This window comes from Martes martes, assembly GCF_963455335.1.
Source record: "Martes martes genome assembly, chromosome: 18".
Taxonomy (NCBI): Eukaryota; Metazoa; Chordata; class Mammalia; order Carnivora; family Mustelidae; genus Martes; species Martes martes.
In genome coordinates, this window is record NC_137906.1 from 26,005,704 (window position 1) to 26,294,061 (window position 288,358).

At 43.7% G+C, this 288,358-nt stretch overlaps 4 protein-coding genes across 6 annotated transcripts; 3 read left to right on the plus strand and 1 right to left on the minus strand.

Moving 5' to 3' along the window:
* Positions 1-4,244: 4,244 nt before the first annotated feature.
* Positions 4,245-37,492, minus strand: ACSM5 (acyl-CoA synthetase medium chain family member 5). The gene is given in 15 exon segments (XM_080830239.1): positions 4,245-4,926; positions 4,929-5,003; positions 5,442-5,561; positions 7,389-7,488; positions 7,579-7,706; positions 17,953-18,054; positions 18,199-18,279; positions 18,871-18,994; positions 21,045-21,124; positions 22,080-22,233; positions 24,387-24,530; positions 26,745-26,952; positions 29,684-29,894; positions 34,342-34,560; positions 37,356-37,492. Coding segments are annotated over 14 exon segments (1,770 nt in total). The 5' UTR covers positions 34,543-34,560; positions 37,356-37,492; the 3' UTR covers positions 4,245-4,884.
* A 12,719-nt stretch (positions 37,493-50,211) lies between these two features.
* On the plus strand, positions 50,212-83,118 carry PDILT (protein disulfide isomerase like, testis expressed; the record flags this gene model as incomplete). Its single annotated transcript, XM_080830484.1, has 11 exons — positions 50,212-50,413; positions 60,354-60,560; positions 67,324-67,457; positions 68,360-68,497; positions 71,991-72,101; positions 72,184-72,309; positions 74,845-75,042; positions 77,467-77,587; positions 80,098-80,270; positions 81,633-81,734; positions 82,900-83,118. 11 exons carry the CDS (start codon positions 50,212-50,214, stop codon positions 83,116-83,118), a joined length of 1,731 nt encoding a protein of 576 aa, XP_080686610.1.
* A 7,585-nt stretch (positions 83,119-90,703) lies between these two features.
* Positions 90,704-103,169, plus strand: UMOD (uromodulin; the record flags this gene model as incomplete). The annotated part of the gene is made up of 10 exons (XM_080830538.1): positions 90,704-90,797; positions 92,204-92,980; positions 93,077-93,184; positions 94,372-94,580; positions 95,525-95,673; positions 97,593-97,838; positions 100,305-100,467; positions 101,073-101,154; positions 101,902-101,943; positions 103,108-103,169. The coding sequence occupies 10 exons, from the start codon at positions 90,704-90,706 to the stop codon at positions 103,167-103,169; spliced, it is 1,932 nt and encodes a 643-aa protein (XP_080686664.1).
* A 5,975-nt stretch (positions 103,170-109,144) lies between these two features.
* GP2 (glycoprotein 2) lies at positions 109,145-124,798 on the plus strand (the record flags this gene model as incomplete). Of its 3 annotated transcripts, XM_080830557.1 has the most annotated exons (10): positions 109,145-109,247; positions 111,977-112,363; positions 113,284-113,394; positions 115,604-115,815; positions 116,332-116,480; positions 117,686-117,931; positions 118,992-119,154; positions 120,026-120,110; positions 121,336-121,380; positions 124,269-124,798. In XM_080830557.1, the coding sequence occupies 10 exons, from the start codon at positions 109,145-109,147 to the stop codon at positions 124,325-124,327; spliced, it is 1,560 nt and encodes a 519-aa protein (XP_080686683.1). In that variant the 3' UTR covers positions 124,328-124,798. The 3 variants fall into 3 exon arrangements, with proteins under 3 accessions (XP_080686683.1, XP_080686684.1, XP_080686685.1); XM_080830558.1 differs by lacking the exon at positions 111,977-112,363 and having other exon boundaries at positions 109,166-109,249; positions 113,277-113,394; XM_080830559.1 differs by lacking the exon at positions 111,977-112,363 and having other exon boundaries at positions 109,166-109,247.
* Between the last annotated feature and the right edge of the window lie 163,560 nt (positions 124,799-288,358).

Genomic DNA, 288,358 nt, shown 5'->3' on the forward strand with positions numbered 1-288,358 from the left:
CTACTTAGCATCTCCATTATTGCTGCCACCATATGGTTAGGTAGGGTATACTGGGATCCCTCAAAAAGATCCCTGGGATGGGCAGAAGGGAAAGCTTTGCAAAAGAAGACTTAAAAGCTGAGCCTTAGTACCACTGAGCCCTCAGGCCAGGAAGAGGCAAAGTGGGTGAACACAGGGACCACCTCCTTACACCATGCACAAAAATAAATTCAAAGTGGATTAGAAACCCAAATGTGAAACCTGAAACCATAAAAATCCTGGAAGAGAACACAGGTAGTCATCTCTCTGACATCAGCTGTTGAAGCTTTTTTTAGATATGTCTCCTGAGGCAAGGGAAACAAAAGCAAAAGTAACCTATTGGGATTACATCAAAATAAAAAGCTTCTGCACAGCAAAGGAAACAACAAACTAAAAGAGAACCAACTGAATGGGAGAAGATATTGGCAAATGACATATCAAAAAAAGGGTTATTATCAAAAATACATAAAGAACTCAAACAAATCAACACCCAAAAAAACAAATAATCTAATTAAAAATGGGTTGAAGACGTGAAGAGACATTTCTCCAAAGAAGACATACAGATGGCCAAAAGATACACGAAGATGCTCATTATTACTTATCATCAGGGAGATGCAGATCAAAACTGCAATGAGATATCCCTCACACCTGTCAGAATGGCTAAAATCAACAACACAAGAAACAACAGGTGTTGGGGAGGACATGGAGAAAAAGGAAAAGGAACCCTCCTGCGCTGTTAATAGGAATGCAAACTGGTGCAGTCACTGTGGAAAACAGTATGGAATTTCTTCAAAAAATTAAAAATAAATCTACCTTAGGAACCAGCAACCACACTAACTGAGTATTTACCCAAGGAATACAACAACACTCATTCAAGGGGATACATGCATCCCTATATTGATAGCAGCATTTTTACAACAGCCAAGACATGGAAGCAGCCCAAGTGTCCACAGCTAGATGGCTAAAGATGTGCTCATACAGTGGAATATTATTCAGCCATAAAAAGGAATGAAATGTTGCCATTCGCAATGGCATGGATACAGCTAGGAAGTATCATGCTAAAGTGAAATAAGTCAGTCATATGTTCCACACTCATATGTGGAATTTAAGAAATGAAACAAAGAAGCAAAGAAAAAGAGAGAGAAATAAACCAAGAAACACATTCTTAACTACAGGGAACACACTGATGGTTACCAGAGGGGAGGTGGGTGGGGGGAAGGGGTCAAACAGGTAATGGGGATTGAGGACACGTGTGGTAATGAGCACGGGAAGCAGCAGGCAAGTGCTGAATCACTATATTGCAAACCTGAAAGGAATACGACACTGCACGTCAACTGCCTGGAATTAAATAAAAACTTACAAAGAAAGGGAAAGGAATGGGGTGAAAAGTGTGAGAAGAAAGAGATGGGAACCTGGGGAAGGTGGGCAGGGGTCTTGGCAGAGACTGGAGAGGGGTGGAGAGCAGGGAGGGGCTGCTATGCAAGATATCCCCAGCTTCAGTCTTTCCATCTGTCAAGTGGAGAGAGCCTAATGCCTACTTCTCAGGATTTGAGTGAGAAATTGGTTGGATCTGTTTTCCTCAATGTGGGTTTTGCAAGGTGATTTTGGTTGAGCAGCGTTCACGTTCATGGTTCTTTTGGTGCATATTGGCAAGAAAGAAGAAAAGAAAGAAAGAAAGAAACACAGACAGACAGAAAGAAAGAAAGAAAGGAAGGAAGGAAGAAAGAAAGAAGAGAAAGAAAGAAAGAAGAGAAAGAAAGAAAAAGAAAGACAGGAAGGAAGGAAGGAAGGAAGGAAGAAAATGAACAGAACTTCAGACTCATCCTCTAATGCATGTATATATTGCTTAGGGCAAAGATGCTTTCTTTTAAAGGGGATTTGATTTACAGCACAGATGGTATGTGGAGAGAGTCACAATCCCAAAGGCAGCATGGGAGTGAGTGAAGGTGGGGAATGAGAGTGAAAGGACCTCAGCAGAGCATGTAGCACAGTGCCAGGTTATCAATAGAGGGATGGTAGCAGTTCTTGTCACTGCTATGATAACTTCTAGGGCTGGGGCTGCTGGTGGGGAAGTGTGGACTGATGGTGCCTGGCTCCCAACCTTTCAGCAGCATCTGGGAGTTTGGCATTTTTCCTTTCAAAGCTGAGCTGGGCTGAGGCAACTGTGGAGAATTGGCTTGGCAGGGGTGGGGGGTTGGTCAAGTGCATCAGTGGGGTGCAGAGGGGGCTTGAGGCAGAATTGGGGAGGGTGGACAGGAAGGGGTGAGGGTGGGCGGGCCTCCCCACACCCCGCTACCACCCTTCATCATCACCCACCCTTCAGGCTTATGCTAACTGAAGTCTGGACAAAGGACCTCTGATTACAGCTGGAGAAGAACAGAATGGTTTAGCCCAGGGCCTTAGAGGAGGAGAGGCTAGGGATCATCTGCCCTGCATCTAAGGCTGAATCTAAGAGAAGGGAACAATGTAACCACAATGACACAGTGCTTTCACGAGCCACTTCCCCCAGGTAGCATTTCCATCCAAGCCCCTGGCTTGGAAGGAAATGACATTCTGGGGGGCTCATTAGGAATTCTAGCAGTGTCTAAGTCATGACTCCAAACCCCAGCCCAAGAGCACTAATGAGGTTGCAGAGTCAGACCTATCAGGTCTAGGGTAAATCATCAAAGTTCTGTGAATTTCCACCTTTAACATAAAGAAAATTTACCCAGCCCCAGAAGGCCACAAAGACAAAAGACTTAAAGAACAAGTAAACCATTTTGACAAGTTTTGTTGTTTTTTTTTTTCTTTTTAAGGGCTATTAAAACTTTAAGGATCACTCCTCTGCCATAAACCTTTAGTGGCTCCCTAGCACTCACGGAAGACAAAACTCCAGTCATCTTGAACTGCAAATTGCTTAACCTCTTTGATCTACCTGTAAAATGAGAATGTCATCAGTACTGTTCGACACAAAGGTTGACAGTTAAAATATACAGAACTGTGCCTGACTGTAGCTGGTGCTCAGTGTGCTGTTCTTAGAAACACTAACCTATCTCTCCCCTCCCGGGGCCTTTGCGTATGCTGTATCCTGTGTTCAGAATGCTGGGCCCCAATCTCTTTACTTAGTTTACTTCCACTTTCCTTTCATTCCCAGTTCACCAAGGACCTCCTTATGGAAGGTATCCTGCTACCCTGAGTTCTCCCAGTCTTGGTCAGTCCCCACAATCTATGTTTTAACTAAACTCTTTCCTAATTTCTAAATTTCTAAACTGGAATTTATCACAGTTGTGCATTATTTGCCTTACTCTTTGATGAATAACATCAACGTCTCCATTCAACTATAAACTCCGCAAGGGTGGTGTCATTCGTTGCATCCTGTCCCCTCAGCTTGATATGCTAATGTCCTAATCCCCAGTACCTCAATATGTGGTTGGAATTTGGAGATGGGGCCTTCAAAGAAGTGCTTAAGTTACAGTGAGGTCCTCAGGCCCTCATCCAATTTGACTGGTGTTCTTATAAGAGGAGATCAGGAGACAGACACATATACAGAGGAAAGATCATGTGAGGACACAGAAGACGGCCGTCTACGAACCAAGGAGAGAAGCCTCAGAATTAAACTAACCACACTGACACCATGATTTTGGACTTTCAGCCTCAAGAACCAAGGAAATAAATTTCTCTTGTTAAAGCCTCCCAGTCTATGGCACTTTGTCATGGCAGCCCAAACAGATTAATACAGGTACTGACTGGGTTGACTTTTGCTTATTATTGTATTCCCAGAGCCCAGCACTGAGTAGGTGCTGAATAAATATTGATTGGTGGCTGAATGGAGGTCCCGTGGGTTGGCTAAGCGGCACTGAAGATCACGCTGAGTTTCCATCTGCTTCGTCTCCGCGTGGCTGGTGTCAGAGGCCCAGAGCCTCCTCTTTCCGTTTCTGGGCCTGAGATGTGGTTTTGGGTCCTTGCATCTTTTGTGGTGGGCACAACATAATACACTAGTCTTCAGCAGATGACTGTTGGAAGCAGAGTGTGGTTTGGGGGAATCGTTTCTTTAAGATACTTTTTTCATTATAATAGTTATACATACTTACTGAGAAAGCTTAGAAAATAGAGAAACACAGAGGAAAGAAAAAAACTATCAACCACTATTTTCAATCCCCAGGAATACTGGTTTTAACATAAGTATTCCCTTTTCAAGCTTTTTTTCCATAGTTTTGCCTTTACCATTCAAAGTTATGGTTCTCCACTACACATATATTATTTTTATTCTGATTTAAACTTAATTTAGCTGAAGTTTGCCCCAAGGCCTATTTTTAAAGGTCACATAATATGTTACTGAGTTAAGCTACTACAACTTAATCATTGTCCTATTGGCTGGACATTGGGTTTTTTTTTTCCTTTTTTTTTTTTTTTTTTTGGTTGTTATTGTTACAGTTTTACACAATGCTCCAGTACATATCCTTGAATCCTTTCTTTTGTAGTGATTACTGAAGATGTACTTTCCAGATGAAAGGGTAGGACCAATTTTTCATGTCCCTGGATATGATTACCAAACGGCTTTATCAAAAGAGTCAAGTGGTGACTCCCCACCGGCGGTGAATGAGATCACAGGAGCCCTGACTTTACGGTGACCTGTCCTCAGAGGATCAGCTAGAAATAAGACAGTGGGCAGCTGCTGAAGATGCCTTCAGACAGAGGATGGGGAAGTCAAGCCATCAAACATACACTAGGCTGGCAGGGGCTGTGCATCTGGGTTAGTGACATTCTTCTGCTCTCTTCCAGGGTCCTGCCCATTTGGAACTGAAAGCCTCCGATGTTCACAGGGTTGAAGGGATGATGCCCCAGACAAGGACTAACCAGTGATCCCACCAGTTCCTCTTAGAAGCTTCAGAGGCCTATGGGGCCTTTCGGGGGTTGCCTCTCATCTCCCCCCACTCTTGGCTTCTCAATTTATTCCTTTGGATCTTTCCAGAAACCGTCTTGGGCAGTTCTGAAACAAAGGCCACCTAGTGACCATAAAAAAAAATAGTTTGAAATCATTTCCTGGAAGGACTTCTGACTTAAAGAATCATTACCCTCTGCCACTTCGTTGGAAAGTGTCCGTGACTTATAGTTTTCTCTAAATGGCAATGACCAAAATGGCCAGGGTCTGGGGCACATGACCTTGCCCACAGAGATTCAGCACCGTCCCTCCACACACCCCCCATTCCCCACCCCCCCGAATCCGATGTCTGTCACTTCTTAGAGTAGGAACAAACTGTGGTTTGGGGTGGGCCCAGTGTGGAAACAGGAAGAAAAGCCTGAAGAAGAAGCTCTGTTATTTGTACCTTCATCCCCCCCCTCCCCACCCGTCACCCCCAGGGCTTGGCCCTGACTGAGAGCAGATGCAGTGTGTGCTCAGGTGATTTCTCAGCTCATCAAGTCCTAGAACCCCTGATATTTACCTTCCTGGGGTACTTGTATGGAGCAGTCACCCTTTTCACATGCTCCTGGAGCTCCTGAGTTAGTTTCTTAGGATCTTGAGAGGAGTAAGATGGAGAAAGGACAATAAAGGCCTTCACCACCTGCCAGAAGAAAACAAAACAAACCCTCCAAAACCAGAAAGAATCAATCCCTTTATAACAACTTATTTCTCCTTTTGCCAGCCAAGCATGAAAGTTCTACCAGTGCCTCTGGCTCAGCCAGCAAAATGGACAACATCATTTTTTTTTTTTTCCTATTGTCTCCATTCCAGGACCAACTATTGGAAGCAGTGACTTATGCAGAACGATTCCAGGATCCTACCTGTTTCCCAAACTGCTTCTCTTTCCTAAAATAATACTGTAAGCAGCCAAGGAGCTTCTTTTCTGATGCAAATACTCTGTGGAAAGAGAAGCTTCACAATCTTCACAATCTCCCTTACTTCCAAGTCTCTGTGACTGGAAAAGTACTCGGCAGAGGTTTGGACATGCAGGACTGGGAATAATGCACTGAGGGGAAGTGGGTATATCTGAGCCTGCATGTACACGTGTTTCCAACCAGCAAACATTTTGCTGCACAGCTTCCATGCCACGTGTCCTGAGGGACATTCTGTACCTTGGCTGTTACTGCCTGAGCCTTTCTTAGCAGGCTGCCTCCCATTAAGAAGGAAGAGTCCTGACACATTACAAGGGAACATGGTTTCTGACAGGAGTGGAAGAGGTCAAAGGCCAGTAGGTTGCTTACCCACCCCAGCATATAGCTCTGTCAAGGTGGGGGTTCGCCATCCTGGCACCAAGCCCTGTTAGGTGGGGGTTCACCATCCTTGCATGCTTCCCAAAAGCAGGCATCTCACTACATTTCGTGTTCAGATAGATCTGGTGATTGGAAAGGCTCTCTCTGACTGTTAAAACTACCAAACATGTACTGACTACTTTCTAGGCGCCAGGCTCCATTCTGAGTATATGCAGATTAACCACACACAGCCATTTGTCACAACCCCAGCTAATTTGCGATATACAATGCTAGGTATACTTTTCCAGGTGTGATTTCTCCAGAACATATATGGGGCTCCCACCTCCCTTATTCTAAATCATTGGCCTCAAATTTTAACAGGCATCAGAATCACTTGGATAGGGGCTTCTAGTCAAAATGAAGAAGTCCTGGGCTGCATCCTCAATCGCTCTCATTCAGCAAGACTGACTTGAGTTCTAGAAATCTGTTTTTAAACAAGAATCCCAGAAGATGTAGCTGTGAGTAGTCTAGGGCCCTGACTTAGAGGACCACTCCTCTGGCCCTGGTGCTTCTGAGAACACACACAGCCTGATGTTGTACTAACTTTCGTGAGGTAACTACACTATACTGTAGGGTTATGTTGGATTTACAGCCAGTGAAAAGCTTCATTTCTCCCACTCTGTCTATTCCTCTGGGACCCATGGGAAGGAATTTGCATTTCTCCTGGGAGGGGTCAGCTTATTAAATTTGGCCCATCTTTCTGATATAGCAGGGTCATGCTGGATATTTATTCTGTCATCCCTTAAGATGGATATTCCTCTCAGGTTAGCACCGTCAGCAGCCATGTGTGGTGTGCTTGTTATATCCTCATCTGCAAATGGGAAAGGGCTCTCTACCGGCCAGGACGAATGACAGAGACTGAACCCACTGCCAGGCTCTCCTGTATAACGTCCACCTCTCTCGGACCCAGTTCCAGGTCCATTTGACAGGAAAGTGTTGGTATCCTCTCCTCGTGTCCCTCTCAAGAGTCGGCCTCTGAAGACATGACATTAATGCTTAACCAAAAGGAATGTGTGGCATTTCAGACTTTGTAGTACTCACGCGGAGTGAGATATGGGGGAATGTGGGTCTTCCAGCTCACTCTGCTGGGTGCGAACAGGTAAAGAACCAAGAAGCAATGTTCTTGGCTGGACTGTTACCTCCCCTCTGATGGGGTCCGGGCTGCTGACCACAGCAGCCTCCAGAACAGCAGGGTGCTCAGCAAGGGCATTTTCCACTTCAACAGGCCCAATCCGGTAGCTGGAAGAGAAAAACAAACTCTTCCAAGTGACCCTCCCCCCCCACACACACAAAGCTTCAAAGGGAGAAGGACAGAGCAGACAGCTTGACCTTGAGGAATTAATCACGTCGTCATTTCTTCCCGTGAACCAAAAGTAGCCATCCTTGTCCTTGTGGGCTCGGTCCCCCGTGATGTAAAAGTCTCCTCGTTCTGATGCCTCTGTCTTCTCAGGATTGTTCTGGAAGACAAAGTAAACACATGAAGGACCATCTTCGAACAGCCACTCAAGCCAGCTCTGGCCCTCACAGGCCCATGCAGGAGGCTGGGGACCTATAAAAGCAGTTCCCAAAGACCATGCGGGCCAGAATTTCCCACTGGACTAGGAGTTGTGAATTTATACATTTTCTCTCTTTTAAATAGAAGGAGATGCCAGGAAATGGTTAAGGACAGCCACTCGCTACCATTCCTTGGAAGGGTCCAAGGAAGCATAGTTAAATGCAGGACGGCGGACACAAGGTCACTGGCTCTGTTTTTTATGATAAAAGAACATACTGATACTCTTTGTGCTCAGGAATCACTGAAGGTAGAAAATAAGCAGTTGGCCGAGGAAAAACTAATCAAACTCTGATTCTCAAAGCTTTAAAGAAGCTACTTGAAACAAACAAACAAAAACAAAATTACAGCTGTGTGCAACTATCCAGGTGTGTCTCAAAACCATTATGCTGAGTAAATGAAACCAGACAAGGAGGTAAGATGGTGGAGGATCAGGGGAACCCTAAGCTTGTCTCGTCCCTCAGATACAGCTAGATAGTAATCCAAACACCCTGAACGCTTGACAAATCAATCGGAGTTCTGAGAGAACAGAAACTCCAGTCTACAAGTAGAAAGTGGCTACCTTTTGGTAGGTAGGAGGTGCAGAGACTTGAATTTGGGGAGACATAGCTGTGGATCCAGTGGCAGGGAGGGAGCCCACAGGTGGAGGCTACCACAAAGCATTATAAGCAGCAGGGCACAAAACTGGAACTTTCAGAAGTCTGCTACCATGGGTACGTGCCTGGCTTAAAGATGCTCAGGCGGCAAAGCAGTGCAGAACTCACGTGGTCTCTCAGGATCCCCTGGGTCACAAGAAGGACAGATGGCACCTAAGTGCTGCATCGTTTCCAGGCATAGGAGCGTAGAAGGTGGCTGAGAACAGCCAGTGTAGGTGCTGGCTTTCTGCTCTGTTTTGCCATAAACTGTGACCACTTTCCTGGGACAGGCCTGGCAAACAGCAGAAGCACAGGCAGACCACCCCCCTGCCCCCAGTGCTCCAGGGAGGAACAGCACAATCGGACCTGCAGGAGTCCCTAAAATGTAGGAGTTTTGAAATTCAGGTGTGTGCCAGAGATTTTAAAAAAAAAAAAAAAAAAAAAAAAGCTCAGACACAGGCAGGGTAAATGCAGGGTTCTGATGGAAACCAGGGACACAAGAGTGATTGCTCTTCCGTGAAGGCTCACTGAAGAGTGGGGGGGGGGGCATGAACTTTCAACTGCAGGACTAGACGGTGGGGGGCTGTAATAGTCACCCTGTGCATCACTGCTGAAAGGCTTCAGGGAGCAAAAGAGCACCACCCGGTGGAGTCCAGAGCCCCTTACACCAACCCCCACCTCCCATTTGCACTAAGGCAAGTCCACCTGAGAATCAGTGCAACAGGACCCTCCCCCAGAAGAGCTGCACAAACAACTCACTCACACAAAGTCTACTGATCATAGAGGGCTGCAAAGCTTCAGCTCTAGAGGAAAATAGTGTCTAGCCTCCTTTGTACTTTTATTCTTTATTTTTAAAATTTTTTTCATTTATTTTCTTATTTTTTCAATTATTTTTAGAAATTTATTAATTTTTAAAATTTTTGTTTTCATATATACTATATATATACTATTTTTTTGTTTACTTTCATTGTATTTTTTTCCTTTCTTATTTGGAGATCTAGATTCTTTTATCAAGCAGACCAAGAAACATCCACGATCTAGTTTTTTTTGTTTTGTTGTTGTTGTTTTCTTTTTTCTTTTTCTCTCTTCTTTTCGTTTCTGGACAGAATGATGAGCTGGAGAAATTCACCCCAAAAGAAAGAACAGGGGCGCCTGGGTGGCTCAGTGGGTTAAAGCCTCTGCCTTCGGCTCAGGTCGTGATCCCAGGGTCCTGGGGTCGAGCCTCACATTGGGCTCTCTGCTCAGCAGGGAGCCTACGCTTCCTCCTCTCTCTGCCTGCTTCTCTGCCTACTTCTGTCTGTCAAATGAATAAATAAAATATTAAAAAAAAAAAAAGAAAAAGAAAGAACGGAAGTAGAACTCATGGACAGGGATTTAATCAATACAGATATAAGTAAGATGTCTGAACTAGAATTTAAAACAATTAAAAGGATACTAGTTGGGCTTGAAAAAGGCATACAAGATCCTAGAGAATCCCTTACTCCAGAGATAAAAGAACTAAAATCTGTTAGACCGAAATTTAAAATGTTGTAACTGAGATGCAATTCCAGATAGAGGCCATAAAAAGGAGGATGGATGAATTAGAGGACCGAATCAGTGATAAAGTAGATAAAATTAAGGAAAATAATGAGTTGAAAAAAAGAGGGAAAGAAAGATGATGGACCATGAAGGTAGACTTAGGGAACTCAGCGACTTAGTTAAAACATTGTAACATTCATATCATAGGAATCCCAGAAGATGAAGAAAAAGAAAAAAAGGGGGCAGAAGGTTTATTCAGACAAATTATAGCTGAAAACCTCCCTAATCTGAGGAAGGACACAAACATCAAAATTCAAGAGGCACAGAGAACTCCCATTCAATTCAACAAAAACCGACAACCACCAAGGCATATCATAGCCAAATGGACAAAATGCACAGACAAGGAAAGAAACCTGAAAGCAGCAAGGGAAAAGGGGTCTTCAAGCTACAAGGGAAGACAGAACCTAAGCTAGGTTCTTGGCAGATCTGACCACCAAAACATGGCGGGCCATAAAGGAGTGCAAGGATATATTCAACATGCTGAACAGAAAAAAATATGCAGCCAAGAGCCAATAAGACTGTCATTCAGAGCAGAAGGAGAGATAAAGAATATCCTAGATAAACAGAAACTAAAGTAGCTTGTGACCACTAAACCAGCCCTGCAAGAAATTTTCAGGGGGACTCTGCTTGGAGAAAAAAAGACCAAAAGCAACAAAGACTAGAAAAAAACAGAGAACATCATCAGAAACACCAACTCTACAGATAAAAAAATGGCACTAAATTGATATCTTTTACTAATCACTCTGAATGTAAATGGAATAAATGCTCTATAATGAAAAGGCATAGGGTATCAGGACAGATAAAAAAACAAGACCCATCTATATGCTGCCTACAAGAGACTAGTTTTAGACCTAAAGACACCTGCAGATTGAAAGTGAGGGGATGGAGAACCATTTATCAAGCTAGTGGGTATAAAAAAAATAATAAATAAGCCAGAGTAACCATACTTATATCAAACTAGGTTTTTTAAAAAAGATTTTATTTATTTAGTGAGAGAGAGAGGAAAAAAATGAGCAAGGAGGAGAGGCAGAGGAAGAAGCCAACTCCCCGCTGAGCAGAGAGCTCAAAACAAGGCTCGATTCCAGGATTCTGGGGTCATGATCTGAGTGGAAGGCAGCTGCTTAACTGACTGAGTCATCCAGGTACCCTGACAAACTAGATTTTTAACAAAGACTATAATAAGAGATGAAGAAGGGCATTTTATCATAATTAAGGGATCTATCCAACCAGAAGATCTAACAATTGTGAATATTTATGCCCCCAAAATGGGAGCACCCAAATATATAAAACAATTAATAACAAACATAAAGAAACTCAGCGATAATAATACAATACTAGTAGGGAACTTTAAGACCCCACTTACAGCAATGGACAGGTCATCTATGCAGAAATTCAACAAGCAAACAATGGCTTTGAATGTCACACCGGACCAGATGGACTTAAGAGATATATTCAGAATATTTCATCGTAAAGCAGCAGAATACACATTCTTTTCTAGTGCACATGGGGCATTCTCCAGAGTAGATCACATACTAGAGACAAATCAGCCCTCAACAAGCACAAAAAGACTGAGATCATACCATGCCTATTCTGACTGCAACACTACGAAACTTGAAATCAATTATAAGAAAAAATTTGCAAAGACCACAAGTACATGGAAGTTAAAGAACATCCTACTAAAGAATGAATGGGGGATGCCTGGTGGCTCAGTCTGTTAAGTGTCTGCCTTCAGCTCAGGTCATGATCCCAGGGTCCTGGGATCAAGTCCCACATCGAGCTCCTTGCTTGGCAGGGAGCCTGCTTCTCCCTCTGCCTGCCGCTCCTCCCCACTTGTGCTTGCTCTCTCTCTCTGACAAATAAATAAATAAAATCTAAAAAAAAGAAAAGAATGAATGGGTTAACCAGGAAATTAAAGAAGAAATTAAAAAACACATGGAAGTGAATGAAAATGAAAACACACCAAAACCTTTGGGATGTAGCAAAGGCAGTCCTTGAGGGAAGTATACTGCAATACAGGCCCACCGCAAGAAGCAAGAAAAATCTCAAATACCTAACCTAACCTTACACCTAAAGAAGCTAGAAAAGAAATAGCAAATAAAGCCTAAAGCCAGCAGAAGAGAGGTACTTGGGTGGCTCAACCAGACAAAGACCCCACAAAAAAGGAGAATTACCAGCCAGTATCCCTGAAGAACATAGATGCAAAAATTCTCAATAAAATACTAGCAAATCTAATTCAACAGTACATTAAAACAATTATTCACCATGATCAAGTGGGATTTATTCCTGGGCTGCAGGAATGGTTCAATTTGTACAAATCAACCAACACAACAGACCACATTAATAAAAGAAAAAGTAAGAACAATATGATCATCAGTAGATGCAGAAAAAGCATCTGATCCAAATACAGAATCCTTTCCTGATAAAAAACCTTAACAAAGTAGGGATAGATGGAACATATGTCAACATCATGAAGGCCATATACGGGAAGATCCACAGCTAGTATCATCCTCAATGGTAGAAAAACTGACAACTTTCCCATGTGGTCAGGAACAAGACAAGGATGTCCACTTTCACCATTACTATTTAACATAGTACTTGAACATCTTAGCCTCAGCAATCAGACAACAAAAAGAAATGAAAGGCATCCAAACTAACAAGGAAGAAGTAAAACTTTCTCTGTCTGCAGAAGACATAATACTCTATGCAGAAAACCTGAAAAACTCCACCAAAAAATTGTTAGAATTCACACACAAATTCAGCAAAGTTGCAAGATGTAAAATCAATGTCCAGAAACCTGTTGCATTTCTATATACCAATAACGAAGCAGCAGAAAAATAAATCAAGGAATCAATCCCATTTGCAATTGTACCCAAAACAGTAAGATACCCAGGAATAAACCCAACTAAAGAGGAAAAAGATCTGTACTCTGCAAACTATAGAACACTTATGAAAGAAACTGAAGAGGACACAAAGAAATGAAAAAACATTCATGCTTGAGGATTAGAAGAACACTGTTAAAATGCCTATACTACCCAAAGCAATCTACACACTTAATGCATTCCCTATCAAAATACCAACAGCATTTACCACAGATCTAGAACAAACAATACTAAAATTTGTGTGGAACCACAAAACACCTTAAATAGCCAAAGCAATCCTGAAAAAGAAAAACAAAATGAGGTGTCACAATTTCAGATTTCAAGCTATATTAGAAAGCTCTAGTCATCAAGACAGTACAGTAGTGGTACAAAAACAGACACAAATGGAACAGGGAACCCAGGAATGGACTGAAAACTATCTTGTCAACTAATCTTCAATAGAGCAGGAAAGAATTTCTAATGGAAAAAAGACAGTCTCTTCAACAAATGGCGTTGGGAAAACTGGACAGCAATAAGCAGAAGAATGAAACGGGACCATTTTCTTACACCATACACAAAAGTAAATTCAAGATGGATGAAAGACCTCAATACCAGACAGGAAACCATCAAAATCCTAGAGGCGAACACAGGCAGAAACCTCTTGGACTCAACTGTAACAATTTCTTACTAGACACAATGCCAGGAAGGGAAACAAAAGCAAAAATGAACTACTGGGACTTCATCATGATAAAAAGCTTCTGCACAGTGAAGGAAACTATCAACAAAACTAAAAGGCAGCCTACAGGATGGGAGAAGATACTGGCAAATGACGTATGTGATAAAGGGTTAGTATCCAAAATCTATAAAGAACTTACCAAACTCAACACGCAAAAAACAAATAATCCAATTAAGAAATGGGCAGAAGACATGAATAGACACTTTTCCAAAGAAGACATCCAGATGGCTAACAGACACATGAAAAGATGCTCAACATCACTATTATCAGGGACATGCAAATCAAAACCACAATGAGATAACACACACCTGTAAGAATGGCTAAAATTAATAACACAGGACACACCAGGTGTTAGTCAGGATGTGGAGAAAGGGAAACTCTCTTACACCACTGGTGAGAATGAAAGTTGGTGAGGCCACTCTGGAGAACAGTATTGAGGTGCCTCAACAAGTTAAAAATAGAACTACCCTATGATCCAATAATTGAGCTACTAGGTATTTACCCAAAGGATACAAAAATACAGATTCAAGGGTTACATGCATCATGATGTTTACAGCAGAATTATTAACAATAGCCACACTATGGAAAGAGCCCAAGTGTCCACTGACTGATGAATAGATAAAGATGAAGGTGTGTGTGTGTGTGTGTGTGTGTGTGTGTGTGCCATATCCATGTATTCAGGTATACATGTATATATGGTATGTATTTATAATAGAATATTATCAGCCATCAAAAAAATGAAATCTTGCCATTTGCAATGATATGGAGGGAGCTAGAATGTATTATGCTAAGTGAAATAAGTTAGTTAGAAAAAGACATACCATATGATCTCACTCATATGTGGAATTTAAGACAGGTAACAGATGAACATAAGGGAAGGGGGAAAAGAATAAAAGGAGAGGGAAACGAGCCATTAAATGACTCTTAACAATAGGGAATAAACTGAGGGTTGATAGAGGTAGAGGGGGGATAGGCTAGATGGGTGATGGGCATTAAGGAGGGCTTTTGTTGTGATAAGTAAATGGGTGTTGTATGTAAGTGGTGAATCACTGAATTCTACTCTGGAAAACAATACTGCATTGTATGTTAACTAAGTAAAATTTAAATTAAAAAATAAAATAAAAAGTGAATTTAAAAAAAAGAACCAGGGGGTGCCTGGGTGGCTCAGTCAGATAAGCATCTGCCTTTGGCTTAGGCATGATCTCAGGATCCTGGGATCAAACCCCATGTCAGGCTTTCTGCTCAGCGGGGAGCTTGCTTCTCCCTCTCACTCTGCATCTGCCTCTATCCCTGCTTGTGTGCTTTCTCTCTCTCTGTCAAATAAATAAATGTCTTATTAAAAAAGTAATGAGACACAGAAAAATGAATACTTATGATCCCATTTACATAAAGTTCTTTTTTAAAAAGGCAAAAGTAGGGGCGCCTGGGTGGCTCAGTGGGTTAAAGCCTCTGCCTTCGGCCCAGGTCATGATCTCAGGGTTCTGGGATCGAGCCCCGCATCAGGCTCTCTGCTCAGCAGGGAGCCTGCTTCCTCCTCTCTCTCTCTCTGCCTGCCTCTCTGCTTACTTGTGATCTCTGTCTGTCAAATGAATAAATAAAATACTTAAAAAAAATAAAAATAAAATAAAAAGGCAAAAGTATTCTATTAGCAACAACAAATAATTTAGCAACAGCTGATGGCTTGGGGATTGACTGTTAGGGAGCCCAAGGGAACTTGCTGGGGTGACAAGAATGTTCTATATCTTGATTGCGGTGGTGGTCACACAAGTGTATACAGGTGTCAAAAGTCACGGACCTATACACTTCTAACACAGGTACACTTATTGATGTAAATTATGCCTCGATTTAAAAAACTGCATTCTGAGAAAAAAGATAAGCTGTCAATACTAAAAATAAATCTCACACAAAATCTGAAAGAAGTATTAAAAAAACTTAAAACTCTACAAAACAGTAAAGAAAATATAAATAAATGGAAGGATAGAAAGCCTTAATATCATAAATATGTTAATTCTCCCCAAATTCATCTGTAGACTTAGTGACACTCATTAAACATTTTTCATGGAAGTTGACAATGTGATTCTACAATGTACATGAGTGAGTAGAGAGCCGAGAGCAGGTAAAACATTTCTAAAGAAGTTGGGGAAGAAGGAGAGGCTTGCTCTAGTAAATATTAAGACTTATGAGAACGTTTCCTGGATGAGGCTCTATGGTATCAGTACAGGGATAAAACAAATGACCAACTAAATAGAAGAAACTGCCAAAACTTAGCCATGTAAGACTATATCAAACTTCTATTTCTGACCAAGTTGACATGACAGATCACTTTATTCTCACCGAGTTTTTTTAATCTTTTTGTTTTTACTAGTTTTAGTTTTTATTTAAATTCCAGTTAGTTAACATATAGTGTACTATTAGTTTCAGGAACAGGATTTAGTGATTCATCACTTACATACACAACACCCAGTGCTTATCACAGTGCCCTCCTCAATCGCCCATTTAGCCCGTCCCCCATCCACCTCCCCTCCATCAACCTTCAGTTTGTTCTCTCTAGTTAAGAGTCTGTTTTAGGGTTTGCCTCTTTCTTTCTCTATGTTAATCTGTTTTATTTCTTAAATTCCACACAGGAGTGAAATTATATGGTATTTGTTTTTCTCTGACTTACTTCGTTTAGCATAATATCTAGCTTCAATTTTTTTTCCTTAGTTAAAAATGACCCAAGAAAAAAACCAATAGCTGGAAAGAAAAAGTTGAAAAAGGTAAAGGTTCTTGTCCAGCAAATATCTCCACAAATTATTTGACTCTCTCAGTGGAATGATCACAGACCCAGAAAAGTCCTGTATGTGAGCTCTGTGAGGACCAGGGTCTTATCTTTCCTGCCCATTGCTGTAGACTTAGTGGCATGAAGTAGCCACTCAATAAATAATGAATGAATAAATTATTCAGAAAAGTCAAGGATTTGCTATTGCTTACAAAAATGATTATAAGGAAATACATTAAAATTTTAAAATTATCTCTGCTTGGTATATTACTGCATTACTGTTTGGATTTTTTGTTTTGTCTTTTAAAGATTTTATTTATTTATTTGAGAGAGAGACAGTGAGAGAGAGCATGAGAGGGGAGAAGGTCAGAGGGAGAAGCAGACTCCCCATGGAGCAGGGAGCCTGATGCGGGACTCGATCCCAGGACTCTGGGATCATGACCTGAGCTGAAGGCAGTCGCTTAACCAACTGAGCCACCCAGGCACCCAGGTTTTTTGTTTTGTTTTGTCTTTTGTTTATTCTGGCTGGTAAGTTTCTGTGACTTTAAATGAAATACTATGAAAGACTATCTGTCTTGTAGTTATAGAAAAGCCCCTAGAATTCATTCTAAAAACAAATGGACTGATTTTCACTGTTTCTTCCAGTGTTGTAGCTGACTGATGGCGTCATATACACGCCAGGTGGAATTCCTAATAAAGCCATGGTTCTTGACTTTGGCTCCACTGTCAAATCACATGATCCACATCACAGGAAAGTCTGATCTCATCTTTGATCTCAGTGGGGCCCGAGTATCAGTCATGCTTTGAAGCTTCCAAGGTGTTTCTAATGTGCAACCAAAGCTGAACACCATGTCAGTAGAGATTTAGAGAGAGAGTGTGGCAAAAACAAAGCCCATAATAAACACTCACTGAAGCAGGTATGAGGGACAGGTCATTCCCGGATTATCACAGAAACTCAGACTAGAATCCTTGGACATAAGCCCTGCCAGCTGACCCTTCTCCACACAAGACTCAAGATAAAAAGAATCCAGAAACTAGGCTCTGATACAAATTGAAGTTTGACTTTTGTGAAGTCCCTTCTCTTCTCTGAGCTTCAATTTTCTCATCGTTAGGGGCACCTGGGTGGCTCAGGTGGTTAAATGATTGCCTTCAGCTCAAGTCATGATCTCGGGACCCTGAGATCCAGCCCCACATCCTGCTTCTTGCTCAGTGGGGAGTCTGCTTCTCCCTCTGCCTGCCACTCCCCCCTGCTTGTGCTTTCTTGTGCTCGCTCTCCCTCTCTCAAATAAAGAAATAAAATCTTTTAAAAAAAATTGTCATCATTAAAATGATGGGGTGTCCCCTGTGTTACAAATTTGCACTCTCAGCCATATCCGTGCTTAAATCCACGTCCTGGACATACTAGTTGCTTGACGTTGGATAAGTCAATCTTTCTCATTTCCTTATCAATAATAGCACCTTATCAATAATAGTGCCAACCTACCTCATGCAGTTATTGCAAGGGTTAAACAAGTGTTTATAAATCTCAGAACACAACGCTCACCACACAGAAATCAATGTGAAAATGGCCATTCCCTGCCACTTACCAAATAGCAACTGAAGAAACAGAAGGGCCGGGTGGGCCTGACTCGGACAGCAATATTCCCCTCTTGTCCTGGAGGTAGGATGTTGCCCTCATCATCCACGATCTGGCAGAGAGATCACAGGGCCGTGTCTGGTTATCTGTGCAGCCAGACCACCCCACCAGCTGAGCCCGCTGTTGCTAACCACGACATGGATTTTGCTCTCCTCTTTGAACCAAGCCTCAACAACAGCTGGGCAAGGCTGCCTACCTGCACATCGTAAGGTGGGGACGCTTTCCCCATGGATCCAGACTTGATTTCCATGCCTTTTGGATTGGCACAGATTAAAACCTGGAGAGAAAGCAGTTCCAGAAAGGTGGAGATGTGTCCCTGTAGCTTCTTCCTTCCTGGTGCCCACTTTTTCTCTCACTCTCCCTTCTGCCTCTCCTTACCTCTCCTACTCACTCTTTCTCTCCCTTCCTTCTTCCTCCCTTCCTCCCTTCTCTTCTTTCCATAGTCAACAAACATTTATTGAATGTTCTACTGGACACTGACACATAAAGAACCAAATGTGTCACTAACCCAAAAGACTCAGTTGAGCCCTCAACTCTCTGCTGCCCAGATGGCTATGGGCAATACTGGGTTAGATCTTCGGGTCTGACCAGAGACAGAAAGAGGCTGTCCTGGTGGAGACAAATGGTACCCGAGGCCATGAGAGTAGGTTTTTTGGCTATGGTGTCCTTGTGAAATCATTTTATCAACCAAAAGGGAAGAAAAACTGATGGGATTTTGTTATCAGCTTCCCCCGGGGGACAGGGCAGTCCCTGACACGTGTGGCAGCCAGGAAGGCAGAGGCTCTGAGAGCTGGTCATCTCTACCAAGTGGCTGAGGGCTTGGGTAGAGGTGACCTGTGGCAGAGACCCGGGCTCCACTAGCACTCACTGTTTCAGACTGGCCATAGCCTTCATGCAGCTCCAGGCCCACATGGCTCTTCCACTTCTCTCTCACGTCAGGATTCAGTGCCTCTCCTCCAGTCAAACAGTGCCTCAGGCTCTGAAACTGGTACCTTTCTCAGGTGGAAAACAAGACCACCTGTGTCAGGATCCCTCCACCCACCGCTGTACCCCCCAGTACTACTGCTCAGGTCTAGACATCTAAAGCCACTGGAGGGTAAAGTCCAGGCTTTTATCACCTATTCCAAGTGCCCCATCCTCTGGCTTTGCAGGCATATTCCTCATGGGCAGGTAAATTTTTTCTTTTTTTTTTTCCTAAGATTTTATTTATTTATTTGACAGAGAGAGATCACAAGTAGGCAGAGAGGCCGGCAGAGAGAGTGAGAGGGAAGCAGGCTCCCTGCCGAGCAGAGAGCCCGATGCGGGACTCGATCCCAGGACCCTGAGATCATGACCTGAGCCGAATGCAGCGGCTTAAACCACTGAGCCACCCACGTGCCCCAGGCAGGTAAATTTTTTAAAAAATCAATCCTATCTGATTTTGGAATAAAATCAGAACCTTGTATCGTAGGTTTTGGTATAACATAGTGAATTCTACGTGAACTGGCCAAAATCACTTAGTTAAAAACAAAATGAAAAAAAAAAAAACAAAAACAAAATGATGATAAATTGGTTAGGACAACCACATAGTTAAAAAAGACAAACCGATTACATGGGGCACCTGGGTGGCTCAGTTGGTTAAGTGTCTGCCTTCAGCTTGGGTTATGATCTCGGGCTTCTGGAATTGAACCCCACATCGCGCTCTCTGCTCCACAGGGAGTGTGCTTCTCCCACTCCCTCTGCCCCTCCCCTTCTGGCTTGTGTTCTCTCTCTCTCTCAAACACATAAATAAGATCTTTTTAAAAAGAAAAGATAAATCGTTACAAATTTCAAAGGTAGAAAGTAGCCCGCTAGGAATGAATCAGTTGCAAATCTGTAAGGCAGAAAGTAGGCCCCTAGGAATCTGGTAATTCTAACAAATGGGCCCCAAATGCCTACAGATATTAAATATGTTGTAAAACCACCCCTCCATTCAACATATTATCCAAAATGTAAAAAATTAGTGGTTGCAAATATATTTCAACCATTTTTTCCCTTTGGATAAACTTGGTATGACTATTAATTAATATTACCTAGTAGCTTTCAACAAAATTGTTCTTAAACAAATCATTCAGAGTTTGCTTGCAGTTAAAATAATGATCTTGAGGTGTACACAAGAGATCAATGAATGGGATAAATTCTTAAAACAGAGAAGAATTCAAGAGGGGAATCATGTAAGAACTCCCCCTTAGGTTCTTCATGGACAGACACATGGGATGAGCAGAGAGAAGAGAAGAGGCAGATATAGATGAGTCACTGAGTTACTGAAGAGTCATGGGTCCCTCTCCACACACCTCAGCAACTAGATTTGTTCTGCTATCAGATGTTGCTTTGGATGCACCCAGGATGGAAGCCACATGCACATAGTGTCTTGTTGCCTTCTGTGGGATACCCAATGACATTCACTCAGAGAGTAGCTGGATGGAGTTAGTATGGGGCTGAGGGATGGAACATCTATTGCAGTGGGCTTGCTGGTCCCACCAGACTTCAGGCCCTGGCCACAAATCCCATTCCACAGGTGGCTAACACTTACCCAATAATTTCTCCAACCTCACACAAGTAGCAGACATACTGCTGAGAGAATGGCCTATGCGTGTATGATGGAGAGACAGCCCACCTCAAGTGCTAAAATTCCAGACTATCTTAAATCTATCCAATTCCATCTGGAGATAAATTCTTGGGTAGGGGGTAGTGGTGCAGAGGATTTTTGTGGGACATGTGTAAAGGATTTAGATGTGTATGCTTCAGCACGTGTGTGTATGTGTGTACGTGTGAGACAGAAGACCAGAGATATATATAATATTCTAGATATATATTCTGTATAGAGCAAAAGAATCACAGACGTATGTGTATATGTGTGTGTGTGTGTGTGTGTGTGTGTGTGTGTGTATAGAGAGAGAGATGAGACAGGGACAGTGAGAGAGACAGAGTCAGTATGAGAGGGTGGGTGTGCATGTGGGCATATACTGCTGTATATTCACATATCTAGGTCCCCAAAGCACCAGACGGATGGGCTGGCTGTACCTGGTGAGATCCTCCTGTACCAGCAGCCGGAAGATGGTGGGAACACAGCAGAGGGTGGTGATCGGGAACCTGGAGAGAGTCTAAGCAAAAACAAAGGATAGAAGATCTTCTTAGAGGTACTGGGGTGGGACTTCGTGGAGATGGAGCAGGGGAACTGGATTTTAACTACTCTAGATACATCATATAAATGAACCATACCGTATCTGTCCTCAGTGGCTGGCTTAGTTCACTTAACATAAGGTCTTCAAAATTCATCCATGATATAGCATGCGTATTCCTTCTTTTTAAAGGCTGAATAATATTCCATTGTATGTATGTGGCACATTTTGTTTATTCATTTATCAGCCACTGGGACTTGGGTTGCTTCCACCTTTGGACTATTAGGAATAATGCCGCTCGGAACAAGGATATACCTAGCTGACATCTTGACTACAACCTCGTGAGAGGCCCTGATTCAGAACTAGCTATTAGGCTGCTCCCAGACTCCTGACCACCAGAAACTGAGATAATAAATATTTGTTTTAAGCCACTAGGTTTTGGGTAATTGACTACCATAGACAACTAATATACCATGTAAGGCCTGGGGGCAGTAGAGGGACAAGGCATATACTGACTGATCAAGCCCTCAGTGAATAATGATGATGGTGAGCTTGACTGTGGCAATGATAATCAACGTGTTAAGAACACACTCTGATTACGATTTTCACCACAGTTTTGAAAAATAACTAGGGTTTTAACAAGAGCATAGGGAAGAAAGTGGTGGACGGAGAAGAACCCAATGCAGAAAAAAACAGAATATGCAGATATATGAAATTGTCTTATGTCTAAGGATCTAGTTAGAGGATAGGCAATAATTGAAGGTAGAAAGGTGGACAGGAATCAGATTATAGAAGGTCCTGGCAGCCATTTTGTTTGCTATCCATACCAAAGAAGCCTTATGGTCACTTATTCATGCCTCTTCTCCTGCAAATTCAAAACCTAAATTCCACTCATCTCATTTACATCCAACACACAAGCTGTGTTTTTGTTTCTTACGTTCAGAATAATCTTGGCATCAACTCGGGGCAGCTCATGCACAAAAATGCAAGATCCATTAGGCCAGGCAGAGAAGAGGGTCCAAGCTGCCTTAACCCAGCCAGTGTCAGACGTGTTCCAGAAGATGTCTGATTTGGTCAAGTCCACCCACCGCCTGCCAAAAATTAAAGAACGTCAGAACCCTCAACAATGCTTCTATCTTTAAAAAGGATTACATTATCCACGTCACCTTCCTTGGAACCTCTCCCACAGCAGGTACTCACTTGTGGGTATGATAGTTATCAATTCTGTACAAGAACCATAAAGTCAGTCTTTGTCTCGAAAAGCATTTATTGAGCATATTCTTGGTATTTATGCCCTAAGGGAAGGATATAGAATTTAAAAAAACAGATTCCATGCCTTCAAGAGTTCACAGTCTAGTGGGAGTGATCTATAAGGGGACACATAATCTCCATACAATGTGATGAGGGCACTTTCTTTATCCAACACTTCTTCTGGACTTGGCATTAGGGTGTAGGAAAGAATGATTAGTCTTGCTTTGGGGGGCTTGTAGGTTGGTAAGTATAAACATCAAGGAAGCCCCTGGAGAGCAAGCTTTCATAGGGTTAAACCAATAGCTTTATGCAATTACAGAGAATGGGCACCTAACCCAAAGAAAGAATGGAGATGGAGTCTGAGAAATGCTTCCCCAGAGCAGGCGGGGTCTGAGCAAGATGTAGTGATTCACAGGAGCTAAACAGGGGAGGCAGAGAAGGAACGACATCCCAGGAAGGAGAAGCAGTACCTGCGAGCATAGAAAAGTGATCATGTTCTGCACTTGGATTTGGGGACATATGGTCTCCTGGTCCTCAACCTACTCAATGGCTGCTCCTTCTTGGTCTTCTCCTCTGAGTTTTCCTTGATTCTCCCTTTGTTGTGGAAAGGCCTCAGGCATTCAGTGCTGAGGCCTCTTCTCTTCTTAGTGTCCATTACTTTTCACCGATCTCATCCAATCTCATGGCATTAAGTACTACTTTGCTGATAATTCCACCACGAATCTTTCCCACTAACTCTACACATGAATCTCCAACTGCCTCCCCAATATCCCCATTCTTAACTCAGGGTATGGAGATGTCCACCATGCGTCTCAAACTTACAGTGCCAAACATGGAGTCCTCGTGTTCCTCCCACCAGACAGCTTATCCCAGCCTCCCCACTATCAGTTAATGCTTCTGGTTGCTTGGGCCATAAATCTTGGCGTCATCCCTGACTCTTCGCTTTCTCTCTTTCTTTATGTCAAACCCATCAGCAGATCTTTCCAGGCCTACGTTCAAAATACATTCAGAATCTTAGCTCCTCTCACTCCCCCTGGGGAAGCCTCCACCTTTCCCTCTTAATGCACTGGCCTCTGAAGTGCGTCTCCGCTTCAGCTCTTGCCCCCTACAGTTTATTCTCAACCCAAACTCCTGATATAACCTTAAAAAAAAAAATCAGATTAAGTCACTGCTCAAAAACTCCACTGTACTTCAGAAAATTAAACATAGAATCACCATACAATCCAGCAATTCCACGTCCGGGTATATAGCCAAAAGAATTAAAGGCAGAGTTTTGAATAGATGCTTATATCCCCAAGTTAACAGCAGCACTAGTCACAACAGCCAAAAAGATGGGAAGCCCCCCAACTGTCCATCCATGAGTGACTGGATAAACAACATTGGCACGTCACATACATGGGTATACTGCTGAGCCTTAATAAGAAAGGAAATTCTGACACATGCTACAAAATGGATGAAACTTGAGGACATTACACTAAGTGATGTAAGTCAGACATAAAAGGAAAAATACTGTGTAATTCCACCCATAGGCAGTTCCCAGAGTACTCAAGTTCACAGAGACAGTAAGCAGAATGATGAATGTCACGGCAGACGTGGGAGGGAATGCGGAACTATTGTGTGATGTGTATTATGTAATACACATGGATTCAGATTTGTGAAATGGAAAAAAAGTTCTAGAGATGGATGGTGGAGATGATTGCAAAAAATGTGAATGTCCTTAATGACACTGAAGTTTAGACTTGAAAATGGTTAAAATGGTAAATTTTAGGTGAAGTACCACTTACCACAATTAAAAACAAAAATAAAAACAAAAAACCTCCAATGGCTTCTCACCTCGCTCAAAGTAAAGCCCAAAGCCTTCAGATACTACTGGATTTGCCACTTTGTTAGCTCTCTGACCTCAGTTTTACCATTACGTCCCTTACTCACATTCCTCTGGCTCACTCCCTACTTTCTGTTCCTTGGACCCAGCAGATGAACTGTCCCTTGGTACCTTCCACTGGCCACAAAACCCAGTCCGTAGCTGGCTTGGGAGTGCTCAACCATCTTGGGTGCTCCGGTGGTGCCACTTGTGAAGTAGATGGCCAGAGGGTCTTGACTCTTGGTCCTCACACAGTTGTACTCTGTGGATGCCTCGCTGTAAAATACAAAAATCCTTGGTAGCATTACAAGTAGTAAAAACAGTCATAATAATAATATTTATAACAATACTGGCCACCATTTTAATAAATACTACCCATGAGGCACTATGCTGGATGCTCCAGCTTGCATCTCTGAAGCCTACAATGACCTTCCGGGGTCAGTACAACCATCATTAGCAGCCTTTGTAAATAAGGAAATGGAGGCTCAAAAATGGTGCAATGACTCTCTCTGAAGGGCCTGTGCTCCTCCACTAGGGCAGGAGGACCTTCTGGTGGAACACGCCCGTTTCCATGCCTATGCTTCTGCACACTGTGCCACAGCCTCACCCCTACCTCAATTCCCCATAGTTTAGGGCTGAAGGGTTTCCTCAATTCGGAGATTTGAGATCTGGGCAATTCCTAAAGTTCTGTGATCTGGAGAATCTTCTCTCTGACTGGGTCTCAACCCTGGCTGCACCATAGGAGCACCTGGTTAGTTTTTAAAACAAATACCATCGCTAAAGCCCCACCCTAGAGAAAAACCAGAATCTTCAATGGTGGGCTAGGCATTGGAATTTTTTTGTGTGGGTGGTTTTATTTTTTGGCTTTTTATTTTTGCAAGAGTGCGTGTGTGCACTTGAAGCAGGGGGGGTCAAGAGGCGGTAAGTGGTAGGGAAGAGGGAGAGAGAGAATCTTAAGTAGGCTCCATGCCCAGCACAGAGCACAACACAGGGCTCTGTCCCATGACCCTGAGATCATGACCTGAGCTTAAGCAAGAGTCAGATGCTTAACCAACTAACCCACCCAGGCATCCCTGTGGGGTTTTTTTGCTTTTTTTTTTTTTTTTTTAAAAGCTCCTCAGGTAATTTTAATGACAGCTAAAATTGAGAGTCACTCATCTAGGCCAACCTGACAGCTCATTGAAATCATCTGGGCAGATCTCTTACAACACAGAGCCCCAGGGCCTTTGCTCAGATATGTCCTGTTCAGTCAGTCAGATGGGGGACCTTGGAACCTGAATTTATAACAGCACCCAAAGATAAATAGCTTAATAAAATTTTAAAAAGAGAATTTTCCATAACTTCATGGTAGAAAGTTTACATTCTAGAGTAGTCAAGAATAATCCAAAGAGTTATTTACCATGTCCATGCAAACTTTGAAATATATCTTTTGTACTTAACTTTATTACCTACACATGTTAAATATTTTCTGTTTCAGTTTCTGCTCCTAATCATTACACTGAAATATAATAATATATGATAAAAAAGTCATATGTTGGAAATATAATATTTTGGAAAATATAATATATTATTTATAATGCATGGTTATGGGTCTTATCATACTAAAAATTGTGACACATCTAAGAGAATGTGGCATATAGTTCTTTTTCAAATGAAGATACTAATAGGAAACAAATGTTGATATTAGTAAAAAAATGAATAAATAAAATAAATTAAATAAAGTAGAACAACACCCAGGTGAATGTGAGGCAGTTGGTCCGTGGGACTTGTGACTTAATGGTGCAGGCCCCTGGCAGGGCCCCTTTTTGCTTCTGCCTCTGATCAGGACAAAATCTCAAATTCCCAGGTAGGCTTCCACCAGGGCATTGCTCAAAGGCAAAGGGCTTTTGGTTCTGTTTGATGTAACTGCCTGTTAGCATCTTATATAAGTCACTTATCAGTTCTTCACCTGTAAAACTGGGTTAAAGTGCATTTCATAGGGTTTTTTCCAAGGATTAAATAAGACGATGTATGATTCATTATTGGGCTCTGAGCACCAAACACAATATTTATAACAAAACAAGTGTTCATCACATCTGTGGTACATGAATGAATGTAGGTAAATGCTTACCCAGCACTATGCCTAGCATACACTGAGCACACAATGCATGGTAGCTATTATTATATTGCTAACTGATCACCTACTATGCCCTAAATGCATCATATGGGTTCTCTTGTTTACCCTGGCTCATAGTTCTGCAACCACTATCACCAATACTGAAGCAAATGATGCCCACAAAAACTAAGGACGATCCTAGTACTGCTCAGTACTTTGAAGGATTTTAAGGTGGTCACCAGGATTAGGTCTCAGGTCTACCTGGGCCTTACAGTGAGTGCTCCTTTCTGGTTTATTCTCTTGCTGTAGTCAGTAATGCATTCCATCTCCTATTGTTTGAAGGGGGAAAGCCTTGGCCTCTTCTTCATGTTGTTCTTTAGAGAACCCCAACCTACCGGAGGAGTTTCCTGAAGTTCATCCAGCCTGGCCGATTGCTGTCTGACACCAGTAGCTTGGACTGGAGGAAGGGACAGTCAGCATTAATGGCGTCCACCCGAGGAGCCAGGGAGTCACTGGTGATAATGGATTTGGCCCTGGACGCCTGCAGCCGATATTTGAGGTCCTTCTCTGTCAGCTGAGAGACGCCCGGAATCATGACAGCCCCTGGCATCAGAGAGAGAAGGGATGTTGACTGGGCAGTAGGGGAAGACCCCTATGAAGAGGTCCAGACCAGATATCCCCATCAGAAACAGGAATAGGAAGAGATTAGAAAGGGATGGAATGCCTGAACTGGAAAAGGTAACAATAATGATAATAATGAAATCCAGAATATGTTTATGGAGGAATTACACATGCTAAGAACTGTATGTGCATTATTTCACTTAATTCTCACAACTCTGGAGAGTAGGTGCTATTATACCCATTTTGCATATTAAAACAGCAACAACAACAAGTCAGACAGACACTTTGCCTTAATTAAATGGAATAACTTGCCCAAGATCACATGGTTAACATGCTGTAGAGCTGTGATAGTGAATCCAGGAGGTAGTAAACCTAGGGGTCCGTTATCTCCAACAATATATTATACTGCCTTAGACATGGCCTAGCTCTATGGTCTTCCCTGCCTGCATACAAAAGGCTACAACAAATCCTACTGTTGAGAGTGGATCTCTTGGGGTAGGAGGCAGGAGGGTAAGTATAGTAGGTGGGAGCTCCAGCATTCCCATAAGTTCAACCAAAGCCATTCTGAAGGTAGCTGAGTCCATCTTTTCTCAAGGAGAAGAAAGAGTAAGCAAAAAGCAGGGACACATTTTAATCAGACACCTGAAAAACCACCTGAGTAACTCAGAATGGTGGTTTATGAAACACCCCCATTGAAGCCAGCACTCTCATTTCACAGATGAGAAGAAAGAGATCCTAAGGGAATCAGTCATCCTTCCATGGCTAGTGAGTGAGACCAATAAACAAAGGAAGGGGCCAATCCCAAATTTTGTAGGAGCCAAACCAGAGTTCTCATTACTCTTTGCTTTATCTCCTAAACTTTTACAGGGTTTAAACCCCAGCATGAACACTTTGGAAGCTGAACAGTGTTTCTTCAGTTCATCTCTCTGCGTTAGCTATTTTCAGAACAAGTGTGTCCCACCTAGAGATGTGCATGGTGCTTTGGGAGCCCAGTCAGAGGGCAGGCAGGGCTTTCATCAAGAGAAATGAGCCCAATACCTTAGACTGGAAAAGAGGTAATCAGTACACATCAGGAGAACATGGGAATGTGAGAATGTGAGGACATCCAGCTTGGGTATCCTTCAAGATACTGGAGAGGATGTTGGGCTTGACACAGTCATGTGTGATAGTGTCTTGAGTAATTTTATTTGGACATCAAAGAAATGGGTGAATCTGCATAACTGGAGGAGCTGGAGACATTTAAGTAATAGGGAAAAGAATTAAAATAATATCCCAAAAGGAAGTTCTGATCATGTAAACTGCCCAACACAATGCCTGGCATATAGTAGGTCCTCAAGAAAAGAACAAGGGCTCCCTTACCTTGGCCCTCATTTAAATAAACCTTATATGTCATGGCAGAATATGGAGAATGCCCCAAACCTGTGTGCCTGTTTCTTTTCCTCTAGCTAGATACACCAGAATGGCATTCACTTTGATATATTGTGCAAAGATATATAAAAATAAAATGAAAGTTCCTGCCTTTTTCGGGGGAAGGAGCAATCCAGTCACAAAAATGGTTAACTAAACTTGTTCATATAGAAAAGCTAATTCTTGGGGCGCCTGGGTGGCTCAGTGGGTTAATCCCAGGACCCTGAGATCACGACCCGAGCCGGGCTCTCTGCTCAGCAGGGAGCCTGCTTCCCCCATCTCTGCCTGCCTCTCTGCCTACCTGTGATCTGTCAAATAAAAAAAAAAAAAATCTTAGAAAAGCTAATTCTCTGGTGTGAGTTTACATCCCTCTGTTTTGCAAGCATTATTTGTGAAAACATCTGTATTTTCAGGTAGGTTGTTCTATGGACATGCAACATTCCAAGTGGTGGAAAGTTCCCAGTGGAGACCAAAAATAGTTGTCTTGTTTTTGTACAATCAGCAAAAAACAAAAACAAAACCCAGCCCTTTCAATAAGAGGATCAGAAAGGGTCAGCAGAGGCTGAGTTCTCTGGACTGTGTCCTTTTGCCTCCTCTGCTGGAAAAATCATCCCAGGAAGATCAATGGTCCACCACCTTGGCCATTCATAACAGTGGGAGCAGGAACCCTCAAGGGCTAATATTATTGCTTTTATTATTTTCTCCTTATCTTCCTCCCCTTGAGAGCTGGTAGATGCTATGGTGGTAAAAGCCATAAAATCTAAGAGTGAAACTAATGTAGATTGATAACAAAGGTCTCTTATCCATAACTGCATTGCTCTCTATACACCAGCAGCTCCTAAACCACAACCAGCAAAAAAATATGTTTGGTTTGTCTACTCAGAATTTTTTAAAAGTTTACTTAGTTCTCAACATCTCAACATCAAAAAATTGGAAGTTTTTTTCATAAAAATCCACTTTTCCATCACAAAGTCAGAAGTACTGGCAACACAGGCCCTCCTTCACACATGGAAACATCTGGCTGGGATCGAGAAACACTTGCCCCCCACCCCCCAATGATGAGGCATGTGAGCTCCAGTTTACTCCAGTCCCCAGTGCTCCCTATTGCTTCACATTGGCCTGCTTTCATCAGTTACATCACCATCTGACTCTTGTGCTCAACCAAGTTTGTGATCGTGGGGCAAAAGGGAGGTAAACCAAACTCTACATAGGGTTCAATTTGCTCCATCTCCCAAACCATGTGACTCTGCAAAGCTCTGGCAGGTGGTGTCCATCCCAACTGGTAGCCTCAGCCCTGCTCACTGACCTGTCCGTATGCATGCCACGCTGACCAGCCACCACTCTGGGAGACGCGGGAGCACCAGCATCATCCTGTCCCCAGGCTGAAGGCCGCATATACCCTGGAGCACATTAGCCGCCTTCCTGGACTGCTCCCCTAGCTCCTCAAAGTTCCACTTGACCTCTGCTCCCTTGCCATTGACCCACCAGAATGCAGGGATCTGGGGCCGGTGCCCAGCCTAGACAGCAGTATAGGCAGAAAAGAAATAGAAAACATTTGTTGAGGATTTTTGTTTGCTTGGTTTTTTTTTTTTTTTTTGTAATTATTAGTCACAGGGTTCAAATTCAAAACAATGAAAAGATGCACTGAGAAGGCTTACTCCCATCCTTGTGCCCATCTACCCTGTTCCCCATTTTACCTGCCTCAACATGTGACCAATATTATTAGTTTCTTATATATCCATTCAGTATTTTGGCAAATAAGTATATTCTGTTTTCCCTAACACCTTTTTAATGCAAAATGTAGCATATGATTCATACTGTTCTGCGTTCTCCTCTTTTTTTTTGAGCTATAATTCTCATGCCACAGAATTCACTATTCTGAAGTGCACAATTCAGGGGGTTTTTTAAAGATATTATAAAGTAGACTTTGTGTTACCTGATAGTTTCGCCATCTAACTAACATAAGTGTTCTGAGCATGTTGAAGCTAGGCAAAGCTAGTCAGTAGGTTAGGTATATTAAATGCATTTTCCAATTATGATATTTTCAACTTACAATGGGTCTTTTTCATTTAATTTTTAAAATTATGTTCAGTTAGCCAACATATATAGTACATCATTAGTTTTTGATGTAGTGTTGTTCAACGATACAAGAAGATCTAAATTGTAAATATCTATGCCCCCAACATGGGAGCAGCCAATTATATAAACCAATTAATAACCAAAATAAAGACATATTGATAATAATACATTAATAGTAAGAGACCTCAACACTCTACTCTCAGCAATAGATCATCTAAGCAGAAGATCAACAAAGAAACAAGAGTTTTGAATGACACATCGGACCAGATGGACTTCATAGATATTTGGAGAACATTCCATCCTAAAACAACAGAATACTCATTCTTGAGTGCACATGGAATTTTCTCTAGAATAGACCACATACTAGATCACAAATCAGGTCTCAACTGATACTAAAAGACTGAGATTATTCCCTGCATGTTATCAGACTACAATGCTTTGACACTGGAACTCAATCACAAGAAAAAAAAAATTGGAAGGAATTCAAACACTTGGAAGTTAAAGAACATCCTGCTAAAGAATGACTGGGTCAACAAGGAAATTAAAGAAGAACTTAAACAATTCATGGAAACTAATGAGAAGGAAAACACATGGGTCCAAAACAATTCATGGCAACTAATGAGAAGGAAAACACATGGGTCCAAAACTAATGAGAAGGAAAACACATGGACAGCAAAGGCGGTCCTAAGGGGGAAATACATAGCCGTCCAAGACTCTCTCAAAAAAGTAGAAAAATCCAAAATTCTCAAGCTAAACTTACATCTAAAGGAGCTGGAGAAAGAACAGCAAATAAAGCTTAAACCAAGCAGGAGAGAGAAACATGGAAGATTAGAGCAGAAATCAATGAAATAGAAACCAAGAAAAACAGTAGAACAAATCAACAAAACTAGAAGCTGGTTCTTTGAAAGAATTGTAAGATTGATAAACCTCTAGCCAGACCAAAAGAAAAGGGAAAGGATCTAAATCAATAAAATCATGAATGAAAGGGGAGAGATCAAATTTAACACCAAGGAAATAAAACAACTATTTGAAATTATTATCAGCATCTATAGGTCAACAAATTAAGCAATGCAGAAGAAATGGATGCCTTCCTGGAAACTTATAAACTACCAAGACTGGAACAGCAAGAAATCAACAATCTGAATAGACCAATAACCAGTAACAAAATTGAAGCAGTAATCAAAAATCTCCCCCAAACCAAGACTCCAGGGCCAGATGGCTTCCCAGGGGAATTCTACCAAATATTTAAAGAAGAAATCATACCTATTCTACTGAAGTTGTTTCAAAAACAATAGAACTCATTCTATGAGGCCAGCATTAGCCTGATCCCAAAACCAGGCAGAGACCTCATCAAAAAGAGAATTACAGACCAATAACCCTGATGAACATGGATGCCAAAATACCCAACAAGATCCTAGCCAATAGAATCCAACAGTACATTAAAAGGATTATCCATCATGACCAGGTGGGATTTATCTCTGGGATGCAAGGGTTATTCAATATTGTAAATCAATCGGTGTGATAGATCACATTAATAAAAGAAAAGACAAGAACCATATGATCCTCTCAATTGATGCAGAAAAAGCATTTGAAAAAATACAGCATCTTTTCCTGATTAAACCTCTTCAGAGTGTAGGGATAGAAGGAACATACCTTAGTATCATAAAAGCCATCTATGAAAACCCCACAGCAAATACCATTCTTAATGGGGAAAAGATGAGAGCTTTTCCCTTAAGGTCAATTCGACGGTTTTTAATATATTCACAAAGTGGTATAATCATTGCCATAATCTAATTCCAATACATTCTCATTATCCTAAAAAGAAATACCATACAGATTAGCAGGAGCTCCCTATTTCCCCCTCTCCCCAGCCCTTGGCAACCACTAATCTACTTTTTGTCTCTATGGATTTGCCTATTCTGGATATTTCATATGAATGGAATCATATAATATGTGCCGGCACCACTAGTTGGAAAGACACTTCTTTCCTCCTTGCGTTTACTGGCACTTTTGTTGAAAATCAACATAGATTTATTTCTGGACTCTCAATTCTATCCCATTCAACTATACTTCTCTTTTAACCAGTGCCACACCTTTTTTTTTTTTTTTCTCACACAGTCTTTATTACTGTCACTTAGCAGTAGATTTTGAAATAGGGAAGTGTGAGTCCTATTGTGTTTCTTTATCAAGACTTTTGTGGTTATTATGTGTCCCTTGCCTTTCCACATGAAGCTTTGGACAAGATTATCTATTTCTGCAAAGAAGTCTACTGAGATTTTAATAAAGGTTATACTTTGAGTATCTAGACCAATTTGGGATGTGCTTGTTGGGTTGTTTTTTTTTTTTGCAGCTTTATAATTTCTGCTTCAATGGAATCAAATCTAAAACACATACAGTTCAACTCTGTCAAAGGCAAACTTCAGTAAGTTGCTAAATGCATACATAATGGAGAGGCTAATATTTTCTGGTGGTTCCTGCTTCCTGAAACTTGAACTTCTTCAAATATGTATTAGATTCTTCCCAAAACTATCATCAAGGGGTATGTTATTTTTGTATAATGAGGTACTATCTCGGGGCGTTCTGAGATTCACCCAAATCTTTAACAAGTGCTGCTTTAATAAACACTCCTGAGCTATTCCAGCCTTTGATTAGTTTCCAGTGTTCTAAGAGGTTCATTCTGGCAATTTTTCCAAGATTTTTTATTGTTGTTGTTTTTACAGAGGACAAAATTTTAGAATGTCCTTATTCCATCATTTTTGCTGATATAACCCTATTTGTATATATCTTTAGAAGAAATCCTCCAAGGATGATCCCAGTGTGGAAAAAGAGCTCAGATTTTATAGACAGGAACAGGGCACCCCAGTTCCATCTCCTACATATGCTTCTCATTTTATTCTCACAACAACTCCAGGAGGCAGATGGTATGACTTCCATTTTAGAGGTGAGAAAACTGAGATCCAAAGGGCTTAGGTCATGTATCCAAGGACCATGTCTATCTAACTGCAAAGCCACCTTCATACTTTACTATATCCACTAACAGTATACTTTCACTGAATCTGCTAATAGTATTATTTTCCTGTTTTTCTTTACACAAGCTCTTCTTAAAATTAATGTAAGTAAATTGCATGGAGATAAAGTTTATAGTCTCTTACTATAAAAGGTTAGCACCCTTAACATAAAAAAAAGTGACTATAAAATACAGAGCGAGACACACAACAGACACCTAAGGAAGAGAAAAAAAAAAGAAGGAAGTATATGCTCAGAGACATACAAAGAAATCAAGATAATCTTAACTCAATTCTACATATCTGCTGTGATCAGTGAAAAGCTCTGAGCTTCAGTCAACGCTTTTTCCTTATTTAAAAGGGAAATACAGGGATGTCTAGGTGGCTTAGTCAGTTAGGCATCCGACTCTTGATTTTGCCTCGGGTCATTATCTCAGGGTCGTGGGACTGAGCACCATGTGGACTCTGCACTGGGTGTGGATCCTACTTCAGATTCTCTCTCTCCTTCTCGCCCTCACCTCTGTGCTCTCTCCATACACAACAGTGAGAGAAATATTAACGACAGAGTAGAATCAAAACAAAATTTTCTCTTTCACTTGATCAGAATGATGGGAACAGAATCAAAGGAGGCATAACTGTCTCAACTATGTGATGTGTGTTCAGGAATATGAGACACATTGGGCTAAGTATCTAAAGCTCATGAAACTCAGTCATAATTCTTTTTTTTTTCTTAAGGGTTAAATGCTAACAGTTTAAGTGTTAGGACTTGCAAAATTCCCAGGTCAAAATGTCCACCTGTGTTGTAGCCTTGAGTCACACTGGGGTAACTGAGGGCAGCCTCTGAGGCCCAAGAGGGACACTAGGACCCAGTGGGCTTCACCTTTTCCAGCTGACTCCACACGTCCAGCACATCATGGGCAAAGTTGAAGTACTCAGGCACTGCCTGCCTCCCCAGGCTGATGGCTTCCCAGGTGGCCACAATCTTCTGAGGGTCAGGTAGAGGTGGCTGCTGCCCATGAGGCCCACAGAATCCCCGGGCATTTCTCAGCACCTGGAGGACCCATCCTCTTAGCCATAGCATCCTGTTATTGCCTGCAGCCTGTTTCCAAAGAGAAGAGAGATAACACGACCTTGAATTCTGGACTCTGTGGAGAGACTGAGCTAGAGGAGAAATCTGCAGTCAGCCCCAGTGGTGACTACAGTACACACCGACTTGTAAACACAGTCTTGGGCTTTAGTCTTAATTACACAGTGTGATTTAGGTCATTTCTTCTCTCTGAGCCTGAGATCCATCCCTTCCACCTCTCACGGCCTATGGATCTCTATGGGTCTGAACTCAGTTAACTCACAGCCCACTTCTCAAGGCTTCCCAAGCCCACTTTCCCAAGGTAAATCCTGAACTGGCCTGACAAAGGCAAAAAAGTTCTAGGGCTTTATGGAAATATAATGTTATGTACAATTTTCCAGTAGCTTCATTTGGAAAAAAAAAAAAAAGGAAAGAAACGGGTAAAATGAGTTAAAATAGTATTTTATTTAGCCAGTATGAAAGATTAAAAAAAAAATGGAGTCTTATATGTTAAGGGGTGAGCCCGGAGGCCATGAAGGAAGTGGGCCTTATGCATGTCCTCATTGGTAGAACCGTGAACTTTTGAACTGCACCAGACCACAAATACTCCAGGACTCAGCCTGAACACCGGCAACTTCCTACAGCAGTAGACTGTTTAGTGATAGCCTTAGCAATCAACTATACTCACTCAAATTAGTTTTCTGCCACCAACATCAATCAAAATTCTTTGTAAGCAATATATACAAACATTGACTTTTGTCTTTAAAAAACCCTTACTGTTTGGGCACCTGGGTGGCTCAATCGGTTAATCATCTGACTCTTAATTTCAGCTCAGGTCATATTTCAGAGTCATGATCTCAGGGTATGAGATCAAGCCCCGCCTTAGCCCCACAGTGTATCCATGCTGGGTGTAAAGGCTGTTTATAAGATTCTCTTTCTCTTTCTCCTTCTGCCCACCTCCCCTCTCTATTAAAAAAAGAAAAAAACGAAACAAACAACAACAATAAAACCAGAACAAAACCCTTGCCTTTTGTTCCCTAGAGTATGGGGTGGCGGGGTGGGCAGTGGTGGCACATTTGGGTTGCTGCCCAAATCTGTGTTCTCTGAATTGCAATTCTGAGACCTCCAAGTAAACAATTTTTTTCCTTATTTTAGCTTTGCCTCTTTTCTTGCTCAACACCAGCTATATCCTATAATTTCAACATGTAACCAGTGTAAATAGAAATCACTAAAGAGAGATTTTTTTTTTTTTTTTGGTACTAAGTCCTCACAATCCAACATTTAGTTTACACTTAAAAGCACACCTCAGTTTGGAAGGCAGCTGTGCTCACCACTATACCACCAACGCTGCACAGCACACCTCAGTTTGGACTAGCCACATTCCAAGGGCTCAGCAGTCACGGGTGGCTACTGGCTACCATACTGGACAGGGCAGTCTCAGTGTCTTGCTATTCAAAGTCTGGTCTACAGAACAGCAGCATCAGCATCATCTGGGAGCCTGGGACACCTGCAGAACCTCAGGCCCCACCCTAGACAGGTGGAATTACACTCTGCACTTCAACAGGAGCCCAAGAGAGTTGTGTGCACTTTGTCTAAAGAGAGCACTGAGAAGCAGATGCAGGTTCTTTCCACCAAATTCCTCTCGGTCATAGTAATAACAGAATATGGTCCTGTAACTGCCAGAGATTAAAAGTTTGAGCTTCTCCCACATTCTTTCATTAAATCCTAGCCCCCCAGTGTGATCGTAACAGGAGTTGGGGGCCCGTGGGAGGTGATTAGGTTCTGAGACCTCAGAGAGCTCGCTGGCTCCTTCTGAATGGGGAGGACAAAGCAAAAAGACAGGAGTCTATGAACCAGAAGCGGGCTCTCAGCAGACACGAATCTGCCTGCCACAATTCAATCTTGGACTTCCTGGTCCCTAGAACTATGAGAAATAAATGTTGTTTAAACGACAGCTGCCCAAACAGAGTAAGACGTAACCAACAAAATAACGTGTAGCAATAACAAGTAAAACAATAATAACTGCCATCTACAGAAGGCTTACTTTGTACCAGGCATTTGGAAGGTGCTTTATAGATGTTATTTCCTTAAATCTTTACAACAACTCTATGATATAAATGCTATTTTCTCTGTTTTACAGATAAAGAAAGTCAGGGGTTTTTCCTTTGCAAATACAAACATAGGGGTTTTAATTATTTTTTCTTTGTTATGTTATGTTAGTCACCATACAGTATGTCATTAGTTTTTGATGGAGTGTTCCAAAATTCATTGTTTACATATAACACCCAGTGCTCCATGCAATATGTGCCTTCCTTAATATCCATCACTCGGCTAACCCATCTCCTCACCCCCTTCCCCTCTAAAACCCTCAGTTTGTTTCTCGGAGTCCACAGTCCCTCACAGTTCGTCTCTCCCTCCTATACTTTCAACACCATCCTGATCAAAATACCATCAGCATTTTTCAAAGTGCTGGAACAAATAATCCTAAAACACGTATGGAACCAGAAAGGCAGGTTTCAAGAGGACAAGTAACCACAGGTCTCACCTCCCAGAAATGCCCAGGTCCGGGCTTCTGTTTGGCTGTGAGCCCTGAGTCCTCAGACTCCCTGTCCCTGACCCTTTCCCATCCTCCCCTCCCTTCAACTCTGCCCCAAGCCTTTTCCTGTGCCTCCCTCCCACGGATTCCTCTGCCCCCTGAACAGCTGATCATTAGAATCGGCCTCCCTGCTAACCCAAGGCCATTCCAGGCATGCCCCTTCTTGCTTTAAGCAGCAAAGGCCTCAGAGGCAGCTGACACCTGTCCTTAAAAAGATTTCTCTCTACATTACCTTGCTTCTGAACCCAAGAAATGCAAAAGGCCTTCAATGCTGTTTCAGCTGAATGCGGGCCTTAAACATTGAGGTTCCTCTAGGACACTGGAGAAGGCAATTTGCTGACTTGGCCTCCCACTGGGAACTTTGGCCCCAAATGCAGCCAAGAGAGAGCAGAGCCCAAAGCCAGCAGAGGACACGGCGGCTTCAACTGGCCAGCATGCTTGGAGCCAATGAGAGGGGCCCTGCTAAGCTATTCTCACAGCTTCCTGTGGCTCTGGTGGATATCTTCCCTGAAAATTCAGGTCACCACCACCTCAGCAGAAAAGAGAACAGGAACTTCCCTACGTTTTACCAGAAAAGATATAATAGTAACAATAATATAAGCTAACTGTGTTCCTTTTCTCCTCCAAACCTTCCAACGCATAGGGACAGAAAGTAGGTTAGTAGTTATCTGAAGCTGGGTATGTGAACAGGGAATGGCTGCAAATAGACACCAGGGGTCTCTTTGAGGTGACAGAAATGTTTTAAATTTGGACAGTGATCATCATGGCTGCATAAATCTGTAAGTGTATTATTACTACTACTACTACTGATAATTGTAGTAATAATGACATGCTTGAATGAGTTATGGTGCGTAAAATTAAACCTAAATAAAGCTTTTTGTTTTGTTTTGTTTGTAAGCCTCCTAAGGCTCCCCTATCTGGTTCACAGTCCAAGCCAGTGTTCCAAGAGCAGTCTGCAAGGCCCCACGTGATTTCCTGGCTCTCCACTCCTACCCACTTGCTAAGCTCTGCTCCCACCACATTGCACTGGTCTGCCTGACTTTTGTTCTCCCTGCTGCTGGTAAACTGAATCTTCGGGAACAACAGCAAAAAAGATCCTGTCTCGCAGTGTTTGCCAATATCTGCAGTTAAATATTGCCATGGTGGCACGGCCAATTTCAAGCAACCAAATATTTAACAACTGGCTTGCAAAGTTCCTGATTATTAATGGTCTCTGGTACGCCCCTGTGAGCTGGCTCCAGCCAGCACTACTTCAAGCCTTTGCTGCCGGGACATTCCTTCCACACGGTTCACCGCCTCACCATTCACACACAGACCCTGCTCAGTGTGCCTTGAGCCACCGCCCCACCCCCAACTAGAACCTTCTCCTATCTGACACTTCCCACCCTCCCTTCTCTCCTTGATTTTCGTCCTTGGCGTTTATGACTTTCTAACATTCAATGTATTTTATGAAAAAAATTTTTTGTTTTTTTTCCAGTTTTATTGTGGTATGATTAACAGATAAAATTCCATATATCTAAGGTAACAACATGTACATTACGCAGTTAAGCTTAATTAATACAACCATCACTCTCATACTTGCTGTTCAATATTTTCTACTTACTCACTGTGTCATCTGTCCCCTCTCACACACATACACTACAATATAAACTCCACAAGGGCAGAGATTTTAGATTTTCGGTATAGCTGTATCCTCATGACAGTGCCCTGCCACACTGTGAGAGTTCAGTAAATATTTATTGAGCCAGTGAAGAGTAAAGGAGAACTAATAGTTAGTGAACATTTTTTATCTGCCAAACATTGCTATGTGTAGCAGGTAAAAATTGACCTTCAGCATTTTAGACACAAATTTTTTTTTTTTGCTTTTTCCCAGACTCACATCCAAGGTAGTGTAAGCTCTCAGTCTCCAGGATCTGTGTGAGCTTCAGGCTCACTTACTGTTCAGAGCACCTTCCTTAGCTATCCCTGGAAGTGGCTCAAAGTCCCTCCAGTAGAAGAGAGGATGCTTATGCATCAGCTGCCTTCTGTTAGCATCACACTGGGTGTTGGTCCTGCACTGTGTTTTGTTTCCCTTGTAGCTCTGGCTCATTTCCTGGCTAGGTCAGGGTGGCCCATTTCCATGGAGGCAGCTCCTCTCCCTCCCCACCAAGTGTGGCCACAGAAAATCATCTCTTTGGCCTTCAAATTCCATTTCCCCTCAATGCCCAGACTTCTGCTGGGTCCCAGGCAACCGTTCTCTGCAAATCTGCAGTCAGAACTAAAGATACAATCTCTACTCTCAGGGAGGTGGACGGACAGATGACCTGCTCTTCAGGCGGCCTGATCTCAGTATCACTGTTGTCCATCAGTATTTGATAAGAATCAGGCAGCACAGAATTGGGGGCTACAAACTGACAAAAATGATGATGCTAATAATAACGATAACTGCCTTTTCTTTTGTGATTCAACAAACATTATGGAGTACCTGTTACCTGCTAGGCAAAGTAAATTATATGGAACTTAGAAGGTGATTAGTCCTGTGAAGAAAAATAAAGCCTAGAGAGAGACAGAAAATACCCAAGAGTGGGCTGGACAAGTTAATGGTTTTAAACAAAGGGATAAGAAAGACCCAGGCTGAGAAAGTGGTATTTGAGCAACATGTTATTTGCAGGAGATTAAGAGAGTGAACCTGAATACATCTGGGTGAAGAGCTGGCAGCAGAAGAAACCACAATTACCCCTAGGATGAGAATGTGACAGTCATACTGGAGGAATGACAAGAAAGCCAGTGTGGTTGGAACAGGGAGTGGGACAGAGGTTCGGAGGTGGGACAGGGGCCAGCTTTCTGCCCTCCGGGTACCCTGTGGCTCACCTGTCTCACGTCAGCAGGGCTAATCCTTTTAACAGCCCTGTGAGCTGTATGTACCATTTTACATGTGAAAAAGCGACTCCGAAAGGGTGAGTGACCTGGCCAAGGCCACACAGCTAATTAGGGACAGAGCTGGGACTCAAATTCTAGTGTTTAGGCACCGAGTTCAGAGCCCACCCTACCATACCCCTCCCAGCATCCCAGGCTGTGATTTGTTTCTGGCGCTCCTGTGACCTCCAGCCCCACCACCGTCCTTTGGCACAGGCAGGTCAGGGCCTTCTTACCCAACAATGGCCATTCTTCTCCAGGGCCACCATGGAAAATCCCAGAACTTGGAACACTGTGGTTCAGGCTGCTGCAGTCCCTGTGTGCCCAGTAAGGAGGGACTTCATTTCTGCCTCTGGATTCCTTCAGAACACTCAGCAGCCTGCGGGTCCTTGTGTGTTGCAAAGGGAAGCTAGGAGCCTGCTCTTCAGGCCACCACCTGACTTCCCTCCTCAAGTCCCCAGCAGGCCCGAGTGTAACCAGGCTTCCTACAGGTATGGGCTTGAGTGAACATGGCAATTCTGACCACAGGGCCTTGCTGGGCTGCCTTTCTTCTGCCAAGGTGGTCACAAATTCAGTGTGGTTTACTGCGTAGATGGCTACATGTTAGTATTACCTAAGATGCCCAGACTCACCCCATAGATATCAATGAAATTAGAACCTAGTATGTTTGGGTTTGAGCACCAGTACTTTTTTGAGTTTCCCCAAGAGATCCTAATGCGCAGTCATGGTTGAGAATCACTGAAATTGACCCTAGGGTTTGTGTGAAAATTAAATTAGGTCATTTGTTCATTTATTAATTTAAAAATATTCACTGAGCTCCAGATCTGGACAGGCACTATTCCAGGAGGTGGGGAAACAGCTGTGAACAAAGGCACTTACATCAAGAAGTTTAGAAACACAAACAATAACTACTCAGAAAGAATAAAACCAGATTTGGAGCAAACAGGGTTAATGTGGCCAAGAGGGGTAGAGGCAGAGGTGGCAGTAGGGAGACAGAGCCACATGGGAGAACCCTTTCTTGGAGGGACTGATATTTGTGCTGGGACCTGAATGACCAAAAAGGGCTGCAGATCAGGGGAAGGGTGTTCCAGGCAGAAGCAAAGGTCCCAGGCAGAGTGTGCCTGAGAAAGGGAAGGAACCAGCGTGGCTGACACGCTGTGAGTGGGAGGGAAAGCAGAGCACTGAGGTCAGAGGGTGAGGATGACGGGGTGCAGGGATGCCAGCGGACTGCATGTGAGGGCAGGCCCCTGGATGCTTCCATCAGAGAGTGATGTGATCTCAGCAATGTTTTAGAAGGAAATCTCTAAATTCTGTGTGAGGAATGGATTGGAGGAAGGCAAAAAGAATAAGCAGAGAAGAGGCCACGGTTCTGACCAGACCAGAGACAATGGTGGCTGGGACAGGGGGTTGTTGGTTGTGGAGACGAGGGACATTCAGTGCTCAGAGCACTGGCAGCTGGTAGCAAAGCCTCTCCGTATTAGCTACTGTTATTACTTATTCTTAATCATAAACGTTTCCTATCATGGCACTCCTCTGCGTGTGGGGGGTTGGTTCGAGATGCCGGAACTAGGTTTGGAATGTGTGTGGCTGGGGCTGAGAGCTTCCCAGAGGGACACAGACGAGCCACCAGTGTTGTCAGGCCAGAGGGGTGGGTGCAGGGAGAGGCTGGGTTCCTGGGCAGGAGCAGGGCTCCAGGTGGGGCTGAGGGCACAGTGACAGGGGTTGAAACCAGAATGGGGTCCAGAGTTTGAGGGGGATCCCTGTGATGAGCTGATCTGTGGCCAGAGACGGTCTCGGGAGAGAGAACAAGGGGCCGTGTGTGGAAAAGGAGTCGGGGGAAGCCGGGAGAAAGAGAAAGAACCTGCCCCCTCCCACCCTTTTCCTGGAAATACACATAGTTCCTTTCTTTGCTCCCTTCAGTGTGTTGAACAAAATAAATTTTAAAGACCTTATTGGCTTTGTTCAAAGACTTATGAATCAGGCAGCATCCCATCTAGCTGTCAGAAAGGAGCTCCGAGGACCTGTACAAAACTAAAGACTTCTATAGGCTGAAGGGAGCAGGAACAAGGAAGTTACACCAGACAAAAAGTCTCCTTGGTAATTACAAGGTCGCTTTCCTTTAGGGGGTGGCAGATGATCTAGCTAGTGCCGATCAGGTGACTCCTGACTGAGTGGTTTAATATTCCATTTCTGGAGAGCCAAAGACTGTAATTAAGTTAAGTCTCAGTTAGGTGACGTGGAACTCACCACAAGCAACTCCATTTGGGGCCTGTCGTCTTGTTTTTAACAAGTCAAACAGCAAATGCTGAGTGATGCTGCTTATGGTCGCCGTATTTAAAATGTCAACGTGCCCCCTTTCACCTTCTCACTTTCAAATCTTTCCTGATGGACTTTTTCTCCTTAGCACTCATCAACATCTGACATATACTAATATATTCTATTTCTTTATCTCATTCGTTATGTTCCCCTCTTGTAGAGTGTAAGCTCCATGAACACAAGGGGTGTTGTCTATTTTGTTTACTTTTCTATCTCCAGTACCTGGAATCGTACTTAGCATGTATTTATTAAGACCTTAACATATATTTGACCTTGTTATATATATGAATGAATGAATGAATGAATGAACGAACGAACGAACGAGTGAATGAATAGGAGTTGTCAACCAGGGTCCATAGGAATCTGACCATGGAGGGATTTCCCCACTAGTTGGGAGGCTTGGTCTCCTTGTGAGGCTCAATCACTGGAGGCCTTCGAGGCTTGTACTCCAATCTGCCCAGGTTAGCAGGAAACCTGCTACCTCCTCGGGGCCTCCCACTGCCCCATCTCCATGAACTGATCAGGAACCACTGAGAATACTCTTTTTGTTTGTTTCTTTGTTTAAAGATTTTTATTTATTTGTCAGAGAGATTGAGAGAGAGAGAGCGAGCACAGGCGAGGGGAGCAGCAGGCAGAGGGAGAAGCAGGCTTCCTGTTGAGCAGGGAACCCACTAGGGGACTCAATCCCAGGACACTGGGATAATGACCTGAGCCAAAGGCAGATGCTTAACCAACTGAGCGACTCAGACATCCCTGTTTGTTTTTTTATAAGTATTCTTCAGTTTTTTATTTATACATTATTTTTATTTAAGTATAATTAACATACAGTATTATATTAGTTTCTGGTTTACAATATGATTTAACATTTCTACACATTACTCAGTGCTCATTGTGATAAGGATACTCTTAAATCCCCATCGCCTGTTTCACTCATCCCCCACCCCTCCAACCTCCCTTCTGGGAACCATCTGTTTACTCTCTGTATTTAAGAGTCTGTTTTTGAGTCTGTTTTAAGAGTCTTTTGTTTATTCATTTGTTTTGGCTCTTAAATTGCACGTATGAGTGAAATCCTATGGTATTTGTCTTTTTCTTTGACTTATTTCACTTAGCATGATACCCTCTAGCTCCATCCATTTTGTCGCAAATGGCAAGATTTCATTCTTTTTTGTGGCTAATATTCCATTGTGTGTGTGTGTGTGTGTGTGTGTGTGTACTACACACACACACACACACATCATCATTATCCAGTCATCTATGGATGGATACTTGTGCAGCTTCCAGATCTTGGATTGTAAATAATGCTGCAGTAAACGTAGGGGTGCATTATCTTTTCAAATTACAGTTTTTGTTTTCTTTGGGTAAATACCCAGTAGTGGAATTACTGGATCATACAGTGATTCCAGTTTTAACTCCTTGAGAAAACTCCATATTGTTTTCCACAGTGGCTGCACCAGTGCACATTCCCACCAACAGTGCACAAGGGTTCTTTTTGCTCTACATCCTCACCAACATCTGTTGTTTCTTGTCTTTTTGATTCTAACCATTCTGACAGGAGAGAGAGGATATCTCATTGTGGTTTTGATTTGTATTTCCCTGACGATGAGCAGTTTTGAACTCCTTTTCATATGTCTACTTGGCCATCTGTATGTGGGAATATTCTTGTCAAAAGCCTGTGAGGGGAGAATAGGATGGGGAGCCAACAGTAGCTGTGACTGGCCTGGCTGACCCTTAGATGACTTACTGTCCACTCTAGCTGGATGACTCACCTGGGTTGATTTATTTGACTGTTTGGTTCTCAACCTACAGACTACAAGACAACTACCTGGGGCTGTCAACGACAACGCATGGATCTCATATAGATCCTAATTCAAACAAACTTTAAATTATGAGATAACGAGGGTAATTCTCACATTGTCTGGATATTTGATAAGAAACTATCATTCAGGGTGCCTGGGTGGCTCAGTGGGTTAAAGCCTCTGCCTTTGGCTCAGGTCATGATCCCAGAGTCCTGGTATCGAGCCCGAATCGGGCCCTTTGGTCAGCGGGGAGCCTGCTTCCCCCTCCCCCCGTCTCTCTCTGCCTGCCCCTCTGCCCACTTGTGATCTCTGTCTGCCAAATAAATAAATAAAATCTTTAAAAAAAAAAAAAAAGAAGCTATCATTCATCCTGTTAAGTAAGACAATGGTATGGCGGTTATCTTTTAAAAAACAAACTCTAGCTTTTAGAGATTCATAGTGGATTATTTATGGATGAACTAATGTAACACATGGACTGGCTTTAAAATAGTCCAGGACAGGGAGTGATGCAACTAAGACAAGACTGGCAGTGACAGTAACCCAAGTTGAGTGACAGGTATGTTGGGGCACATTAACCGTTTTCTCTATTTTTGCATAAAATATTTTTTCCAAAAGAAAGTTTAAAAAAAATCATTTGGGGAGCTTTTAAAACATATAGATAACGGGGCTGTACCCTGAGTGATTCTGAATTAACTGGTTTGCATTGAGGCCTGGCATCAGTACTGTTTTTTAAGCTCCCAGTGGGATAATGTGTATCCTGAGACAAGAAGAGCTAGTGGAGCACAAGTTCTTGATCATATTCTTGCAACTACCCTGAGAGGCAGGCATTATTCACCCAGTCTACAGATGGAGACGCTAAGCTCTGATAGTAAACTCACAAATTTGAAGGAGTCCAAGATCTGAGGGGTGAGTGCAAGGTGAGGGCATGTGGGCAGTGTGGTATGGTGACTTAGACCCGAGGTTTGCAAACTTTTTCAAGAAAGTGCCAGATAATAAATATTTTTGGCATTGCTGGCCTACATATGACCTCTGTTGCAACTATTTAACTTGGCCGTTGTAATAAAAGCAGTCAAACAATAGCAAAAGAATGGGCATGGCTGTGATCCAGTAATACCGTATTTACAAGAACAAGGCATAGGCCAGTTTGCTGAACTCTGGTTTAGACCACAGACTTTGGGCTTAGATGTACCTGAGCCCATGTGTTCCTTCCATCTACCTGCTGGGTGGTCTTGTTAAGAATCTCCACCTTCATGAAGTGGGCATCATAATTTTACCTACTGATATAGGAAATGGGGTTTGGAGCCAAGAGCCAAGAAGGAATTCTTGAGATGTCTTTGGTGCAAAAAGGTGGTTTTATTATAGCATGGGGACAGAACCCATCGGCAGAAACAAGCTGCCCTGGGGTCATGAGGAATGATCAATTATATATTTTCAAGCTGGGAGAAGGTTAGGGATAGTTTAAGTGTCAAACGAATTTTGGAAGCAAGGTTTCCAGGACCTTGAGGAGGCTAGCTACTGCTGGGAAAAGATCACTTATTACTATCTAGTAAAACCTTAGTCATGAGACCCTTCAGATGTTTACTGGTGAGTCATATGCTTGGAGGAGGATTTTCAACATATATCTTGGGGGGCAGAGATAAAGGACGTTTCCAAAGGAATTTCTGTATGTTAAATTAGACTCGACAGGACCCTGGGATTGGGCTAAGATTGCCTTTTGTCCTTCACAAAATATTAACACCAAGGCAGCTGAGTTCCTAGAGGAATGTCACTCTGTATCAAGAACTTGTTAATGAATGGACTATAAGTAGTAAAGGAATTTAATCTTTCTTTTGCCTTTGATTCCCACATCACCTACTTCATAGACATGCTATGATGATTAACAAGATGGTATGTGTAAAGCTCAAATACTAGCTTAATACATGGTGATATGTACTTAGTATTATGGGCTGGCATGTTACTAGGTCTGCAATGGTCAGCAAAGAGTTGAAGCTGGGGTTTCAGTGCAGAGGAGAAACAGGGTAGGGCCCCTGTGATACTGTGATTTTTAAGTGTTAGAAAACAAAATTAAACCTAGTAAATTTAAAAATCTAATTGGCTTTATTAACCAATTCACGAATTGGGTAGCATCCTATCCAGCCAGTAGAGAGATGCCCCTAGGGGTTGTACAAAATGGAAGATGGTTATAGGCAGGAGGGCGTGGGAAGATGTTATTAGCAAAAGAAAGGATTTTCTCAGGCAAGAACATCTTGTTTTGTGGGAGAAGGGAAAGGCAGAGATTTTGTTTGTCTTTTGGGTTTTTTTCATCATGCAGATTATCTTACCACTGTTAAACAAGAAATTTCAGGTTGACTTTTGGAAGGTTATATTCCTGGGATAAGCTGAAACTATAATTGAGTCTTGTTTGCCACTGGCAAGGGAAGGGGCTCAAATTATTCAATTTGGGGCTTTTTTCTTTTTCTGTTTTAACGTAAGGAATATATATTTGAGCATTCAGATGACCAAATACATTTCTCATCTATACATTTCATCCACAATTCCCGGCTCACAGCTCTCAAAACAATTGGAATTTCCTGAGCAATAAAATAAGACCAATGGAGCATCTTTTGTTACAGCATTTGATCTCTTGTCTTCAGTTCCTGAAAAAAACGCTTCATTCAGAGCATAAACCACAGGGGACTCAAAACCTCTTCCTTTCAAAACAAAAACAAAAACAAAAAACCCCCGCAATCCATTTCTGTAACTCGAGCCCTGGCTTGCAAGTAAGTGCCTGATTCCTGCTATGAGTTTCAAAAGCCGGTTTTACAACCCCAAATCAAAAATCTGATTCTGTTCTCTATTGCAGGCTCAGTCCCGCAATGATGGAAGGTAAAGGGTATCAGGGTGGGGAGCCTCTGTTAACGTCTCAAAATACTGTTCACAGCACCCATTTTTTAAAAAGATTTTATTTATTTATTTTAGAGGGCACACACATGTGGGAGGGGAGATGGAGAGGGTGAAACAGAGGGACAAGCAGACTCTGTGCTGAGTTTAGAGCCCCATGCAGGACTCAGTCTCATGACCCATGAGATCATGACCTGAGCTAAAACCAAGAGTCAGATACTTAACCTACTGTGCCACCAAGGGGCCACAGAGAGGCAGGATATCACTGAGGTTAGGGCATGGATCTGTAGCTAGACTGCCTGCCCCCAAATGTGGGGTGACGATGGGGTGGAAGCTGGTGGCACAGGGGTTGAAAGGACTCAGCTGAGGCAGAACAAAGCACATAGAAATTTACTGAATACACCACCGCAAGGGAGCAGTGGGCAGGACAGCAAAGAAGAGGCTGTCTGCAAGGAAGCAGTGGTTGGGGGCTGTTTTTGAAGAAGAAATATGAGAGGTGCCTGGGTGGCTCAGTGGGTTAAAGCCTCTGCCTTCGGCTCAGGTCATGATCCCAGGGTCCTGGGATCAAGCCCCACATCTGGGCTCTCCGCTCAGCAGGGAGCCTGCTTCCCCTCCTCTCTCTCTGCCTACTTGTGATCTCTGTCTGTCAAATAAATAATAAAATCTTTAAAAATAAATAAATAAAAAATAAAGAGGAAATATGAGGAGGGATGGCGACGTGGAATTCCCTCTTGTTTGGTAACTGTGTCTGGTTGTAAGGAGCCCAATGATTAGTTAGGGCCTATGGATATTTTGAGGTGGGTCATTTAATGGGCCTGTCTGTATTCAGCCAGGGGGTCGCAATGGGCTCTGTCTATATTCCATTGCTCAATGTCTGCCTAAAAGTGGCCTCAAGGGGCACCTGCACCCCAATGTTTATAGCAGCAATGTCCACAATAGCCAAGATATGGAAAGAGCTCAGATGTATAACAGATGAATGGATAAAGATGTGGTGTGTGTGTGTATGTATAATAGAATACTGTGTGTGTGTATGTGTGTGTGTGTGTATACCTATATCTATATATCTATATATATAAACTGGAATACTACTCAGCCATCAAAAAGAATTAAATTTTTGCCACTCGCAACAATGCGGACAGAACTGGAGGGCATTATGCTGAGCAAAATAAGTCAGAGAAAGATATGATTTCACTCATATGTGGAACTTAAGAAAAAAAAACATATGAACACAGAGGAAGGGAAGGAAAAAAAAAGTGGGAGAGGGAGGCAAACCATAGGAGACACTGAGCTTGAGGAAATAAACGGAGGGTTGCTGGAGAGGAGGTGGGTGGGGAGGATGGGGTTACTGGGTGATGGGCATTATGGAGGGCACTTGATGCAATGAGCACTGGGTGTTATATGCAGATGATGAATCACTAAATTCTACCCCTGAAATTAATAATACAGTATATGTTAACTAAGTTGAATTTAAATAATTTCTTTTTTTTTATTTTTTATTAATATATATATATATATTAATGTATATAATACATGTAATGTATTACTAGCCCCAGGGGTACAGGTCTGTGAATTGTCAGGCTTACACACTTCACAGCACTCACCATAGCACATACTCTCCCCTTTTTAAACAATAGTAAATAAATAAACAGATATGGCCTCTATACCTACTAACTGTGTGATCGAGGGCAAATTATTTAACCTTTCTGTACCTTATTTTATACTCATTAAATAAGGATTACAATGGTACTATCCTTACCTCCTAGGGTTGTCATAAAGAGATGTGACAGTGTGGAAAGCACTAGAACAGTGTCTGGCACATGACAAGAACATTAAGCTATAGGTACTCACAAAATTTAGCATTAGAGCTGGCCACAATTCTCTGTATTTTAGGCCAAAAAATTACATTAGATCTATTTTTAAAAACCTTCGGATAGTTTGACAAACAATTTCCCAGGCAATTATCAAGTGTTTATTCATTCATTCACATATTTATTCATGCCACTTGTTCATTTTCCTACCATAAATGTCAGGTGATGGGCTACAGCAGTCAACAAAGAAATGAAGATCCTCATAAATTTAATATGAAGGTGTGACCTAGAATATACTGCTATAGGTCTTCTTATTTAAGACACTCATACAGTCTATGTTACGTGGAGAAACAGCTCTATGATTGAGGAGTATTTACGAAGATCTGAGGAGGTGATTCTATGCTCTAAATTGTTAGGGAAGACATAATTAAGAAAAGTCAGAAAGGAAGCTTCTGACCCAGACCATTCTAACAGTTAAAAATTAAAAAAAATAAAATAAAATAAAATAAAAAGTAAAGAATTAGGAACAGAAATCATGTCACAGATCTAAAACATACTTTTATACATTTATAAGACATATATATAGGATATATTTCACATATATAAGATATATTTCATATTATTAAGAAAATCAGAATGCTGATTTATATGCATTACCTAACTCCGTTTATGTTTAAAATCATACATTCAAATGTGCATTTATTTTGGAATTTTCAACATGTGCAGGAATTCATTTCACACTGTTAAATAGGTTTCTCAGAGTTGAGATTATGAGAGAGATTTTACTTTCTACTTAACATATTTTCATTGTATTACTTGGAATTTTTACAAGTGTGATTTATAGTTATGACTTTTAAAAGAAATATCAACAGTTGAGAAAACTTGTTCAAATATCAAATGGGGTATATGAATAGGAAGTGAAGTAGTGAGCTTCCCATCATAAGGGGGCATTCAAGAAGGGGGCTGGAGGAGCATGAAGCAGAGGCTGTGATGGGGGAATTGGACCAGTTATGTCTGAGGCTCAGAGGCTTACCCTAGGACTCTGGAGTGGGACTCATCTCTCCAAAAGTCTCACCTGCTGTCTGGGGAGCCAGTGGGCTCAAGTGGCTGGTGTGCAATTTGGATTCTTACTGCTTTGAGTGGAGCCCTGTTGCTCTGAGCTATCCCTATGCAGTTTACACAGGGAGTGAGCTTAAGCTGACACTTTGCCTCTCATCCAGTGCCTTGCCAAGCTGCGGGCACTACTAGGGAGGGAGTGGGCCATGCTCAGGCCATGTTCTCCATGCATAAACTGGGTAGGCAGGGAAGGTCTAGGGGGAAAAGTGAGACATGGTGCCCTGCCACCTATGCTGATAAGGGCTCTTGTTCCTCTCTGTGCTCCTGAAGGATAGCCATGAAGCTGCTATGGATGTCCCTGCTGCTAGTGGCCTTTTCCATCTCTACTGTCCGGGGCTTGCCAGAGGAGGACATCAAGGAAGCCAGCATCAACATATCCCAGCCCGTGCATATCGTGGAGGAAGGCAACCTGCTAGTGCTAACGCCTGCTGGCCTGACCCAGATGCTGAACCAGACCCGCTTCCTCATGGTGCTTTTTCGTGAGTGTCCCCCACTCCTCAGTGGTGGGTGATGGGTGGGGTGAGATCTGCCTCCTTGCTCCTGGCAGCCAGAAGAGTTTTATATATTGTTAAACACACAAGAACACATATTATTAGCATACTTAATATGTATATACTCCCATTCCCAATTTCCAGATAAGAATACTGAGGTCCAGGGAGGTTAAGCAATTTACAAGACACTACACTGCCACTTTAGTCTTGATGTATATGTTGCTCCTCAGTCTCACTGAAGGTAAAAAGTCAAGTCTTCCTCTTAGGTATCTTTATATTCTGAAACTCAACTTTCCCCTCTGTAAAATGGGCATGAGCATCACAGCCATACTGGATTGTTGTAAAGATTAAATGAGATAATATGTCAAGTAGCTGGAATGCAACCAGAGAACAATAAACGGTGGCAGTTAGGGGCAAGCTCTTGAGCAAATATTTGCCAACCATCACCTTTATCTGAACTCTGTTGTTCTTTGCGTCGGCAGACATCTCTTCTTTTCCTCATGCACTGAGCACAGACCTGTTCCTTGGGGCAGGGTAGGAGGGATTTTCATATCGGCTTTCACATGGTCAGCACTTACTGTGTGCTCAGCATTGTCCTGAGTGCCCCACTACATGTTAAGTCAGTTAATCCTCACAACAAGCCAGTGTGGTGGCACCATTTGTCTCCCTATTTTATAGCTGAGGAGACAGAAGCTCAGAGGCTAAGCAATTTGCCCAAAGTTACACAGCTCACAAGTGGGGCCTGCGGACCCTGTGCTATACCACTTCCCACCTGCAAGGATTGCACGGGTGCAGAAAGTAGATGTGAACACTGGATTCCAGAATCCCTCACAGCCTCTCCTGGGAAGTGTCTGGCTCCGTGTCCGTCCCCAAGGCCTGCTTCCAGAATGTACCTGGCTTGACTATCACACAGGCTTCTGGAGGCCAGGCAGAACCTGAGGTTCCAGACCTGGACAGGAAAGTGCAGGGTGGGTGCTGCTCCTTTTTGGTTTCTGCCCTTTTCCGTGCAGCCTTTCTTCCCCTCTTTTTGGCTGCTGCTCTGGTGTAGCCTTTTCTCCCTTCTGTCAGTTTGCCCTCTTCAAACCCTAACCCCTCCCAGGCTTCCTTTTCTCTCCAGTCTAACCCATGCATGTCCTGGAATGAAGTTCAGCTTTAGAGGTTCACAGTCCTAGGCTCAGACACTGCGCTCAGATGCTGGCCACTTATTGGCCAGATGACCTTGAGCAGGTGACCTTGATTACTTTGAGCCTCTCTTTACTTGGCTACGAAACAGGGAATTTAATAATAGGATATAATTCCTAGGGTGCTTAGCACAGTACCTGGTGCATAATAAGACCTTTAGAATATATTGGCTGTCATTCTCTTTATCATCGTTATTAGATTCCTCCTCTGCACAAAAGCATTAATGATTTTTCCCTTGCAAGTTGTGGTGATGAGAATGGGCTCAAATATGTCATTAGTGCTGAGTGAGCATTCATTAGGCAGAAACTGTTATTATTGCATTCTGATATACCCCACTTTTACTCAGTTCTGCTCAGTGCCAGGCCTTGGGTGGGCCCTTTGGGAGCCCCACAGAAAAGAGGTCTTGGTTTCTGTTCTCAAAGACTTTGTGGTTGAAGTCAGGAGTGTCACAAAGCAGGAGAAACTCTTTACAATAATATTCATGCCATTAGAAGTGTCCAAACGGTATACACTGGGTGCCTCGTGGAGAAGTGACAGCTTGGACGTGTCCTCCAAAATGATGGTTCTGCCTGCAAACCAGCTGAGCAGTCTTCTTGATCCTGGCTCCTGCATCCTTGCATCCTGGAATGCACGTGGGTCTCCCGGTCAATGCAAATGTATCTTGAACCTTGAAGTTTGGCTTGAAGTTAGAGAAATCTTCGTTATTTGGCCTCCCAGTGATGCCCAGAGATGGGCAGTCTTCAGCCAGAGCAGTGGAATCAGCACTCTGGAAGCTATCATTGCTGACATCAGTAATTATTAACGACGATATGCCAAGCACTGGCAAATCCTAAAGTGCTTTTGTTCTGTTTTGTTCTATTTTAACTTGAGTCACCCACACACTTTTGTCTGTAAGTGACATCACGGTTTGGGGTAAAGTACATGGGTTTGGGAGTCAGACCAACCTGGTCATGAAACCCAATACTGCCATGACCAGATAGGTGGCCTTGGGTACATTTCTTCGTGTCTCACCTTCATCTGTGGAGTGGGAATTAACAAAAGTGGTAGAGTCATTGTAGGGACTGACTGAGAGTGTCTACATAGGATCTGGCACATGGGAGATGATCAGTAAATGAGTCTTCATCCTGCTGTGGCACTGGGGCACAAGACAGATCATCAACTTTCTGTCAGGCAGGACTGGGTTCAGCTTCAAGGAATAAAGAATTGGAAAAAAAAAAAAAAACAAGGAATAAAGAATTGGCTAATGATGACTTAAATCCAAGAATTATCTCATATGCTCATATGTAGACCAGGCATATGCAGTCAATGGCTGCCTTAATCACACTGCACCTTACAGGAGCCTTGAAACAGTCTTTGATTCAAACACAACCTGAAGCTGGGCCGGCTGAGAGGCAGCCGGATGGTATAAGTTCTTCCAGATACTAAACCACCAGGAACAGCTCTCTCTTCTGGCCAGGAGAGTCAACAATTTCCTGCCTGGGGCTGATATATGGACTGTTTGTTCAGGTTAATGTTCCAAGGACACCTGGTTCCCAAAGCCAATAGGCACTTGTCAGTCCTCGCCTTCCTTGTCCACTTTGGAGCCCCAACCTGACAACCTCTGCCCTTTGGTGCCCATGAGCCCATTGTCTTCTGGTTCCCTTTGATCTCTCTGGCTCACTTCTCAGGTCTTTATGGCTCCTCCTCTTTCCCATAACCCTGAAATCAAGGATGTAACAGGCAGCGCATGGACTGAAGACACCCAGGACAAGGATTACGTTTGGGCCACACAGTGTTGAAATTGAGACATTTCACAATTAAAGTTGAATTTACATCTGCTCTTGAAACAGAAGATCTAGAGGCACAGGCCCACATTCTTGCAATGTGACAAGTAGCTGGAACTGAGTAATGATTTTTCCTTTTCATCAGAAAACATGCCAGTCAGTTTGCCACATCCTACCAAGCCAACCCCACACAGTTACAGACCCGGCCTCACCCCTGTAGCATTTGAGTGTGTATCCTCCATCTGAAATTCAGGCCTCTAGTCCCTTCTTAATTGGTACAATCTCTCTGAGTGGTGTCATGTCAGTGGGGGAGTTTGGGTATGCGACATTCTCAGAAACTCGGTTGTCCTGGGTCCCAAAGCCGCCTCAGCTGGCTTGTGTAGCCACTTTATAGCAACATGGATGTGCCCTTAACCTTGATGGTTCCCAGAAGGGAAAATCTGACTGGGTCATTTTTATTTCCATCCCACACAGAGTATGCCTGATGCATAAAATTTCACCCCAGCAGTTCCAAGCTCCTGACCTCTATGTAGTCCAGGCTGTTAATGGTCTCTTTCATTGTGCCTGGGTACACGCTGGATTTTACTTCAAGCCTATGGAACAAGACCTTGTAGAGGTGATCTGGTTTGGGCCATTTTCTTTACACAAGCCTGTGAGCGGGGCAGGCCTTTCCAGTTTGCTGACTGACTCCTAGAGCTGATTCCCCACATCCTTTATCCACCCCAGGACATGGACCACCACCCACACATCTGTTTCATGGTTCCCTTCCAGGAAGAACTGAGAACCCTGCAACTCTGCTCTGCCTGCTGCAGAATTGTAAGCTAATGGTTAGCACAGATCAGAGATCCAAGAAGAAGACACCCGTCTTCTCTTTTTTGCTGCAGTCCTAATCTCTGATCCTGGCCCCTCGATGTGGAAGGAACTAGAGCCACACACTGTGCATGACACAACGCACATGTCAACACACATTTACCCTCCAAAAACGATGCAGCAGGTGGATGAGACGGAGGAACCTGTCCTTTTTGCATGAGAATGCAAAACTCTGCCCGGTGACTGTTTTAATCAGGGCAGAAGTGGGAGCCCATGGCTCTTTGCAGCTTTAACTGACATAACTTGGGGACTGACACTGAATCTAGTGCTACAGAGAGAACCAATCAATTTTACATTCTTTAATGACATTAAATGAAAACCAATTTGAATACTTGAAACTTGAAGCATTCCCACTAGCTGGTATTTCAAAGCGGTAAACACCAGCAGAGATTTTATTATCTAAAAGAGACACTCAGGCTCATTACATTTGAGTGTCTGATTCTTCCCAATATACGGTTTAATCAAAATGAGTTCTCAAAAACTGGCAGGCCTTCTAAAGCGACCTTTGGAAAAACTAATCACTTGGAGAAAGCATTATAAATTTTCTTTTTTCCTGGGAATAAACAGGCTCCTTACAAAAAGGGTTTTTCCAGTATTGTCCCAGGGACATACTGTATAGTAACTCTCAAATCTTTAGCGGCTATCTACGTTCTTAGCTCTCTGAGGACTCCAGGCTCAAGAGCCAATGGTCAGTGGGACTTCTCCTTTTTGCGTGTTCCTCACGTGTCTCAAATGCCACATGTGTTCAAAACAAGAACTCAGCATTTTTAAAAAAATATTTTATTTATTTATTTATTCGACAGACAGAGATCACAAGCAGGCAGAGAGGCAGGCAGAGAGAGAGGAGGAAGCAGGCTCCCTGCCAAGCAGAGAGCCCAATGCGGGGCTCTATCCCAGGACGCTGAGATCATGACCTGAGCTGAAAGCAGAGGCTTTAACCCACTGAGCCACCCAGGTGCCCTAGAACTCAGCATTTTTTATTTGCTCCCTACAACTTGCTTTTTCTCACGCCCTGCCTTAACTGACCACACCTCTCTCTACCCAATGTCAAAATCAAAAAACTCAAAGTCATTCTTGACTCCTCTCTGTTCTCCCATCTAACTCGTCACCAGGTCCTATTGAAACCACCTCCTAAAGCCCTCTGCAATCTCCAGTTTTCCCACCCCCTTGCCACTGCCTTCGTTCCAGCCAGGGTTCCCCACCGCAAACACCACAACAGCCCCCTAGAGCATCTGCCCACCTCCTCCAAAGCTATCCCTACAGCACACCCAGAAATTTCCTTTTTCTCAAATGCAAATCTGATTGGGTCACCTCCTGATTAAAAACCCTCAGTGATTCTCTAAGACTCCAAACTCCTTAACATGGCGACAGAATCCTCTGCTTGGCCAGATTCCCCACTTCACATGAGAGCTACGTTCTAGCTCCATAGTAATTTGTGGTTGCCAGACAGGTCACACTGGTTCAAGCCCCAGGGCATTTACACTTAAAATTCCCTCTGACCAGAGTGTCCTTCCTACACTTCCTCGCCTGGATTGTGGGGTTTAAGCTCATGAAGCCACCTTGTCAGGAGGCTGTGTCCACACTCACTCCCACCTACACTGCTAGCAGGCCCTTCTATGCTGACGTAACCCCCTGGACCCTCCCTTTCATAGCATTTATCACACTATACTGAAACTGCTTTCAAGCTTGTGGGCTCCCTGGGGGACAGGGGCCAAATCTCATTTACCTCTTGATTACTAACATCTGGCATTGTGCTTGGTAGGCCTGCATGAGATGTTGAATGAATGGCTGAATGAAATGAGCTTTCCTTTGGCCCATAATGTTCTGCATGAATGAGGCAAGGAGTAAAGAAGGTAGTATTCTTCAGGTTAACAGCACTATGGAGAAAAACAAAAAAGAGCAACAGAGAGACCAAAGACTTAGTGGAAGTTTATTTATATAAACTTATATAATTTACATAGGTGGTCTGGGAAATTTATTTATATAAATTTATATAGGGTGGTCTGGGAAAGTGACAATTCAGCAAAGACCTAAAGGCAGGAAGACAGCAACCTATACAGATAGCTGGTAGATGAGAGCATTCAGTCAGAGGGAACAGCAAGTGCAAAGGCCCTGGGGTGGGAATGTGCCAGGATGGCTAAAGCTGAGATGCTGAAGAAAAGTAGGAGATAAGATCCGAAAGGAGGTACAGTCCTTTAGGCCCTTACAGGCCATTGTGATGGTCAGAGGAATTTGTTGGCTGGCACTTGAGGAACTAGAAGGGATTGATTACCATCCCAAAGTTTCTATCACCTGTGAGCACCTCTTTATACTATCATGGCCCTATGTGATGGGGAGAGGATTATTTTCAGAATATTTTTCCACACTTGATCTAGAGCTTGGTCTAAAGTAGGGTTTCTCATCCTTAGCACTATTCACACTTTGGCTGGATGGATAATTCTTTGCTGTATGCGGGGGTGTGATGCATTATAGGATGTTTAGTGGCACCCCTGACCTCTACCCATTAGATGTCAGTAGCACTCTGGTGGTGACAACCAGAAATGTCTCCAGATATGTCCAAAGGTGCCCCATTGAGAACCACTGTCTAAAGAAAGGCAGATTCCAGCTCCCTGTGCTGAGAGCTAATTTCTAGTCCCTATAGTCTCACTTTCCCACCCACCAGCCCCTCCTCGGACTCACACTAGTTGCTCAGAAAAGGGAACCTGGGGTTATCTTCTAAAAACCCAGGCAAACATTGATTCTAGGTCAGTTAGCCATTAACACATCTACACATCTAGCAGATATTCAGAGAGTCATTTTCTTTCTAATATGAGCCCGGGTCCCATTTGCTTACCCCAAAACCCACATGAGAGCCACACAATAGGCCTAGGCCTGTGTTGGATGACTCGGTGTTAGTCACACTTATCTCTCTTTCCCCAAGAACCAGATCTCCTAAGGATCCTGACATTTCCATTAAGACCCTCCCTTCCCAGAGAGAATCTGGTCAGGGCAAGATCAAGGGTTTTCCACCTGCGCCATCATAATGGTTAATGTTTTGGGGGCACTTCTGTGCCAGAGCTTTGCACACCTTGTCTTACTATGTAGGACCATCTTAAGGTATAGGATCAATTAATATCCCCATTCTGCAGATGAGGAAACAGAGGTACAGAGATGTTTAAAAAACAACCTGCCTGGGCCACAGGTGCTGTAAACCACCAGAACAGCCTCTGTTTTATGAAACAACCTAATGAACTTATATATGACTGACTATATGACAGTCAGACAAAGAGCTCTACCTAGATTGAGCTTAGGACACAAGGAAGGCTGTACTTGCAGGAGCTCTCTGCCTCCCACAGAGGGCTCCCTGCCCATCCACAACCCACTGGGCTCCACTCTGCCCAAGCAACAACGTACATCAGAATTGTTCCCATACCCCAACTACATACTAGCTGTAAGACCTCTGGGCTTCTGTTTCTTGTCTGTAACACTCCTCACCTGGAACGGTAGATAACTCAGAGGTGGTTCTGAGGATACCCAGGATAATGCATGTAACACTTAGCAACATGGTTGGCACAGTAAGTGCTCAATAACTTGTCATTGTTGTTACCTTGTTCTCATTACTGTCACCATCACCATCATCACCATCAATACCATCAATCAGCCATCTGGCTGCTCCTGTCAAAACCTCAGAGTCATCCTTGACTCCTCTGGTTCACTCACACTCCCCATCCAATCTATCATCTTCTCCTATCTATCCAATCCATCACCAATCACCTCCCCCTTCAAAATCTTAGACTCTGACCACTTCTCTCTTCCTTCATTACTACTACCCTGGCTCAAGCCATTACCATCTCTCACCTGAATTATTACAGAGGCCTCCAAATGGCCTCCCTGGATCCACTCTCTTTCCCTTTTGTGGTCTAATGTTCATATAATATTCAGTACAGTCCAGTTAAACAGTAAGTAGGATCATATCTAATTCTGCCCAAACTCTCCAGTATCTTTCCACAACTGTTAGGGAGAGGAACCAAAATCTATTCAGTGGCCAACAAGGCCCTATGTTATCTAACCCCTGGGCTTCTCATTTTGCTCTAGGCCAAACAGACTTCTAGTCATTCCTCAAACATGCTGTACATACTCGCACCTCAGGATCTTTGCACTTACGGTTCCCCTGCATGGAAACTCCTCCTCCACATATCCACATAGCCTGCCTCCCTCACCTCCTTCAGTCTTAATTGAAATGTCTCTTATGGGTGAGTTCTCCTTCAGCCTCCCTACTTAAACTCAATCTCCTTGATACTCCTAACCTCCAGCTTTGCTTCTTTTTGTCTCCATAGCACTTAGCATCTAATATAGCATAAATTTTACTTCTTTTTCTAAAAAATATTTTTCTTTTAAGATTTTTTAAAATTTACTTTAGAGAAAGAGAATGAGGGTGAGACAGAGAGAGCGAGCATGGGGGTGGAGCAGCAGAGAGACAGAGAGAAGCAGACTCCCTGCTGAGCAGGGAGCCCGATGCAGGACTCGATTCCAAGACTCCAGAATCATGACCTGAGCCGAAGGCAGCCACTTAACCAACTGAGCCACCCAGGTGCCCATATTTTACTTCTTTACTTATTTATTTTCTGTCTTCTCCAACAAGAGCAGGGATTTTTATCCACTGACTATTAAATCCCCAGAACCTAGAACCATTTCTGGCACATGGCAAATCTTAGAAAAGATTTATGGAATGAATGAGGAACGACTGGATGAATGGATGGGTGGATGTATGGACAAATGTCCATTACTATTATTGTTAGATCCTATCCAGCTACCTTTAGGATCCTAGCATTCCTGTTGTCACAGACGATTTCTCTCACTTCCATTCCAGAAACTCAGGAGCACTGGGCTGTGTGTGGAACCTCTAAATGCTCCAGCATTTGAACCATCATTCCATGTGTTTTTCTTGCTCTGAATTGCCTAGAAACTCAGATTTGGATACAATGTCAATCAGTCACCCTGAGCCAGGCAGGGCCAGATCCACAAGGAAGCCCAGGGAGAGGCCTAAGGGTCGGAGCAGCTGGCAACAGGCCAGTGCCTGCTGGCGATGATGGATGGGGGTTATCGAAGACAATGATGGTGACAAAGCAGGTGGTAGAGAGGCAAAAAGTCTCACTTCCTGTGCACTGATTGGGAATTTAATGAAAACAATCATTCACTTTCGGGTTCCATCGCAGGAGCAGGTGTACTAACTGACGCTGGAGCATATACCAGTTGTCCTGGAGCTGCCTTTCTGGGTTTTGCTTTACAAAAGCCCTCTCTGTTGGACTTGGAACTTGCTCCAAGTGTGTCTCCAGATAGACAGGACAGAGGGGTGGGGACTGACACAGGGAATGCATTCTGACTTGAAAGGGAATCAGAACTTGAGAGTTCCCTGATGTATTCATGCAGCAGGAGAAGCTCCATTTGGCCTGTAACTCTGGAACTTTCCACCAGATGGCGAGCATGCTCCCTCATTCTTTCTCCTCTGACTTCTGACCATAAAAATTGTACAATAATAACAGTAGTAATAATAATGCATTATGTCCTTATCATGTGTCAGGCACTGTGCTGAGAGTTGTCTACCAGTGCTGGGTAGACAGCAGATTGAGTGGTTCCAGATCCTGGCTATATCTTTCACTGCCACAGGACCCCGGGCAAGTAGGACATTTTGCTTCCCACCAGGTTCCTCATCTATAAAACTGAGATAATAACCATACCTACCCCACAGGGGTGCTGAGAGGAGGCTCAATTCATGGAAAGCTTTTAGAAATTAATAAGCTCTGTATAACTGATTGTTAAATCTTACTTGGCGGAGAACTCTATGGGATAGTTGATAATATTTTTCTCATTTTACCCATGAAGAAAATGGGACTCACAGAGTTGGAATGAGTTGCCCAAAGTTGTATGGCTTCCAGTGTTGCTAAGCCCCAAGAACCCTGATGTGCTTCCCAAATGTCCGGTTCATGAAACGTGCCACCCATCCCATCATGTTTCTGAAAATCTATCTACTACAGCAGAGCACAGTAGCCAAGCGGGTGAAACACAGCCTCCTTCTTGGGAGATGGGGAGTGGGAGAGGCTCTAGCAAGTTCTGATTTATACTGACTCTTTCAGACAACCCATCCTCCAAGCAATCCAGGAACCTGGCTGAGGAGTTGGGCCAAGCCGTGGAAGTCATGGGCAAAGGCAAGAATGGGCTCGGCTTTGGCAAAGTGGACATCACAGTCGAGAAGGAACTTCAGAAAGAGTTTGATGTTAAAAAGGCCCCAGAGCTGAAGCTGTTTTTTGAGGGCAACAGGTCAGAACCCATCAGTTGCAAAGGTAAGAGTCCCTGTGCATCAAGCAAGTGCTAGCTACGGAAACACAAACACCAGCATTTAGGTGGCATAACAGAACTATGAGTTTATTTATTGCTCATGTAGAACCCAGGTGGCAGCCAGAGGGTGGAGGTGGGTGGCTCAGCTCCACACAATTTTTCAAGGACCCAGGTTCCTTCTAGCATGCGGCTCTATCTTTCCTTAGAGCCTCTGAAGCCCCTGCCATTTTCTCTATATCTTGCCAGCAGTTGGGGCAAGGAGGCAGAGGACTGCCACTGGTGGTGCTCATGACCCAGGCTTGGAAGTGGCAAACATCACTTCTCATTCCATTGACCAAAATTCTGTTACATGGCCCCACTCAACTTAAAGGCTGAGCAATATGGCCCTGATCTGTGTCCATAAGGAAAATACAATTTTGGTGAACACATAGCCGCCTCCACCACAGCATACATCTCAGCTGGTGGGCCCTAGAAGCACCATGAAGTGGGATAGTGAGATGCATGGCTCATAAACTGCCAGAGACCAGAGAGTGGGATCCTAACTCCACCTCCCACTTCTGGCCCCAGTCTTCACCTCCCGCCGCAATCTTCTACTTTAGAATGGTTTTGACAAAGTCCCAGGCCAAGAAAAGGGGCACTGGGAGATAAGGAAACAAGACAGATTTGGGACAGGGTAACTACCAAACACTGGAGCTTCTATCATCATCCACTTCATTCATTAACTCATCCATTCACTTATTCAATACTTTTATTGAGAAACTAACATGTGTCAGCCCCAATCTTGGTATCAAGAATGCTTGTAGCATTATGTGACTCAGTGCGGCACATGGTAGATCCTAATTTTTAAAAATGCTAAATATATAAATGCATAATGTCCATAAAACTGATGGATGGATGGAACGAAACTAACAAATGCCAAGGTGCCCAGCACAGCCCGCACTATGCTAGTACAATGTTCCCATTATATGTGTGAATGACTGAATCAGGAAACTGAGATAGTCTTGCAGCATCTGGCATTTAGCAAGTCTGCAATAAGCCTGTTTGAGTTTTGTTGCAAAAACCAAAAGGGCCCAGAGAGAGCAACCTCCTGCAGGGGCTTGCAGGATGCCTTACAGTTCTGGGAGCGGACACAAGGGGGCATGAGACACAGGCCAGACTCGCAGTTGAAGGTGCTGCAAAAGCGCCAACCTCAGCGGCGCATTACATACTAGACCAGGCAGTGCAGTGGCTCCCAAGCACCTTGTGGGACCATGGTGGGGGGGGGGGGTGCAGGGCAGGTGAGGTCTGACTTCTCTTTGAAGCAATAAATGTGACAATGTGGCAACTTTCAGACTGTCTGAGCTCCTTTTGGTAGAAGCCAGTGCCTGGGACCCCCTCTGTCATGCAGGAAAGCTGCATCACCACCTCCCCTAGGAAGTCCCCTCTGACTGCCCGCATCAGGGTGTCTGCCCTCCTCAGGAGTCCCATAGCACCTGTGCTTTGCCCTCAAGGACCTCACTCACAGAACTGATTCTGTTCTTTGTTCTCTAGCGAGAGCACAGAGCAGGAGCTGATTTCTTTTCCTGGGTCCTCTGAAGAGGCTGCCCAAACTGGCAGGGACCAGCTGGCTTTAAATCCTTACCACACACCTGAAGGACAATCGCTTCCCCTTGTCAACTCTTATTTTCCTAATCTGTGAAAGGGAGATGGTGGAAATATCTCCCTCCGAGGGTTACTGATGAGGTGAAACAAGTTTATTAAGGCACAAGCCCTGACATGGATCTGAACACTTTACTGTGCTCCGTCACCATTCTGGGCCCCTTACATATGTCACAACAACCCAGCATGGCAGGTGCTTTTACAGATAGGAAACTGCACAGGGAGGTGGAGCAACTTCCTCAAGGATCCCCAGCTACTAAGCACTGCAAACCACAAATGTTTTCTGCAAAGGGCCAGATAATAAATATTTTAGGCCTTACAGGCCAATCTCTTTCGCAACTACCTAACTCTGCGGATACAGCGGGAAAGCAGTCCTATATAAACCACTGACTGCCAATAAAACTTTATTTATAACATCAACAGGCAGGTCAGAATTGGCCCATGGGCTGTCATTGACCAATCCCTGCTCTACGGTGTGCTGCACTCAAAATAAATGTCGATGGGGCTCTTGTTTTTATCAAACTATTACTTTTCTGACCCTTGCACAGTGCCTGCAACACTTTGGTTCTTCAGAATAGTTTTTGAGTTTGAATGGGATGGAACTGCAAGGACCCACTGCAGGCAGACTTGGGCTAAGGAGCCAACCCCTATTTCTACTAGGCCTGCCCATCCCTCCCTTTCTTCAGTGTTACCCCCAACCAGGGAAAGAGGCAGTGGGGTGCTAGGAGGGAGCCAGAGCCTAGATTTAGGACAAACACGAGTTAGAGAATTTGAGCCAGCCTTCCAACTTCTCATTTCCTAAACAGGATGAATAAGCCAGTTCTGCCAACCTGGCAGGGCTTCCCTGAGCTCAGCTTTACTGGTCTCCTGCACCAACTTTTATGAAAACCTTCCCAGGAGGCAATTTGGGGTTTAGTCCTTGTTGGGTCAAAGCTAGAGTTCTGGTTCTCCTCTAGTCTCCCAAGGATTGATCATGGGAAACTTGGTCATGGCCCCCTCTCTGGAGGGCGGAAAACTCGGGTTGGCTCCAGGGCCTCAGTTAATGATGCATTCACAGCTTGTGCCTGGAAATATGCAGTGGAGCGACAGCCCCAGTCAATCATTGACATAGCGTTCACACCTCAGTTGTTACCCCGTCCTCTGGCTCAGAGCCAAGTGCCAGCGGAGACACCTGCCCAAGGGGGTCAGTGACCGATCTGCAGGCACTCAGGAACAACCTATTTGTCAAGTTCAGAGCTACCTCAGCCCCACAGGGTTCAGAGGGGCAAGCGGAGCCCAGACATCCCAGAGAAGATGGCCCAAGATCGAATTCCCTCAAGCCAGCTTATGTTATGATTCACCCACCTCATCCATTTACCCTGTAATTATTTCTTTTTTTTTTTTTTTTTAAGATTTTATTTATTTGACAGACAGAGATCGCAAGTAGGCAGAGAGGCAGGCAGAGAGAGAGAGAGGAGGAAGCAGGCTCCCTGCGGAGCAGAGAGCCCGATGCGGAACTCAATCCCAGGACCCTGGGATCATGACCTGAGCCGAAGGCAGAGGCTTTAACCCACTGAGCCACCCAGGCGCCCATACCCTGTAATTATTTCTTGAGCATCTAGTATAAGCTGACATGACAGGAGCTAGTGAGCAAGCTAGCCAAAAATCGTAATTTCAGAAAAAGACAAATTCAATGAAGAAAATGCAACAGGTCATAAACTAGAGAACGATATGATGGGAGTGGGGGTGATAAGAAAAGTCCAAACCTCTAACTAAATAAGCTGGAGGAGTTGCCCAGACCACTGGAGAAAGGCAGCCCAGGCAGAGGGAGGACCGGGAGACACCAAAGCCTGGGAGCAGGACGATGAGGGTGTGGCCGCAGTGCAGACTGCAGGAGACAGCCGCACAAAATGAGATCAGAGCAATGGTTCTGATCAGTTGAAATTCAAATGCATTTGGTAGGGTTTTGTTCACCTTTTTTGGTATTTTCAGGACTTTGGAACCTGTTCCTTCCAGAGCACTTACAACATAATTTTTTTTTTTTTCCAGACAAATGCCTGTAAGATGAACTAGTCCCATGATATGTGCTTGTTTTCTCCTGAAAGATGGCTGGGGAACACTGAAAATAGAACCTCAGCCTTGGGGCTGAATCCAGGAGGAGAAGGGGACTGCAGGAGGGTGGAGTGCTGTGATCTGGGAGTGGCAGGAAGTCTCCCCTCACCCTTCTCTCTCCCTTGAGGCCAGGACATCGTCCTTCTATGAACTTCTATGGGCCTGACTCATCGTGGGTTTTAAAATGGCCTAATCAGTATCTACTAAAGCTGAGCGTAGCATCCCCTATGACCAGAAATTCTACTCCTGGGCATATATCCAAAAGAAGTGCATCCAATGTGACCCCAGAGACATGCATGAAATTTAATTCTTAACAGTCCCAAACTGGAAACAACCCAAATGCTCACCAACAGAGGATGGATAAATAAATTATAGAATATTCACGCAACAAAATGCTACACAGCACATACAACAATATGGATGAATCTCATAAAGTAACAAAGCCTAGACCCCAAAACACACAATGTGATTCCACCTGCATAAAGTTCAAGATGAGGCAGACTAATGCATGCTGTTAGAAGTTAAAATAGTGGTTACCCTTAGGTAGGGATAGGGGCATAATGGGACTTCTGAGAGCCTGGTAACAGTCTGTCTCTTGAGGGCTGCGAAATGATCTGTCTCTTGACAGATCAGTATCTGGGTGGTACTCAGGTCTGTTCATTTTGCAAAAATTCACCAAACTATACATAATAATTTGTATACCTTTCTGTATGCAAATAGACTTCATCATAAGTTTTGTAAATGGCCTTATTAAGTTCTTAGGAAATGTAAGCAAAGATGCTGAAAAGAGTCCTTTTCAGTACATTTACCAACTCAACATGCATTCATCAAGCCCCAGGCAGCAATCCAGCACAGGCTGCCTACTCTGCCTATAAACCTCTCCCTCTCCTTCCTTGTCCAGTTTCATTCTTACTGTTGCCTACTTATTAACTCCTATGCATCCTTCAGTATTCAGCTCCTAACTGATCTCCTCCAGGAAGCCCCCCTTGACTTCACAGTCTAGGTCACATATCTTCACTACAGGCTCATAGAACTTTGCTTTTGAGTAATTACTTTGGGTGTGATTATATACTTGTTTGTGTAATTACTTGACAACTGTCCTACTCAACAGAATGAGAACTGCAAAACAGTGGGAATGTGTTTGTTTCTGCTCACCATTATATCCCCAGGACCAAGTACAGCACTTGATAACATGATAGGTACTTAGTACATATTTGTCAAATGAATGAATGAGTGAAGGAATGAATAGTGAATGAAGAAATTCATTCAGTTTAAATGCTCCATTCCATTCTATAGCAGTCTCTGATAGAAAATAATATTTTACATTATCTACCATCATGTGGAATTGATGATCCTAGCAAACACATATCCATCCGTAGCCTAATGTAATTCTAGCACACTGTTAGGTCTCCCCAGATATGGTGTATGTTTCCCAATTTTAAAAGCTGAGATTTTTGTGTGCTTGGCACCTTCCATGTAATAGCTGAGAAATGGATGCCAGGATCTATGACCTTAGTGAGTATCTGCATCTCAGCTGAGGAACTGGAAGCACAGGCGATAATTTTCCCAAGGTCACAAAGCTAGCTGGTATTTTTATTTACATTTCATTCATTTATATTTTTTAAAAATAAATCTATCTTCTTGTCACTTTGGAAGGTAGACAGAAAAGAAGACTGGGTATGCTTCCTTCTGAGTTTAATTCCCAGGTTCACTAATGGGTGGCTACTGGCAAGTCTAACCTCAATTTCCTCATCTGCAAAATGGGGAGAATAAGAATATCCCATAAGAGATTCAAATTAAAACCACATTGATACCACCTTACACCAGTTAAAATGGCCAAAATTAGCAAGACAGGAAACAACGTATGTTGGAGAGAATGTGGAGAAAGGGGAACCCTCTTACACTGTTGGTGGGAATGCAAGTAGGTGCAGCCACTTTGGAGAACAGTGTGGAGATTCCTCAAGAAATTAAAAATAGAGCTTCCCTATGACCCTGCAATTGCACTACTGGGTATTTACCCCAAAGATACAGACGTGGTTAAAAGAAGGGCCATCTGTACCCCAATGTTTATAGCAGCAATGGCCACGGTCGCCAAACTATGGAAAGAACCAAGATGCCCTTCAACGGGCGAATGGATAAGGAAGATGTGGTCCATATGCACTATGGAGTATTATGCCTCCATCAGAAAGGATGAATACCCAACTTTTGTAGCAACATGGATGGGACTGGAAGAGATTATGCGGAGTGAAATAAGTCAAGCAGAGAGAGCCAATGATCATATGGTTTCACTTATTTGTGGAGCATAACAAATAACATGGAGGACATGGGGAGATGGAGAGGAGAAGGGAGTTGAGGGAAATTGGAAGGGGAGGTGAACCATGAGAGACTATGGACTCTCAAAAACAACCTGAGGGTTTTGAAGGGGTAGGGGGTGGGAGGTTGGGGGAACCAGGTGGTGGGTATTGGGGAGGGCACGTATTGCATGGAGCACTGGGTGTGGTGCAAAAACAATGAATACTGTTACGCTGAAAAGAAATTAAAAAAAAATAATAATAAGACATTGAAAAGAAAAAAAGAATATCCCACAAGGTAGAGCTGTTGCAGGGATGTAATACATGTAAATGGCTCAGCACAATGCCTTGTCCTTGGTAAGTGCTCCATGACATTTAGCTACTGCTATTAATGTTCATGCCTTGTGGGCGCCTAGGTGGCTCAGTGGGTTAAAGCCTCTGCCTTCGGCTTGGGTCGGTCCTGGGATCGAGTTCCGAATCCCGCTATCTGCTCAGCAGGGGGACTGCTTTTCCGTCTCTCTCTGCCTACTTGTGATCTCTACCTGTCAAATAAATAAATTTTTTAAAAAATCTTAAAAAAAAAAATGTTCATGCCTTGGAGCGGGGGTGGGAAGGACTGACCTTGGCCTTCAATGGGTAGGAGCCCAAGACCAGATGCTTCTGCTCATTAAGCTTGGAGAAAACAGGCCTTGCTCCAGTTCAAGAGGAAACTGCTATAGGGGATCTATTTAACTGTCTCTCTCTCCAGGAGTGGTTGAATCTACCGCCTTGGTCGTTTGGCTGAGAAGACAAATTAGCCAGAAAGCATTTTTGTTCAATAACACCCAGCAGGTGGTAGAGTTTGTGAATTCTAGGCCCTTGGTCATCATCGGCTTCTTCCAGGTACTGGGGTCAAGAGGTGGGAGTGGCTTTTTGACTGGTGAGGAGTCCTGTGTCTGGGAGGGGGTAGGGTAAGGAGAGGTCTTTTACTTGGGTTAATGCCATACCCATTCTTTATTTTCCAATGAGCTGGTTTTCCGGGTAACAGCAGTGTTAAAATGAAGAAGGAAAGAATGGAAGATGACCTGGGTAGGAGAAGCTAACTGGAAAGGTGGACAGGAATGCAGAGAGAGGAGAGGAAATTGATGTTTATTAAATTGGTTTTGATAATATAACTGATCTTGTGGAGGTCCATTTAGAATATCACTGAGTAACAAGTAATTTACAAATTGTTTTTCCTTGTGGAGAATTAATTTCTTATACATCTTTACTCATTTCCGGTAACTAGGATGGCTCCTGCCTTCCCCCAGTGGAAGTCAGAACTTTGGCATTATATTTTTACACGGGGAGAGTATGTACCTCTTTCTGTCTCATCTCACTTTTGGACAGCCCCAATTTTCTTTCAAGTTATAGAAAGGCTGCAACTACAGCCATATCTTGATACCAAGTTTATATCTGGTGATCCACAAAGTCAAACCAGCTGCCTCTTCTGAAAACAATTAAGGAATAAATGTTTAAAAGTCTCAACCTGTGTGTTAGAACAGCTTTACTCTAAATACCTGGAAAAAGTTGAACTTATCAGTTCTTTCCTTCAATCTCTGTGGATTGGCCTATTTTGGCCTTAGTCATAGCCACAGAAGTATTCTGAGTATGTAAATTCATGAAAGGGGACTTAGGGAATCCAGGAAAACACCAGAACTTGGAAAGGTGAGGAGACGAATTGATCACCATTTCCACCTTGACCTTAAGTAAGCCAGATGTTTTTCTTTCCACCAAAGTCCCACCAAATATCTTTCTCCAAACAGGATTTAGAGGAAGAAGTAGCAGAGTTGTTCTATGATATGATCAAAGACTTCCCAGAGCTAACATTTGGAGTGATATCAATTAGCAATGTCATTGGACGTTTCCATGTCACCCTTGACAGTGTTCTGGTGTTCAAAAAGGTAAGACTTGGGTTCTATTGCTAGTGAAGGGTCTCTAGCTCAAAATGGATTATGCATGTAGCTATAGAATTTGGGTACAAATTCTGGTTCTGCCACTGCCACCTGCAAGCTACGTGGCATTGGACTAGGCAGCTTTTGTTAGATCGCAGTCACCCAGAGTTTCTCTGGCCTGTCTAGACATCTTCCACTGTAAGCTCCTCCTCCTCTTCTTAACCAGTAAATGCCAGTCATTAAAGCTCAGTCCTCTCCCCTGTGTTTTCTTCTGGTCCCTTCTTTCTCACCCACCCTCCATCAGCAATTACCACCCGTACACCCATGACTTACAAATCTCCCATTTTCAGCCAGACTTTCATATCCATCACCAGATGTCTCAACATGACCAAGCCTAACATCATAATCTCCCCTCCAACCCTCCAAATCTTTTAGTTTTTTTTTTTTCTCTCAATGAATGGTATCACCATTTCTCCCATGTCCCATCGAGCAACCAGAGTACTCACTCTCAGGCATTATTCTAACCCGTCCCTCTCCTCCACCCTTCACAACCGTCCATCACCCCAAACCTATAGATTTTAAATTCAAAGTATCCCTTGAGTCTATCTATTTCTCTCCACTGCTACCATCCTAAGTCAAATGACCATGATCTCCCATAGCCTAATGCAACATTCACCCAACTGGTCTGCCACATTCTCTCTTATCCTCTAAAGAGTCGTATTTCCAATGCGATGCCTGGGTGTCTGATGGTTGAGCCTCTGCCTTCGGCTTGGGTCGTGGCCCCGGGGTCCTGGGATTGAGTCCCGCATCAGGCTCCCTGCGCAGCGGGGAGCCGGTTTCTCCTTATGCCTCTTCCTCTCTCTCTCATGAATAAATAAATAAAATCTTTAAAAAAAAATAAAGAGTTATATTTCCAAAACTCAAAAATGATGGCCACCTGCCTCCTTCACACTGAAAGCCCTTTAATGTCTTCTTATTATTCTTGGGATAAAGACTCAAGTCCCTAATAAGGCCCACAAAGCCTTCCTCGGTCTAGCCTCTACTACACATTTTCCTCCTTTCCCTCACTGGGATGTGAGAACAGATCATCCAAGCTGTCTAATAGGGCAGCTGTCACATATGACTATTTACATTCAAATTAATTAAATTAACGTTTCAGTTCCTCAATGAAACTAGCTACATGTAGATAGTGGCTACTATATTGGACAGCATAACACTTCCATTATCACAGAAAATTCTATTGAACAGTGTAACTCTAGACACTGTAGTCTGGTTCCTGGAACATGTCTTACTCCCTTGTCACACAAAGCCAAATTCTTACAATAATCATGTTATTTATAGATATGGCTTAGAGAGGTTAGGTTACTTGCCCAGAGCCACAGAGGAGGTGGGTGAAGTGATACCCAGACCTGCTTAGGACTGTGAGCCACTACATTTTTACTTAGGCTCTTAGAAGTCATTACAAGGTTTTAAGTTGGAGAACAAAATAACCTGATTTGCGTCTTTGAATGGGACAACAAAGAGTCCAAAAATAGATCCAAATACATATAGGAATCTAGCATATGATAAAGATGATATTTAAAATATGTTATTCAGGGGCACCTGGGTGGCTCAGTGGGTTAAGCCTCTGCCTTCGGCTCAGGTCATGATCTCAGGGTCCTGGGATGGAGCCCCACATCAGGCTCTCTGCTCAGTGGGGAGCCTGCTTCCCCCTCTCTCTCTGCGTGCCTCTCTGCCTACTTGTGATCTCTGTCAAATAAAAACTTAAAATAAAATAAAATATGTTATTCAATGACTAGTGTTGAGAGAACTGGGTAGCCATTTAGAAAATAAAAAAAGTTAAATCTAGGGACGCCTGGGTGGCTCAGTTGGTTAAGCAGCTGCCTTCAGCTCAGGTCATGATCCCAGCGTCCTGGGATCGAGTCCCACATCGGGTTCCTTGCTCGGCAGGGAACCTGCTTCTCCCTCTGCCTCTGCCTACCACTCTGTCTGCCTGTGCTCGCTCTCTCTCTCTCTCTAACAAATAAATAAATTTAAAAAAAAATTAAAAAAAAAAAAAAGTTAAATCTATATAACCTCCTTCCATTGCACGTAACTAAACTGCAGATTGATTTATGATTTAAAAATATAACAAAGAAACAATGGAAAGACTAGAAAATGCCACGGGGGACTTCGATTTCTAAACTCGGAGCTGGAAAGCCCTTTTATAAAGCATGACAGAAACCCACGAAACCAGGAAAAGAAATACTGATAAATTTGGACCACATAAAAAGTTAAGAGTTCCACAGAATAAACGTCACCACGATATAAAAAACCAAAGTGCAAACATGAAAAATGGACTAGGACAGAGTCAGTATATTTTAATGGTTAAGAGCATGAGCTCTAGAGTCAGACCGCTGGGTTGGAATCTTGGCTCCCCCTCTCACTAGCTTAGCAATCTTGGGCAAGTCACTTCACTTTTCTGTGCCTCATCATCCTCAGCTGTACAATGGGAGAAATAATGATTCATAACTCAGTGGAATGTTATATGGATTAAAAGAGTTCTTGCATGTAATGTATTTAGCACTGTGGCTGGTACAATAATGAGCTCTCCGTAAGTCTGATTAACATTATCAGACTATTGTCATGATCAGAAAAGAGTTTCAGCTTTGTCCAAAGGACAACGGTGCCTATGAAGTATTTGAGCAAGAGTGTAAGAGCATCACTCTGGCTAAAGGTGAGGGGTAGGTTGGAGGGAAACAAGGTGAGAAATTGGAAGACCATTAGGCAGCTTTTGCAGGACTCCAGGGAAGAGGTTTGGACTATAGGTTAAGCTCCATGAAGGCGAAGAGAGACAGAGTCGGGAGAAATCATCCAGAGACAGCTACGTCTTTGTTCTCCTTCCCGCACAGATTTTGATCCCGAGCTACAGAGAACTATTTCCTTCTCTGTGTTAATCCCAGTCCTTCTGAGAAGCAGTCATCAAGCAGGATTAGACATGCAAAAGATTAGGGAAAATGCCTGTGAAGGGAAACAGAAGGAGCTGGGGGAGACTCATCAGGCCACCATACAGGTCTGACCTTCTGGAAGGAAGGAAGGTCCCCTGCTTGCAGAGAACTTCTAAGAAAGCTGGTCACCGTCACCTACCAGAGAAGTCCTGCATCTCCCAGAAATGGGCTTACCTTAGTATCCCCAACACAGCGTCATTGGTTAAGGAGCAGTGTTCAAGAAACTGCCATCAGCACAGCTATTTAGATGGATTTCAAAATGAAGCAACTGGCTGCCCACTGACCACACTCCCTGCTTTATAGACTGGAGATTTTCACAACTGCCACAGGCCCATCTTCCACTCAAAGGCTAATCCACCCAGCCATTCATATTTACCAAGTACCTAGATTACAGATTACGCTTGTCACTATGGTGTTCTCCTTTTGTCCATGGGGAAAATTGTGCTATTTATATCTATAAAGTATCTACATTATGGAAGCTACTGTCCTCCAACGCTTTTCTCCTTTCGTCCAAGGGAAAAATTGTGAAACGCGAGGAGCTTATTAATGACATTACCAACAAACATATCCTCAATCAAGTCATAAAAGAGCACCTCACCAATTTTGTTATAGAATACAACACTGAGGTCAGTGAGCCAAAGGGTCCCTGGGAGAAGGGAAGGTGGGGCAGCTGTGTGCATGGATGACCCATTTCCCTGGTAATTTCAGAACAAGGACCTGATTTATGAATTGCACATCCTGAATCACATGCTGCTCTTCGCCTCCAAAAGCTGGGAGTCATTTGGTATGATAATGCAGCATTACAAATTGGCATCGAAGGAATTTACAAACAAGGTTTGTGGAAAGTGCTACTGCCCTTGTTGGATGGGTATCCAGGACACTAATGTTGTTTGCTGCCCTGGTGATTGTAAATTAAGCCCAGGTGATTTGCATGTTCATTTACATAAGTTCCCTTATTTGTGTATTGATGCTACGTATTATTTCCTACTTAATTTTAGACCAGCTTCCTCCCCCTTCCTGCCCAGCATCTCTTCCTTTCTTGCCATACCCATGCTGTTCCTTCCCTCATCTTTTTGAGAAGTCTACTATGGGAACATGATGGTTTCCCTGCTTTTTTGATGAAAGATGCTCCAACACGAGCGAAGGGCTGCAGTGTGGGTGGTCTTCGGCCTGGAAGTGAGGGGGAGGAGAGACCACCCCTGTCTGAGGTCAGGGAATATGAAGAGCCTGCAGGTGTAAAGTGGCACGGATTGATAAGTAACTGCTGAGACTCAAGGCTTTAGCATCGCACAGACCTGATTTCAAACTCTCTTCTTCTTGGAAGCGATTTTGTTCATGAGTGTCTTAGCCACTGAGTTTCAATCACCTTATGTAAAATGGAGAACTTCATGGAAGAATTAGAGGTGTCACAGGTAAAGCAATGAGCAAATGTGCAGTGAACGGCGCTATTATTGCTCTCATCACTGTTAGAAACAAATGTTTTTCTCAAGCACCATACTTACGTGTCCCACCACCTGGACTGTGGGGGCAATTTGCTTCATTTTTTATTTTTTATGAGAAGTACGGTAATGGCAGATTATTTTCTTTTTGATGATAATTACTCTAAAACTCAAATGAAACCATTAAAAACTTTGAAACCCAAAATGAACACTCAGCAAAGCCACCAGGGTGCATATCTAATGTTTGTGCTATAACCCACCACACTGTTCTCCAGGGAGTTTGTTCCAATTACAGAAATAGTTCTTGTAGATATACTTCCTGGTTTATTCAATTTTAAATTTTTGATGTAATTCAGCTGATCACAATCTGACTGCTTCCTTCTATGTCTCTTACGTTATAAGAGTCAATACATAGCCATATTTCTCCCAGATTATTTTTTTATTTAACTCTTTAATCTCAGTGGAGTTTGTTTTGGCATATATTGGGAGATAAGGTTCTAAGATGGCCTTTACCCCAGCTATCTAGCTTCCTGAATGCCATTTGATTGTGATCCATTTTAAAGCCAAAGATAAATGGATGAATATTACTCAGACATGCCATTCCCCCATATCTTATCTTGTTCATGGCTAGTCAATATTTGTTGAAAGTATTCAAGGATTTTTTTTTCCCCCCAAGGATGGTTCTAATGCGTTGCTTTGTTTTCCACTCCCCAGCAGAGGGAAGCCTGTCAGGCACATATTAGGACCCTTAATATTTTGATAGATGAATGACCTGAGGGTATCAGTGTTTGCTGTGACTTCCCTGCTTTGCCTCTTGCTTTTTCTCTGCAACCAGAGTCATCTTTTAAAAATTATCGTAGCACTTTCTGGCTCTCACTATTCTTTAGTGGCCTTCTATCTTACTTAGATAAAAGCCAGCCTCCTTACTGGACCTCTGATCTCATCTCTGACACATCTCTAACTTTGTCTCCCTTGACTCTCCCCTCATGGTGCTAAAGCCACACTGGTCTTTCCATTCTATTCAGGAATATTCTAAGCTCCCTAACCCTAGGACTTTGCACTGACAGTTTCCACTGCCTGATTCAATGTTCCCCTGACTTGTTAACTGATCACCCAGGTCCCAGCTAAAATGTCACCACCTCAGATACTCCTGACCCTCCTACCTAACACTGGGCTCTAACCTCATTGCACCTGTATGGTCATTCTCTATCACGGGGCTCTGTTTTACTGTCTAATTAACACTCATTGCTATCTTAATTTATTCATTTGTTTACTCCTTTGTTGTGTGTCTTTTCCACTAGAACATAAACTCCATGAGGGCAGATCTTACCTGCCTTGGGCAGTTTATATCGCCAGTGCTTCGCAAAATGCCCAGCAGGTACTCTGCGAATACTTGTTAAATGGCGAGTGAATGAAGTAATGAATTTCCTTGAGAGAAGGATAATCTAGAATAATAATGAGTTGACACATATTGAGCATTTTTACCTCCCAGTATCAAACCAAGCTTTTATACACATTGTCCTGTTTAATTCTCTCAGTGACCCTATAAGGTGGGTGCTCTTATAATCACCACCATATGGGTAAGGAAACAAGCACAGAGAGGGTCAGTTACTGTTTTGTCCAAGGACCTGGATGAAAGCTTAGGACCTCCTGACTTCCTATAGTTGTGTGGATGGGACCCTGCACAAGGATGGTGAAACCAGGCTGGAGGCTGACCTCTGACAGTGCCCTGGGGCACAGAGCTGCCCCTGCCTGATAGAAAGTTGTTCTGTCTTTCAGATGGAAATAGCCATAGACCCTGCTATTCCCTTAGGGCTCTCCCAAGGTTTCCCAAATTTCTTTCAGTAAGGGATTCCTTAGTTAATTTCAATCTTTACCCTTTTCATGGCCTCCAATCCCAGAGAGACTCAGGTTTTATTTGATTTGGCAGATCCTTTTCATCCTTGTGAATGCAGATGAACCCAGAAACGGACGTATCTTGAAATACTTCAGGATCACAGAGGTTAATATCCCATGTGTACAAATCCTAAATTTAAGCTCTGACGCAAGGTACAAAATGCCTTCTGAGGAGATAACCTATGAAAATCTCAAGAAATTTGGCCACAGCTTCCTGAATAGAAGTGCCAAGGTAAGTTTGTTCTTGGACAAGGTTTACTCAGAACCTCAAAACTGCATAATTTTGCTGGCTTTGGTCATCTGAATGGGGAGGCAGAATCTCCTGGTTCAAAGTGGGGAAATACCTGTATCTCTCCATCTCCAATCTTCTCACCTTTGACCTGTCCTGACTCTATAATTCCACCATTTAATAATTCCACCAATAATTTTTAATTTTGAACAGCATTTCAGAACTGAAATGCAGGAGCTCCCAGGGCCAACGTTCTCTGAAAGGAGACACTTTTCCTCCTTTCAGACTCTCTGGTGAAAGATTTACGGGTAGATGGATTTTATCAGAGAGGAGATAGGGTGGGGATATATTAAGCAATCAGGATTTAGCCTCAAAGATTTTATGTGCCTCTTACTGGGAGGTTAGAAAGGAGCCTGTTTTGCTAAAAGGAAGGAGAGTCTATAGCAGGACCAGACATAACACAGTAGCTCCTGCTGTTTATGTAGCATTTGCGATGTCCCCCAGCCACCCTGCTGAATTAGGGGACCATATTTATTATTTTCCAAATGGGACCACTTTTGAGATTAATGGGTGGGGGTGTGCATTCTTTAAAAGTATTCTGGAACAACAGGAATAAATTGGAACTTTCCAGGCAAATCAGAATGTCTGGTCAGCTTCTCTCTGAGGATTCCCATTACCTTCTGTCCATTCCTGCACAGACACGCCTTCTCAAGTGAAAGCCATTTTTCTCTCTGATGCACAACATCATCATAAGCCAAGTGGTGAGGCTGGTATTTTCCATGTCATTTCTCCTCCTCCTACCTTCAAAACCCCAGATCCCATGCATTTGGACTTTGGATCGCCTGCTCCCTCCCTCCATTGCTGTCCTGTGATCATGTCCCTTTCACCATCGGGAGACTTAAGCTCCTCATTGCAGACTTGCCCTCCATCCCTTCTCTGCCATCATTTCCAGAGACGCCAGCATCCAGAACCCTGGTCTCTCTCTCTCCTTTCATAACTGGTGTGTCCAAGCCATCCCAGCCACCTGCTCTTGTGGCCACACACTACAGGTGGCAGTCCCTCTGAAAATCTGATTTCAAGCTCCCCATCATCTTAATTCCTTTTTCTAATATCCACATTGCTACAATTCTTTAACTTTCTCATGGGCTCCAATCTCCTGATCTCCTTTCACAATCTCTTTTCTGTCTTCCTTCATGAACTTGGATTCCACGGTTCATAGCTCTGCTGATGATTCCCTTAACTTCTTTATCCCTTTATTCCTTAATCTACCTTCTACTTCTTTATACCCTGTAGAATTTACAAGGCAAAATCACAACTCTGGTTGAACCCACTTAATGTCCCTACTTCTTCCAGGCCAAGGCTAGAGAAAAAGAACACTACCATGAGGCAGGCCTCATGAAATCACAAATCTCCCAGGGGCTCTTTGAAATGTCCTGACATCTCTATATAAATTTCTCTTAGTGTGTTCATTCTCTGAGTCTGAGTCTCTTTGTTCTCATACCCTATTCCTACTTCCAGTCTTAGCTGAGTATAAGACCATGTATCATTATGACAGGGGCCCCTCATTTTCCATCACATCTACAAACCTACCCAGAGCTCTACCCATTCTCTCTCCCTTCCCACTAGTTTACCTCAGGAGGTGTCTGTCTCCTCCTCAAGGGCCAACACATACTCCCATGCTCTTGCAATAGAGATGAGCACCTTTCACATGACACGAGATGTCAATGCCTGATCTGGCTCACTTCTAATTTCCATCTTTTTCATCATTTCCCATCAACCATGCCCAGCCTCCACCCTCCTTTACGCTCCCTCAAAATGAATCTTCAAGTCATTTCTAGAGGCTGCTATGGGGATGAGGGAATTTCCGAGTTAACTGGAAAACACAGAGCAGGAATGAGGAGTGGGGAAGACCCTTAAGGCAGAGCTATGGCATAAACAAAGGCCTGAGGTAGAAGCCTAGCCCTTTGGGGAAATAGGAGATCCGTATAGTTGAAGATACCAAGGAAAGAATGGTAATGAACTTGATGAGACTGGTTGGAGCCAGAGTGTGATAAAGGTCTTACAGGTCACGTAAATTATCTTGCGTTTGATTCTTGAAGTAATTGGGAACAGCTAAATTTTGGGGGGAGGGAGGGACAAACTAGTTAAGATGTTGAAGACATGAACCCCACTCTCATCTAAGAACCTCAAGAATCATGTATTTGGAATGCTAGAATTCATCCCAGCTTGAAGCCCTGCCTCTTCCCCACCCTCTGATCTCTCAATCTGCCCTGAATAATCTAGGCTGGACATCAAGCACTTCAAACTCTTTCCCAAGGTAGTTGTTAAGAACAAGAGAAAACTTTTCGTTGTTTCCCGTCAGGACAGGGAGCCCCAACTGCCAACCCCTTTCTGGAGACTGTTAGACCTCTTAAATTTGCTTCCTAGAAACATCAATCCAGTGAAGACATTCCAAAATATTGGGACCAGGGGCCAGTTAAGCAGCTCGTCGGGAAGAACTTCAACGTAGTGGTCTTTGACAAGGAAAGGGATGTATTTGTGATGTTCTGTAAGTATCTCTGCAGAGGCCATAGAAGACATGGCCCAGACATTACCTTTCAAGTGTTGCTCCTGAATTCTGGGGCCCCAAATCTCCAAAATCTATCAAAACACCATGCCAAGGATGGTCTTCAAATATCTAAAGGGATTGGATCAAGATGCTATCAGCTACAATTCAACTCTCCCTGAAAATCCAATTCTTGGAACATATGGAATACCTTCCATATAATCCAGTCCTGTGGCTTCTATAGCAATAATAATGCTAATGGCTAACACTGATTCAATGCTATGGTATACCAGGCCTTTTGCTGAGCCATTCTATACTTTATCTCATTTAATCCTCACAACATACTTTTTTTTCATAATTTTTGTTAAAAATTTTATTTATTTATTTGACAGAGGGAGAAAGAGCACAAGCAAGCAGAGAGGCAGGCAGAGGTGGGGGGGGCGGGGGAAGCAGGCTCCCCACTGAGTAGGGAGCCCGATGTGGGACTCGATCCCAGGACTCTGGGATTGTGACCTGAGCTGAAGGCAGTCGCTTAACCAACTGAGCCCCCCAGGCGCCCCTCATAACATACTTTTGAAAGTAGCTACTATTATTGCTCCCACTTTGCACAGGACTAAACAGAGTCTCAGGGAGGTGACGAAACTTCCAAAGTCAGGCAGCAAGTAAGTGCTGGAACTGGAATTGGAGTCTGGACAGCCTGACCCCAGTGCCTTGGCTGGTCACTGCTGGACAGAATGGCAGTTCTGGCTTTATGTAACTTGTCAAATGGCCCGTATTGAACCTACCTGAGTTGGTGTGGCCAAACTGAAGACTCAAATCATGCAGGTAAAGGGCTTAGCAGTGTCTGGCATATTCCAAGTACTTGATAAATGACAGTTCTTATTATTCCTATTGTTGTAATTACTTTCAGTGCTTGCCTAAGGACTACTGCCCTTTCTCTGCTGTTTCTGATTTGCACATGAGAGCCAGAGCCAGGGACCTCTCTCCCACCCTGAGACACAGAGAAGGATGACGCTGAAGTTATTCAGAAATCTCTTGCATTTTACCATCTATGGAGCACCCACAATGAGCCAGGCATGAGTTGGCTGTATACACATGTGCTCTTATTTCCTCCTCAAAACAAGCCTCTAAGGAAGGTCCAGGAGATTTCCCCATGATACAAATCAAAGAACTTAGCCTCAGAAAGATTAATTACCTCAAGTCCCACAGTAAGTAACTTGGAAGGCAAAAACTTCCAATCAAGCTCTGATGCCATTCCTTCCTGAGGGCTGCATTACATCATGCACGCTTTTAAAAAACTCACTGAAATGGACCCTCATCCACAGGGTGAGGTGTTTAAGGGCCATATGATGGAATAACCATGATCTATTGCCTTTAAGTGCAATAGATAAGAGGCGGGGCCACTTTTCTATACTTAACTGACACAGAGCTAAAAGAATGCCTATTTGGTTCTGGTAAAAGGCAAAAGCAGCCTCATTTTCTTGGAAGCAGACCTGTCAGATTGGCCCCCTGGGGGTGCGAACATTATCTCCCCGCCCCCACCCCCCTCCCACTCCAACCCAGGCCCATCCAGCTCCAGGGGAGCTTCGGAGAGAACAGATGGTCATGGAGGCACTTGGTTTGTAAATGGAGGGATGATTATCCAAATGCAGAGTATTGGGGCCCTTGAGGCCACCCCTCCCACAGAGCCAGAAACTTTAAGGGATTGATAAGCAGGGAAGGTTAGAGCTCGTCCCTGATTTTCTCCAGAGGGCCTGATTCAAAGCTAAAGGAATGGTCCCTAAGGACTAAAAGGCAAGGTGGTGGAATGGTCACAAGTCAAAGCAGCCTGACTTCAAATTCCACTCCCTCTGCTTAATTACCTGGGTGACCTTGGGCTGTGAGCTTAACCTCTGCTGGAAAACTCTTGTGTGTGCATGCTCTCTCTCTCTCTTACACACACACACACAAAATTTCTGGTAGAACATGAGGAATCATCTAGCGTATTCTTTTTTCCTTCAACTGGAGTGGAAAGCTGTTTGTTTGTTTTTTTGTTTTTTGTTTTTTTTTTGGACAGACAGAGAGATCATAAGTAGGCAAAGAGGCAGGCAGAGAGAGAGGGGGAAGCAGGCTCCCCGCTGCGCAGAGAGCCTGATGTGGGGCTCGATCCCAGGACCCTGAGATCATGACCCGAGCCGAAGGCAGAGGCCCAACCCACTGAGCAACCCAGGCGCCCCTGGAGTAGAAAGCTATGTTAAAAAAAAAAAAAATTAAAATAGAAGAAAATGTCCGAGCATGCTAAAAATGTTAGTGTCTGGGTAGAGGGGACTAGATTAATTTTTTCTAATTGATTGACTAATGACCAGGTACTGTGGTTGAAATGTAAAATAAGTAATATAGTATTCAAAGAAGGAAGAAATGCAATTTGCAGAAATAGCAGGACCATTAGTAGAACACAGTGACAGTATTTCTGGGGTAGCACTGGCTTTCAGTCTTTATTAGTGTGAGCTTACACAACAGCCCTTCTCTTCCAGATGCACCCTGGTCGGAAAAGTGTAAGGCACTGTTCCCAGTGTTGGAGGAGTTGGGCAGAAAGTATCAAAACCACTCGACAGTCACCATTGCCAAGATGGACATCACAGCAAATGACATTCAGCTGATGGGCCGGTACCCCTTCTTCAGGCTCTTCCCCACCGACTCTCAACAAGTGAGGGGCTCTTGGGACCTACATACCCGGAAATATCGTTATGTTATTATCATGGACCCAGTTTCTCCTGATCTCTAGCTCTGCCTTCTACAAATCAGCTTCATTCTCAGCTCCAGCCCCCCTTATCCTCTCATGTTCAATTTGAAGCATGCTCTCCATTAGCTTCCCCCCAAGTCCCAAGACTTGCAGAATTGGGTCCCACTTGGGTCAGCTGCTCTTCTCTGACCCAGTCATTGTTGTCAGGAAGATGTGGTTCCCTCTGATATTGGGGCTGAGCTCTACCCAGACTATTTGGAATAAGGTGGGGGGGAATCTCCATGTGAATTTTGGAGGTAGGGTGCTAAGAGAAGAGGGAAGACCACATGATAGAAAAACAGAACAATGTCTTTTACACACCAGTGTCACAATCACCAAGCATCGCCAGTGCCATGGTACATACTCTCTGTGCTGCTCTGGCACGTGGGGAAGGGTGTCCATCAAAGCACTGCAAGCAAAGGTTCCTGCCCCAACAGGAGTATGACTGAGAGTGGGAGAGAAGTCACGATATGGGCCCACCTCCATTTGCAACTGGAATTGAAGGGGACAGATTCTGGAGGGCAGATAATCCATGCAGACATGGGATTTTAAAGAATGCTGAAGATTTAAATCAGATTAGCAGAGGGGTGTGAACTATAGGCAGAATTGTAACAGGCATGAGAAGGTGGACAAAAGGGTGGCCACAGTGTTGTGAAGAAGAGGCCATCCTTCTGGTACAGAACGTGCACATGGGAGAGTCGTGGAAAATGAGGCTGGGTTCAGAGGGTGTAGCTGTGGTGCAGCTGTCACAGATCTTCCATTATCTGAAGAGGAGTGTAGACAACTAGTGGGCAGTAAGCAGCTTCATAATCTTCTTAAAAGACTGAAAGACAAAAGGGAACTAGGGATGGCTGAGCAACGATCATGTATCAGATGCTTTGTAAAATAATAACTAGTCTTTTTAAATGATAACAATAAAAACAACTATATAGAGCATTCACTGTGAGTCAGGTACTGTTTTAAGTGCTTTTCATATAGCAGCTCATTAAATTCTCATAATAACGTATGTCATAGGTAATGTTATCATCTGTACATTTTAGATAGCAAAACTGAGTCATAGGTTACACAGCCCTGACAGTGTGGCTGTGAAGTCCCTGAGCCAATGACGGAGAAATTTTTATTACCCTTATCTTAGAGCCATAGTAACGGAGGCTCAGAAAGGCTAAGGAACCTGCTCACTGTACTCAGGTTGTTAGGAATTTGACCCTGAATTTATCCTGTGTAGCAATCCCTGAATACCTTGCAGGAAGAGGCTACTGTTGTGACCTTGTTCTGTTTTCTTTCTAGGCTGTACTGTACACAGGAGAACATACCCTGAAGGGCTTTTCTGACTTCCTGGAAAGTCAAATCAAGATAAGGATTGAGGATGAGGATGAGGATGAGGATGAGGTAAGGCAAAAATGGCAATACCTAGGATTATTCTGTTCCACACAAGAACTCATCAGGAACTCAATTAACTAGGGAAGAATATGTCAAGAGTCCAATAATCTTGAGCTGTCTGGAGATCACTGACTACGGGTGAACAACCACCCATTCTAAATGACTTTATTTCAAGGGCACTTACTGCAAGGAAGCAGAAACAGCAGACTTTAGAAACAGAAGGAAAGGCTGTGAGGTCTCCTAAGGCTGCTTCCCTGGGTCCACTATTCTTGAGTTGGTAACCAGATGTCTTGACGGGATCCAGCTCTTTGGCATTATTTTCCTGATGGCTGGATAACCATCCCCATCCTCTCAGAATCCCCAAACCCATCCAGGCCTCAGTGAGGCCAACTGCAAGAAGGTGCCATCTATACTAGTTAGAACCCTTTCAGTTGTAAATGTCAGAAACATTACTCTGGTTTAAGCAACAATGGGAACTCAGTCCATGTAACTGGTAAGAACATCAGGCACAGGTGGATCCAGGGGCTCAAACTCATTTTCTGTCTCCCCATCTCTGCTTTCCTCTATGTTGGCTTTATTCTCAGTCACTTCCCCATGGAGGGTCAAAGATGGCCCCACACCTTTAAGCTAATATCCTTCCAGCTTAGAAAACAAGCACCTGGGGTGCCTGGGTGGGTCAGTCAGTTAAGCCTCTGCCTTCTGTTTGGGTCATGATCCTGGGGTCCTGGGATGGAGCACTGCTTTGGGCTCCATGCTCATCAGGGAGCTTGCTTCTCCCCCTGCTTTTGTGTGGTGGTCTCTCTCTCTCTCTCTCTCTCTCTCCAAAAGAGAAGAGAAAAGGCATCTATTTCTTCTTAGTCCTAGCAAATGTCCTGACTAGGGATTTCATGAAAAGCCTGGGTCACACATCCAGCCCTGGAGCTAGACCTGGGACACCCACACTTGTGGCCTGCAAGTGGAGAAACGGGGTTCTCCAAAGGCCCTATTTCTGGAGGGTTCCCATGGTTGGGAATTTCCTCACCTAAGCCAAATGGGCCTTTGATCCTCAAGTGTGTCTCTCTGGGTATTTCCCAGAAAAGAAGGCTTGGTAATTACAATCAAAATTATCACATATTTCTTTCCCCTTTATTTCTTTATCCTATTTCTTCCCTTCTTTCTTTCTTTTTTTGAATAGCTGTTGTCTGTTGAACAAAGTGAAGTGACAGAAGAGGAGGCATTAGCTGAGGAAAAGAAGGAAGAGATACCTGACCAGAAGTTGCCCGAATTGGAGAATGTGACAGTGCCGTTAGAGCCAGCTGGACAGAAGGAAACAGCTGAGGAGGAGGAGAAGGTGGCAGAGCCAAAGGGACCTCCAAAACAAGAGAAGAAACCAAAAGTGAAGGAAGAACTGTAGTTTCTTCAAAGCCCAGAGCCATTTTCTAAGGGGAATCTATTCCAAAAAAATTATATATCATTGGGGTGGGTGGAAGCTGGATGATTAAACACTCCTGAATGTCTTTGGCCCTGTTCTACTCATTGCTTCTTTTTCCTGGTTGGGGCTGCCTTGGAAGAGCTGTTTGGTCTGAAATTCGTACACGGTTGCGAGCAAAGCCATAGCTGCAACAATTAATGATTATTTACAACATGCTGCTCAGTCATGCAATTCTCACATCACTTTCATTATCCCCATTTTACATATGGGGAAACTGAGGCAAAGAGACGTTAGGCAACTAGTGAGGATCACACAGTTAGGAAGCCCTTGAGATATGATCCCAGGCACTCTCACTCCACAGACTGCATTTAACCACTATGCACACACTACCTCCACTAGGTTGGAGTCCCCAGGGTGGGGACTGATTTCTTTATGCTTCATTTTGACACAGTAAGAAAGAGATCCAGCCCCAAACAACTCCCCAGTCTTCTATATCTCAGTAAGTGACCCACTCTCTTAAGCAGCAAACTGCTAGCATAATGCTCAAGTCCCTTCCTTCACTACCCTAAAAGAAACCCCAATTGGTGTGACTCCACCCACTTGCACTGGCTCCACCCTCTTCCAGCCAGTGACACACCCCCCTTATCTCAGGATGACTCCACCCACTTCCCCTCCACTACCTCCTACCACTCTCATCCCTGGAAGTCTCCCAGAGTGGTGTGCTTCTACTGCTACCTTGTACATCCCTGCCCACCCGACATCCATATTCCTTAAAGTTGCTGAAATTATCTTTTAAAAAGCCACAGTCTTGAAGACTTGCAACATTACCTGTTTTAACAGTATAATGGAATCTTTACTGCTTTTACAGTAAGATTCAGTAGATTCAGTCTCCTTAATGTGCCTTCAAGGCTTGGAAAGTTCTGGCCCCACAGATCTCTCCTACTTTTTCCTCTCTCCCTCTCACTTTCTAGGCTCCAGCCATGCTTCCTGTCTATTCTTTGAATAGTTCAAGTGCTGTCTCTCCTCATGGTTGTTACTTCTGCCTAAATGCACACGCGGTACACTCCCACAGATCTTCACGCAGATGTATTTTTTCATCCTTCAAACCTCAGTTCAAATGTCACCACCTCAAAGAGGCCTTCTTGATACCAATATTTGAAAGCATCTTATTTTGCTGTGCACTAATATACCACTTGCTTCCCCCACTGATGGGTAAGTCCCTGGGGAGCTGATATATCAGCTATTTTGTTATATTTTGTTCCACTGTATTTCCAATACTTAAAACACTGCTTAGACACACTAGATGCTTAGTAAATAAGTATCCATAGATCAAATGAAATTTCATATCAGGCAGCACCCCATCTCTGAGATACATCATTTCACTGTCATTCCAAAAGGGGGAGGTGCTGACAATGTTGCCTAGAGACACAAATTAGATTCTGTATTAGCTTCCTATTATTGCTCTAACAAATAGCTACAAACTTAGTGGCTCAAAAAGTAACCAACCTTCTTACAGCTCTGAAGGCCAGAAATCAGAAGTCAATTTCACTGAGCTAAAGTCAAGGTGTCATCAGGGTTGGTCTCCTGTGGAAGAATCCCTTGACTTGCCTTTTGCTGCTGAAGACTGCCTGCATTCCTTAGCTCATGGGCCTGCCCAGACAACCTTACATCACGATTCTCTGAACTTAAATCATACTGCAAGGTCCCTATTGTCACGTCAGGAACCATTCAAGCTGCTGGGAGATTAGGACAGACATACTATAAAGTCACCATTCAGCTGACCACAGATTCATGCGGCTGATTTGTAACAAACATTTTGGCCAAGTGATAAAAGAGCTCCTCTTGAAAAAAGGGATATTATTTTACAGACCAAGGTCTCTACAAATCGTCTAGGACTTTCCACTTCCCACCTATCATCTAAGAGAAAGGCTGTTTGTATTCCTTCAAGCCTCTGGATCCAGCTCCTGGGCCTCCCTCTCCCACCCCTAAACCTGGCCTGTCCACATCCAGATGAAGCAGGGAACAGCCCGGAACTCACCTGAGCCAGACTGCCCCGACAGGGGTAGGTGTTAGTATTCAGGACACGGTGTGAGGCTCACCTGCCTCAGCCTTAAGGCTATGTGGCTGCTGGTCAAAGGAGGGGTTCATGGGGGCAGGTTTCTAGGAATAAATCACACGGAACAGAGTCCCCGACTGGCCACCAGCCAGAGAATGCAAGTGCTACCTGCAGGTCCCGCATCTGTCTGAGGCCTCGGGGAGTTGGGGTTCAGGTCGGGAAAAACAGTTAGAGGTAAGGCCAGGGATGACCCTTCTGTCTGGAGAGTCATCTCCCTTGGCTCATTTTCTACCCCCTCCAGCATACACCACTCTCACAAAAATCCTTTCTATTCTGTTCGGTCAGTTTTTCAAATTTCTCCACACCTTAGCTTCAGTCCCTCAAAAAAAGACCTGAAACCACTTATCTCTCATGGCTGAGCACAGAATGCTTTTTACCCCAAGGAGTAAAATGCATCATAGGAGAAAATCTGAAGAAGATTAAGGGCTGTAGTATGGATTTACCACAGGCTAGCTGGGTAATCTCAGGGAAGCAACTCAGTATTTCTGAACTACAATCTTCTTGGGAACGTGTTGCTGGGCCTCGTTGTCTGAGACACTAAATGTAATAGCATTCAACATAGTCTCTGACCCAAGAGAGGCACTCAGTAAGTGACAGCTGTCGAGATTATTAAGATAAGTTTCTTACCCGTGTTTAAAAGTTAAGAGGGGAAGAGCATTCCAAGAAGATGGAAACTTCTGATAAACTGAGTAAAGTAAGGTTTGTTCAGAAACAAATATTTTTTGGCTACTCTTCTGCAAGTAAGATAAAGAAAAAAAAAGTGATTGAATAGCAACATGGATGTCTTTAGTGATCTTCATGAGCAATGTCAATGGAGCTGGCCGTTCAGGACATGTATCAATGTGAATTTGAGGGGAAAGTGTGCAGATAAATCTTTTGTGAAGTTTGGCGATGAAAGGATGGAAAATAGGATGGTGGCTGGAGGGAGTGTAGGGTTAAAGGAAGGTTTCTACAGAAGGGACTAGCAGAAAAAAATAATTAAAAAAAAAAAAAGAAGGGACAAGCAGATGAGAACACTTCAAGTGCCTCTGAGAAAAGGGAGTTATAGGAGGAAGGGGTAGGTGAAGGTGAGGGAGAAAGGTTATCAGCCCAGGGAGAAGGAAGCTGCTCTCATGATGGCAGGAGAGGAGATGTGGAAGATGAGTCCAGGGACAGGAAGGGAGGCAACACTTAGTGACTCCAGGGAGAATGCCATGATGTCATTAAATGTGTGGGGCTGGGAGACGGTAGGGGTTTTGAAGAAAGAGTGGAAAAACAACCAAATAGAGAAATACTACAGGATTCTCCAGCTGTGTTGAGGGCAGGTGATGCTTGTTATAAAATGTAGTTTTGTTATTATTATTCAGATATGGCAAGGCTGACAGATAAGAAGATGAATGCCATTGAAAACAGAGTTGATTAGATTCCCAAATCCCAAGAGGAGGGGGCACACGAAGAAGCACCAAGGTCACTCAGGAGACCAAGGGAGGGGGGAACCATGAGCAAGAACCTTTCTTGTGGTTTCCATGGGAGGGAACAGGAGAAGCAGGGCAACCAGGTTTAGAATGGATAGTTTGAATAATTTCAGTAGGTCCTGGGATGAGGGAATGCTTCTGGTTGTCTGGTGTCTGGCCCTGGGGTGACAAGGGCAGGGAAATAGTGGCCCTGAGTGTGAGAGCCCCCAGCAAAGGAGGGCTGGGGGGGTGGGTGTGGGTGCTGGGCTCTGGGTGGTTCATTTGCATATGAAAGGCAGATCTCTAGCCAGCTGTTTGCAATTTCTAGGAATTAGTTAGCCTGAGAGGGACAATCCCTCCAGGGTCAGTAAAGCCCCAAGATGTACAAGCATCAAATACAAACCTAGAAAAATGTGGTTACTGGACTGATGAATAATCTCCTACACAAACGCCACATATTGCTGCCTGTAGCCTTTGCCCAGACAATTCCAGGAGCCACCTCGAGCCTCCATTTTAATCCTTTTAAGACACCGGACTGCAGTTTAGATGGGGCCTCACATGCACCAACCAGAAGGGATATTCACCATCCAAAATGGAGAAAAAGAATATTAAGAACTTTTATTTTCTTCTTAAGGGAGGGGGGGCAGGGACATTCCTATAGAAGAAAAGAAAAAGAAAAAAAAGGACAGACAGTTCAGAAAAAAAGTAACACACAAAGGAAGAGATAATGATTTCCCTTTTCGTTGGAGAATTGCCAAAGTAAGCAATGAGATTTCTCACTTATTTTCTTGACAAAGATGAAGGAAAGTGTACAATGGTGGGATCCTAAACGAGTTTACTTATTTTTTAAAAAGACTTTGAGAGATAGAGAGCGGGTGCACACATGGGGGATGGGGCAGAGGGAGAGAGACAAGCAGATTCTCTACTGAGCAGGGAACACAACACAGGGCTCAATCCCAGGACTCCAAGATCATGACCTGATCCAAAGTCAGACGCTTAACCAACTGAGACACACAGGTGCTCCTAAACTAGTTGTTTTTAAAAATCTCTCTCTGGGGTGCTGTTTGGGAAGAGGTATCAAAATTCTTAAAACTGCACCACCTCGGGGCGCCTGACTGGCTTAGGCAGTTAATGGTCTGCCTTGGATTAGGTCATGATCCCAAGGTCCTGGGATCAAGCCCCACATCAGGCTCTCTGCTCAGCGGGGAGCCCGCTTCTCCCTCTCCATCTGCCACTCCCCCGTTTGTGCGCTCTCTCTCTGTCAAATAAATAAATAAATAAAATCTTTACAAAATATATATTAAAAAAAAAAATGCACCACCTCTTTGACCCAGAAATTTCACTCCTACAGAAGTATCCTGAGGAGACAACTGCATAGTGCTGATGGTTACCCTACCACTAAATGAGACAGGATGACAAAGTTTACACACATTAAATTTTTCTCTATGGGACTGACTCTTAGAAAGGATTGCCATCTACATGGGACTGGGTCAGGACCCATGGGCCTGAGCCTGGGCTCTGCCATTTTGACCCCTGTGACTATACATCAGCAAAGCAGTATTGACGGGTAGAACCGTCACACCACCGCTATTCTCACCATCTTCTCCTTTAACCACCATAACAACTTTTAAGAGATAGGTACTTTCCTTTTACAGATAACGAAAATGACCTCAGGAAGATTATTAAAGAAATGAATCCTCTCGCACACAATAAATGGCTAATTGGGAGCCCGATGGACTGACTCAAAAGTCAGCCTACTTAGTCATGAAGTTATCCACCTCCCTAGGGGGCCTATCCTCATGGAAACTCAGATCTCTTACTTTACAGAATGGGTCTGGTCTGATGATGTCTGAATTATCTTCTGGCTTTGACCTTCAGCCATATCTACCTCCTCTCCTGCTCATGTCCAGACCATAGAGGAGTTTGCTGAGCTCTTGAGGATGGAGTGTGCCTCAGCAGGGTGCCGTCCCCAAATGACCACAGGTGCATGTCCTAATGGGGGCAATAAAAACTCTCTTTTGCCCCAGCACACCCTGGCTTTGGATACAGCCTCTGCCTGGCTCTTTGGGTCCACCTTGTCCTTCTCAATGACCAAGAAAATGCCTAGAACCTTGGCACTGCTTTTCCAGTTAATTTCTAACTAAGGAATCTCTTTATGCCAAAAGGTACAAAACTAAGGCCTTATATTTGCAGGCACAAGTTTGACCCCCAATGTCAATCATTTGGGGTGTTCACATATTAGGAAAAAGAACAACAATTTGACATCCTAGGACAGGAAAGCACTGTGCCCAAAGGGGAAAACATTCCACCCTCAAGAAAACAATCTCAAAAAATAGAGCCAGAGAATAATTGGAGGAGAGACTGCCAGCCAGGGGCAGATGGATATATAGGAGGCAAACACTCGTCAGTGGACTAATTCTATCTCTCTGGCTTCAGGTAAGGCTATCTACGGCTCTCTTCTCCTAGCCACTTCTCCCCACCTAGTTCTCTGATTCCCTTTCTTTTTGGGAGAGAGGGGAAGTAAATGAAGAGACCAGACTCCTGGGTCAGACCCAGATTGGGTCATTCCTCTGCTGACTATTGGCTTCAGTCTTCGGCTGGTCAATCTCCCTCTCTTTGAGGCTGTGCTTTTCTAGTAACAATGACTATTTATTTCTTCACTCATTCAACAAATATCAGCGAAGTATCTACTATGTACCAGGCACTGGGGATAGAGTAGTGAACAATAATAGCATTTGCTATATGCCAGGCCCTGCTTTGATTAATCCCCATGACAAAATGCAGTCAGTTATCATCTGCCTCAGTGTCTTCAAAGTACAGGTCATGACCCATTAGTAGATCATGAAATCATTTGTGGTTTATATCCAAAATTTTCTTTTAATTAAATGTTATCAAGTATGTCAGCAAGCAATGCATACAGAAGTAAGAATTTTATAAAACTTATATTTTGTGTGTGTGTCTGTGTGTGTGCACCGTGTGTATACCCATGCACACACACAGGCACCTACATCAGTAATGGCAAAAGATATTTTCCTTTTAACAGATCGTGGTCACAAAAGCTTGGAAAATACAGGTCCAGAACACAAGTTCTTTGATCACCAGGGACTTCAAACTGAGCCTGCACATCCTAGGCACTCAGTTTGTGAAAGCAATGATCTGTATTTCATAGATGAGGAAACGAATTCTTAGCAAACTGTAATCCTTGCCCAGTGTTACATTGTTAGTGATTAGTAAAACAGGGATTTAGATGCTGGTGACAGCCTCCAGGTCCCACACAATTAACCACCATCTACTCCCCTGGTTTGCTGCTGTAAAAATGGAGGCAATAGTAATACCTATCTAGGATTATCTGACCAATTGAGTGAAATAATAAGCAACTGCTCTGGAAACACTAAAATCCACTGTGAAGGTTAGTCATATCTCAAGCAACTTTGCAATATATGGGCTGCATGAAGTTGGGGATCTTGCCTGTCCTATTCATTGCTTTCCTTGGACTGTAGCTCCGTTTGGCACTTGATAGCTACTCCATAAATGTTTGTTGAATGGATAAATGGATCTGGGCAAGTTGTAAGTATCCCAGCAGGGGATAGGGAGTGGGCTGGGAAAACCCAAAGCTGCCTCCAATAAGATGGTGAGTCCGGAACACAAGACTCTACCTTGCTGCTTCCTGTTCCAAATGATACTCAGCTCTTCCAGATGCACTGAGACTGGGAGAGCAGAGGCTAATATGTGGGTGGGAGTAAGGGTGGGGTCACAGATGGGAAAACCACCAAAGCAAGGGCCACAACACTGTACACTTTCTGTAGTTCACATAAATGGCATCTTCTGGAGTTGTACAGTACACGACCAAAGCACTCCTCCCAAAACACTGTGGGGAAGTGAGTAAGATCATCCCATCCATCTCTGTTCCACAGGACTCCAGGCATCACAGACAGGGAGGAAATCCCAAGGGGTCAACCTGTCTTTGCCTTTGGGCAGGTTCTCCCCAGACCAGAAGTAACTGTGAAGAGCAGAAAGAATGGGGCAACTATCCTCCCTGACCTCAGTGTGGACAATAGTCACGGTAACCTCTTGGGTCATCATAGTTTCATCCATTGACACCTCGGAAGCAAGTAAGTGGGGTGTATGTGTGTGTGTGTGTGTCTGTGTCTGTGTGTGTGCAGGGAACAATGCTGCTGTCAACAGAGGAGGTCTGGCTCCCTCTCCTATATTGCTTAGTATTTGATTTATTCTAAACCCATTTTTTATACTTTAATGTATATAGGACTCAGATGGGAATTTTGCTAAAATGCAGATTCTGATTCAGTAGGCCCTGTGTAGGGCCTGAGATTCTGAATTTCTGACAAGCTCTCAGGTAAAGCTGATGCTGTGGTCCTTGGATCACACACTGAGAGGCAAGAGTCTAGAATACTACTAAGGTCTCCTAGCGCTTTACTGGAAGGGAAAGAACATATTCAACCCCACTGGAGATCTGAACACACCTAAGTGGCTCCCAAACACCTCCCCCTGGATTCTTTTTTTTTATTTTAAAGTTTTTATTTATTTATTTGACAGAGAGAGAGAGATCACAAGTAGGCAGAGAGGCAGGCAGAGAGAGAGGGGGAAGCAGGCTCCTCCGCTGAACAGAGAGCCCAAAGCGGGGCTCGATCCCAGGACCCTGAGATCATGACCTGAGCTGAAGGCAGAGGCTTAACCCACTGAGCCACCCAGGCGCCCCATCCCCCTGCACTCTTAAGAGGTCATTCCACTGGGTCTTGCATTATCCTCATCTAGCTTTCAGCTTCTCCCTGGAGAAGGGAGCTGGGCGTCTCCCCTGAGCTGGCATACTTTGGGGCACAGTAAATGCCATTTCAGTGTCATGGTTAAGAGGTTAAGAGAATATACTCTGCGGTCCTGCTACCTAGGTTTGTGTCCTGGCTCTGCTCCTTACCAACAAAACAAGTGGCTTAAACCCTTGGAACCCCAGTTTGCTCATCTTTAAAATTAGGGTAAATACAAAAGCAATCCTACAGGGCCATTGGGGAGGATTCAATGAGATAATGAGTGAAAAGCACAACCCCAATGTCTAGCATATAGTTAGTGCTTAATAAATGACAGCTCGTTATCTTCATTGCTTTTACTGTCATGGAGAACATCACACAAAGTGTGACGGCCCCTTTCAGGGAGAGTAGGGGAAGTCTTCAGAAGGGAGGCAGAGAAGATCTGGGCAAAAGAAATTAAATGTTCAAAGGTAGGGAAGGGGCAACAGGGTTACCTAAATCTTACGAAGTGTCAAGAACTCTGTATTATTCCTCTGAATGTGGAAATGTAGATATTTTGAAAGAAGACACAGTTTGAAGCAATGCTTAACACAGAAGAATGCACAGTGGAATCATCGGGGGAGTTTTGTTTAGTCGTTTTGGAGAGACTCATCCAGGGACCAAGTCTTAAAGAACACAGTACCCTGAGGGATGCAGGAGGACTCTGAGTGACCACTGGCCCACTGCCCCACTCTGAAGCTGGACTCTTCTGTCCACAGGAAGGTGCTCTGAATGTCACAGCAATGCCACCTGCATGGAGGACGGGACTGTCACAACGTGCTCCTGCCAGGTGGGTTTCACTGGCGACGGCCTTCTGTGCACGGACCTGGATGAATGTGTCATTCCTGGGGCCCACAACTGCTCCGAAGGCAGCAGCTGCGTGAACACGCTGGGCTCCTACTTGTGCACCTGCGCTGCAGGTTTCCATCTGACGCCTGGGCTGGGGTGCACCGATGTGGATGAGTGCGCCCAGCCGGGGCTCAGCCACTGCCACCCCCTAGCCACCTGCATCAATACCAAGGGCAATTACTCATGTGTCTGTCCTGCAGGCTACCAGGGGGACGGGCAGCACTGCGAGTGCTCCCCGGGCTCCTGTGGGCCGGGTCTAGACTGTGTGCCCAAGGGTGACACGCTGGTGTGCGTGGACCCATGCCAGGAGCACCACGTCCTAGATGAGTATTGGCGCAGCGCAGAGTACGGGGCAGGTTACACCTGTGACCTCGGCCTGAGTGGCTGGTACCGCTTCATGGGGCCGGGTGGTGTGCGCCTGGCAGAGACCTGTGTGCCGGTCCTGCACTGCAACACGGCCGCGACCATGTGGCTCAACGGCACGCACCCGTCCAGCGACGAGGGCATAGTGAACCGCAAAGCCTGTGCGCACTGGAGTGGTCACTGCTGCCTGTGGGACGCGCCTGTCCAAGTGAAGGCCTGTGCTGGTGGCTACTATGTCTACAACCTGACTGCGCCCCCTGAGTGCTATCTGGCCTATTGCACAGGTGAGTGGGCGCCCCGTCCCCACACTCCAGACCTGGGTGGGCATCGCAAGAGACCAGGAACATCCCTGTTGACCATCTGTGTCTATGATCCCGTAGACCCCAGCTCCGTGATGGGGACATGTGAGGAGTGCAGTGCAGAGGAGGACTGCAAATCGGATGATGGCACATGGAGCTGCCAGTGCAAACAGGACTTCAACATCACTGGTGAGGCCAGTGGGAGGAGGGCATCGTGTTGAAAATGTCAGCAACTGGGGGAGGGACATATTCCTATGTGTGAGTTGGAAACATGTGAAGATGATGCAGGGCTGCATATTATCCCATCCGAGTAAAAAGTGGGTCCAGTTATATCTGTTAAAACCAGGAGACCCCAAAGCTCCCAGAGCTTTGGGGACCTCCTTACCCCCAGCTTCTTTGTGAGGCTCCCACACTACAGCACAGGTGGCTGCCACTTGTTGGCCTAAGGCTGCCCAAGCCCTATTTCTACAGCTCAAGAACACAGGACTGGTGACCAGCCTGCAGTTTCAAGGGCTGGGCCCTCCACTGACCAGCAGAGGATCTTGAGCAGGGCTCTGTGGGTCTCCAAGCCTCAGTTTCCCCATATATACAATGATTGAAGCAGGCTAGTATCTCCCAAACTTCAGTCATGATTTTAGTCACATCCAAGTACTAATTTTACAATTTTGTTTTTTCCAAGTACTACCTAGACTGTGATTTTTATTATCAACTTGTTCTTCTTTAAACTGGTTAAATCCTTCTTCTAAATAAACGGGACATTTATGGTCACTCCTGTGTCTGTGGCAAGTAACACTTACCTTAGATAGAAGGTAACAGTAAAAATGAATACAATGAAAGAAAATTATTAAATCCCAGCAGCTGTGTAATACTTCAATTTTTAAAAAGTTAAAAAAAAAAATCCAGCTGGATGTCACTGTGTGCCCCAAACACCAAGCCTGATGTCTGCACTCTGTTGTTTTAAAAGGGAAATTAGCAAGCATATAGCATTAAAAACATTAGTAGCTAGTGTGGATTATACAAAAAGGATGGAAAGATATTGAGATTAATGTGTTTGTTGTTTTGTTTAATTTTACTGAGACTCAGTGTATTTAATGTTGGGGGGTGAACGACCAGAATATTGTTTTTTGTACACAGTCCCATACTTAGGGTAATATGGAGCTGATGGTTGGCCAATTGGATCCATCCAGTGATGCTTGGAATCCAATCTTTTGTCTCCGTCCCTCTGAGAGAGGAGACCACAGCAAGATGAGACGGGGGCTAGTCTGAGTGCCCCCAGCTGACGGCCAGCCCCACCAGCTGGGCCTGGGCCCCAGGGATGTGCTGGACCCTGAATTGTGGTTACAAGTTTCCAATCCTGCTTTCCCTGCCCATTTCAGATCTCTCCCTCCTGGAGCGCAGGCTGGAGTGTGGAGCCAATGACATCAAGGTGTCCCTGAGCAAGTGCCAGCTGAAGAGCCTGGGCTTTGAGCAGGTTTTCATGTCCCTGAGTGACAACCAGTGCTCAGGCTTCAGTGAGAGGAGTGACCGGGACTGGATATCTGTGGTGACCCCAGCCAGGGATGGCCCCTGTGGGACGGTGATGATGGTATGTCCTGGCCAACATGGGACAGGGTTAGAGCACTGCCTGGTTCAAGTGCCAGGTTTACCATTTCCTAGTCATACGAGCCCAGCTGTGCCTCAGTTTCCTCAACTATAAAATGGAATAATGATACTAGTACTTACTTCACAAGGTTAAGAGAATTAAAGGAGTTAATGTGTGTGAAATGATTAGGACAGTGATCGGCACAGTGTAAGTGCTTAATAAATGTTAAGTTTCAATAAAGAGAATGATCCATGATGATAGTTCCCCATTTTACAGATGGGAACAGAAGGGCCTGGACTGGGCAGTGCGTCTTCCCAACCAGCAGGTATCAGCACTGGGCTCAGAAACAGGTCTGTCTGTCTTGAATGGTCCTTGAAGGCAAGGTCTATATCACTAGTGTTCAGAGAACTAGGACCTCTCCTCCGGAAACCTCCTCAGAAGGGACCCGGAGCTCAATGTTTGAGTGGAAGACTGCTTCTCCAATTCCCTCATCCTCCGGAAAGAAAAGGAAAGAAGACAAAAGAAAGGAAGAAACCAATTGTTATTTGCTTAGCACAGCGTCTGAAATTCCAGCATTAATAATGAGTCTGGACGTGGTTTTAAGTCTTTTTAGTGCTTGAGAGGAGACATGACCTAATTGGAAGAGCCCAGGCTTATTAGATCCCACATACTGTGGGCAAATTACTCAAGAGTTACTGTTTCTGTGAACCCCCATCTCCTCATCGTGAGGCAGGGAGATAGCTGCCCTCCTCTTAGGGTCATGAAGGTGCTAATGCAGTCATGCAGGAGGAGTGTTTAGCTCAAGGCCTAGTTCATATTATGGCTGCTGTCCTATCTTTTGATTATAACAGCTGGGAGGGCAACTCACAGGTGGCCACAGAAACCGCTTTGGTTTTGAGTCCTACTCAGATTCTCATGCCCTTCTCTCCCACTCCCACCCAATACAGAGGAACGAAACCCATGCTACATACAGCAATACCCTCTACCTGGCAGATGACATCATCATTCGTGACCGCAACATCAAAGTCAACTTTGCATGTTCCTACCCCCTGGACATGAAAGTCAGCTTGAAGACCTCCCTGCAGCCAATGGTCAGGTATGGCCAGAAAGGGTCCCCAATGCCTCTGGCCATCTCTACCCCCACAACCACTTAACCACCAGGTCCTCAGCTTCCCTGTTAACTGCCAGCCATAAGTTGCTGGGTGGGGGGACTGGGAGGCAGTATTTCCAATGGAGGAGCCCAGTGTGGAAGGAAGGACCCCAGAATCAAATCCAGGCTCTGTCACATACTAACCAGATGTGTTTTCTTCCAGCTCTGGAAATTGATAGCCCCACTCTGGTTGTCAGTCTTCTCACCTGTGAAATGGACCTAAAAGTACTCGTACTGCCTTTCTTAGAAGCACAACAGTGCTTGGCATATGTGAATTAACTATGAGGGCCTCTGGCTTATCAGAGGGGTGGAGTGGTTGGATCAGATGGAAGGAGGGAGGACTCTCGGTCCAGACCTGCTATTTATATGAGAAATAATTCACATGCCATATTTGGACCTTAGTTTCCTTTCTTCTCTATAAATAGGAATTTGATTAAAGAAGGGTTTATAAATTATGCCTCTTAAGTGTCTGAGGGTCTTTAAGGAAGTACGTATGGGGATGCCTGCACGGTGAACCAAAGAAGTTCCATCCATATTGGGTACCACATGAGATTTATTAAAAAAAAAAATAAAAGGATCCTGTCGCTAAATAAAACTGAAAATCTCTGAGTAGGGAGAATCACAGGCCAATGATGCTAACGTTGGAAAAATTATAGTTGTAACTATAACAAGCATTTATCAGGAGCTCATTATATATCAGACATTGTGTTAAGTGCTCTATAGGAAACATCTCATTGAAATCTTAAAGTACCTTAAGAGGTGTAAGTATTTATTACTATTATTATTATTACTCCCATTATACAGATGTAGAAATTGAGGTTCAGAGAAGACTGAGTAACCTGTCCAAAGTTAAGAGTCTAATAAGTGGCAGAGCTGGAATTCAAACCCAGGCCATCATGCTTAGAGCCCCCACTCTACCATGACCTTCATTATGAAACTCATCCATGACTTCACGTTCTTTGGGCCAACCACACTCAGGGAAGGGCACTAGGTACTGATGAGGGTGTGTGGCTGACTTGGGGAAAGAAGGCTGCTTATTGTCTGCCTTTGGGCGGAGCATGATCTGGCCAAGCAATGCCCTGGAGCAATGTGGCCAGGTCTCACGCCTGAGAGACTTCAGGGAGCAACATACCTATATGGAGATGTCTTTTGATTTGAGCTGGAAATCTTGCCCTAGTCCAAATCTGAGTCCAAACCAATAACCGAGTTCTCACCTACAAAATGGACTTCTGTATTATGAGCTGTATTCTGTATTCTGAGTTTTTATCATGTGCCTTATTTCCTAGTGAATCAGTCTTACAGTGTCCTTTATTGGCTCATCCTGTGAAGTCTCATCAGCGTAGCTGTTTTCAATGTGATTAAAAACAACGCATTTACAAAACCCCCACCTTCTGCTATAGGTGGAGCCAGAACTCTGACCTAGGCGGTAGGACTCATAGCCATCCCTTTTAACTGTTCCAGGCTGAGACCAAAGAAGGAATGTAGGTGACTCCCTTGAGAATTTCTTTACTGGACTCCTTGAAGGCAAGGGCCACCAAGGGGTGGGTGTGTGGACATGTTACAAAAAAAATGTGGTCTATGGATCAGCAGCATCAGCATCACACAGGAGCTTGTTAAAGATGCAGAATCTTGAGCTCTACTTGAACCTACCAAACCAGAACCTGCATTTCAACAAGATCCTGAGGTGACCCATGTCTGCTCATCACAGTGGGCAGCCATTGCAGTGGTTGGTGGGTTCCATTCCTCCTGCTAGACAAACATGCACAGAGCTGCCAGGGACCTCCTGGGACTACAGACCAGAAAGAGTGGCCCATCTGTTGCTGTTCTCAGCTCTGGTTTTCTCACCAGCCCCTCTCCCCTGGCAGCGTTCTAAACATCAGCGTGGGTGGGACAGGCATGTTCACCGTGCGGATGGCACTCTTCCAGAGCCCCACCTACACACAGCCCTACCAAGGCTCATCTGTGACCCTGGCCACAGAGGCCTTTCTCTACGTGGGCACCGTGTTGGATGGGGGTGACCTGTCCCGGTTTGCACTGCTGATGACCAACTGCTATGCCACACCCAGCGGCAACGCCACGGACCCCTTGAAATACTTCATCATCCAGGATAGGTAAGGCCCATGGATGGAATTCTGGGGCAGAAGGGGGTAGCCTTTGGATTTGGATTTGGGAGAAAGTACATCTTTACATTCATTCACCTCTAGCTGAAATTTGGCATCACCAGCCATTATGAATACAGGCAACAAACCATAGAAGTATTAGCAGGACACGTGAAAATATCTACACATGTCAGTACTTTTTAGTTACTAGAGTATTAGAATTTCTACTAGAAATTATTTAATGTATTATCAAATATATATCTTTGTAAATATATGTATTTATATAGAATAGATTATGTAAACATATAATGCATATATCAAATGCTCTAATCTCTTGAGAACTATGCTTCAGCTGAACTGGTTTCCTTTATAATCTTAGGTACTTTACTTTTTGAATTTAAAACATTATTCTTGAAGAGGGAGGCACAGGCTTCACCAGAAGGCTGCAGGTGTCCAGGGCTCAAGAAAAGATTAAGAAGCCTGACCGGAAGGTGCACCCATCCAGGGTAGGGGGCAAGCTGGCACTTGGCTGGGAGGACTGAGCTAGAGACACAGTCAGGGCCAGTTGCAAAAGGGAGGACACGGGTCTGCTACTTTTCACTCTAGAGGCACTGGAGAACCGTGGACCACACTGACGGGAAGTAATTCACATTGTCATTCAAATCAGAATAGAAGTCTTTTGAAAGTTTACTGTGTGCCTGGCTCTGTGGACAGCACAGTGAATAGAAGGGATAAAACTCTCTGCCCTCATAGAGCTGATATGCTAAGAGGGGGACCAATAATTAAACAAGATGAAATGTGTAGCATGTCAGTGGTAAGGGCGCTATAGGAAAAACCCAAAGCAGGGAAAGGGAAGGGGCATATGCTATTTAATAGCATAGTCAGAAAAAGTATCCCCAAAAGGCAGTGACCTATTCCTGTTTCGGTTCTAAGAATCTGCCTAGTTACATCAAGGGAAAAGTATCAGTTGGGTGCTCATTTGACATATATATCTGTTATTGCTAATCCCCTCTGCAAACAGAAAGAAGTCTACTTTAGGGCCTTCCGCTGTGACAGGAGCTAACTAAAATTTAATAGCACCATTTTACTTTGTATTTATCCATAAATGGTCATGTTGTGCTTATGGCAAGTGATGTTGTTTTGCTATTTGTGGTCAAGATCTAAAGATTCTTCTGAAAAACAGATGTATTCCAATAAAAATGTAAACATATTTAATGCACATAGAAAGTAAATTATAATAATACAGATGTTGGGAAACAAAGAAAAACATACACATAGGTGGTAAACGCAAATCTGGAAAGGGGCATTGATGGAGATTAGAGCATCATGGAGATTTGGGTCCACATCTTGGCTTTGCTATTTCTTCGTCTGGAGACACAATTCATCTCATCTCTCCAAATATTCATGTCCTCATATGTGAAATGGGCATAAATACCTACTGTGCAGGGATTGGTAAACTTTTTTTTTTTTTTACCTGAGTAAAAACACTGAGTATGTACGTTGTGGGACACTTGGAAAGTTTTGAAGGAAGCAGGAAGAAGTCCTGGGTGTGCCTGTGTTTTTGTCTGGGTGTGGGAGCTGGGCTGGGAAGCACAAGTCCAGGAAGGGTGGCAAACATTTCAGGACATGTAAGGAAGAGGCAACTGCGGAGACAGTGAGGGGCAGGAGGGGAAACTTGGATGCCCTGCTTAGGTTGTGTGCATGGGGCCTTCAGGGGGTGGGTCCCCTGAACCTCAGGGCTTTCGTTGTGCCAAGTGGAGTCTGCATTTTTACAAAAAGATCTGAATGGCTTGCACAAAGCAGAGAGTTCCCTTCTCAGTTCCTCCTCTGTGCAGTCAGCATTCAGCCCCTCTCCTAAATCAATTTTGACCAAATCATGTAAAATAACAGAGAAAATGCCCAGTTTGCCTGCCCTTGTATCCTGATCCAGCCCAGCACACACATGATCTCTGCATGTGCAATTTTGAGTTTTGGTGAAACTGTGTTGATTGTGCAATTGTACAGATGGGCATGCATGCTTAAACACACACACACAAAGCCTTTTGGTCATTGCCCCTCAGGACTTATAAGTGTTCACTGTTATCATTAGAACTGGGCACACAGGAGATAGCCAACAAATGGTAGGTAATGATCCTGAATCTCATTTCTTGGGAAATCAGAGGTGCTGACTTTATAGCATAGTTTCAACCCTGTGCTGATGACATTTTATTTCAGCTTTATATATATGCATTACATCTATTATGTGTCATATACTGAAGTATGCTCTTGGGAAGGTTAACTCATTTAATCTTCCCAGCTGTCTTATGATATGGGTTACAAATAGTATTTCCTGTGTACAGATGGGGAAAGTGGGGCACAGAGAGATTAAGTTGCTCAAGGACACACAGCTAATAGGTGGTGGAGTGAGATTTGAACCCAGGAAGTTTGGCCCCAGAGTGCTTGCTTAACTAACCACGTTATATGACTTAACCCTCCCAGATGTCCACGCACTAAGGACTCAACCATCCAGGTGGTGGAGAATGGGGAGTCCTCTCAGGGCCGATTTTCTGTCCAGATGTTCCGTTTTGCTGGGAACTACAACCTGGTCTACCTGCACTGTGAAGTGTATCTCTGTGACACCTTTACTGAAAAATGCAAACCTGTGAGTTGCCTTTCCTCACTCAGGCTGCCTGCTATGATCTCCCCCTCACCTGTCTTCCATAACCAAAGACATTTGGCCACAAGGTCTAAAAGAAAACAAACATTTCTGTCGTGTTTCTCTTTTAGTCCAGGAACAGAATGTGCAGTAAGATGGGGTGGGCAGAGCCAGGTAGAAGACCTAAGCTGTTGGGAAATCAGGCAGGATCAGCACAGTGCGACAGGCTGGTAAATACTCTGGCTTGTCCGCAAGCCTGTGTTCTCATAATAGAAGCTGACATTTTAAAGTACCAGGTGCACCTTATCTGTGTTAACTTTCTAATTCTTGGCAGTAACTAAAGGGGAGATATTTTATTAGCTCCCTTTTCTATATGAGGAAAGCAGTTCAGAGAACTTAAGTGACTTTTCTAAGATCAAACACCTAATGAATGGCAGAGGTGGGGCATGAGCCCAGGTATACAGATCTCCTGACAACTCCTCCCTAGACCATCCTCAAGCCCCAGCCTGAGGCGGGAGGAGACCCCTGTAAGGAGTGCAGCCCACTCCCCATGGTAGGACCACATTCAGTCTCCCTCATGGAAGGGATTCTTTGTTGCCCTCTTCCTGCAGACCTGCTCCGGGACCAGATTCCGCGGTGGGGGCATGATAGACCAAACCCACGTCCTGAACCTGGGTCCCATCACACGGAAAAGTAAGAGAGCCACTCCCTCCCCCATGTTTCTGGTGGGGAATATTCTCTGGAGATGAGAAGGGATGACAGAACCTGGCACATGGATCGTACTGGGTTCTGAAGAACCAGAGCAAGTAGATTCTGTGGGGGCAATGTGGACTACAAGCTGCCTGCCTTTTACCGGTTCCCAGTCATTCATCCATTCTATTGCACAAATTTGTTCTTGTACCTCCTGTGTACTAGGTCCTGTGCTAGCGGTTGGGGATCTTGTGGTGAGCAAAAACAGATACAGACCTGGTTCACATGTAGCTTATAGACCAGTGGAGCAGTCATTATTCAGACTGAGGAAGGATTAACCAAGAGGGGTCAGGAAAAGTGGGTGAGGGAAAGAGAACCCCAGACAGAGGGTACAGCATAGGCAAAGGGCCTGTGGTGGCAGAGGTGAGGGGGTGGGTAACCCAGGCTGCTAGAGGAACTGAGAAAAGGCCAGGCAGGCTGGAAAGAGGAAGAGGTTGGTATGGGATGAGCTGCTGCAGGTGGGCCCAGACCATGTGGGAATTTATCACTGTTGCTAAGGTTTGGGGCCTTTCTCCTAAAAGTAGTGGGGAACTCCTGAAGTGTCCAAGACAGAGAAGTGACATGATCTGATCCAGATTCAGAAAGACCACTCTAGCTGCAAACAGGAGAGCAAACTGAAGGGATATCTCTCAGGCTTCTTGCCATCTGCATGCTTTCTCCTTGCACTGATCCTTTTCTTTCCCTTTACAGACGTCCAGGCAGTAGTCTCAACGGCTGCTTCTAGCAACCTGGGTAAGTTCAGATCCTCATTTCAGGAGGACCTGCATTAGAACCTTCCTCAGGGGCTTTTATATGTGGGCCCAGGATGTACTGGAGTGCCTGGCCTGCTTGGCCTGAGCTCTGAAGAGAAGACTGCATCTGTAGAAATGCCTGGTCCTGGGGCTGTACATATAGGCACATACACCTGTGCTGTCCCACAGTAGTGCATATGTGCACACAGACAGGCATACAAAGACAGGCATGCACAGACAGGCACACCAGGATGTACATCATGCAGACATGTCTGTGCGCACACACACACGCACCATGTCACATGCATACGTTCGTATCTGCACACACAGAGGCATAGACAGCTGGAGTTGCATGCATGCATATTTGCAAGGGCAGACATACACATACTTCTACAAACATACCCAGTAGACATGCACACACTAGATCTGTACCTTGGGCACTTTCTGAAGCTTTGTGACTCATTTCTAACACCTTTTTTAGGATTCACTCAATAGGTGACAAATAGATGTTGAGTGCTACTACATGCCAAGGACCATGCTTAGTTCCGGGATGAACACATTAGACAAACAAGAAGCTCTGTTTCTCTGCCTCTCTGACCACAAAGGCCAGGGAGAGCTGGCACTTTATGGCCTTTGATTTTCACAGACACTGACTTGTCTGAAAATCTGGATGAAAAGTGAATTCATGTAAGTGTTGCCCTTCTTGGCTCCTGGCATCTACATCTGAAGGAGTCATTACACCAACCTAGTGTTTTACCTGAGCTAGGCCAACCCTTCACCAGTGACCTTGGAGTTGAAGATTCAAGATGTTCTTAAGAGGCTCATCCTCTGTGAATATCCCAAAGTCACCAAGGATGGTTGAGTAGGCTAGGCACTGCACATGAGTGTCCTTTTGAGGGGCTACCAATCCTAGTGTCAGAGGAAAGGCTGTTTTCTTCAATCTGGTCCACTTGGGAGGGCACTTTTTTTTTTCTTTTTCCACCCCAAGTAGAACCTTTTTCTAATTGGTTTTCAGGGCAGATGAAGAAAAGGTTGCCTTTTCTAACTGATCAGCCCAGAGAGGGTGTCCTTTCCTGATTGATCAGTCTAAAGGTGGCATCTTATGTTAGTTTTGTACAAAGGTACATCAGTGCTAGCAGCAGCCCTGTAATTGTTTTCTTTGCAGGGTTCCTGAAGGTCTGGCTGCCTCTGCTTCTGTGCGCCACCTTGACCCTGATGGCTCAGTGACTGGCAGCTGGAAACCCTGTGCTCTGTGGCTTCATTTCCTGCTGGCTGGGGATGATGCAGCTTAGTGCTCCAGCCACAGAAAAGGGAGCTCACACTTCAGTCAACCTCGCTCCTCTTCCCCCACCCCCACCCGACCCACTTTAATCCTCACTGTTGCAAAATATTCTCTATTTTCACTATGGACTATGGAGTATTATGCCTCCATCAGAAAGGACGAATACCCAACTTTTGTAGCAACATGGACAGGACTGGAAGAGATTATGCTGAGTGAAATAAGTCAAACAGAGAAAGTCAAGAATCATATGGTTTCACTTATTGGTGGAGCATAACAAATAATATAGAGGACAAGGGTAGATGGAGAGGAGAAGGGAGTTGAGGGAAATTGGAAGGGGAGGTGAACCATGAGATACTATGGACTCTGAAAAACAACCTGAGGGTTTTGAAGGGGCGGGGTGGGAGAGTGGGGGAACCAGGTGGTGGGTATTAGGGAGGGCACAGATTGCATGGAGCACTGGGTGTGGTGAAAAAACAATGAATACTGTTACGCTGAAAATAAATAAAAAATTGGAAAAAAAAAAAATTCTGCCTTCTCTCAAAATGGGACTTGTGATGTGTCCGCACATAAGGTCCCATGTCTCTTTGAAGAGTGTGGCAAAATAATAATGATTTTAAAAGCTCAAGTCTTTGAAGTCATTCATTCATTCAACAAGGATTTATTGAGCACCGTGTATATGTAAGAACTAATCAGAGAACTGAGGATCCTGTGGTGAAAAAAACCAGACTGCATCCCTGCACTCATGGTGCTCACACCCTGGTTGGAGAGACTGGCTTCAACTGGTTCTGCTGTACAACCTCAGATAAAATACACAATGTCTCTGAGCTTTGTCCACCCATTCTTTCATTCATTTTTCCATGCATCCATTTACTCAGAAATATTTGCTGAGCACCTCCTATGTGCCAGCCCTGTCCTAGCTGCTGGGGATATAGCAGGGAATGAGCCACACACCATCCCTCCCCTCCTGGAGCATACAGTCTGGCAGGAAAAGGAGAACTTGAATGGTGATTACAAGTGTGGCAGGCATGGGAGAAATGGCAGAAATGGAAAGTGTAACTGGGGGCTGCTGCTGCTGTATAACAGGGATAATAATGATGCTTTCACAGGGTCCATTCAGCTTTGCAGAAACATTTAGGTGAGCATTCAGTATGCTCTAGGTGCTCACCTAAGGTACTGGGGAGACAGGAGTAAATAAGACAGACACAGTCCCTATCTTCAGAAGTCTCAGAGTATTTAGAGGTGATGTATGACCTGTCCCAGGGACTTCCTCCCTCCACTGCACTTGTCCCTCTCCATCCAGAAGATGTGGGCCTGTGTACACAGCCACAACAGCAGTAGCAGTGGAAAGCAGACCCATGACCTCTACTGGGCAGGGCTGCTTCATAAGCGGGGCCTTCAAGAGGCTCACTGAAGGCACAATCAAAAACTAAGAGGCTACTGGCCCCAGGAGACCCAGATATTCCAAGGGCTCTGGACTTCTTTGTCAAGGTCAGTGGAAGCCAATGCTGATGGGAAATGTCTGCCCTGACACCAGCTGCTTTCTGGGACTCCAGCTGTGGCTTTCCAGGACTGACCAAGGCCCTGTTGCGTTAGTAGAGCCTTCTGATCTCAGGGAAAATCACACGTGTGTATCAGCAAACAGGGGCTATGGGGACACGTATATTAAGTTAAAGGACCTCCCAGGGAGACACACAGACATGCACTGAATCCCTAAACCTGCTGCCTTTACAGAAGAGCTTTATGGAGAATTTCAATGCTGAGCCCAGCCCTGTCTATGGTTAGTAGAGCCTGGCAGGATTGTGTGCAGATTCACTTTGACCCAGGTACAACACAACATGAGGAAAAATAAAAACAGCGGCCAAATGCAAGAGCTAGAGAAAAGAAAACACATCAGAATTAATCCCTTTGTTCCTCTGTTCCTTTCTTTTCTTTTCTTTCCCTTCCCTTCCCTTCCTTTTCTTTTCCTTTCTTTACTTTCTTGTTTTTTTTTTTCTTTTTATCAGTAAGGTATTCAGCTCAATATCCAATAGATATTTTAAACACAAATTCAATGCTGGGCACTTTTATAGGCACCACAGAAACAGCAAGTAATCAAAACAGAGACCTTACTGATAAAGAGCTCATGTTTAAAAAGGGGGAATACATTTAAACAATAATTATGTGAAATGTCAGGTGGAGACAAGCACTTTGGGGAAAAAACAAGGAAGAGAATAGAGCTATTGGGAGTGCTATTTTATATAGGATGGTCAGGGAAATTCTCCCTGAGAAGCAGAAGCTGAGAGAAGTGAGGGAATGAACCAAGGGGATATCTAAGGAAGAACATTACAGGCAAGTGCAAAGGCCCTGAGGCAGGATTTTGTGTCTTCCCAGCAAGGTTTCACTAAGACTTGGATAGCCATAAAGTTTGAGGCATTACTCACAGAAGAGGCTTTGAAGCATACATGTTAATTTTTTTTCCCCATTTGTTTACTCAATGAGTACTTACTAGGTGCTCGTTAGATGTGGAGACAGGATCCCTGTCCACAAAGATCTTACAGCCTTCAGAGGGAGGCAGATCAATTAGTAGGTAATTGAGTGGGACTGGAATCAACCCAGAGAGGCACAGGAGCAGAGAAAATATGCACCAGCAAGCCTGTGGTGTTCAGGAGTCTTCCTGGTGGTGGACCTAGGAATATGTGGACCTAGGAGAGGCGGACCTAAATATGTGGTAGGAGGCCAGGCACAGTATGATCTAGACAGAGGGAATAGCACATGTAAAGATCAGGAGGTGGGGAAGAGTTCAGAGAGCCACAGACTGGATGGAGCACAGAATGTGTGGGGGAGAAGCTGTAGGTGAGGTAGGAGTGCGGCCAGGGGTCAAATTCCAGGAAGCACGAAGTGACGGGAGTGGGGGATAATGCCAAGAGAAGAGGTGATGCTATGGCATCTGGCTGCAGGAGAGGTAACAGAATCAAAGGGGGGCAAAGAATGAAAGCAAGGAGACTCACTAGGCTCCTATTAAAATCACCCTCATAAGATAACAGTGGCCTGAATTAGGGTTGGTGAAATAGGGCTAAAGAAGGAAAGACAGATTCAAGAAATCCTTGAAAACTGAGTGACAAGTTGTGGAAATTACTGGAAATGTGAGACTGAGGGAGAAAGGGGAGAGCTAGGTTTCCAGTTTGGGTGACCAGGTGCATAGCAGTGCCATGGATTAAGACAGACAATGCAGTGAAAAGGGGAAGATTTGGAGAATGGATGACTTCAGATTTGAGACTGCTGAGTTGAAAGTGCCTCAAGCATCTCAGCCCAAGGAGAGACGGTTTGGCAGGCAGCTGGGCTGATGGATCAGATGTTCGAGGGAGTGGTCAGGGATGGATACAGATTTGAAACTCACTAGCCTGTAAAAGGTACTAGAAACCAGGAGGTAACTTGACACTGTCCAGTGAGAGTATATGGAGTGACAAGAAAAATGCGATCTATTGGCATTCTCAAGGATACATGAAGGAAGAAGACAATGACAGAGCAAGAGCAATGAAGTCAAGAAAACAGTGGCACAGGGAGAGTCAGGGAGATGCAGAGTGTCTGGAGGAAGCAGCAAAAAAGGTACTGACAAGGGGCCAGAAAAAATGCTTGAAGACATGGCCTTAGCAGGGCAGCTCAAGCCACATGGTTCAGACTGGAATGGAAGAGTTGGAGGAGGGAAGGTGGAAATGATGGTTTTATGGGTCCAGATGAATTATGGAATCCTACATTTGTGGTGGTTATAAGTTCCACATTTAGGGACTTTTTCTCCAAATGTACCAGGAGTAGGGACGGTGGCTTGTAGCATTTTATTTTGCTCAGGTTGGGGTTTTGCTGGAAGGTGTTACCAATGCCAAGACCCCTGTGCTCCCTGTCTTCAGTAGCCTTGGCTCCTTGAGGAGTCTCAGAGAAACACAGGACGGGCAATGACCACTTGTTCTGCAAAAGCTTCAACTCCCTTATTAATGCCACAATACCATGCCACGGAAGCCAGGTCCAAGCCTGACACTTCCAAGTCCAAGATCTCTGGCTTCATCTCCATTCCATACCTTCCAATCTCTAGGGTAGTCCACATCTTAGGAGGTGTTGGAGGAGAGGTGATTCTGACACTTACTTGGTCTGTCCTTTGGTATTATTCCATGACTCACCATCATGAAACTGGCCCTTCCCAGACACAACACTGAGTATCTGAAGGTGGGTAGAGTCTATGGGCCAAAAATAGGAAACACCCATCCCCCACTTCCTTATTTATTCCCTTGCTCTAACTAGCCCCAAATGGAGTGGCATCCAGACAGAAGCAGAAGTGTTCTAAGGTGATTAGCTAAGAACACAAGGTACAATTGGAAATCTATTGTGCAAACAAGTGCCTGTTTGATTTCTCTCACTTCCCTTTGGGTTTTAAGCTCCCTTTTGATTAGTGTTTGGTTTCTGGTAATAAATATGGTCCCAACTTCATTGGTTTATGGAGGGGAGTATTCTTCCGCTATTTTCTGTGGTAAATCGTTTATCTTACCTACGCCCAACAAGACCAATGTATACCTGGGAGATTAACTCCAGTCCTATCTGGGCACCAATCGCGGAGAGCCACGTGGGTGAAAAACTGCAATAAAAGTGTGGTGCATAGCTGGCTTTCCCACGGCTGACCAGACGACAGCTCTGTGTTCTTATCCCAAGGTAAGTACCATTTCAAGCCCCAGCAGGCTTCCTTCTGATCTTGGGGGGCTCCCCCACCACCCTTGACCCACTGGATGTGCTGTAAACTTTGTTTGTTTCTGGAAACTTTAAGAATAACTCCAGATTTCACTGTGTGTTCAGCTCAACCAAGATTCCAGCTACCTGGAATCTTGGCTGGCTACTCCAGGTCTAAAGATGCCCCCTCACCCTGTCCCTCCTCCATGAACATAGGCCCCCACTTGGGATCTCATCCCTTAGAGTTACTAGTCCTGGGTGCTCTCTCATAACATATTCATGATATCCTCTCTAGAAACAGATCTCTAGATTCAACTTGAGTCTTCCAGAGACTTTAAGAAGCCATCAAAGATTTGCTTATTGGAGGAAAGTTGCCAGAAGAGGGAACGTTACTGGCAGACTCCTCACAGCTCTTTGTTTCTGCCCTCCCCATCCCTATTTACTTATTCATTTATCGCTCAGACCTTTACTGAGCACCCCATATGTGGCAGACAGCACGCTAGGAGCAAGCAACGTGGGCACAGTCTGGCATGGTCCCACTCTCCCAGGAAATCTGTATGCACCTAGACACTTCAGGAGTCTCTTAGGACAGTACCCAATACACCAGAACTGAGAAAGCAGCCGTTACTTTTGTCTGTAGATATTCATAGCACTGTAACTTCCCCTCCATCCAGTATCCCAGAGCCTGAAACCCTACTTGCGTAGGAACCAACCTAAGGCCTTCCTGGACATCCTGCAGTGCCAGCCAGTTCCAAGCTTGCCTTTGGTTCTCTTGCTGTCAACCTCATCCCCTTTGCAAGCCTCTTATCCTCATCACCCCACCTCCTCTCTGCAAGACATGCCTGCTTTAAAATAATACATCCCTTCACAAAAGAAATTATGGGTCTGTTTCTGTGAACATGGGCCTGTGTCCTTAAGCAAGCTATGTAACTTCCAGCATAGTGTCTACACATAGGAGGAGCTCAGTCCATATCTCTGGGATTAATATGCTGAATCCCATCTCCCTCTTCATCCGTAAATGGGAGCAAAAATAGTGCCTTTCCCGGTGGGCGGTTCAGAGCCTTAAATGAGCTAACCTGTGCAATGGGTTGAGTACAAGTCATGGTGCTGAAATGATGTGAATTCCCTTTTTACCCTTATCCGAGGAGGAATGACCTCTGTCACCCTGACTGTATCTGAGTCTCTCCCTTCCCCTAGCTGCATGGAGAGTCTGCACGCTGCTTGCTGAATGACCTGCACGTCTCAGCTTATGGAAAGGATGGTGGGCTCTTATGTCCTGTGGCTGGCCTTGGGCTCCTGCCTTCTGACCCTGGCATCTACAGAACAGCAAGGTGTGTTCTCTGCTCACCTGGCATCTCAGATGCCCCGTAATACCTGGGGAGAGGGGGATTGCAGAGAAAGCAGTTCAGGGTCAGTAAGGGGAACAGGGACATGTCTAAAGTGAAGACTCAGCAGCTAGAAGTCAAGGGGTACAAGACGAGGGAAACCAGAATACAGCCATAATCTCTCAAAGTCAAATCGGAAATCCCCCCTGCAAGGACCATGGAGTCAGTTAATGTAACCGCCCATGTCCAAAATATGTGGAGCTCAGAGAGCCCAGATTCATGGGGACATGAATCTCCTAGTCACTCTGTGCCCTTGCGCTGGCAAGCACCTTCTCCTCCCTCTGAAATTTTACTCATCTGTAAAAAGAAAGGACTAGAGGTAATGTTCTCTCGGTGATCCTTTCAAAGATCTGTGGACTGGGCATTTTAGATGTTTGCAGCAAGGGTCCTCAGGCTTAACACCAGGCTGAAATTTCTGCCTGTGTCAGCTGTGGAGGGGGCTGTGGGAAGGGAAAGTTGGAACCCAGTTCATGGCCGCTCTTGGGAAAACACAGTGTATGTGTGGGAAATAATCCAAGAACAACAAGTGCAGTGACTCCTTTCCTTAAAACAAATACATACATAAGCAAGGTTTAAAAATCTCTTTTTCAAAAAAGTCCCTCTAACGTGTATTACAAGAATGTGATCATGTGTGTGTACTTAGTCCGTAATTCAGGCATTGACACTGTTCAGTAAATCAGAACTGGAGAAGAGAACCAGTCTGAACTCCTACCAGGCCTCAGGGGCTATGTTTGGCATTTTATACTTATTATTATTGTTATAAGCAATTTTGGGGGTTTTATTTCTCCAAAGCAGTGAATACTTCCTAAGACCTCCTAAGAGCACTATAGTGGTGCATGGCAAACTCTTGAAGAATTTTTTGACGGCTAGGTATATTTTTACATGTATGTTAGAAACGTATAACTAGTACAGCATACCTACGGTATCACAGATTATTATTCCTTAAGATGAAACAAATTTATAGAGAGTCATTGAACCACTAACTTGCAGGTGTTGTTTTGCAGACAAGTCTCAGGGGAGTCAAACCACCTGTCAAGGTCATCCTTGATGACCTAAATCTAGCAGGTGCTGCACTGGATTTAAACCCAGACTGACCAACCCACCCCTTCAATTCTCAGCTTCCCCACACATCATAGTTCCTTAATTTGTTAAAAACCATGGGATCGGGATTCCTGGGTAGCTCAGTCAGTCAAGTGCCTGCCTTCGGCTCAGGTCATGATCTCAGGGTCCTGGAATCAAGCCCCACATCAGGCTACTGGCTCAGTGGGGAGTTTGTTTCTCTCTCTCTCTCTGCCCCTCCCCCCAACTCATGTGCTCTCATACTCTCTCTCACTCAAATAAATAAAATCTTTAAAAGAAGCCACAAAAAACAAAAACAAAAATATGAAATCAAGGGCTCCTGGGTGGCTCAGTCAATAAAGAGGCCAACTCTTGATTTCATCTCTGGTCATGATCTCAGAGTGGTGGGATGGAGCCCTGCGTGGGGCTCTATGCTCAGTGGGGAGTCTGCTTGGGATTCTCTCCCTTTCCCTCTCCCTCTGTCCCTCTCCTCTCCTCTAACTTCCTCTCTCTCAAAAATAAATAAATAAATCTTTAAAAGAGCCCCATGAAATGAGCAAAATCGGAAATGTTAGAGCAGTGGTTCTCCATTGGGGGTGATGTGGGCAATGCCTGGAGACAACTTCCAGGAGGAAGGAACCACTGGAATCTAGTGAGAAGGGCCCAGGAAAGCTGCTAAACATCCTGCAATGCATAGGACAGCCCCCCATAACACAGAATTATCCAGCCCCAAACATCAGTAGTGCTGAGGTTGAGAAATCTTATGTTAGACCTATTATCTATTAATAAGGGGAAAATATCTATGATACAGTAAGTAAAATATGTAAGTGGGGAAAAAAGTTGTACAGCATTAAGCCATTTTTAAAAATCCCTATATTTTGAACATATGCATAGAAAGAGTCAGAAAACCATATGGCAAATTTATAGTTACTTCTAGGGATGGAATGGGCTTATGACAACTTTCATTTCTACTTTATTCATTTTAATGACATTTGAGGTTTTTTCAGAGAGCCTGTATTACATTTATAATACATTGGTCAAACAGGACCACAGTGTAAAGTTGCACAGGGGAGCAATGCACGACTCTAGAGCTAAAGACAGGGCATCAAGCTCAATGTGAAGGATGCCCCTTGAAACTGTGCAGGGTGGAGACCTTGGTATTCCTAATGCCTATAAAATACCACACAAAGTCCTCATTATTATTCTGACTCTAAGGAGATGAGGCCAATGTGTAATGAATGGGTTGTGTGCCTCATTTCCTCATTAGGGTCCTTAAGCACATTCAAAATTCAAAACAGAATGCGTAGGGGGCGTCTGGATGGTTTAATGGCTTAAGCGCCCAACTCTTGATTTCCGCTCAGGTCAGGTCATGACCCAAAGTTGTGAGATTGGGCCCCATGTTGGGCTCTGCCCTGGGCCTATTTGAGACTCTCTCTCTCCCCCTCTGCCTGTCCCCTCCCTCTCTAAAACAAAACAAAACAAAACAAAACGAGTGTGTGTGTGTGTGTGTGTGTGTGTGTGCGCGCGCGCACGTGTGCATGTGTGGAGAGTGGAGGATTAAAATCCTGTAGGCTCTGAGGATGCGCAGTAAACCCAAGCACACTGCTGCTTTCCAGGTGACAGAAACTTCATCAACATCCATTCCTATGACCCCTGCCAGAATTATACCAGTCTGGACGAACCATCACGAAGTACAGAGTACACAGGACAGGGCCAGCTGTGTGACAGGGACATGAATGGCTGGTACCGCTTCGTGGGAAATGGAGGATCGAGGTTGCCAGAGACCTGTGTCCCAATGTACCGATGCCAGACAGACGCTCCCATGTGGCTGAATGGGACACACCCCACCATCGAGGAGGGGATCGTCAGTCGCACTGCTTGTGCCCACTGGAGCGGCAACTGCTGTCTCTGGAAGACTGAGGTGCAGGTGAAGGCCTGCCCAGGCGAGTTCCACGTGTACTGGCTGCAGGGCACCGCCAAGTGTAATCTGAGGTACTGCACAGGTGAGTGGCAGAGAGCTGGGGATGACTGTGGGGCAGGGCTACCTGGTGACCAGCCCAGGCCTCAGCAGTGAGTGGAGCAGATCAGGAGACTAAGCAGAACAGCCTGGATTCACCTCCTGCCTGTTACTGCCCAGTGGGGATGTCACCCAAGGTTGCCAGGCTTTCCAACAGTTCAAGTAAAGCCAGAAATTCAGAGTTGAGGGCAAACTCTCTTGATATATACATATGCATATGCATATACATTTACACACATACACACACACACATGTGTAGCATGATATGAAGAACTTGGGCTCATTCAGATTTAGATTCTGAATCTAAATTCAGAAAACAGTTGGGCAGTTTAATTTACCTCTCTGAGCTTTAGTTTTCTGATGTGAGAAAAATAGATGATGGCAAAAGTCACAGCCAATGCATGCTGTCCCTGCTCCAAGCCAAAGTGCTTTAGACTATGAACTCATTTAATGCTTTCAACAGCCTCATGAGATATGGGTACTATATAACTACACCCAATGAGAGGTCTGGGGCAGAGAGAGGTTAAGCAGTTGTCCCAATGTCACAGAGCAGGAACATGACGGAGCTGGGATTTGAACCCCGACACTCTCGTTCCAAGATCTATATACCTAACCATTATGCTACCCAGTTTCATAAATTTACCATGAGAACTGAATGAGCTAATTTGTTGAAAGTGCTCAAACAGTGTCTGCCATGTAGTAAGCATTAGGATGGCTGCCTCTGGGTTCTCATTTCACTGGACTGGGAGTCAGAAAATCTGAGTTTGAGGCTTGACCCTACCACTGTGTATCGCACACCCTTGGGCAGGAGTTCTGGGCCCTGGTAGAATAACAGAGTTGACCTTGGTGGCCTCAGACTGCCTTGCTCTGCATCCTGATCCTCTTCCCCTGTGCCTCACCCTGGAGACCCCTACACCGCAAAGGACAAGTGTGAGAATACCTGCCGCCCGGAGGAGGAATGCAGCTTTCTCAACGGCACCTGGGACTGTTACTGCAGACAGGACCTCAACAGCTCTGGTGAGTGGCTTGGCAGGGCTGAGCAATGGGAACAATGCTGGTCTGAGCAGACAAGGCAGCACGGGAGGATTTTCCTTTTCCGAGGGTATGGACAAGGTGTGGACCAGAGTCAGTGGGGATGGAACTGAGGTCAGGGAATGAAGGTTCAAAGCTATTTGCAAGGATGGAAGAGCTGGGATGGAACAAATTGCCAAGTCACTCTTTGGACCACAGCCTGAGAAAGCAGCTATGGTGTTGGTGAGCTTGACCCATAAGGCACAAAGGTACTAACCATGAGGACTCTGAAGGTGTGGGAATTGCATTAAAATATCTGCAGGTCTACATGTGAAGGACATGGGTAGACTCCTGTGCCAGTCCTGGATTTGTGACTTAGTAGCTCCCTGGAGCCTGAGTCAAGGCACCTAGACTTTCTGAGCCTTAATGTCTTCATCTGTAAAATTGGAATAAGGTTACAGTACAAATAACCACCATATAGGGTAACTGTGAAAATTAAATCGGAGTAGTCCAAATGGGCAGGATTGTAAGATGATAAGGTTCTTGTCCCAGGAATTAAGCAAGCAGAGGCACATGACTTATGGGTAGAGATGCCATCAACAAGCCCTAAGCCCTGGGGTTAGATGAACTTCCCATTAAGATTATTTCCTTCCCTCCTGGGACTCTAATGAGGGCCTTTGACTCTTGCCCTTGGCATAAACATGCCTTCCTCTGAGCACACTCCCAGTCCCTGCAGAAGAGAAAGTGTTCTAGACAGTGGACCAAGAACAAGCATATGTTTGGAAGACTGGGCTGGAGTGTGGACCAGGTGGTGCTTGGGTGTGCCTAGCAGGAGTAGGATGAGGACGAGGGGCAGGACTAGAAGGAAACAACCCTGATCTCCATGAAGGCTCTCTCTGCTTATTGGGTGGACAAGCCCCCAAAGGCTCCAGGTTATTTTCCAGGTTTTGGGCAACCACAGAATCAGATGGTGGACTTCAAGGATGTCTCCTCTGTACCTGAAGACTCCAAGGGTATCCTTGGCAGGTCCTCCCAGCTGATTGGGTGGGTGGGTGGCCTGCCTCAAGTCTTCACGGGTGGCTACTCAACAAGTCCCCATTGCTTCCAGGCACAACCCCCTTGTGACCTGGCTTTTGCTTACTTCTCCATCTCTCACACTCCACCCCCTACCCATTCTAAGTTCCTATACCTCTGAGCTTAGCTTCTCCATAAATACACCAACCTCTCTTCCATCACCACGCTTTTGCCTCTGCTATTCCCTGAGCCAGGGGTACCCTCACTTGCCCTGTGCACCTGCAAAACTCCTACCTCTGACCAACTCCCAGCCCTCTATGAGTCCTTCCCTGACTTCACTGACAGACCCAGATATACTTTCTTGTGTTTCCCTGTGCACCTAGAACATACTTCGGTTAGTATTTTCATCATATTGCATCTTAATAAGCTGTTGACATGTTGGTTCTGACACAAGACCAAGGAATCCTCATGGCCTGGGTCCATGTTTTCTTTATTTTTGTGTTGAATGTGCCTTGCACATACAGAAGGTGGTTAGTAAATGTATTTGAATCAATGCATTCATAAATACAATCAAAATGGTATTTCTCTTCATTTGCTCCCTACCTCCCCATCAGAATATTAGCTCCATAAATAAGGGTAGGGATTCTGTCAGTTTTGACAAACACTGTATCCTCAGTACATAGAACAGTGCAGACAGTAATGCTCAAGATCTATTATTTGTTGAATAAATGCCAAATAAATGAATGGAATGAATCAGTGCATGAATGAATGAGTGAATGAATGAACAAATGAATGAACGAAAGAAAAAAAGAAATGCAATGGCTCTGAACCTGGTCAGATGTGCTGCCTTCACAAAGCCAGGGAGTAGGAGTAGTACGTATCTACCCTTGATTCTAGTCTGGAATGCAGGATAGTTCTGCTTCTCTAGAGACCCCAATTCCCGGAGACCCTGATCCCCAATCCCCAAGACATGAAAGTCCACACCTGCACACAGGATGCCTAGAAATCTTGGACCAAGGGCTTTTTTGCCAACCTCACCCAATACAACCTGGGTTTGAATCCCACCTGGGTCCCAGGCCCCTACTAGTCTACCCAAATCCCTGGTACATATGATGGCTTTTCCAAAGGGCATGGAATGTGGGCTCTGCCCACTGCCTCCAGACCCCTGTCCACTCCACCTACCCCATTCTCAACTTTCTAGATGTCCACAGTTTGCAGCCTCAGCTAGACTGTGGGGCCAAGGAGATCAAGGTGTCACTGGACAAGTGTCAGCTGGGAGGCCTGGGTTTTGGGGACAATGTCATCACCTACCTGCGAGACCGGAACTGCAGCAGTATCACGCAAAGAGAGGAGAGAAACTGGATATCTGTGACCAGCCCTACCCATGCTGGGGCCTGTGGAAACATTCTGGAGGTGAATGGTGTTTTTACACCACTGCTACCAGAGGGTGGGAGTTGGGCTGTGGAGCTATCTCAGTAGCTATGAAACCCTGGACAAGTCACTTAGCCTCTCTGGGCCTCTAGTACTATGTGAGAGTAGTAGTGTGTGTAGTATGTGAGAGTACACACGCTGGTTCACATATAGAGCTTAGAAGAGGTTTGCTGCTTGAGCTCAATAAATGTAAGCTGTGATCATGATTATTTTAATTAGGGGTGATGTGGGAGGGGCCAGCATGGGAGTAAGCATTGTAGTTGTTGATTCTCCCCAAAGGCGAAAAATTATTGTTCTAGTTTTTTGATCTGGGATTCTCAGTCCCCTTCCCATAAGGCTCCAGGGGCCACTAAGGGAAGAGGCCCATGTTCTTCCTGGTGATCAGAAGGCAGGGTGGCAGCATGATGGAGAGCATCAACCTTACAGTCATGTAGGCCTGAGTTCTAGATACAGCTGCACACACATAAACATACACATGGTCTTGTTTTTATGCCAAAGAGAAATGGAACCCATGCCATCTACAAAAACACCCTCTCTGTGGCCAATGAGTTCATCATCAGAGACACCATCCTCAACATCAATTTCCAGTGTGCCTACCCACTGGACATGAAAGTCAGCCTCCAAACTGCCCTGCAGCCCATTGTAAGGTATGGCACTGACCCTTGCCCTTTGATCTATAACCCTGACACTGATCACATCCACTTCAAGCAAAGCTTAAAATGTCCTCAGGTTGCTGCCTACTTCCTACAGGAGCTCTCACTCTTTCCATCATTCACTCTGCAAATATTTCTTGATCATAGATTAATGTTCAGCATGCACAAGGCAGACATAAGAGTATTTTGTGGGTATTAAAGATTATTATTACGAAGCAATGCAGCAACATGAAATAATGTTAATTAAATATGCCAAGGAACAAAAACACACCACAGTTTCATTTATCTTGAGGAAGAAAGGAATTAAGCAACTAATTATCCAATCACTATTTACAAGTGAGATGAATGCAATGTGGGAGAAGCACAGGGTGCTGTGGGATCAGGGAGCAAGGGTTCCTGATCTAATCTTTGTGGGGAGGGGATGGAGGGAGCAGGAAGGCTTCCCCACAGATGTGGGATTTAAGCTGGGATGAGTTTTGATTAGATAAATAGCACTCCCAATTCACTAGAAATAGAACCAAGTAGCAATTTGGGTGGGGATCCATTTGGAAGACGTTTCGTCTGTTTTGGTCATTGCTATCTCACAGTGCCCTAACAGGGCCCTGTGGAATGGATTCCTCAGCATTTAGACAGTAAGACTTGCTGGGGGATTTTCCCTGTCAGAACTCCAGGGTGCCCTTTCCATTCCCCCACTGCCTCCTGGGCTCTCAGAGTAGCAGGAATAGGACTAGTAATTTTCTAGTTCAATGGTTTTCAGACTGTATTGTGTTGGGGCTCCAAGTTTCATAATAAATAAAAATTAAAGCCATTTCTTTTTTAAAATGAATGTTTCACTGGGTGATTCCCTGGTGGAGGGGAGGAGATCTGCTGCTAAAAATGGTGAACCCACAGAACTGATCCCATTGTATAGGGGGGAAGACGGAGGTGTGCACTTGCAGTATTCTCTGAGGGAAGGAGATACAGGTGATCTGTGAGGCAGGGGGAATGGGTGGAGATCCCAGAGACACACTCGTTTGCTTGTCAAGTTTAGTGCCTAGCAGATACTCACTGAATGATTTAAATAGGTGACTGACTAGTTCCTTTAGGAATCAAAGATGTGCCTTCACGTTCATAGCCTCACACAAGTGCAGGGCTGGATTTACTTTGTTCTCACTGGTGGGAACCTAACGATTCCACTCTTATGGTTTTCCTCTTCTCAGTTCTCTGAACATCAGTGTGGATGGGGATGGAGAGTTCACTGTCAGGATGGCCCTGTTTCAAGACCAGAACTATACATCTCCTTACGAAGGGGCCGTAGCTGTCCTGGCTGTTGAATCTATGCTCTATGTGGGTGCCATCTTGGAGAGAGGGGACACCTCCCGGTTTAACCTGTTGTTGAGGAACTGCTATGCCACACCTACTGAAGATAAGACTGACCCTGTGAAATATTTCATCATCAGAAACAGGTAACGGGCAACTCTGGGTTATCTTTTGGCCTGAATAAGGTTTTGGGGGGGAGAAAGATCACCATGGCCCTGCCTGGTAGTTGTATAAACTGGCTTACTTCTTTTGGAACATAATTTGGCATTACATATCACAACCATACTTTTGACCCAGAAGTATCACTCTTGACATTTTAGCCTAAAGCATTAATACAAAATAGGTCAGCAAGATAAAGAAATGCCAATTATTTTTCACTTCAGTATCCTTTATAACTTTGGCAATAGGTTCACAGGTCAAAAATCACAGGGATCCATTAAGTAATGATGGGCTATTATACAGATATTTACACCGACAAATCAACATGAAAACGGTATGACAAGTGTTATGGGACAAAGTATCGCTGAAATTGCTAACTGGCAAAAACAAAGGGAAAATGTATATCCATAGATCATGATTCAAACCATGGTAACAATATTAGCTAATATGTATCACTGAGTTTAGTTATGTGCCATGCACTGTGTCACTAAATGGTTACATCAACCCCAGGAGGTACGGATTACTGTCTGCTCTACAGACCAGAAAAGGGGGTCTCAGACAGGTTAAGTCATCTGCTCATGATCATTTAGCTAGAAAGCAGGTCTGGGTGGAATTTGAAGCAGTGTATTTCACCTCAGAGAATGAACCCCACAAAACTGAAACCTGGGCTGATGAATAAATGTCTTGGAGGGGGTGCCTAGGTGGCTCAGTCAGTTAAGCATCAGCCTTTGGCTCAGATCATGATCTCAGGGTCCTGGGATTGAGCCCCAGGTTGGGCTCCATGTTCAGTGGGGAGTCTGCTTCTCCCTCTGCCCCTCCCCACCTCTCATGAGCTCTCTCTCTCTCTCTCTCTGTTTCACAAAAAGTAAATACCTTGAAGGAAACCCAGAGGAATAAAAGTCTACGTCAGGATGGAGGGAATCAGGGAACTCTTAAATTCTCTGTGATTATGTCTTTATACTGGATGCAGATTAAAGATACAGCCAAGGGCCTCAGGTTCCTTGAGCTGTTCTGAACATTAGACCCTTGCCCCTGTCACCTTCCCAGCTGCCCAAATCAATATGATTCCACCATCCATGTGGAGGAGAATGGGGTGTCCTCAGAAAGCCGGTTTTCAGTTCAGATGTTCATGTTTGCTGGAAATTATGACCTAGTCTTCCTGCATTGTGAGATTCATCTCTGCGATTCCCTTAATGAACAGTGCCAGCCGGTGAGTATCTCTTTAGAGTGAACAATTCAGAGCTTCACATGGGGCCTGGTACCTGGTAGTCTCACCGTATATATTTACTGCAATTAAGGATGGATGGAAAGAAGAAAGGGAGAGAGGGAGGGAGGGGAAGAGGAAAGGATGAATGGATGGACATTCAATCTCCAAAAAGCCCATGTATATGTAATTATTGTGTCCCTAGGAAGCAGGTCAGACAAAGAAGCCTGCCCACTAAGTTTCCTTGGCACAAGACATATTTTGAATGATTTCATAATAGTGGACTTTAAAGTGCCTATTCCATGTCAGGAATTACACTAAAACTTTCATATGCCTTATTTAATTAAATTCTCACAAGTACCCTTTAAGTAGATTTTTTTGTTAACCTGCTTGTACAGATGAGGACACTGAGCTTCAGAGAGGTCTTCTGCCCAACAGCAACACAGCTAGAAAGCATCAGAGCTGGGAGGTAACTCCAGTGTCCATGCTCTTAACCCCTATTTGGTACTGCCTGCTAGAAGCTGGCATTTGTTGAGTGTGGACTATGTGCCTGGGTGTTACAGACATGCTCATTTTAACCTTTAAGACCAGGAAGGTATTACTCAATAGTAATAGAGAGGTGAAGTCATCAGTACCAAATTAGACAGCTAGAATTAGAGTGGAGATGTGATGCAATGGATGAGATAAGTAGAAAGGAGTCAAATCCATGTTTGCTTATGACTTGACAGTAAGTTGAGAAAACCACAGCCTCAGAGTTAGGGCACATGGTGGGTAGGGTCCCATTCTTGGACCAGATTCTTGTCCCATTGCAGGGACATCCTGGATAGGAACTATGACTTTAAATTTTGATATAATGAGATCTCTCCATCTCCCACAGTCTTGCTCAAGAAGTCAACGTCGCAGTGGAGTAGTGGCTATCAACCCAGCCCAGGTTATAGATTTGGGACCCATCAGTCGGAAAGGTGAGTGGCCCACTTCTGGGTGAGAAGGCCAGGTGGTCAAGTGCTGACAGTTAACCACAGATGCCTGGGGTCACCACCCTAACAACTTAGAGCCTTTTTTGCCTCCTCACTGCAGCCCCCACCAGTGAATCTATCTTTCCATGAGGTGCTTTGGGTAATAACAATAGCATTTGCCATTTGTGCTGAACCTCTATGTGCTAGAGACCAGGCTAAGCTCTCAGTATCCATCGACTCACTTCATTCTCCTGACTGAGTCCATTTTACCAGCGAGAAACTGAAGCTTGGAGAGATTAAGTGGCTCACCCCAAGTCACTCAGCTCATGAGCAGCTGGAGTTAGAACTGAACCCAGCTCAGACTGATTCCACAGCATATGCCCCTTCCCTTTTTCTTCCTGCCAGGTTCCCTTACCTCAGCCCCTTTTGGGTGAAGTCTAGGTTCTAACCCAACTTTGTTTTCTGGTGGATGACTATGTTTTCCAAAATCCAGTTGTAATATTCTGGGGCATGATGTAGGGGAAGCTTTATAATTGCCCACAAATGTTAACCGATCCTGCCCATGGGTGAACACTACTGTTGTGATTTTTATTACTCCTCCACTAGAACGGAGGAGTCAAAAAACCCAGAAGAATGAAAGCAACTTTTTTTTGTCCTAAAGAAATTAGGACGCAGTAATGCTAGTAACAGCAGCAATGACCGTAATAACACATGGGGCTGGCACCGTACAAAACATTTATATGTATCATCATATGGAATGCTCATGACAGCCTAAGTTGGTAAGCACTATTACCACTTCCATTCTCCAGGTGAGTAAATTGAGGCTGTCTTGTAAAGAAGGCTCTGTCCTGAGTTGTCCTGCCTCTTTACTGAGCCCTCAACTTGAGGCTTCATGTGGTATCACAGGGTTGTTGGAGAGTTAGGAAATTTTATTTTGGAATCAGATAGATGGAGGTTCAAATTCCAGCTTTACTACCAACAACAAGGTCAACTGAGCCTCAGTCTTCTCCTCTGTTGAATGGATACACAAATACTTTCCTCACAAGTCTGCTGGAAGAACTAAGTTTCAAATGCATGAAATGGGCTTAGAAATAACAGATGCCTCAGCAGTGAGGGTGGCCAGGTCAGTGGCTGTGGTGGCCAGGTCCAGGAGGACTTGGAGCAGCTATGGCCACAGTGCCAGTCCCGGGCACACGACTGAGGAAACCTTCACCTCTGCTCTTGTCCCCAGGTGCTCCACCTCTTGGCGTCGCGAATGGAACCCCCAGCTCTGCAGGTACATTATCATCTCCTGCCTATCCCACTGCCCTCCCTCCCAACCCTCTTAAGTCCTCTTCTCAATTCAGTGCACATTGATTTAGCCTGTGCTAGTGACTGTGGACACTGAAATGAATCAGTCCCAAGTGTGGCTCTTGAGATGCTCATAAGTCTAGCACAGGGGTCAGTCATTTAACAATAAATACTTACTGGGTGCCTACTGTTTGCCAGGCATTGTTTAGATGCTGAAGATATAATAGTAAACAGCACAGACCAGGTGCCTGCCCTCATGGAGCTTATGTTACAGTGTGGGAAACAGGCAATTAAAAGTTAACAAGATAATTTAGAAAAGAAAGAAAAGAGAGTGATGTGTTAGAAAGTTCCAGCATGGGTAACAGTGTCTTTAAAAAGACAGTAGTTTATTTTACTCACATGTAAATGAAGTCCAAAGGCAAGCAATCCGGGGATCCACAGCCACTGACCACAAGCTCTCCCCTCCACCTTCTTCATCCTCCTGGTCCAAGATGGCAGCCAGAGCCCCAATCTTCATCTCTAGTCAGCAGGATGGAGGGAATACGGAAAAAGTCAGAGTGTTAAGGAACATTCCTGGAAGCTGACACCTTACACTTCCACTTATCTCACTGGCCAAAGTTTAGTCACACCTGGCTGCAAAGGAAGCTAGGAAATGTAATCTTTATTCTGGGTGGCCATGTCCTGAACCAATGTTTGATGGTTCTATTTATAAGGCTAGAAGAAAAAATAAATATCAGAATGGGTAAATGGCCAGAAAAATGTTCAGAGGAGGTGATATTTGAATGCAATGAGAAAAAGGAGCCAGGTTTGCAAATAAGGGAACAAGCCCTACAGGCAGAATGAACAAGAGCTGCAAAAATGAGATAGTCATAGAAGCAAATAAATCGCAAGCAAGTAGACAGTGTGGCAGGAGCACACAGAAGAGTAATGAACTGTACCTGGTAAGGTCAGGCAAGAATTTTAGCAGGTGGCAACATCTGAATGGTGTTTTGGTGGTTGACCTGGAATTTAACAGGGATACCAATTCAAGAAATGTGTTTTGGACCAAAGGGAAAGCAATGCTACTAAGATTTTACTGCCCCCTCTTCCCAACACACACATGACCTATACTGGGGAACCCAGACATGAAAACGTTCTTTCCACCTTTAATTCTCCAGCTAGATAACAGCCTAAAAGTTTCCAAATAAGGTCAAGATGGCCCCTCCACACTTGGTGCTAATATTCAGACAACACTCAGAAAAGTGTGCTCATCAGAGACAGGGGTCAGAGCTCAGACTAAAAGGAGCTTGAGAGCAGACATCACGTCTCATTCACTTCTCCCAGTACTTCAGGTTAGCGCAGTGCTGGGAACAGCCCAGTTTCCCATTAGAGTTTGCCAAACTGACTAATTTCTAGGATGGGCAGTGGATTCTGGAGCCTTCTGGAAGAAAAGGGGAGCGATCTCATGCAGTATGAGAACGCCACAAGAGGGCACTTATGATGTTCTTTGTTTGCTATCTCCCACAAACATGTCTGAGGTTTTAGAATTAACTGAACAACCACCCGTGTTTCATAAATACAAACTGGTTGTCATACACTAATATTTCAGAAAATTATGATATTCTTCACTTTCTCCTAGAACATCAGCAAGTTACTCTGAAGTTTATGGGACGGAGAAATGTTATAATCTCATAGTATGGTGGGAGGAGTGCACATGCCTCTCCCAGGCCCCCCAGTACGAGGCATCTATCACCCAGGACCCACACCCTTCATTAACACTGAGTATACGATCATTTTCAGAGGAGATATGTTCCCAAACCTCCCATATCTTGGAGTCTAATATTCAAAACCGACACTTATATGGTGTTTATTATGTGCCAGGAACTGTTCTAAATGTTTGATATGAATTTACTCACTTAAGCCTTATAAAAGTCCCATGAGGTATTAGTTGCTTGTGATTTTTCAATTTTGCATACAGATAAACTCAGCCATGGTAAGGCTCAGTAACTTACCTGGGCCTGCACAACTGATTGTAGAGCTGGGATTCTTCTTCTTCTTCCTTTTTTTTTTTTTTTTTTTTAAGATTTTATTCATTTGACAGAGAAAAAGAGAGTGCACAAGTGAGGGGGAGGGGCAAAGAGAGAGGGAAGCAGACTCCCTGCTGAGCAGGGAGCCTGACCTGGGGCTCCGTCCCAGGACCCTGAGATCATGACCTGAGCCAAAGGCAGACGCTTAACTGACTGAGCCATCCAGGTACCCCTAGAGCTGGGATTCTAAGCCAATAAGTGAGGTCTCAGAGGCTTTTTAACCTCTGTGTCCTTCTCCCTCTTTAGCATTAGTCAGCATAAGTAATATTAGCTGCTATGACAGACAATCCTCACCTTTCTGTGCCTTTACACAATAGTTTATTTCCCACTAAATCACTGGGTAGTTCTGTGCTTTGCAGTCATTAGGAAGTCAGGCTCTTACCTTCTGGTAACTCCGGAAACTCCACTGTCCCCAGCAAGTCCTCTGCCAGATCCTTGGCATCTGGTCCCTAGATGGTGGGTGACAGAGTATGGAAAATTATGCAGGAGGTTTTAAGGACCGGGTCTAGAAATGGCATATATGATTTTTACCCACATTCCACTGGCCAGATTCAATCATGTGATCTCACCTACCTGCAAAGGAGGATGGGGGAAAATTGCCTTCCAATATACCCAAAGTAATATGAAAAAGTGTTTGATGATTAGATAGCTTTGCCTCTACCACATGACCCCTTTGCCACTTCCCAGGGGTTGTAACCTAGAACAGATATTAAGGATACTTTGTAAGGCAAAGGACAGAGAGGCTAGCTTGCTTTGGCTGCTGAGTTCCAAAGGCCAACACTTGACAGACATCTCTCTTATATTTCAGGGTTCCTGGGGGCATGGCCCATGGTTCTCCTGCCTGTCCTCCTGGCTAGGCTGTTCTAAGAGCTCAGCCGAGCATCTAGCCTTGAAGCTCGTGTTCTTCCCTCTGGTGATGGCTTCCAGTCACCCATCGGCTATGCCGGTTCTCTCTCCACATCACATAGACAGTCTTGGTGTTTAGACTCTGGGACAGGCTAGGTTTGGGGAAAGGGAAAAGATTCCCTTGTTCAACACTCTCCGTGCCTTTATATTCCTCTTTTTCTCATGGTGGGGGCCCTGTTGGCCTGGCCTGGCCTGATTTCCTCATTTATTAGCAGGATTTTGGAGCCAGATTGCTCCTGTGCTTCTGTGGCCCCAGCCTTTACCAGAAATATATCATGTGTTACTCTGTAACTCCAGAGTAGACGAGCTGTATCACTGCGGGGTGGAGGCGGGAGAAAGGGGATGAGCTTGTTAAAAAGACACCTCTCATGGTTCCTTCCCAAGTACACCTTGTTCTAACTGCTGATGAACTGAACAGACTGATCCTTGCTTTAACCTGTGTCCTCTGATGTATTTCCAACATGGCCTCTGTAGTGGCCATGGGAAAGAGTTGTAAAGGGTCCACTTTTGGAAATTCTGCTCCCAGGGAAGACTGGTTCCCACTGCTCCCCTGCCTACCTCCATACTGTAGACATGCTTTGGTGTGCCTAGGAGTAGGCAAAAATCTACCCTAGGACCCAAATGCTGGAGGACCTGCTTGATTTGAATGCAGAGATGCTGTCACTCCAGAGTATACCTCTAGCTGTGAACAGTGGTGTGCTCCGAAGTAAGCAAGAAGTCCCAGTGGAAAATGCTATGTCGATCCTGCCATGGGGATATAGAAGAAGCGCCTGGGGGATGAGTGAAGTCCCTTTCTGGAAACCTCTGATGGGCCTTCATGAAACACTCCACAAAGATGCCATAAAAAGAGAATGCTTCCCCTTCCCATAGCTATACACAAGGCTCCTGCAAGCTGGCCTCAGGGAAAAATGATCAGACCAGGACCAGACCACAGGGGAGCAGAGCCTGTTTACATGCCAGGAGGAGACTTTCCAAAGTGCTCTCATGTTCAGAGATAGTGTGGTTGCAAGAAACAGAAACACACACCAATTACATCAGGCAAAAGGAGAATTAATTATCAGAATATAAGAGCAAAAAATCCAGAACGGAAGATACAACCTGGCTGTATGAGGAAAACCACCAGAAACCAAGGTTTGTCTGTCCTTCCGTCAGTTTTCCTGAAACCACACAGCCTTCACATCTGCTTATCTTTGTGTGTCTTCTTTATTCCCCCCTGTCCTGAAACTAACTCTCCCTATTCATTCATCATGCCTCAATTAAATATGGACATTGAAGCTTCCCCTCACTTCCTAATTTAGGGACCATAGAGACCAACTAACACTTGGTATCCTACGTCTAAATTGTACAAGAGAAAATGAGATTTCCCTGTTTGGTCAGAGTGCTTCCCTTGGTCCAAACATCTGAGGGCAGGTGAGTGGCCTCACCTAATGCAAACACAGCCAAAAGGGCCAACCTGAGGAGGCAGGTCTCAAACACATGGCAGTATTTCTTGGCTAGACACCCCAAAAGTGTACTCTAATAGTGACTTTTTTTAAAAGAGAATTTCTTGGGAGGAATTGCTTCTTGTTTCCTAGTAAGTCAATGGATTCAGAGGTATTGCATTTTAAGGGAGGAGTACACTAGGAATGCACCTGAAAGACAGGTCAGGGGCCCTAACCTTTTTCTTTCTCTGAGGTTCATCTTCTCCTTCCTATAGAATAAAGGGGCTGGACTAGAAGAAGATTCTCTAACATTTATAATGGAACCCTTTCTTTAAACACAGTTCTACATGAATACCCAATATGTAGACATTAAATGGAAATAGACTCTTGTTGACATCAGGTAATGGGCTTAGTACTCCCATCTATGATTCCCTCATCCTCTAGCCCTCAGAGAAACTCCAAGATAACCCACAGGGTTACCAAGAGCAAAGTTCTGGAACTCCTTGGGATATATCACATCTGGTATCTCTTCCAGTGTAAAGTTCATGAGCTTCTACTTAACCAGAGCGAATCCTGGCTGTCTAACTATGTATGTATGTGTCTATCCATCTATCATCTATCCATCACAAACTCTCCTACTCTACCTATCCCCCTTGCTCTCTCCATCTATCTATCTATATATTTATAACATACCTAGTTAGTTACAGATTTTTGTTTTCTGCAGATGGGCATACTAAATGAGTAACAACCTCTGAACGTCCAATCCACTTTATTCATTTGGGCAACACTAATCTGCTGAGCAATTGTTACTTCCCAGACCTAAGGGCCAAGGTACAGTAACGAATGAAACATAGTCCCTGTCCTTAGAGGTTCACAATCCGGTGAGACACAAACACACAGAGGCACTCATGCGCAGGTCACACTCAAGTATGCATACCCACTGACTCCCTCAGACACAGGACTCAGAAACACACACCAACATCATGAGCCCAAAGACATTTCCACACGCAGAGATCCTCACCAGGGCCCTCAGGCCCAATCACTTACATATATATTACCATGAATAACTTAGTAACAGCTAACACTTTTAGCCTGTTCTATGCACCAGGCATTATTCTAAACACATTAGGAGCAATGCAACATTCCACTCTCCCCTTAGATACTGAAGGTAGGAACTATCATTAGTCCCAATTTAGAGATGAGTAACTAAGGCTTAAAGAAGGCAATTACTAAATGAAGGACCTATTGCTTTTAAATGCTGAATTCAGGGCTTGGGTCTTGGTAGCCTGAATTTGGAGGATACACTTAGTAGACACTGCATTCTGCCTCCGCTTATACACAAAGCCCCCTACACACAGGAGGCACTCATTTTCATATACAAACCACCATACATACATGTACCCACTTGCATACAGGCACATGGGAACACATACATATGCAGTGACACATGTGAATATACACATATTTGCCAACACAGAGGCCCTCACACATACACAGGCACTGACATTCACCGATGCACAGATGCTACGATGCTCACTAATCTATGCATGGTCATTTAGATGCAGACACATACACCTTAGTACAGAAAAAATAACATTCTTTGCTACACATACACACGTACATACACTCATATCTGTATCATATATGTATCATATACTCATCATATATGTGTCATATACTCAGATACATAAACATATGCGTGCATACGTACAAGACACAGGACCTGGATCCCACTCCCCAAGGCCAGGACTCTGGCCATGTCTCATCTCCCTTTAGCTTTCCTCTCCTCCTTCCCCTAGTCCTACCCAGCTAGGACTGGGACAAGAAGTCCAAACCAGGGAGCACAGTGAAAACAGACTCTGGACCCAGCGTCTGAGAGTTCTGGACTAGAAGGATGACAGAGACACTGAGAAAGGACCTGACCCCACATTCAGGGAAACCGGCATCTCTGTTCTGGGGGAGCACCTAGAAGCAGCAGGTGGAAGATACAAGGAGGGTAGGGCAGCCCTGCTCTCCAGCAGCTTAAGGTCTGCTGGAGAAATACAAATTCTAGGCAGCCAAAGCTAAGCAGTGTGAGATCAAGACAGACATTGCTACAAGATGTGGAAAAGGGAGAACTCCGCGCTTCCTCTGGAGAAGAGGGAAGGATCTGTCCCACGGAGTTTAGTCCCTTCACTTTCCAGATAGAAACTTAGATCCAGAAAAGAGAAGTGGGATGTTCATTCTTAATCCTATAAAGGATCCTACAGGATGTGCTATCACCAGCTGGGCATGAGATGGGGAGAAAGGGTACCTCTGAAAGCTGGTCATTTAAAGGAGATTTGGAATGGGGGCCCCAGAGGATAAGTTCTACCCAACCTAAGTCATTTCATAATCTCTCCTTACCCTTTCTTCTTCTTCAAAACTCTTCCTCCTATAAAAGGCTAGAAATCACCCCTTTGCTTTCCTTCCTCATCAAAGTAGATTCTCCTTTCTAAAACTTTACTAAATCCATCCACTCTTCTTCAGTCCCACTGACCCTGATCATCTCTAAACTAATGTCCTCTCTTACCTGATATAATAGCTTCCCAGATGGGCATTCTCCAGTCTCACCCCTCCCAATCCATTCTCTACACAGAAGCTAGCAAGCATCTGCAGCAAGCTCAATTCTCTCTTTATTTTTTTTTTTAAAGATTTTGTTTATTTATTTGACAGAGATCACACATAGGCAGAGAGGCAGGCAGAGAGAGAGGAAAGGAAGCAGGCTCCCTGCTGAGCAGAGAGGCCGATGCAGGGCTGGATCCTAGGACCCTGGGATCATGACCTGAGCCCAAGGCAAAGGCTTAACCCACTGAGCCACCTAGGTGCCCCTCACTTCTCTCTTTATATCCCTCCAGCAGCTTTTAACCTTCTATCCGTTGAGGTTGGCCCGCTAGAGGGCTGACAAAATCCTCCACAGTCTGAGCCAAGCCTGTTCTCTTCAGCTTCAGATCTTACACTTACTTATCCCTTTCATATGTCATGTTTCAGCCACCCTAAATTTCCACAGTTCCCTGACTGGTCCTATTTCACACCGCTCTGCCTTCACATGTGCTATTCTTGTTGTGTGGAAGGCCCTTTCCTGGAGGGATGACATCCCTAATCAGCTCTAGGGTCATTTCTCTTGTCACAGTATCCTAACTCTCCTGCCTGGCCTAGATTTGATCCCACTCCTCTTTGTGACCACCTTCTCTACAGAATCTTATTATCACATGCACTATCTGCATCTGAGATGATCTATTTTTACGTCTGCCCTCCACCCCCCACCCTAGACTGTCAGTTCCTTGAGGACAGGGGCTCTGCAATATTCAAACATTACCGGCTGACTAAAGACACAGCCTCACCCTTTCTTCTTTATTCCTTTACTTCCAGCATAATCACACTGTCAGGAAAGAAGGGAACCACTTAATTTCAGAAATAAAGGAGACTTTCTCACTTGGATAATCATGACGAAAGGACCAAGTGGGAATCTGAGACAAGATTTCTGGGCTCTCTCCAAGACTCTCAGCCCATTCCATTGTCAGCTGATCTTACAAAGGGCTGTTTTCCTTTCTCCTTTAATTCCCATCTTCCTTGGCCTCAGGGGAGTATTGACTGAAAGTCTGGGTGCTTTTTCTTCTTTTTTTCATTGAGAAGGGCTGTAATGGAGCTGACAGAGTGGTTACTGGTGGGGAGTAAAGTGAGAGAACTCAAGAGTAATCACTACTTAACAGCAGGGGAAAAAAAACAAAAAAGCAATACAAAACCTGTAAAGAGCTTGGGAGGCTGTTGACCTTAAAAGTAAAACAGCTAGTTATTTACCAGCAAAATGGGCTTATTGACGAATAGCAGAGGAATTATAATTGGGGACATGGCCTAGTGATGGCAAACCATAGGCACTGCAGGAGATCAAAGGAGAGGAAATAAGAAAAGGAGGAAGTTCTGAGGGGCTGCTTTGAAAGAAGTCCATCGGAGGAAAGTGAGAATTCAGGGTGGTGTTGGTTTCTCATTGGCTGAGTTGTGGTATATTTTTCTTATTGGCTGAGCTTGTTGCTGGGTAGGGAGACATTCTTCCCTCCTCCTGATGGAGCAGTAAGTATAGGCTTTTTCTTATACTCTAGGAATGCAAGATATATAGCTCTTCCTGTTAGGGTTGCAATTGAGGACAGTGGTAGAGCATTAGAGCTCCCTCTTCTGGTCTCTTGGTTCCATTTAAAATGAGGTCTCCTTTACTCAGTTTCACAAGAATAAATCCTGAATTTAATGCATATCACAGCTGCAGAGGAGGGAACCTAACTCCCCTCTATAGTTCTAGATTCTTGGCTAAGACAATTCCCCTCAATTAAAAAAAAAAAAAGTTAACAAGAGAAAAGTAAACAAGTTTAATAACATGTATACTTCCTATATACATGGGAGGAGATACCCAAGAAAATTGAGTAATTCTCTGATACGGCTCAAACCATCACTTTTTAAAAAAATGTATTTATTTGAGAGAGAGAGAGAGAGAGTGAGCAGGCAGACATGAGTGGGCACATGAGTGGGGGAGAGGCGAGGGAGAAAGGGGGAGAGAGAGAGAGAAGCAGACTTCCTGCTGAGCACAGAGCCCAATGCAGGGCCCTGAGATCATGACCTGAGCCGAAATCACAAGTGGATGCTCTACGGACTGAGCCATCCAGGTGCCCAGAAACCATCACTTTAAATATCATCTCCAGCTAAAGACAAAAGAATATGTTAAGGGTGGGCAGCTAGTTATGGGAAGTTACCAAGAAGGGCAGTAAACAAGGATAAGGTTGTTATGCAGATTTAACTCTGTCTTCTAGACTGATAAGAGTTTCTGGAGATTTACAGCCATCCTCCTCTTTTTGACACTGAGAGGGAGACACCCATTCAAATGGAGATTTCCCTCATAAGTGTTAATATCTTACCAAAAAAAAAAACGGTAACTTCTACTCAGTTTTTAGAGTTGCTTCTGTGTCTGCTTTTTTTGACTTTAGAGAAAGTAACTAGCTCAAAATAATCCTTATGCCAAAGAGGCATATTTGGGGGTGGCAAATTCTGTTCCCCTTCACAGTCAATCACCAATCAAATCTTAGGAAGTCACAAAGAGGGACTTTCAAGCATAGGAAGCATTTGTTGTGGATTCCATCTTCAGATACCAGACGCTAGGACCCCTTTCTGAGAAAGTAATTAGTTTTATTTCATAGAATACTTTATGTGGTGATTTGGGCTTGTAGGGAAAAGGAGGGGTCTGGTTGTACCCATTTCATTTCAATGCCTAAGCCTGGCTCCAAATTTATTGAGAAGAGCTACAGTTTTAAAGGGCAGAACCCTTTGGCTCTGGGTCCCAAAGTACCCATGCAAACACTCCCATTTCTTATATTTCACGATGGGAATAGTAGGTTGCTAGAGAAATAAAGGAGATAAAGGATGTGAAGTCACTTTGCAATGCATGAAGTATCATACAGATGATAACTGCAGCATTACCATCATTATCATCGTCACCTACTGTTCTTCCCACTGTAATGTATTAAGCTGCTTCTCACATCTCTTTATTTGCTCTTTTTTTTTTTTTTAAAGGAGAGGGGAAGGGGAGGGACAGAGGGAGAGAGAATCTTAAGCAGGGCTTGATCTCACCACCCCAAGATCTGACCTGAGCCAAAATCAAGAGTCAGATCCTTAGCGACTGAGCCACCCAGTTGCCCCTCTTTATTTGCCCTCTTAGCTCCTAGATGTGACCAAGAGGAGACTGACCATTTTTTAGAATCTTTGTGTTTGCCAGAACAGGACTCTGGGGAGCATGTGGAAGGGACCATCCCCTCCCTCAGTACATAGAATAATACTTTATGAGCACTAAATATCTATAAGCCAGTACACCAAACACTTTACATGTGTTACCTAATTTGATCCCCACAATAAGCCTTTGAGATAGTGATGTTCCCACCTCACAGAGGAAAAAACTGAGGTATAAAGGGGTTTAAGACCCCTCTCCAACATCATATAAATGGCAAATGCCAGCCATTTACTCGGTGCATATAGGTGAGTCAGCACTTCCAGTTTCACATTTTACAGATGAAGAAGGTGTGATTAAGGAACATTACATAACTGCTCAAGGTTGCACAGTGAGGAGGTGACAGACTTAACGATTGGAACTCAGATGTGCTTAAATTTAAAATATGTGCTCCTTTTTCCATGCCACACAACCTCCCTGCAGGACCTGTGATGCTCTGCAATGGTAACGAAAAACCTACCTCAGAATCATAGCAAGACCTACGCATGTGTATTCATGGGTGTGTATGCATGGAGTCTGTGTATGTGAGTGTACATGTGTGTGCCACTAACTGTGGCTAGGCTAAATGATCCGAAAAACAAAAAACAAAAAAAACAAAACACCACTCTTCCTGAGACATCCTGAAGCTCCTTTCACCCTCAACAGGAACTCACGAAGAGTCACAGAACCTAGGAGACCCAGAGGAGATTTACAGATGATCTAATCCTACCCCCTTTGTGATCAGAGTGCCCTGAACCAGGAATCAAGGCATTCATATTTCAGGCGGACTTCTGATGTGTGAGTTTAAGAATGCCACTTAACTTCCCTCAGGCCATCTGTAAATTAAGATAATAACATCCCCTCCACTAACTTAATGGTCTATGACTCTGTCATTGACAAGCTGTGGCTGTCAAACCTTCTGGCCTCAGCACGGCCCTCTTTTGTCCAGCCTGGGGCTGTCTCAAGGCAGATTCCCATTGATAAACTTAGCCTTAAAACCCTCAGACTGTTCAGAACCCAGAAGAGAGCCTCTCTGGTTCTGAAAAGCCAGGAAGGGAGGCAGCTCCAACCTCAAGAGATCGCTCAGTAGCAAACGCTCCCTCCCTTGCTCCTTCAAGCACTTTCTGAAGAGCCTGATGTGCCAGACCTTTTGTCAGTCTTTTTTTTTTTTTTTGCTCTCTGGGAACTCAGTGGAACTGGTTACCGTGTCAAGTGTTCCCCTCTGGTTGCAATTTCTCAGGTGGAAAAGCAGCACTTAGGGCCTTGTCCTCAAAATATTCGTGGCTAAGTTGCTCCTGCTGATGGTGACAGTCATGTGACTGATGAAAAAGGTGATGTCACTTTGCAGCCACAGAGTGTTTTTGCTATATCTGACTGGTGCATAATACACACATCATGCACATATCCCATGTACACAGCTTAATGGATTTTAACGAAATGAACACATGCAACCAGTACCCACTTTTACAAATAGAACAGTACCCACTCCCCAAGAAGCCCCCTTCCTGCCCCTCCAGTTACAACCCCTCCCAAGGCAACCATTATCCCAGCTACTAGCACCACGGAGTAATTTTGTCTTTTTTGGAATTTTATATAAGAGGGCTCATATAATATCTATCTTTTGAGCCTGACTTTTTTTAATTTTATTTTTTAATTCAATTAATTAACATATAATGTATTATTAGCTTTAGAGGTAGAGGTCGATGATTCATCAGTCGAGCCTGACTTCTTGTGTTCAATATTATCTTTGTGAACTTGACCCATGTTGCTGTATTTAATTACAGTTTGATGATTCTACCTGCTGACATTAGTCTATCGGAAGAATATGACCTAATTTATTGATCCTTTCTATTGTTGATGGGCAAATGGGTTGTTCCCAGTATTCAGCTATTGTGAGGCATGCTGCTTACTTGTGTCTGCCTTTCAGTGAGCACAGGTCCCCATTTCTGGTGAAGTGTGGTATTCAGCTTTAGCAGATACTGTCAGGCAATTTTCCAAGGTGGCTGTACTTCGGCCAGACATGTTTTTAACATTCCAAGATACTTTAGCCTCCAGGATATAGTCTCTATTGACTCAACTTCTTTTGCCTCTTTGAATACTCCTTCAGGGACTTCACACATGCGAAGTCTCAGGCTGTCATAATCTCTGCCCAGCTGCGGGCACGTGCTCCTCCTCTGGTCCTCAAGGCAGATACTGGCTTCTTTCAAGCAGGCCCTGTACCTCTTATACTCAGCACTTTACACGCAACATCTAGCCCGTGCCTGGTAAATGGTTAGCACTAAACAAATGTTAGCTAACATTGCTGTTGCAACAGACAGTCTTTATGTTTCTCTTTCCAAAATTTTGTGATTGTGGGAAGTCAGATTTCTTGACTCTTATCCTAATGTGTTGATCCCTATGTGCCCCCCAGAGCTTCTAAATCCCCCATAGGAGAGAAGTATTTAGCAGGCCTGATTTCCCCAGGCTTCCAATAGTGAGCACCAGTCTTTCTAAGGTTGTACCATCCCTCTTCTCTACTAAATGACCAACAGAGGGCACTGTGGGAACGTGTCTGCAGAAAAAAGGAGGTGTTGGTCAGAATTAGAAAGAGCCAGAAGGGAACTTCATTTTAAAGACCTAAACCTTCATTTTACAGATGAGCAAACAGATGCTTAGACGGAAGACGTGACTTGCCCAAGGTCACCCAGCTACAGTACGGCAGCCAGAGATGACTCTTAGCCCCTTGGCATGCTCCACTCGGCAGGGGAGTAGCCAAGCACTGAATGAGACAGCTGTCTGCCGGTGCTGTAGCCTTGAGCCTGCCAAGGCTTATTTGCCAAGCCCCTCACTTCCTCAAATTGTCTTCCTCCCTCGCATTCCATGAGAGAAAGGATCTAGATTTTGGAGGTGCGACAAAGCATGCTGTTCCTTTGATTCTACAGTGACCTTTAAGAGAGCATTTTACTTTTCTTAATAATAGCTACCAATTATTAGGTGCTGTGTGCATTGCATGCATGACAAGATTTAATCCTCAAGCCAGGATGGTGTGAGGATTCAATGCTTCCCTGTCTTCTACGAGTCCTTTCTTGATCACTCCATTGATAGAGACCTCTCCCCACCCATTTCCTCTCTATGGTATCACCCACTTTATTTAAAAGCTCTTTACAATTATATTTACAATAACTCTGCTTATTTAGTTGTCTACTTACTTATTGTCTGCTTCAACTCCTCCACTCCTCCTAGGAGACCCCGAACTCAGGGAAAGAAGGATTCTAGAGCTTGAGAGGTCTGGGTTCAAGTCCCAGCTGGTCTACTCACTTGCATTAGTCACTTAAACTCTGTTTCTCCCTTTGCAAAATAAGGATTCCTACATGTACGTTACAAGTGTATAGAGGGCCGTACCAGTCATCTCATCTTCAACACCCTATATTTGGTCATCCATCCTATATTTGATTACCCTAGGTGATGAGAAACTCACTACTGAGCAGCACAGAGAAGGCAGCACACCTGAGCAGTCCAAGCTTGGTCAATCATAAGTTATATATCTTTCGGAAAATCCAAACTTTTCTGAGCCTCAATTTCTTATTCTGTACAGTGGAGATGGTTATGAAAATACCCATCTCACAGGGTTCCTAAAGTTAACCTTAAAAATAAGTTATTTTACCAGCAAAAATGGGTTTACTTGGGAATAACAGAAAATTTCAATTTTGGACATGGAAACTACAGCAAAACTGTAAGTCCAACAAACAAAGGAGAGGAAACATTATTTTATGGAGCATTATTTTATTTTCTCCAAGGAAAATACCTTGGAGAAAAGCAGGAATTTAAGGTGATGATGGTTTCTCAGTGGCTAAGCTGCAGGGACAGTCAATTTCTGGCAGGAGATGTACTTCTTCTCTTGTTGGGGCTTGCAACAGATGATTCTTTCCTATTGAGAATTGTTCTGTTGGAGTCTAACTGATAATTCTTGGTGTAACTGACATTGAGTGGTGTGGCTCCCTCTTCTAGCTTCCCGCTCCACTTTAGTGAGGTTTCCCCCTATTAATTTTCACACTATGAAGATGAAATGAAATTGCAAATGACTAAAGGGGCTCACATATGGTAGGTGCTTACTAAATGTTAGTTTCCTCACTTATTCCTTAGAAAGGGAAAATGACTCTAAAAAGCACATTTTTTTTTCACATTTATTGAAACCTGAGGTAGTTACCTGTTTTATAATTGATGGCATGTCATAGCTTTCTTTTATTCTTGGTGATATATATTAAAAAAAAAAAATGGTCTATTTTATAACCAAAGTCATCTCAGAGTCAAAAAGATGTGACAGTAGGTGCCAGGGACAATATTCAAATTCAGGTTTGCCTGACTCTCAAAGGCCATTTTATACAACTCATTTACAGGAAGAAGAGTGGGGCCATGGTGGGGAGCAGCTGAAAAGGGAACACAGTGGAAGGCAGGGAATATGTTCGAACTAAGACTTGTCTAAACACAGCTGCCCTCAATGCTTAGCTGGTAACTGAATTGGGAAATGTTTTACCATGCAGGTCTGTCTGCATAAGACTCTCATAACCACTGGTGGATTGGCTCCTCTACAACCCCAGCCCCAGCCCCAACCCAGCCAAGCCAAGCAAAAACTTAAAAACTTCTAGGGGTTATAATAATATGCTATGTTTATGTGCCTCGGGCAAGGATGAGAATCTGGGGCTTAAATAAAGATGTTCATCATCTGCTGCTGTCAATGGATAAGTCTGCAGATTGTACATGTGGCCATTTGAAAGGACACAGCATTTATTGAGTTCCTACTAAGTTCAAGGCACTGGGCTAGGAGTTCTAACAAAGGCAAACAAATTAGCTCCTCAACACAACCATATGAGGTAGTTATTATTACCAATGGAGCTCATTTACAGACAAGGGAAATATAGACAGTTCAAAAAACGTGTCCAAGATCACATAGCTAGAAAGACGTAGAGCAGGGATTGGAACCCAGGGTTACCTAGGGCCTGGAACTTCAAGGAAATTGGCTAAAATTATGAACTATAAACCTTGAACTGGCTATCATCCATCTTCTTGGCTCCCAGTAATCCTCAAATTCTGATGTTGTTCTTTCTACAACCTATACCTTGTATTTATTTTTTTTTTTTAAGATTTTATTTATTTATTTGTCAGAGAGACAGAGAAAACAAGCAGGGAGAGCAGCAGGCAGAGGGAGAGGGAGAAGCGGACTTCCTGCTGAGCAGGGAGCCCAATGCAGGGCTTGATCCCAAGAAGTTGGGATCATGACCTGAGCTAAAGGCAGACGTTTTACTGACTAAGCCACCCAGTGCCCCTATGCCCCTATTTAAAAAACAAAAAAAGAAAAAACAAACAAACAGACAAAGAAAACACTTGACAAAGGGATGTGAACCCCAATATACAAGCATTAATTCACTTCAGGCTTTTCTAAGAATAGGCCACTTTGTTGGGTAGACTTTGTAGCAGAATGTACCAGCTGGACCTGCTTGGCCCAAGATTGAGGATGACAACCCTTCATTTGTTACAAGAGCCTGATAAAATGCTCTGAGGTCTGGGACTGATGGTCAAAAGAGAACACACTGGCATTGTCCCACCTGTGGAGTCATGACTTTGAGCACATGGTTTTCTAGACCCAAATGGAACATAACTGAAAGCAGAGGAAACTGGAAGATCTGAGTACAGGAGGTCTCAAAAGTTCACATTCAACCACTGTTGTATGCCTTTCGGACCCTCATGACTTCTATCCCTTCAAGTTTCTCTGCTCCACTATGTGCCAGTTACTGAACTTGGGCCTCAACTACTTTATTCCAGGCCTTCTCAAGCTCAGTGCTATTTACCACTTTAAAGTTAAACTAACTGGGCTCAGAGAGGTTAAATTACCTACACAGAGCGGAGCAGCTCGAAACAAGTATGACTCCCGAACTCGAGCTTTTTCCACGGCCGTATACTTTCTACCTACTGCAGCAAGGGGCAGGCAGAGGGACAGTCTCGGGAATAAGTGACAACATACCAGGAACAGAAAGTAAGTCATTAGGGCAAACATTCCAAGGAGCTTTGGTTTAATGGGAGAAAAATACAGATTTCTAGCCAACCCAATACAACACCTGATACCAGCACATTCCAAGGTTATACCTGGGAGGCAATTCCCAGGTCCCAGTCTCTTTGAAGCCAGGGAGCACATGGTCTTACCCTGAAAGTCTGTCTACAGAGCTGAATGAAAGAACTAAGGGCAGATTTTATTAACAAACATGTACAGTGTCTATCGTGTTGTAGGGACTGATCTAAGTACTGTAGCAATATTAAGTCCTTAAACCCTCACAAGGGAGATACGATCGCATTCTTCCATAAGATGAGAAACTAAGTCACACAGACATTAAATGACTTGCCAGGTCACATGGCTAGCAGACAATAGAGGCAGGATTTGAAACCAGGCAGTGGGGTTACAGAACATGCATCCTTGACCATTATATGATACCGCCTATCTGAACCCATCTGTTTTTGACCCCATGGTTTTCCTGCTCCCAGAGCCTTGGCATCCTAGTTTGAAGGGTTTGTGTGATGCCTAAAGCAGAGATAGCCAGTCCTGCTCTCACTGGCAGCCAATGGAGTCCAGCCAATAAATCACCAATGGGCTGTCAACAAGGAGACCTCAAACTCCTGCATAAAAACCCTACAGAATAAATTCATAGGAAAGCTCCATCTGTTTTGGATGTGTCTACTTCCTAGTATCCCCTGGGATTTTTGTCTATCCCAAGCTAAATTCCAAGGCTGTCAACTTCCCCTTGTCTTGCTATTGCCCTCAAATGTGTTTATTTCACTGTAGCCCAGAAAAGTCCTCACCCTTGGCAACCAGAGTTGTGAATCACACTGTGGCTTTTCACTTTCCACTGGCACGAGGCAAACAGATCACCACTGGTAAGAGTCTCTTTCCACACCTCTTGGAACTCACTGCTATTATGGCCTGTGCTGAACTGTGATGATTTGTTTGTGTGTCTCTACCCTTCTAACTTGTGAACTCCCAGCGGGAATAAACCATCTTATTCACCCAACACATCTAGTGTAGAAACTGGCACTTCAAGACACTTTATAAATGTTCCAGGAATGGGTAGGTGGGTGGGCAGGTGGATGGATGAATGGATGAATGGATGGACGGATGGATGGATGAACGGATGGGTGGACGGATGGGCGGGTGGGCAGAGGGGTAAGCAGACAGATGCATGGATGGATAAGTGGGTGGGTAGGTAAATATATCAGATAACTCTCAGTGAGACCAGTTTACCAATTACCACCCCCAACCCAGCCCCACTCAGCTCCTATTCAGACAGATGCAATAGCCTTCTAAAGAGCCCTTCACCTCCACTCTGCGCCCCCAAATCTTTTATTCATACAACATCTAGAGGTTCTGTAATGATGCAGATTTGGTTCTATCAGCCTTGTCCCACCTCTGTCTAACACATACCAATAACATCCCACTGTCCTCAGAATAAAATTCAAAGTCCTTCCCAGAGCCTACGTGGGGCTGCAACGGTGGTATCTACTGACCACTCCATCCTCATTCCACGTCAGCCTCTTCCTCACTGATGACATTTGGACACTCTGGCTATCTTTCATTTCCTAGAATGAGCCCAGTTCTTTCCTGCCTTAGGGCCTGTGTCTGAACTTGCTGTTCTCTGTGTCTGGAATCCGCTTCCTCTGTCTTTTTGCATAACTGACTCCTTTTCCTTCCGGTCTCAGCTTCAAAATAGTCTTAGGGAGATTTTTCTCTGCCTCCCCCATCTAAATTATGCCCTCCCATCTTCCTTAGAGAACTCACGTAGTAAGCCCCTTTCATCAGAGCACTTTACTGCACATTTGTAGCATTATTTGTTAATATCTGTCTTCTAGCCAGACTGTAAGCTCTAAGAGGGCAAGAAGAGCAGGAAGAGCACATCTGTCTTATTCACAGCTGTATCCTCAGTACTTAGCAGGTAGCAGGTACTCAAAAATATTTGTAATAGGTGTCTGCATGAATGGATGGACAGGCTGAGATAGATTCTGACACTTCCCAAAAGTGAGGACACCTGGGGTACTACATGAGAGTAATGCCCAGGCCTCTTTCGCTTTCCCTGAACACCGTTAGTAAGTTTTGGTATAGAGTCATGAAATCTGACAACCTTGGAGATGAGCTGGATCTCTTTGATCATTAAGTCCAACTTCGTTTTATATTTGCAGAGATGGAGCCCAAGAGTGGAAATCACTTCCTCAGGCTAACTGTGTTAGGGACTGCTAGTTATCTGCACAACAGACATTTTCTTCTTTGTCTTTACGAGGAGAACCCAGATTTTGTTGGTGATGATGACTAACACAGATTTTAAAAAGACAAAAACAAAACTTTATTTCCCAGTTTCCCTTTTAGGGAGGGATGGTCATGTGATTGGGTTCTGGTCAATGAAATGTAAGTGGAAGTTGTTAGGTATGGCTTCCAGAGAATTTTTTTTTTAATATTTTTCTTATTTATTTATTAGAGAGAGAGAGAGCATGAGAAGAGAGAGGTCAGCAGGAGAAGCAGACTCCCTGCCGGGCAGGGAGCCCGATGTGGGACTCGATCCAGGGACTCCAGGATCATGACCTGAGCTGAAGGCAGTCGCTAAACCAACTGAGCCACCCAGGCACCCCCAGAGAATCTTCTTAAAAGAGGATTTTACTTAGGCATACCCTTGGCTTTTTCCCCCTTTCTTCTTCTTGCTTGGAACACAAGCATGAAGGCCAGAGCCGAGGGGGATATTTTGTGTTCATGAGGCTAACTTACAAATTAGAGAGAATAGAGCAGTTAGGAGTCTGGAATATTGATGACATCCAGGACCTACCATATTAGCCCTGGATTACCTACCTCTGCGTTTTATGTCACATGAGACCAAAACAAACCCCTATTTTGTAGAAGTCATTGCTACTTGGGTTTTCTAAAAATTTTTAATGATTTTATTAATTTTTCATGATTTTTAATGATTTTATTTATTTGAGAGAGAGAGAGCATGAGAGGAGAGAGGTCAGCGGGAAAAGCAGACTCCCTGCTAAGTCTGCTGAGCAGGGAGTCTGATGTGGGACTCGATCCCAGGACTCCAGGATCATGACCTGAGCCGAAGGCAACTGAACCACCCAGGCGCCCCGCTACTTGGGTTTTTCATCATAAGCAGCCAACTCAGTCCAAAGCAGATATGGTCACTAATGGAGCTAGTGCACATCCAGGATTTGAAGCTGGAGATCCTGACTCCATACCAACTACCCCTTTCATTGGGAGAACAAGCAAGCCATTGCAGCTAACCACACTGGGCATGATGAAGGAAATGCTGTCCTGGTGACAGTGCCGTGATGTAGCCCTTCTCAGACCGTGGTCTCCAGACGAGCAACAGCAGCATCACCTGAGAACTTGTTAGAAACACAAATTCTCAGGCCCCGCCCAGACCTGCTAACTCGGAAACTGTGGAATGAGCCCCAGCAGTCTGCATGTTCACAAGCCTTCCAAATGATTCTACTGCATGCTTAAGTTTGAGAACCATACTGTAGTGTCACTTAGGGGAGCAACAAATAAGGCAGGTCATTTCTGAAGCATGGGGAGGCTTCTACGGGATGCCAAGGTGCGGAAGTCACTCACGGGGCAAAAAGAAAGGGACTCTCTCCGAGTTCAAGCACACATGGGCTCCCACAGATAGAAAACACACATTATACTTGCATTTTTATTCACTTGCTACTCAGATCAGCAGAGTAGCTACTGGAAGCTACTAGGAGTTTGTTGGAAGTGCATCCCAGACCTACTGAATCAGAATCTGCATTTTCATAAGATCTCTTCTGTGGTGTTGACACATATGTTCAAACTTGAGTGCCCATCTCAGTGAAGACTGGGGCGAGGGACAAGGCAGCTCAGGTCCTGACCCCCAGCAGCACAGGCTAGAGATATTTGTAGGACAATGGCATCCATGCCTGGTGCCACAGGAGATGGGGTCACAAAGCTGACAATCAGAGTGGATGCCCAAATGGCACCTATTACACACCCACCCCATCCTCTCCATCTTGCTAGCTCTGATTTTCCCCTTAACATCCTCTTCTCCATCCTTAGCATAGTGGTGAAGAGGGTCCTGGAGTCAGCTCTGCCCTAACTCAACTTTACTTAAAACAAGTTATTTAACCTCTCTGAGCCTTGGTACTAACTTCATAGAGTTGTCATGGAAATTAGATGAGTTAATACTTCTAAAACACACAGACCAGAGCTTTGCAATCCAGGATTCATATCTGCATCACGGAAGGAGCTGATGGCTGGGTCACCCCAGACCAATTAAATAAGAATCTCTAGGGATAGGGCCCAGCACTCATGTTAAAACGGATCAAACACAAACCTCTGCAGGTGTTTTTTGTTGTTTTGTTTTGTTTTGTTTTTTAATGTGCAGCCTGGAGGGAGAACCACTGACCTAAAGTGATGCCAGGCACAGAGTAAATACTCCAGAAACACTGCTGTTGCTATTCACACTGTGGATCCTTCCTCACACACACGCTCTAGTCTGCCTCCCGCCTTCCCTCCAGATGAATCCTTTGCCTTAGATGACCTGCCCCTCCTGGACTGCCTGGCAAAGAGCCAGTCCTATGAGATTCTGCAAGAGCCTCACCACCTTCATGTAGCCTTTCCTGATTCCTCCAAAGAGTGCTGACCCTTCCCCCTCCTGGTTCTAGTGTAACTGAGCTGCTAATAAAAATACTGATTTTGCCCTTTCATGGAGGATTTAATCTATCCCGGGCATTATACTGGGTTGTGTGTACATTTTCTTTTTTGATCTTCACAACAGCTCTGTAAGGTAGGTTCCAGTCAAAGCCCCACTGTACAGATGAGGAGAGAAGGATCCCAAAAGATAAAAGTGATGTGCCTTAGACCACTTAGCTGGCAGGTGATACTTGTACTCAAGACTTAGTGGCTCCAGAGCCTAGGCTCTAGTATTACCACACTGCTGGTATCTGCATGACTGTCTCCTGCTACAGCCTCTTAAGCCTTTCAAGGACAAAGATTGTGTGTAATTTATCATCGTACTTCTAACACCCCGGACATGTTAGGCACATAACAAATGATTTAATTAATTAACTGTCAGGGTAGGATGTGATAGATATCCACCACCTACTGTGTGCCAGGCAATCCGCTGGCCACTTTCCTAATACTGGGTGCAAGAAAGGATAGAATTTGAATCGAAGAACCCTGGTTTCAGTCTCACTGGGACCCAAGACTGCTCACAGGACTCCCAGGCTGGTGACTTTTGGTGAGTTACACGATCTTTCTAAGCTTTAGCTCTTCATTTTTAAGTGGGGACAGGAAATGTGGCTTTTATAGGACTAAGTGACACATATACAGTGCCTAGCACAGTGCCTGGTACATAGCCAGGGCTCAGTAAATGTGAGCTGCTACTGGCATCTCATTTTATCCTCCCAACAACCTGTCGAGGTGGCTACTGTTACCATACTGTTATTTTCTTTTTTAGCTGAGGAAACTTCAGTCTCCTACCAGTTGCAAAGCTGGTAAGTGGCAGAGCAGGGACTAGAACCCAGGATGGTCTGACAGTAAGTCTGAGTTTTTTTCTCTCCAGGTTCTCTCAGGCAGACAGAGTTGTTTAGTGACCTTGACTACTCCCCTGGAGAAGTGCCTACTGGGGAGCAGTGGAGGAGAACAGCCTGCTGGAAGGAAGAGACTGCTTCAAGCATCTAGGCTCAGAGGGAGAGTCCATCCTTTCCCATTCCCTACATCTCTGTGTGTGCCAGGTGAGAGATGGCCCTAAGGCCTGCAGGGGTGATGGCTGGTGGGCAGAGTGCAGGGAGAAGAGAGATGGGGAGGGGAGGAGGAAGAGTGGTAGAGGATCATGGGAGGGGAGGGCAGGGTAGCAGCATAGGATGACTGTCCAGAGCAGACAGAAAGGTGACTAGTACAGTTGGGGGCAGGGAGCAAGGGGGCTGATGAGACAGGAGGGTGGCCTGAGGAGGGGAGGGGGCTAAGAAGATCTCCTCATGGTGGTGACTGATCTCTCCCTGAGTGGAAGAGCTGTTGCCATGACAACGTCCAGAGCCAGATCGATGCTTGGCATTGGTTGGAGCTCTCAGTCACTGCCATCTCCCTCCCCCTCTCTCCCCCCTGAAGTGGGGAGCATGTGAGGGAGTGTGTGGGGGAAGGGTGGGGGATCATCCCTCCTGAGATGATCATGAGCCTCCTGGAGCCATGACACGGGTGCCTAGAGCCCCCAACTAATACAAGAGAGTGGCCTTGATGGGGGATGGGAAGGGATCCTTCTGCCTCCCTCCCAGCTCCTTTGAAGATGGGGTGAGGAGGGAGGACAGGGTTCCCCTGAGAGCTGGAAGAACCTCCTGGCTGCTATCACTGGGGCTCAAGGATACAGAAGCCAAGTGTCACCTTTTCCCTCAAGTCATACAGCGAGATCTATAGAGGGGATCAGAGGGCATGGGTTCAAATTCCTTTCCAAGCCTCCACTTCACCATGTGGAAAGTGCCAGCAGGGAACAGATTTTCTGTGAGGTTCCTTCCAGCTCTAAAAGCTACGACTTTTTTTTCCTGTTAGCTTTATGAGGCCAGGTCACCCTCCTGATAGGACTGTAGAATCCACATGGAATGCTTTCCTGACTCAGTGTTGGTCTCCCCACTGACCAGTTAAGGAGATCTGAAAGGCCACTAGAGGGTCCACTTTTTTTGAGCTTCTTGTAAAGAAGCAAATACCACAGGGCAGGACAATGTGTTGGCATATTACAAGGGGACAGGCCAGAGGCTCTGGAGCTCTCACACCTTGAGTGGAATGCTGAACCCACCACTGACTGACTTATTGATGCTGGCAAGTTACACAACTCTCTGAGACTTAGTTTCCTCCTCTGAAGTATAGGGTTTGGAGAAATATTAGTATCGGGGCAGGTACTACTACTGCGAGCATTAAATGAGATTATAGAAATGAAAGTATGTTTAAAAAGCAGCAATTACGTAGATATTTTAAATTATCATCAATCATACCTGACTGACTCTGCTCATCAGCCCTGATAGAAAAGAGGGCTTCATGAGCTTGGTGACTGTAGGAACAAACTCTGAGCACCTATTAGGTGCCAGGCCCTTTACTATCCCATTTGATTTCAACAACTCTGGTGGGCCTATTATTCCCATTCATCAGTTTAAGAAACAGTCTCAGAGAGGTTACGTGTATTTCCAAGGTCACACCAAAGATCGGGACCAGTCTGGGATGCGAACTCAGGTCTCTCTGACTCCAAAATTCTCAGTGGAAGGATATTTCTTGAGCTGAGTTTCCTGTCCAGGGAGGGCCAGGCTTGGGGACTGTCTCTGCATAAAGATGTAAGGCTTTGGCAAGAAAGGCAGTGGGGAGCAGGTTTGTGAGAGAATGAAGATCAATTTACCCATATCCCCTGAGGGGGTTCCAGAAGGAGGATTTCTACCAGTGAGTCCAAGTTTCAGGAGATCCATCAGGGATGAGCAGTTTGTCACTGATTTCAGCTCAGGGAGAAGAGAAGGAGGAAGGAGAGAGGGAGGAAAGGAGAGAGAGGAAAAAGGAGAAAGAGAAAGAGAAGAAGAAGGAATGGTGAACAAGAAATCCTCGTTATAAAACAATGAGCTTCTCCTTTCTCTAGTCTATAAAGATCACAGGATTTGGCCAGAGGTCCCACCCGGATGAGCCAGAGAAGCCCCACTCTGTCATCTCCACTATCCCTCAGAGTCTGGCCTCATGGTAGTGCATGAGTGGGGAGGGGAGGGAAGCATTTCAGAGCAAAGCAGGAAGTTGACAGAGTGGGGCTTTCCTGGAGGGCAGCATGAACCGCACAGGTGTCCCCTGAAGCCAAGAGATTTCAAGAAATTCCAAGCTGCCAAAAGCCTGGCAGCAGCTCCCCAGCATCCAGACTGGAGCTGCTGGTGTCCAGGAGGCTGTGGGTGTGAGCTGGCCCTGCAGGCTGGGGTTGGGGGTTGGGAGAGGGCTGGCACCGAGGAGAAGGCAGCAAGTTCTGCTCACTAACAGCGCTGGGGATGCCAGCCTCCTGCTGTCTACTTTAGTTTGGAAAATGAATACATTTTTTTCAAAGGAGTGAGTTTCACTCTTACTTTGAAAATGAGCACATCTGCTGGCATACAGTGGTCATTTTGCCTTTCAGAGCAAGGTCTCTGCAGTGAGATAATCCTGGATGCTGCTCCTGGTTCAGCCCCTTGTGAGGAGGACAACCCCCAAGTATCAGTGTCTCATTCTGAAAATGGGGTAGGGGATGTCCACCTGGAGTGCAGGTGTATGAATTAAATGAGGTGATATGCCCATGTTAGCTTGAAACAGCTGTCTTCTAACTTCGGACGTGTGAAGTGGCTGAGGGAGATTTCTTCTAGAATCCCCAGGTCGGGAGAGAGGTGCTAGAATGGTCCCTGAAGGGCCATCAGAGGACACATCACTGGAGTTGCAAGGAAGCCAGTGTGTGAGGTGACAGGGAGGGACATGGGGCCATGTAGGAGCAGGGCATTTCCTTTCCGTGAGGTGAGACGCCATCATCCCCATTTTACAGATGAGGGGCTCAGGCTTACAGAAGTGTTTATACTTACTCAGGTTCAGCTGGTCACCAAGTCCCACCAAGTGATGGAGCCAGAATGCAAGTTCAGGTGTTTCTGCTTTCAAAGCCGAGTCCTTTCCCCATACTCCCCTCAGAAAGGGCAGCACTTGAAGGCAGATGGTACTGGTACCCACTCAGGCAGGGGACTTCCCCTCTCTGAGCTTCAGTTCCCTATCTATAAAGTAAGGTTAGATGTGCTAATATGTAAGAGACTAGCAATTTCAGTTGCATGATGGGGAAGACATTGTTCTAAAAGCCGGGAGTCCTAGGCTTGCCTCTGCCTTATAGTGCTGTGTGTCCTTGGACAAATCACAACCTCTCTGGGCTTTAGGGCATTAGAATTTCCAAGGCAACTTTAAAGATTTTTTATTTATTTATTTGATAGAGATTACAAGTAGGCAGAGAGGTAGGCAGAGAGAGAGGAGGAAGCAGGCTTCCCGCTGAGCGGAGAGCCCAATGCGGGGCTTGATCCCAGGACCCTGGGATCATGACCTGAGCCGAAGGCAGAGGTTTAACCCACTGAGCCACCCAGGCACCCCTCCAAGGCAACTTTAAACACATGAGTGACTCAGCCTCCCCTCTAGAGATTCTGATTCAGTTGGTCCGGGAGGAAGTCTGCATATCTGGGTTCTTTTAAGCCCCCAGATGCTTTGGATGAGCAAACAGGGTCCAAATGGCAACACCGGTCCTCAGATGTATTCTCTGAACCAGCAACATGGGCATCACCTGGGAACTTGTTAGGAATGAAAACTCTCAGGCCTCACAGGGACCGACTGATTCAGAAACTTGAGTGACCTGTTTTTACAAGCCTCCCCCCCTTCCCCTGGTGATTCTGATGTACATTCAAGTTTGAGGACCTCTGGGCTAAAGGATTCAAGCCAAAGAGCCCACACTTCTCAGGTTGTGCATCAAAGGAACAAGATGAAAGAACTGGGTAAGAGCAGGAGAAAGTGTGGGTAAAACTGGGAAAACAAAGAGGGATGGGAGAAAAGACCCAAAGAATCCAGAGGCAACGTCAGCTTTGTCCCTGGGTGAGCTGGCACCACAGCTACAAAATCTGCTAAAAAATTTAAAAGGCCTCCGAAGACATGCTTCTCAAAACAGGGCATGCAGTGGGGGTGGCTGAAACCACAGAATGAAGAGGGCGTGTCTTCCTGGAAAGTCAATTTGCCAGAACATGTTTTAGGGGAAAAAGTTAAATTATTTCATCAATGAGTAGCTGAAAACATGACTGTTAGATTAAAGCAAACAGATCTATGGTGCCACAGAATACCACCTGCTTGTACACTTATTAGATAAAAGGAAAGCCTCAAAGACATTTCATACTCTCATTTGGGAGCTATAGACAACAGCCTCAGACCCCTGGGGACCAGTTCTCCTTTCCTTGCCCTTTGGTAGAAAACACAACATTAATGAATGAATTAATGGATTGATTGATTAGATAAATGACTGAGTCCCTACCTTGTGCCAAACACTCCACAGTGGACACCAGGGATGTACCAGTCATAAAAATAGGCAGAGTTTCACTAGAAAAGTTTATAGTGTAATAGGGGTTGGTGAGCAGGCTCCAGCAGTAATCCAATTAGCATACAAGTAAATACATAATTACAGACTGTGATAAGCATTCTGAAGGGGAGGAGGGTAGGCAATGAGAGAGAGAGAGAGAGAGAGAGAGAAAGAAATACAAGAGCGTAAGAGAGGGGACCAGACCTGGAGAAACGTCAGGAAAGGATGAGGAACGGGCACTGGAACCCAGATGGGGAGCGGGTGTGGGAAGCCTGTTCCCAGGAGGTCTGGAGAGAGCATGCCATGTCTCTGGCTTCCCTCCCTGGAATTTTTCCCTTCTTCTTTCACCCCTAGATCATGCTCATCATTTCCCTCCAGGAAATGTTTGCTGACCTACTCTGGCCACTCTAACCCTCCTCTGATATTCCACATCTCATTCTTCCAGCACCTCTGGAATTACAACTCACTCCTACTTTCTGCCATTCCCATCCCACCTTCATGATGATGTTTTCTATACCCAGGTAATACCAACACTAGAGTTGACTTAATCTTTTACCTAATACCATTATAAGAAAATCATAAATAAATAATGTCATAAATATGCCAGAGGAAAAGGTATAAAGAGATAAGGTAAAAGGGATAATTCTCCCTTTGTTATGAAGGGAGGAGATTTGCAAATGTTAGAAGGGTGTTCAAGGCAAATCAGCACTACCTGAGACATTCTCCTTGAGACCTTAGAAAGATCAAAGAAGTTATGAGAGGGGAAATGTAGGCACTTTGTGATCTGATCGTTGTCTGTATAGCTCCCGAAATTACTTTGTAAGTTCTACTAATGGTACACAGCATTGCCATTTTTTTTTTTGCATGTTTCATGTTTTGTTTTCAGGAGGATGTTAAAATCTACAAGGATAAAGGCTCCTTTACACACCCCACAGCACCTATGGTAAGTGTTTGAATGTTTCTTGATTCAGAGGACATTTTCTGACAAGCCACAAGCCCACGAGAGCTGAGGTATGTTACATTCTTAATGTCTTCCTTGAACTGTACTAAACCCTTTGCATGAGTCACCATACTTTTTTCCTTACAGTATCTCTGGGACAGAGGTAGTACCATCATCTCAACTCTACAGAGAAGAAACCGAGGCTCAAGAGACGGAAGGAAATAACTTGGTTGGGTTCATCCAGGAAGGAAGAGGCTGGACCAGGTGTGGCGCTGAAGTGTTCAGGGTCATTGCAGCGGGGGGCTCAGACCACGTGGACACAATGGAGCTGGTTCAGGTCTGAGTTACACATATTCTGATTAATAGTGCTTACTTTTGCAGAGGTGCCCCAGTGCACAGGATTCTTAAGAAAACAAGATGAGAACATAGATGTGAAAAGGGGTAGAAGGGAAGAAACAAAGCCAAGTATTGCACACAACCGATGAACTCAATAAAACCCATTATGAAACTCTCCTCACCTGCTCAGCCCTTCTGTGATTCGCCACTGTCTCCACATGGGTCTCAGACACCTGACTTGCATATTTTGCGACAATGATCTTCACTATATATAGACCTGTGTGCATTAATATTAAGTAACCGAACTTCGTTTTGAATGCATTTACATGGTTCAAGATGCAAAATTTATAAAAAGGGTACATAGCAAAACCTCTTTTATCCTCCCCTTTCACTCAGGTCCCCTTCCCAGAGACAACCACAACTGCCCTGGTGTGAATGTTTGTGCCCCCACCACAACATGTTGGAATCCTAGCCCTCATGTGATGGTGTTAGAAGGTGGGGTGAGGTCATGAGGGTGGAACCTCCATGAACGGAATTGGGGCCTTGATAAAAGAGGGCTCCAGTGACATCCCAAGCCCCTTTCACAATGTGAGGACACAATGAGAAGGCTCGACCTGTGAACCAGGAAGAGGGCCTTTATCAGGACATAACCATGCTGGTACCTTAATCTGAGACTTCCCAGCCTCCAGAACTGTGAGAAATAAATTTCTGTTGCTTATAAGCCACCCTGTCCATGGTATTTTATTACAACAGACTGAGCAAACTAAACCGGTATCAGTTTCTTGTGTGTCTTTCCAGAGGATATCAACTAATTTATAAGCAAATAGACCCACCCACACATACAAACAAACATACACACCCATGTACACACATATACCCTTTGTAAACATAAATAAAGCATGTAGGACATAATGGTCTTCTAATTGCTTATATAACTCAACAATACACTTCAGAACTTGTTTTACATCAGAATATAAAAAGTTTCCTCATTGTGGTCACTTGTCCCATTCTTCCTCTAGTCGTCAACTGATGAGCAATTAGGTGGTTCCTAATCTTTTGATACTGCAAACAATATAGCATGAATGATCTTCCAATTATACTATTAATGACATAGCATCTTCCTTTCAATCAACTACTTCCAAAAACTTTTCTCCCATCCCAAGCAATATCTATGATAGCACAGATTTGATGAGCTAATCATGTATTTTTCTAATGCACATTAATATGAATAGATAAGAAATTCACAACCATCTAACTCAAAGTGTTTCCCTGTATATCACCTGTAACCATTCTGCTTAGTGCCTGGGCCATCCACTATTTAGGAGAACACTGGCTGTCCAGACATTCCAAACTCCTTGGCCAGACACAGGAGGCCCTGGAGGATCTGCCCTCTGCCTCCATATCCAAATTCATGTCCCAAGTCTCCTATGCTCCAACCTGTGGACTCATAGGCCATTTTGGGTTCATGCCAAACTGAATCATGCCCTAGTAACTTTGCACATTGTCCTCCACCGCCTGGAACAGCGTCTGCACCTTGTCCTCTGGAGAACTCCTACTCTCTTCTCAGGTCATAGTCCAAGTTCTCCCCCTCCGGGAACCCCTGTCTGCCTTCTCCATCCAAACCTGCATCCACACACTTGGCCCATACTTGCTTCTACTTTAACCCTCGGTGCACAGAGTTAGTATGGCAGAGTAGTTAAGGCAGTGGGGTCTGCACTGGGTTGCCTGGGTTCAAAGCCCAACTCCACCACTTACTAGATGCTTGACCTTGGGCAGATGGCCTCATCTCTTGGGGACATCACTTTTCCAATTTGTAAAATGGTGATGATGGTAACATCTGCCTCATAGTGAGGATTAAAAGATCTGTTTAGCAGAGTAAATGCTCAATAACTGTGCATTATAGTGATCACCTTTACAGCTGTTTCCCCTGCTACATTATTAGCTCTTTTTAGCCCCCAAGCTCTCCAGTTTCTAATCCTGTCAGGCCTACCTTCAAAATAGATCTCATTTCTGAGCACATCTCACCCTGACCAGCTGAATGTGAGCCACCGTCCTCTCCCATCTGGGTGTCAGCCTCCTAATGGCCTCTGTGTACTGCTTCCTATCCCTATTCCTATCCCTTTATGCCTTACAGCGGTCAGAACTTCGGAGTCCCCTTTAAGATAGAAGTCAGATGCGGTCATATCCTGCTCTGAACCATCCAGAAGTTTCTATTCTTATTTTTATTCTTAAAATAAAGGTTTCCTATTCTTAAAATAAAACCCAAAGTCCTTACTATGGCAAAAGAGGCCCACACCATCTGGTCCTGCCTCCTTCTTCATGGTGCTCCCCCTTCTCCAGCCACACTGGCCTCCCTGCCCTTCCTGGTTCCTTGTTCTTCTGGCATAGGGAGAGAGTCCCCACCTCATTCCTCAGTCTGTTCCTCTCCCCGGGTAGCAGCAGGGCTCTCTCCCTTGCTCCATTCAGGCCCTGACTTTTATCCAGAATGACTGTTACAATCCCCTCAGGTCCTTCTCTGTCCAAAACACTCAGGGCTTCCCGGCATGATACTTGTATGTGTCTATCTGTCCCACTGATATGCTCCATTAAGACAAGAACTTCATTTTATTTACCACTGTCTCCCCAATCGCCAAGCCAGTGCCTGGCACATAGTAGATGCTCAATAAATATTTGCTGCGTGACTAGGCAAATGAATGACTGCAGTGCCCAGAACAGGGCCAGGAACATTTCTGAGGTTTAGCAAATGTTTGGAGAGGAATGGAGAACCAGGGAGACAGAAGAACCAAGCAAGGAATGAAGAAAGGAAGCCCAGAGGATTTTGGCTTTTAGTTGTCATGTCTCTTTATTGAGACATAATTTACGTATCATGAAAAGTACCCATTGCAAGTGTACAGGTCAGTATATTTCAGTGAATTTCCACAGTAAGGAAACCATTACCAACACCCAGTTTTAGATCTATCCCTCACTCTTCTGGCCCATTTGCTCTCAGTCCTGCTCCCAGCTCCAGTCCCAAACCACCACTGATCAGCTTCTGCACTCTCTAATTTTGCCTTTTCTAGAAATTTCATATAAATGGCATCATACATTATGTAGTCTTTTCTGTCTGGCTTTTTCCGCAACGTTTCATAATTATTTTTAGGTTCACCCATGTCATGCATGCATCAGTAGCTTGTTCCTTCTTATTTCTGAGTAGCATTCCATTGTATAGATATGCCACATTTTGTTTATCCATTATCCAGCTGATGGATATTTGTGGGGTTTCCTGTTTTAGGCTATTATGAAGAATGTTACCATGATTTTCAGGTCTGGGGTAAATACCTAACAGTGGAATTTCTGGGCCATATAATAAGCCTACAAGTCCAGAAGATTTTGATGCCCTAAGACTTTTGGAAGCTCCACGGAGGCTTATAAGAAAATGCTCCAAATGTGGTAGAGGAAAATGCATGTAAAACTCCATTTGAGCTGCAAGCTCAGCTCCAAGTCTTAAGAACGGGCCAATTCATTATGCCTGTGTTTGAAGCCCATTTGCAGTTGTGTTTGATGTATTGTCTGTGGGGAGACGGTGAAATTTGCCAGCCTTCAGACTAACAACTGAGCCTAATTTTTCACCCAGTGATTCTAAAGAAGTTTCTTCTTGGCAGAGGTTTGGGTGAGGAGCAGTTGAAATTGATTGTGGCAAATGATGTAGGAAGAAGTGATACAGTCTCTTCCACAAAAAAACACACGTGAAAGGTGAAGTGAGCCTTATCATGTGAAAGAGTCCCTGGCCCTCTGTGAAATTTGGTCCCTGTCAAGCATTCTGGACTCCCTGTTGTCACTCCCAACTGCAGAGGCCTCAAAACCTGAGCCTCCAGCACCCAAGATCTCAGATCCTGCCAGGTACAGTCTGACAAATCCTCGCTTCAGGTTTTAAACCCCCTTATTGTGATGATGGGAACCACCATGAGCCAGAGCTTCCTTGGGCTGTGATGGCATTTACAGAAAGCTTCCAGGCTTTCATCTCCTGCTTTGCCATCCCCACCTTCCCTGGCCTTTGCTCTGCTTTGCTTTAGTTTCAAAGACTTCATTCAGTGAGGGAACTGACCTCCTGGTGAAAGCCTCGAGGGCTGGACCCTCTTGGTCTCTGTCCCCATCCTACCCCATGAGAAAACGGCATGCTCACCACAGCTCTCCTCAGAGATCTTCTGTATCAGAAAATCAGAGTTGGTCCTCGGATATAATTTGGGCTGCAAAAGTCAATCTCTGATGTTGCCAACTGAACAATGCCCATTTGAAAAAGGTAAAAAGAAGAAGAAGAAAAAAGGCAGAGCTTTGGGTAAATAAACATCCTCTCCGATGGGCTCTAGCCTCCCTGCAAAGAGAGAAGGCACTGGGAAAATGACTGTTCAGCGGGGAAAATTTCATAGGAGTTCTTGTTGCTGTTGTTTGTTTGATGTAACAGGGGTTCCATCTGAGAAGAAGGGACTTCAGGCCATCTCTCAGATCTGATGAGGAGGGAGGTCAGCAGCTGCCCGGTGATCCATGTTCAGGAACTGACTGACATGGGAGGAGACAGGAGAAAGAAGTAAGGCCACCACCGGCCTTAAGGCTGGGGTCTGAACCCGGGGGAGAGACGCTGAAGGAGCATCTGTGCAACTCAGAGGGCCCAGGCAACACAGCTTTGGGGGCCAGGGGACAGAGTGGGGCACGTGCAGAGCAAGGCAGCATTTGACTCATGCCAGCACAAGCATCCGGTGAGGCTTCTACTCAGGAAAGAAGGTGGGCAGGCTGCAGGCAACAGGCTGGGTGACCTAGGTTCAAATCTTGACTCTGCTTCTTTCTAATTGACTTTGGACAAGTTGCTCTGCTTGTCTGTGCCTCAGTTGTCTTGTTTGTAAACCGGCTATATTAATAATGACTACTTCCTAAGTTTGTTACAAGGAATAAGTGAGTTAATACACAGAGAGGGCTTATCTGAGTATATAGTTGCTAAATGTGTTGGCATTGTTGCTGTTATCATGGATTTCCAGTTTGGAGAAGCACTAGCTGACACCATCTGACATGTACATTAATGTCAAGGTGATTCCAGCAGGAGCAACTGAAAAGAAGCCTGGAGCAAACATACCCTCAAAGAATCATTTAAGAGTTCTTTGGGACTCCCAGAAAAACTTGGGTGAAACTTTGCTGGAATGAGGAGGGGAGCCAAAGGCCTTTATTATACAGATGGGGTGCCTGTCAGGGGAGTAGGTATGACCACTTCTAGTCATGACCTTGTTAGACTCCACTTTTGGAGCCTGGGGATACCTGAGTTACCCAAAGAGGAGACTGGCAGAAACACATAGGACACAACTGCTGAATGGTTTGGACATCCACACTCCCCAGGTTTAAAACCCAGATTTGCCACTTCTTAACTATGTGTTTTGAGTGAGTTAATGAAATTTCCCTGTGCCATAGTCTGACTCAACTATAAAATGAAAATAAAAATAATAGTCCGTATTTCATAAAGTAAGTGTTGGGTCTTCAAGAGATCATTAAAAGAAGACCCTTAACATGATATAGTGCCCATAAACATCAATGAGCCAAACTAGCAGATTAGGAGCAAGAGGGTCTCATGTGGTGGGAACAGCATGTGCAAAGGCCCAGAGGCAGAGAGAGAACAAAGGTTCAGGGATCACTGAAAGGCAAGCTGTGAGGTTGTAGCTGCTCTGGGAACCACAAGCTGTCCTGGGCTCATACTTTTCTACACGATGGAGTGATGATGAGCAGGAAAGGGATTTCTGGGACGTTGGTAAATGACCTTGATTGTATCTGTGTCTCATGAGCTAAACTGCAAGGCTTTTGAGGGCTAGGACCTTGTTTTTCCACCTTTATATCCACAGCACATTCCACTATGCCCAGCACAGAGTGAGCGCTAAGTTGGTATTTATGAGATGTTAAAAGCACTGGAAAAAGCTCCAGATCAGAAATCTGGTCCAGCCTTGGCCTTCACTGATTCTCTCTAGGATCATCACCAAGTCATGACAGTGGTGCCCAGCTTTTGTTGGACCAACAGAAATTATGGAAGGGATTTCATAGATGAGGAAACAGAGGTCCAGAGAATAGGAAGAACACAGTTAACATCAAACATTAACTTAGTAATAGAGCAAGGGCTAGAAACCATTCCCTCTGCTAAGTCCAGTGTCCATTCCCACCTGACTTCTCACAGGGAAGATGAATGATTTCTGCTGTAGAGCTGAATTTCATATTTTCTGTCAAGCTTGCATATTTATTTTCAATGAGTCGGTCAATTCATCTCAAGACTGTATTCTTCCAAAACAACTTAGGGATTAATAATAAGCACTTATAATAGTGATATGAAGAAGATAGTAATCCTATATTACAAATGAAGAAACCCAGCCTCAAAATAGCTGAATTTACTTGTCCAAGTTCACACATACCTGGTAGGTAAGTTGCAGATTACAAATTCAAACTCAGAGTTTCCTGAATCCAAAACCCACGCGCTTCTCTCTCCACTGAAGGTGGATTCTGGGTACTAGTTAAGGCACTTTGCCTGGAGTGCAAGGCTTCTACTGGGAGTCTAGGGTTCTTCCCTCACAGAAAGACCTCCAGGACAGAAGGCTATAGTCTGGGGTGATAGCTCAACCATTCTGAAGGTTCAAGTCCATCTTGGTATGCTTGGCTACTTGGTAAAACTCATGAAAATCTGAAATTCTTTCTTAATTCTCACTCTCTCTCCTTCTCTGAAGGGCGCTAGGCCTGTAAGAATAACCTTAGCTCTCACCACACCCCTCAGTGATTTGGATAAACAGAAGTCAAACAGGAATGCAGCTTCATAAATTCATAACTTACAATCACTGGGGGAAAGTAGGGCAAGCTCTGGGATGTGACATCAGATGCAGCACAGGAGATGCTGGTTACCTTTAAGTTAAACAGCCTCCAGAGACTCTCCACAATTCCTCCCTCCCAACCCCAGTCCCTTTTAAGAGAATCAATGCTTTCATTTTGCTGGGACTGAAAATCACATTTAAATCCCCATTACATCATAAAATATGTCTCGTGCATCCACACACGTTTACCAAATGTATTACTGTCTTTTGCATTTTTTCCCATAAAGATCTATCTTAATCCAATATTGCTCCATCTCCAATAAGGCAACTCCTTTAAAGCTCATTCCTGTATGAACACCCCTGAAGTGCCTGCAATTTTTTTCCTACTGTCAGCTGGAGAATTCTAGAAATAAATGGTAGCTACAATTTAGTGAGCACACACCTACTATGTGCTATGTATCTTATACAATGATTAACTGTGTTATTTAGCCTCTAAGTTTGGTTACTAAAACAGAGACCCTTACATTATAGTAGTCAAGTGATATTGAATTTTATTTCCCTCTCATTTAACTGACAGGGAGTAAGCTGTCTAAGGTGAGTGGGGGGTCTAAGATGTCAAAAATCCCAGGTTCCTTCTAACTTGTTGTTCTGCCATCTTTGGGTGTTGCTATCATCCTTTTCTTTTTTTTTTTAATTTTTTTTAAAGATTTTATTTATTTGCCAGAGAGAGAGAGAGAGAGTACACACAAGCAGGCAGAGAGGCAGGCAGAGGCAGCAAGAGAAGCAGGCTCCCTGCGGAGCAAGGAGCCCGATGCGGGACTCGATCCCAGGACCCTGGGATCATGACCTGAGCCGAAGGCAGCGGCTTAACCAACTGAGCCACCCAGGTGTCCCGCTATCATCCTTTTCCAAGAAGCTGCATTTCTATCTTCCAGCCAGCTAGTAAGAGGAATGTAGGAAAGAAATTCCCCCTCTCCTTTAAAGACATGAACTTATAGATGGCATAGCTGCACATTTCTCATTGGCCAGAACTTAATCAAAAACTATGCCCAGCTGCAAAGGAAGCTGGAAATTTTAGTCTTTAATCCAGATGTCATAGACCTAGTTAGAAATGAGAGGCTCTATTACTACAGAAGAAGAGGATAATGGATACTGGGATAACACTAGCAATATGTGCCACATAAGGTGGTCCTAAATGGGACCAGATCCCAAGATTTTTGAACCTGTAGTAAGAACAAGCTAAAAATAAAATGCTTTGAGGAGCAGCCTCGTCTAGACTGGGATGTCCATGCCCCATTTCCAACTTTACTTAATATGAAATAACCCAAAATGTGGGATGTAGGATCGTCCTGTGTAGCAAGGACAGATTACACCACTGTAAGTGGGGATGGGGTTTCCCCTGAAAAGCCAGAATGTTCCCACAGTCAAATCTTCAAGAGTGGTCAGTCCTGAAGCAGGAAATAAGGATTCTGAAAAGAGGCCTTAAGTGAAAGGGATGGAAAATTGTCTCCTCTCTCCAAACTGGGGGTCAGTTTGGCCTGGACTCCATAGTGAAGGGATTCCTAGAATACTTCTGATGAGGCAAGGAGGTAACTCAGGCCCAGCCATGGAGAGGCAGGCTGAAAGAGAGAAGAAAGCCAGGCAGTTAAGGGAAGCTGAGGACACATCTGGACCTGTTCACTCATTATAAATAATTTCCTGTTTTGCTTCTTTTCAACTAGTCCCAAAATGTCAGTAAAAGCTTGTTAATAGCTACATCTTGGTCTCTGTTCTAATGTGGAGAATAAAGGCAAAGTGCCTGCTCCACACTTAGGATGAAGCAGACCTGCCACTCTGGCCATTCTTCAGTTCCTCATATACACCATATTTCTTCTTGCCTTCGGGCCTTTGCACATACCTTCTCTCTGCCTGGAATGCCTGCCCCCACCACCTCTGCCTGTACATTCCTGCTCATCCTGAGTTATTATCTAGGATGTCACTTCCAAAAAACCCTTCCAGGCTCACCTAACCCTCACTTATCCCTCCCCCAAGACTTCATAGATTCTCCCTGATACTCTCTAATGATCACATTTTTAATTTGCAATAGCATATTTATTCATGACATTGTTTTATCAGTGTTCCTCTTCTTTACTAGATTATAAATACCACAGGGGTCAAGAACCATGTCTAGTTTTTCTCACTCCTGAATGTCCAGCACCTAATACATTATCTGGCACATGGCAAGTGTTCAATGACTATGTGTTCAATGAACGAATGAGACAGCACCCCTCTCCTAAGGCAAGAGTAACATGGGGGTCATCAGCAGAGAATAGCTCAGGCCACCAGAGTGTTGACCCTCATGGGGCTTTGACAAGGAGGCAGCACTATGGTGGCATGAGGGAGAGACTGGGACAGAAATGTTGGAGATTCAGAAGGGCCCCTAAGAGCCTCACAGAAATACTGAGGAGACACATGGGGGCATAAGGGGCTTAAGCTGGTGGCTCTCACGTTCTCATCATTTGGATTACACACATGGAAATAATGTCATCCAATTCTCTATCCATATTATGAGGGGGATTTTATTTTTATCTCCAGTGAACAGATGTGAAAACTGAGATTCAGAGATGTTTGGAAACAGTTGTTTAGAAATGTTTGGAAACCCAAGGTCACACAGTGAGTAAATGGAGTCTGGGTTCAAGCTCAGGTCTGCCCATCTCCGAAGACTACCATCACTCCCTGTGCCCTGTGTGCCAACCAAAGGGGGAAAAAAAAGGAAATAGGAAAAACCCCACAGAAATCAATTCACAGAAATGATTCCAATGATAAATTTTTCCAGCTGATGGCTTCTCCATGACAACTTTTCTTCTGCATGAATGTCTCTTTGGCTGACTGCTCTCAGGCCACTCTCTGAAGCCTCCACCATTTAAACTTAACACTGATTACTTTTCATGAAGTTTGGTTTCCATCATGTCCTTTGCTTTCTGCAATCAGTCTCTCAGGTTTCCAAATCTGAAGGCTGTTACTGGGACTCCCCTGAACTGCCTCTCTCCCAGCCTAAGTGGGATTTTTTTTTTCCTCTCTCTCTTTACTCATACAACAAGTGTGTTTTGGGGTTCTGCCTTTTGAAACACATAGCACTTTATCCAAGCCCCTCAAGAGTTAGCAACCCAAAAGAAACATGCTAAAACGGACACAGCTCTTCCAAAGGGCAGTTTGTGTCTCCAAAGCTTCTAAAATGTGCATCTTTTTAATCCAGTATTTCCACATCAGGGGGTTTATCTCAAAAAAAAAAAAATCAGACAGATGTGCAAAGATGCCAGATTATGGATTTTTTATCAGCAGGAAGTTTACAATAGTAAAAATATAGGAACAACCAAATATCCAGTAATAGGGGACTGGTAAAATAAATGGAGATACAATGATATGTGATGCACCCATTACAAATGACAATGTAGACTTTTACTGATGAACAATATTCACAGTGAGAAAAAAGTAGGTTCAAAAGCCAACTGTAGAATATGATTTCATTTCTGTTAAGATACAGATTTATTTGTTCATACAACAAAATGTATTGAGTGGTTGCTATTTATCAGGTGCTATGCTAGGAGCAGGGGATATAGCAGTGAACAAAATCAAGGCTGTCTATCAGGAGATCATGAATCCACTGACCATTCTCTGCTGGTGATTACTGAGGTCAGTGGCTCAAATTCTCTGAGCCTCAGTCTCCTCATCAGTCAAAAAGAGGATAATAATGGTTACCTACAGCAATGTGGGAAGGTCAAATATGTATGAATATAAGGGCTCAATAAATGTAAGGTATATACTATTTATCATGCCAAAATCTACTACTTTCTACTATTTCCAACCTACCAGGGGTTACTGTAATTTTCTGTAAAGACCCCGAGGCTACATCTCAAATACAAGTATCAATACAATCATCAGATATCTACACAACCCAGGATAAATCATTGTATTCAGTCACTTCAGTCAGTTAGTCATTCAACAAACCCTTATTGAGCACCTGTTATGTGTCTCACTCAGCATAGCCTTTAGGATTCTCTACCCTCCAGCCCCCTTTGCCCTCTGCTCCTACCACTGGCCTCCCAACACTGACCTTCTTAAAGTTTCTCAAACATATCAAGTTTGCTCCCATTTTAGGAACTTTGCTCTTGGTGTTTTTCTCTGCCTGGAATGTTCTTCCTTCTGCATGTCATGACTAGATACTTCTATCTTTCCAGTCTCAGCTTAAGTATCTCCTCTCAGAAAAGTCCTGAGCATCCTAGGCATCCTAGACCTCCTGCTCATGACTCTACTGTCTTCATAGTGTTTACCAGTATCTGATATGATAAAATTAATTTTCTTGTCTATTACCTAGTCTTCCCCATTACAATGGAAGCTCTAAGAGAGCAGATACCTAGTTTGTCTAGTTCACTGCTGTACCCTAGATCATAAAACTGTACCTGTCACATAGTAAATGTTTAATAAATTTTGTCAGATGAATGAGTGAATGAATGAATGAATGAATGAATGAATAAAAGGACATTCCTTGCCCCAGGCTAAGCCAACAGATAAAACTAACAGTGAGCAACAGACATATAATCTTTTATAATCATCGGCTTGCAATGCCTGATTTCTCAGTCCTCCAAAAGGGAATTATTCTTGTCCCTGTCTTACCTGAGGATTCTTTATAGTTATGAAACCAGCATTCATTTAAATATGCACAACCCCCTATCAGATCCTTTCTCCAGGACTCTCCTCTGCCAGAGTGCTGAGTAATTATCCTTTAGAAACTACAATGGCTCCAAATTTTGATTAAATGCTTTCTTGGCTTTCAAAATTCCAAGCCAAACTATTAGGCTGTGCTCTGCTATGGCATTACCCAGTGCAGTGACTGACTGGGGCAGACTTTGCCCCCCTCTTACTTTGCAGCTATTTCCTTGAGTATTTTGATCCGGGTGAGAAGTATGACATTATTGATTTGCTCTGCTCCACTCACCAACTGCCTCATCTGCAAGAGCAGGAATCTTTATGGCTTCAATAATTTCCCGGAGTGCAAAGAACCCTTTTATATTTTTGCTTAGCGCTTTGCAATTCTGTAAATTTTTTATGGACTCTGAGGTTAAGTTTCATCCTTTGCTCTCAGGCTCATTGGGATGTCTGCTTGGGTTCCAAGAAAGAAGCTGACCCGTTTGTACCCAATTATGTCCTGCCTCATCCTTATCTTTAGAGAGGGACAGAGGGAAGAGAGAAAAAATAAAAAATAGAATTTTAGAGTTAAATTCAATGGGTTTTTAAAGATTTTATTTTTTAAGTATTCTCTACATGGAAGTGGAACTCGAACTTACAACCCTGAGATCAAGAGTCGCATGCTCTACCAATAAGCCAGTCAAGCACCCCAACCCTATGCTTTTTTTTTTTTTAACTGAAAAGAAAAAAAGCAGCTCAGAAAGGTTTAGTGACTTGCCTAAAATAACACAGCCAAGAAGTAGGAAAAGCTCTTCCGCTTCTGGCATGGTCATCAATCACCAATATTTTGGTTCTCTTCCTCCTGAGCACATAGGAAAGGAGTCCTCTTCTCTGCCCCATAAGGACATAATGAAATGTGAATGGAAGAAAGCTGTGCCTATTCCAAGTGGATGCCTATAAGAGCTGGTAAATAACTCATCATGTTTTTCCCACCTCCAGATAGTAGAGGCTCTATCTACCTGCCTCCCAAAATGAACTCAGTGGTCCAGGAACTCATGCACTATAAGCAAATAGTAAATCCTTGTCACTTTAAGCACAAGACATGGGGCGTTTTGTTACTACACATAACCTAGCTCATCCTAACTGATACAGCCTCCAATTTCAGAGCCTCCCAGATAAGGTCATTTGGAAATCTTTGGGAAATAATTTTGGCTGAATTATCTTGAAGATTTGGACAAGAATAGGACTTAGTTGTTTTAACATCATAGATTTCCCTTTTATATTTATGTATTTGTTTGTTCAAGAGTTGGCAAAGCTTTTGAAACAGGGAAAAGTCAAATTAACAGGAAAATATTCAAATCCCCTCATAACTTGACCCTATGCCCACTTTCCAGTCTCAAATTTCCAAATCTCCCTTCTAGATAACTATCTAGCTATTCATTCAAATATCTATTGGGTTTCTGCTATATTAAAAACATGTTACAGATTTTGTATATCAAAGCATTACATATACTTCTCATTCTTTGACTGTCCTTGCCACCAATCCCCAGCCTTTCTTTTCAACACAGTGAACTTTATTCATGCTTCAAGATCCACATCAAAGTCCTTTCTAATAGGAAGGCTTGTCTGACACCACTTTTTCCAAAGCACATTGAGCCTACTCTTTCTGTTTATGACATTTTGTATGTCTTTGTTTTACCTAGTGGGCATGTGGTACTATAACTGCCAGTTCACATATTTATCTCTATCACTGGACTGTGAACTCTTTGAGGGCAGGGATCATGCCTCAGCTCTAATGCCTGGCTCATTGCCTATGCTCAATAAATATTTGGTGAATGAATGGATGAACAGTGTGATTCAATCTATTTCTGATTCAGCTCCAAACATTCCAGCATCTTAGCCTTCTATATGGGAAAATGGTACCCAGAGTCCCAGAAACTGGGCTGAAATGGAAGCCTGGGTGTGTGTTTGATTTCTTTCTCTCTTTCTTTAAGATTTTATTTATTTATTTGAGCAAAAGAGAGTACACAAGGTGAGGTGGGTAGAGAAGGAAAGGGAGAAGCAGACTTCCTGCTGTGCAGGGAGCCCAACATGGGGCTCATCCCAGGACCCTGGGATCATGATCTGAACCCAAGGCAGATGCTTAATTGACTGAGCCACTCCAGTGCCCCATGTGGGTGCTTAATTTATAAACGTACCTGGGTGGGTTGGCAGGAATAGGAAGCTGTTTAGCTTCTTTGTGCCTGTCTGCCCTGGGAGAAGCAGAGACTCCACGGATGTGTTAATATGTCTGTGTGATAGACAGCTACCAAGCCTGGCTTGCTTAGGAAAGCAAATGTCACTTAATGAGCAGGAATCACCCTCTTAGAGGCCCCAGAACATCATTATGCCAGTGGGGATGTCCTCCTTCTCTGCTTGCATTTCAAGTATAATAAATCATGTGCTACCCTCATGACTTGGACTTGGATCTCAGTGGTGCAGCATAATAAGACTCAAGCTATGTAGCAAGGCCTGCCATTTCTGCAACAACATCAACACCAATGATCTGTGGAAGTAACCCCAAGTCAGCTGAACCTTCAGAGGGCTACTTCCCGCTCCCTGCTCTCCCGCTCCCTTCTCCTCCATGCTGGTTACCCTCCTTCCCATGCTTATGTCTGCACAGAGCCTGGGCTTTCTGTGTTGGTTTCCTCAACCACATTTGACATAATCCGTATTTCGACTTTAAATATTTATAGCCAACTTGGAGGAAAATATTCTCTTTTCAACAGGCCTTCTAATTTCATTTAACAGTAAAGGTCAGAGCAATGAATGCTCTGCAAAGGAATTTCTCTCCTGATTTTTAGTCCATGGCAACAAGAATTGAGGGCAGGAAACCTAGAATCCTTTTACCCAGTTTCATCCTCCATGCTCTCCACTATCCATCACTTGAATGCCTCTGTTCAGGGGAAAAACAGCTAGCTGAGAAATTACTTTTTAATAGATTTATAGTATTTTTCTGATTATTAAAATGCACATCCCTTGCAATAAGTTCAGGATACATATAAAAATATGTAGAAGAAAATAAGGTCACCTTTATTCCATCACCCAGAAAAAATGATTATTAAACAATCTGGTGTCTAATCTTAGATCTTTCTTCTCAAAAAAGGATTATACTGTTTCTTACTAAAATAGATTGTATTATGCATATTGTTTTGCAACACCCTTTTTTTCTAATTATAATTATAGCATGGAGATCTTTCTTGTGTGGGAGTGTGTGTGTTTGCCTAACACATCATAATTTTTAACGCTGCATAATATCTCTGGACACTTAAGCTGTTTTCACTTGTTCATTATTACTTAAAACATAACTTAAAGATGATGTGACTATCCCTCTAGAGACAGATGAGTGCTCTTCTTTTACTGTTTCTTTCATATAAATTTCCCGATGTGGAATTGCTGTTCCAAAAGATACAGGTCTTTAAAAAATCTTCTTTCAGAAAAATCCCAGAATATTTTCATGTATCTATTCTTCCAGATGAATTTTAGTATTTTGTCAAGTAATAAAGTTCTGCTAACATTTTAATTAATATTGCATAATATTTATATAATTTGGCATAAATTGGCATGTATCCGATACTGAAAACATAGATTTCATTTATTTACCTCTTATAGCCTTCAATAAAGATTTGTCATACAACACAGCATATATACATTTCTTATCAAGTTCATATCTAGATATGTTACATTTTTACTGTATTTTATTCTAATTTTCTATTCTAAATATTCTAATTTTATTTTATTATTGATTTTTACTGGTCTGTAGGAAAGCTATTATAGATTTTTATGTATATTTTGTACCTGCAATTGTTTTTGAAGATGATTATTTTGTGGCTAAAGCCATCTCATTGTACTTCATGGCTTCGGCTGTGTTACCAATAGGCATAAATCATGCAAACTTGTTTGAAAACCCCAGGAATATAAGAGTGGCTATGTCATTTGGAAAGTTCACCAAGGATAGTTATATTAATCATGTTCTTTATTTTCTGTATTTTATGATGCTTTGAAATCTTGAGGACTTGCTAACCTGGGAAAGACTGAGCACCCCACCCCCCAAGGCCCCACCATAGCAAACTACTACCCTACAGGCAAGCACAGCTTTCATATGCAAACCAGCAATCCAAAACCCCCACCAACCACCTTCTTAACTGAGTTCTTAACTCCAGTGATTCCTTGTCTTAATCTCCCCCTGGCCTGGTATGAGACAACTCAGGACAGCCCCAATACCCCAGAGCCCAATGAACTTAACTTAAACTAGCCAATCCTAAATCTGCTTACCATGCCTCACCCGTTTCTTCCCATGGAAACCACAATAAAGACCCATGCCCATGCTTTCCTCCCACTTCTCTGCCACCTGCTGAAGCCTGGTGTTTCCCCACATGGCCCTGCATGGTTTGGTACACCTCCTCCTCTTGGGAACTGAGTGACAAACTATCCTTTCAATGGCAGCTGTCTCTTGGATATGCTGGCCTCACCAGAGCTGAATAATAAAATCTACATTTTAAAAACGATAGTTCTAATAAACTGTCAGAGAGTCTGATATAGGAGCAAGAGACTGGGCTTTAGAGTCACACCTTCAAGGGGTTGAATTAAACTGCTTGGCTTCTTGCTGTGTGACCTTGGGCAAGGATCTCACTCCTTTGATATGCTATTTCTCTCTGCAGGGTGGAGGTTCTGAGAAACAGAATGACTCACTGAAATACACCCAGGCGGTGGGTGGCTGAACTGGGATTCAAACCCACAGGAGTCTGAACCCAGGCCTGTGCCCTTGTCACTAAATCACATTGTACTTGATCTCACTATGACGTGCAAGAGTCCTCCAGGGCCACCGCCACAATCTTGAGTCTGCATATATATCATCATCTAGATCTGAAGCCAGAGTCTAAGACATGGAAGAGAAGGAGAAGAGAAGGAGAAAAGACAGGGGCTTCCTTCCACAAGCTGAAGGCTACCATTCCTATTAAGTGACGGTCCTGGTAAGTTGGACTCTTACTGATGGGGCTACTCTGAGGCCAAGACATGGTTTACATACTCAGTGCATTATGGGACACAATGGCAGCCCTCCTGAAAAAGCAAGAGACAACAGCAAGAATGCTACCTGGATTAAAACACCCACTCTGTGATTCGTAACAACTCCAAGGACCCACAGCCTCCCCTCAGCTCTTCGAAGATGTGTGCAAGAAGAACCATGCAGGCCGTTCTCCTTTATATGCACTTGCCACTTACTGAGAGCTTACTTTCTGCCAAGAATTCATAGTCACAGATTCATGTAAACCTCACAACTATCCTGTGAGGGAAAAAAAAATTATCTCCATGTTACAGATTAGGAAACTAGGATTGTGAGATTAAAGAGTCTAACTCAAGGTCATATATCTAAGAAGTGGAAGAGTCGGAATTTGAACCTCAGCTTACCTGGTTTTTAATCACTTTGCTCTACTGTCTCCTTCATCGTATTTTTGATGCCCACTCACATTATGACATTGTTACTGTTCTGACTGGCTATTTGCTGGTGATTGTATTGGTCCAATAACAAGTAACTAATGAACATCTGTAACAGCACTGGTGGCATGATCACCAGTACTGCAGAAACTTCATGTTGCCCATGTTTTATATTTTAACTATTACTATCCGTTGCTCTCCTGCTTGTTCAAGATTGGGGCTGGTGTGTCCCACGATGCACTGGGTACACAAAGCATGTCCTGGCCTCAGGAGAGCCCCAGCCTAACACATAAGAGTTAATGTTGCTTTTCAGGAGACCTCGAACAACACCCAACACAATGGGTTATGCATATGAAGTGCTCTTACACCCACATATCCCCTATAAAATAACAGAGAGGACACACAGTGGATGTTGGCCAGTGGGGAGAAATAAACTTGTGCAGAAACATGTCGGCATACAACCCATAACTGGGTGTTTCTCAATGGTATTTAGGCAGTGGGTATTCACTGGGACTGAGCTGGGCCCTTCACTAGAGGAGCTAGCTCAGTGCTGCCCTCCATCTGCACATTAATACCCATCATCCCTAGGAGCCTCTGAAGTCAAAAGAGCTGTTAAGGGTCCAGATATTTCCAAATGCCAGGCCCAGGGGTTCCAAGTCCCAGGCTCTGAGTTGGCTGCCCCCATTATGTTTGGAGCCCAACATCCTCCCTGGGAAACTACAGAAGCAGCACTGGAGTGAGCAGGAACAGAAAATCCCTCATCCGAAATGTTATGCATTAATATGAGAACAACATCTGGCCCAGAAGCCAAGGACCCAAAAACCTCTGGTTTATGTGTGACCTCAGGGAACCCAAGGCTGCCTAGGGAGGGGTGATCCTTACTCATGACAGACATTGCTACAGAATGACATCTGAAAGGACATTGGTCTTTTCTAAGGACACCAGGTCGCAGAGCCCGCAGAGCATATGGTGAAGCAGATTAAGAGGGCAAGAGAGATTTCCTGTGCCAAGGCACTGGTCTCATTTACATGGATTACCACCTATGGCTGAAGTCATTTCCTCTCAGTCAAAGGCGGAGAAGCATGGAGACCAAGGCAGAGACCAGGGCAGGACGTCAGGAGAAGGGGTGAGTCACATCTTGTGACTTTTCTGGTTTAGAGCTTTCTGATGAGAAAAATTTGTTCTGACAGTACCAGAGAGAAAGGGATGTCTTGCATGTGGGTGTGGTATCTGGTAGCCATCAGTTGTGCTTTGGACTTGACCATAAGGATTTTCTGGCAAAGCCTCAAAAGCACTGATTTCTCCACTGCCAGGTAATGGTCCCCAGCAGGTATCTCTGTGCCTCATCCCAGACCCTGACCCCATCCATGAGTCCCCCTCCTTTTCACCCTCACCATGCCAAGGGGCTTTGGTGCACTGTCTCACTTAATACTTAAAACTATGTATAAGGGGCAGCCTAGAGAAATGAACACAGCATAGTGGTTAAGGGTATAGACTCTAAGCCAGGTTACTCTGCCATCTAGTTCTTGTGTAATCCATAAAATGGGGTGCAGTGGGCTGAATGGTGACTTCCAAAGATGTCAGGTCCTCACCCTTGGGACTTTGACTACTGCCTCATATGGTAGGACTTTTGCAGATGTAATTAAATCAAAGATCTTGAGATGAGGAAATATCCTGTATTATCTGGATGGGCCCTAAAGGCCATCACAGGTGTCCTAATATATGAGAGAGAGGCAGAGATATTTGACACACATTAAATGAGAAGGCAATGTGACCACAGAAGCAGAAACTGGAGTGTCGTGGCCACAAGCCACGGGATGTCAGCAGCCAGCAAGTTGGGAAGAAAAAAGGAAGCAATTCCCACCTGGAGCCTCTGCCAGGAGCACAGCCCTACTAACACTTTGATTTTAGACTCTGGTCTCCAGAACCACAAGAAAACATGTTTCTGTTGTTTAAAGTCACCAAGTGTGTGGTGATTTGTCATAGCAGCCTCAGAAACTAATAGATGGGGATTATGCTTGCTATCTCTTAGGGTACTGTAAAGAATTAAAGTGATTCAGTATGTTTACAGTATTTGCAATAGTGCCTGGCATGTAGTTAAGTGTTAAAAACAGCATTCACCAAGTAGGTATCAAACCCGTAATTTTTTTTTTTAATTTTCTATTTGATAAATTCATACCTCCTTCACCCATTTCTCCCATCTCCATCCCCCTGCCTCTGGCAAGCACGAATCTGTTCTCTGTATCTACGTTCACTGCAGTTTTATTTGCAATAGCCAAAATACAGAAACAACCTAAGTGTCCATTGATGGATGAATGGATAAAGAAGTTATATATACACATATAACGGAATATTACTTAGCCATAAAGAAGAATGAAATCTTGCCATCTGCCACAATGTGGATGGACCTCGAGGGCATTATGCTAAGCGAAATAAGTCAAAGAAAGACTGATATTATATGATCTCTCTTCTATGTGGAATCTTTTAAAAAAAATCAGCACCATCATTTGTAAATGGAAGGAGAAGCTGAGTTTTAGGGAGGCCAATGGGACACAAATGCCTGGGTGCTAAACCACACCACCACCACATTGTTTCTCTTGACTGAGCTCAAGTTGTAGGGCCTGAAACCCCAGTAGGAGCCTGGAAAGGAGATGCCAAAAGCCAAGAGTCAAACTCAAGAGTGAGACTCAACTCAATGCCAGGCTGGAAGTCTAAGGCAGGTAGTCCAGCTCTATCCTCCCACTCCTGCATCACTGGTCCGCTCATGTGAGCCAGATCAATGGCTTTAGATTGCCCACATCCTGCCATTCGCTCTGGTAACATCTGAGGCGTACTCCACTGAGCCTCATCATGATAATACAAATAAAAATTATCATTTATTTTTACTTACAATGTACCAGGCTTTGAACTAGGTACCTTAGGCATTTTATTATATTTAATCCTTAATTATTGTACCCATCTCACAGATAAGAAATATGAGGTTCAGAAGCACTAAATGGCATGCCCAAGGTCAAATGGAATTCAAATCCAGCTCCATCTGTCCCATCTCTTTAGTTCTAGCAATCTTCCACATCATGATAACAGCTTAATATGTGGCAGGCACTTTGCCAGGGCTTCGTTACACACTTTCCCTGAGTCCTGTTAGGATCCCTGTTTCACAGATGGAGAAGCAGATGTGCTAGTAGGGCAAGCTGCCCAAGGTCACCCACAGAGCAAGCAGCTGACCCAGGACCTGAACTCCAATCTCTTGACTCTAGAGCCCCAGCTCAGCCCCTGCCTGCCTCCTTCCTCTTCTGTATGGCTCAGACTCGCATGCAAACACCAGCAACTTGGAATTGCAGAGGACATTAAATTCCCTCTCTACCTACCTTCTTCCATCAAACTGGAGAGGAGGCCAACTAGTGGGAAGCCATAAACCTGGGTGTGCACAATGTATTTCTAACCTGTGTTGACATTAACTAAGTCCTTGAAATGCACAGGTTTATGCCATCTGCTGGTAAACCAGGGGAAGCTTTACAGTAACCAGCAATGATGGGTTCTTCCAGTGCTGGGTGGCACAGTCTGACGAGGCTTTCCTTTTGTTGCAATCACAGGGGCAGTTAGTGGTGAATGTCTCCATAAGAAACAGTCACCATAGCCCTTCCAACACCCTTAAGCCCAACTGCTGTGGGGAGCCCATATCTCAAGCCCACTGGGAGATCCCCTCCCTGGGCTTGAGATACGTGGTTTCTCTTCTCTGTATCCCTGAATTTCTGCTTCTGACTGAAGCTTCAAAATCTCTCCTACACTTCTGTCTTCCCCAACTAAGACTCAAACAGTTCAAGGGCATGCATTGGATCTCTCCCCTCTTTTTTTTTTTTTAAAGCAGGGAGAGGCTTATAGAAGTAGCTAGGAGAGGAGAGCTGGTAAGAGTTTGGGGAGTCACCTGCAGGGTCACTGAGCACTATGTACCAAGCACAACTTAACTTATTCAGCATACATTTTCTCCTTTAACCTCACAAAACCCCTGTGAAGTAGGTCTTTTCCTATTTTACAGCTTCAGGTCCTTTCAATGATGTTAAAGATGATGGTGATGCTAGTAATAATGCCATTTGGCTCTGGTCCCTGACAGTAAGGCAGAGCTCTTCATGCTTTCACTCATATATCCTCACAACAACTTCATAAGTTACTATAATTATTATGATTATTGTGAAGTATTATTATTTCCATTTTACAGATGAAGAAACTGAGGCATAGAGGAATAAACAATGTCCCACAACTTGTAACTGGAAAAGCCTACAGTCAAACCCAGGGGATTTACTGCAGAGATTGACTAATTAGTAAATGCTGGCTGGCTGCCTGTTTTTGTAAATAGTGTTTATTGGAACGCATGCCCATTTGTTTACTTATTGTCCACGGCTACTTTCCTGTTACAACTGCAGAGCTGAATAGCTGAACAGAGATCATGAGGCCTGCAAAACTTAAAATATTTACTATCTCAATTTTTACAGAAGTTTGCCAAGCCCTGGTCTAGCACCTGAAGGAAGTGGCATGTGGCATGCTCTGAGAAAGCCAAATGCCACCTCCTTCAGCATGTCTTCCTAAGCCCAAAGGTGGAGTGGTAGAAAACACCGCGGCTTCAACGTCAGATACTGAAATCCCACACTGATATATCATCTCCCTGCAGTACCCTGAGTTTCTAATCTGTGAATTTAAGGATAATTTAAATTCATTCCTGGGAGGCTGTGTGTGGAAAGCATTTGAAAAGATGCCATATGTAAAGTGCTAAGAAAATACTAGATATGCAACAGGTGCTCAGAAGTCTACAATAGCACTCGTGAAGTGGGAGACTCCCTTCACCTCCCCTGCATCCCAATGGAAGAGAAGTGTCAGCTCTGCCCTCCACCACCCATAGAGAAATAACACCTGTTATCCCACTGAAGTGCAAAACACTTCCCATCTATTTCACATTTACAGAAAATCATCAATATGCTGGTTCAGCTTGGCAGATGCGAAGAAAATCACTAATCCCCAGCAAAGCCAGCTGCCTCCCTGGTGGGCAAGGCAGAGAGGGAGGAGGGAAGATGGGAGAGACAAGAGGGAGAAAGAAAAGAGGAAGAGGAGGGAGAAGGGAGTAGAGGAGGAGAAAAAGTGAGAAAATGGGAGTGGGGCCAAGGCCCAGTATCTCCCCAGACAATGGGGGGCCTCCACCACATCTCTGGCCCTCCTCAGTGTCCAAGTGGCCCCCGCCTCCAAGCTGGACAAAGAGCCTTCTAGAACCTGGAAATGGAATTCTCAGAATCTCAGGAGATGCTTGCTTCTACAAAATGCCTTAATAATGGAAGCTTTGTATAGGACAAAAAGACCTGGAATCTCAGGAGCGAACACTCCCACCCATCTCATCTCTGAACTGCCGGAGTGAGAGACAACTAGGAGTGCTTTATCAGACTGGCTTCCCTGAACAGCTTCCAGCCAACACCAATAGTAAGAGTCAACAACTACTGAGCACCTACCATTTAACACTCACAATAATCCAGTGAAGAAAATGCTAGAATCTCTATTCTACAAGTGAGCATACTGAGGCACAGAAAGGAAGATCCAAGACCATGAAAGAATAAACTTGTGTTAAGTCACCTAGTTTGTGGCAATATGTTACAGCAGTCATGGAAAACTAATACAAGGGCTTTGCACATGGTTTGGCACATGGTAGTCAAGAAGGTCATTAGATCTCACCACCATGCAACTAACGCAGATCAATCAGTAATGTCTGGTCTCCTTGAGAAAGATGAGAGTGACTGATTAGTGATGTCTGCCGTAGATAAAGAAACCAGTGTGAACATGAATACTAGGTATTTGTATTTCCTATAACAATGTTCAATAAAAAGTTTTGAAAGTAATCAACAAATGAGTCTTCCACAAAGGGGGTCCTCCTGAGATAGAGTATCTGAGATTGCCTAAATGGCCAGAAGTCTCTAAACCAGCTTGGTCGCCAAGCATTCCAAGATCCTGCGAAGCTCCCACAGACATTAGTAGCTCAGTGTCCTCCCTCCCCACAGCTTCTTGTGAGGAAGGGAAAAAAGACCAGCATACTTCTCAAATCCATGTCTTTCTTTCCTCACTGTCCCTATAGTCACCATCTTGGCCCCTTTCCTCATCACCTCAAACTCACATTATGGCATCAGCTCTGCTCAGGCCACTTTCTCTCCTACAAGGCTGCAGCTCACCTCCGAAATACCATTTTCCTGCTCAAGCCTGCTGTTTGCCTTCAGTACAAAATCTAAACTTTTCTGCTTGATAATAAATATTGTCTTTTTCCCTTTTCCCCAGTTCATCTCCACTTCAGACAAGCTGAGCTGACAAAATAAATGTCTTGGGTAAAAGAATCCAGGTCCTTAGCCAAGGAAAGCCCAAGGATGCCTAGTAGTTTCTCTTGGTATGTATTTGAGAAAATGCCAGTTATGATGTTCTCAGCTGCAAGTAGCAGAATTCGGGATTCCAGCTGGCTTCAATGGTTGGGAAATGTCTCATCTCACCTACAGGCTAACATGAAGACAGTGGGCTTTGGGAGTAGTTGATTCAGCTACTCAGCAGTTATCAAGGACCCAGGTACTTTCAAGTCTCCCCTCACTTATCCTAGGGGCTTGTGTCCTCAAGTTATTGCTACTTTATTTTCAAATGATAAACAACCAAAGCAAGAAGAGATGCCACTTCCTACCATTTCTATCCTTTAGGAGCCCCAAGCTATTCCAAAAAGTCCCCAGCAAATTTACTGTCACTTCCTATTGGCTGCTTTGGGGTCATACATTCATTCTGAACCATTTTCTGATTGGGGACTGGGATTACCCTTGGGCCACTCAGATTCAGTCCTTGTGCCAGGGCTGGGTTCAGCTTTCCCTGAAGCTCATTCCTGGATCACGGAGGAGAAGCTAATCAAAAGCAGGGGTCTGCTTGAAGGAGATAAATAGATGCTGGTGGGAGGTGGGGGTGGGAGGTAGGTGGCAGTCAATGGCACCCATTACAAGAGTTAAAGACATGGCCTTGAATTTGACATCTTTGAGAAATTCTCAAGAGTCTTACAGGGTACGATGCCCCATCTCAGACACTGCCACCATAATTCAAGGCACCATCATTTCTTGACACTGCTACTACAATAGCTTCATGGACTTCCCCTGCATTCTTTCTTGACACTCCCCCACCCCAGTCCATTCTTTATTGACACCTAGAGTCACTTTTTAAAAATGTACATCTGTTCTTGCCTAAAAGCCCTCCATGCCTTCCCCTTGCTCTTAAGAGAAAACAAAAATAAAAACAACAAAAAATGTCTTAACTTTGACTTAAATGGCCCTGTAGGATCTGATTGCTGCCAATCCCAAAACATTACCTTGGGTCACTTTCTTCCCTCCATAAGTTGCCATAACTTTAAGCTTTGAATTTTGATCTCTCAATTTCTTTGAACCTTGAAGGAGCTCCTTCCCTTCCTGGCTGTTTCTTCTCCACTGTGCTGTCTTTGCTTAACAGGCTCTCAATGAATGTCATGTTTTATGTCCAGAGTTAGTCAGCTACTATCATATCCTTTCCTACATTGTACTGAGCACAGTTATAATTACAAAGCTTTTTGTGTAATCAATTAGTTGACATCCATATATCCTTGCTAAAATTTAACCATCATGAAGGCAGGGACAAGGTTTATGTTCTCTTCTAGTGTATCCCTCAGAACCTGGTACACAGTAGATGCTCAATGAATAATGGAACTTTTTTTAGGACTCTTAGGGTGGCAAGCAACAGAAACCCACTATGTTATTTAGAATATAATTTTGGCTATTGTCCCAGAGACTGAGTACTAGAGACTCAATAAATTAAGGATATCTTTTTCTGACAAGTATTAGTCTTGGTGTAAGCATTCCTAGGCTGACATAGCAACTCCATGATGTTAGGGATCCAGGCTCTTTTGATCTTGATGCTCTACCATTCCTTGGGTGCTGCCCTCTCATCATTATGATGCACGGGAGCTTATGGCCACATCAAAATTCCTGTCAGCAGGAAGGGGGAAAAATAAAATGGGCATGAGAAAATCCACCCTTTTTGTTCAAGGATACAACCCAGAAATTACACACAAGCTTTCTGTTAGCAACCATTGGCCAGAGCTTAGTTATAGCATCACTCAGTTGTAAGGGGAGAGATGGGAAATATAGTCTTTATTCCCACATGTATAGCCAGAAATCAGAGTTCTTAAACAAGAAAGGAAGAAGGGATATTAGGAGAAAGTTATCACCACCTTGAACAAGGTTGGGCCATTTATTGCCTCACATAATCCCTAAAACATGGTCAACAATCAAACCTCATGAAGGGCGGGAACAGTCTGGGCCTGAGAACAAGGAGAACTAGGACAGACTCTCCTTCCATCTTCATCTTTGCTCTCTTTGCCTGTCATCTCTTTTGCATTGTGACAGCTCCTGAATTATACATCTTACAATGCCCAAAGTTGGAGAATGACTGGCTCTCTTTATCAGTTCCTGGGGAAGTCCAATGCTCACTTTGAATTAAGCAACTGTGGTGAGGGAGACAGGGTCCTATAAGAACATTCTACTAAAACTATGCGGGTAAACACAGACGCCTCCTACATGACATAAAGACAGAGTGAATGAATAAATGAATTTGCACATCCTTATCTATCATCTTGTGTTTCTGGATAATATTCATGTGCCAATACCTCGAAGGCCAAAACCTCCATGGGAGCCCAGTTCTGTCTCCCCAGATGCTGGGATCACTCACTGAACGTTTGTTGAGACAGTCAAAGAATCAATATTTGACATTAATGTCAGACAGTGCCATAAAGATGATCAGTGGACTAAATATACAGTGAGCCTGAGACTGGGAAAACTTAGCAACTGTGCAATGAAAAGGTAACAGTGGACTTGGAAAAGCCCCAAGGCTGCGGTTTGCTGAGTCTGCTTTTCGTGTTCAGCTGATGGGAGGTCCTCGGGGTACAATAAGGGCAGCACGTGCTAATTGAGGCCAGAAATCATCTTCATTACCAGAGTGTTTCTGTTATCCTTTCCATCTAAATGAGACCCAGTGGGGTAAGTTTGGAACATGATTATCAGAGATTTTGCAAGGTGGCTCATTAACATAATTCCCCTCATTAGAAACCAAAGAAGCTCTTGTTGAAAATTTTCCACTAAATATTATAGGGCCATAATTCCTGCACCATTAGGTGCCTAGCCCTGAATTCTACCTACAAACCTTCCCTTCTGATCTGTGATAAGGCTCAGCTCTTAGAGGGCTTTCTTTCATTCAGTAAATAGTTTCTGAGCTCCTATGTGTTGATTACTGGATGGTGCAGTTGAAGACAAAGATAAGAGATAATTCCTGACCTCAAGAAGCTCACAGTCTAATAGGTGGGACAAGGAAATAGACACATAATTGCAATGCGAGGGACATAAGTGTGTATGTGCATGATAAAGTATGTGGGGTGAGGAGGATATGAGCAAGTATTTGGAAAAATCTAATAGCTTCTCAGCTTGATGGAGAGAGTTACGGTGAGGAAGAAGAGTCAGGGAAAGCTTTCCCAACTGGGCAACCCATTAGCTATTTTGAGGATCACTGTATGAAAATTTGAAGAAAGGTATTTCTGGCTGGGTAACAGTATGTACAAAGGCGTAGAGGCATGAGGGACAGCATCAGGTCTAGGGACCTGCAGAGAAGTAGTTCAGGTCAGAACTTAAGAGAGCAAATTGAGAAGTTGAGACAGCCATGAATTGGTGATTGGGAGTCAGATCACAACACATCTTGGAAATCATGATACAGATGCATTTCAAGGCTAACAGAAGAGGGAGAGTGAGAGGTGAGGGTGGACACTGATAAAAACAAAACAAAACAAAACAACAACAAAAACCACGTTTCATGTGATGCCTGGAGGATCATCTTCCTAGCAAGAGATCTTTTTTGCTACTCTAGAAACTTTTCCACCCTCCCTCTAATCTCCACCATCTTAACATGGCAATAGTCAGAGGCACCAGGTTATAATTTGGTCTGACAGTTAACTGGTTTGGAGAAAGATTACCTCATTCATGTTGAACCAATCAGGCTTCAAGAATGTTCTGAAGTTGGGTATAAAATGTTGAATGCATTTTAGGAGAATGAGCAAACCCTTACTTACCTTTTCTCAGCTTATCAGAAGATTACTCCAACTTCTCATTTACTAAGGCCCAAAAAAGGTGGGGAGATGGAGACTTTCCTAGGACCACACAGCAAGACACCCAGGCCCACCTTTCTCCCACTTGCTTGAGCAAAAAGAGAATGATTTTCCAAAGCATAAGCCACTCTCATGCCTTCTGCTTCAAATTTTTCTGCTAGCCTTTTCATTATTTCAGACCCACGCCCACCCTACTTATTTTTGTCTGACATGATACAGTATCTATCTTGTGAGAAATGGTGAACTGGAGTATAATAAATACATTGCTTAAGTGAAGAAAGTTGACAGGAATATAAATATGGGGCATGATATATAAAACCCCACACATCCCACTGGCCTCATTTATTAAAATCCTGCCACGCTAAATTTACAAAGAGTACTCATTTCTCTATGGGTTCTCATAAAATACCACTTACACTATTGCTCACAAATAAAACCCTCCCCAAATTCACTATTAGCTGACCTTTCTCTATCTAAACCTCAAGGACTGGTTAATGTCCACCAGGGACTCAGCATTTAGGTGGGTTCAGGGTAGGTTTTAGATTTAGATTAAAGTGAAGATATGAACCTCTGGTCAAGGTTAAAATGAGAATTAAAATGGAATTTCTCAAGGAATCCTGTTCTCTGGATCATTCCCATTACTAACCACCCATCTAATCTTGAACCAGACTCCAAATAAACAAATTAATATTACTGAACACCTACTATGTTCTAAGTATTGGCAAGACAGAAATTGATTATCCATAGCTCTTGCTTTTAAAGTATTCACAGGGTTGCCTGGGTGGCACAGTCAGGTAAGCATTTAACTCTTGATTTTGGCTCAGGTTGTGATCTCAGGGTCATGAGATCGAGCCCCACATCGAGGCTCCATGCTGAACATAAAGCCTGCTTAAGATTCTCTCTCTGCCCCCATTTCTGCAAAGAACACATCCAAATGGTCAACAGACACATGAAAAAGTGCTCAAGATCACTGAGCATCAGGGAAATACAAATCAAAACTACAGTAAGATACCACCTCACACCAGTCAGAATGGCTAAAATTAACAAGTCAGAAAATGACAGATGTTGGCGAGGATGCAGGGAAAGGGGAACCCTCCTACACTGTTGGTAGGTATGCAAGCTGGTGTAGTCACTCTGGAAAACAGCATGGAGGTTCCTCAAAAAGTTGAAAATAGAGCTACCCTATGACCCAGCAATCGCACTACTGGGTATTTACCCTCAAGATACAAATGTAATGATCTGAAGGGGCACATGCACCCAAATGTTTATAGTAGCAATGTCCACAATAGCCAAACTATGGAAATAACCTGAATGTCCATCAACAGGAATGGATAAAGAATATGTAGTGTGTGTGTGTGTGTGTATGTGTGTGTGTGTGTGTTTACACACACACACACACATACACACACACACACAATGGAATACTATGCAGCCATAAAAAAACCCCAAAATATTGCCATTTGCAATGACATGGATGGAACTAGAGCGTACCATGCTAAGTGAAATAAGTCAATCAGAGAAAGATGATTATCATATGATCTCTCTGATATGAGGAATTTGAGAGGCAGAGCAGAGGGTAGGGAGGAAAAAAATGAAATAAGATGGGATTGGGAGGGAGACAAACCATAAGAGACTCTTAATCTCAGGAAACAAACTGAGGGTTGCTGGGGTGTAGAGGAGAAGGGATAGGGTGGCTGGTGATGGACACTGGGGAGGGTATGTGCTATGGTGAGTACTGTGAATTGTGTAAGACTGAAGATTCACAGACCTGTACCCCTGAAACAAATAATACATTGTATGTTAATAAAAAAAAGAAAAAAAAATTCTCTCTCTGTCCCTTCCCTCCCCAGCCACCATATGTCTCTCTCTCTCCCTCTCTTAAAAAAATAAAATAAAAATAAAGTATTCACAATAGAATGAGGGAAATAAATATACAAACACATTATTTGGACACATTGTGGCCCCTGTGGCTGCTCCACATTGGGATCCTTCATGACAGGTCCACATGCACCTCAGCAAACCTGCCCTTTCCCCCAGCTAATTGGCTCTGTGACTCTCTCCTAAATTTGGGATAGACAGATGCAACTGGCCCAGCATGAGTCCAACTATCTGCCCCTGGTGTAAACAGCACTTGCCATAGTGAAAAGAAGCTGGGACAGATGAAAGGGAAATGAAAATGGGCTGGAAGCTAAGAAGACAGTGGTAGGAAAAGATTAGTATATCTTGTACAGACTGTCCCTCAGTGTTGGGATTATAGATGATTACTTTCTTTATAATTGCTAGTATGATCCAATTTTCCTAAAATGGCATGAGTTAGGGATAGAATGACTAGTGCTTACAGATATAAGCTCTGGAGTCAGACAAAACTGGGGTCAACATTCTTGCTCTTCCACTTCCTGTCTGTACGGCTGGAGCAAGCCCCTTTGACTCTCTGAGCCTCTCCTCATCTGAAGTGCAGGGTGTTAACTTTCCCATAAGCTCTTGTAAGCATTAAGTGAAAACCAGAAACAAAGCATTGAGCACAGCATCTCATTCATAGTGATTGTTCAAGAAATGCTATTATACATTATTATTAGTAGTATATATAATTTTTATAATTAAAAATTATTAACCAAAACAAATAAAAAAACTTTGCAAACCCATGCCATCATTGAACACTGTGGCTACTGCTTTCTTCCCTACCCCATTCCTCCTTGGAATACAGAATTTATCTGTGCTGGAAATGGCTGCTGGAAATTACCACTGTGTACCAAGTGCTCCCCCACCACATAATCAATAAACTAAGACAGCTCCCTCTTTCTAGTAGCCTTCATCACTCATCCTAATCGATCATTACGAGGCATGCTCAGAGGGTCCCTAGACTCATATGTTAATTGACTGCACACCCACTTAATGGGGAACTCCCCAATTCTCCAAGCGTGAGCAGACTATGCTCCCTCCTGCACCCACAGTGCATTCTGGGTGTCTTTGCAGGAGAGAAGGTTGGCAGGTGGTGCATCTGATAATTAATTAGGAGCATGCTGAGAGGTTTGACTCCAAGCCCATCTAATCGCATCATTAAATCTCCACCCATCCTCCATCCCAGTTCCCAAACTAGAAGGCTCTCTTCAACCTGCCATTCCTGGTCGTTGATAGGCAGCTGGAGGAAGATGTAAGCCCTGCTCAGGTCTGTCTAAGACAGAGATAGTCCCTCCTCCTCCTCATTTCTGAGACTGAAAAAAACGACCAGGAAAATACTGTTACAGAGCACCTGGGAATAAAAGTGAACTAACTTCCTCAAAAGGTTGTGTACAGATTAAAGGAAATAATAGAGAATGAAAGGAAGCTTTTCAGGGCGAAAAAACTCAACCTGTATTAGATAAGCAAAGCCTGTTGATCTTTTCCTCTGAGGATGCTGTGCCAGACACAGTTAGTTCTCCCTCTCCTGCCCACATCCAATCTCCTCTTCTTTACCACTGAAACCCTGCTTTTATGTGCAACTAAAATAAAATGTTTTTCCCAGGCTACCTTGAGAAAGGAGTGACATACTGCTTGACATACTGCTTTTTGGAGAGAAGTAGTAGTAGACCTCAGAGAGGGAAACACTGCACAAATAATAAATGGGGGCACTTCTGCCTCCAGCCCTTCACATTCTCCTTCCTCCTTTCTTTAAGACAGATGCAATGCCTGGGGGTGAAGCAACCATTTTACCATCATGAAGAGAAAAGCCAACCTCCAAGGATGACTGAACTTAAAAATGAAAGGAGTGTGGGACTCTCACAGCACTGTGGAGAGCCATGACAGCCTGGGCTGCCTCTCTGGATTTGCTGCTATGTAGGAAAATAAAGCCCTATTTGGTGAAACCACTGTGGGCAGCTATTCCCCCTCACCTGAACACAGTCCTGATACCTATCCTGACATCAGGCTGACACACAGATGTGTCAATGTATCAAGTAATAGAAACAATAACATACTATGACCACATCCTATAGAATAGGATTATTGGGATGTCTGCACGAGACAAAGTAGTTAAAACTCTTAGTACAGGGATAGGCACATGGCAAATATCCATGAATCTTGGCCTTCATTAGAACTCAAGGTTGAGAAAATTTATAAGACCTATCAAGAAGTTGGAAGGGAAACCAACACCAAGATTTGGGGAGCCATACACACACACAAAAAGTGATGATACTCATCCTAGGCTCAGGAAACTTCCCCCTTAGCGAAGATCCTGGACCTGCTTCTTGTAAGCTGTGTGACCTCAGTTTCCTCTTCTGCAAAATGAGGTAATTATGAGGATTAACAACGAATGTAAGAACTTAACACATGTGGTTAGCCCTTGCGGTTAATTCCACCTAGAAATGGGCAGGAGTCTTAAAGGAGAGAATCTCCCAAGGCATCAGGAGAGGTTGTGAGCCAATATCTCAGTCTTTTGGCAAGGTGTTTTTCATCAGGCCCCATGAAAAGCAAGAGGAGGCACTCAGCATATTTCCCACTTTGATAAAAATCTCTCAGAGAGGCAGTGAATTACTGAATCCTTGTTTCAGCTAAATCAAAACATACTGCAGATTCCACTGGCGTCTAATACTGATATTATAGCCCCCAGGAATAACAAGTGAAAGTAATTAAGTTTAATGATTCCAACGAACCCAATATGCTTGATTGCAGTGTGTATGCCTAATTATCTTCTTTTTTGTTGTTGTTGTGTGTGTGGTATAAATAAGGCCTATTTGTTTAAAAAAAAAAAAGGCACTAATTTTAAGACGCATTAGGGAAAGTTGCATCCGCAGCACCTTTCTGAAGGGCTCGCTGGAAACCCTGAGTGGGGAGAAAGTCGCTTGGCTTGTCAAAATGGCAAAGAAGGGATGATGTAATGCTTAGGTCTCTAAACTGAGGAACAAAACCAGCCTTCCCAACAGCAGAGGAGGAAAGTAAGGAGGCCCAAGCCTCTAGGATCTCCTATCTTCTGTCCTCACCAGGGTAAAGGAAATACAGAGGTAGAGTAAAGGCTAGAAGCATACCCGGAGGAGGAAATGGTGAGGTCTGACTATTGCCTTCAGGCATAAGTCTGCTCTGCTTACCTGGAGAGATTCCCCTGTGGTAGACTGAATCACTGGTCCCAATGCTCTTACACCTCCCTCTGCCACAGGACTTTCACTTCTGTCCACTAAAAGAACAGAATGCATTTCCCCACCTCTTGACTTTGTTTCCGACCAAGTGACCCACTTTTGAAACCTAGGGCTTCAGAGACCTTGAATATTTCCATTCACCATCAAGTGTCTCTGTCATTGCTCTCTGATCATAGCTAGGCTAGCCTGCTGGTACCAAGTGGAGGAGGAGAGAAAAACATAGAGCAGAGCCACTGAGTCAAGTCCAGCCTAGATCAGCTGGACTCCAGCCAAGCCACAAATATGGCAACTAAATACATGCTTGTTGTTGATTTATTTATTAAATGCCACAACATTTTTTTTTTAATGCAGCATAAGGGCTTTGGTATAACAATGAAAACCTTGACATACTTTGAGAATTTTGTGACAATAAGCAGTTTTCAGGGGAGCTGTGTCTCAGCTTTCAAGGGATTCTGAAAACTGTACCTGACCCAAGGAAAATGAGAAATGCCCTATAAGAGTTGACCACACCTACCTGTACTCGGCCACAAGCTGACAACTCCTGAGGCATTCTTGACTCTTCTCCCTAACCCCCACCGTCTCTTTCCAACTCCACATTCAGTGGCATCACATTAATAACTTCAAATCAGCCACGATGGTAATATTTATACCATATAAACCAACAAATACTATACACCAGTGCACTTTTCCTCCAGAGAACTACTAGTATACTAGTGCCTCCTACTATCAGTTGGCCAGATTATCCTGCTGTTTGGACATCAGCAGTGTCTCTTGGAAGCAGAGATGCTTTCTCACCCTTGCCTCATCCTCATCCTCATCGTCATCTCCACTGTCCTGGCACAGAAGTAGCCTACAGCTACAGAGCACATGTCAGAGTCAAATGGTCTGTGTTTGAATCCCAGCTCTGCTACTTAGCAGTTATAGGATCCTAGTGAGTCCCTTAAACTTTCTCAGCCTCATTCTCCATATCCGTAAAATGTCAATAACAAAATAGATTCTAACTCTTACAGTTATTAGAAGGATTCAATGAAATAATTGAAGGGACGCGTAGAGCACTGTTTCTGACACCCCTAAGCCAACAGTAAGTGACAGCCATCATCTCTTGGTCCGAGTTCACATCATCTTCTGCCTTGGTTATTGGCAACACCTTTCAGTGGACCTTCCTCTTATTGGTCTGACCCTCTTTCACTCCATCCTTCCCACAGTAGATGAACCCAACTTGCAAAAACACAAATATAGTTGTGTCACTGCCTTTTGCCTTCAAGAGACAGTCCCAATTTACAAATGGGGAATCTGAAGCTTAAAGAGGCTAAGAAATTTGTCCCAGGTCATGCAAGTAATAAATGACAGGACTGGAACCCAGGGTCCCCATCTCCACATTCTGCCTCTCTGACTGCATTCTACACCTGAAGGTGAAAAGCCAGGGAGGTAGATGGGATAGATGAGTGAAAAATGGAACAACAACAAGACAGAAAGGTGGAAGGATGGATGGAAGCCTAGAAAGGATAGTAGACTCTGGAATGGAAGGATGGTTGGATGGATGGATGGAAGGAAGGAAGGAAGGAAAGACAGGAGGACAGAAGCATATGAAGAGAGAAGGATAATGGATTGAATGATGGATAGATACAGAGATCTCTCTTTCCCTCTGGCCTGGCCTTTCCAAGGAAGGGCTTCTCTTGTGGACACCCACCTAGGACATCTGCTGAGAATGCAGCAAGCCATAAGGACCCTTCCACTTCCTAGCTCTGCATTCCCTTTTCCTCCTGTCAGCCCAGTCCCAAATTGTCACTAAATAAGCTCCCTTTGGTGATCAGCTTCAGTGACCTGACCAATTCTGTGCTCTTCCAGAAGCTCAGGTTTTCCAATGACCAGGGACCAAATGTTATATCTTGATAGCTAATATACACTAGGCATTCACTATATGCTAATTACATAACTGTCTCATTTAATCTTCATAATACCCTTATACAGTAGGTACCATTATTTCTTCCATTCTTAAGATGAAGAAACAGAATCACAGAGAAGCTAAGTAATTTGCCCCAAGTTGCAATGTGGTGGATCTAAGATTAAACTCAAGCAATCAGACCCCAGGACTTGCATTCATAATGACTGCACTAAACTTCTGTGTCTCTCAGCTAGCTCAGCTGCTAGCTGTATTCTCTGTATTTGGATGGATGAGCTATTTCCAGTCCATGAGGCATCACATTTTCTCTTCTGACCTCACCTCAGGCATTTCTCACACCTCTGCCAATTTATACTAATTAATAGTTAGGAGCAGCTACTAAATACAGGCGACAAAATACTTCACCATTACCAAACCAGAGCAGTGTATGCCTAAGACACCTCCCACATGGGGTTAGAGAACCTCTGACATCTTGCCCAAGAAAAACACTCCTAGAGAGAGCATGGCCTCGTTGGGGGAAAGAAAAGACCCATGGTGGTTTCAGAATCTGGATTCAGTTAAACTGTATGACCTTTGGCAAATTACTTAACATCTCTGAATCTTGGTTTTCTTATCTGCAAAACAGGGGGAAAATAGCAGCTAGTATAAATAGTTCTGAGCATTAAATGAGATAATACGTATGAAGGGCCTGGTAAAACCAGAAATATAAAAATGACAGCTATTGTGCTGTGTTGTTATAACATGACTGTAGCAGTCTTTCTCTGGGTGGATTATCTACCTGGAAATTTCCTGAACAATGCTAGATTGTAGGAAAGTATCTCTGCACCACTGAGACACATTACACAGTATAAAACCACCTGGGGAAAAAAGCGACATTTCCTGAATGTGTGTGAGTGATTTTTGTGTTCTTCTTTTTTTTTTTTTTTAACAAAGTGGAAAACTCAGTCAACTCTGACCAAAGGCCCAAGTCCCAAGGCCCTCACTCCCACTGCCCCTTGTCTCCTTTCCAAAGCCCCCTGCCTCCTGCGAGAGAATCAGTTGGTCTGGTTTAGTTAGCTTCCACTGGTTAACTGACAGGGTTCAATGCAATTTAATTTCATGGGGAGGAAGTGGTTCAGAAATCAAGGTCATTTAATTTCTGAAAGACAAGTGAGGGGTTGCCTTTCCCAAATGATCTTTCTGCCATCTATTTCCCCTAAAAAGAGAAGTACAGTGGTTAATACAATGGCTTCAAGGTCATGTTAGATCACTTTTCCAAATAAGAGAAGAATTCTTTCCATGGGATTTTAATTAGGTCAAGTATAACTAATTCTTCCTTTGCTACTTATTCCATTTCCTTTCCTTTCTGTAATTACTGCCAGTGTAACACTCCTCACACACAAAAATGGAGCTGAAGAAAGCCATGCGATTATCCTTTATTTCTCCTTCATGCAAGAAAGGTGGGAGATATCCACTGCATTCAGTCTTTAGAAATCTGAGGACTATAGTCCCAACAGCCTTATACACGTAAGTGTCAGCATCATTATAAGGAATGCAGGGGTTCGTAATGTGATCGTAAAACTGTGATACACAGTTCTCCCCTCCACCTGGTCTATAGAAAATGATTAGGTATCAGGACAAAGGAAATCAACTCATGTGCAGGTTGTCAATCAATAGACATGTATTAAGTGCCTACCAAGGGCTCGGTAGGGTGTTCAATTCATGGGAGTGGGGGTTTCAAAAAAGACTAAAGAGCTTAGCCAGGTTTTGTGAGACAGACAATTAGTGGGTAAAATAAATCAACAATATGCAACCTGGTCCTAGAATAGCAAAAGCACTGTGTGTGGGGGTAGTGATGGGGGCTGGGGACAGACAACCAGAATGCTCTATATGAGAGGTGAGACTTGAGTTGACCTTGGAAGCACACGTAGTATTAAGATCATTCACTTGTTTAAAGATTTCCTGAGTGCCTAATAAGTGGTGGACAATGCATAAGTACTTTTATATGTGATATTTCATTATTTCTCACTTCAGTCCTGCAGGGCAGATGCTATCCTTACACCCACTTTATAGATAAGAAAACTAAGGCTCAGAAACATTAAGCAAACTGCTCAAGGACACATAACAGTGGCAGTGCTGGATTTACAGACAGATTTTTCTGATTTCCAGACCCCAAGACAAAAAGGGAAAGAAGACCATATGATCTAGTAATTGCCCTACTGGGTATTTACCCAAAGAATGCAAAAAACACTATTCAAAAGCACACATGCACCCCTATGTTTATAGCAGCATTATTTACAATGGCCAAATTATGGTAGCATCCCAAGTGTCCACTGATAGATGAATGGATAAAGAAGATGTGGTATCACACACCTACACACCTATACACACACACACACACACACACACACACACACACAGAGGAGTATTATTCAGCCATAAAAAAGAATGAAATCTTGCTGTTTGCAACAATGTGAATGTAGCTGGAGAGTATAATATTAAGCGAAATAAGTCAGAGAAAGACAAATACCATATACTTCACTCATGTGTGAAATTTAAGAAACAAAACAAATGAACAAAGGAAAAACAAAGAAACAAACCAAGAAATAGACTCTTAACTATAGAGAACAAACCGGTGGTTACCAGAGGGGAGGTGGGTGGGGGAATGGGTGAAACAGATGATGGGGATTAAGGAATTCACTTGTTATGATGAGCACTGAGTAATCTATAGACTTGTTGAATCACTATATTGTTCACCTGGAACTAATATAATACTGTATATTAGCTATACTGGAATTAAAATAAAAAACTTAATAAAAATGAAAAGTAAATAGAAGGATATGTGTTTAAAAAAGGGCGGGGTAGAGAAGAATGGAACCCACTGAGAAGGGAAAGATCATACAGATTGTCTAGATATAGAATAAAACTGTAAAAGAACCTGGTGAGTGCTATGAAGTGTATAAACCTGGCAATTCACAGACCTGTACCCCTGGGGCTAATAATACATTAGATGTTAATAAAAAATAAAAATTAAAAAAAAAAAACTAACAGAACCTTTACTCAAAGTGCCCACAAGCCAAGCTCTGTGGGAAGTGAGTCTCCTCAGATACCTCTTTTTTTTTTTTTTAAAGTAAATTTTTATCTTTTTCTTCTTTTATTTATTCACTTGAGAGAGAGGAGGCAGAGAGGAGAGTATGAGCACTGGGGAGGGGCAGAGGGAGAGGGAGAAGCAGACTCCACACTGAGCAGCGAGCCCAATGCAGGGCTGAACCCCAGGACCCTGAGATCATGACCTGGCCTGAAGACAGACACTTAATTGACTGAGCCACATGGGCGCCCCTCCTCAGATACCTATAAACCACTTTGTTTTCATGATAGTACTTGTCAGTACCTGCTATTTTCTTGTTTTGATCATTTGTTTTATTAATCGCCTCCTCCTTATAGAATGTGAACTCCAGAAGAGGAAGGCTTGATTACCATAGCATCTAGTTCTCTGACTGGCACATAATAGGTGATCAACAAGTACATATGGATTGACAGACTGAGTATCATTTCCCAAAAGCCAAGGGAAGGAGGATGCTACATTGTAAACTCCAACAAAGCAGTCTGAGTGCCTGTCTTGTGCCCCACGGTGTTATCAGTGTTATCAGCATGTAGGATAGCACCCAAAGCAGGTGGCAGCTACACAAGGACCTTAGATAAAGTGAAGAGAGGAAAAGTAGGGGAGGGAGGGAGGGAGAGAAAAGGAAGGAGGGAAGGAAGAGAGAAGAAAGAGGAAGAGAGAGAGAAAAAGGAAGGGAGGGAGGGAAGAAAGAATGAATCAACTGGGGCAGAAAGGCATTCACCAGTTTAGCAGAAAGCAGATTCAAGTTCAGCTAAATTATCATTCCTGCTCACTGACAGAAGAGACACCTTGCTAGAGGATGAGCCAGGGAAAATTCATTGCCCTGAATCCATTCTCAAAAAGACCCAAATGCCTGGGGGCGCCTGGGTGGCTCAGTGGGTTAAAGCCTCTGCCTTCGGCTCAGGTCATGATCCCAGCGTCCTGGGATCGAGCCCCGCATCGGGTTCTCTGCTCAGCGGGAAGCCTGCTTCCTCCTCTCTCTCTGCCTGCCTCTCTGTGATCTCCATCTGTCAAATAAGTAAATAAAATCTTAAAAAAAAAAAAAAAAGACCCAAATGGCTGGCTGTTCCATATCCCTGAAGAGTCTTCTCTGCGCATATCAGAGAAAGTGTCCTCTGGACCCTGAAGACAGCACCACAAACTTGGGTTGTCTTTTCATTAATTTGCATTTTCTGAGGGAATATTTATTCATGTAGTTTCTGTTTGGGCAATTATTGAAATTATGTCTAATTATATGATGATGGTAAATAATAATAACCTAGCTGCAACATACTCTGTTCCTATTATGGGTAAGAATTTTGTTCAATTTACTAAGACATATTCTAAGGTAGCCATGCTGATTAGGAAGAACAGAGGGTATCATTTTAAATATGTGGTTGAGTGATCACTATTTCTACCCAACTGCTATGCAGGAAAGGTCCTACATCTTTCCATATCTTTTTTAAAAAATCTAGCCCTAGGGCTACACTCTTTGAATATTATGATCATGAATACTATTAATAATAGCTACCCTTAATTCAGCATTTACACTGTGCCAGATCCATTTTAAATCCAAATTAAAATTCAATGCAAAGTTAAGTGCCTCCAGAGACAAGAAAGTGCGGTAACTGACTGAAGCAGGCTGGGGTGGAGAGACGATAGAGAGCAGTGCGGTCTGAGGTGAACTGCAGCTTTCAGGCTGGGTCTAATACCACTCACCTACAGCTGAGTATTGCCATTTGGAGATGTGAGAATGGTACTGCCAAATCTTCTGACTTTTCAGGAGAAGCCAGAAATATGGATTTGCATGTGAAATTCCCAGATTTTTTTAACTACTGTGTGTGCCAACAGTCTGTGCACTGCCTGTTTATAACCCTTTAATCTCTGGCATCTTCCATCAGAAGCTTCTGGAAAAGAATGGTCTTCAAACAGGGGCCATGTAGACTTTGTTGATTGTGATGTGGGGGAAGGAAAGGAAACACTCCAATTAATGTGGAGCCATTGTGGAGGCTGTAAGAAGCCATTTCTCATTTTTATTTAAATTTCATGGAGGTAATTTCAGAGAACAATGAAGTATCATTAGAAGTCTGGTCAGAGAGGAGAGGCGGGTGAAGGGGACAGTTAGAATTACTGGCAGCACAGATAAGGAGAGCCAGAAACAGATAAGCCAGAGTCATGTAGAAAACTGTCCTCCTCCTAAAGTCTCCAATTTGGAGGCAAGGGGTACCACATGCCCCAAGACTGGCTAAAATCTCTGCATCTGCAGAGATTTGCCAGGCTGCCCAAGTCAGAACCCCCAAGATCAGGAACATAAAGGCTGATCCTGCTCTTATGTAACAGGGGGACAAGTCCCCATGCTTTTCCTGTCTCGGTGTAAGTGTCGTCACTCAGGGAAGTCTGGCCAAGTTCCAAACTTTTGATATTCCCTCTCCATACTTCCCTTGGTCACATCCATTACTCACAGGATTATCTGCTTACGTCTGATCCACTTTCCATCATGGATATGAGAATAGGGGTTTTATCTGACTTGTTTACCACAATCTCCCCAGAACCCAGAGGGCCTGACACATAGTAGGGACTCAATAAATGACTTATAAATGAACCAGTGAATGAATACCCTTTTGATTTTAGGCAGAGGTTACTTAATCACACAATACCTCACCTGTGAAACAGGGAAAATAATAGTATCTCTTAGAATTGCTGTCTTGTCTGCATCAGAACCCGAGGAAAATTTCTACATGTGTGTGTTTCATCTGCTATGAACATCTCCACAACAGGTATATGAAGTTGGCAGGGTTTTTCATCCCAACATTGCACTGAGGAAACCAGATTTACATAGGTTAAATAACTCGCCTAAGGTTACCCAGGTAGGAAGAGACACAGTGGAAATTCTAAGTCTGTTTGAGTCTTTATCACTTTTTCCACAGGAATTTAGAGTGAGAAAGCCATTTTATCAAACTGATGGGAACCAAAGCAAGCTTCACAAAGGAAGTGCATTTATCCTGGGTCTTGAAGAATTTAAGAGAACCTGAGAGGCAAAGGAAACAGACACAGTATTCGAGGTGGAAGGAATGACTCAGCCAAAAGCAAAGAAATAACAAGTCAATTCAAGGACTGGTGAGTGGGTCATTTGAGATAAAGGGGAGTCCTGAGGAAGGCTGAAACCATACTGTGAAAACTTTGAATTGACTCATCCTCTCAACAATTATTTACTGAGTGCCTGCCATGTGTGAGACACGGGGCAAGGTGATGGGAGAGGGAACAAAGCACCTGGCTACCCGGCCCCATGGAGCTGATGGTCTAGCAGCATGCTACACTGATTCCATAGCATTGTGGCAAGGACCAGATGAAGATGCAGACAAAAAATTACTTTGAAAAGCTAAACTGTGTCATTTAAATTCTCTCCTTTGTTCTACTATGTCAGATAGACACTTCATGGTGATTAAGTGAAAACCCTAATTCAAACTGGCTTTCATGGAAAAAGTATTCACTGACACAGGTAAAGAAAAAATAGAGTAATCTGGCCCCTGTCCCAGGGGCTTTACTAAGTGAACAGAACCAAGTTGACCAGGACTCTGCTCAGTTTCCCTGTGTGGGGGCTTCATTCTCAAGACAGCCTGCTCACTCTCAACAGCTCCAGACCTCACACCTTCTCACATTCATAGCCCACTGAGATGAAGCTCCTCTTCCCCAACAGCTGAATCTGAGTTCAGCTCTCACTGACCAGAAAGTGACTAAGTGCTCACCTTAGTACCAGTCACTATACCCATAGGGAGAGACCATACTAATTTTCTTAGCTAGTCAGAACCTCCTTTTTGCCCAACCAAACAAAAACATAAGCTAAGAGTTAAAGAAGAAGGTTCTTCAAAGAAAATTCTGTTAGCACATGCAATAGAATGAAACTGAACCACTATCTCACACCATACACAAAAATTAACTCAACATAGGTTGAATGTCAACATAGATCTTGGAGATGATTTTCTGAATCAAACATCAAAGGCAAAAATAAACTGGTGGAACTACATTAAATTAAAAGGCTTCTGTACAATAAAGGAAGCCATCAACAAAATGAAAAGGCTACCTATGAAACAGGAGAAAATATTTGTAAATCATATATCTGGTAAGGAGATAATACCCTAAATAAAGAACACAGACAACACAATAGCAAAAAACCCACAAACAATCCAACAGGCAGAAAATCTGAATAGCCACCTTTCCATAAAGACATACATACAGATGGCCAACCAGTACATGAAAGGATTCTCTACTTCATTCATTACTGGGGAAATGCAAATCACCTCACACCTGTTAGAACAACTATTATCAAAAAGACTAGAAATAAAAAGTGTTGGTAAGGATATGGAGAAAAAAGAACGCTTGTACACTACTGGTGGGAATGTAAACTGGTATAGCCACTATGAAAAACAACACAGAAGTTCCTCAAAATATGTAAAATAGAGGGAAAGGTATGTGCTATGGTGAGTGCTATGCAAGTGTGTAAACCTGACGATTCACAGACCTGTATCCCTGGGGCTAGTAATACATTATATGCTAATAAAAAATTTTAAAAAATATGTAAAATAGAACATGATCCAGCAATTTAATGATTCAGCAATTCTACTTCTGGGTATTTATCCACACATTGAAAACATATCTGTACCCTCATGTTTATTGTAGCATTATTCACCACAGCCAAGATATGGAAACCTAAGTGTCCATTAATGGACAACTGGAAAAGAAATTGTGGTGTACATACCTACAACGGAATATTACTTAGCCATGAAAAGGAATGAAATCTTGCCATTTGCAACAACATGGTAGATCTCAAAGGCATTATGCTAAGTAAAATAAGTCAGACAGAGAAAGACAAATGCCACACACACATCTTTCATGTGTGAAATAAAAGAAACTTTTTAAAAAATAAATTAAAAATCAAGTTCAAAAAACAAACTGTTGGTGGCCAGAGGCAGGGGGTGGGAAAAATAGATGAACTTTTTCTGTTTTCTTCTAGTTTAAATAATTTCAATTTACAAAGAGAAAAGAAAACTCTTGGGATAATTTTACCAGAAATCAAAGCATAGCATTCAAGTTATTATCAACAGGAGGTCTGTGATGTTAAAAAATTTTACATTATCAAAAATCACATTATAAATACAATGTCAGATTTGCAAAGCCAAAATTTTATGTGTGTGTGTGGGAGGGATTTGGCAGAAATTTCACTAAATATATTTATTTTGTCACTGCAAATTATAAAACTGACCAGACATTGCTGAGCAAATCCTCAGCAGTGCTTGAGATCAGACCAGAATCAATGAGCCTCGAGAGTGATGGTTCTCAACCCTTGGCTGCACAATACATCACCAGGAATGCTCTTAAAAATGCACATGCTCAAGCCTCACCCACAAAATTCTGATTTAATTTATTCAGGGTGTGGTCTGCTCATGGGTCTTCTAATTAAAACAGGGGTTCTCAACTTTGGCCACAATTAGAAGCACTTGGAGAGTTTTTATATTTTTTAAGATTTTATTTATTTGAGAGAGAGAGAACACACAAGTGGGGGGAGGAGGGGCAGAGGGATAAGCAGACTCCCTACCGAGCAGGGAGCCCAATGCAGGGCTCATCCCAGGACCCTGGAATCACAGCCCGAGCCGAAACCAGATGCATAACAGACTAAGCCACCCAGGCATCCCACTTGGACAGTTTTCAAAAATCCCAAAACCCAGGGTAAAAGCAGACCAATTCCACCAGAATTTATGGATGTGGGACTCAGGCATCAGTATATTTTGAAGCTCCAATGAGCAGCACAGTTAGTAGCAACCAAAAGGAACTTAAAGAACATGTCCCCAGCAAGCAGACAATGGCTCCATGAAGCTGCTGGGTGTTCCTCTGCAACGTATAAGATGATTTTTCTTTTGATATCCATGCTCTGGTTCCCAGTTTGTTCCCATTATATGGAACAGAGGTATGAGTTAGTTAGGCAAGCCATGTCCACTGCTTAATTGATGGTATCAGATCTATTTCTTACTATAAAAACTTGTGCAGAAGAAGAGCTAATTTTCATGGCTCACCCATGAGATACCAGAAGCCACCAGCATTGTCAATGAGCTGAGTTAAGGATTTGCATTAGGAGCTAATACTAAATGAGGGTTTAAGTTTCCTCTAGGCCCTGTTCTAGACATGACTTATTTAATCTTCAGAAAACTCTGTGTTATCACCATCCCAATGTTATGGATGGGGAAACCAAGACATAGAGAGGTTCAGTGACTGGCCCAAGATACAATGGCTACCAAGTGGTTGAGCCAGGATTTGAATCTCCAAAGTCTGTACACTTAACCTCTACATTGTAGAAAGCCTGGCTAGAAGTCAAAAGTTAAAATGCATCTGCCTCTACTGCCACCTAGAGTGATCACATTCACAGCTTGAAGGAACTCTCCCCTGTGTTCTCATTAGAGACCGTGCTGGTGGCCTCCAGACTAGTGGCCTTTCAGATTAGGTCCATGGGGTTCCCTCTTTCATCCACTGGCTCAAATGACTTGATGAAGGTTAAAATATATTCCAAGAGGTGGAGGAGTAAGACAGAGGGAATGCGTATTCACCACTCTTATGACTCAGTGTCTTTACTCAAAACGAATGTTCTCTCTTCATCTCCTTCTCTAGTTAGCAGCAACTTCACCTCTGTGATAGCTCAGGATTAGCATCCCCTCTTAAAAAGTTCCCCTCCTTCAAACCCTTCCTACTCTCAGGTCTTCCTTCTATCTCCCATGAAAGGTAGAGCCAACAAGTCTCAGATTAAGAGTTGAGATTCAGGCAGAGGGCTGCAATTGTTTAGTAAAACCACCTGGATAAACAATTTTGGTTGTGGAAAGATGGTCCTTAGGGTCTGGAAGGATTAGGACACCCATGAAAAACTGAATGTCTCTGTGTAACAATGTGGGAGGCATCTGGAAGCTGCTGGGAAAGATGAAGAGTAAGAATGTGAGGAGATTCTTGGAGGGGAATGATAATAGCATGGCTACAGGACAGGAAACTTGAAGAATGATGTTAGGGAAAGATAAGTCCCCTCATATTCTTGCAGGTCTGGCAGAGGGACCTTATAATGGGATGTCCTCTTAAGTCCTACTGTGTTAGAATTGAACCCCTTTTATTACCTCTCTTCCTCTACCACAAAAATGTAAGTGAATGTTGACTTCATGCAGTTCTCTTGGTTGACTGGCATTTTGGAGATGCAGGGGAAAGTAGCTTGGTTGCATATTTGGGCTGATGCAAAAAAGAGAGAAGAGCATAGCCACAGAAAGAAAAAGACAAATGCAGTGAAAAGTAATGGAAATTAGAGCTGGAGATATGAACAGAAGCCATAAAGATTTAGGAAAATCTTGGGGAAGACTAATCCAATAGCATGAGATGCAGTTAGGGACATGAGCCAATGTTATTTAATTCTCAAAGGACAAGGCAACCTCAGCTATTATTTTAGTGTCACAAAGTTTCTCTTAATGATGGGTCTGCTAAAGGCCCTAATCTCTCCTTTGCAAGTTGCCAGCATTACACAAAAAGCTTGAACAAGCATCTTTTTAATAATCCGGGTTTGGACATACTGAACCATTTTAAGCACTGCAAACACTTCACATGTTTATTCCCCTACAGATTTTTGTATGTTTTTCCATCTGTCTGAAACATACATGCCCAACATCTCTGCCTATTTTAATTTCTTCTACTTTTTCAGGTCTTAACCTCAGTTGTCACTTCCTGTGATGTTTTAAGTTTTTTAAGATTTTAAACATCTGTCTTCAGCTCATGTCATGATCTTGGGGTCCTGGGACAGAGCCCCCTGTCAGGCTCCCTGCTCAGCCTGCTTCTCCCTCTCCCTCTCCCCCTGCTTGTGCACTCTCTCTGTCTCTGTCAAGTAAGTGAATAAAATCTTAAAAAAAAAAAAAACTTTTTAAAAATGTTATTTCTTTATTTTGAGAGAGAGAGAGAAAGAGAGAGCACATGAATGATGGGGAGGGGCAGAGGGAGAGGGAAAAGCATGGGAAGCCCTATGCGGGGCTCAATCCCAGGACCCTGGGGTCATGACCTGAGCCAAAGGCAGACGCTTAACTGACTGAGCCACCCAGGCACTCCTCTGATGTTTAGTAAGGATGCTTTAGACTGCCAGGAAGAAACAAAATTCACCTCAAAGTGGCTTAAACAACAGGGTATTTACTATTGAATTCAATACATCCTACGTGTCACTCTGATCCTCTCAGTGCACTGGGTTCCTCATGCCAGTGGGCAAGGAGTTAAAGAATGAGCCACTAAGGTTCCTCGATTGTGAGTACATGAGGCACTAGGGCTGCAAACAGATGGGGGCAGGGAGAAGTCACTGAAGCATCCTGTGCTGCCCCCATGCCCCACGTGAACAGAAGACCGGCAGTGTCAGGAACCGCGGTCCAACAAGGGCAAGGGCTCAGAGAAATCTTGCAGGGTAGCAGGGGGCGAAGGTGAGGCGTAGGAACGAGGAGCTCCACACCAACTGCAAGAGCAGGGATCATAGTTTCACAAACTCTCCTGCCTTGAGACTTGTCCGAGAACTTAGCTGGCTCCCAGCTGGATGCGGACTCTGTGACTAATCAGACTTTTACATTTTCTCTCCGGGAAGAAGGAAGGACATCGTGTTTGCAAAAGTGGAGGTCAACAGGGCGCTCTTGTTGATGCAAGGGGTGGACCACATGAGACGCCACTTCACCCGACCCCTACCGACCCCTGAGATGCCATGAGAAGCAGGTGCCCTCGGACTATGCCTCAACTTACCCCTTCACCTGGACCCCACATTTCTCATCTCCCCAAGGCTTCCCTGTTAGTTAGTGCCAAGCTGTGGGCACTGTGGGACTTGAGCTGGTACCCTAGCATGCAAAACTCAGAAGTCCGAGGCAATCAACACACCACAGGCGAACCTGTGACCAATGGAAGATGAGAGCTGGTGGGGAAAGCATCCCCCGACGCCACCCCTCTAGAAGCACTGGCCCGACATGCAGTTTACAGGGCTTCTTAGGGGACAGTCACACTTCGTGGCAGCCAACTTGATAATGTTTTCTCATACGGGCTCTTCCTCCTCCCTGTCCCCCACACGTGTTCTCTGATATCGCACCACCCAACAAGGGGCATGTTAGCCCTCTGCCCTCAGAATTCCGCTTTTATGAGCAAACCAAAGATATCACGCAGAACAAAAAGTATAAAGGTAGGAAGTTCCTGAGTTCAGATGGATATGTGCCCTTTTTGTCTCTCTAATCTTCCATTTTTGATGGGCTACGTTTTGTCTTCACACTTAATCCTTTCCTGGTTTAAAAGAACTGCAGTAACTCCAAGTATCAGAACATCAAACAAAATTGTTTAAATTCTGAAAGAGGGGAAGAGGGCATTTCCCTTTCCCTTCTAACACAGGGGTTCAGTCTCCTAGAAGCTCCTCAGAGTTCTGAGAGACAACTTCTCACACCTCGTTGGCCAGAACTCCATCCCATTCCTACTCCTAACACCATGAGGAAGCGAATTTCTTAATCCAGTCATCACCTGGGACTGGAAAGGATCCATCCTCCCCCCAAATCACATTCCCGAACAAATCCAGAAAGGAACGAACGGCACCTAGCGCAGCTGGTGACTATGTCAGACAATCAGCTAACTCAAGAGTCATTTTCAGCACTCCACCTTTGTCCACCTTGCATTATAAAGGCTAAACAAGCAAGACACTCACTTTCCAATTTCCCCTACAGCTAGGGAGCCATGTGATCTATTTCCAGACATTTGTATAGAAGGGGAAGTCCTCTAAGGGGCTTCTTCTAGGTCCTCCTTGATAAAAATATAATGACATGAAAAGAGCTCGCTCTCTCCCTCCCTCCCTCCCTCCATGGTTACCTTTCTGATTAATGTCTTTAGACTTGATCGTGTGAGGACATGATTCCCGGAGCTTTGGCAGCCACCTTGCAACCATGGGGCAATAAGTCTAAGTATGAAAATTTAATAAGCTGATACGGGGGAAGTAGAATGATGAAAAGACCTGGCTCCTGAATTACATCCCTACACCACTAAAGTAGTTCTGTGATGGCTACTCTCCGAAGTTTTTAGTTATATCAGTTAATTATCTTTCTTACTTAGCCACTATTAAAGTACTATATTACATGCAGCTAAAAGCCATTCTAACTGATAGAGCGACCAACAGTGTCAGCCATTTCTAGGAAGTATTGCTGGACCTACAGACCACAGCAGCCATCCCATCCCCCTGACCCTGCTATCACAGTTATTACTGCACTGTGCTTTCACTGTTTGGTTGAACAGAGAGTCCTTTGAAGTACCTAAGGTGCGCAAGCCAAAGCTGAGCCACAGCCATGGAGACTGTGGTACAGGTCTCCATGGTGGGCCGGACCAAGTGACCCGCAAAGTCTCTTACAACTTGGAAATCTATTATCCCGATTCCATTCATATAAATGCCCCTTTTCCGTGTATAAAAGTCTTTTTACTTACATTGTGTCATAACAAATTGCCAGTTTGTGTTTCAAGATGGGGAAAAACAACATGCGAGTTGTATAAATGTTCCTACTCTGTAATGTGGGGAATTTCCAATTTAAATTTCCACTTTGCAGATGATGTGGGGTTATTTGTTATTCTGAACAGGCCTGTCCCCATTCTCCTTCAGCAGTATGGAGAAGGAATATGGAAAAGAATGACTGTGTACAAACATTCCCTTCATTTTGAAATGATATTAATAAAGTAGCTCCTGTGGTTATGGCTATTAAGTCACTTGTTTCCTAAATTTTCTGTGTGCAGTAAAGGCACATGGAAGAATTCTCTTCCATATGCTCTTCATGGAAATTGAGAACCCAAAACCTCTTCACATTGTGTGGTATTTGTAGAGTTCATTATTGTCTATAATTAACAGAGGAACTGTCTTTACAGAAAAACAGAAAATGGAAGATTAAAAAACTGACGAAGGGCGCCTAGGTGGCTCAGTTGGTTAAGTGTCTGCCTTTGCCTCAGGTCATGATCCCAAGGTCCTGGGATCAAGCCCTATGCTGGCCTCTCTGCTTGGCAGAGAGCCTGTTTCTCCCTCTCCCTCTGCCTTTTGCTCTGCGTACTTATGCTCTCTCTCTGTCAAATAAATAAATAGGATCTTTTTAAAAAAATTGATCAAAAAAAATTGACCAAATAGCAAACAGAAACCTTTTGTAAGCAGCAATGACACTTTAAATTTATAATACATCTTTTGTTCAGAAAACATTCCCAATATTTTGTCTCTCTTCAGTGGATGACTTCTTGCTGGCTGACCAGAGAGAAGAGAAAAGAATGAAATCAGGTCTCCTCCAATTTTGTGCCACATACTTTATAGGTATTACCTAAGTAAGTTTTTTTTTCATTTAAAAAATACTTTTTAAAATCACATAAATAATAAACATTCATTGTAAAATTTTCCAACAATTCAGGGCATTTAAATTAAAAAGTGAAAGTTTGTTTTCACCCCTTCACCTCTCAATTTCATTCACATCCCCGGAGATAATCTCTATATCTTCACATGTGTGTCCATCCAGACTTTTTTCTGTGCGTTTTCATAAATACACATATTCTTTTTTTTTTTAATTTGCCAGAGAGAGAGCGAGTACACACAAGCAGGCAGAGAGGCAGGCAGAGGCAGCGAGAGAGGCAGGCTCCCCACCGAGCAAGGAGCCCGATGTGGGAATCTATCCCAGGACGGTGGGATCATGACCTGAGCCGAAGGCCGCGCCTTAACCAACTGAGCCACCCAGGCGTCCCAAATACACATACTCTTACAAGAATACATAGAAAGAAAAAAAAAAAAAAGAATACATAGAAAAATCACATTTCATCTATTCTAGGATACAGGGGTTTTTGGTCAAATTAAAAATCTCGGAAATAAGGATGCATCTTACAATTAAAGGCATTGTATAGTGGCCAATTTCTTTCCTTTTTAGTGGCACATAAAATAATGGTGCATCTTGAAATAAGTGGCATTTTAGAGTAACAAAATACAGTAGCTATAGCACTTATACCATTACACAGATGTACGGTTCTGTGAATTGCTATGGACAGCTGCTGGTACACATGAGTCTGTGTGATCTGTCATTATATAAATGTACTGCCTTTATTCAGCCATATCCCTTTTAGATGGATTTTCAGATTATTTCTACATCTTCCTCATGGGAAACAGTGCTCCATGACCACCCTTGTCCCTAGTCTCTGGGCCCAGTGTAAACAGTTGTGAAAAAGAGATTCTTATCTCCTAAGTTCTCACAGTTACCCTGCATATTGGGAAGAACTGATTTGTTCAGAACTCCACTAGACTCATAGGCAAATCCTGACTCCAGGACTGCCATGTTGAACAACTCAGGGGAGTTCAAACTGTCATCTGGGAGAGGAGTCAGCAAACTATTTCTGTAAAGAACCAGATCACCAACATTTTAGACTTTGTGGGCTATACTGTGTTGCAGCTACTCAACTCTGCCAACATAGCATGAAAGCCGCCACAGATGATATATAATAAATGAACATGTCATTCTATGTTCCAATAAAGCTTTATTTACAAAAACAGATGTCAGGCTAGATTTGTCTCAAGGGTCACAGCTTGCTGATCTCTGGTCTTAGTGAATGGTCCTTCCTGGAGTCGTGCAGTGCCCAACTTGAGCGGCCCTACATAGCAGCCCTGCCTGACCCCTTCCCCTCAAGGATCTGACTCAGGATAAATGTTATATAGCCTTTCCAACCTTGATAAATGTTATATAACCTTTAATTGTGTAATGTAATCATAAAATATTTTAAAAGTATATGTTTTTGAATGAAAGTAAACACCTGAGTGTATGTGTATGACTCAGTTTCTTCATAAAGAAAATAAATCTGTTATAGTGATCATGAAAATAGATGGAATGCTACATGTAAAACGTTTACAGGTGCTTAATGAATAGTATAGCTATTTTAGAACTTTTTTTCCTTTTACTAATCAGCAAGTCATTCATCGTTATTAATTCACAGAGGCAGGACACAAATCAGGTGACTTTGACTCCAAAACTTGTGTCTCTCCTACAGCACCTACTAGCTCAAAAGGAAGGATCTACTGCATAGAGAATCTGAACCCAGAGAGCCTAAAAGGCTTTTATAAGTCCCCACCAGGTCAGCATTGGGCATAGTGGCTCCGGATCTCAGAGTATCTGGCAAATACACACACACTACCCACCACAGGAGGAAGTTTCTGTAAGACCCAGCCTTCTGGGCTTGCAGACATCCCCAGCCAGTGGATTTTCCTGTTATTTATGCTGAATTAATCTGATTGCAGTTCTATTACCAGGCTGGAAATGCAGCCACAAAAAGGTTGATAAAGCTGTCACAGCAAGATGGAGATAGTAAGTCTCATTAATATTAAGAAAAGAACAAACCCATAAATAAGAGATTATCAAGTGAAATAAGATAGTCTTTCCTCCAACTTCTAACAAATCTCGGGTGCAAAACCATGTAATTTCCCCAGGCGTACTCTCTGCCAGCCAGATGTACAGAAAATGATTTGTGCGGGAGGGAAACTGACATGCAGAACAACGAGCTGGCAAAAGAATTCCAGCCGCGAGGCTCCCTCGTCTTGTTGTTTATTTGAGAAGTCACCAAGTAGAATCACGGGGTCCAGACCACACTGATTATGGTACATATTGGTCCTTGAAAAGAGCCTGGAGATGATGGAGAGGTGATGCAACTGTCCCCTTGAAGGTAAAGACAAAGCCAACCCTTAGGTAAACAGCTAAGAGCCACGTTCCCAGGGGGCGAAGAGCAGGTGCTGCTCCCTTGGTGGCACTACCCTGCCTCCCAGTCACATGCCCCCTGCCCACTCTACCCACTGAGGGTCCAGCCTCCCCCCTCCCTCTCACTCTGTGGCTCAGTCATCCAGACCAAGGTGGTCACTGGCATTCCCCTACAGGTGGCCACACCCAAAGCCACAGGCAGATGGATATTACATACGAAATAAAAGATTTATTAAGTTGCTATAATGTGATTCATTCACTAAGAGCCCCTTACACACATGGACTGGTTGGATCTGTATCTTCAGGGGTCCCCAGATGAATGGCTGGTGTGTGTGTAGGGGGTCTAGAGATCTTTACTGCTTGAAATTGAGTAAAGCCACCAACAAACTATTCCTAATGGATGAGAGAGAGACGGAGAGACAGTGAGAAAGAGAGAGGAAGGAGAGAGGACAGGCACAGAAGTGAGGAGGAGGAGGAGGGCAGAGAAAGTGGCAAAGATGCTTGAATGTACGTTGAGCAGAAGAGGTGGAGGAGGAGCAGAGACAGAGAAGGGAAGAGAAGGAAGCAGCCAGAGACAAAAGGACAAGAGGGGAGGCAGAGGTGAGTGGGATGTGAACTGGGCAGATGTGGCAGAGACAGGGACAGAGAGAAGCAGGTGGTGATAGGGGACAGAGGGCTGGCAGCAAGGTGGGCAAAGAAAGACACACAGTGCAGGTGCACCAAACAGGAGATGGACACAGAGACTGTCGGACCCCCACAGAGGGAAACAGGGACCCAGAGACAGGTAGAATATAGCCAAAGCCTGAGAAAAGACTGTGTGGGGGGAAGGTTTGGAAGGGCAAAAGATTTTCCCAGTCTCCCAAGGGAATCCACATTCTTCTCAGTTTGGTGTTCTTTCTACTAAACTAACCCTCCAACAGAGAAACGACATAAGAAAAAATGTCCTTCTGGAAGAAATGTGTCTTGAAATTCTGGGAGCCCATTACTCAGGTGGTGGGAAATGTCCTTCATCTCTAGGCTGTCTGCCAACTGTTCCATGGATCTGGAGACCCGGGCTTGCATCTCAGCCTCAGAGAGCATGGATGGGGGCTGACCCTTCTGGGCTCCAGGCTCCTCAAGGGTTACCTGTGGCCTGGAGTGCACTCCATCTACCCTCCCAGAGTTTAAAAAAGATCAGCTCAAATAATACCATGAAAGCCTTCTGAGAAGTACACTGCCCTCTAAGAATATCCAGTGATGAAGGTGAGAACGTGGTTTGATTTGGGTTGACTCCTATTTTCATTCTCATCCCCCCTCCCTCTCTCACTCCCCCTCTCCTACCACCTTCTCCCCTCCGCCCCTACAACATCCCTTCTCTTTCCCGCCCCCACCACACTTTCTCATCTGATTTCTATTCCAAAGAGACCTTGATTTCAGCCCTCAGGTCATGAAATATTCAATTCACTTGGACACTTTTTAATTAATCTGGGGTTTGATTCAGGCCACTGCGCCTTGACTCCTGCCTCTATAACCCTTTCCTGGATCCAATTAGCTGGCTTCGAGCACTGCCCTGGAGACCGAGACAAGACAAGAGTCCCTGTTCTCCAGAAACGGATTTACTGAGGCATCTGCAAACATTCTCTTTGCTATCCCTCCATGTGTGCCTGGAAGAGGTAGCAAGCATGATAAGATCTGTCCTATAGGAAAATCAGAGGTGGCTTCTGAAGGATGAGAAAAGAAAAATGCAAACCAATGCAACCAAAGCAACCAAGAGCTCAGGCAGCAAATATCCAGATGACTTATAGGCTGGCTAGATCAGGGATCCAGATGTTCCATCAGAATTCCACAGTTGTCCTCACCTGACTCTTTTCAGCAACCCCACCTCCCGTATGGACTCAATTATCACAGGATTCATTTGCACTTGTTGACATTTTGCTCTGTTAAAAAAAAAAATGGGTTTTTCATTGCTATTATTATATTGTGCTAGTAGGTTTTGTCTCAACAGGTTGATTCCTAAATAAAATTAAACACATCGATGCACATAAGACTTCTAGCAGAGTGCCAGGCACATGTTAAGTGCTTGACAAAGAATGCATATTTTGATTATTGTCATAATCATTATCGCCATATTTATGTTGGGGACAGACCTGGTGTTTAGTTCTGCCTGCAATGGGTCACATAATATTCAGCACTCAGGTGTTCCTAATAAGGTTTGCCAAGAAGCTATGGACTATTTTTGACAGTGAGTGAATATAAGATTCCCAAATAGCTGTGTGCACCACAGGACTCTTCCTCTTCCCTAAGCTTCAATTCAGTCAACAAATATTTACTAGGCACCTACCAAATGCCATGCATTCCTAGGAGGCAGGACAGAAAGTGTTCTTGTCCTCAAAAAGGTGAAGACACAGCACTTCTCACTCATGACAATGACAACGGTAGCTCTTCAGGTGGTACAGCCAGACACCGTTCTCAAGATCCCTACTGCCTTCCCAAACTTCATCCTTACAACTGGTCTGTGGGGAGGGGACTACTGCAATTCCCATGTTACAGTTTATATGGCTAGAGACTAAGGCCCAGAGAAGTAGATTGGTCTGTCCAGCGACCACAGCAATGAGCAACAAAGGTGGGATTTAAACACAGGCAGTTTGGCTCCAGAGACCACACAACCAACCACCAAGCAATGCTGTGTCATCTGGTACATGTTGCTTCTTTCTTTTAGCTATTTTTTTTTCATTTGTTTCTTTGGGGGGGGGGGGTATTTATTTTGAGAGAGAGAGAGCATGAGCAGGCAGAGGGGCAGAGGCAGAGGGGGAATCCCAAGCAGACTCCCCTCTGAGCACAGAGCCTGACTGGGGCTCGATCTCACAATATGAGATCATGACCTGAGCCAAAATCAAGAGAGGATGCTCAACCCACTGAGCCACCCAAGCCCCCCTCAACATCTCATTCTTTAAAGATGAGAATATCTTCAAACCCCATAGACAGAGGAAGCCAATTAGTGGTGGCCAGAGGCCAGGGAGATGGGGAGTGAGGAATGACCTGTAATGGATATGGAGTTTCCATTTGGGATGACACAAAAGTTCTGGAACACAGCACTGTGACTTAGCACCATTGAGTTATACACTTTAAAATGATAGATTTTATGTTCGGGAAATTTTATGGTCCCTCCCCCAAATTGTTGCAACCCTTAAGTGCAGGGTTGTTTAACCTCCTACAAAACCTGGAATTTAAAAGTTTCCATCCTACATTTCTTCACCAGTTGACCAACTGCCAGTGGTCCTAGAAATGGGTCTTGCTTTGTTTTTCTCATCATCACTCTTGTGGTGACTAAAAACAGAGAGCTTTTAGGAGCACAGAAGGTTCCCACCCATCCGTGAACAAGTGGAGCTGGCAGAGCCCGTTCTGAGGGGTGGGTCAGGGGGTTGGCATCAGGAGCTGGAAGACCAGGTGAGGATCTTCCCCAGAAGTAGCGACGCGAAGGGGGAAGATGGTATTTGATGGAGCCAAGAAGGCAGAGTTTGGAGCCGGAGGAACAGCTCAGGCTTGAGGTCTGAGGGGCAAATCAAGGCTGAAAACAGAAAACTACCTCAGCATCAGGAATTTAAAGAATCAGAAGCGTTTTGGGGAGGCAGAAAGCAACAATAATATAAAAATGACAATCACAGTGAATCAAACACTTAGATAGTGCTCTCCACACACCAGATACTCTTTCAGGGATGTTCACATATCAACTCATTTATTCTTTATTACTCTTATTAGTACCCTCATTTTATAAATAAAGAAACTAAGGCACAAGGAATTTAAGTGACTTGCCCAAGGTCATACAGCTAGCAAGTGGCAGAATCTGGATCCCAAGCCATGGAGTCAAGAGCCAGAGACTGACTCTCAACCATGGGAGTTACGGAGTTAACCTGGATTGCGGATACTGGTCCTGCTGAGAGCAACTGCTGGCCTGACAAGAGGAGGGGCCCACTGGAGGTGGAGGAAACAGACCACACCTGGACCTCATGGCCCTGGGCTCACAAAGGGATCAGTCATCTACCCATACGCAGAGGTAGACAAGGGCAGGGCAGCTGTTAGAAGCAGACTGGCCTGGAAGCCTGCCCTTGCACATCAGCTCTGACACTTAGCAGCATTAAACTTTCAGCAATAACTTCACACCTTTCTGCCTCAGTTTCTTCATCTAAAACGGGGTTTTAATGGTTCCTACCTCAGAGTTGCTGTGAAGATCACGTGACTTTGATTTTTTTGAAGCGTTAAGAATAGCACCTGGCATACAGTTAGCAGAAGCTGTGAACACTAAGTAAAATAAATGCATTGGAGAAAATAGCCAAAATGTCATATATCTTGGGGATGGGGAGGGGGGTTGGGAAAGCAATGACTAGACTGCAGGGGGGTGCTCCCTGTACATTTTGCCTTTAACAAAGGAAACCGAATCCTTGGCTGAAGAAGAACTGGTGGCTGGTGTCAAATTAAAACTTATTCTTATGCCTTAAGCCACTCGGCCACATGTGTACCCCTGTTCCTGTGTTCCTCCCCTGCACTCCCCATCTGCATCAGGGAGGGAGGGGCTGCATACTGGCCTGCCTCAAGCTGCCCACGTGGTGATATTTAATTAATCTGTTCGTTTCATCCTTGTATTTGCTCAGTGGCTCCCTTTTCGTGATGCTCCCTGTGGTTTGAATACAGTAAAATTCAGCCCTAATTAATATTGTTGAAACACCAGCAGTCTGTGTTAATAAAACATCAGAATGAGACTGGATTTCTTTTTTTGAACAGAAAAACTCTGAGAGAGTGGGCGTAGTGAGCCCAGGTGGAAAAGAAGAAAGTTAAGAAACTTTCTGTTGCCAAGTGTGTGAGGGTGGCATTTCTAATTCTCTCTTCTGGTCTGGAGCTGGAGGCCAATCCTTTGTGGCAGAAAGAACCCCAGAGTCTGTGTCCAGAGATCTCCTGTCACAAACTTTCTCTGTGAGGTCCTAGCTCACTGAATTCCCTCCAGGGTCTTAGTTTCTCTATCTGCAAAATAGGGGACACCAGACTAGCTAGTTCACTAGTCTGAGAACATCAAGTTGTCTAGTCCTTGGATTTGGCCAAATTGAGGGAACTGTTGAGCCTGTTGAAGGACCATCTGCCTTCCCCAGACACTTCTCTGCTGTCACCATCCTGAGAAAATGGCCAGAGGCAGTTCCTTCCACTCAAGTCACTAGGCTTGGGTCATGTAAGCTGCCCCCGGTCACGAGAGACTGCACCAGAGATCAGAGTCCCAGTTCCCAGCAGCACTGCAGATCCAGGGGTCTGAGGAGGTGTCCTGGATCAGGATTCTCTATATTGGGTGAAACCAGGCAGATCTAACCAGATCCTCTCTCCTAGAAGAGTTTTATCTGTTCCTCTCCCTAGGTGAGGGAAGGAAAAGCAGGGGCAGCTAAGCCAAGGTTGCAAGCATGAACACCAGCCAGACAAACCCGGGTATAAAGTCCTTCTGGTACCTCCCTGTCCCATACCAGCTACATGACTTTGGATGGACATGTTGGCTACTCTTTCTGTGCCTCAGTTTCCTTATATAAAATGGGGATAAGTCCCTTCTTCACAAGGTTGTTAGGAGAATTAATAAGATAACTGATGTCACTTATGTAGCAGGGGTCTGCCATACATTAGCTCCCAGTTATGGGTAGCTGGGGTTACCACTGATGGCAGTAGATGAAGAAACAAGAACGAGGGCAGGGGGAGGGAAGGAGAGAGAGAAACAGAAGGCAAAAGCTTAAGAGACACAGAGAAGGCAAATGGCAAGAAGGGTCCTATAGATGAAGGCCCTGACTTGCATGTTCTGCAACTGTGTGCTCTGGTGGGACTCCACCCCCCTTTCCAGCCAAAAAGCCTGTGATAAGCCCAAGCTAAGAAGAACTTCACATCTCCCTGCCATTAGCACTGGTCCAGAAGTGAGCACAAGACCAAAGCCAGCCTATCCAGGCTCACTCTGGAATATCCAAGATGCAGAGTAAAGTCTCTTCTCCAGTTTTTATGCCAAATCAAATCCCACTGACCATTTTGATTTTTGAGAATTCTCAGAGATTTGCTGGCCGGGTCATAGGAAAGGACCACATCACAAAGCAAGCAGCTTTCCACTAGATCACTATCTTCACCTTGTCTGAAACTTACTGCCTTCCCCTCTTGTCACTCCCCTCCTCCCCAGGTGACCCTGGAAATGCACCCAGGTGCTTCTAAGAATGAGCTTGAGCGATGAACATGAGCATATGTGTTTTCCCAACAAAGTTTTCTCTTCTAAAGAGCAATTCTGGTTGAATCAAAAGTCCTCTGTCTCACTTTGTGAGTTGAGTGCCAGGTAAGCCCTCTATCAGCATAAGACATTATCAGAGCAGTTCCTGGGCAGGAGATAAGATGGACATAGCATTGCCTGATACCCCTCATTTTCCTGGGACACTGCTTCCACTCCCGGAATCAGTATCTCAGGTAGAGCAAAAAGGCCTTCCACCCTCATTCCTAGAGCAGAGAGACCATGATACTCTCATTCAACTTTAGGGTTTTCAGGTCTCACTGCTGCTAGAATCACCAAGGATAAACATTCCAAATGAGGACTGGAATTAATAACGCCACAATGGCCTTACACCGACCGTGGGTTCCCCCTGCTACTTAATAGAATGATTCATTTCAACTGCCTCCCCCCTTCACTGACGGCAAGGGGCCTGCTTCTCCCCCTGCCAGTCCTTCCCTTTCTAGGAAAAGAAGAGAGAAACTTATTGAATTCTAATATATCATCCTGGCAGCTGGCGTCAATAGAAAGAGACAGATGTGAGAACAGAACACAGAGCCCCATATCCATCCTTCGCAGTCCCCCCACCCTTCTTCCTCTTCTCAGCAAATCTACTCAGCCCCCCACCCCAGGGAAGCTGAGAGTTCATTATGAACAGTAGCCAAGAGTCAATAGTACATGGCAGAGATTTCAGTCACCTACTGCAGCTGTCCTTACCACCAACAAAGTAATTGCGTGGCCCCAGACTGGTTTGTGGGGTGGGGATGGGTGGCAGGGAGCTAAAAAATCTTTGCAGCCAGAAAGATCTTTTCATAAAGCAAACGTGATCATGTCAAACATTTCCGCCTTCCTTAAAATTCTTCAACGGCTCCATACTGTTTCTAGGATAAAAACCAGAACACTTAAAATGGGAGTGACTGGGTGGCTCAGTCAGTTCAGTGTCCCAACTCTTTATTTTGGCTCAGGTCATGATCTCAGGACCGTGAGATCGAACCCCACGCTGGACTCTACACTGGATGTGGAATCTGCTTAAGATTCACTCTTTCCCTCCTGCTTCTGCCCCTCCCCCTCACACTCTCTTTCTCTAAACAAAACAAACCAAAATAAAACATTTAATATGGCTTACGAGATTCTACAGGTCTGGCCCCTGCTGACCTATCCAATCTCATATCCAACATGCTCCCCCCACCACTGCCATTCTCAACCACTCCAACCATACTGACAGTCTTTTGCTCCTTCGGTGGCTCAGGGGGCCTCCAGAGCTCAGATCAAATATCACGTACTCACTTTGGTACGAGTCCTACTTTAATACAGCCATACAGCCTTGCACTTGCCCTTCACTGCATCTGTCATGGCCTGCAATTTTATTATACCTTCTCATCCAATGACTGGGTTGATGCTTTCTCTACCTGCTGCTGTGCAAGCTCCATGTTTTGCTCACCAAGTATCTCCAGCTTCTAACACAATGCCTGGCACAGAAAAGAAACTCAGAAGATAGGTTCTGAATGAACATATAAGTGAGTAAGCTACAAAGCAGGGCACAATCTGAGAGCTGGAAGCTGCAAGTGGAGTTAGAACAGTATGTAGTCTGGGTGAGAGAAGAGGTACATGGAGCAGATCACAGAGCACTCATTCTTTAGCACCTACTGTATGCCAGGCACTCTTTGAGGCACTGGGGATACACAAATGAATAAAACAGCACGTTCTACCTATGGAGCTTATATTTTAGGTCATTCCCCTCTCATGCTGCGGGATACTTAGAGAGCAATACTTACCCTGGAAGTATCTCCATTTTGTAGTATTATTCTAAGCTGTGGCAAGAATAAAATAGACACACAACAAGGTGTACAGGGCTTCCCATGGGCAACCTCCACAGATGGGATCTCATCCATGGGGAGGTCAAGGTAAGTACTTCAACACATCCCCAAAATAAATCCACTCCACAACCTGTTGGTGCGAAGGAGGTAGCTTCCCCCAGATCCAGCAGAGGCAAAGGGAAGGAGGTTTAAATTGCATAATACAGAACTGAAACATCATTAATTTCCCTCCTTTAACAGCCCAATTCTCTCACCCCTACCAGCCACTTCATCTCTCTTCCCTTCCTCCTACACTGCTTCTCAAAATTCCTTGTGTCCTGAGCAATTCAGCATTCATCTTCAACCTGCAAATTTGCCTGATAGTCACCATCTACCATTCATCAAGCATGCCTCCTGGTTTTGCTGTCACATGAACACTGATCAAATATGGTGGACCTCCTATCAACAGTTTGAATTTGCCAGTGCTCCACAATCCCCTGGATGAGGGTCAGTGTCACATGAGGACTTGTTCCTCACACTAAGTATTTTGGCCTTTGTCCAGAAGGCCATGTGGAACACAGGAGGTTTTCAGTAGGGGTGTGAGTAGGGACAGATTCCACCTACCACACCTAAGACTTCGCCTCAGCTGCCAGGAAGAATCTAAATGCAGCTGTGGGTGTCCTTCTTCTAGCATTAATTAAAGCTCTGCCTAAGGCCCAGCCACAGAGAAGCCCATGGGGTGTAGCACAGAGGGGGAGCAGCTGCAGCTTCAAAGAACTTGCAGCCAGCTCTAAGCATGGCAGACCTCCCACTGTCAGGGCATCTTCCCGCTAGAAGCAGAGCCGGAGTCACCATGGGGAAGGGGAATCTCTGAATGAAAACTAAAATGTTTCTGCTTCCCACAGAAGAGGGAATAGTTATTTCCTTGGGAAAAGTCTATAAAGTAGAATCTTCCCCAGGATTCGTTCTCTCTGATCTTTTGGAGCTGATCCCTGCAGTTCATGGCTCTTCCACAGGGGACTCCCTTCACATTTAAGGCAAGGAGCTGTGCAGCATGGCAGCCCTACCTCCCACCTCTTAGAGCCAACCTCCTGTGGCTCCAGGGGGTTCAGAGAGTTGCCTAGTACAAATATCATAATTATAAAAATAATTCCAGCTGCCGTTTCCAGAGAATTTACCAAGGTAATCTGCTTAACATGTACCATCTCCATTAAGCCTCAGAGTAATCTGGTGAGATAGAGATTATTATCATCATTTGGAAGAACAGGGAGCTAAGGCTTACATCTACTGTCAAGTCTTGGACTCCCACTTAAAAGCTATGTGATGTTGAGCAAGTTACTACTTAACCCTTCTGCTTCAGTGACTTTCAATGAATCAAGATGCATACAAAAGTCTTTTTCTGAAAGCAGCCCTCATCCTTATCCCCATACCTCCTTATGCAGTCTGAGTGATTCATGGACCATTCTCTAGGGAAGGGCACCAGTGTGGTCTGAGCCTTCAGGAATCCTGTGAGAAGGAGAGGAAACAGCCCACTCTGGAAATAATAAAGGTTTGATGCCTTACAGAAACATAGGGTCCTGTAGCATCCTCTTTGCCAAGGCCTGGCTACTGAGAATTCACCTCTGCATTCAATAAACACTTACATGAGCCAGCAGATAAATATCCTAGAAGGCAAATCAGACTCATCTTTCATCTGGTTAAAAATACCACTGCTGACTCCCTTTCTATTGTAGAACTCATTGGTAGCCAGTAATAAAAATGAAATCCAGCAAATCCTTGCAGGAGGGGGAAGGTAAGAGCACAGCAAATTTATGATGCTTATGGGAGTTAGTGGGAACTCCAGGTAGCATGGGGAGAAAATGAAATTGAATTTCAGTGAGCCTAGTCCTGAAACGGCAACTCAGTAGACCAAATAAGGAAACACCAGAAAGTGTGGAGGAAGATCTAGCTTCAGGTACCACTGGAACCAGGAGCTCAAATGCAGCCAGGCCTCCCTCAATGGCTCTCATTTCTGTTTTTCTCTGAAAGCTGCCTTTATTTTTCCCATTCACATGAACCTTCACCCAGAGGGAGAGAGTGTGACTTTAACAACCCCAGCTTTACTGCTTTCGTTTGAGTGACCAAGGAAGGAAAGGTGGGTTCTCTGTCTTAAGGCTGAGTTAAAGAACATGTGGGAAGAGACAGTAGCCAAACCAAAAAACAAAAGAAGCTACCCATAGTATTCAGGATGCCTATAGATCTCACTGATATAACAGAGTCCCCATATGACAGTAGGTTAAATAATTTAGCTATTTTTCTCCCATGTAATAGTCCAGATATAAGCAAGCCACAGCCTTACAAGGACTCCATTTTGTCCAGGACCCAGGCTCTTTCCATCTTTTTGCTCTGTCATGCCTAGGTATTGTTCTCACCTGCATGGTCTAAAAATGCTCACTACCACATCTACAGTCCAGAAGGAAAAGGTGAGTGAGGAATCAATATTTGGCTTTTAGGGCACAACTCAGAAGTTATACACATCAATTCCACTCACATTCTATTGATCAGAGTATTGTCCCACTGCCACACCTAGTTACAAGGGAAGCTGGGAGATATAGTCTTTAATCTAGGCGGTCATGTACTGCAGTGAAAACTAGGGTTTATTATCGCTATAGAAGGAAGGATGTATGGAAGGATGTATAAAAGGAAGGGTGCAATCCATCTCTGCCACAGACATCTAAGGGCAGGAAGGTTCTGGGAATTAAAACCAGGATATGAGCTGGAACTAAGAATTATTCCTATCTCCATCACTCTTCTGTTTCTGTTGTATGTCTGCTTCATTATCCTCTCCCTTCTCAGTTTTGAGCACCTTCACATCCAGAGAAGGGAGCCTATGGCCACCTCATCATTTCTAGGCCTGTGAAAAAGTGAAGTAAAATAAGACCAGCCCAGGCTTTAACACAAGTAGAACTTGGAACAAGCATTTACTGCCAAGTGGATTTATGATTTAACTTTGAGCAAGAAAAGGGCAAATAATAACATAATGGGTATTAGCTTACAAAAAACAGATGCAAAGTTATGTTAATAAGAGAAATACTAAATTGCCATGCAGATCAGAAGAGTGTGTATATAACACTGGTATAGTGTGGAAGTAACGTAAAATTGCTGGGGTGGTGAGATCAGTTTCATTCTAAATATTCTAGGGAAAAACTGCCTCAGAAACCTAGAGTAGAAAGAGATGCTCCAATCTATCTACAGAAAAAAGCAGCCTCCACAGCCCAACCAGCTGGACCTGAGTTGGAACTGCGTTCTACAGACATCAGTAACCAAGGTGGAAGGGAAAAGTCCTTGCCTGTCACAGCCTGAGGCTGGTAAATACACCAGACACTGGAAGAGGCTGGTGGGTATGGAAACTTGATTTTGGTGGAATGTGTTGGAGGATGGGTGTGTGGATCCAAGAATGGGAGGGAAAGCAGGAGGGTGGGAGTACTCCAGGAGAAAAGGAATAGGGCTTTAAAAGGGTGGGAGAGAAGGGAGAGCATTGGGGTTGGAGGACCATCTGCATGGGACATACTCAAAGTCCTGGGGCATTGTGAGTAGTGCCTGTGGTCAAGATGTCAGAATGAAGCCCTACTGCCCATACTGAATAGTTTGATACTTAGCATGTGAACCCTGAATCCTTGAGCAAAGAACTGCTCAAATATCCTTCTGTCAGCATCCAGTTTACCTGCATTCGATTTGGGAACAGCAGGAATGCTGTTTCCAGAATGAGAACAGAAGCAGTCCCTTCCTCTATCACCAGGCATCAGACTATTACCACATGGATGGGGAGGTGGTGGGGGAGGGGCCATTCTTTGGGGGCCCACTGAACAGAGAAGGGATCTTTCTGCAGACTACAGCCAGATGCCCAAATCTGTTAGTTAGCTAGAAACCCACTCTATTAGTTTGCTAGGGCTTCCATAATGAAGTACCACAGACAAGGTGCCTTAAACACAAACATGGATTTGCCCTCCATTTTGGAGGTTAAAAATACCAAAATCAAGGTGTCAGTAGTGTTGGTTTCTTCTGAGGCCTCTCTCCCTGCCTTGTTCATGACCATCTTCTCCCTGTCTCTTCACGTGGTCTTCTATCTGTGTGTGCCTATGTCCTAATCTCCTTTTCTAATAACCACACCAGTCATATTGGATTAGGGCCCAGCCCAATGATCTCATTTAATCTTAATTGCCTCTTAAAAACTCTATCTCCAAAGACAGTTACATTTAAGATTAGCACTGGGGTTAAGGACTTCAACATATGAATTTTGGGGCAACATAATTCAGTCCATCACATCTGTACTAATGAAACAAAAAAGGAGCTTACCTTGTGATTTCACATTCTAGAGACGGACTCTTTCTCAGCTTTAATTATAAATCTTGAGGGAGGGGATTTGGGGTTGGTCCAGATGCCCATTCCTGGTCCCTTTCAACCCAAGGGTGTGGGCTCATCAAGAACAAATATGGTTGTCAAGATTCTGCCTACGGATGGTGACAACGCTACTGGTCTGTGGCTTTGACAGACACCCCATATTGCCTATCAGAATCAACTCAAGCTCTTTAGTAGGGCATACAGAATCCTTCACTTCCTACCCTCTTAAACTCAGCTATAACCCCTACTCTCCCTGCACGAATTGCACCCTTCATCCATGCTACAGGTGTAATTCCCTCCATTCACCTCACTGTTTCATGCCTCTAGGCCTTTACTCAGACTGTTCCCTATATGTACCAAGCCTTTCCTCTTGACCTGCTTTGTCTGCCTGACAAGCTCCCACTTATATTGCAAAGCCCAACTGGAGCATTTCCTTTGCAAAATCTTCCCAATTTCCTGTAGAGTCAGCCTCCCTCTTTTGTTTCATTCTGTGCCTTGTATGTACCTTTCATAACACTTAGAACACTGAGTCATAACTTTTGTTAGATTGATTTTCTCTTGACGTAGACTCTGGGTTCCAGGATAATAGGGAAAATTTACCTTACCTACCCCCAAGTCTAGCACAGTGCTTGCTTTGTAGTCAAAAAATATTTGTGGGGGGTGCCTGGGTGGCTCAGTGGGTTAGGCCTCTGCCTTCGGCTCAGGTCATGATCTCGGGGTCCTGGGATCGAGCCCCACATCAGGCTCTCTGCTCAGCGGGGAGCCTGCTTCCCCCTATTTCTCTCTGCCTGCTGCTCTGCCTGCTTGTGCGCGCTCTCTCTCTCTCTCTGTCAAATAGATAAACAAAATCTTTAAAAAAAATATTTGTGGGATGAATGAATGTTATCAACTGGGCACAGTGGTGTACAGTTTATAAGAAAACACAAGCCCTTGACCTTTAGGAACTTCGGAGTGACTGAGGGAGACATTAATACAAATAATGATGATAAAAATAAATATATACCAAGCGCTAAGGGAGTACAGAGAAAGCTGCCATTTAAATGGAAGAACTGTGGAAGGCTTCTGGGAGGAGTTCACACTAAGGATGAGTAGGAGTTTGCCCAGTGGTGTTAGATGGGGTGGAAGAAGAAGAAAGAGAAGGCCATATTGAGGAAGGATGAAACAAGACATGTGACAAGGACACTGCCAAGGCTTATAGATGCAACACAGCAAAGTTATAGGGACAAGAGAGCCATGGGTGCCAGGTAAGGACAGCATTATCTTAGTGTTCTAAGAAAAGGGGTCCCTAGTCATATCTGGGCCTTTTGGGCATTCTCAAGAGCAAGCTGGGAAGAGAGAATTGCCTTGGGATTGTTACTCAAGGAGCCACCAAATCCTTAGGGCATCCATCCAAAGTCTCTCCCTCCATGGATTTTCTCAGGAGAAAGGGAAAGACACTTGAGGTTGCCAACAGTCTTGGAGGCAGGGAAGCCAAGCCTTCAGAGTCCAGAGCCTGCAGTGACCTCCCCCACTTCCTCTCCAAATGACAGAGAGAGGAGACAGCGCAGCTGAGCCTGAAATGAGACATTCACCTTCTGCCACCTCCACTCCACAGAACTTTTTTTAAACCTCTGATTTCACTGCACTCTGATAGTCACGAACAAGTCAATTCACCGTTCCAAGCTTCAGCTGTTCATCTGAGAAAAGGTGATAATGTCTCCTAAGAGGTACTGTGCAGATGAAAGTTAACTCAGGTCAAACACCTAACACATGCCTGATATCTAATAGCCACTCAGTTAAGAGTGGCCACTCCAATTCATTTTCTAAAGAAAAACGTGGTTGTCTTAACTTCCCCTGTCTAGAACTGTAAGTTCCCACGGAGGATTCAGACCCCATGCTGTCCAGCATATATTTATGCTCAATAACGCATGTAAAATCAATGACTGCCTAGAATCCTAGACTTTTCAGACTGAGTGATATCTAAGAACACAGCTATTCCAATCCCTCTTTTGACAGACAAAGGAAATAGAGACTCCTGACTCCACTACATGTAATCCTGGCTACTGCTTGCCCACTTTCCTTACCAGTAAAAATGGAATGGCTATTTTAATGCATTATCATGGGAATTCAATGAGTAAATACACATGAAGCATTAAGACCAGTATCTGGTACATAATAACCATCAGTAAATATCAGTGCTATTATAAGATGATGGAGACTGGCCCAAGGCCACATAGTGAGTTAGCATTGAGCTAGAAGCTAGAGTCAGGTTCTCCTGGCTTCCAGTCTATCACCTCCCCTATTACACCTCCTGCTTCTGATGGGACCAGATGCTCCACATCCTAATTCCTGAATTTGCATGTGGTGTGGAATTCACATGGTGTTCCCATGTCCTGACAGGGTGCAGGCTGACCCCTAATTCCTGGGGAGGAGTTCCCAGCCAATATGATCGTCAGCCAAACCAAGGCCATGGCCAGCTCAGTGTCCCACCATCACTGAGTACTTTCTTTGCTTGCAACATCCTAAACATGCTGAACTATTTTCTCTTAATTACATAGATCAGTTTGTCTCAATCAGGGCTGATTTTGCCCCACAGAGGACATAAGACAATATCTGGAGACATTCTTAGATGTCAAACTTAGGCTAGAGGTTGCTACTGACACCTACTGGGTACAGGCCAGGGATGCTGCTACACTCACCCTGCAGTGCACAGGACAACCCCCACAGCAAAGCTATTCCGCCCACAATGTACCTGAGCTGCTGCTGACAAAAGCCTAATGTAGGCAAATATGCATTCAGATGCAAATGTGTCTGTTTCACATCCGTTTTGTAGCTTCATAAATAGCAGGTTGTGGAAAAAAACAGTAGGTGTGACATGAGAGACCAGGATTCAAAATTCAGTGTGCCACTTTCTAACTGTGTGATCTTGACATGAGACTTAACTTCTCTGAGCTAGTTTCCTCATCTGTGAACTGGGTATAATTATGCTATAGTGAAACTTTCTGATGATACACAGAAAGCACCAAGTAGGTGCCTAAGACATAGCAAGTAGGTAGTAGGTGGCATGTTGATTCATCTCCTCATTTTTGTAAGGTGTATATACAAACGTAGATAATTGAAAACGTTAGTTGGGGATGAGCCCAAACTTAGCTGACAGAAGACAGAGGAATGGATGTTGATGGATGGCTTAAGGCCAAGGAAGGCTCTAAGGCAAGAAATGAGACCTTGGCCAAGGTGAACACAAGGGAGTGAAGGAAGAGATGGTAGAAGAAAGAATCCATACAATTATAGGAAATTATTATTTATTTAAAAATGTTACAGACCAGGCTCTATGCTAGGCATTTTATAGACATCATTTATTAATTCACTCAGTAAAAATTTAGTGAGCACCTACTGTGTACTAAGCACCAGGTACTAAGCTGTGTTCCTACCTTTACTATCCAGTTATTCATTGAGTACCTACTCTGTACCAACACTGTATTTCCATTCCATATACAATGCTCCCTCCCCTCATTAATTTGTTATTGAATTAACTCTTTCAACAATTGTTTGTAAGAACCCATGCTATACCAGAGCCTATCTTATCAGCACTGATAAAAGATTAAAAGCTCTAGAAAGGGAAGAGATGGGTCACTGACCTTCATCTAGAATGGGGATTCAAAGAGAAGCAAGGGAAGCAAAGATCCTGGGCTTTATAGAATCATGGCACAATCTGCTTAGTGATCAAAACTTCTGCCCATAGGCAGAAGGCCCTGTAGAGTAGAACTTCATTTTCCCAAGACCCCCAGGTTGGCAATGATATAGATATGAATGATGAAGTCTGAGGTCTGAATTAGAATGAGTAGGTGATTTTTTAGGGTATGGTTGCAGAGAACATAATCCACTTCAGCTGCTAAAGCACAGATCTGTTGGATTTGGGGCCCCGTGCATTGTCTTGTGCAGAAATGGATTTTAGATCCTTGGGACAACTGAAGAAACAGCTTCTAGACTGAGCTTCTAGGAGTGATTGCTGAAACAACACAGGAGAACTGAGCCCCAGAAGGATCCTCTGGTCCTACTACACTGAGGAAGCTGCCTGCCAAGCTAGAAATCTATAAGCTGTAGGTCCAAAGTGCCTCTGTCGTGCACTGCACCAGCAAAAGAAGTGCCTCTGACCTTGCTCCACTTAACTCAGTTCTGAATCTGACTTTCAAGCAAGTGTGTCTAATTTTCAGAAATCCTCTCTGGGAGATGTACTTTCTTTCTAGGAAGTGAAGCACGTTTAAAGGAAGTTGGAATGAATGCGGATGGAGCCAACTAACAGTTTTCCTCACAGGGGATTAGTTTAGTTATAAATCTGTGATAAACTGGGTTCTGTAACAAATCTAACACTGTAAATTACCACCAGAATACACTATTCTATGAGTGGTTTACGCCTTCCCTTTAAAAGGCTGGCTGAGTGCAAGTATGCTAATGACCCATTCATTGTGGAGTCATTTCTATGAATAGGGACCAGGAATCTGTTTTGGTTTTTTTTTTTTTTTAATTCTTTTGGTAAGCTCTCTGATCAGCACAATTTGAGACCACTAAGAAAAGCTAATTCATACCACGTGACTTGATTAAGCCTCTCAGGAATACGAGCATCTCAAGAGAAGACAATTATCTGTAACTCAAAAGAGTAGATGGTCATAGGGAAGATCTATTTTTAATTTCCTGAGGAATCTCCACACTGTTCTCCAAAGGGGAGGTGAACCATGAGAGACTATGGACTCTGAAAAACAACCTGAGGGTTTTGAAGGGGCGGGGTGGGAGGGTGGGGGAACCAGGTGGTGGGTATTAGGGAGGGCACAGATTGCATGGAGCACTGGGTGTGGTGAAAAAACAATGAATACTGTTACGCTGAAAATAAATAAAAAATTAAAAAAAAAAAAAAAGAGTAGATGGTCTCATGTCAGAAGGACATCTGTTAGCAGAAAAGAGCTTTCTAGTTTCATCAAACTAAACCAGGTGACCACCACTCATTTCCAAATGTAGTCAAATCTTCCTTAAGAGTTTTTTGGAACTTTCCCCTGCCTTTAGACAAGGAGTGCCAACAATAGTAACTAACCAGATAGCTGCAAAGTTAGATCTCAAGAACTGAAATCAGACACACATCAAATAAAAGAAATACAGTCTCTGCCCTCACAAATGTTAACCACCTAACAGAATAAACTAAGAGGTAATCAGTCAACTATTTACTATTTAGGGATGACAAGTGCCCTGATTACAGGGCAGGGGCTATATACATGAGGCATGAGAGAAACATGTGGGTCCCCACTCAGCCTGCAGGCAATGGCAAGTCTTCTTGAGGGAAGTACCATCTTAGCTCAGATCTGAAGGATGAATTAGTCAGGCATCCATGTGTGCAAAGGCCTGGAGTCCTGAGAGAACCTGGCATGTTTGGAGAACAGGAATGTGTTCAGCATGGCTGGGAAACAAAAAATAAAATTACTGATTCTGAAAGCAGTCTGGTACAAAGGGAAGGCAAGGGAGGCAACATCCGCAGACATCTTAGAAAGGCAGAGAGAGCTGGCACAGGCTGTCCCAAAAATGGAGCATGGACCATTCAATGCCCAGAATGAAGCAGGCAGCCGGCACATCTGCTAACTGGCTGCAACTGAGCTGAACAAGGCTGAGTAGCAGCAAGTCCAAGAGGGCCAGAATGAAATGACTGTCCCAGGTTTAAGCTAGTGGAACATCTAAAGAAGCAAAAGCTTTCAGTGGGCTTGCAAGAGGAGCATAATTCTAATTACCGCAGGAATCTCCATTTAGAAGCACAGCACAGATTGTGTCCTTAAGCCAAGCACACTGGGAACACAGTTAACCATTCAGTCCATCAACACTGCATGGTTCCTTTCAGTATCTGTTCCCATTCTTGTATCCGATCCAGGTAATGGGGACAGCAGAGAGGCAGGTGCAGGAGCACACACACACACATACCCAGAAGCTCACTGATGAACACCTTGTTCTCACCCATTCTTCCCCCTGAGCTCCACCCCACATTCAGCCCTCCCAGTTTCTGACCTCCAGGCTGGTCCTCTTGTTTTTGGCTCACCTGACGTTCCACGCTCAGCACCATCTCCGCTGTGCTTTGACCACCCTCGACCATAATTTGAATTTTCCTTTAAGCTAGGCAGCCTTAAAACATGCTTTGGTAATAAATGAGCACTGAGAAATGCATAGAACTGTTGAATCATTATATTATACCTGCAACTAATACAACACTGTTTTGTTACTTACACTTGCATTAAAAACAAACAAGAAAAAAATTGCTGCTTTGATAAACACTCTCCTTGGTTCAACCTGGAGAGTGTCTTGCAATGAAAAGATTGTGGGTCTGGAAGCCTTGCTTTGAAGACTGGCTCTACCCCTTCCTAGCTGTACGACTCTGAATAAGTGATGTAACCTCTCTGAGCCTCAATTTTCACATCTATGAAATGGGAACAACTATATCAACCTCAGCCTTGCAGTGGAAATCAAATGAAAAAATCCAGGTAAAACATTTATTGCAGTATGTGGCATATAAAAATGCTAGAAAAGTAAAATTTCCTTTCATTTTCTTTCCCCTCACCAAAAGGAGTGGTATTCTGATGGCCACTGGTCTGAAATTAAGTAATTATTATGATACTGTTTTGTCTTTTCAGGTTCCCAGATTATGTTCAGCAGAAACCAGATAAGCAGCACTTGTTCAGAATTTCTTGCATTTTTAGCAATTCTAAGAATAATCTTTGCGGCACTGATAATAATGCATTTATGATTTCTCCTACATTTTCTCTCACAGAGTATAATGTTTCTATACAGTTAGTTGTTTTGTGGTTCCTTTGTTTCAAATACTTTCTAGCTGTCTCTGTTAAGAGTTTATCTTTGAATTATCACAGTGGCAATGATGAGTGAAATGTCAGCCTAGAGAGTCCAAATGAGTTACTCCCATCACTCAGCAATGCCATGGCTATAGCCCATTACCCTGGTGGTTCTCCACCAGATGGGGTGCTTCCCTGAGGGGGGCCATCTGGAAATGTGGGAAGTGCCTGCACCTGTCATAGTGACCAAGGGAGCACCACTGACATGTGGAGGAGCCAACTGCACAAGCCATCTGCAACGTTCACAATTTCTCTGGCCCCAGATGCCTCTAGTGACCCACTGAGAAACACCATATAAGGCCCAATGAAGCCACACAGAGATGTTCTGGGGGAACTGAGGCTGGGCTCAAGGGTATTTTTCCATCCAGAGAAGATCTTCAGTTAAAAAAAAAAAAAACTTATTTAACATATGTAACAGACAAGTGACATATATGAATTTATTCTTATTCTGTAAAGAGAGTAGACAAAAACTGTCACATTTATCTTTTCTAAATCAAATTTGAATCCCAGCCTCGCTCCATCGGCCAGGCAGGAATACTTGATTCCGGCCATTATCAGACCTTTCTCTCACTCAGCAGGACCAGGAAAGGGCCTCAAAGTTAGAAAGAGCGGAATAGGTGTGACTGGGTGGCTCAGTTGTTAAGCATCTGCCTTCGGCTCGGGTCATGGTCCCAGGGTCCTGGGATTGAGCCCAGCATTGGGTTCCCTGCTCAGTGGGAAGCTTGCTTCTCCCTCTCCCTCTGCCTCTCCCCCTGCCTCTCCCCTGCTTGTGTTCCCTGTCTCACTGTGTCTCTCTCTGTCAGATAATAAATGAATGAATAAATAAATAAAATTTTAAAATCTTTTAAAAAAAGAAAGAAAGAGCAGAATACTCTGGGAGCCATTTTGCTTTCTGAAATCAGGCAGCTGTACTGTGATGGGTCCTGCTTAGCCATGGGAGTCCCAAAGAATGCAGAAGCCCAATGTCTAAGAACACCTCTGTGGGTGCACCTTGACTGTCCACACTGAGATCCTGACACCCCAAAATTTGGGAGGGAGCCAGTCTTACATCCCAACATCTCACAGAACTGCCCACCTTCCTAGACTTGGGATTCCCTCTACTCTCTGCCCTTCTCACTTCTGCCCCACGCCCAGCACGAACTTGCTCCCCTCCATCCTCACTTTGTTTAGGAGCCATCTAGGATTCTCTCCCCAATAAACTCCCAAAAAAGTCCAGGAAAGGGTCTCACATCCCATGCAAAGACATACAGTGGACTGGCTCACGTCTTGGAAAACCCCTTCTTTCATCTATTCTAAGATGTACATCTTTTCCTGCCTTAAAACATCTCTGATATTATGAGGCATCTCATTACTGATATCTTAGCATAGCTTTTGGTCAAAGGGACTCAAGACATAGATATCATTTCCTGTGCCTGTTCAAATCTGGTTGACACTCCATGTAGTGTGACTGAACACCTACAACTCTTTGACCTTTCAGTCAACAAACCATTGAGGATCACTTAAAGGAGGAATATGAGTGTTGGTTGTTATCTGAAAACCTTTCACTGCAATATCCTGATAAGATCAAGAATACGTCAACATCAAAATTTGTAGAGTTTTCTTTAAAAAAAAAAAAAAAATCCCTGGAACCCCCAGGGAGGACTCTTCTAGGAAATGCCACATCACCAACACTGAACAGCACCAAAGGTTGACACTGTGTGGAAAAAACAAACACCGGTGACCACAGACATCTCTAAGTTGAAAAGTGATTCAGAGGCATTACACCATTGAATGTGATGAGGTTTTAGGACCACTCTCAATAATTTTTTGTTTACATTTTCTTTTTTATATGTCCATAGGAGTCATCCATGTTGAAATCTATGTCTCAAAGGAACTAGCAAGCTCCTTTCAGGGGTATGAAATTAAGATTCTAAATGATAAGCACGTATCATAGGTTAATTGGTAGTGTGTTTTGTTTTTTCTTAGTGAAATACCAAATAGTGGTACCCTCTTACAATCACTAGCTTCTTAAATTCCAGGAGAGGTACAAAGATAAGGAGATAGGGAGATAAGGAGAACAAAGCACAGATGAGGACTTCAGTACCCGATCCAGCCACACAATGCCCAGCCAGGACCCTCACCCTCTGAGAGAGAGCCACTAAAGGCTGGAAAAATGAGATGTCACCGAAGGAGGAATTCCAACCTTTGCCCATGGTCTGCAATTCCCAGGTCTGGGCCCTGAGCCTCTGCCCAAAGTCCCAGGTATTGCCAAATGAAGAGTGAAAAGATGGAGGCTTGAGCTCCAGCACAGCAAGTCCTTGGCAAGGATCGCAGTGGAAGAAGGACCTGTCTACCAAGTGGCCTCAGAGACCCTGGCTGGATGTGAAGTGGACTGGCTCTGAACATCATTTAATGGCTCATACCTTCCCTGATCACTCATCCATTTGGAACAAGATGCTGCTGTTAGAAACCTGGAGAATTGGCTCTGCCTGATGTCTTGAAACACATCTCCCCATCTCTGCCTTTCTCCTAAGTCTGGTTAAGCAGAAAGGGTATAGGCTTTGGAGAAGACCCACATAGACCTGCTTACCCACCCCTGCTTCCAAATGCATGAGTCATATGTTGTGAGCAACCTGCATAATCTCACTGATGCTAGGTTTCTCCCTCAACTTCCTCCCTCCCTCCTTCCCTCCTTTTTTCCTTCCTTCCTTTGTCCTAAGTACTTTGCAAAATTATCTCATTTAATCCTCAGAACAACCTGTGAAGCAGAAACTGTTTTCATCATTCTCATTTACAGACTGGAAAACTAAGGTATAGGGGGTAAGCAACTCATCTGTGTTCACATAGCTAATAAGAGGCTGAGCAAGGAAGGATTCAGATCCAGGTAGCCTGGCCCCAGAGTCTGTGTACTTCCCTCCTATGCTCAGCTACACAGTCACTATCGTCAGCCAAAAGTAATAACCATCTCTGGGTCTTGTGATGCTTAAATAATAGAAGTAAAGTCCCTGGCAAATAGTAAAGCTTTAATAAATGACAGTCATCACCTTCAACCTCCAGGTTGCCAGTCTTTTAACTCACATAGAGAATAATAATATACTCTACTTGTATTGTTTTACAAGTCTGGAAAAAGGCTTCAGGTAAATTATCCTCCTTGGCTCTTTTAACAGTCTGTTTTTCTTATAATAATGTTAGCATACAGTACTTTATATGTCCCAGGCATTATTCTGTGTGCCTTATGTATCCATTTAATCCTAAACTCACTGGGTCCTATAGCTCAGTGAGGTAAGTAGTATTATTATCTCCATATTACTGGCCCAGAGATGTTAAGTAATGTGCTGGGAATAAATTTAACAAAGGAGGTACAAAACTATAAACCATTTTTGAAAGAAATGAAAGAAGAACTAAATAAGCAGAAAGATATCCCAGGTTCCTGGATCCAAAGACCTAATACCTAATATTGTTAAAATGGCAACAATTGGTCTACTTATATAATCAGTTCAAACCCTATCTACTTACATAATACTGATCTACTTATATAATCAGTTCAATGCTTTTTATAAATGGGGTTGATAGTATGGACAGAGTGGAATACCAAAAGGTAGATAAGTAGAGATGAAGGCAGAAAGAAAGTCCTGGCTGGACTAAAAAAGAAGCTACTTTCATAATCACACACAGAGCAAAAGACAATAAGCAATTTAAGAACTGGAAATTAATATTCATAATCATTACATATAATCTATTGCTACCTGAACAATACACAGTCTACAATTCTCATTCTACAATTTAGACTCATTTTTCTCGGCTTTGTCATATTCATAAAGTTCAGAGTTAACTTTTGGGGAATATGAACTGAGATCTCTGTCAGAACTGAATGGACGCTCCTTGATAATTACAGTCACTATGTTGTTGCTGAAGTGGCAGACAGACCTATTTTTTAGTAGTGCCAGGCTCTATCTTTAGTTCATTTCTACCCAGGAATGTTAAACAGTACCCAAATAGGGGCAGGCACATCAGTAATGAGTATCATCATCATCTATGTGATTCTCTTGCTGCCAAAGAACTGATCTAGCTGGAAGGAACTGTGTATTTCATTTCGCTTATTCAGCTTGTACTGAATGCTTGCCACGATGCCCCACACAGGGGTGGGTACTAGAAGATACCAGAGCCCCGACTCTCGCTCCAGCCCTGAAACTTGTAAACTGTGTATCATCTAATATCATCTAATTCAGTGGCTCCCAACCAGGGTGATTTTATGTCCAAGGGATATCTGGCAATGTCTAGGGACCCTGTTGGTCACAGTTAGGGAAATACTATTGGTGTCTACTGAGTCCAGGCCAGGGATGCTTCTAGACATTCCACAATGCACATAACAGCTTCCACAACAAGTATTATCCAGCCCAGAATGTCAACAGTATACCAACTGGGACACTTGATCTAACTTCATCTCCCCATTTTTCAGAAGGAGAAACTGGGGCCAATGTCAGTGATATACCCAAGATCATCAGTTCTTCAGCAGAGTCTAGATGTCCTGGTTCCATTCTGCATGCAAAAGATTTTAAGTTTAAAAAAAAAAAGATTTTTTGTTTCCCTTTTTTGAAATGAAATTGAGGACTAATTTTTCCGTGTTTGTCTCTTCCTCAAAGCAATGAGTTCTGCAGTGGCATCCTAGCGGAAAGCTGCTTTAGACAGCAGCAGAAAAACATTCACCTTTGAACTGCATGCTTCACTGCAAGAAATGGGCTCTAGACTTGAGTGACACAGGTGCCTTGGCATGGTTGGATATGGCTTCTGGATTTTACTTGAAAGGAACGATGCTGTGAAAAAAAGCATGGACCCGAAGTTCCATTTATTCTTTCCTTTCCTTGTTTATTCACAGATTCAACAAAAGCATACTGACCTCCTACTGTGTGCCAACAACCAGGCTAGAAACCTAAGGCATGAGGATGAATAATAAATATGTGTTCTCTCCTTTCAACAGCCTGCAGTAAACAGGAGACACACACATAAATAAGGCATTACAACATGTTGAGAGAAAAGCACTAAAGGTGGCTAAGCGCAGGATGGAATAGGAATGTGCCAGTCAGAGTTAAAGGCTGCAAGCAACAGAAACCACTTTTGGCTCATTTAAGCAAGAAAGAAATTTACTGGAAATATCCCAGCGAGCTCACAGCAGCACCAGAAAGCCTGAAGAACAAGGCTCAGAAAACAGATAGGAAAAGGGAGGCTCAGCTGCAGCTAGTACCCCAGTCTCACAAACTACCATGGTGAAGACTCTGCAACCACGGTTGAGTGAACACTGACCATCTCAGTTAAACTGCACTACCCCAGCACTAGACACCATAAGTTGCACTGGACTCCTCTTGACCCACGCCCCTGGAGCCAACACATGGCTGCCACAGCTATTCTAGGATGGCTTCTCCACTCTCCTAGCTTATCCTGCCAGATCCCAAAGCAAAGTCTCTGGATTCAATTATTCTAGATCACTCACCCTCACTCTAGCTGCAAGGCATGCTGGGAAAATGAGCATCTCACCTAATAAGTTTCTACAGTTAGAGATGCACTTTGTCTCTCATCACCAAAACTCTTATGGTAAGGGGAAGTCCTCTTTCTGGGTTTTGCTCAAAAGTCACCTTCTAAGTGAGACCACGCTATTTAAAACTCTAAAACCTCCCTTTTCCAGCACCTGTCACCACCCTTCCATGCTATATTTTCCCCCATGGCTCTTACAACCATCTCACACACTGTATGTATATCTATTTATATACTCATCTATTTCTCCCTACTCAAATGTGAGCTCCAGAAGGAAGGATGTGTGTCTGGTTTATTCATTGCTGTGTCCTCAGTGCCAAGGACGGTGCCTGGAACACAGTAGGCTCTCAATAAATATTATTGAACAAAAGAGTTAATGAATGAATGAATGAATGAATTCTCCAAACACAGGGAGATCAAAGATCCTGAGAATCCAAACGTTCAACAAATTCTCACTATAAAAAGCCTATGGGAGACACATAACATAACCTAGCCTGGAAATAAATCAGACAGAGTTCCCTAAGGGAAAGGATACTTGAGCTGAGTCTTCAAAAAAGGCAATGCAGACAAATCAAAATTAGTAAAGAAAGACTGAAGCAGTTAGGTGGGATTCCACGAATGTATTGTTTTATGGTTTCATATGATCCTGGGATGATACTCCCTAGCCAAGCTCCCTGCATCTTTTCTGTATGGAAGTGCAGCATCAGGCTTGACCACGAAAAGCCAAGATCAGAACTCGGAGGTGGAAGAAATCTGACCAAAAGCATCCAAGAATGAGTCCTTTATAGAACAGAGTGGTAGATTCCAAGGAACACCTTGAGCCTTGAACAAAAAGGTATTACTCTGAACATTATTCCAGAGAAAGGCAATCAGAGCAGCGAGAAAATAAATAATGATCAAACCTAAAAGGCAAATGAGTTTTTCTCCATTTTAAAGGTGCTTGTGTTATTACCCGGATAACTTTTTGTTTAAGTGATTATGCTGCCGTAGAACTTTTTGTAATTCATCAAAATTCATAGACTGGGAAGGCCAGGGAAAAAAGAGTAGGTGGCAGGGTTATTACTTGAAGTTCAATTCAATAAATATAATTTATCTTTCTATAGAGTCCTTTATACGAAATATTGCCAGCGGCTTTACGGTCCAACAAGACCGAGTTTGAATGACTTAAGTTATTTGCTTACAGACCGAATGGACTTTTATGAACATGTTGACTCCCCCTGCACTAAATGAAGTGATGTACAGCTATTCTCGACATAATTTCTGTCACCACCATTATCTTTTCTCGCTTCAGCTCGTTTCCAGAGCGTCAGGATGACATTAAATGATAATTGCTGCAGTATTCCCCCTGCACAGGGAACCACTCTTGCTTCTTTCAGTCGATCCCTTTAGAAGGGCCCTTCACAAGATGTTGGGGATAATAAAAGAGAAAAAAAAGGAGCTGAGAAGGATGAGATCCTAATGATCATGCAGAGGATCAACTTCTCTGTCAAATACAGCTGACTCAATCACGACTACAGGACAGTTTCCTAGGTCCTAGAGATGCAAATGTGATCCAAATGGGACCTTGTCACCTTGTGTCTCACCTCATCTCCTTATGACATTCAAATAAATAGTAATCAAAAGGCAATTTACGTCTCTGCTGCAGTGTTTGCTAACAGTGCCAAGGAAAAAGACCGCCTTAGTGCACAGCAAAACTCTAAACTCCTCTCCCCAGCCTGTCTCTGTTCTCTTCATTCCATGCTCTGCAAGCCTCACTCACAAACCAAACCCTTGCAGTCTTTCTGCTTTTTCTCTTCTCCTTATTCGGTGTCCGCTCTCTGGCTTCTCCCAGTTTTCCTTTTCTACCATAAGCCAGATACTGTGTAAGAAAAGAGGGTAGTAAGCAAGGTGGGCCTGGGGCAGAAACAGATTGCAAAGATTTATAACTTAATATATTTTCTTTAATAACCTGTCATACATTCTCCCTTCAAGCCCATTCTCTGAACATGGCTGTGTTTTAGTTAAACTGAGGGTGTAAAATATTATGTTATCACCTGTTTGTTTATAAATAAACCTTAGCATTAGCCCAAAAAAAGAAAGAATTTAACAGTGAACAAAGAAGATTTAATGACCTCAAATGTGATCCAGGAATAGCTCCTTTGTGAAAGTGGAGAAGACAGATCTTTTTTTCCTAATTCCTTTAGCCAATGGCCAGTTCTTTAAAATCAACCTAGGAGTCAGGACAACAGTTTTTAAGACACACATATCAACAGGTTTCATTTCTCAGCATAGAGTTAAATGGCACTAAGGACACTATCGTTGTGCAACCATCAACACTGTACATCTCCACAGTTTTCCCATCTTCTTAAACTGAAACTCTTGTCCTCATGAAACAATGCCTCGTTCTCTCCTCCTTCTGGTCCCTGGTAAGCACCCTGCTACTTTCTGTCTCTATTATCTAGGTTACTCTAGGCATTTCATAAATGGAACTAGATAGTATTTGCTCTTTTCTAGATGGCTTATTTCATTTTGTGTAACAACCTCAAGGTCCATCCATGTGGTACCATGGGTCTGCATTTCCTTCCTTTTTAAGACTATAGAATCCTCCACTGCAGGTCTATGCTACCTCTGTTTATCCTTTCATCCCTGACGGACATGCGGGGCACTTCCACCTTTTGTCTATTGAGAATAATGCTACTATGAACACGGGGGTATTCAAGCAACCATTTTGTTTGTTTCCAAACTTTTTTTTTAATATTTTATTTATTTATTTATTTATTTAGAGAGAGCATAAACACGGGGAGGGGCAGAGGGAGAGAGAGAGAAAGAGAATCCCAAGCAGGCTCCCCGATGTGCACAGTGCCCAACATGGGGCTTGATCCCATGACCCCAAGATCATGACCTGAGCCAAAGTCAAGAGTTGGATACTTCACCCACTGGGCCACCCAGGCTCCAAACTTCAAACTTATTAAGAGACTATGGGTATCCATCAAAGGAGAAAAGGACAAATGGGGCGTATCCATACAATGAGGCCCCACTCAAGGAACGAAGTAATGACAGGTATCACAACACGGATGAATTTGGAAAACACTACACTAGAGGAAAGAAACCAGTCACAAAAAGGTCACATATCAAATTATTTCCATTATTTGAAATATGCCAAATAGGTAATCCACAGAGACAGAAAGTAGATGATGGGTTGGCAGGGACTGGAGGGAGGGAGCATGGGGAGAAAACCACTTAATGAGCACAAGGTTTCTTATCAGAAATGTTCTGGAGCTAGTTAGAGATGATGGTCACACAACCCTGTGAATGTACTAAATGCCACTGAATTAGTCATTTTATTTTTTATTAACTACCTTTCATTCCAGTGTAGTGAACATGCAGCCCTCTATTAGTTCCAGGTGTACAACACAGTGATTCAACAGTTCTGTATATCACTCGGTGCTGCCCACGGTAAGTGTCCTCTTAATCCCCTTCAGCTGTTTCACCCATCCTCCCAGCCACATTTTGCTGCTGCTGTATTGTACTAAGATTGCACGGTCCAGTGTGGGAGCCACTAGCACATGGGGCTGCCGAGCGCTCCACATGTGGTTCGTCCAAGCTGAGACATGGCATCAGTGTAAAATACACACTGACGTTCAATGGCGTAGTTTGACCAACTGATGCAAAATATCTATTTAATACTTTCACACTGATTACATGTTCAAATAGCAATACTGCGAATATACTGAGTTAAAGAAAGCACATTAGTATAATAAAGTTCATCCATTTTATTATACTATTTTCAGGTGATACTGGGAAATTTTAAATTACATATGTGGCTCAAATTATATTTCTCCAGGACAGGGTCAGGTGAAGGTCTAAGCTAGTCTTGGGGTGGAGGAAGGGGAACGGCCAGAGCTTCTATGAATTCCAGGAGTCCCTCTTGTCCTTAGTGGGCAGGTCAGACTGACCAGAGAATTAAACTAGAGTCACTGCAGAGGAGCAAGGAGAGAAGGGCTGGTACCTGAATCGAGGACAGAGGAGTTTCACCCTGGAAGAGAACTGGAGTCCCCAGGACCAAGAGGGTACAGCAAGGCAGACTCAAAATGCTGGAGACTTGTGCTCTTCCCTCTTGCAGTGTCCCAAAGGAGGCACTCCTCAGATGGGGTGACACTTGAATCCCAGGGGTCATGACCAAGAACATGATTTCAAAGGCTATGAGGAGGTCCTTATCTAAGCCACAGCTCCACTGAGCCACTGCAGGGAGCACTTTCCAAAACAGACAGCTGAGGACCACATCCCAGCTGGCACCAATGGAAGCTCTAGTATTTGATACTGTCTCACAGTGGGGTAGGGAAAGCCCAATGATGCCCAGTGATGACAGACACTGCCCATCCCATCAGTCATGAGAGTTGGGGCTCAGAGCCAGATTTCATTTGACTTAGAAAAATGAAGAAATGTAAAGTTTTCTGCACCTTAACACTGTGGAGCAAGTTCATGCCTGCTTCACAAATAATCTTGGGCTAAGGCAGCCGTGTACCTGCAAGTCTTCAAACATTCAGAGCATCTGAAGCTGAAAGTCCGTGGGCTTTTATGCATATGGCTGACTCCAGGTCTTCACTGCCATAACCTCCACCCTGAAGCACCAGGACCCACAGGCTTCCCAGATGGATACGTCTTCTTAAGAATATACTGAGAACTTCCAGGGGCCAGAAGCCAAGAGAACTATATCACAGAACCTCTGAGCTGGGAAGGACCTATAGGGTTAACAGTCCATCTTCTTTTTTCTAGTGAAAAGAAATACAGCCTAGAAGTGGGCAGGGAGGACTTGCTCAGGGTCATACAATGGTGGTCAGGTCTGTAACTAGAAGGCACCCCTTTTTTCCTCTTCTGGTCAGCTCAAATGGCCCTAAGCTGGGTCCTCAATACTATAACCTCACATCTTTCCCTCTCCAAATAAACCAAACAATTTGCAATATTCTTGGCAGAGTCTTTCTAGCTGGGTAACAGGCAGATATCAAACTGGAGACATTCAAACTCTACAGAGAAGAAATTGCCTTTACCAAAAACATATATATGCATTATATTGAGCTACGATAGGCCTTCATTCAGCTTCTGTAGCTGCCATCACCAAAACTCAGGAGAGCAGCTTAAATAAGAACCTCCTTGATGTCTCATGAAATCATCTGGAACAAGCAGGTAAGGGCCAGTAAAGAGGCTCCAGAGGGTGTGTGGTCCAGGATCCTCCCGTCACGTTGCTGTTCGTTCACACACGGGGTATTGCCCTTGATGGTGTGGTCCAAGATGGCTCACCTCCCCCGTGCCTGCGTTCCGGCCCGTGGGAGTGAGGACCCGGGGGCATGGGGAGAGCACATCCTGCCCTTCAGAGGCATGCCCTAGAGGTTCATCACAGCATTTCTGCTCACAGCCTACTGATCAGAACTTACGTGCCCAAACCACACTGCAAGGTGACTACAAAGCAAATCTCGATTCTGAAAAGCCACATAACTAGCAAAAAGTCTATACCACACAAGAGTAGAATAATGGATGGGGGGACAACTCACAAACGCAGCTACTTGTGAGGCCACACTCACCCGTAAACCTACAAACTGAAATAGAAGCACACGTTTGTATCAATGCATGCACACAATACCTATGCCTCTAAATACACATTCACACACACTCAAATATGAACACATTCCACTCCTGTGCACACGGGCTTATTCATTCATACAACAGGTCATACATCTACACACCAAGCACACATACCAGTGTGGTGTGTTACTAACATACATATATACACACACACACACACACACACACACACGGAGAGGAGAGAGAGAGGGAGGCTGCAAAACCCGTCATTCTATCATTCTGCTCTGCCATGTCCTGGGGATCACATCCCAGTTATCCTACATCCCTGCTCACTGGAGATGCCCCTTGTACTACGTTTAGGACACACACTTCTTTCTGTATTCAGAAGGACATCCAGAACAAGATCAGGGGTTGTACAAGCAACAAAGTGTAAATGAAATGAGATAAAATGGAAGTGCCTATGAAGAGGACCACAGCATACTTCACATCCAAAACCACTAGGGGCGCTGACATCGCACGCCATTTCTCAGCAGTCTGCCTACTGCATGCTGGGGGCTGCACAGCCCTCTAGGACAACACCTAAGGAAACAGAGCCAGGATTAAGAAGACCTCTAAGCCATTAAAATTAACAAGTCAGGAAATGACAGATGCTGGTGAGGATTCGGAGAAAGGGGAACCCTCCTACACTGTTGGCAAGAATGCAAGCTGATGCAGCCACTCTGGAAAACAACATGGAGGTTCCTCAAAAAGTTGAAAATAGAGCTACCCTACAACCAAGCAATTGCACTACTGGGTACTTACCCTAAAGATACAAATGCAGTGATCTGAAGGGGCACGTGCACCCGAATGTTTATAGCAGCGATGTCCACAATAGCCAAACTATGGAAAGAACCTAGATGCCCATCAACAGATGAATGGATAAAGAAAATGTGGTATATACATACAATGGAATACTATACAGCCATCAAAAGAAATGAAATCTTGCCATTTGCGACGATGTGGATGGAACTAGAGGGTATCACGCTGAGCGAAATAAGTTAATCAGAGAAAGACAACTACCATATGATCTCTCTGATATGAGGAATTTGAGAGGTAGGGCAGGGAGCTTGGGGGGTAGGGAAGGAAAAAAATGAAACAAGATGGGATCGGGAGGGAGACAAACCATAAGAGACGCTTAATCTCACGAAACAAACTGGGAGTTGCTGGGGTAGAGAGAGGGTGGTTGGGTTATGGACACTGTGGAGGGTATGTGCTGTGGTGAGTGCTATGAAGTGTATAAACCTGGCGATTCAGAGACCTGTACCCCTGGGGCTAATAATACATTGTATGTTAATTTAAAAAAATTAAAAAAAAAAAAAAAAAAAAAAAAAGAAGACCTCTAAGCCAAGTGATACCGGAAAGGCAGAAAACTTAGAAGCAAGCCTAAGATATGGTCAAATACCCAGGCAGGTCAGTGCACACTGCCTGACACACAGGAAGTACTCAGTGAATACTTTGTTGGATGGATGGATGAACAGACACATGAGCAGACAGCATAGAACACATTCTGTACCTTGTTCCCACTGTCACTCCTGGAACTTGACCCCTGGCACAGCAGCAGACATATCATAGATGCTCAAACAATAATTAAGCCAGCTCGATGGCTGACTGGATAGAGGAATAAATGATTCTGAATCTTCTCCATCCTTTTTTGAAAGTGAGTGTTTCCTCCAAGCAACATTTGGGGTTAAGTAAAGTAAGGCCTGGGGCGGGAGAGGAAACGGCATTTATTGGTATTTATTCCACGCTGAACGTGTGCGTATGCCATCACACTGAATTCTCAAAAGACGTCTGTAAGCAGGTTCTATTATTATTTTCTCCATTTCAGACTGGATAAACCTGAGCCACAGAGAGATGGAGTACCTTGCTCAAGGTCATTTGCCCAAGATAGCAAATGGAGAGCAAGGATTTGAACCAGGCCCCTCTGACTCTTGCTTGCAAGCATGCTGCACTGTAGAATGCTTTCCCCGAGTGCAATGCACTGTCGAAGCCCAGTTTATATAACAGTGAGGGAGAGGCAGGGCTGGCTGCTCTGACTCGAGATCCCAGAGGTGTTCTGCACTGCTTCACCCTGACCTAGACTCCTAAGATACCTCCCTGGACCCACACAGCCCCAGGAAGCATGCCGTGAAAACTGCTGTTCTGTGGGATAGTCCAGGGCCCTTCCCTGTGCTCAGAAGCTTCCCAGGCACAAAAGTTTCCAACCCACAGGGAAACAGCAGCGGGTAGGACACAATGTAAAGGATCCAGACAGACCTGAGCATTGTTGCCTCACCATGTGGAGCGTCGGCTTCCTCAGATGTCAAACAGGAAAAAGAACACCTTCGGAAGGGTGACTGAGGATGAAAAGAAATGACGCACCTCAAGTGCTTGGCTCTGTGCACAGTGCTCCGCCTAAGCGCTCCCTGAAGGTCAGCTGGTGGTCGTGGTCATGGTGGAAGCCACAGAATATCCTCATTTTCTGAACCCTCATAGGTGCCAACTCCTTTTGTCTCTTTGACAGCAAAGATGGTAAAAAAGAATTAGACGGATTTGATTTAGAATGCCAACTCTGCGAGTCACTAAGTGACCCTGGGCTAGTCACGTCATCACTCTAAGCTTTCCTTTCTGTTTACTTAAATGGAGAAAAGATGTCCTAACTTAGGTTGTAAAAATCAAATTAAATGAAAGATGTCACTCAGGAAAAAGAGTATATAACACACATCTTTGTTCCCTATTTCCAAGGGACCTAGAAGCTTGGAGGGAGACCTGACAGCCCCCACCCCCACGAAGTCCACAGGTGTTTCCTTAGGACAAAGTGATCTCAGCTACTTCTCACCCCTGGGTTTACCATCCTCTCCTTCCCACCAGGCTCAAAGAACTGCTGGCTTCAGTTCTTCTGCTGTGTGACAACTCCCTCCTTGTTACTTATTTGAAAAAGGGGAGGCTGGATCTTGCCTTAGGCTGACTATCCTCAGAGATACAAATCCCTCCTCTAGCCACCCCAGACCAAGGTTTGGAGTCCTGGGTGGATTTTCTGCAAACTCCTACCCCACGCCCTGGGCCCAGGGGAAGAGGGGGATCACCAGAGCTCTATCATCCAGCTGGCACCACAGAGAAATAGGAGTTGCTGGGATTCCTGGAAAAATGACATGTGAGAGGAGGCTCTTCAGGGCCAGTAAAATAATTTACTAGACTGCAGCACCATCTAAATAATGCCCGAACATCCTCATGATGCCTCCACCATCTTGAGAAAAGGTGCTCTGAGTGAGGCAGGAGGGCAGAATTCATAATAGCGAGAGGTAATTAGCTGTCACATCTGCCTCTGCCACTGCCCCAGAGGTTTGAGTCTCTCTCTCTCCCCCCCTTGGGTTTCTCATTCTGGAGTGTATATCTGTGTAGGGTGGGGGATCAAAGGGGGGTGAAGCTCTAAGCCTGACATTTAATACAGACGTAAGAGAAAACAAGAATCATGAGTAATACCTTCTCCTCGTTAGATTGCCAAGTACTCTTCTAAGGCTCTTTGCAAGTACTAACTCATGCAATCCTCACAACAACCTTATGAGGTAGGTGCTTTTATGACACCCATTTTCAGATGTAGAAACTAAGGCATGGGAGGGGCCCCTAACCTCCCCAGCTGAGAAGTGGCAATCTGAATATGAACCTGGGCTGTCAGGCTCTCAGTGACTCAGAATGACTTGCAGGACCATCCGTGGAGTCCATGCTTCCCTAGGTACTAAGATCCCGTGTGGCAGGCAACCCTTCATTCATTCAATGTACTTGTTGCTTCAACAGACCTGTCCTGCATCCCAGCCATGGGCCTGGTGCTGAGCACTGTGGCATGGAGATGAACCAGATCAGGATCCTGCATAGGAAGGGCACTCGGTTGCGGAGGGAGGGGGAAGTGTGGTCAGACATGGACACAAGTTGTCATATGGTCATAATCATTGTGTTGGGTGCTCATTCATTTTGTCTACACCACTGCCTTATGAAGAAGGTACAATGATTATCCTCATTTTGTAGGTGAGGAACATGAGATATAAAAGTTTAGTGACTTGCCCAAGCTCACAGTCAGCAAGGGTCAGAGGCAGAAATGAAAACAGGGAACTGTAGCTGAACAGCCTGCCTCTTAACCACCCCCCACTCCCACTCAATACCACAAAGGGCATGGAGCACTAAGGCCATATGGGCATTGGGAGCCAGGGAATGCTTCCTGGATCCAGTACTGTTTGGGAGCCCTTGGAGAATAGGGTGGATTTAGACAGATAGGGATGAGGGAAGGGTACGGTGGGGGTACTGTATGCATAAAGCAACGGAGGGGCTGAGCCCCAAGGTGAGGGATGGACAGGAAGGTGCAGGTACTTACAGATGAAACTGAGAAATGTGAGGAAGAAAAGGGGGGGAGGGAGGAGAGAGAGAAGAACAATGTGAGAGGGATGAAACCCGAGGAAAAGAAAAGGAGAAAGGAGTAAAGAAAAGGCAAGGAGAAAGGGAGAAAAGAGGGAAAGATGGAAATGACTTGCCAGGAACATGCATTCTCTCAGGGTTTTTCCTAAGTACATGGCTCATGCATGTGGTGGCAGGGACACAGCAGAGATGCCACAAGGGGGGAGCGTGGCTATGGGATTAGACAATGCCAAAGTCCATAAAAAGAAGGGTGTCCTCTTCTGAATTCTCTTCAACCCTGATGACATCAAAGAGAAAACTATAGGGGTGCCTGGGTGTCTCAGTTGGTTAAGTGTCTGACTTCTGCTCAGGTCATGATCTCGGGGTCCTGGGATGGAGCCCCATGTCAGCCTCCCTGCTTAGCAGGTAGTCTTCTTGTCCTTCTCCTTCTGGCCCTCCTCTCTGCTCATGAATGCTCTCTCTTTCAAATAAATAAATAAAATCTTTAAAGAGAGAGAGAGAGAAAGCTACAATTTGGTGCCTCTGAAGCTTGCCAGTCTTTCTAACACAGTGGGCCTTGGGCCCACAGCCTTTGGTAGGTAATGGTAAATAGCCAGTGTTTGAGAACATTATTTTGCTTTCATTTTTATTATGGGGACCAAATAGGGCAAAACCCACAAAGGCAATGCCCAAATGACCAAAGCACTGGTTTTCCATCCTGGCAGAACTTTAGAATCATCTGAGAGTTTAAAAATACTGATGTACAGGCTCTATTACCAAAGAATCTGGTTTGACAGACCTGAGAAGGGGCCAAGGCATCAGTATTTTTTTTTTTTTAAGTTCTGGAAATGATTCTAAAAAGCAGCCATACCTGAGAATCACTGATTAGTCTTAAAAATAGCTCATTTTTTCATTGAAATCATCACCTATATGGCATTACTCTGGGAATGGAGCAAAAAGTGCCTACCTCACACCATTGCCGAGGACCAGGGATCTGACACTGTGGGTAGTCCAGGTCTGTCCCTTCTCCTAGGATCATGCCCTCTCCCCAACCTTCAATCTAACACCCAGGAGGTGAGGTCCAGACCCAGGATCGTGGCACTGAAAAGTCTTGCAGGATTCTCTAACTGGACCAAGATCATACCAAAGCTACTTTGTGTGAAGATACATCAGTTTTAAGCTTTCTATCCTACGCCATGATGCATTCCAAGTGCCTATAGACCCAGCTGTGGCAACATTACAATTTAACCAGCCTTGATAGGGAGCCTGGGGAATCCTGTGCCCTCTCCCCAGCCCATCCGTCCTCAGTAGAAGGAAGCCGGCATGTGGTGTTCTTTTAATTAAGTCCCACATCAGTGCCAAGTGCTCCCAGAGACAGTGTGGGCGGAGTCTCCGAAGTATGAGGCAAGTTGACAAGGTGGGGGTCATGATAGATCTTTTCCCACCAGGCTCAATTTGCTTCTAATGACTTGCGATCCAGTTAGCATCAATCAATCCAGACTAGCAGGGGCCTCCATAATGCATTTTTTTTTTCTGTAAACCAGAACCAAGTTTTCACTCAAAGGAAGTCAATTCCTGAAGATGCCATTGCCTGAGACACACTGATCCATAAAACAGGAATTGTATCCTTAATGCCTACAGGGGCCAAATAAGAAACATAAGTGAATGACACAGAAAGAGTGCAGTAGGGAATAGTGGAGACTATGATGGACTGGAGAACAAATGCTAAGGAAAAAGCAGATGGAGACCTCTAGCCATCTGCTCTCCAGTGTAGCCCAGTCTTCCGAATTACTTAGGAGAGAAGGCTTCCCATTTCTCCAGAGTAAAGGTCAAAGGCCTGCCAGAAGCTTGTAAAATCCTCAAGATCTGCTTCCCTCCCCTAGGCCCATCATCTCTGGGGCCTCATTCCCTAGCACTCCCACCCCACCTGCTCTGCTCCAGCCCCTCTGGATCCCTGGCTGATCGTCAAACACACAAGCCACTCCCCCACCTTAGGGCCTTTGCACATACTGTTCCCTCTGCCTAGCAAGCTCCTGCCCTAGACATCCCCATGACTCATTTCCTCACTGCCTTCAAATCTTCACTCTAATCTCCATCCTCTCAATGAGATCCACTCTAAGTACATTCTTAAGTACTACCATCTGCCCTCCCCATACCCGGCCCTCTAGAACCTTCTTCCCTGCCAATTTTTAATATTTTTTCTATAGCTTTTATCACCTATTAGAATACAAGCCCCACAAAAGCAGTTTCTTTTATTTACCACTATATCCTAAGCACCTAGAATCATATAGTAAGTGCTCAATAAACATCTGTTCAATAAATAACTGAAATCTGGTGTCACAGACTGAAATTCCTATGATGAAACCCTAACTTCCAATATGACCGTATTTGGAGATACGGCTTTGTAAGGAGATAATTACGGTTAAATGAGGTCATAAGAGTAGGGCCTGATCCAACAGGACTACTGCCCTCATAAGAAGTGGAAGAGATGCCAGGAAAACACATGCACAGAGAAAAGACCATGTGCGGACATGGAAAGAAGACAGCCTTCTGCACGCCAAGGAGAGAGGTCTCAAGAGAAAATAACCTGCCGACCCCTTGATCTTGGACTTTCAGGCTCTAGAACCGTAAGTTCTTTGAGGAAGAACTACTCCTCCTCCATTGCACATACTGGAAAAATGGCTGGATATTTCTCCTATCTGTGTTCTCTTCCTTGGTACAAAAAGAGACTGACTACATTTCCAGCCTCCTTTACTGTGAAACCATATGACCGTGTTCTGTTAATGGGAGGAATAGAGAAGTGATAAATGCCACCTCCAGGTATAGGCTCAAGCCCCCAAGTGACCACTCACACTCTTTTCCCTTATATGGTAACCATAAAGCTCTGCGTTGAAGATGGCAGCATCACATGATGGAGGGAGTTACGGCTTAGATGAAAATCAACAGGAGGGCTGCCTAATTTTCACCCAGACTGTGACATGAGTAAGAAATAGACCTTTAGGGGCTCCTGGCTGGCTCAGTCAGTGGAGCATGCAACTCTTGATCTCAGGGTTTTGAGTTCAAGCCCCATGTTGGGTGTACAGATTGCTTAAAAATAAAATCTTTAAAGAAATAAGAAAGAAAAAACTTTATTGTTTAAGCCACTGAGACCAGAGGGTGGATGTGGTGTTGGGTGCATTGTTACTACAGCACGGTCTAGCCTTTCCTGATAAATCCAGTGCAAGCATCAATCACAACAACCTGCCTCCCTCATTTGATTCAAGCCAGCTAGATTCTTTCTCAGGATGGAAAGAAACAGAAAACCATTGGTTCTAATTCACAGCAACACTGGTCCTTCAGACATGTCCTGGCCATCAGGAAAGCCTTGACTATACCTAGTCCATGATACTATGATTTGACATGGCCATAGGGCTCCTTTAAGTTATCTCCTTTCCAAATTCATTTATGAGCCTTTAAAGGTTACAGGACAGCACAGTCGGTTGAGCATCTGACTCTTGGTTTCAGCTCAGGTCATGATCTCAGGGTTGTAGGATTGAGCCAGCATCAGGCTCTGAGCTCAGTATGGAGTCTGCTTGGGTTTCTCTCTCCCTCTTCCTCTCCCAACCACCGCCCCCGCCCTCATGCTCTCTTGAAAATAAATAAATAAACCTTTAAAAAAAAAAAAAAGATTATAGGATAGAAACGAACACATGTAACCCAATGGTTAAGGTTGGGCTCTGAAGTCAGATTGCCTTTATTTAAATCCAGTCCCCTAGCAAATGACCTTGAAAATAACTCTCAGAACCCCAATTTCCTTATTGGTAAAATGGGCCTAGTAACAGTCCCTAGTCTCAAGGTTTAATGGATCAATATATGTAAACACTTAGAGCAGGGTCTAAAACAATGAATACAAAAAATAATATGAGCTATTTTTACATGCCACATACTAATTTTATTTCCCACCTAACCCTGTCATAAATAATATTATACTCTCCTGTGTGCAGAGGGGGAAATTGGGGTTCAGATAGGTTAAGTAACTGGCCCTGGATCAAACAGCTTGTCAGGGATGCAGCTAAGATTCCAAGCCATGTGTTTGTGCCCCATTCCTAATACTTGGCTTCCCCAAAATCAGCAGACAAGGGAAGCCAAGATTTATTAAGCACCTATTAACATTCCAGGAACCAAGCTTGATGCTTTTCACTATACGGTTCCAATTATTCCCACAAAGCTCTATAAAATTTGTCATATCACCCCCCCCCCCCCAAATAGCACACGAAGAAGCTGGCTCTTGGCAAGGTTAAATAAAGTGCAGAAGGTCACACTGCTAATAAGAGCAAATTTGTTCTCTGAATCTAGGTCAGCCTGACTCCAAAAGCTCACTTCACTGTGCCTGGCTACCTCTCGCAATAATTAGAGCTATTTATTGGGCTTGCTTTTATGTCCCAGGCAAAATATTACTGTCACAGCTCCCTTTGAGGCAGGGCATATTGTCCTCAGGAAACTGAGGATCAAGGGTCTAAATTCATCACCCAAGTACACACAGCTATGAAGCAGCAGAGGCAGAACTGGAACTCAAATCTCCTGTCTCCACAGCATGTTTGTTCTTTCCCAACGCAAAGTTTGCAGAGGCTAAAGAGCTCCTGCAAAGATGAAATTCTTCCCATAACCTCACTGGCCACTATGAGGCGGTGCCACTTACACTCATTGACTTGAATGCTTTTACTGTAATTCAGAATTCACAATACTTTGACAAAGATGGAAGTTTCTCTGCATGCTACAAAAAAGGACTGGCCTAGCAAATGAGGAGTGAAAAAAAAGATTATAGGTTGTTCTTGACATAAGCAAGGCATGTATTCTTACAAAACTCATGCATCTGAAAATTGCATCCATTTGAGGAAAAGGTACCTTAGAACTACTGGGAAGGACTTCAGGGTGCCAGCTTCAGTAGCTGATTAAGGGTCTATGAGCTGCTGATATCAGGAGCTGATGAACCTGGTCAGGCCCTACCCCACAGATGAGAGAGTCTCCCAACTCTGAACACCCCTCATCCCCCTTGTGATGCATCCAGCCTCCTATCTGCTGCCCTGGGGGAGACCATGTCCTCAAAGCAGTCCCAGGAGGGTCCTAAATAAGGACTTTGGGGATCTGAGCTTCCCCACATAATAGATTACTTAGAATCCTTTCTGCTAAGAGGCAAGAACAAGTCACAAATGGTTAAATGAAACAAAAGCAAATTTTGCAGTGAGATAAATCTTCTCCTGGACTTTTCCAATTACAGGAGCCAATAATGCCTCTGGCTAGAGATTGAAAACCTGAGGGTGCAGAAAGAAAGGTAGCCTGTGGCACCACATAGCCTGGCAATGCCCCTGTATTACAGGAACCTTGATATTCTTCACACTGGTGTGCAGAAGATCACAAAAGAGCCAAAGACAAAGCTGCTAGTTCAGAATCACATAAGGCAAACACAAGTAAACCCAGAAAGCCTTGATGTTTTGCCTTCTTAAGAGGACCTACTGTTTTAATTCATGTTAGCATATTAATTGCCCTTATGCAGCTGGGTGCTGCTAATTACAAATGAATGGTGTTTATTCATTATAGAAGACCCAGCAGGAAAGTCTCTCTACTTAGCAACACTATGTTAATTTGAATTTGGCTTTCAAAGGTCATAAAACTGCTTTGAATTAAAAGATTTTTAGAGAGAGTTGTTTCCCCTTCTCCCCTTCACTCACTGCATGGAAGTTCTGGGTGGAGAGCTTCTGGCCCTTTCCCAGCTCCCTTATTTGCTCCTGTGATCAGTGCCAGCCTGTTTTACTAGTGGGCAGATAACAGTGTTAACAGCTATTGCAAATGCATGGCACACACCCACGTTGCCTCTTTCCCTGTTTATTTGCTTTTTCAATATCTGCATGTGAACCCATCTCTCCTCTTCTATCTGCACCTAGGAAACACCCCTCATCATCAACCAGATTTTGTTTGCGCATCCTTGAATGTGCCTGGGTAGTAAGTGTGCATTGACCAAATAGCTGCCTTCAAGTTAAGAATTAAGGAAGTAAGAATCTGGGCTTGGATCTAAGCTATTCCCTATCCCAGTTTTTTATCTGGGATCCTTGAATTTGGGGAGTGGAAGTGGTAGAGTATTTTTCTATGTAATCAAAGCGTCATTTCTCATTTGGCTGTGATGGTTGTGTACAGGGTATCCTGGACAGAGCATGTAAGAGGTAGTAGGAAGGGGGCTCCCTGAACTACTCTTACAGTCTATAATATAGATAGTTCAAATTATCTTTATCATGATTAGTCTAAAGTATTCTATAATATAGATAGTTCAAATTATCTTTATCATGATTAGTCTAAAGTATTCAAGTTCAAACCTGTATGTTTATCTCCCCCATAGAATTACCTGAGTTCACCGCTATCCAATTCTACAATAAAAGAGTTGATATTTATTTAGATACCAACCTTCATCCTATTTTTTTACATGCATTATCTCATTTCCTCCTACAACAATCCTAAAAGACAGTACTATTATCATTCCCCCTTTTCAGATGAGGAAACCAAGTCCCAGAGACCTCAAAGAGCCTTCCCAAAGTCACAAAGCAGAACAATATCAAAGTGAAAACTGACTATGCCTGACTCCAAAGCACTGAATCCCTACTGCTCTCCAGTGACCCAGCAATAACTCAGAGCTTTTCAATGTAGAAAAAGACACTGTGCTGGGAAAACTGGGAGAATCCAAACTTTCACTGGATAGCCTGACAACAAAATTCCCTCCAGCACTTCTGGAGCATTGGCTGCAAGCTATATAAGACGGCATTGCCCCCTACCAGAGCATTTTAGATGCCCAGGTATTAAAAATAAATAAAATGTAACCCATCAAACTACTGAGGAATTCAGTAGCTGATAGGATGAGACATAGTCCAGAAATGCTCATAGCCACCATGAAGGAAGAGCTTGTCCGAAAATGCAGATGACACTGAGGAGAGAAGGGGAGACACTGAGACAGGGAGAAAGAGAGAAACCAAAAGCTAATCTCATAAGGCCAGCCCCTGGATCCAGCCATACCCACATATTTAGTTTCTAAAATTACTTAGATGAATTGCTATCCAATTCTTCCATGTCCTGGTATTTATAATTAAAAATCAGTTATGAACTGTTAATTCTCCTCCTGAAATTTTTCAATTACACGAGCCCATACATATTCCCTTCCTTATTCAATTATGAGTTGGATTTTCTGTCATTTGCACCTATAAGAGTCTGGAGTATACACCGGTTTTATATTGCTATTGTTATTTTTCTCTTTATTAGCAGTATCATTATTTTTATAATAAATAAAGTGATAAATAAATAATAAAGTGATAAATCACTTACCTGTGGGTTTAGAGGACCTCAAACTTTACCTCACACCAAATACAAAAATTAATTCCAGATGGATCACAGACTTAAACATAACAGCTAAAACTATGAAAACTTCTAAAACAAAATGTAAGGCAATACATTTGAAATCTTGGTTTAGACAAAAATTTCTCAGGCAAGACAGAAAAATATTAACCATAAAAATTTTTAAATGATAGATTATCCAAACTAAAAACTTTTGTTCTTCAACAGACATCATTAATCACTATAGTGTACACATGAAATTAATATAACACTGTATGCTAACTTGATTTTTTTAAATATATCATTAAGAAAATGAAAAGGCACGCCATAGAGAAAATATTCACAATACATACATCTGACAAAAAACTGCTATCTAGAATACATAAATAAGTCATGAGGCCCATAATAAAAAATATCTAATGGGCAGAAGACTTAAACAGATATTTCACAAAAAAGATTCTCAAATGGCCAATGAGTCATATGAAAAGATGCTCTATATCATTAATCTTCTGGGAAATGCAAATTACACCTGCAATGAGATAGTGTATTCATACCCACAATAAAGGCTAAAATTGAAGACTGGTAGTCCCAAATACTGGTGAATACATGGACCAGCTGGAACTCTCATACATTGCTGGTAGAAGTGTAAAATGTTAAGAACCACTCTAGAAAACAATTTGGCAGTTAGTTAAAATATACCAGGAATGATCCCGTGATTTTTACCCCTAAGTATCCAAGAGAAATGAAAACACGTGTCCCCCAAAAAAATTTTTATAAGAATGTTCAGAGCAGGGGCACCTGGGTGGCTCAGTGGGTTAAAGCCTCTGCCTTCGGCTCAGGTCATGATCCCAGGGTCCTGGGATCAATCCCCACATCGGGCTCTCTGCTCAGTGGAGAACCTGCTTCCCCCTCTCTCTCTGCGTGCCTCTCTGCCTACTTGTGATCTCTCTCTCTGTCAAAATAAATAAATAAAATCTTTAAAAAAAAAAAAAAAGGAATGTTCAGAGCAGCTCTATTAATAATCAAAACCTGTAAGTGATTCAAAAGTTATCAGAAGAAATCTCAGTATATTCATGCAATGAACTGATATTTATCAATAAAAATAAACAACAAATATATACATTAACATACCTGAATCTCAAATACATTCTGCTGAGTGAAAGAAGCTTGGACACAAGAAACTACATATGGCCTGATGCCCTTTACATCAAGGTTTAGTACATGCAAAACTAAGCTATGGGAATAGAAATCAGATCAGTGGTTGCTTGGGTGGGAGTGGGAGGTAATCGAATTAATATTCCTTTCTTCATAAAGGAGGATAAAAGATGTAGAGCAGAATAGTATAAACGTAGAGATTTTGGAACAAGAATGCCCAACTCAAATTGTGGCTTGATAATGTACCAGATGTATGACCTTGAGCAAATTACTTAACCTCTCTGAACTTTCATTTTTTTCCCCTCTATTCATTCTACTTATTGCATAGGACTGTTGGACAACTAAAGAAGACTATATGAGGTATAATAGGTTAAATAGGATCCCCTAAAAATTCATTCAAGAACCTTGGAATGTGGGGCACCCGGGTGGCTCAGTTGTTAAGTGCCTGCCTTTGGCTCAGGTCATGATCCCAGAGTCCTGGGATTGAGCCCTGCATCCGGCTCCCTGCTCAATGGAGAGCCTGCTTCTCCCTCTCCCACTCCCTCTGCCTGTGTTCCCTCTCTCACTGTGTTTCTCTCTGTCAAAAACCAAATAAAATCTTTTTTAAAAAGAAAAAAAGAAAAAGAAGAACCTTGGAATGTGACCCTGTTTGGAAACAGGGTCTCTGTAGACATAATTAAGACACAGATCAAGATGAGATCATACTGGGCTGGGATGAGGGTCTACAGTCAATGATAATGACAGAAAAGGACACGCAGTGACACAGAGAAGTGACGTGAAGAGGAAGGCAGATACTTGAGTGATGCATCTACAAGCCAAGGAACACCAAGGATGGCTGGTAACCACCACAAGCTGGGAAACAGTCATGGGATGGTTTCTCCCTCAGAACTTCCAGAAGAAAACCACCCTACCCACACCTCAATTTCACACTTCTGTGAAGTCTTCCTAACTTTGAGGGGAGAATTTCCATGTTTTAAACCATCTAGTTTGTGGTAATTTATTATAGCAACCCTAGGAAATAAATATATAAGGGAAGAGCCCAGGTCCAATCAATGGATTTTTTAATTGGTAAATGGTTTTTCCAGCTATTGAAGAACAAGGGCCCTGTCCTATATTCCTGTGAATACCACACAGCATCTAGCTGGGATGTTTGTATCAGTTTCCTAAGGGTGCCAGAACAAAATACCACAGACTGAGTGGCTTCAACACTAGAAATTTATTTTCCTCATCATTCTGGAGGCTAGAAGCCTAAGTTTAACATGTTGACATGGTTGGTTTCTTCTGAGGTCCCATTCCTTCTGTGGATGGCTGCCCTCTCCCTATAACTTCACATCATCTTTTCTGGGCACATCTGTGCCCAAATATCCTATTCTTATAAGGACACCTGTCATATTGGAATGACGCCCCCCCCAAGCATCATTTTAATTTATTTATCTTTTCTATGACTCTATCTCCAAATATGGTCCCATTCTGAAATACTGGGGGTTAGGACTTCAAAATATGAATTTTGAGAGGATACAACTCAGCTCATAGGATAGGGTCTTTGAATCACCAACAGCCTGGTACACCGTGACCAATACTAAATGCTTATTGTACTGAAGCATCAGAGCACTGGGCCTGCAGCTTGCAAAGATGATCCAATTGTATCAAACAAGGACTCACTGAAGCTTGAGGGAGTGCCCACGGAGGTGCCCAGGTCAGGTCTTCCTTCAAGCAAACCTACTGCAGGGAGCAGGGCTGCTTGACAGGCTCTAGCCATAGCACCTTTTTAACTCTTGAGGCCTTCCCTCCAGGCCCTGCTTCCCTGGGCGGCCCCTAGCCCATGACTGAGCACAGCGGGGAGTGGGTACTGGCCAGCTATGAGCCATTCTTGCCTGCTGCAGGATTCCTCTGATGGGCAGCTTTTGCTCTGGGTGTCCCCATCAGCCTAAGGCTTGTTCTAAATCACACAAAAACAAAACTTTGGGAGAGCCAGAATTTCAGTTTGGCCCGCCCACTCATACTCAAGCCCCCTCCTCTTCTCTCATGTTACGCTGCTCCCCAGGCAGCCTGAAAGGCAACCTGCCAACAGGTAGCTAAAGATACGATGGAATGGGCCAACAGGACAATTCCTGTCCTTTCTCAATATTGAATGGGTTGGACTAGCTGGTTTTTAGCTCCTTTCCTGCACTGACATTTTATTCTAGGAGGTTTGTTATCTCTCCTTTTGACACTGCCTGAACTATTCGAGACAAGTCCCTGCTTTAAAAATAATGATAAAACTGCCTGTCAGTGGAAATAAGCCCCACACACTATCTCACTAATAGAAGCTGGAGAATTTCTGAGATACCTCCGTGAGTTCGTTAGGCATGCAAGATTAAACTCAAATTCATCTCGGCTCAGTCATACGCACTCTGAAACTGAATTACAGGGGACAGAATTTTCAGTTTTTCAGCTGGTTCAACATGAAGGTGAGAGAGACCCAGACAAACAATCAGAAATCTGCCCATTGGGAGTCAGTGGCTTCCAGCTGCCAAAAGCCTGGTATACCTTGACCACTTCAGAGACACAGCACACAGGGTAAACCTGCAGACTGTGGAGGTAGAATCCCCAGGTTCAAACCCAGCTCCACCACTTGCTACATGAGTGGCCTTGAGCAAATTTCATCTGACTATTCCTCAGTTTCTTCCTCTGTGAAATGGGGTGAACGACAGAACCCATATTATTGGTTATTGTGGAGAACAAAGAAATCAATGCATGTATTTAGTGCAGTCCCTGGTATACAGGAAATGTTTAGTAATCTAAGTTGTAATAGTTATACAAGGCCTTTCCAAAAGTGTCTAAAATGTTCTGTTGCTCACTGGACACAGCTCAAACTCAGGATCATGCTTGCATGACCCTGTATACTGTGGTCTCTGATTATCCATTCCTCCAGCCTTGCCTCTTGCTTCTGGCATCCTTCTGCATCCTTGCACAATGGATACGGTCCCCCCAGATGTCCCCCTACTCTCTCTCTCCTTCCCCGCCACTGCTGTCACATATCAATTCCTGCTCACCCTTTAGAGCTCACTTTCTCTATAACCCTCTTCCAACCTCCCCAGCAGGCAGGAAGACCAGATTAGGAGATGCAGTAAGAATCTCCATGTAGCCATGAGGCTTGGTCCTGGTGGGGGATGACAGTCCTGGGAAACTGCCCTTCAATTCACCTCACCCCACTGTAGACATATGGGAATGTGTTAGGTGTCACCAGGGGCCCACCCTTGGTAGGCAGGCAGCTCAAGGGTCAGTTTCTCCCAAAATGTGAAGAGGGAAGAGGATGCCCATCATGAGGACCAAAAGAAGTTTCCCTGAGAATCAGATGGGATCTGTTCTCCTCTCAGGCAGTATCATTGGTAGCTGGGTGCCTTTGTGAGAATCTGGGTGCTACATATCCTATACAGGATTTTTCTCATTCATTACCCATGACATCTGGCTTCCTCTTCTCCAACACACCAATGTCACCGCCATTACAACATACAGTGCCTCTCTTCCAGGAGCCCCTGGTACCATTACATTTCTTCTCTTACAGTTCTTCTCGTGCTGTATATGCTACGTGTTGAAGAATGTGGATTCAAGAACCAGACTGCTTGATGCCAATTCCCAATTCTCCGATTACCAGCTGGTAACACCAGGAAAGTTACTTAACCTCTCTGCACTTTGGTTTCCTCATCTGTACAATGGTAATACTAAGAATCCCTTTCTTATAGTGTTGTAAGGGCTAAGTGAGTTCATATATGTGAAGCACTTGGAATAGCACCTGGGATGCAGAACTTGTTCAAAAAACACTAGCTATGATTAGCTAGACTAATAATTTGTATCTACCTCTCCCTTCCCCATGGAGTTGCGAGATCCAAGAGACTAGTGATTATCTGCAAAATTCATCCTTTGCACCCAGCATAGGAGGAGAAACAAAGCAATTACTCAGTAAATATGTGTATAAGTCAGGAAAAGACAAAGAGGAAAGGAGGGAAGAGTTGGAATAGGTAGAGTGGAGGAGAGGAACGCCTTGAAAGTTGTTTAATTATGACTTCTATATTACAAATAGAAAATTATCTAGAACTGAAGAAAGCCAATTTCCCCCCAAGTGGAACTGATTACCTTTTTTCAGTCTGTCAAAATCTTGTAACTATTCTCAACCATTAAATATTTCAACATTCCTTATATCGAGTTCATTATTTGTTATTTGGAGGAAGGGGACCAGGACACATTAGCAGTTACTTAAAAGATGCACATGATGGCACAAAATGACTCCCTGCACTGGCCCAGGATCCAACTACCCTTCGGAGAGCTTTGCTGTGCGTACATCTCTATCCCTGCCTAAAGAGCCCAGTAAAAGTCAGTGGCCTCTTCAACACCTACCCTGCAGTCCCCAGATCAACCTCAGCTTTGCAGATGGAATCCCTGATTTTACTAACAAGGGACTCAAGTTCTCAAGATTCATGTTTAAAGCCAAAAAGTTCATTAAATAGGGTTTCAGTGCAAAATCCTCATCATATGGGTTAGGTTCCTCTAACTCCACACAAGCAGCACTTTCTCCCTGTCAACAGCCAAGTAACATTGAAAAGACACATGACAATCAGCCACTCGGAGCTGCAGGACTTGGGTGAATCGAATCTCAGCAGCATCAAGAGAAGATGGACTGACACATCCATCGTAGAGTAACAGATGGCCGGGCCTCATACTGCTTCAGCATCACTCAGGGACACTTCTCTGACTTTGTGCTATACCCACTGGTACTATTACTGACTAGCTCCATACAGGGGTCCTGGACAATCCCTTTGTGGGATGGTGGTAGGAGCCTCCAAACTAACACTTCTTTATATGAAAAGTTTTTTTTTTTTTCACTTGTCACCAGATAGTTCCTAAAATAGTTGAAGGCTATAGGTCTTCCTTAACTATAAAACTGGCTCTGCAACTTACTTTAATTATATGATGACTGAGGGGAGATAACAGTTGTATGTTGAAATGTATGTTAAAATGTAAGAATGTGCTTGCCTTTCAGAATGATGAAATTATGAAATTATGCTGTTTCTCTAAGCCTAGCCAGCCCCATTCTGGGAACCGTAGCCACCATTAAGGTTAGGTATGCTCAGATGGCTCCAGCGCAGCCACAATCAGTGGGACGCCCACCCAGTTTTTCCATTACTACATAGCGTTCTCTCATACTGAGGCCCATTGATAGAATGCCTGATTTTCACTGACTGGACACAGATAAATCACAAGCCTCTTTGGGAACTCACAAAGTGTTAGAACAGTTAGTCTGAAGATCAAAAAATTATAGCTCTTTACTCCTCTCTTTGACTAGGGATCTCCCCTTCTTCCTCACTGGGTTTAGGGAAGCTCACATATATTTAACCTACACCTTACACATCTGCATTCCCTGTGCAAAGCCCACCCATTTGGTAAGAAAAATGTTTCCAACTCCTCTGTTGGTAATAGAAAGTTAGTCCTTAAGCTGATGCATTTACATGACTTTTTAAAGGTCAACTCTCTTGTATATTACTTGAATACACTTATTTTTTAAACAAAACTTTATCCTTCTAATCTAGAATTATTTCACAGATATAAATAAGTGGGAAATCTTTATCACTTGCCAGAAATAGAGGCAAAAAATACAAATAAAATAAGACAATACCATTGGGGCGCCTGGGTGGCTCAGTCGGTTAAGTGTCTGCTTTCGGCCCCACGTCATGATCCCAGGGCTCTGGGATTGAGTCCCACATCAGGCTCCTTGCTCAACAGGGAGTCAGCTTCTCCCTTTCCTGCTCCCCCTTCTTGTGCTCTCTCTGTGTCAAATAAATAAATAAAATCTTAAAAAAAAAAAAAGACAATACCATTAAACTCTCAATAGATACCATTTGCTAAAGGCACTGAAACCGAAATCCACTCTTTCATCAAAAAATTTTAAAATCGGGGTGCCTGGGTGGCTCAGTGGGTTAAAGCCTCTGCCTTCAGCTCAGGTCATGATCCCAGGGTCCTGGGATCGAGCCCCGCATCGGGCTCTCTGCTCAGCAGGGAGCCTGCTTCTCTCTCTCTCTCTTTCTCTGCCTGCCTCTCTGCCTACTTGTGATCTCTCTCTCTCTGTGTCAAATAAATAAATAATTAAAAAAAAAAATTTAAAATCACTTAATGTTAGAGAAGTGTTTGGTCTTGGTTTGCTGATGTGGGGGTTTAGCACAAATGACTTCATTTAGGGCATGCTATCTCTTTTTAAACACAGTGTACAAGTCTTTCACCTTCTTGGTTAAGTTTATTCCTAAATATTTTATTCTTTCTGATGTTGTAAGTGGAATTGTTTTTTAATTTCCTTTTGAAGTTGTTCATTGCTAGTGCAAAGGAATGCAACTGATTTCTCTGTGTTGATTTTGTATCCTGCAACTTTGCTGAATTTATTAACTCTCTCAATTATGTGTGTATGTGTGTGTGTACTGGAATTTTTAGAGCTACACCAGTTCATTTTATGTCTAAAAACTGCAGTCCTGGAAGCTTTAAATATCTAGAAAAATGGCTAAATCTAACTAAAAACAATCTAGAATTACAATGGCCATTATGGGGAACATTCCAATTAGACAAGATTGTTCATTTAAGAAGTGCACTTGAAAGTAAGAGTTCCCAAATTAAACAAACAGAATGGGATATCTATTTTAATTAGTATGCAGAAGCTTCCAAAAGGCTTCAAGATCCCAAAGCAGTTTCATTAAAAGACGCGTTACTAAAGGCTAATGAAATATTAAAGATACAAGAGGTTCTTAAAACAAAAGATGATAGGACTGACATGAGTCTTTCTGCTCCCCTTTATCCTTCTCTCCTGGAGTACTCATGTTTCACTAATTCTGTCTGAACTGCCTTTCCGCACTGAACAGACAATTAAACAGATACCCTTTAAAATAAAACCACTCTAGGTTGTAGGTAACCTTCCTCAGATATTTTTCACAAGGGCCATAGTTAAAGAATTTCTTCAACCCAGGGAGGATTCCCAAACATTTTCTAAAGAGTTTAGAATCCTTATCAGGGCCTATGACCCCAGGCCACCACATCTTTATCAGCCTGTGGACCAGCTGGTAGGGCCTAGTGAAGCCCTAGGGATGCAGGAAGCAGAGTGGTACAATCCCAAGGATGATATTCAAGATCCTCGATCTCCAGCATGGTCCTCTAATGGACCTGAAAAAGCCTGCAATATAGCAACTAATCTTTTAAGTTTTTTTTTTTTTTTTTAATATTTTATTTATTTGTCAGAGAGAGAGAGAGGGAGAGAGAGCGAGCGAGCACAGGCAGACAGAGTGGCAGGCAGAGGCAGAGGGAGAAGCAGGCTCCCTGCTGAGCAAGGAGCCTGATGTGGGACTCGATCCCAGGACGCTGGGATCCTGACCTGAGCCGAAGGCAGCCGCTTAACCAACTGAGCCACCCAGGCGTCCCGCAACTAATCTTTTAAAAGCCATTCCTAAGTCTTTACTGCCCACACTGTGGGCAGGAAATAAAACAAAACAAAACAAAGATGAATCTGTGGCAGACTTTAAAACCTATCTGGAAGCTCTCTTCCTACAGCAATCTAGATTCCATACAATAAATACTCCACCTTCTCTAATTGTAAATGGATAATCTTCTAAGATTAATGGACTATTAAAAAGGCAGGAAATGGAATGGGAAACCCCTGATCTAACCAAACTCCTGGCCATAGCCTAGCACTCTGAAAGGACTCTGGAACAAAATTAATGAACAGAGATCTGTCAAACTATTGGCTTTACAGCTACAATAGCTCCAAGGCCAGAAAAATCAAATAACACCTGGTCCTCTCCCATTTCACCAAGTGCAGGGTCCATCATTAAAACATTGGGCTGAGGATCAATATCTCATTTGTAATCAGTTGGGGCACTGGGACAAAAAAATTGTCTTCAAAGGTCCCACAGAAATTCCTTAATATCAACTCAATGTCCCCCAAGGGAGATCCTGCATTGGGGTCTTACCAGAAACAATGGGGCTCCCTGGGACCCTCTAGCAAACTGCTACCAATAATAACCTAAATAGCCAAGGAGAAATTAAAATTAATGACAAATCTTGCTCAAATCTGGTAGATACCAGGGCTATACTTCCTATTTTAAACTGTGCTCTCCTAGGACAATAAATCCCTCAGAGTGAATTAAAAAAAAAAGTTTCCATAGCAGGGGTATCCAATAAAGTTCAAAGAGTATTCCTATGTTAACTGGTACAAATTACTTTGGGACCTTCAACTGAAAAGCATACTTTTTTGCTATATGATACAATCTCAGTCAAACTACTGGGTAGAGATCGCCTTTCAAAATTAAAAGGGCTAATATGCTTTGCTTCCAGTAGAGACCTCACCTTAAAATTTTCTGACCAACCTGAACTTGACCTTTTATGTTCTGTACAATCTGTCCTTGATATAGAAGAGGAAGGATTTCAACAAAAATTCCCTTATTTAACTGAGGTATCCAAAAATCTGTGCGTCCCCCTTTTTTTTTTTTTTTAAGATTTTATTTATTTGACAGACAGAGATCACAAGTAGGCAGAGAGGCAGGCAGAGAGAGAGAGAGGAGGAAGCAGGCTCCCTGCTGAGCAGAGAGCCCAATGCGGGTCTCAGACCCCAGGACCTGGAATCATGACCTGAGCCGAAGGCAGAGGCTTTAACCCACTGAGCCACCCAGGCATTCCTGTGTGCTCCTTTCTAATACTGACTTTGGAAAATAAATAAGTACAGGACCTATAAAAATTTAGACATGACTACACCTCTTCCTAAATAAGACTCAATATCCATTAAAGCCTCAGGCCATACAAGGCCTCACACCCAGAGAAGAAGCCCTAATCCCACAGGAGCTGATCATTCCTTATGCTAACACTATAACACACAGATCTTGGAGGTCTAGAAACATAATGGGCAGGGACAGCGATTTGTCCAGCACTTGAGAGTCATTAACAAGATAGTTGTTCCAAACCCAAATACCCTTTTGCCACAAGTCCCTCCAGACTTGAAATTGTTATTGTAAACCTCGGTTCAGCCTTCTGCCAGCATTTCTTTTTTTTTTTTTTTTAAGATTTTATTTATTTATTTGACACACACAGAGAGACAGCGAAAGAGGGAACACAAGCAAGAGGAGTGAGAGAGGGAGAAGCAGGCTTCCTGACAAGCAGGGAGCCCGATGCGGGGCTTGATCCCAGGACCCCGGGATCATGACCTAAGCCGAAGGCAGACGCTTAACGACTGAGCCACCCAGGCGCCCCTTCCAGCATTTCTATAGACTCCTATAGTAGTCTAAGTAGTCAATACCTACTTGCTTTTAACTGAAACAATCAGCAATATACCCAGAAAGCCATGCCTCAAGGGTTCACTGAGTCCCCTTCTTACTTCTCCCAAGTGCCCCACCAAGATTTAAGTACCCTCCAATTTCCAGGGAAATCAACCTTTTTACATTATGTAGACCATATCTTGCTATGCCCAGTTACGAAGGAGGTGCGTATAAAAGATTCCATTTATTTGCTGCACCAGTTAGCTGAAAAGGGACATAAAGTCTCTAAAGAAAGATTACAATTATCTCTAGACACTGTTCATTACCTAAGTCATAATCCAAGCAAGGAAGGAATCCAGCTATCTCCAAAAAGGATTAAACTAATCCAAGAATTTCCTAGGCCTACAGCTAAGTGACAGCTTCACGGATTTCTAGACCTAGCTGGCTACTGCAGATGATGGGTTCCTAAATTTTCCTATATTGGCTACCCCACTCAATGAACTTAAAACTAGAATTTCAGCCCCTGAACCCATTCCTTGGGAAGACAGATATGAGTAGGATTTCATAAGACTAAAGCAAGCATTAAAAGAACCCCTGTCCTCAGGCCACCTAACCAAAACCTTTCACCTTATTTGCACCTGAAAGAAAAGCAAGCTCTGAGAATGCTCACACAAGAATGTAGTCATAAACATCGACCTAATGCCTATGAGAGCACACAGGTTGCTTCTGGTGCTTGTGCCCCCAGGTGCCTTCAGGCAGTAGCTGTAACTGCAAAGTTAGTAGAAGCCTCGGATTTAACCTTAGGAAATGACATTTATTTACAAACTCCACAAGTTTGTTCAAAGTCTCAATTCTGAACTGACTCACCACTTCTTTGTAAACAGCTTACCCTCCTACGAGATCCTTCTCTCTCACCACCTAACCTGCATTTTAAATGGGGCAACATTCTTAATCCTGCTCCGTTACTACCCCTGCCTAACGAAAGCAACCCCCATGCCTGTGAGGTAACAACATCCCATTTCATGACACTGTATCCTGATATGAGACACTATGACTAAATCCTGATCTAATTTTGTCTGTTGGTGGGTCCTGGCGTAAAAGTAAGAAAGGGAATTTCCAAGCGTGTTATGCTGTTGAAACCCAAAACAAACTATTCCAGAGAGGAAATCTCCCACAGGCTGAATCAGCCCAACAGGCAGAGCTCTGTGTCCTTACCAGAGCATGCCAGGTGTCAAAAGGACAAATTGTTAACATTTATATTGACAGCCTAGATACCTTTGGGGTCAAATGGACAAGTAAATAAACTTTTTACTACCAATTTCTGCTTTCCAAAAATTGCTGTGATCAAAACTGAGGCTTAATCAGGGAAATTCAAATCAAAACCACATTGAGATACCACCTTACACCAGTTAGAATGGCAAAAATTAACAAGGCAATTAAAAATAGAACTATGCTCTGACCTGGCAATTGTACTACTGGGTATTTACCCCACAGATACAGATGCAGTGAAAAGAAGGGCAATCTGTACCCCAATGTTCACAGCAGCAATGGCCAGCATTGCCAAACTGTGGAAAGATCTGAGATGCCCTTCAACAGATGAATGGATAAAGATGTGGTCCATATATACAATGGAGTATTACTCAGCCATCAGAAAGGATGAATACCCAACTTTTGCATCGACATGGATGGGACTGGAGGAGATTATGCTGAGTGAAATAAGCCAAGCAGAGAAAGTCAATAATCATATGGTTTCACTTATCTGTGGAACATAAGGAATAACATGGAGGACATTAGGAAAAGGAAAGGAAAAGTGAAAGGGGGGAAATCGGAGGGAGAGAGGAACCGCAAGAGCCATGAACTCTGAGAAACAAACTGAGGGTTTTGGGGGTGGGGATGGATGAACCTGGTGGTGGGTATTAAGGAGGGCATGTACTGCATGGAGCACTGGGGGTTACACATAAACATTGAATCTTAGAACACTACATCAAAATCGAATGATGTATTGTATGGTGACTAACATAACACAATTTTTTAAAAATCAGGCTTACACTAAAAAGACTGACCCTGAGTATCAGCAAAACTATGAGCTGACTTCCGGGCAGAAGCAGGGGCAGCAGAATCTGTAAAGATTATGGCACATGTGGATGAAGTTCATTCTGTTTCTGCAAAACATAACCTCTTGTCACCAGACTTTTGCCATCGTGACATCCTCACCAACAGGAAGCAGTCTACTCCCAAATCAGAGAAATTAAGATTGGCACACAACGGTTGTAATTTCAATAAACAGTCTGGGCTAGGGGAGAATCAAGATGGCCATTTGGTTCTTCCAGGCTCCCCAGCAAACCCCATTTTTCAGTTTTTGCATTCCTTTACCCACCATAGTGCATTTAAGAGGCTGTGAATTATAAATAAACATTGGTGGGGAGACTTCTTAAAATTTCAAAATCAGGTTACCATAAATGTCTGTCTTCTCAGATCCATAATCCTGGAAAAACTATTTTTGTTCCCAGAGGCCTCAAGCCTCCCCTCTCTGGACCCTTTAACACCTGCAAATGAACTTCATTCAATTGCCACTTCATATGGGTTATCGATGTATTCTTGTTATCACTGTATGTGTGCTAGATGGGTTGAAGCCTTTCCCTGCCACAAGGCTGACTCCCTCAGAAGCAAAGAAAATGTTAGAGAATAGGTTTCCCACTTGGGGTAAACCTCCCATAATCCCCAGGGATTGAGGCAGCTGCTTCACTGGACAAATCATACAAGTCTTAATGAAAGTCTTAAAATGATCACTGTCCCTATTGCCCTGTTATCAGGAAAGGCTGAAAGACTTAATGGGACCCCCAAATTTAAAATATCTAAAGTGGATGAAACTACTGGACTCCCTTGGCTTACGGTATTGTCTCTGGCCTTGCTGACTATTGACAGGTACCCCCCCTCGGGACACATAAACTCACTCCACATGAGACAGTCACCAGCAGACCAATGTTCATCAGTGTACAACTTTCTGCTAATCCTTTGTTATTCTTTGTGAGTTTCACCAGCTACTCGAAATCTTGAATGTGTTATGCTGAAGGCTATCATCAACAGGTTAGAAAAGCCTTCCCAGATTCCAATTCAAAGGATCCTATTGGTCACGGTGTTGTGCCTGATGACTGAGTATTCCAGAAATGGCATCACAGGAAATCAGTCCTTAGAAAGGACTGCACCAAGTGCTCCTGACCACTGGCGCTGCTGTAAAACCAGAAGGCACTAAGTCGTGGGCACATCTCACAGCTAAAGAAGGCTCCACCTGATGTCTGGTCTTGTACAGACATTGGAGACCTTCACATCAAACTGAGGACTGACACCAAGGCAGACTGCTTCCACCCAAGACATAGGATCAAGACTTCATACTCTAACTGAACATGAAATCTTTTTTCTTCTCTTTCTTTTATTCTGGCATTGGCCTAGAAAGATAATGCCCTCTTCCATATTCCCAGGTCCTTGCTAATGGGGGTAATTTATCAGTCTGCTAGATTTCTCATCAAAGATTACAATCCATTCATGGGGTCAGAGACCCCTTGTCCTCCCTATGACCAATTTCTCTTCTATTCCCAGTGTCACCAGATGCCATGATAGATTCCTGCACCCCTCCCCCACCAACTTAGAAGTCTCTTCCAGAGTTCAATTCTCAGGGCCAGAACATCCAGGGCACTGCTTCTTCTCTTTCTTCAATTAGAACTGTACATACCCAGTCAGACACCAATACCTATGTAAATCTTAGTAAACTTACAATACCGTGTTCCCATGATTATCTGGACCAGATCTGTCCCCCCTCACTAAAAATCCTTACCATCAGCACCCATCCTTGCAAGGTATTTTAGAGTGACTCTTCATTTCAGGACAGAAGATTTTCTTACAGAATGCCCTAAAAACCTAACTGAACCCTGCCTTGAATGGGTAAACACAGCAATCCCTATGAATGAACCATTAACACCAATACGTTAGTGGGGATGGTTTGTGCCCTGAGAGGGTTTTTCTTTGTCTCTGGTGGTTATCATTCCCCTTGGGCCCATGAATGTGTAGATGGCTGGTGTACACCCAGGCAATGTCTCTTAGGCTATCTGTGATCCTTACTTTCCATAAACAAAGATATCTCATTGGTTGAATCCTCTGGATTTATACCATCAAGTCAGAAAGGAATTACCAAGAGGCATTCATGACTCATGATTCATTTCCTTTGGCAGAGACACACTTCTCTGGTTAGGAATAAATGTATGACATTATGATCAGAAACCCTCCTTAATTCTTGAAGATGCTGTGGAATCCAATGCTAAGACAATAGCTACCTAACAAAGATCCTTAGACTCTCTGGCAAAGTTCTTCTTGATAATAGGATACCCTCTGATACCTATTGAGTCTTTTTGTTGAGCAGAGCGGTGTTTGTACTGTAGCCAACACACCTGCTACACCTGGATTAACACTTCTGAGGAAACTACAACTCAGTTATGTAAGATCATGGAGCAAGCCACTTGGTTTAAAAAGGTCTCTCCTTCAGCAGGGTCTTTGACTTATTTGATTTTGACTAGTCTGGGTCTTGGGGACCATGGTTCTGAAGTGCACTCCAAACACTGAGAATTATCCTGTTTATAATAATTGTAATAATCTCTTAGGCACATAGTATTTTCTCAAAAGCATTAAGTGCATGTTCACAAACACTAACCCCCAAGCAAATGATCTCCCTAAGACTGGAACATCTGAAATGCAATGAAGAGAATGACCAATTCAAAAATTATGAACCTGAAGTCATAACCTGTGAATACCACAAACCTTAAGCAAAAACATCATGACCTGTGACCACACAAAGGATCAGTAACAGCTCTGAGAACTACACAACAGTAGTGGAGAGTGGTATTAATACCTTAAGTCCTGGTCACTGAATCTGATCAAAAGTAGGAAATTGTTAAAAAGGAGACAGCAGGTGTAAAATGGGAGTGACTTGTGCTAAACCTCCTTAATCCCTAATCTAACTGTAGTTTCAACCCCCCATGAACATAAACTTTAATGGGTCAACATGGAATTACCTACAGTAGTCAGTTCACACAGATTCACACAAGATTACCAGAGGCTAGAAGGAGGGGACAATGGAGAATTATTGTTTAAGGGTACAGAGCGTACATTTGAAATGATAAAAAGTTCTACAAGTGGATAGTGATAATGGTTGCATAACAGTGTGAATGTGTTTAAATGCCACTGAACTGTACACTTTAAAATGTTTAAAATGGTAACATTTATATTTAAAAAATCCATCGCTCAATCATAAGAAGTTGAATGGATAAACAAATTGTAGTATATTCATACAATGAAATACTAATCAGCAATATAAAGAAACCACTGATAAAACCCAATAGCATGGGTGACTCTCAAAGACATTATGTAGTGAAAGAAACCTCACACACAAAAGGATATATACCAGATGGTTCCGTTTATGTTCCAGAACAGGCTAAATTATTCCAAAGAGAAAAATATCAGAAGGTGGTTACTTGGAAGGGAGGAGGGTACTAATTGAAAAGAGGCTTGAGGGGCACCTGGGTGGCTCAGTGGGTTAGAGCCTCTGCCTTCAGCTCAGGTCATGATCTCAGAGTCCTGGGATCGAGCCCCACATCGGGCTCTCTGCTTCCCTTCCTCTCTCTCTCTCTGCCTGCCTCTCTGCCTACTTGTGATCTCTGTCAAATAAATAAATAAAAATCTTTAAAAAAAAAAAAGAGGCTTGAGGGAATTTTCTAGGGGAAGGAAATGTACTGTATTTTGTTTTAGAGGTTGTGTACAATTATCAAAAATCATTAAATTGAACACTGAAGATTTTAGCACATATAAATTATACCTCAAAAAAAAAAAAGAGAGAAATTTCTATTGGTTAAAATTTCCTCCTAGCTGGACAACGCTGGGCTGAATATGGTATAGTCCCCAGCTTTCTCATCTCCATGGCTACACAATCTCCTGTCCATCTCTTTTTGATTGGCACGTTCTTTATTTGACTCTGTTAATACATTCAATCTGATTACATTAACATTCTACATGCCTGATACCTATTGAGTCTTTTTAAGGTGAATTTTCACATCACCTTTCCGACTCTTTTTGAGGTTATATGTCTTCCCAACAATAACCTTTGAAACACAACCCTACCACAATCAAAATTAAAGATATACTTCACCATAGCCCCAATACTAGACTATGATATTATTTGCAGTAGTTTACAGTCATGAGATGATTAAATACATTGAAATTCATCAAATAATTAAATAATTGGTTAAAATGATTAGTTAAGTAAATGAAAGATTTTTAACTAAACATAATTCACAGACACACATGCTCAAAGTGGCCCAATATTTTGCTGGAAGCCATCTTGCAACCCCAGAGCACATTTCCAATAGCCAATGGAGTACCTGGAATATAGAAAGTGCTTAAGAAGTACCTGCTAAAATGAGAAAATGAGCAATACTTTTGATAAACAGACTGCCCCACTTCCAAAACATGTATCTTCAAAGTCTCTTACTTACCAAAAAAAAAAAAAAGATTCTAGATTACTTTCATTACATTTTTTTTCTGTGTCCATATCACATCCGTATCAACGTTCTTGCTTCTCACCAGGACATACAAGTGCACAAATCAAAAGAAAAATGTGAGAGTATCAACAATCCAAATTTCTTTCAGATCATATCTTCTTTTTGACTAGAATAAATACAACTCGGGTTTGACAATAACAGAAAGTTCCAGAAGAGATGGCAGAATGCAAGCAGAGTATATCTTCTGCCATGGAATAGCTAATTTGCTAAAAAGTCAGTAGGAAAATCTGTTAAGAGCATTAGGCTTATGAACTGGACAAATTTGCCTTCAAAGTTCAGCTTTTTCCCTTTTCTAGACGCATGACATTGAGCAAGTTCTTTAACCTCCTTGAGGCTCAACTGCTCATCTGTAAAATGGAAATGATAATGAATTGCTTATTCACTCATCAAATATGTACAGAGCACCTACTATACTCAAGCCCTTGAATTGGCTTCTGGGATGTAATGGTGAACAAAACAGACCAAACTTCCTCTCCTCCTGGAGTTTACATTCTAGAAAGTACAAGAGGCAATAAATTGTAGAGTGTGTTTAAAGATGGGAAGAATTTCATGAGACCAAGATTCTGAGTGAGCAGGTAAGGCAAAAACCAATGGACTTTGAGTTATTATCGGTAAGGGGATTAATTACACATACAAACGTACAGCTTAGAGCAATCACCTAAACAGATTTAAGAAAGCATGAGCACTAACAGGACAGGTGGACACTTGGATAGACTAGTATGATGGATAAGCAAATAGAGTGACAGCTGCGGGAATTATAGTCAGGCAGACAAAAAGACCTACGGAGAGAGCCAAATGGTATCTCATGGAACTCTAACAGCAGCATCCCCTGCTGCAGTGACTGGCTGTTAATCCTGCGTATTTGACAAGTGAGGTGGGCATTCCCATCTCCCTCCCACACTGGGCCACAGGCATCCCTACAAAATCCTCTCCATCCTTAAGGATGAGTTGGAAGAAGCTGGCCCTCTCTCCAGAGAGTACCTCCCTCTCTCCAGAGAGCACTTCCATAAACCCACACCAGGCCTTCATAACTTCCCATTTCAGAGGACCGAGTACAGACTGAGTATTAAAAGCTATTGGAAAATTACTGTTGGTCTTCTGGGTGTGCTGATGGCATTGTAGTCCTATAGAAACAGAAAGGTCTTGTCTTTGATGTTGCAATAGACTGATATGCTATCTGGCACTGACTTTGGCAATCTTCAGCTAGGAAAATAAAAAAAGAATTTGGGGATTTAGATGGAACAAGCTTGGCAACATGCATATACTTGTTGGGACTGAATGTTGGTTTCTTGGGAGTTTGTTAGATGGTTCTCTACACTACTGAGTGTGCTGGGAAGCCTTCACAGTGAAAAAAAGTTAAAATAAAATCTTTCCATTTATTTCCAGAAAGGAACAAATGCACACGGCCACATATATATGCACTCAGAGCATTCTTCCAGGTTTGGGGATTAATTCTGTTTGGCAGATGAAAGCCATCCTGTTAAATCGTTTATGGTATTTAAAGAACAATTTGGTTCCACTTAACTGCTACCTTAAATTAACTGTTGCCTAAGCCTAGAGAGGTTTTCGTTAGGGCCAGAGTGGAGGAAGAGGTAACAGTGGGCTTTCCAATGGGATTGAGTGGTTTCAAATGTGACCAGCTTAGGGAAAAGCACCCATCCCCCAAAATTGCCAGGTGGAAGACAAAACTCCCAAAACCAGGGATGTCAGTGGCTTATTTTCACTGCTTTCAACAATCTGTACCTATCTATGTGAGGATTTTTTTTTAAGATTTTATTTTTATTTATTTGACAGAGAGAGAGATCACAAGTAGGCAGAGAGGGAAGCAGGCTCCCTGCTGAGCAGAGAGCCCAATGTGGGGCTCGATCCCAGGACCCTGGGATCATGACCTGAGCCTAAGGCAGAGGCTTAACCCACTGAGCCACCCAGGCACCCCCACGTGACGTTGTTTGAATTCCTTCCCAACTGTTCCCAAATAGAGGGGTTTGGAATGAAAGAGGTTTTTTTTTTTTTTTTTAAATAATTGAGCCTACCCTTCAACATCCATTCACTATGTATTTATTGAGTATCTACTCCCCAGAAGGCACTGTGCCCGGCATAAGGGATATATGGTAGTGGGTAACCCAGAGAAGGGTGCTGACCTTACAAGGTATGTGGTCGAGCTGGAATGTCAGACATCTCAATAACTAAGCACACAATAAATAATTAGTTATTGTCTAAGTGCTATAAGTGAGAAGTATAAACTGCTTAGAAGGGTGTCTTAGTCCATTTGACCTGTTATAACAAAGTACCACAGACTTGATGACTTAGAAACAACAGAAATCTACTTCTCACAGTTCTAGAGACCAGATGTCCAAGATCAGGGTACCAGCATGGTCAAGTGAGGGCCGTCTTCAGAGTCACAGACTTGTTGCTGTATCCTCACAGGGTGGAAGGGGCTAGGCAGTTACCTGGGGTCTCTTTTCTAAGAGTACTAATCCCATTCATCAGGGCTCATGACCTAATCACCTCCCACCTCTTAACACCATCACACTGGGCATTAGGATTCTAAGATGTGAATATGGGAGGTAGGCTGGGGGGAGACAAACTTTTAGACCACAGAAGAGGGCTAATAACAGAGGGACTCCATGTAGAACAGGAGCCAGGAAAGGCTCCCTGAAATGTCAGTGATAAGTGGGGTCCAGATAAAGAAGCAGGGAAACAGTGTTGGAGGCAGACGAACCTGCCTGTGCAAACCTTCTGAGGTGGGAAAATGCATGGTGCATCCTAGAAACTGAAAGCCTAGTATAGCTGGTATGGAGGTGAGAGGAGTGTAAGATGAAGCTGGGACAGGTCACACAAGAAGTTTTTAGCCATTTCAAGGACTTGGAAGTTAGTACGAGTATGAAAACTGCAGTCCAAAAAGATTAAAATGATTTTCACCAACTTACTCAAGTCCAGGAGAGACTGGAATTCAATAGTAAAGTGAGCATTTATAAAGCACAGGACACTGGTCTCAAATGGTCCCTAAGTACTAATTCATTTAATCCTCCCAACAACTTTCTGGAGTATTATTATACCCTTTCTACAGACGCAGAAACTGAGCCACAAAGAGGCGAAATAACTTCTCCAAGATCATCAGATATTAACCAGCAGAACTAGGATGAAAAAACTGGAAGATTTGCTGCCGAGCCTTACCTCCTTATCACTCTGCTATCCTGCCTTTCAAATCAAAGTACCTATTACATAACTTTATTGAGGATCCACCATGTGTCAAGTACTGTTCTTGGCCCTGAGATAAAGCAGAGAATGAAACAAAGTTCCCATTCTCGTGGAGCTTTCTTGGGGTTGTGGGAGGAGACAGTGACAAACACCTAAATATAGAACATTCCAGAAGGGTATAAGGTTGTCCAGGGAAATAAACTATGGATGTGGCTAGAATGTGACTGGGGGCTCTTAGATAAGATACTATTTGAGCAGAGACATCAATGAAGTCTTGAGGGCATGTAGGAGAAAAGTATCCCACAAAGAGGCAACAGCATACAGACCCTGAGCCAGGAAAGTTCTTAGGAAATTCAAAGACCTTTCAAGAAGGAACCAAGACTGGAGGAGTGAGGGGGACCTGCACTGAGAAGGTGTAAAGAGTCAGAGGAGGCGCAGCCTTGTAAGTCAAGGTGGGCACTTAGGATGTTCTTGTATGGGTGAGGAGCCTGGGGCAGTAAGCAGCAGAGGGTTGGGATATGCCATTTTAAAAAGACTTGCTCTGCCTTCAGGGAGTAGAGGTGAAAAAGGGAGACACTTTAGAAGGCGACTGTAACAATCTAGGGATTTGTAATGGTGGCTTAGACCGGGCCGTGATGACAGGGAGGATGAGAAGTAGTCAGATTCTGGATGTGTTTGAAGGGGAAGCCAATAGGATCTGCTGACATTGAACATGGGTGTGAGAGGAGAGTACAAGGTATTTGGCTTGGTCATCAACAAGGAAGGAGCTGCCTGGAATTTGGGGAGAGGAGGGGAGAGACGGAAGAACAGAGAGCAGGGGAGGGGAGGGAAGAGGAAACAGAGCTCACTAGAGGAGCACAAGGTCTCCTTCCTGACTTGGAAGGCCTGGCAGGGCGGAGGAAGGAGACTGAATGGGTCTTCTCACCCACTGGAGGTACATATACAGTGTGTCGGGTCAAGGCTGGAAACGGCCTATAAATAGAAGAAGAATAAGGATTAGGACTGGTCAGAGAGGATGAAGAGGGGGTGGTCTGTAGGAATCCTGCAGGGTCTTTCACCAGGGGTCATTTAAAGAGGATGGAGTACACAATGTTTGGCATTCAGCACTGAAGGATGGGAAAGGTACAGGGAAGCCTAGGAGAGAACATCCCAGCAACCACACAGGTTGAGGTGCAGAGCAAGGCATGGCCTTGACACTCAGATGGGACCATCAGTGCCTCCAGTGACCATCAGGCCAGGTTTCCAGGGTCCCGTTCTCAGCCCAGACAGTGGGCAGAGGGGGGTTGGGGGGAGACAAGCAGCACAGAGTCCTTTTGCTGGAGTTTTCCAGGAAGACACATTAAGCCTAATAGAGACAAACCAATGGTCCGGCAGTGACCACAAGTTACCCCTCCATGGCGCAGCTGTTTGGATTGTACAATTATTGATGGAGGCTGAGCACGTGGAATCTGGGGAGACACAATTCAGTTTGGTGATGTCTCAAGACCTTGCTCAGACTTGGTGATTCTGAAGAAAGGATTTAGACAGTCCCCTTTCACTGTGGCTCCTCACACTCCTCACCACTCAGCCTGGCCACCCAAACTGCCACCCCAGGCTACACCTAAGGCTCTGGAGGAGCTGGGAAGGGGCAGGACAGAGCAGTGCTCAGGAGACTGGCTCTGGACTTGGACCACTGGTTTTGCAAAGCTGCTCTCCTACTTGCTAGCTGTGTGACTGTGCACAGCTACTGGGCTGCTCTTTGCCTCATGCTCTGGGGGGATGATCATAGTGGCTCCTGCTGGGGTGCTTATGAAATCAAGTGAGTTAATCCATGTAAAGTGTATAAAACAGTCCTTGTGGTACTAAGTACTCAGTGAATGACCAGACAGACCTAAGTACTTCCATGGTTGTGGCAGCATTGTTCACAAGAGCCAAGATATGGAAACCAACCAAGTGTCCATCAACAGATGAGTGAATAAAGATGTAACAGATAGCTACACTGGACTACGATTCAGCCATGAGAAAGAGGGAAATTCTTCCATTTGCAACAACATGGAGAACTTGAAGACATTATGCTAAGTGAGGTAAGTCAGACAAAGGAAAGACAAATACTGTTTGGTACTTCCTTTTTTTGTCGTTTTTAGGATTTTATTTATTTATTTATTTATTGAGAGTGTGCACACATGCGAATGCAAGTCAGGGGAGGGAGAGAGGGAATGGGAGAGAGAGAATCTCAAACAGACTCCACACTGAGCATGGAGCCCGATACAGGATTCGATCTCACCACCCTGAGATCATGACCTGAGCCAAAATCAAGAATTAATGACACTTAACTGACTGAGCCACCTAGGCATCCCTGTATGGTACCTCTTATGTGTAGAATCTAAAAAAAACCAAACTTGCAAAAACAGAGTGAAATGGTGGTTACCAAAGGCTAGGGGTGGGGAAATGGAAGAGGTGTTGCTCAAAGCACATATTTGTAACTGAAGGATAAATAACTCACAGAGACCTAATACACAGTATAGTGATTATAGACAACAATTATATCATAAACATTAAATTTGCTGAGAGATTGTATCTTAATTGTTCCCCAAACTATATGAAATAAGAATTATGTAACATGATAGAGGTGTTAGCTAACAGTACAAAGACAACCATATTGCAATATAAAATTATTAAGTCACCTTAAACTTCCACAATGTTCTATGTCAAATATACCTCAGTAAAAATAAATAAATAAACTGTAGTTGTTATTACACAATTCTGTACCCACAGGGCTGAGCATACAACCTGGTTCATGACTGGAGTTCTATGAAGAGTTGTTAATATAATTTGATGTCAACACCATCACTACCACCATCATCATCATCACTGAGTCCTTATGGTGTCTGGTTCTTTGTGAAGCATTTTGCAGACCCTTGAGTTTCTTGGACTGTGATGAAGGAAAAACTCTTAAAACATATGTCCAGCACCAGTTTTTGTCAGAGACTCAGCACTTTCAGAAGGAGATTTTGGTCTCATAGTTGGATATGGGCAGTGGCAAAGCAAAGGAGAAAGGAAGAATGAACTGGGAGAAAAGGTTCTCCTGAGCACAAGAGCTGAGATTTTTGATGTCAGGAATGGTCTATGTCCATACAACACCTTTTTCTTCTTACACTGGAGCTTGGCTTTTGTTAGTTAGTCAGTAAGTCACTTAATTAGTTTTACCTCAGGAATGATGGTCCTTCCTCTCTCCCTCCTTCTTTCCTTCCTTTCTTCCCCTTCCTTCCTTTCTTTCCTTCTTTATTTCCTTCCAAAGGAGAAAGACCAAGAGCTGATGAGCTATGAGATATGGAATCAGGCCAATACCCAGACAAACCAGGACCCCAAACACCAAACGAAGCACAAGCAATTACCTGAAAGCCAGTTTGCTAAATTTCCCATTTAGCAATCAACTTTCTCTGAATTTACATAAACCCCTGAAATATAGCTGAAGGTGGAGAAATAGAATCACAGGCAACAGGGCCCTTGGAGAATATAAGGCATCAAGTATTGTTTGGAGAGTTGTTCAAAGATGGTACTTACAGCTGAAGGGGATGTTGCCGGCGGTGGGGGCGGGGGGGGGTGTCCTCAACAGACCCAAAGGGGAAATAGACACTGGAGACTTTAAATAGGAAGGACTATAAACGGAAGAAGAAAGCTTCAAGCAAGACCTGGAGACAGGATGCTCCCTCAGGACACATACAGTTGTGGCAGGGAAACCAGCACAAATAACTTAGACAAGCCCCTTGTGATGGAAGAGAAGGCAAGCAACGACAACACATATGTGGACTTTTCCCCAGAATGAGGGGGCAGAGGGTCCTGACCTCTATATGGGAGACTTTCTCAAACTGAGTTTAAATCCATGTTTCTTAAATTCTACACAAGTGGTATAAAGTGACCTGGCATCTTAGCAAAGCATAAACTATGGAGATTGTCTTCTCTTTCCTATTTTCTGTGTTTCCTCCTTCCCCAGATAACACTAAGTCTATTAATTGAACCCTGCCAATGAAGACATGTAGCCTCATGGTTAAGAGTGTTTGGGCTCAATGGAGTGCCTCTGTGGCTTAGTTGGTGAAGCACCTAACTCAGTTTCAGCTCAGGTCGTGATCCTAGGGTCCTGGGATCAAGCCCTACACTGGGCTCCATGCTCAGCACCTTTGCACTTCCCCCTACTCGCTCTCTCTATATACATAAAATAAATCTTTGAGAAAAAAAAAAAAGAGTGTAGACTCAAGAAACAACCTATATGTGCTCTTGGCCAAATCACATCACCCTTCTGTGCCTCAATTTCCTCATCTATAGAATGGGAATAGGGTAATAAGAGCACCAACTTCATTAGATGGGTTGTGAACGTTAATTAATATTTAAAGTTCTCAGAATAGGGCCCCCTGGGTGGCCCAGTTGTTTAAGCCTCTGACTCTTGGTTTCAGCTCAGACCATGATCTTAGGGTTGTAAGATCAAGCCCCACATGGAATTGTAGATTTTAGCTCAGGTCATAATCTCAGGGTTGTTAAGATTGAGCCAGGCTTGGGATTCTCTCCCTCTCCCTCTGTCCCTCCCCCATGTTCATGCTTTCTCTGTCTCTCTCTCTAAAATGAATAAATAAATAAAATCTAAAGGTCTTAGAACAGTCACTGGCTCATATTAAGTGACTGACAAATGATAGTAATCATTACTACTACGAGTAATAGTAGTGGTGGCAGGGGCTGGGGTGGTACTACTACTACTACTACTATTGTTACCATTGTTATTCACAGAGTCAAATCAAACTACCCAGACTAAGACAAAGAAGTGTAAAAATTGGGAAGAGGAGAATGTCAGGTTTTCATGCCTTCAAATTCTGTAAGGAGAAAGTGAGTTACCAAGGGAGGAGTTACATGGTTTCCATTTGGAACAGACTAGGATCACAAAAAACCTAGATTGGACAGTATCACTGGGTATAATCTGAAGTGGGTATTGGAACAGACAGTAAATTTTCAGCCTCTTCATGCAGAGAGCCTTCACTGAATGAATGAGTGGTCATGAGCCATTTCAGAGAATCCTGGTGGGCAAGAGCTGAACCACCCATTCATGTGATTCCAGGAGAACACCCAAGGATGTGTAAGGAGGGAATTCTCCTGAAAGTAGAAGCAGAACTGCCTAGTTCTGCCTCTCTATCACCCCCAAGGAGGAGAACTATACTCCAACTGACCACTGGGTTAGCCTTTTAATGCAGTCATGGAAAAGAACAAATCTAGACAATGTTTCCAATGAGAGTATGTTTCTTCCCCACTCTGCTCACATTTCTGGACTCTTCCTCAAGGGAGAAGAGAATTCTTGCCCTTCTGTACCCATTATTTGTGTGCCACCTAATCCCGGAAGCAGAGAAATTGCTAATCTAATAATCTTCACTGGGCCAAGTGTAGCTGCAGGTCACTACACTGAAAGGCAAACGTGCTTTCTTCTGCTTTATGCAACAGACCCAGCAGACTGCTCCCAGCAGTGCTTTCTCTCCACTTTCTCCTCCTCCGTCTGCAAGATGGAGAAAGGGTATTACTTGTCAGAGTCGGCCAGATGATACTCCAGCCTCAGTAAAGAGAGGCATAGACATTCCCTATTCCTTTCCTCTCCTCCCTGGGCCTCCATGTGGCCAGCTCCCAGGCAGAAGTCAAAGCCAGTCTCCAAGCCCTGTCCCAGCTCTGCCTGCACCCAGTGTGGAAAACCAGTCCACCATTCTCATCCAGGCCATACTCTGTGACCTATGCCTCCACCCCTGCCCACCTCTCTCCCTCCCAACTGTCCTTTAGTCCTTGTTCATGTTATGTAGAAACATGTTGTTCAGACCACATGCAGGAAAGCAGAAATGAGTGACAGATGTAGTTACTCAGAAAACTTTGCATATACCCAGAGAACAATGGCTTGTATAATTCCCACTTTGCGTATGAGAAAACAGAGTCCCAGGGGACTTAAAGAGCTTAATATAGAGAGCCAGGATTCTATGACTGATTTTCAAATTCTAAATCCTTCTGCCCTTTATCAACATTCATTATTTTCCACTCGTATAACTTCCACTCATTTTACCCCAAAGAAAAATGCATCTGTATATATCTGTGTATGTAGCAAAGTAAAAAACATGCATAGAAGAAAAATATAACATATGTATATAATATAAAATCATACAATCCCCCATCCAACGTTTAGGTGGTTGGAAGAATGTGTGAAAATCACATTTTGTTATCTACCTCCTTGACTTATTGGGCTCAGAGCTCCTTCTCTCCTTCCTCACTCACAGGAGACTCTCAAGACACCAGCCCTGCTTCATCTGATTCCTCAGTCTGAGCAATGTTCTCATTAGCAGAGATTCCACCCTCAGTGCAACACAGCCTTTGGATAGAGGCTCTGTGGAGTTCATGATAATAGACTTGGCCCGCAGTTCCAATCAGGCAGACATGACTGAGATGCCTGCAGTGCTCAGCCCAGAGTGTGGGTGGAAGACAACAGAATTGAACATGGACCCGACTAGCCACAGAGAATAGCGGTGGTTTGCAGAGACTGGGCAGCCAGAGTCTTCTCCTCCTGCCTAGCTTTCAGGCAGGGATCTAGGAGGAGGCAGACGCTGAATGGGGTGTTGAGTAATGGGTGCAATAATGCCAACTGGATCGCCAGGTGCTCCGGGGTCGAGTTTTTCTCAATTAATGAATTAATGCTTGCCACACAGGGACAGCATGTGCACTTTGGGGCCTGGTGAGAGACCAGGACAGTGCTCTTCTCCCATTAATCCCAGAAAGGATTTTCTCATCTTCTGGACATGAGGGCAGGTGCTTTCGGGTTGTCAGAGCTGGAAGCAGCTGCAGTACAGTAAAAGGAGCATGAGCTTTGCAATCAGAAACCTGGACTCTAATTCCAAATTTGTTTACATATGAACCACAGGGCCTTGGGCAAATCACCACGTTTTCCTGGAGTGCACCTTTCTCATCCTCATCAGTATATACATAAACAAATAATATAAGTAAATACATAAATATTGTATATATACAAAGCAATATATGCACAATTTTTACAACATATATTTACATACTTGTATATGTGTGTTTATATACATTATATAATATGTGCATTAAAATATACATAAACTTAAAATATATTTATACATATATATAATATTTTTAAAGATTTATTATTTACTTTTGAGAGAGAGAGAGAGAGAATGCGGCAGGCAGATGCAGAGGGAGAGAAAAACTTAGTAGACTCCACAGTGAGCATGGAGCCCAACGCAGGGTTTGATCCTAGGACCCTGAGATCATGACCTGATCTGAAACCAAGAGACAGACACCTAACTGACTATACCACCCAGGCACCCCCAAATATATAAATAATATATAACATACACACACACACACACACACACACATATATATATATATACACACACACACACATTTGATCTTGGGGAAAGTATCCTCTGAGACTAAGTCTCCCCATCTGTAAAACAGGTGTTGTATTGGGCTCACATCAGTGAGCTGATGGGAGGATAAAATGAGACTAATGACATAAGACGTGGAGACAATTAGTGATGCCCATTTCCCCTGCACAGGACTTAGCACAAGTGTCATCTTAGGAAATATTGATCCCATTATGTGCTTCACGTCTCTCACTCCTGCCAGATTTTGAGCCTGATGACAGTAGAAACCATCTCTGCCTGTTTGTCATTGTTCCCAAGTCCATGCCAACGTGGTACTCAAGAAACTGCAGAGCTTGAACAAATGACTAAAATGAGGACATTGGGTCCTTCATCCAGGAACTGTGGCAGCAGCAGAAGAGATCAGATGCAGGGGAGGGTATTGTAGGCCACTGAATGCCATGAAAACAAGAAAAATGGTTATTGCCATCGTCTGTGAGATGCAGAGGGGATCACAGACCACTGGGTGGGAACAGGGTGAGAAAGAGAACAGAACTGGGGCAAAGATGCCAGGAGGAACTGTGAGGAGGTGGCCTGAGGGAATGGAAGGAGGAAGGACAGAGAAGGTGACACCATGGCTTTTGTATAAAATATCCAGGCCCTAGGCAGGGACTGAGCATCAATCCATCTGTGCCAACCACGAAGCTGACCTGTGTGTGCATCTTTCGCTCCTGAACACTGGCCTTCCTCAGAAGGATTGTTTGAGGCATTCATTCATTCATTCATTCAATAATTATGTACTGGTTTCCCACTGAGTGCACTTCACTGAGCACTTACTAATTTCACTTCAAAGTGCAGTGAATATAGCAATGAACAAAAGAGACCAAGTTCCTGTTCTGTGGAACTTACATGCCAGCGGAGATAGACAAATAATAAGTAAAGAAGCCCTTACAGACATTATGTCCAGGATAAGTGCCATCCAAGAAATAAAACTGCAGAGAGCTATAGGGAATGACAGGAACTGGAGCAATGTTATTGAGAGAGGTCAGAAAAAGACCTCTCTCTGACAGATACGAGCTGTGAGGAAATATGAGGGAACAGCATTCCAAGCAGCTGGAACAGCAGGTGTAAAGGCTCCTGAGTGGGAGCACAGTTGGCGCAGCTGGACGGGGTAGCGTGAGCAAGGCAGAGGCAGGAGGTGAGCTCAGAGAGGTGGTGAGGCACCTGATCATGTGGGGCCTCGTGCTCTATGACAAGGAGTAGTAAGATGCGTGTGACTGTCTGACACAGTCTTTACCAGATCACTCTGGCTGCCTTGTGAATAGATGGAGGGTAAGAGCGGCCAAAGGAGACCAATGAAGCAAGGGGACCTTGGCTGTCAGGGAGGAGGGATGGCGCCCAACACCAGGGTGCGATGCAAGAGGTGGGAAGCCCCTGAAATGAGGCCTTTTTCCACCTGCGAGGGCACTCGATTTGTGTCAGAAATCAGGGGTGGAACTAAAGGGGACCTTGAACCTTAGCTGGTCTAGGCACCCTCATCTGAGGTCACATGGGCAGACACTGGGCAGAACCTGGCATGAAGCCCCAGTTCAACAGCCTTCCCACCATGTGGCTCCTGTTTGGTCCCTGTCACCATCCCTTTTATTTCTGTGGCTTTGGAGAGACAGATCCACCAAGAGCTACTGCACTTTAGAGGCTGAGAGTAAAATTAAGAACAACTTGCTTTTCATTTATAATTTATGCATTATACACCACCTACTTCCCAAAAGTATTTGAGACAGCTTACAATAACAATCATCTTTAAACCATCTGCACAGCCACTGAAAAACATGTTTTCGGAGAATCCTTAATGGCACAAAAAAATGTTCAAAACATAACTTTAAGAGAAAAAGACAGGACACTACACTGTATTTACTATAATATTGTTACATAATATAAAGACAGAGAGAAGAGAGGGAAGAAAGAGGGAGAGAGTGGGGAAGAGGAAGAGAGGGGAAAGGAAGGGAACCGAAATGGGGAGGAGAGGGAAAAATTAACTGGAAAGGAACATTAACAGTGGTTATTTCCCTTCTTAAAATTGTCTGGAGAGACCTCATTTTTAATAACATGGTTCCCTGAGATGTTGTAACTAAGATGATTTTGAAGCGTAGTAACATCTTCTTAATGTTAATAGTTATGTATTTATAGATCAAATGTGTATTTTAAAAATACAACTAAAGTGTGCAGGCTCAATCTCATCTGTCCCTCCAGATCCATTCTCCACTCCCCCTGCCCTGCTCTGTGCAGAAGAGACTCCTTTGTCTTCCTTTGGCTGGTTGGAGCCAATAGGGACTCCAGTGAAAAATCAGAGGGCAGAAGAGAGAGAGGTGAGGGTAATGTAATTCTCTCCACAACACCCCGCCACCATGACCTTCCTGCCTTACCCCAGCCCTGGAACCACCATGTCCCTCAGCTGTCTCCCAGGGCTCCAGCTGCCCTTGCATCCCACTAACATTGTCTGCTTTCCTCTATGCTAGTTCCTAGTGTTTCACTGTCTTTTGATGCTTCTCTCAACCCAGCCCTCAACTCAATAGCAGTCCCTTTATACAGATTCCTGCTCACCCACTTCACTCCCTCCAACCTGAGACTCTGATTCTGTAGGTCTGGGCAGGGCCTGAGAAGTCTTATTTCACACAAACTCTCAGGAGACACCAAACCTTGAGGAAGAGTCCCTTGGTTTAACTCTTTGCATGTGTTGTCTACTTCCTGCCTACTCATACTTGAGCACAGCAGTCCAACAGAAGATTCTGCGATGGTGGAAATGTTCTATAATATTCTGCACCCTCCAATGGGGTAGCCATATGGGGCGTGTTAGTACTCATAAGTGGCTAGTGCAATTGAGGAATTTTATTACATCTTAATTTTATTCCATTTGATTAATAAAAATAATCAGCTCTGAGTTAACAGAAGTAGTTGGCACTTTCAACATTTGACTTGGAAGTTTCCTTGACCAGACTGACAGGTTCTTGAGGTACTCTTTCCACCTCCAGGTTCCTGCGGGGCACATTCTGCTAATGGTTCTGGCAGTTCATTCTTCAAGTCCCATTTTCTCCTGCCTCCAAGAGCAATATTCTCCCTGCCCTTCCCGCCTCCATTTACAGTCTCCTTGAGGTGCTCTGGCCTTCAGGTGATGCCTGGTTCCAAGGCCACTGCCACCCATTTTACGTTTACGTTTAGGTGACCTCAGCAACATATGTCCAGGTACTGATTTCTCTTTCAGTTATGTATCGATGCTCAAGACTTAGTGACTTAAATCAACAACCATTTTACTATCTCTCCTGATCCTATGGATTAACTAGGTTCGGCCAGCCAATTCTTCTGCTCTATACGGCTCGGGATGCAGTTATCTGTGAGGCACAACTGGTACAGAACATCCACAATGGTTTACTCACCTGGCCAGCAGCTGGGGTCAGCTGGATGCTCCGGTGGGACCATCAAGCAGAGTGCCTCACTTCTTACCCATGTGTCTTCTCCATGCAGCCTGAGCTTCTCACAGCATGGCATCTGGGTTCTGAGAGGCAAGAATTAGAAACTGCTCAGAAATCCCAGGACATCATTTCTGGCTTCCTTTTAGTGGCTAAAGCCAGTCATGGAACAGTACAGATTCAAGGACACGAGTTCCACCCCTTGGTGTGAGGAGTGGCACGTGCACAGGGAGAGGAGAGGGATGGCTGGGGCCAGCTTAGGAGACGGGCTGTCACATTGCCTCTGCTCTTAGCGAGTGTCCTTCACAGCCAGGATGAACTACGCAGACCGCTGCTTCTCAAACATCAGTGTACCCATAATCCCCTGAAGGTTGCGTGACAATGCAGCTCCAATTCAGTAGATCTAAGTGGGTCCTAGGAAGCCACGTTTAACAAGTTTCAAGTGATGGCAGATGCTGCTGGTTCAAAGATCACACTCTAAGTAACAAGGATGCTGTTTTATACTGGAGGTAGCAAAGGGTTTAGGATCATAGACTAAGTTCAAAACCCATCTCTACCTCTTTTTTGCTGTGGATCCTTGAGTACCCACTAGCCTCAGTTCTCCCATGTGTTAAAATGGAATAGTGAAACAATTCCAAGAACCAACAGGAAGTAGTACAATATGGTACCACTGAGCCTCTTGTTAATCTGTGTGTCTTGGGGCACTTAATTTCCCCTCTCTGAGCTTTAGTTTCTTCACTTAAAATTACAGTGGGAATGGGAATGATAGTACGTACCACACAGGGTGGTTATGAATATTTGGGAAAACATGGAATTAACATATGGTGAACATGTGAGAAGATATGGGATATATATTGTTTCCCCTTTCCCCTTCCTCCCTTTCAACCCCATCAAACATATCCCAGCAGGTCAGCATTTGTTACAATTTGATGGGCAGACAGGGTGGAAGGAAGCCAGGGCTGAGGTTCTAAGGTAAGTGAAGTTGGAAGCTAATCCATGGTCCACACCTAACAATGACCAAGTCCACAGAAAAGTAGGAGTTTGCTTCTCCTTCTCCCCCTAGTGGGTTGGAGCCAAGGGAATAAGCAAGAACCGTATTTGTCCTGGATGCCTGGCAAATAGCCTCAGCTCCATCCTTTGTGGGATCAGTGGCTGCTGTGATTAATGATCCCTGCTGGGAAATTCAGCTGTGCCATTATCACAGTGAGAAGGGTCACCAAGTCCCAGAAAGCTCCCGATCAAGTTCCACATAGGCTATGCCCCCATGGGGACCCTTGAACCACTCCTGGAAATTGGAAACTCCGGACCACTGAGGGCAGTTCAAGTCTGTGTGGTCATGTATTCAGACTCTCTTGTAGTCACTGAAATCTGTATAGAAAACAAAATGGCTCTCACGACTTGATGTCAGGATGGGAACCCAAACTATCCTACCTGGGAATAAGGCCACAAATGACAAGGCAAGAGACAATGCTTGATGTTCATTTTGCACTTCATGCTATGTTCTGAGATAACGTATACACGTGCATTATCTCATCTTTACAGCAACTCTAGGGAGAAGACAACATAATAACCCCCATTGTCTATATAAGGAAACCAAGGACAGAGAAATGAGGTGATCTACTCAAGGTCCTACAGGGACGTGGCAGGGTGTGCACTTAAAATCAGATCTGCTTCATGACAAAAACTGAAGTGTTTTTTTAACGCTGGAGGCAGGTAGCATCTCACAAATAAAAATAATGTTTCTCTCTTGGTTCGGTGACTAAGATGCTAGTCCTTTGTGCCAACACACACATATATGGGAAGAGAGAGCAGCCATAATAAAGCAGGACTTTAGGAAGCTAACTCCTGAGTTCTAATGACCAAGGCAGAACTGGGGGAATCTATTGCTCCAATCCCATCTGATCTGAATACACTGCTCCGTGCATATGGGACCTGGCACCGTATACCTGGGTGACTGGTGGTTCCAGGCTGGATGCTCTAGGCATCTGAGGTTGGGCACTGTACTACGTCATTTTCCCTCCCATGCAAGCCTCTTCTTCCCCAGTGGGCTGTGCCTTCCTTAAGGACCCACACCGCGTATCACGCCCTGCTTCAAACCCTCTGCACTGCCTGTCCAGATTCCTCAGAGAAGATCCTCCTCCTCTGGAGTCACTTTGTTTCTACTGGCTCCTCCTCCAACCTCTCCTCTGGAATGCTCTGAAAATGCAAATTAAACGAGGTCACTCCAACTTAAAAATCCCTCAGGGACCCACTTTCAGCCTAGAGCATCCAAAGTCCTTCGTAAACTCATCCCGTGCCCTCTCCTCACCCACATCTGTCTCTCCAGCCACGCCCTGCAGCTTCACAGCGGGTTCTCACTTCCCTGCTTTTACTCATGCTCTTTCCTACACCTGCAAGGTCTTTTCCTCAACTTACTCCCCTAAGAGTATAGCCTTCAGCGAATCACCTCACCTCTCTAAGATTCAGCTGACCCAGCATTCCAATGAGGCTCCCTCACAAGTGGTTGGACGATTAAGACAAGACAGGCAACATTGCCAGAACAGTCTGGCAGCCATTAGTGACTCCATCTGGCTAGAGTGGGGAGGAGCTCTAATCTTCCACCCAGAATCCTCCCTGCCAATAGCACCTTAGTCAATTTTATGTTTTTCCAAGGAAGAGTTTTTTTCTCTCTTGTCCTCTACCCAAGGCTTTTTCCTTCCAGAAAACCTAACTCTGAATGATTTACAGGGAATAAAGAAAAGTGGTGCTTTCTTCTCTCCTATGATCAAGGGAGAAAAGAGACGGAGAGATAGATAGCCCAAGGAAGAGACAACTTTGGAATGGTCATTGGACTTAGAGAGATTTAGAGCCAAGCTTAGGGATGGGGGACAAGAGGATTGATCACTTCCTTTCTCTGAGAGAGTGACTTGAAGTGTAAGGACAGTCTCATTCAAGACCATACAAATCACTTTCTTGGCAAACTACTACCATTTGTTGCCCTTTGGGAAAATCATGAGCAGAAGGGGAAAAATATTAGAAAAGTATTTTACCCTAAAAGCCCCACAGACTTTTGGATGAATTGCCTGCCATGACTAGAGCCACAGGGAGGTTTCAAGCAGTTACTCGCCCAAGATTCTCATAAATTGTCAGCTTCGACAGTCGGATGCTAAACTGAACTTGAGGGAGAAGAGAAAGAGGCATAAACATTAAATATATAATCTTTCAAGTGTGTCCCTTCATTTCCTGACTGTTTCTTCTCCAAAGGGAATCATTTTCTCTTTTCTTTCTTCTTTTTTTTCTGACTTGACATTGCACGGAGGAGTGAGAGATCATCAGTGAGATTTCTGATTCACCACACTAACAATGGAACTCTAAGATAGAGCAATTCAGCGAAAAGCAGAGTGGGGGAGACAGCTGTCTTGGTTGTGTCTCCCTGCTCTGTCACTTTCCCAGGACATGTCTTCCAGTGAGGGGCTGAACCCAAGCTCCACTTCCCTCATCTGCAAAATGGATAAAACCATGCCAAACACTCGGGGTTGTCGGGAAACCAAAGTGGAAGAAGACATATACAAGGCAGTACATAGTGCGCTCTCAACACATGGCTGTGATTGTTGTTCTGAGGGCTGTTATTTTACTTGAATTCACTTAAAATACTTCCATAGTCACCTAGAAGAGTCCTCTGTGCCTCAACACTCTTATTTCCCTCCCTGCTCCATTTTTCTACGTAGCCCTTAGTGGCACCTGATAGACAATATTTACTTCCCTGTTTGTAATTATCTCTTTTCCTCATAAGGAAAAGATCTTCATCTACTTTGTTTTATTACAAAAGTTCCAACACTTATCAAATGCTTAGCACATAGTAGATGCTCAATAAATATTTGTTGGATAAATGACTCACAGTGTTACAATCATTAAAGGCTCAATTAGGGCCAGAGATGGTTCCAAGATGGAATACACACAAGGCTGGTCACTGATGCCCACTGTCAGCTGGTAGCTCAGCGGGGCCCAACCCCAGGCGTACTTCCCATTGCCTCTCCAGCATGGCAGTCTCAGAGTAGTTCCATATCTCACACTGCAGTTGGATTCCCCCAAAACCAGTGCCTCAAGATGACAAGGCAGAAGCTTTCCCTTTTATTGACCTCAAGGCTCAAAAGTCACAAGGTGTTACTCCTGCCAAAATAGTCTATTAGTCAAAGCAGTCACAAGCCCACCCAGGGGCAAGAGGAGGGGACACAGACTCAACTTCCCGATGGGAGGAGTGTTAAAGAATTTGAAGCCATGTTTTCAAACCTCCACAGACATGGCCTCAAATGCCTACAGGGACTAGACAGGTATAAGAAGTACGTGAGGTAGATGTTGATGTGTGATTAATAAAGAGGAGTGGGAACTGTGGGGGGATGAAGTATTTTGCCCTGTCTGGAAAGACCATCCAGAACTCAGCTCAAGTGAAGCGTGGAATTTCCCAATTTTAAAAACACATGAGCCAAAGAGGGTAAGTCTCAGCACCCATGGGTTTTCACTCATTGACTCCAAAGATAAATGATCTTAGGTAGTGCTTTGTGTGAGCAAAGGGTCTGCCTTCCTTCATATTGGGTAACCTTAAAAGAACTCTGGAGTACCCCTCTCCAAAACATGAAACAATGGGAGTCAAACAAAGACTTCTTTGGTAGAAATGCGTTGTTCTGGGAGCTAGGAAAAAAGAATAAGAAAATGGAATGAGGTGAAACATTTCTTGACATGTGCCAGGCATTTTACATGTATCATTCCAACTAATCATCACCAACAACCCTTTGGGATTGCCCAAATTACCTTCCTATCACAGGGTGATTAGGTCCCAAGTGGCACACAGGTAGAAGGTGGTGGAGTCCAGGTAGCCAGGACCCAAGAGCCCAAACACACAAACCCTTCCCACCAGACTAGGCGCCTGGGAGCTACCAAGGATGCATAATTAATGTGCTGGCCCAGAAGGGGCCACCCAAACACGAGATCACTGAGCTGAAGGGGTCAAAAGGTTTACCATCCTCAACATCGAACATCTCCTGCTTGGTGGTCTCCACGCCAGAAGAACTTCCTTATGAGAATATTAACCACAATGTTTAGTAACAATAAAAATACCATTTCTAGAGTGCTCCCATGTGCCATCTTCCCTTTGTATATATGTATGTATACATATTTTTCCATTTAATCCTTAAAATAGTCCATTTTACAGACAAGGAAACCAAGGCATAGAGAAGTTAAATAGCATGCCTAAGGAAACACAGGAGCACAGGGTACAGTTAGAATAATAGTCTAAGGCTATTTGACTCAAAGCCTGTTCTCTGAAAACCCAGGCAACCCTGCCTGTACACTCTTCCACCTTATATGCCACCTTCCTCAATGAAGTTGGAATGGCCTGTGTCCATCAATACAGGACCCAACAGGAGAGGCCGGCAGGCTGTCTCCCAAGGGGCCCCACTGGATTCATTCATTCCTTGCGTCTCACAAACCAAAGGACTGAGGACGCTACAGTCAGTGGTGTTCAGAGAGACTGAGGCTTGCTGGCAAAACTCATGAGAGACAGGCACATATGCCAGAATGAACTCTCAGTAAATGTGTCCACTTACAATGATTATTTGAAAGGCCAAGAAGACCAGAGTGCCCCTGCTGCCATGAACAGCACATCTGTTCCTTGTCTGGAGCCAAATGACAATCATCTGCCCACTAAACAGATATTTGTGGAACATCTGCACAGCGGTGAGCAAAAGCAAGTATAGCAATAAGGTGGTTAGATGAGCACGTCATCCTCTAAACTATGCTGAGCTTCTCTGGGTTGTAGGTGACAGAAGACCACTTGTATTTAAGAAGAAAGAACAGTTTATTACATAAAAAAAATATGGGGGTGTCTCATGGTACCCACCATAGACAAAAATTAAAACCTGGTCTCAAGAGGAATAGAAGAACAAGAAAAACAGAAACCATGGGATCCTCTTTCTCTTTCTCTCAAATATATATTTGAATATGTATATAGAAATGTATATCTCTATATACATATTTATTTATATATACATTTATTTTATATATAAGTGTTATTTATATATATTTATATAATTACAATTTATAATGTAACAATATATTTTACAATATATTTTATATAAATATGTTCATATATAATATTTATATAATAAATAATATGTTTATATAAGTAAATAATAGATTTATATATTTATGAGTATAAATATATTTTGTTTCTATATAGTATACATATGCTATGTATGCTATATTAATTTTATTTATAATATATATAAATTACATATATATTTTTACATGTGTATTTTTCCTAATTCCTCTCTCTCCTCCCATAGTCTGTCATATCATCTTTTCTCCATCCATCTGCTTCATCCTTGTATAAGTCAGAATTCTTGGCTTCACAGAAACTGATTCTGACTGAACTGAACTGAGAAAGAATTTACTGAAAGGCTATTAGGAAGCCCAAAGAACAAGACAAAAAAACCAAAAAAACAAAAAACAAAAAATAGGGATAAAGAAAACTTAGACAGACAGACACAACCAACATCCCACTGCAGACCGAGCCCGGTAAGGACGCCACTGCTGCCACTCCTGCGAACCCACCATCTCAGCTTGTCCACCCTCCCCACCTGCTGGCCCCAGGTGCCACATATAAACAGTCTTTACCTCGCCTGTAACAAGCTTGTGAGCTTTTGTTATGGAAATTTACAATTGTATATAATATACACACATATATACAATATAAACATACAGGTAGATATATATGCACACAACCAAGTAGAGAGAATAGTATAAGGAACTCCCATTACTAACTTAAATTTTAATTCTCAACTCACGGCCCATTCCCACAACCCCCATAACATTTTGAAACGAGTATCTTCATCCTATCATTTGACCCACAGCTACTTCAACAGGTGTCTCCAGAACAGGGTTTCACGACCTTGGCATTACCGACATCTTGGGCCCCATCATTCTTTGCTGAGGTTGCTGTCCTGAGCATAGTATGATGCTTAGCAGCACCCCGGTCTCCATACACGACATGAGGGTAGCCTCTTCCTCACTTCTGCTTCTGACGACCAAATATGTCCTAGACATTACCAAACGTCTCCTAGGGAGCAAAACTGCCCTTGCTGGACATACACATAGATATACCCACAAAACTATCATCACACTTTACACATTTCCAAAAAAATTTCTCAATATTATGCCATGTCAAGTCAGAGTTCAAATTTATCTGATTATCTCATAAATAGTTTGACTATACATATCTGTTAAATCCTAAATTAGAATAAGACCCATACATTGCAACTGGTTAATAGGTCTTACAAGTCTCTTTTAATTATAGGCTTCACTTTCTCCCTTTCCTTTTTTTTACCCCTTGAAATTTATTTTCCTAAGACATCAGGTCCTGTAGGGGTGCCTAGGTGGCTCAGTTAAGCAACTGCCTCTTGACTTCAGCTCAGGTCATGGTCTCAGGGTCTGAGATTGAGCCTCACGTCAGGCTCCATGATCAGTGTGGCATCTGCTTGAGATTCTCTCTCTCCCTCTCCCCCTGCACACTCTCTCTCTCTCTTTCTAGAAATAAATAAATAAATAAAGTGAAATCTTGAAAATAAAAAAAGACATCAGGTTTTGTAGAATTTCCCATAGTCTGAATTTTACTGATTACATCCCCATGGTTGAATTATACATGCTCCGTTTCCTGCATTTCCTGAAAATTAGTAGTTAGATCTAGAGGTCTGATCTGATTCAGGTTCTATTATTTACTGTTTCATGGTTACAGAGCACATCCTCTATTAGAAGACCATAATGGCAGTTTGTCTCTTTCCTTGGGTATCAGCAGCCACTGGCAACCATTTCCTAAATCTTTTATTTCATAGGTATTAAAACTAGTGGACTTCTATCATTCCTTCTCCATTAATTAGCTGGAATACTTACCAACATAAACTTGACTTTTTATTGTTTGGTTACATTGACGAATAGTTTATACAGGTAAGTAGAATGCTTGATTTTTTTCCTTTTTTCCTTTACTTGCCAGTTTTCAAAAATAATCCAGTGATAAATTAGCATCCTCCAAAACTGTTGAGTTTTACTGTTGTCAGTATAATCATGAACTCACGAATTAAAACTATCAGAAAATTTTTTTCAGTCTACATCCGTTCATTACAGTTACATTTCTTTTGATGCTCAATTGTTCCATCTTTGTGCTTGATCTTAGCCAAAAGGCCAAGAAGTGATCAATTAATCGTTCCATCTTTGGTCAGGGATAGCCCCTTCAGGTTGACTCCTGAGTCCTTTGGTAGCCCCCGGTGGTCTGGGGTAGCTTCCTGATAATGATGAAATATTCTAGGTTTACTGTGTACATTTCCTGCCTGGGGCCAAAAGTCAAGTCATTTCCCTAAGGAGCCCTAGCTCCTTCCAGTGTGTCTCAGCTTCCTGGCAACTCTGGCTGTAAACTCACTCCCTAAGCTACTGAGCACATCTGGCCAAGCACCACTTGCCCCTGCACCAGCAGCCAGGAGGACTGGGAAACAAGGATTTGGTCTTTGGGACTCTGTGACTGGCTTCTTTCTTCCCAGTAAGCCAATAGAAGAGGAAACTCCTCAAACAAGGGGGAGGAAGGGTTGGGGTAAATCAACAGACAGCCCCTCAAACGAACAGATGCCCCATCTCTCTCTCCCTCTCTAAAACAGACTTTCTCAGTATAGGTGGCTGAATGTGGTTGTCTGACAGCACCTGAGTTCACACACCCTCCCCAGCTCAAGTGCCATTAGAAACTGAGTCCCACCTCTAAATTCCCAGGAGCTCTGGTCTGATAATTCCAGTGCAGGTCAAGTATAGTCAAGCTGCTGCCTAAGGGCAGGGTCAGGCAACACAAACTCTGCCACAGGGGCTCCCCAAGGAACATGGAAAACAGCAAGCTTCAAAAAAAGGGAGAGCTGCCTGAGTAGGTACCCAAAAAAGATGTTCTTTGCCCAGAGCCAGCATTGAAAACTAGATGATGACTCAAAACTTTGCACGCTTTGTGTTAATGGACCCATTCCTGCACACCCTGAGCTCTCCATAGTCCTACCTGTCCCCCTGTCTCAGTGACATCAGTTACTAATCCCTCTTTCTCCAGCAAAAACAACAGCATGCATTCACAGAGCCCTCACTGTGTGTTAGTCACTCTGCTACCCACTGCACATGCCTTGTTCCTCTGAATTTTTTAGGTCTCCTGTGGCAGGCACTACTGTCATCATCCCCATTTTTCTGAGAGACAAAGATCTGAAAACAAGAATATATCCAGATTTCGTCACCCTACTCATAAGGGGTGAAGCCAGGACCTGAACCCAAGTGGTCTGAAGCAAGAGCCTGTGCTCTTCAACTGGACACCATTGGCCTTACCAGCATTTAGGGACACTCAGGCTTTCTCGGTCCTGTAACTGTTTGTCTCATGAAGGTGACTCTTTAATTTTATCCAAGTGACTTCCTTCCAATATTATCTCTTAGTGGCCCACCCAATTTTAAAGTCAATGCAGAGCAACCACAAAATAAATTCAACAGCTACACTATCTACTGTGCTCTCATGCAAAAGGGCCTGGTTATCACAACCCCCCCAACCCAAAAAAAGCCTCATTATAAAACTTGTCCTTATTAGTATAGATAATGTAGGTTTTATTGGACAATCCAAAAAAATACAAACTTACTGCTACAGACTGAATGTCTGTGTCCCTCCTTTCCCCAAATTCATATGTTGAAACCTAATTCCCAGTGTGATAGCATTTGGAGGTGGGGCCTTTGGGACGTGACTAAGTTATAAGGTTAGAGTCCCCGTGAATGGGACTGGTACCTTTATAAAAGGGACTCCACAGAGCTTCCTTGCCCCTCTGCCACATGAGGACACAGTGAGAAGACAGCTGTCTATGAACCAGGGAGTGGGCTCTTATCAGACACAAATCTGCCATCACCTGGATCTTGGATGTCCCAGCTTCCAAACCGTGGGAAATAAACTTCTGTTGTCCATAAGCCACCCCGTTTATAGTCTTCTGTTATAGCAGACACTCATGCAATCATGCAAGAAATATTTGCTAATCACTGTTTTAAGGGATTTTGAGGGATGGAATAGTTAACAGAACAGATGAACAGATAAAGTGCTGGAGGTACCATGGGACAGATAAGCAATAAATAAAGAAGAAGTATATGGTATGTTAGATAAAGATAAGTGCTATGGAGGGAAAATTTAAAAAGGAAGATGAATATAAGGTGTTGAAGGCAAAAAGCTAAAATTCTAGATTGAGTAGGAGGTCCATGGAATAATCATTTGAATAAATTATGAAAGGAAGTGAAGTAGTATGTAGCTATCTGAGAACAACATTCCAAGCAGAATGAATACCTAATGTGCAAAGGCCCTGAGGTAGAGCCTGACTATAGGTGTAGTCAAGGAAGAGTGAGAAGACCAGTGTGGTAGCAGGGGTTATAGTGAAGGAGAAGCAGAGCAGTGTCAGGGAGAGAGCACAGAAACAGTTCTGAAGGGTCTTAATGGTCAAGGTGATAACTTTGCCTTTTACTCTGGGTTAGGTGGGAGCCAGAAGGACAGCAATATGATGTGACTTACTCTTCACAGCATCACTCTGACTATTGTGCAGCAAACAGACCCCTCAGTGAAGAAACCAGGAAAGTTGAGGGGCTCTTGCAGTAATCTGGGTACAAGCTGATGGGGTTTGAATACAGGTGGTGGTAATGGAGGTGGCTATACTGATCTCCCTTCCTCACAAGGTGGAAGTGGCAAGATTTATCTGGTGTGTGAGAGAGGAGTCCAGAGGACTCCAAGGTGGGGCCTGAGCCAGTCCTCCAAACTTTAAAACGTCCCAGTGAGACAGAATGCCACTCAAGTTACCTCCAGGTTGATTGACCATGCTAACAACCTGAAGATGAGTTTTTCTTTCCCACTATGTTCGTTCTTTTTCTTTTAACAAGGCAGCTTGAAGCCAATTTGTTTGTAATTTAAAAATCCCAGAGGATCTCTGAAGGTAAAAATTTGCCTCCCTCCCCCTAAAAGATAATTCAGACACTGGATACTGGTAACATCTCTCTGCCTGCACAGCCTCTGCTCCAGACATGCAAAGACATTAGTTTCCTGCGAGCCAAGTTCAAGTAAAAACATATTTTTCTGGCTTACTGTCCTAGGCAGAATTCCAACACACAGCTGAAATACTGTCAGCCAATCAGTCAAAGATGTATAAACTCACACTACGGGCAGAGAGTATGTGAGGATGTGTGTGTCTTTAAAACACACATTTTCACAGAGTATGCTGAAATCAGAAGGAAACTAGAGTGAGTAAGAAACAGAGATGGGAAAGGAGAGTATAACTGGGGTGAGGAGGTTAGACCTAGAAATTTAGGATCATAAATCAATAAGTAGTTGGGTAGTGAGAAAGAAGAACTATAAGCAAAAACATCTATCTCAAGTCTGCTTATACTCATACACACACACACACACACACTCTCTCTCTCTCTCTCTCTCTCTCTCTGCGAACACTTGTCTCTAGGGACACATTTTTAGACATCAACCCTTTCTTCATCAACCTGGAACAATTTCTCCTCCAATAGATCTGCAATGCTATTTTGCAGCATTTTGAATTTTTCTTTGGATCTAAAGCATTTGGAAAGATTCAGGTATGTCACCTTACAGAGGAGAAAAAACAAAAACAAAAACAAAAAAAACAGCCGTTTCTAATCACAGATGACCAAGAATTCTGAGCTGGATGAATAAGGTATTCTATGAACTGACATGTTTCCTGACCAGGAGGAACCTTAGTGGTGTGGCTGAAAGCTCCAAACAGAACTGGGTTCAAATCCCAGCTCTGTCCCTGTGGAAATCCTGCACAAGTGACTTAAGCTCTCAAAGCCTCATTTCCCTCCTCTGTAGAGTAGGAATCATTCTATCTACTTCTAGAGAAGCTGGGAAGATCAAATAAAGGAAAACACAAACTTTAGCTTAGCACAAAGCCTGGCACAGAGTAAGACCTCAGAACATGTTGGTTATAGCTGTTCCGCTATTAATAAAAAGGCTTCAGTGTATCAGTGGTTGGTTTTGCTTTGCATCTCCAGATTCACCGACAGAGAGCCCCCCTGGGTCTGTTGTGACACCCCATCAGTGTGCTGTGAATATTTAATGGAACACAGAAGCCTATTTCAACAGCATGTTTTCCTTTGTCGGGCTGCAATTTCTTAATTGCTGTAAAGCAGATGTACTTGCGTTTGCCAGCCAAGTTGCAGAAGATCAGTTTCAGGATTTAGGTTTCAAAACATGACATTGGCACTGAGTCATTTCATCTTTGCACGATAGTCCCTGGGAATGATATGAGCAGGACTGGGGGCAGGAATGGGAGATAGTATTTTCTGGCTTAATTAGGACAGGCCAAGGGCTGTGAACCCTTGGTTTCCAAAAGATCTAGAGACCTCCTTGACACAGAGCGCAGAATGGGAGATCTAGTGGCTGCAATGAGCCACTAGTGACAGCGGGGCGGGGGGGGGGGGGGACTTTAAGGTGTCATCTGAGGCCAGGAGTTGTTAAATAGGGCTCTGCAGAGCTCTGGAAGGGGATCCACGGGCCCCATCACACTGCCCCCACCCTCCCCTTTAATAACATTAATTATCATGATAGGAGCCAACATTTATTGAAGACACAATATGCACACTTCTAATTAGTTTGCACAGGTCGACACATTACATCCCTACAACAGATCCCACCTGTGGGAACCAAGGCTGAGCGAAATAAGGTAACAGGTCCAAGGTCACTCAGCTTGTAAGAGCAAGGCCAGGACTCTGACCAGGCAGTGCAGGATCAGCACTCAGGCTCTTAAACACTCAGTCTTCATCATGTCTGTGCAGGTTTCAATGTAAGAAGCCATTTTGTTATGTGTACACGCACACACACTCACAGAAATCACTGATCTAGACTTGAACAGAAGAAACTACCTTAGCCAATGTTCTTGCTCTTTTGGGTGCTCCTTCCTAAATACTCATTCACTCCTTTGTTCATTCACTCATTCAACAATTATTCATAGAACAACTGTCAAGAAAGGGAGCACAGCTCTGGTCTTTAGGACCCTGGCTATGGAGCATTCTGCAGGACACAGCAACAGACTGACAAGTGGGGAAGGGGGCCATTCTGCCCTGGGGCAGAAGAGGTCTCAGAATTATCACCACCAAATGCACTGGGGGACTCGCATGGATCTTGATTTGAATAAAAAAGAAGACATGTTTGAGTCAATCAGGGAAATATGAATACAGATGGGTACTAGATCATATTAAGGATTATTGTTAATTTTGTGACAGTGCTAATGGCATGGAGGATATGTAAAATAGGGCCTTGATGGCCTGGTTTCTCTAACAACAACAACAAAAAAATGCAAAGGGAAAAAGAGAGAGGGAGACTCTTTTGATTAAAACAGACTTTAGAGACATCTCAACCAATTGCAACATATGGACCTTGTTTGTATGCTGATTCAAACACACTGTAAAAAGAAAAAAAGGAAAGAGATAGAGGGAGAAAGGGAGAGAGAAGAACAGCAATAAAACGATCTGAGAGAATCAGAGAACTGTGAATGTCAACTGAATATTTGATATTGATATTATGAAGGAAATCGCTATAAAATGCTCAGGTGTGATAATGGTATTACAGCTATGTTTTTTTTTTAAGAGTCCTTATCTTTTATAGATACATGCTGAAACATTTACAGATAAAATGATAAAAATGCCTGGGATTTGCTTCAAAATAATTGGCAGGGGAGAAAAATTGGAATATAGATGAGGGTATAATGCAGCAAGACCACCCTAGAATTGATAACTGTCAAAGTTGATGATGTGTGCAAAGGAAGTTATTACATTATCGTCTCTACTTTTGTCTAGGTTCAACATTTCTACAGTAAAATTTTTTTTTTATGTTCACATAAGTCAGAGATATAAACTGACATATTTGTAAGTGAGATAACATTATGTCTGGGATTCATTTTAAGATATTCTAGGAGAAAGATTTAAAATGTAGGAAGAAGGATTAAATAATATGGCCACAACAAACTTGCTGGAGCTGAAAGACAGATCCATGGGTGTGCATTATTCTATTATCCCAATTTTTGTTTATGTTTGAGACTTTCCTTAGATAGAGGAAGGGAATAAGAGCTTGGTCTCTGGACCTACAGTACCTCAGTCTGCATATGGAGCTGCCATTTATTAGCTCCGTGGTCTTAAAGCAATTGACATACTCCTGACCTTGGTTACCTCACCTGCGAAATGAGATAAAAAAATAAAACCTATATCCATAGCCGCTTTCTTTGTAATAGCCCCAAACTAGAAACAATCAAATGTCCATCAACAGGGGAATGGATAAATAAACTGAGATGTATACATATAACGGAATACCACTCAGTAGTAAAAAGCAATGAGCACTGATGCGTGCAACATGAATGAATCTCGAAATAATTATGCTCTGTGTGGATTAGCCAGACAAAAAGAGTTCATAATGTAGGATTCCATATACATGAAATTTTAGAAAACACAGATACATCCAGAGTGGTAGACAGCATAGCAGCAGCTACCTGGGGATGGGGTTAGCAAGGAGGGATGGAATGGAAAGATTTATAAGGGGGCACAGGGAACCCTTGGGGCTGATGGTTATGTTCATTATCTTGATTGTGGGTTTTTTTTCTCATTGATGTATATATGTCAAATGTATCAAACTGTATTCTTTAAATATGTGTAGTTTATTGCATGTCAACCATATCTCAATAAAGTTAAGAATAAAATACAATTTATGTCAAAAGTTATGAGAATTAAATAATTCAATATATATAAAATACAAAAAATTGTATCAGGCCCCTGGTGAGCTCTCAGGCATCCATTACTGGGTGTCAGATTCTGTGCTAGGTGTTGAGAGTACAAGAAAAAACAAGGCAGATTAGGGTCTTAAACTCTGCCCTCATTAACCTCTCAAGCATCTCGAGGAGAGAAACAAATTATAAAACACTGCAACAGGAAAGAATCACAGGGAATGGGAAATGTAAGTCAGTGAAGCCTTCTTGGAAGAAGAAATGCATCCCCTGAGACCTGGAAGATGAGTAGAAGTCAGCCAGGAAAGACTGTGAGAGAAGAATGGTCCACTTGGAGGGAAAGCATGTAAAAAGGCCATGAGGCAAGAGAAAGCATAGCATAGTTAGGAATTACAAACTGTTCCAATGGGTGGAGTGCAGAGGGCATGAGGACTGGAGAGGAAGTGGCGAGAAGAGTCTGAAATGAAGAACAAGAAGGAAAAGGAAAAAGAG